This window comes from Neolamprologus multifasciatus, chromosome 1 (genome assembly GCF_963576455.1).
Source record: "Neolamprologus multifasciatus chromosome 1, fNeoMul1.2, whole genome shotgun sequence".
Lineage (NCBI taxonomy): Eukaryota > Metazoa > Chordata > Actinopteri > Cichliformes > Cichlidae > Neolamprologus > Neolamprologus multifasciatus.
Window position 1 is genome coordinate 32,014,156 of NC_140439.1, and position 204,747 is coordinate 32,218,902.

The following is a 204,747-nucleotide window of genomic DNA, read 5'->3' on the forward strand; positions in this document are numbered from 1 at the left end:
TCGCTAGCTTGCACACTGCGCTCAGTGGATCTGCACTCGACAGTGCAGCCTAGGCGGAGTAGTCGAACGCAGATCCACTGAGCTCTCAACACAGACAGCATCGTCAGAAAAAAAAGTTGATAAAATAAATGAAAAATTTTGTATTGTTCATACATATGCGTACCGAACCGAAAGCACTGTATTGAACGGTTCAATACCGATACGAGTATTGTTGCACCCCTAAAAAAAATAAATAAATATATATATATATATATATATATATATATATATATACACATATATATATATATATATATACATATACATACAGTGGGGCAAAAAAGTATTTAGTCAGCCACCGATTGTGCAAGTTCCCCCACTTAAAATGATGACAGAGGTCAGTAATTTGCACCAGAGGTACACTTCAACTGTGAGAGACAGAATGTGAAAAAAAAATCCATGAATTCACATGGTAGGATTTGTAAAGAATTTATTCGTAAATCAGGGTGGAAAATAAGTATTTGGTCAATAACAAAAATACAACTCAATACTTTGTAACATAACCTTTGTTGGCAATAACAGAGGTCAAACGTTTACTATAGGTCTTTACCAGGTTTGCACACACAGTAGCTGGTATTTTGGCCCATTCCTCCATGCAGATTTTCTCAAGAGCAGTGATGTTTTGGGGCTGTCGCCGAGCAACACGGACTTTCAACTCCCGCCACAGATTTTCTATGGGGTTGAGGTCTGGAGACTGGCTAGGCCACTCCAGAACTTTCAAATGCTTCTTCGTAAATCAGGGTGGAAAATAAGTATTTGGTCACCTCAAACAAGGAAAATCCCTGGCTCTCACAGACCTGTAACGTCTTCTGTAAGAAGCTTTTCTGTCCCCCACTCGTTACCTGTATGAATGGCACCTGTTTGACCTCATCATCTGTATAAAAGACACCTGTCCACAGCCTCAACCAGTCAGACTCCAAACTCCGCCATGGCCAAGACCAAAGAGCTTTCGAAGGACACCAGGAAAAGAATTGTAGACCTGCACCAGACTGGGAAGAGTGAATCTACAATAGGCAAGCAGCTTGGTGTGAAAAAAATCAACTGTGGGAGCAATCATCAGAAAATGGAAGACATACAAGACCACTGATAATCTCCCTCGATCTGGGGCTCCACGCAAGATCTCATCCCGTGGGGTCAAAATGATCATGAGAATGGTGAGCAAAGATCCCAGAACCACACGGGGGGACCTGGTGAATGACCTGCAGAGAGCTGGGACCAAAGTAACAAAGGTCACCATCAGTAACACACTACAACGGCAGGGAATCAAATCCCGCAGTGCCAGACGTGTTCCGCTGCTGAAGCCAGTGCATGTCCAGGCCCGTCTGAAGTTTGCCAGAGAGCACATGGATGATACAGCAGAGGATTGGGAGAATGTCATGTGGTCAGATGAAACCAAAGTAGAACTTTTTGGTATAAACTCAACTCGTCGTGTTTGGAGGAAGAAGAATACTGAGTTGCATCCCAAGAACACCATACCTACTGTGAAGCATGGGGGTGGAAACATCATGCTATGGGGCTGTTTTTCTGCCAAGGGGACAGGACGACTGATCCGTGTTAAGGACAGAATGAATGGGGCCAAGTATTGTGAGATTTTGAGCCAAAACCTCCTTCCATCAGTGAGAACTTTGAAGATGAAACGAGGCTGGGTCTTCCAACATGACAATGATCCAAAACACACCGCCCGGGCAACAAAGGAGTGGCTCCGTAAGAAGCATTTGAAAGTCCTGGAGTGGCCTAGCCAGTCTCCAGACCTCAACCCCATAGAAAATCTGTGGCGGGAGTTGAAAGTCCGTGTTGCTCGGCGACAGCCCCAAAACATCACTGCTCTTGAGAAGATCTGCATGGAGGAATGGGCCAAAATACCAGCTACTGTGTGTGCAAACCTGGTAAAGACCTATAGTAAACGTTTGACCTCTGTTATTGCCAACAAAGGTTATGTTACAAAGTATTGAGGTGTATTTTTGTTATTGACCAAATACTTATTTTCCACCCTGATTTACGAATAAATTCTTTACAAATCCTACCATGTGAATTCATGGATTTTTTTTTTCACATTCTGTCTCTCACAGTTGAAGTGTACCTCTGGTGCAAATTACTGACCTCTGTCATCATTTTAAGTGGGGGAACTTGCACAATCGGTGGCTGACTAAATACTTTTTTGCCCCACTGTATATATATATATATATATATAATTACTACAATAAATGTTGTTTTAATTGCATGATTTCTCACAAGCATAATACAACAGTGACACTGAACATGATGAAAAATTTGATCAATCAAAAGGGGTATACATCACTAGGATTTGGATACAGTGTTTAAGAGGATTATTGCACCCGAGTCAATTAAATGACAAACTACACTAAATGATCTCTAATGATCATTTTTAAGATGATGTTTTATTTATGTTTAGTGAATCCCTAAATTGTTAATTTCATGAAATTGTGAATGTCAGGAAGAGACTCCGGCGGATGGTGGTGACAAGGAGGGGGTCAAACTGCGGGCTGGCACTAGCTGGGGCTCACTACTGGAGCTACCTGCGGAAGCAACACCAATGGAAACACTCTCCAGGGTGAGGAAGAGAGCATACCAACTTCTCCCGCTCCCAGTATGGCTATGCATGCTATCCTGTAATCTTCCTAGAGCTAGGGAAGGTAACTGTCTCTTGGAAGGGCCGCCATTCAGCAGCAGAAGCTCTATACAGGGGGCTTCTTCCCTTTGAGGGCATGAACCCTGCCAGCCCTCTGGTACCCCTCTGGGCCTTAGCAGTGGTGCTGGAGGGGCTTTGTGTCTCTCCATTTGAACCTCTGTAAGAGGCTGATTTGAGGCATCTGTCTTTAAAGCCAGGATTGCTACTAGCTTTAACCAAGCAAAGGCTGCATATGCTGTGTCCTCTTTGTATTTTGCATGCTTATTTGGATAGGATGAAGGATTTTCGGAAAAGTGACCAGCTTTTTATTTCGTGGGCAGGCCTATCACTAAGCAGCAGCTCTCACACTGGTTTGTGGAGGCAATTGCTCTTGGGTATACGAGTCTGGGGCAGTAGACACCAGAGGGCCTGCGGGCTCACTTCAGCAGTGATCTGAGCCCTTTTTAGAGGGGTGTCAATCCAGGACATCTGTATTGCAGTGAGCTGGTCTGGCAAGAGGTGAAGACCAGCTCCAAGTGTAGCCCAAAAAGTGCTGGGCACTGTGTCCTCACTTGGATACTGGCTATTGTTGTGACTGCATGAGATAAGCTTGTCTGGCAATATGGGAATTTCCATTTCCCATAGTGAGACATCAAAACAAATGCTAGGAATGAGAACTTTAGGTTACTTGTGTAACCATGGTTCTCAAAGTAGACAGACAGCCCTTATTATTGAGGCAAAGTGAGAAGAGGTGCTTATCTTGAATAACGGCTACGTAATAGCGCAAGATATTTAAGCATGGGTGGTTTTGCCTGACACGATTGTTGCAATCACCAGCCAATCTGGATTGGCAAAACAAGAGAAATGAGGAATGCGCAAGGAGGCGCATCCCATAGTGAGATGTCTCACTCATGCTAATCTGAGAACTGGGATTATGCAAGTAACCTAAAGTTTGCATGTGGCTGATGACACCACTGTACATTATGATTAACGCTATTAAATGCTGCAGTGCAGTGTTTGACAAATAGTATACAAGTCAACATTTCTAAAAATTAAAATACATTTCCACTGAAAATGTTAAAGACTTATTCAAATGAGACCTTTTGTTGTAAAGTGTCCCTAAAGCAGCTTCCATCTGTAGTTTTGCTAGTGGATAAAAAAAATGCTAAACATATACCTTTTACTTTAATAGACTTCATTTCCAGAAAACATTCATCCACTTCCCCTTTGGTTGTTTTACAGTTGAAACAACAAAGTTATACTTATCTGACAAAATATGCACCACATACACCAATTACATCAAAAACACTTAAATGCAAGGCAAATGTCCAGCAGGACGATTTAAGCATTTGTTTAATCTAAGATCATTGGTTCAAATGTTCGGTAGAATTGATGCATTTCTGTGGAACGTTTACACAATTTTTTACAAGCAATTCAATCCTGAGCGTGTTGTGTGGCATGAATAAGCAATGTGTCACAGTGTGCATATTTTCCCTTTTGGTTATATGTCAGATAAAAAAAAATACATACAGCTGACATTTAATTTCAGGCTTGATCCAGTGTTGTCAAAACATTGACTCATGACTTGTCAAACCTTGATTTTTCAAAACTAAATTGCACTTTTTCAGTTGCTGATCAGTGAAGACAATTTGTCACAAAGTTAATGGAACTGATAATGTGGGTGAACTTTTCACCCTCAGTGTAGTGTCAGAGGGAATATGGTGACAATGCGAATGTCCTTTTCTCGTCAACAACTGGAATAGCTGGACAGGGATAGCTCAGTAGGTAGATTGGTCGCCCCATGATCGGAAGGTCGGGGGTTAGAATCCACTGAATGGCTACTCTGAGGTACCCCTGAGCAAACTACTGTCCCTACACACTGCTCCCCGGGCGACTGCTCAGTGGCTGCACACTGCTTCACTCAAATGCAGAGAAAAACAAGTAATTTCTCCACGGATCAATAAAGTATGCATTATTATTATTATGAATATTCAGAGACAGAAGTCAAGGGAAAATGTGCTGCAAAACTATTTGTAGCTGTGTCTCAGTTACTCTCAGCGACCACAGTCTGAAAGAGAAGCAGCTTTCATGTTATATATTGTTATATACTGTGTGACGTTTGCATTAATCCCCCCATGCTTGGGTGGAGTTTTTGAAATGTGCAGAGTAAAGCTCAGTATTAATTCTGGTTAATGAATAGATAAAATGTGACTTGTAGTCTAAAGAGGTTGAAGTGGTCAGTAAGACAATAAGAAGGCTATAAATGTGTGTATGTTACATACAGAAGGCCCTGTCCAGGTTTAAACCATGATCTCTCTTACTGTGAGGCAACAGTACCGACCACTGAGCTACTGTGTTGCCATCTGTTTGACTACACCTTATTACGCCTACACTCCAGCATTAGTTTTTTTGGCTGTCCTAACTGTGACACAAATGTTCCCTTGGATGATGTAAATAAACACACATTTGATGAATACTTTTAGCTGTAATTCAAGAATACATATATTACTACTGAGAAATTTCACAAAAATCTAATAAGATAAAATTACAATTACGATATTTTATGTCTAAAAGTTCAAAGGTAAAGTTTGAGCTTTACCTTTGAGCTTTCTTGGCATTTATCATGTTATGGAATAGAAACAGATTTAAACTATAACTTGACTGGTTGATGAAGTTGTACAAAAGAAGGCTTAACTCTTTTTTTCCCCCAAAACTATTTCATAACTGCCTCACTCTTAAAAAACAAGTGTATGATCGTAGTGGCTTTTGCTCATAATTATGTGCTTTCCTTTACTTCAGGGAGAAATAGTTGATGTGGAATGATAAGTAAGTCTGTGTCAGTGTTGGTCTTTACTGTCAGTTTGATGTGAGTTTTCTGTGCAGTAAATGAGGATACGGCATGAAGCATGACATTTTACTACAACATTAGTGCATTCAGTTATTCAATAATGTTCTATTTATGTCATCATAACTAATATTAGATTAGCTCTCGAATCTTCTACAGTTGAGGGCACAAATTATTCCACCCATATTCTTGACTGCTTATCAAGTTCCAGGTCCCAGATGGGCTGGAATCTATCCAAGCTGTCACCGGGCGAAAGGCAAGGTACACCCGTGGACAAGTAACACCAACTGCAATACTAATGAAATCTCAGACCATAGTCATATCCGTACTCAGCCTTCATTCTGAAGTCAGCTACACCTCTCTTTGTGTAAAGCTTTGTGACTGTATCTTGCTTGTTTGGAACGCTACTGATAAAATCTCTCCACAGACAGATATATAAACACCTGTTTAGTACTCAAAATTGTGTTTCCAAGTGCCTCTTGGCCTACTTTTTTTTAAATAGTGAGACATATAGTCACACAATTTAAAACACAAATATTTTATTTATTTGTGAAGTCTATTCTTTTTAATCCTTATAAGTCATTATCAGTGAAGACTCCAACCCCAGCATCTTAACAATCAAAAAATATGTTTAATGTATGTGTTTTTTAGAGGGCACAACAATCACATGTTCTGATAAATTAGGATTAGGATTAGGGTTATCTCTAGGGGTGGGTTTCAATAATAAATTTTCCGATTCAAATCAATTTTAGCTTGAATAAAGCGATATTTTGTCAGAAACGTCAGAATCTCAGGTTAAAGCTCACAAAAAAAAAACAAAAAAAAAAAACTGTAAACGAGCTTAATTACACATTCTGCAATGTTATATGTATCCAGGGTGTGGTAACATTTAAAGAAGTTCATGTGTTTTGAGGTACCCAGGTGAATTATTCTGACTCTGGCACCATCTCATGGTAATGTTATGAATGGCATTGTGCTACAAATTAATGCGGAATGACTGAAGCAAAACACAAATAACAGCAACAACAACATGAAGAAAACGAAATGTAATTTAGCTTCTTTAACAAATACTTTAATAAAAGTTTTGAAAACGGGACACTGTTTTGTTTTGTTTTTTAAATAATATACCATTTATAAAGGGTTTACAGCTTTATTAAGGTTAATAAATCCATTACTAGTGCTTTGGAGAAGGAGCATAATTTTGGAGTTGGTTCCTAATTAACATAATAGACCATCCTCATAGGCCTCATAGACCATCATTCACTGGTGAGGCATGCTCAAATAAGGAATTTTGTGTTTTTATTTGGTATACATAGCTGATTTCTGATTTTCTGATGAGCAATTAGGCATGACGAGCTTTAATTTTTAATAACTCGTAGGCTTGCAGCAATGTTAGCTCTCCATTTGTAATGCCAAGTCAAGATAATAACTGGATTTTTGTCCTGCAGCCTGTTTCCAGAGGGTAGAAAGGCAAAGCTCATCTTAATGTTTTAAAAAGATCACTCCACCTAAAGTTGTTCTCTTTGATAGCTTATAATAAATCAGATATGAAACAGTAAATTTATTATTTAGCAATAAATACAAAATCACTATAAACTGTCTTTTATTTAGCCAAGTTGTCAGTGATTGTATTTTAAAACATTACATTTGTTTTTTTTACTGTAAGTTCTGAAGCATGTGAAACGTTGACAAGTATGTATGAAGATATGCAATAAGTGCTGTGTTTTACCAACAGAACCTACTGGGAAAGCACTGGCGCGCCATGAAGTGTGAGCTCATCATTATGCACAGCTTTGCGATCGTGTCAAGAGCCATAAAAGTGTTTGATGTGTTCAACCGTGTTTTGCTACAGAATTGACTGTTGATTTACATTTTTAAAAGAAGCAGGAATATATCCTTAAGGAGATTTGTGTGTTCTCTGATCTCTGCTTTGCTAAATTCGTTTAATTTGCCCAATACGCACAGCATTGTTATGGGTGGAGTGTTTTCAGATGTTGCTTCTAATCATGACTTAGCCTTTTTGAATAAAGGTCATGCATAATGAATGCCTCCATTTTTTCTGATCAGGGAGAGATTCAAAATGAGGAGTTGGTAAACACAGAGGAAAATTATCTAGGTTTTCAATTCGTCCGTCTATCACTTATCCACTTATCCAAATAAAGGCTGGGGGGGGCTAGTTTTTCTAGATAAAACTTTAAAAAGAAATGACACTGAAAAAAGCTGCAGCTCATTTGTTTTTGAACTGAAGTGGTTTATTTTATTCAAAATAGTTTGGCAAGCACTGAATTGCACCTCTTTCGAGAAGTCATGAAGCCATCCTGCTGATTCTCCAATAAGTGTGCAGTTGTTTTCAATATTAGGCAACTTGTTCACACAGATTTTGCACAGATAACAGCCATTAAAAACATGCTGCTATTCTTTAGTGCATTCAAATAGAAATTATATATACACACTCCCCAGAGTAACTTCATCTTTTGCTCTGGAGCTTTGACTACTACTGTAACTCTGCTTTAAAAATGCTACAGTAACTACATACAACTGATGCAAGTCTTCCATTTGTGAAATTACTTCAATTTCACAACCTGTTAATAAGATAAAATAACTTTGTATTTTATAACTGGAATGTGCACTAAATTACTTCCACATAAGCCACTTTGACCAGTTGCTTATCAGTAAGTTCCCTCTACGACAGCATATACGTATGACTTTTCACACCTATAGCACGTTACATATTACACCATCTCATTATGTATTAAAAGAAAAGCTATGCCAAAATGCAGAAGCATTGTGTGAAAAATTAATTACACTTTGTGATTCAGTTGCACTTCAGCATTTCAATCACATTGCGGTTTGGGCTTTGAATGAGCAACTGCAACACACAGCTTCTTTTCTTTTTTCAGCCATTCAGTTAGATTTGAGATGCTGTGAATGGAATCATTGTCCTGTTGCATGACTAAGTTTGGGCCAGACTTTATCTATTACACAGACAGCCTCACATTTGATTAGAATACTTTGGTATAAAGAGAATGTCATGGTTTACTCAATAACTACAAGGCGTCCAGGTTCTGCAGCTGCAAAACAAAACAGAATCATCATCTTCTGCCACTGTGCAACCACTCAAAACCATTGACATGAAGTGTTCATACTAATATGGTCTGTTCCTTTTCATCAAATGTTGTTCTGTGCATTATGACCAGACATCTCCACATTGTTCCAAAGTCAGATGTAGCTTTGCAAACCTAAGTGGTGTTACCATGTTCTTTTTAGGTCAAGTGTCCCTTCAAAATCTCTACACAAGTGTACAATGAAAATGGGATTCATTTGATTTAGCTTGTAATGCTTACTGTCCTATGGGTTTGGAAGATAGATAGATAGATAGATAGATAGATAGATATTACTAGTAATGCAGTACAATACCAGAAACTTTGTCCACAAAATGAGAATATTATAATCTTAAGTAACTGTGTCAGTTACTTAGATTACAGTTTCATACATTTTATGTGCCTTTCTCAATGACAGAAGTGACTGTATTTTTACAGATACACAGTTAAGCCATTAAACTCAGTCAACTGTGAATGCTCCTGAAATCTATCAGCCATTAAATTCTGTGAGATTATGGATTAACCCTTGTTACAGATATGTCAGCACCAAGGTTGCCTATCTGTTTGTAGCTTATGTCTTAACTGTTCCCAAAGGTATCCCAAGCTATGGTTCAATGCCCTCTACTGAACAAATGCAAAGGATTAATTCCAGGTAGAACTAAAAGCATAACAAGTCATCTGTCCCTACTGAGCAGATATATTACACCAAAATAAAATGTTTGACAATGACTGTGGAATCGATAGTATCAGATAGCATCTGCACCAATCAGCCGTTGCATTAAAAGCTTAACCTCACAATCTATGGACCCAAAGGATCCCAAAGGATTAATGTCTTGGTGCAGCCACCACAAAACACCTTCAGAGGTTGCATGTACATGTCTTGATGGCTCAGACCTCTTTTGCTGACACAAGGTGGACATAAATACTATAATGCAGGGTTTTTAATGAGCTGGCTGATTGCTGCATTTTAGGTTTAACATTAACGCTTTCATGCATAGTGGTCACAACAGTGGACAGCTATTCAAAGGCTGTTTTCTTGTATTTGTGTCAGTGTTGATGGTATACTTGCACATAAACCATTACATTGGACACTGATGTGTCACTCCATACCCTGCAACCCACTGGTGGCAGTGTATGTTACTATAGATGTAGGATGTGTTTTATTGTAATTATTGTTATTTAACCCTTTCATGCATGAATTTTAACAACCTTGATCAGATTTTTTTTCTTAAGTATTTTTACTTTGATCTTTTTATGCCTAAAGATGAATAAAAACACTTAAGAAAAAATCCTGATTGAGGTTGTCATAATTCATGCATAAAAGGGTTAATAATGGAATTATGGAAAGGTTGGGTTTCTTTGGGAAGCCAAATTCTATTGTGAGAAAATCAGAAGACAACACTGAATCCTATCTCGGATGTTGCATTAGGAGGACCATCTTGCATAAAAGTCTGGCAAAGCCAAATATGCAGAACTGCATGCTGTGGTGGCCGCTCGCATTTAAGGGAGCAGCTAAAAGTAGTTTAATCTTAGTGTGATACAAATATCAGGATATCAGAGAACAAGTAAATGATGCAAGCAGCATGGTCAGTGTGGTGATTGTGTTTGCAGGCTTGTGCTCTTTGATACAGGACAGTTATAATTTGGACTTCAATTATGAATCATTTTCTCTACATTACCCTGAGCCACGTTGAGATATTTTGTCTTTCTGTCCTTTCAGACCTGTCTACTGGCTGGGCAATGACACCCTGTGGGTGTTCTCTGCCCTTTTTACCGAGAACTGATGGCGACTGTGCCAGGGGCTGAAAGCCAAAGATGGTGTGATGCCAAAGTCAGTAGTGGTGCTGCAGGGAGGAGAAAAGGCACAGAGGTACTGCAGATGTCCTCTTTAGACAGGTAGGTACTTTGTAATTTTGGTTTTATTCAGTCTTTCTCGGGCCTTGAGCCAGCAGTGAGTTTGCTCTTGGTTGTGTCTGATCCCCCACAGTGCGTTTGATTTGAGTGGATAAACACCTCACTTGGTGAAAGTCAAGTTGCAAGTTTCTCCAGTTCTCATAATCAACCATACTCTGTCACAAGTATGCAGACCAACCTGCACATTGTATAGGAATCACTTATCTGTATGATCTTAGGTTTTCCACCACGTGAATTTAAACAGAAATCAGTTGCCATATTCAAGGTTATTTTTGATGTCACAAGTGGCCTGACAATGGGAAGCTCTTATATTTCTTTTGAACAAAGATAGCTCATTAATCCTGTAACTGATTCTTGAATTGTACAGGAGTCTTTCATCCACCGGGCGAGTGACTGAGGCTCACTGCTTAGGAGCCATTGATGTGGACTCCATTCTTTTTGTTCCTAAACTGCCCAAGAGCTATGCTGCTTGGATTGGAAAGTGAGTCACACTGATCCTCAAAGAGCTGTGTACAAGGTCAACACCATCACCAGCTAGTCCATAGCAGTGAGCTGAACCTTCAATATTATTATTGCCAAATTTAATAGGTAATATTTGGTATCATTATCTAAATTGCCTCAGGGCTGTTTGACTACAGCACTGCTGCAGAATTGCAAGTTCACATAGAACAGTACATTTATATTTATTTACTTAAATAACTACAAAACTATGTGAAATTGCAAATTTGATCGCTCCACTTTAAAAATTGTGAATGTGACACGTTATGGATTAAATAAATGTTGCTCCACATCGATTGTTAACTTGTGTTTAAGATGATCAACATTATAATGTGATACTGACCATCTGACCATTTGCTTTTCCCTTATCTATAAACGTAAAATAATCCTTTGACATTTTATTATAAAAAAAAAAATAATAACTGTCACTCAAAAGTAATTTGGTAAGCACTTTATGTCTGCACTATTTTTCTGTATTTTTTCCCCTCTGAATTCTGTCCTCAAAACTGGACTTCAAAGTTTCAAAACCCATCAGTTTTGTTTTAAGAGAGCCTCTTAAAATCCCTCTGACTTCACGTGTATAGTTTGCTAAGTGCACTTGTTTTTGTCAGTTTTATGTTTTTCATTTTTTGACAGGATCTTTCCTACAGAGCACTTGAGGGAGAAGTATGCTGTTGATGAGGTGCACTACACCTGTAAGTCTGTCAGTGTTGGTTCTACAGCCATGCCTCTCTGGTGTGGTCAAAGCATCATACAACCTTATTTTGGGGCAAAGGCAAGAAACCCTTTGAACAACTTTTATCATATTTGACTGCTGATTTTATACATCAGTTTAAATTAATTAAATTAATTAATTAAAACTATTTAAATTAAAGGTAATTTAGATAATGAATCAAAATTGGTGCCTAGAGCTGTTCAAGATGAATAGTGAGACTTGCTTTTAGAAGGACATTGATTAAGCAGCCTAACCTTTCAGCTTCCTGGTACAAAGTCAGTATGATGTATAATTATACTGATGTGTGAAAAGTACAGTTAATAGTAGGGTGTATTCACAAATAGCAGGTGGCCTTAATGTGTTCTGCCTCCTGCATGCTCTACCCAGGGAGCATCTGAGCCTAAATTAAATGCACTATTTTCAGTTATGACAGCTCTGCTGATATATGCCATTTCTTGCTCTGTGCCACATGTGAGAAGCTATGCCTGGCTCATTTAAACTATAATAAAGAAGGGAGTTCCACAGAGCAACAATATTCACCACATCAAAATGTATTAATCATAAAAAAATGTGAAAGAGAATAGGAGTTAACCTATGTGTGGCTTAAACTAGGGATAACTAGAACACAATCAAACCAAAGCAAATGAAAGCAAACAAAAAACAACAACAAAAAAACCCAAAACAAAGCAAAACACATCTGGGTGCTCGAAAGGGATCAGTCAGAGAGAGGGAGAGTGTATGAGAGACATCTTGGAAGGCCACGGGCTTGTATGGGCTCCCAAGCAGCTGAAATAATTTCCTCTATTAGAATGGAAGAGCTGTTAATTAAGACCTAAAAAATAAGGAGGTAACAGGCAGGCCCAAAAACCAAGACTGACACAAGGCCTGGGGCTGTCATAAAGGGCAACTTCAAAAAGTGTAATAATTTGATTCTCCTAACATTTTTCAGAAGTTTATGTGTTTAAAAATGCTGCTGTTGTTTTTGAAGAAGAATCCTCACTGTGCTACTTCTTCTACAGTAGGTATGAATGCATGCCTTGTTATGGCAGGTCCCGTTTCATTTATATCTTGTGAGAAAGTCATGTTATTAAAATTTTAAATGAACATCCATTTAAAAGTTTAAGATCACCTGTAATATGATAATAGGGACCTGTGCTGATATTTCTGTGGGATGATGTGAAATCTCAGATGACAGTTCACAACCCAGTTTTTGGCCCCCCCAAAACACATGGAGCATCACAGCAACAATCCGTTTGGTGCAACAGGTCATTAGAATGCACAACGGTGAAAGATCTCAACTACCAATACTCTTAGGGGACTGTTATATTGAATTTTATTATTTAAATTTGTAATGTTGAATTTAATTTGCTTCATTTTGACAGCCCAGTGGGAAAAATGCAATCAACTTCAGGCTCTTTGTAATTGCATGTTTTGAGAGACTGGGAAAACGGTTATGTCTATCATTGTTGACAGCAGATTCCCAGGGGAACTGTACTGGTGGATTGACAGCACCAGAGCTATTCTGGAGGTGTTCATGTTAACAAATCATAAAATATATGCAGAGTACAATATAAGAGCATTGGCTGACCAAAAATTTGCCTATAAATTGGTAATAAATGATCACATGATTTTACAATTATTTCCATATTTAAACTTTGTCCTATTGATGATTTGTTCTTCAGATTATATTTCAGGTAATTTTACATCTTTGTACCTGCCTGGGGTGTTAGATACCTTTATTAATCACAAGTTAAGACACAACTCATCTGCCAGTTTTTCCATGAAGTAATACCAGCTTAACACAGGAAGTAAAACTGGAAAAAAGGAAACTGCATGACCCACAGCTGAGATCTAGAAAAGACAGAGTTGGTGGTGTTCAGCATTCATGTGACAGTGCTACTTATAGACAAACCAAGAGGAGGACAATATTTCTTTCTTATCCAAAGCAGGTCATGAATATTTTAGGCAGCGCTCAGACTTGGGAGGTATTCATGCACACATACTTCAGGGCAATGCCCTGCTTAAAATTCTGGCAATTTACCTTTAAATACTTGAATTTGCGATGTAAAAGTATTTGGTTTTCATTTTTATCATTTATTGTTGGGAGAGTGTTTTTAGTTTCCATATCTTTGGCTCTCTTAAATAATAGATGCAGTTCTACATCCATCAGGTTACATTTGCCGTCTCGGCTGCAAATAAGCTGTTGAAAGAATTCCGTGGACTTCAAAGTTCTTTCATCTTGCTTTAGTTGACTGATGTGTGTGTTTACTCCTTAGATTTACAACTACTGCTAACATTAACGGTTTTTCATTCATAAACTATAACCCCAATGCCAGAAAAGTTGGAAAGCTGATCAGAATGTAAATAAAAACATGCAACGAGTGAGACATTTTACTATTTCAATAAAAACATAAGTTCATCTTGAATTTGATTGCAGCAACATGTCTAAAAAAAAGGTTGGGGTGGGGGGAAACAAAAGGCTGTAAAAGGCTGATACTTAAAAGAAACAGATGGAGTAAGATTTTGCTAATTAATTAGATTAATTGGCACCAGAAGAGTAACATAACGGAAGATAAAAAAAAAGAGCATCTTGGGGATGGACTTCTTAGAGCTTCGCCGAGGTAAAGGTGGGCAGAGGTTCATCGGTTTCCAAAATACTCCATCTCCAAATTGTGGAACAGTTTCAGAATTAAGTTCCTCAATGTAAAATTATGAAGATCATTGCACAGTACATCAACAGTACATTGCACAGTACTATTGCACATAATATACATAATATCATAAACAGATTCAGCGAATCTGGAGAAATAACTGTGTGCAAGGGACAAGGCTGAAAATCAGAATCGAATGCCTTTGATCTGCAGTTCTTCAGGTGACACTCCATTAAAAACAGACATGATTCTGTCATGGAAAACATCAAATCTCTTTCATTGCATTTATTATAAAAAATAATAATAATAAGCTGCTTAAAACGGCCTTTGATATGATTTCTCACACTATCTTTCTGAAAAGACTTGAATTCATTGGCATTAATCATACGCCCCTTGCCTGGTTCACCTCATATCATGCAGATCGCTCTAAGTTCATTAAACTCAAATCTTACTCTTCAGGTTTATTTTCTGTTTCTGCTGGTGTGCCCCAGGGTTCAGTATTGGGGCCTCTTTTATTCATTATTTACATGCTTCCACTTGGTCACATATTTTGGAAATACAATATTAACTTTCACTGTCACACAGATGACACTCACCTGTATATTTATTCCAAACCCAATTTCACCCTTCTACCCATCTCCCTTTCTGACTGTCTCATGGAGGTTAAATCATGGTTCTCCTCCAATTTTCTAAAACTCAATAGTAATAAAACTACTACTCATCAGCACAGCTTCCACACTAACCAAATCCCACAAGTTTTCCATTAATATTGACGACTCCTCCATCCTTCATTCCCCTCAGGTTAAGAGTCTGGGTGTCATCCTCGACAGTTTCGACATTTCAGTCTCATATTAATCACATCACCCGATCCGCCTACTACCACTTAGATAACATCAATCGTCCCCAGCCTCCCAGCCCCATGCTGCTGCTATGCTTTTCCATAGCCTTGTCACTTCTCGGATTGATTATTGTAATTCTCTTCTCTTTGGTCTCCCTAACAGGTCCCTTCATGAACTGAAACTCCTCCAGAATTCTGCAGCCCAGATCATAATTTGCACACCCTCCAGAGAGCGCATCACCCCTGTTCTTCAACTGCTTCACTGGCTGCCTTTCAAAATGTCACTTCTCACTTTCAAAAGTGTCCGTGACCTGGCCCCTCCCTACTTGTGTTATTTAGTCCACATTACTATTCCTTTTCATTCCCTTAGGTCTTTGTCCGCCACTTACCTTATTGTTCCCTCTGCCCAACTCACCACTATGGGGCACAGAGCTTTCAGCCGTTCTGCCCCCTCAACTTTGGAATTCACTTCCTCCAGATTTCTGGAATATTGGCTCTCTTCCCTTATTTAAGTCAAAACTCCAAATCCATCCGCCTTCTTTAATACAACTGAAGTTAAGCTGCTAGAATGGATGGATGGATTTTAGATTTTGAGGATAAAGAGGGTTGGAATACAATAAATACAAGAAATAATTTTAGTTTTATTAATAATAGTAACAGTACTAAAATATCACTTTAGTACCTGTGTGCATTGAATTAGGAATCTATTAGGTGACATTTAGGCTGCTGGCAGAGGAGTAATAAAGTCTGTTGAGTTATATCATTCAGTGTGCTGCTGAGTGCTAGAGAGGCCACATAGGCACAATGGTTCCTTCCAAAATGACCTTTATTCTGCAGCCTGAAAGTAGCAGAAAATTTGTTCTTGTTAATTCTGCTGCACTGAACAGCAGATAGCTGATGTTGTGTCCTGAAACCAGCAGTTTTCCTCCCACTGGTATGTATCAATCACTGAAAATAAGTGTGCAACTATTTGGTTATTTTTGCACTACTCATCCTTCTGCATGCTACTTTAAATTGGCTCCCAACTCATTTATATATATTTAAAAAACTTTGTTAATACATAGTTTAAGCACTAATATCACATTTGTTTTTTTAGTTTTCAAAAAAACAAATTAACCATACACACCACAAAACATTTAATGCTAAAACTTTTGAGTGCATAACATGGCAATATAATACCTTATTTGTCTGTTTGTATTTTTTTTTCTGCAGTGAGGACAGAATACAGATAGTGGGTGCATTTTCCTCACCATCTGCCTCCTTTGATGGAGTTAGTATGTTTAATTTCACCAGCTAGCAAGATAATTATCAACATAATTATACTTTCGTAATGGATGTTTTTATTTTTATTTTTTAACTAATGTTGCAGAAAACTTGATATACTGATTCCTGCTGACTAATTAAATTTGAAATGTAATTCAGTTAACCAAGCTGTTTGTTGATTATTACTTTATTATTTATACACTTTTTTTAGCACCTTTCAAAAACAATGTTACAAAGCGCTTTGCAAGACAAGACAAAATGAACAGCAGTAAAACATTTTTCAAATACTCATCTCTAATGGAATGTAACCATTTGCATCATATTGCATTTTTATGTATAATATTGTCCTTTTTTCATTTTCATTTTTGTTTTGTTTTTTAATTAGCTTCCAAGTGAACAACAGTCTTTTAAACCCACTCATGAATGCAATGGTAGGTAATTAAAATGTATTACTGAAGAAGTCCACTTAAGATAAGGATAAAAAAAAGCTGTTGCCTAAGATTGTATTTAGTCAGACTCTCACGAACCTCTGCAGTTATAGCTGCACAGTTGGGTAATGGCATGTTTGCTATCAAAAACAGTGACTTCTCTTATAGACGTCTCTTTTTTTCCCCTTCCTCTCAATTTAGGAGTGGGTCTGTGTAGATGTAATGGACTTCGTGCTTGCCTGGTTGTCCTTGGCATTAGAGCTTGCACCCTCCAGATGAATTGACATTTTCTAAAACGAGGAGGAATGCTTTTCAGGCACACCTCCTGGGAAGCAGGGCTTGATTGAACCCTCTGCCCCCTCTTCTTACTCCAGCTTGCATGCCTATCTTTTCATAGGCTTTCTTTCCCTTTTATGTTAATTACTGCCTGTGTTTGGGGTGAGTGCCCTGAGTTATTTATGTTGTTTATTTGTGGAAAAAAACTTTAATTCACTTCATTAATAAGCTACAACATGTGCACACAAAAAAATATAATAGTATGAATCAGCAAGCAAAGGAAAAAATTGATTTAGGTCTAAAACTTACATTAGTTGTGGACTGAAACATTTTCATCAGTCCTGCAGCACTCGATTACAAAGTTTCCACTGGAATGACAAGATCTCATTTAAAAGCTGTGTGACACATGGTCCTTGCACCATTCCTCTTTTAGCAGTGTATATTAGGTTTATTTCAGTCTTTAGAGTACAAATATTGCACTAAGTGTAGCCATTTTTTTTTTCAAACTATGTCTGTTGGGTGTGTGGAATCGGTGTAATTTTGAGCTTGAATACCACAATCAGCAGCTGCAAAATAGCTGCTGATTGTGTTATAATGTAATCCACAATGTGGTATATATGTAATCCTGCTGGGTAATTGACCGTGTCAAAGTATAAATGCTTGTTCTGTGCCATTTAATAACTCTGTTATATATCACTTAAAGTACACACAAAGATCAGCCACTTGGCACAGCTCTCTATTGAGGATACTTGGAGCAGAATAAACCACCAACATATTCTTAATTGTTTATTCATTACTTACATGTTACATTTTTTTTGTGCATGTGAAAAGCTGTGCATAACTTCCCATTTGATGTGTCTGCTTACTAGAGAAGCTGTAAAAACTAATTGTGTCTGCAAGTTTCAAGATTGCATCTGAACCTGTCACTGACAAAAACAAGCACTTTTGCTTTGACACAAACTGTTGACTCCATAAGTTATATCGCAACAATTTTTTCCTCAAAAGACAGGAATATGGGCCCCCTCTTAGAAAAAACAAAGTTTTCTTTAAGTGTAAGAGTTGTTTTCTATTTATTGCATGGCTATAGATTCACTGCAATGTGCATTGAGTTTACTGGTCAGAGAGACAGCTGGTTACTCCTCCTTCTGTTTGTAGCCGTCTCATATGGAGCTGGAGGTCCTGTGCTACACCAACAGGATTTCCAGCGAAGCCCACAAAATGGTTAGATCCTCCTGAGTTAAACAAACCATCCTTGAACATACCAAAAATTCAAAAAGAAAAATTTTCAAGCTCACCCAAAGGATTCAAGGTGTTAGGATCCTTGTGATAATATTTGACCAATAAACTGTAACACTAAAGAAATTCCTTACGTCTTTCTTTAATGTTCATTGGAAATCATTTTTAGGAAAAACAGAAGCAGAAGTAATTTTCAAGCTTGATAACTGCATATAGTTAATTTTTTTATTTAAAAAGGGGGCAGAAAAATGTGAAATAGAGAGGTAAGTGGGAATATTATTATTATTTTTTAAATTTTACATTAGAAAGATGTAAGGGCTGTGTTTAGTGACAAGACATGGAAGCACAAGCAAATGGATTTATTCCACATTAACTTATGTAGATGTTATGCAGATGCTTTCACTGTATTGTTGTGTGTGTGTGTACGCACACACAAATACAGTGAATGTATATATGGAATTAGCTGCCTATGGCTTTTAGTGAAGCCAAGATATTAGAGCAAAACACAGAAAAGCAATTTAAAATTATATTTCAGTTTATTTGGCTCTTGCTTATTTTTATTTTATTATAAAAGCTTTTATTTTTAGTTTGGCTGACTTTCAATACTCTGCCGTCAGAGTAGCTTTCCATGAGACTGATTTTTGTTTACCATGTGAGAGGAACTATTACCTGTAATAATCTTCTTGAGGTAACAGGTAATGCGATTTCCAGAAGAAGGGAAGCATATACAAGTAGAGTAATTTTACAAAAGTGGAGTTGATCTTATGCAGACAGCACAGTCTGATAAAGATAGGTGACTCCAGGGTGGTGGAAATGGTGTATGTAGAAAGGCGGCAGTGGATGGGGAGCAAGTGAAGGCAGAGGCAAGGATTAAATTGTAGATACTTAAAGATGAAGAATGATGCACAGAGTTCAGGGAGGAGCTGAGACAGGCACTGGGTGGTAGGAAAGTGTCAACAGATGACATGGAAAGTATAGCTGAAGTGATGAGGGAAACATCCAAGAAGGTTTTTGGTGTATCATCTGGACAGAGGAAAGAGGGCAAGGAACTTGGTGGTGGGGTGAAAAAGTACAGCAAAGCATTCATTGGAAGAGATTAGCAAAGAAAAAGTGTGATAGTCAGGGAGATGATGAAAGTAGACAGGAGCACTGGGAAGCTAAGCATACCAAAGGGAGAGGTGGAAAAGGAAGAGGCTATTCGTGAGTTGTATTTGAGCTGGACACTAAGTAAGGAGAAAAAGACTATTGATTGGTTAGACAAAGAGATTGTGCTGGATGGTGCAGCCAGTCAGCGTGGTTAAGGACTGAGATGGAAATGTACTAATGAGTGAAAAGATGGAAGGAACACTTTAATAGCTCATTAATGAAGGAAATTAGAGACTAGGATGGATAAGAGAAAGCTGGTGAATCAGAAAGTGGACAGGGATTCGTAAGGCAGAAGTGAGGGCAACAATGAAGAGGATCAAGAGTGGAAAGACGGTTGGTCCTGTGGACATACTGTGCAGTGGAACAATGGTGATGAGAGGAGCTGTAGTAACTATGGATGAAGGGATGAGCCATACCATGAAGATATGAGGTATCAAGAGAATATCACAGTGTCATTGTGCCTTTGTAGATACAGAGAAAGCATATGATCGGGTACCAGGAGAGGGGCTGTAGTATTGTATTAGGAAGTCAGGAGTGGCAGAAAAGTATGTGAGGGTGGTGCAGGACACATGAGCACAGTGGTGAGGTGTGGAGTATTGCGACTGAGGTATTTCCTGTGCTTGACAATGTGGTGGTTAAAAAGTGAGTGAATGACTTCAACGAATTCTTAAAAAGCATGGAGTCAGGAAAAGGACAGCAAAAGTTCTTCTGCTAAAAATGATTTTTTTCTTCCTTGCAGTCTCTTCCAACACTACTGCTACACTAAAGGAGGAATGTGTCACAACTCGTATATGTGTGCTCTTCTTCCAGGAGAGGACAAGTGAACTTGAGAACAAGGGAGCTCATATGACTCCTGTTTTAAAGTCACTACACTGGCTACCAATCAGATTTAGGTACCATTTTAAAATTCTAGTTTTAACCTTTAGAGTACTACAGGGACAGGCCCCTCCCTGTATTGATGATTTGATTCGTACACATACCTCTTCTCATAACCTGAGGTCATCGAATCATAACCTTTTAGTGGTCCCCCACACTCGTTTTAGAACTCGAAGGGACCGATCTTTCCAAGCTGTTGCACTCAGACTGTGGATTGCACTATTTCTACGGTGTCTGGAGTCGGTGGAGACCTTCAAAAAGCAGCTAAAACCATTTTTATTTCTTTTAATTAGACCAGGGTTTTTATGATGTATTTATAACTGTATTGTGTTTTCTTACCTTTCTTGTAAAGCACTGTGACACATGTCTGTGAAAGGTGCTATATGAATAAACTTTGTTTACTTATTTACTTATGTGTATCTATGCATCGTGAGGATTTATTAATTGATCCATTACCTGATTTATTTCTAAGGACTTCATACAAACAAAGAAAGTACAGATGTACCTGCACTTAGATCAGTCAAATGCTTGCAATGGGGAGAGGAGTCTCTACATCATTTAAGTCAGCCACAGCCACTTCTGTTTTGGCACCGATGTTTTTGTATGGTACTACATAAACTGAACATGAAAATGGGAGCCAGAGCTGCAGCAGCTCTATATGCATGAGTCCTTTCATATTAGTTTTAATTAATTATATCTGCTTTATGTCTGCACCAAATGTGGCACTCTAAGACAGACAAAAAGTTAGCCTTCAGTTTTTAGATGATGCCATGTTTGTTGAGATGCTTGAGCACAACTGGTGCAAAGTTTAGACAAAATACAGCCACACAAATGACTCCTCAAATATAAAATCTATTAATCTGGAGAAGATGTTTAGTAAATATAAACATGAAATAAATTGGACCATTTTAGGTTAGGTTAGTTAAAAAGGTATTTTCAGTCTAATCCTCCTGGTGCAAAAATTAATGAACAAAGATCACTGATGTAGTGTTTTTGTCTTTGGGAGTCTAATGTCGGTGATTGTAGCATAATGATCAAACATTCGAGCAGATGACCCTGAGACCATAGCCCTAGGCATTAGAGCACCACATACTGTGTTCCTTTGTTCTTTCAGAGCACAAAATGCTGAGTTTATGACACAGTTGAACAGGCTCCATGCATCTCTTCTGTATCCCTGGTGACTTGTTGGCAAAACAAACCGTGCTCATTAAAAAAATACATTAACATCCCCCCTTTAGCTGTGAGCTAGCAGCATCATTATGGGTGAAAAATTGGGAGATGTTGTTAATCATGTTCTGGCCTTTTGTGTTAAAGGCCATGTATTGTGAACATTGTAAGGATTAGTTGCCCGTTGATGAAAGCATTTTTCCTGGTTAAACTAGGAGCTTAAAACAAGAGACTGGAATCTGTTTGATGCTTTAATGTATTCTCTTCTTTGAAGATTAATAGTTATTTATGTTTTATTACTAGTTGTCTTTTTAATGTATGCATTGTTTATTCCCACCAGTGTCATTAATCCATCTGTCATCTATTATGGTCATCCTGGGGCTCCTAATGACAGGACAATTACAAATGGAGATATGTGGTGAATACCTTTTTGGGCGGGTGGGGGCTTATTCTCCTACATGATGAAACAATCTTTAGTGAAGGCCATCAAGTGACATGGTTACTGTTCTTGTGACCTTTAGTGACTTCTGAAATCTGTAGATGTTTTTGCACTCAAGCATGTAAGATATGCAGTCAGTTTGACATGGGTGAGAGTGCTATTGCTGTCCTCAGACGTCACCTGTTCCTTCCCAGCTAAAGGCAGGTTCAGAGGACCATCTATGAGGCCATCCTGAAATCTTCACGTGCTGTAATGGCCACGATCAGACCAGGCTATATTATTTTCTATTCAACTATGGATATGGTCATGTAGAAAAACTTAAGGGTTACATGATAATATATTATAGAAATCTGTTTTTGTTTTTAAGTACAAATCATAACTGTGATGTCTTTTTAAAATCTTTCAGTAGTTAGAAAAATATAATTTGGTATTCATTACAGTTGGAGTCTTGAAAAAAATATCGTTGTGAATTACACTGACAATTCAGTCAATTTTAAGCTTGGTTTTAAGAATTTAAGATTTTAAAATAACATGCATAGTTACTTTTTTAACACTTTTTCTGTTTATTGACAAAAATGTGTATTTCGAAGGTGTGCAGTGAACCGACATGCACGGCGTGGCTGACAAGGTTCACCTGGAAGAACTTGTAAAGATTGGCATCCTACATGGCAGCGTGGAGGACATGATGAAGGTCCACCTGGGCTCTTTAATCATGCCCCATGGCCTTGGACATTTGCTGGGTATTGATGTGCAGGATGTAGGAGGTTACCCTGAGATTAGAACACAACTCATAAATTCTTAAGGTGGCCTACAACATAACAACTAGTCAGCAGTTATTTCCATGACAGTTTTAGACTGGAGAGGATCAAAACATTTCTGTTCCTGGAATATTGATGTGTCATCAATGATAAAGAGACCAATGGTGCAGATGTGAGAGAGGAACAAAAAGAGGCAAAGCTGTGAAGAACAAGTTCAGGATGAGGGCAGCAGCGAGGGGAAGATAAAATGTTGTTTGAACTGTGAACATAAATAGTTTCATGCTGCAGTGGAGGGATTTGTACTGATATGCAGTAAATAAAGAAGACAGTTAACAGTCAGTATTTCCAGTAGAACTGCTAAATCTTCACAAGCTAAAATCAACAGTAAGAGAAACACACTTTGGGGTGGGGGGGTCAGCTGAATGTACCCATATGGAAAAGATATATATAAATCTTATAAAGTTTGTATCTGTCTTGTGTGAAACTTGTATGAAAAGCATACAAGAGTAAAAACAGATATAAGATCCATTGAAAAATTATATAATGAAACTTGTATGTTTTGGATACTTACTAAAACAATATATGAAAGTAATGAGAAAGTGGCCACTTTCATGAGTTAAGTCATATAAGTTTTTACTATTTCTTTTCCATATGGGTAATCAGTTTGTGGATTAACTCTCGCTAGTTAGTTAGCTACAGTCAACTGACCAAATACTTCAGACCTGATCATCCCTGGTAAAAAAGCTTTCTACAATTTAATAATTTAATAGATGGGGTTTAAAGTTGTTACACAGGTATCTACATAGACGTATATACTAGATACCTATACTATATACTTTATCAACAGAAATAATGAAGCACAAAATTTGATGATCCAGCAACAGAATTCCATTTTCCAGTAGTAAATGGATCAACAATAGACAGTATAAAACATGCAAGGATCAGGAAAAGAAACCACAGGAAAGTTTTAGGCCTAATATTAAAAGTAGAGATAGTGTCTGTCTCCTGAATCCAAATGGGAAGTTGGTTTCACAGAAGAGGGGCCTGAAAACTGAAGGCTCTGCCTCCCATTCTACTTTTAAATACTCTAGGAACAACAAGTAAGCCTGCAGTGCGAGACCGAAGAACACTAATAGGGTGATATGGTACTACAAGGTCATTAAGATAAGATGGGGCCTAATTATTTAAGACCTTGTATGTGAGGAGCAGGATTTTGAATTCAATTCTGGATGTAACAGGGAGCCAATGAAGGGAAGCCAATACAGGATAAATCTGCTCTCTCTTTCTAGTCTCTGTCAGGACTCTCTGCTGCAGCATTTTGAATTAACTGAAGGCTTTTCAGGGAGTTTTTAGGAATTCCTGATAATTACAGTAGTCCAGCCTAGAAGTAATAAATGCATGAACAAGTTTTTCATCATCACTCTGAGACAGGATATTTCTAATTTAAGAGATGTTGCGCAAATGGAAGAAAGCAGTCTTACATGTGTGTTTAATATGTGCATTGAAGGACATGTCTTGATCAAAAATGACTCCAAGGTTCCTCACAGGGTTACTGGAGGCCAAGGTAATGCCATCCGAGTGGCAACCGAGTGTGGAAATACCTTAAATCTGCGTTATTTCTGACAGCCACCAGATCAATCCTTGAATGACAGGTCATTCTTAAATGGTTTGACAAACATACAAAAACCTTATTCTGAAAATGAGCAAAACCACCCAGAGAAAAGCTTTGAATTCTTTCAGGAATCCTGGGGAACTACTGCTAAAGACCAATATAAAAACTACAAGAAAGTCTGGTTTCTTTACTGTACTGTAGCTTAAAAAAGCCTCAATTTAGTCAGTGTACATTCACCACTACTGTTATTTACTGTTTAGGGCACTGAGTGAATTAACGAGCCTGGATCGAGGAATCTTCTGATGGGCCACCTGGTGCAAGAATGGATGGTTCTCATGGTGGAGGCTGGCACATACTTAATCAGCCACCTGCTGGACCAGGCTGGCTAACCCTGCACAGAGCTGCTTCATCAACAATCAAGTGCTAGCTCACTTCTTTGGTTTTGGGGGGGTTAGTATGCTTCTTTTTGTTTATGTTGGACCAAGATGGTAACAGAACATAGGGCCAACTAATACAGAAATCAATTCAGCACAAAGTATGCACTTGATACTTGTACTACAGTATGTCAGGATTGGTATTCTTTCATGATTTGCTAAAGGCCACATGTGCAACTTTGAAGAAAAACGCTATAAAGACAGGATAATGTCACTTTAAGCATGAATACATCAGCGAGTTTAAAATTTAAGGCCCAGCTATCTCTAAAATTATGTCTATCAGGCCTGACTTTCCATGTCTTTTTTCTTTGTCTTTTTTTTTAAACAGACACTTGCATATAATCACTTACTTTGGGTGTGGACAAGTCAGACACTGTTGCATCTAGCGAACGAATTGAATAACTAACATTTTAAAAGTCATAACAGAACCTAGATTCTTATAGATTTTATAAACAACTTTATGAGCTGGAAATGATTATGGAGAATCACAAATTAGCTTTAACTAATGATGTAAAACTAACTTATTTTTGTGTCAGAACCATGTTGGGAAATTTCAATTTCATATTGTGTTTTCATTGTCAATCTTGTGTGACTTTTTTGTGCAGTAGCTGAACTTGGTGATGTGAAGTGAAATGCCATGAGCCATGACATCACTATAAATAACATTAGGGCCTTCAGTTATTCTATTATTTGTAACTCATGTTAGTGAGAAGAATTAATATAAAACTTGTGCTCAGAACTTGCATAGTTGAGCTAGAAGTCAATCAACATATTTTTTTTTACTTCATTCACCTATTAATTATATAAGTAAATAATGTAACCATGGTCAAGTTAGAATCAAAAATGCTATGCTCAAATTAAGCATCAATATTAACTAATAATAAATACAAATTCACTTTAAACTGCTGTGTGTTTTGGCCCAGTAGTCGATGACTGCAAAACACTTCATTTTTCAAATTTTTCCACTGCAAGTCATGAAGCATGTGAAACCTGTACTAAATGATTGTGAAACGTGAATTAAGCAGTGGAGAATGGAAAAACAATCTATGTCTCTACATGGCTTTGCTATGGTGTCAACAGCCACAAAAGTGTTGGTGTGCTTGACCATGTGATGATAAAAGATTAAGTGTTGAATGAAAATGTTTAAAAGCAGGAAGACTGATAGTTATCAATTTTATCCGATTTGCTAAATTTGTTTAATCTTTTTTTTAGTACCTCTGTTGTATCCATGGAACATAAGGTTTTTAGCTGTCAGCGCACAGCATTGTTATGGATGGAGTGTTTTCAGATGTTGCTTCTAATTTCGATTTAACCTTTTGGTATAAAGGTCACGCGTAATGAATAGTTCCTGGGGGGTTTTATTCCAAGCTTAAAAACGAGGACCTGAAAAGCACAGAGGGAAATTATCTAGGTTTTATATCCATCCATTCATCCTTTCATCCATCGATTATCTTAGCCTTTTATCAAATTCAGAATGGGGGCCAGATTTTCTATTTTCTGCCATATTCACTTTTTACATGTTTTTATAGTTTTTTTATTTATTGTTTTTGGTAAATGATAAACACTCAAACTACGCGTGAATATGGATAGAACATTTGTTCTATCCATCTATTTGTACATAACTGTACAAATAGATAAATTACGCAATTATTTAAACTATTATCTGTGTTAGATTATTAACTATCATAGGTTTCAGTACAACTTAGTGCTGAACAGTTCATACACAATGTACAATGTTTCTTAGTGTTTATGGCTGATCTGTTCCCTGACTGGCCCTTGTTCCAACAATAAGTTGCACCTTTGTCTTTTGTGTTTTTCTTTCGATACCCCTCTGCTCCACCTTTTCTTTTTTTTACATTTCTATAACACCAGGAGTCTATTCTTCAGGAAAAGTGGGTATCTTGCATACATAAAGAATAGGTGAGCAAAAGAGAGCAGGCAAATTGATAGTCACATACGATGCATGGATTCTGAGAGCTCCCTCAGCTCTCCTTTAGCTATATTATAATATTGCTATTCAAGCCTTTTGCTTTCGAGACATGCTCTGGATTCTGAAATAGCTGGAATATTGATGTTATGTCAAATCAGGATACAGCCACATTCATCGGTTTAACAATTTTTTTTTTGACAAGTCTGCCTGTATCTGGTAATTCAAACACGTAATTGTATTTTGCATTCTCTGATGTTCATGGACCAAAGCTGGTGCATGTCTTTCTGACAATATTAATCAAAAGGTTGTTTTTACCTTCTTTTTCTAACTGTTGAAAGTTCTGGCTTTGCACCAGGATCCGATTAAAGTGTAGTGTTTCAGCGTTCCCTAATGGGTTCTAACAAATTACATAGAATTACTGTTTATTAAAGTCTGAAATCAAGTGACAAAAGTATACATATTTTAAAAAACAAAACATTGTCACATTGTCCAGAAACTTATAGGCTTAACTGTAGATGCCAGTTATCTGTGAATTAAATGATGCGAGATAAATCTACCATCACTAAACATTCAGACCTTATAGACACAATGTGTATTTTATTTATTGTCTATAAAAGTTAAATGTTCAGAGCAGGTCAAACTGGAAGCATGTGAAATATTAACTTTATTTTCTGAAACTAAAAATTGGAGAAGACACACAAACTGCTGCATCAGATCCAGTCCAATAAAAATGTATATGCAATGAGTGTGTCCCCTCAAAACATTTTTTAAAAAAACATTTAAAAGTAAGGTTGAAGAGTTTATGGAATTTTAGCATTTCACAAAAATGAAGCAAGAAATTTCACATTGTCATTCTCTATCATTTTTGACACCTCACATCTATCTTTGGAACACTTCAGGGGTTCATAGAGAGTATAGGAGATGTAGCTACTGTAATAACTATCACTGGTTTTGGACTGCATTTTGAAGTGTCGGGACACCTGTCAATCAATGTGGCCCTACCCCTAACTCAATTATCAAGGCGGACGAGTTATAAAATTGAGGACAAAAACTATCCATAGAGCACCAACTATTTTTTAAACCAGGATTTAAATCTTCTTTCTAATGCTGTAAAGTTGCCCATTTACACAAGGGCTCTATGGGGATTTATTTCATTTTGCATCTAGCTTCTAGTCTCACTCAGAGAAACTGCAGTTTTTAACACTCCCACATTGGCTTCAATTTTAAGATGCATTTTCCCCCTTGGGGTAATCCTAATTCTAAATCTATAAAGAACTTGAAAATACAGCAGTAAAATGCAGCCTTTTTGCAAATAACAGAAGAAATTAATGCTGCAGAAAATCGTTAGCTCAGCGGTGAAATAAACATTTTAATTTAAGTTTATTATTTTAATGAGTGTGCTCTCGCTGCTGTGTATTTCTAATTTGAGAACCGCACTGAAACGAGATTCATTTAAATATTAAAGGTTGCTGTCCCAGAGCCTAATAAAGAAAATGTGAAAATTGCTTTAGACTGTCAGCAAATCAAAGGGGAATTAATTTTATTGACTGAATCCTTGTTGTGATAAATAGCCTGATCGATTTTCTATTGGTGTCTTTGCACATTGATTTTTTTTTTTTTTTTTTTTTGGGGGGGGGGGGGGGGGGGGGGGAATAAAGTAACCATGCAGTAATTATACTGGTCTTGGGGGGGGGGGGGGGGGGGGAGTAAATTTTATAGGAATCACAAGCAGACGCAGATCTAGGCTATTACCATGAAGGGTGGTTGGATTACTATGTACTACATTGTTGTGTCTACCTTGCTTATTAACGGAGGTGTCACTGTTCTCACAGACGTCCAAACTAATTCAACCCAGAGTTACACCTAAACCTGCCAGCCATGAAATTCTATGAGAACATATATTATCCTTTTGAATCAGATATCAGGCAAGATCCAGTCAGACACCAAGATTTATATTTACAACCTCACCTACCTGCTTGTTGATGGGTCCATATCTTGTGTCTTCACTCTTGAAGGAAGGTCAGACTGAGTATCATCTTGCTCTACTGAACAAATCCTGTGGATTACCTCCAGCTACAACTAAAAACATGCTAGAGCTTCTATCTTTGCTGAGCAGAGTAATTACTCTGGATATAATAGTTATAATATTGATTGTGGAATGAAATGATAACATCACATAACATCTACACCAGTCAGCCAAAAGATTCATATCACTGCCAGGTGCAGTGGATAGCAGCGATCACTTCTTTACAGTGCAGTTTCTGCTGGGAAATCTTGAATTCTGGTATTCTTGTGGATGTTACCTTGACATAAACTAACCACTTAAAAAATGTTGTAGACTAACTCCAAGAACTCCCAAGTGGCATCTACATGCCCAGCAGTGCTTGAGGAAAACAATAAAGAGCCCGGGGCACTGATGATGCAAACTCCCTGGATCCCAATCCGATCAAGCATCCGTGTTATGCACCAAAACAAGCCCAATCCTTGGAGGCCCAGGCCCACAACTCAAAGGACCCAAAGGATCCACTGGCAACATCCTGGTGCCAGAAAGATATGAGTCACTCTCAGAGGTCCCCTGTCCATGCCTCAGTGGGTCAGAGCTGTTTAGTTGACCTCAAGGGAGATCTACACAACATCAGGCAGGTGGTTTTAATCCATCTACTAGATTAGCAGATTGGATCATCAGGACATTTACCAGTGACCAGGTAAGTCAGACATTAGCTGAGAAGATAAGAATTAAAATCCATTCAGAAGTCAAGGAGGTTCACAAACAGTTCAATTCAGAAAAAATTAATTAATTTCACTGAAATCTGACAAACTCTAGAAGGACTAGCAGTTCTTGTGGGGACAAACAGATGGATGACTGGCCGTTGCAGAACCTCATCAGTCCTTTAGCAGGATGACCAAAAAAACAAAACAACCAGAAAAAAGTTTCTATTGACATCCAGAGATATAATTACAAGGAATTATTTTTGGACACAATAGTCAGGTAAAGAGCATCAGATGTCTGTGTTTTCTCAGACTTATCTGCTGGCAGGTTATTGTCACCCTGAGGGTGTGTGCTCCCATTTTTACTGGGAACCGATGATAACTGCGCCACTCAGAGGTTATTTTATTAGAGTGCACAACGATCTCACCTATTCAAAGTCAGGGTTTGAAAATTTCCTTATGACTCATAATTGCCATACTCTGAAACAAAATTGTAGGCCAGCCTGCACACTTTGCATTTTGTTTTGACCAGAAATATTTTGGAATATTAAAGGTTCATTTTTATTTTCACTTGACATACAGTGTAAAGAAAAAGGCATTTTATATTTCTTATATTATGCAATAAATACAAGAAATGTCTGTCATGATCTTTAAAGTCCAGCTGTTCTAGTGTGACCTTCTTTTCTGTGCCATTACTGAACCTTAATGTTAATATCTTAACAACTTAAGACATATCTTAAAGGATATCAGTGCTTTAATAAGCCTTTTTAACACTTGCACTGCATCCTTGAACTTTTCTAGACATTACCCTACATTCCACCAGAGACATTATAAGAGAAAGAAATGGCACTCAAAGAATCCAAAGTTGAATTCTTTTGTGGTAGACAGATAACTTCCAGCTGAAGAAAGCTTTACCCAACAATTATTTTTCCCAAAACATTATTTTGGGGAAACTGAGACAATATTTTAAGCAGTTTTTGTCAGATTTTACTGGTGAATATATACATCAGTTTTTATATCCTGGTGGCTACTAAAATTAAAGTTAAACTTAAATAACTATGGCCTTATTAGTAGGGCTGCCAAGTGACTAGATCTGCTTCTAGCACACCGACGATAGACTATCAAAAAAAAACAGGAAGCATGAGACAAAAGCAGACTTGACACAGAGACGTGGACATGACAGGTTTAACACCAAGCACATAACGTAAAACAGAACAGACTAAACCTTCTCAAGGGATAAGACACCAGGCATACGAGGGAGGCACAGAGACAAAAATGACAAAAAAGACACCGAACAGAGGGAGCACAGAATCAAAACCTAAGAGCTAAACTCTTAATGGGAATAAAACAGAAACACCAGGTAACAAAAACAGCAATACTAGAGAATCAGAACAAAACCCATAATACAGAATACTACCAGAGCTTAAAACATTGGGTCACCGACCCAGGACTATGAAAAAAATTTTGATTAAATTGTCTTTAACCTGCTAGCTCCGTATTACCTGTATGCTCTACCTGATTCTAAACTACATTTCCTTTGGTGAGAATGTGATTGACACAATTCATCCTATCCTTTGATGAAGGACAACTTCAAAAATTCTCCCAATCTGATTGGCCCAACGTTATCCAGAGTTCATGTTGGAAAACAGTAATAGTGTTTGTAAATATGAAAGTGGTCATTTCAATTGTACCTCTTTGTAACAAAAAAATTTATCTGTGGCACCAGATATAGTGTTTGTACTACAATCTTCTAGAAGTTGTGATTGCATGAATCATTAGTGTAAGTCCTGTTCCATGTGCATCTCTTCAATAAAACGTGTTTTTTAAAATTTGAATGAACATTCATGAAAAGTCATAAACTTTGATTTATTGGTGAATATATTTTATGGAAGTATGTAAAACCTCAACAGGAGTACATAATGTAGAGATGACATGTGGACAGAAGCTAAGAAGCTGGTATTTAAAAAGATGAAAGTATTTTACATTATAAAGTCCATATTTTCTGAACATAGGGAACAGATGCATTAACTCTACAAACACTTGACTGCTCAGAATTTGATAAGAAATTATGTTTGCTTGTAAAGCAGCCCTTCTCTGGGTATCTGGTTTCTCCGGTTCTCTCCCCGTCTCACTAAAGATTTCACCCTTGTGTAAGAATGTGTAATTATGAACTGATCTACACAGACTGTGTTAGTCATTACGCAAATTTAAATTGCTGCATTGTTTGTAGATCGCTCTCAAACATTTTCACTCCCATTACCTCTTTTTTGTGATGTAGTGTGAGAACAAATGTAAACCACTGATTCCTGTAAACATTTGAACACTCTTGATGGGGACACGATGACTTGTTTGCATGTTTGCATTCTTGTTCTGCAGTGACGTCAAAATACAAATAGAGGGAACATCTGCCATGAGAACTCCCTTGATGGGATTAGTTAGTATGTTTAATTGGCATCAAATTGCATAAACATAATTATAATTTGTTTGCTGATCTTGTTTTTCTATTTATATCTAAGGATACAGCAAACTCTTACATGTACTGAGTATTGATGATTAACATAATTTCATATATAATTAAATTAAGCAAGCATTTTTACTTTTGTTTTATTTGTTGATTAATAATAATGTTACTGTTGTTTTCTTTGCACTAGTATTTGTTCTTTTGTTAACTGTATGTGCTTACAATTTTAAATCAACCCAATCTGACCCTAAACCCTTTTGGAAAAAAAGTCTGAGATGGTTGTTTTAAACGAAATGTAACCATTTGTACCATATTGCATTTTTAAGTATAATGTGATCCTTTGTTGTTTTTGTTATTTTTTTTGTACTAGCTTCTAAGTAAACAACACTCTTATACACCCAGTCATTGTGGAATGGTAAGTAATTAAAATGTATTACTAAGAAAGCCCATTTGAGATAAAAACGGTTTTTGCCTAAGAGGTTGATCAGTCGGATTCTTGCAAACCTTGGCAATTACAGGAGCCCGGTCACGTAATTATGTGTCTGCCATCATAATAAGAAATACGAGCTCCTCTTTTGGTTGTTGTTATCCTTTTTTTCCCCCTCTTAGAATAAGAACTACATAATGGACTCTGTGCTCACCTGGTTGTCCTTGGCATTATTGGACTCTCCAGATGAATTGATGTTTCCTGCCTGCGATGAGGAGAAATGCTTTTCAGGCACAGCTCATGAGGAGCGAGGCTTGACTGAACCCTCTGACCCCTCTTCTTGCAGGGTTTTTTTTTTTTGTTGGTAGGCTTTAATTAGTTAACTGTTTCTCATGAGTGCCTTGTACTAGTTGTGTGATTTATTTGTGTAGAAATCTTGAATCACAAGTGAACACAGAAACAAATAAGAACAATATGGAATGATAACAGTTGAAAAAAGCAAAGTTTTGATTTAAGCAAAAAATACTGGTACATTTTATAGTGGATTGAAACATTTTCAGCTCCCCACCAATCAATATGTCTTTACTGGGATGCCAAGAACGACATGACAATATCTGTCTTTTCTGGCTGTATCAGTGCATGCATGAATTAAAGCAGTCCTTATTTGACTTGACTTTCAACTAGTCCCGTTTTATACAACTTCAATGCAAATTAAGTTACCACACTTTCAATGAAGCATATTTTATGTAAATGCATCTACTGTATGTATGTATAGATAAGTAGATAGATAGATATATTACTAATACCATATTACTAATATTTTAACTACATTCAAATAAGTAATAATTGTCGTGGTTATAGGTGTGGTACAGTATTATGTAATGTGTGGCCTGTAATGTCTGTGATAGATCAGGAACTGCCAAGAATACATGAAACAGAGAACTGGTCAGGGATTTGTTCTAGATTCAGAAAATGGTTGTGGTCATGTTGGACTCATTAGCAGACATATAACAGACACAAGCTTATAACATTTAGTCAGACGCTTGAAATAGAAAATTAAAAAAAAGGATGACAAGGTTAATTATTTCAGTTAAATTTGTTCATGTTTTTAATAATGCTATGTCAGAGCGGCTTTCCATCACGCTCACTTAATTGCATGATTACATGGAGGAACCATTAAACATCTTACACAGCTTGATCCACGAAGGTGTTTGATGGGTTTGACAGTATGATGATTAAAGACTGTGTGCAGAATGAATTCTTAAACAGCAGGGAGTCAGAAAAAGGGCAACAGAAGCTGATTAGTGTTTTCTCTTCTTTCTTTGCAATCTGTTACAGCACTACTGACACACCTCCTAACCCTGCCTCTGCACAATGTAACGGTTTATCAGTTAGTTCATTGCCGTTTTATTTCGGTTGACGTCAGAAAGGTGTGCAATCAAATTAAAACTGACTGAAGTTATACTTACATTTTGCGTACATTATCTGTACATACCTGCTATCCCTATTTGTCTTACTGAATTATAAATAAAATGTCAGTATTTGCAGCATATTACATTTTAACTCCAAGTTGACGAGCTGTACCTTTTTAATTTACAAATTAATCCCAGCAATTGTAGCATATCAACTAGCAGTGTTGGGAAGGTTACTTTTAAAATGTATTCCATTACAGAATACAGAATACATGCCCCAAAATGTATTCTGTAACATATTCCGTTACGTTACTCAATGAGAGTAACGTATTCTGAATACTTTGGATTACTTAATATATTATCATGCTGTTTACAACTACATGAATGTACTATTGCTGTGATTTATTACTGTTACTGAAGGTCCGCGGCTCCGAACCATAGTAAAGGGACCTCTGGCTTATATGGTGGGTTCTGTGTCGGGCTTGTAGCCGAAAACTAGCTTTACTTTGTTGTCTGGGTCAACTTTGCGTTGAAAGGCTGCTCCAACGGAACTTATTGTTTTTGGAGGAAAACACGAACACGGTGTACAGTCGAGTCTTAATAGCTTACTTACAACTGGGCTCGTCAGGCACTCTTCTTGGCTGCAGTGGTTATTATTATATTTACATGCTTCCAGCTCCCGTTTTTGCTTGATAACAACTCTTACTTTTCCTTTTTCTCCCTCCCTCGCTCACAGACACATAACGGGTATGGCAGTCCATTCTCCCTGCAGCACGGACTACACTGCCTATGATGCTACATTCTTTAGAGCGATACCTGTAGCATTCTGCCTATTAGCTTAGCACAACAACAACAAAAAGGCCTCTCTCACCCAGGAAACATGCAGAGAGAGAGCGTCACCCTGTAACCATGGCAACCGTAACGCTGCCACCTGGAACAACAGAACGTAGCTGTCAAACAAAACCCAAACAGTCCTGACCCGCCACAATATGAAACAGGGAAGTACCGCCGTGTAATCCATTTATTTCAACAAAGTAACTGTATTCTAAATACCACCTTTTTAAACGGTAACTGTAACAGAATACAGTTACTCATATTTTGTATTTTAAATACGTAACGGCGGTACATGTATTCCGTTACTCCCCAACACTGTCAACTAGTCTCCGAGACTACAGCTCAATGTTAGAGCACCTTATACATACATTTTCTGTTAGACTAGGCACTCTTGTGAAAAAAAATAAATACTTTTTAGCATAATGCAGAATATATTACAAGTCTCTTTGTTACTCCTACCTTTAGAGAGCACTGTGTTGTTGTTTCCAGGTGAGTTGTGGTCAAAACTAGATCTTTATCACTACAACACTATATTAACATCCTCCCTTTAACAGGGTACCTGGATGCAAAGTATCAAGATGAAAAATTGTGAGACGGTGCTAATCATGCTCTGGCTTTACTATTTAAGTCCATGCATATGTACATTCTAGGGATTAGTGGTCAATATTTGTAAATGATTTCCCAGTTTAAAATAATAGCTTGAAACATGAGATTGGAATACATTTGCTGCTTTAGATTATTCTCTCATTTTGAAGAATAATAGTTTTATATTGTTATTTCTTTTTAAAATTTATTTATTCCCACTAGGGGCAATAATTTTCTATCATATGGCCATCAAGGCTCTCCCCACTGACAAGACGATTACAGGTGGAGATATGGTAGTACTTTTCAATGATTTTGACTTTCAGCACTCCAGGCTTCCTGCTTTAAACTTAAACATGATAAAGATTCTCCTAAATGAGGAACTATTTTATTACTGCCAGACATTCCAACCAGCAGTATTTTTAAAATACCCTTCAGCAAATCCCTTCACGCGCTATTGTTACTGTTCTTGTGCTGTTAAGTCCCTTTGCCATCTGTTTACATTTCTTGTCCTTAAAATAAAGTCTGCTTAATGACCTGATGTTTTGTGCCCAGCAGTCTGTTTGAGATTGTGGAGAGTACTACTGCTACCCCTCTGACATCATCTGCTCCTTCCCAACCAACAGCAAGTTCAACCCTAACCAGAGGACCATCTAAGACCCCATCCTGAAATCCTTAGACACCGTAATCACTGCCGTCAGGTTATATTCTTTTCGGTTTTACTAAGGACACTTCATTTAACAACCAGATTTAAGGAAATGTCATTAAAAGTGAATCTTTTGTCCTTCCCTAGAGGGGCCAAAATTAGTCTTTATAGTTTCAGGATTATATTTTCAGGATTTAAGTACAGTTAGATATGTATTATTTTGTATTCATAAAAGTTGGAGTGATCTGAAAAGTAACGCCTTTGCAAATTACCGTCCTAAGTAACATGTAAAGCTGCCTGTAGCATGGAGGACATGATCAAGGTTACCATACTGGGTCTGTATTCGTGCCTTGTGGCGTCAGACACTTGCTGGGGATGTGTAGGATGTATGAAGTTATCCAAACATGTGAACAGAATTCTTAAATTCTGAGATTGCCCACATCACAACAAGTAGTCAGTAGTTGTTTCTGTAGCAGTCAAAGTCTCGAGACAGTAGAGAATGAAAACATTTCTGTTCCTGGAATATTGATGCAACATCAATAATAAAGAGCCCAATGGTGCAGAAGTGAGAGGGTAACAAAAAGAGGCCAAGCTGCAAGGAACAAGTTCAGGATGAGGGCAGGAGCGAGGGGAAGATGAAATGTTGTTTGAGCTACGAATCCAAAAGATTTCATGCTGTGTTGAAGGATTTGTACACAACACCTATTTGACAAGTAAAGATAGAAAAACAGCTACTCCAGTGGAGCTGCATCAATGTTCGCCAACATTTTATGAAAATTGTGAAAATAATAATATTATTTCACCTATTTTTAGGGGCATCAAGCATATTGAACTGGCACTGTTTTGATGGGCCACCTGGTGCAGGATCAGAGGGTTATCAGCATAGCAGAGCCTGGCATATACTTCAGACATCAACTACCTGCCGGATTAGGCCCCGCTAATCCTTCCCAGAACTGCTTCATCAGCAACCAAGTGCTGGCTCACTTCTGCAGCTTTGTAGGGGTTTGTGTACAGTTGTTCCTAAAACCCTTTATGAGCTATTCATACTTCTGTAATTCTCTAATATCTGGCATGTTATCAAAGTGAAGGCGAGAAAAACACTTTAGACATTTCAGTCTGGGGGTCTGTCATTTTTCAATTAAATAAATGATCAAAACCCACAACCTGCTATACTATAGAATATTACTGCTACAGTACTGCATGTGACAAATGATTCATAAGTTAACATTGGGAAAATTAAACTGAATTGCCACTGAAATGTAAGACTTATTCAAATGAGACATTTTCTTGTAAAGTATCCCTAAAGCAGCTTCCAAGCAGTTTTGCTGATGGCTAAACCAAAATGTCAGATATACAGAACTGTGTATAAATTGAATCCATCACAGAAAGCACTGATCAATATCTTCTTTGTCATTCTGAAACTGAAATTAAATTTATTTGACAAAATGTCAGACACCATGCTAAGTAGGACACATCTGACATTAAGTGCAAGCTTGATTATTGAATTTCCAGGGTGTCAGAGTCCAAGACAAGTTGATAGTTCAGAATTAATTTGCAACCATTACAACTGTAACTCAACCACTTCAAAGTTAAGTCAATATTAGCTTGGAAACAGTGAGTTTCAACTATTTTCTGTTGTTTAACAGCTTATATGACCTTCATTTTATATTTCTTTCATTTTAGAACAATCACACCAACAGTTGATACCTTCTCGCCCATTCCAGCTTTGTGCAGATCTGCAATGCCCTTTGACAGCTTTTTGGTGTTGCCCACAATGATGGAGAGGTTAGAATGTTAGAGGTTAGAACTAATTTAAACTTTATTAATCCTAGAGGAAATTATTGTCTATGTATTTACAATTGTGTTTTATATACATAACGAGTTGGCAGCCAGAATTCTGGCTGGGTTGTAGGGCATCCCACAGTTATACATACAATGTTAAACAAAATTTAAATAAGTTAATGTTTTGCTGATTTAAAAAACAATATTCTGAAATATCCTGAAATCCAGCTGTGTGTACTGTTTCAACATTGAATGTTTCAGGTTGGTGGAAAACACCAACCTGAAATAAAATCATCTTTCTTGGGATACAGTTTTTATGATTCAATCAATGGATTCACTTATCTACTCATTCCCTCCCTGTTAGCACAAACACTGCTAAACACTAAGCTAAATAGTGCCAATATACATATACTACAACTTCCCCTCCTTTTCCTTGATGTCTATCCCCCCTCAACACATTATATCCCAGCATCTTTATTTAGGTTTCTGTCTACACAGTGAAGTTGACATAAGATTTAATACAGAAACCCAGACAAGTGGACTAAACCATCTGCTGTGCCATTATAGGAAGAGGAAATAGGTTTCCTTATATTGAGACTGGCATTCTGTTTAGGCCATCTCTTTTATGGTCCACATATTTCTCATTTTCTTTCTCCTATTTTCTTTCTCACGCACACACACACACACACACACATACACACACACACACACACACACCACTTTTGACAATTATGACTGCTTTACCACTAATCATGTTGGTTGGCCCCATCTAATATTGTAGGATATTTACTTTATACTTTAAAGCCATTTGGGACATTTGGATCTTTTACTTGCCTATAATTGTTCTTCAAAATGTGAATCAGCAGCACTGCAGTGACTGAACATGACTGCTGAGGAGCCACTGACGGGGCCTCTTGGAAATCCATCCTTTTGGTTTAAAAAAAAAACTGCATGAGAGCTGTACAATATGGATGAAAGTAAGTCACACTAATCCCCCAAGAGCTATGTGCACAGCCAGTAGTCATCATCAGCTAGTCCACAGATGTCAGCTGTGAACTAGCTCAAAGGCAAAGTCTTTATGTTATCACCCAAATAATCTCATGACACGTTTGACTACACATGCTGTAAATTTAGTTCATCTCCTCACACGGATCCTTTTTTCCCCCATACTATCACATGACCTCTTTTAAAAACAAGAATATGAAACTAAGCTCTTTCTGTAGTTTATTGCACTTTTATCAGTTGTGTTTGCATCTCTTGACAGGATCATTCCTGAAGAGCACTTCAACATGAAAAAGGCAATTTATGAGGTGCAGCGTGATGCAAGTCTGTGTTGGTTTTGGTCTTTACTGCAGGTCTGATGTGACCTTTTTTTCTGTGCAGTAATTGAACCTTGATGATATGACATGAGCCATGACATTTCTACAAAGGACAACAAGGCTGTGGCTGTGGCAGGAAGTAGAGGAGGTCATCAGCATTTGGACAGGCTTCTCTAGCGCACATATTGATGTACCTTACTTGAATCCTAAATTAACCCCAAACTATGTATAGGTGTGTGAGCAGTGTTGGGAAGGTTACTTTTAAAATGTATTCCATTACAGATTACAGAATACATGCCCCAAAATGTATTTTGTAACGTATTCCGTTACGTTACTCAATGAGAGCAACGTATTCTGAATACTTTGGATTACTTAATATATTATCATGCTGTTTACAACTACACGAATGTACTATTGCTGTGATTTATTACTATTACTGAAGGTCCGCGGCTCCGAACGGTAGTAAAGGGACCTCTGGCTAATACGGTGGGTTCTGTGTCGGGCTCGTAGCCAAAAAATAGCTTTACTTTGTTGTCTGGGTCAACTTTGCTTGCGAGAGACAGAGAGAGGAGTTGAAAGGCTGCTCCAACGGAACTTATTGTTTTTGGAGGAAAACACGAACACAGCGTACAGTCGAGTCTTAATAGCTTACTTACAACTGGGCTCGTCAGGCACTCTTCTTGGCTGCAGTGGTTATTATTATATTTACATGCTTCCAGCTCCTGTCTTTGCTCGATGACAGCTCATACTTGTCCTTTTTCTCCCTCCCTCGCTCACAGACACATAACAGGTATGGTAGTCCATTCTCCCTGCAGCGCGGACTACACTGCCTATGATGCTACATTCTTTAGAGCTATACCTGTAGCATTCTGCCTATTAGCTTAGCACAACAACAACAGGCGCTCTCTCACCCAGGAAACACGCAGAGAGCGAGCGTCACCTTGTAACCATGGCAACCGTAACGCTGCCACCTGGAACAACAGAACGTAGCTGTCAAACAAAACCCAAACAGTCCTGACCCGCGACAATATGAAACAGGGAAGTACCGCTGTGTAATCCATTTATTTCAACAAAGTAACTGTATTCTAAATACCACCTTTTTAAACGGTAACTGTAACGGAATACAGTTACTCATATTTTGTATTTTAAATACGTAACGGCGGTACATGTATTCCGTTACTCCCCAACACTGTGTGTGAGTATGCATGATATATAGATAGTAGCTACAGGAAAATAGTCACGAAGACTCACAAAAATACAATATGAATTTCAACTAAATTCTAGGTGAGTAGCCAGACCTTCCATCCATTTTAATCCATTTACTTCATTTCAATTACAAAAGTGAAATTTAAAAATTAATTGCTTTTAGCCAAATATATTTATCACAGCATTTCATTTAAATTATACACAAAGCTGCAGCCTTTCAGCACTCAGGTGGCATTGCTGCCTGGAAAAGACCTTAAAACCATTTTGCTCCAATCCCAGTGAAATCTCAGATCACATGCTGCAATTCAGCCCTCATTTTTTTCTAGTCGTATAGCCATATCTTTGTGCAATTTTAACAGAACTGAACTGACAAATTCATAAAATGCCAACTCAAAACACTAAGCTACCAGCGCCTCCAGGACAACCTTTGCCAGAATAACGTACATACTTCTGCAGACAAACTCACAAGTTGAAAATAGTACCAACTATGCTGTCAAAGCTGGCAATAATATATCTTTGTTGAAAATGTTTCATGATTTTTTTTGAATAAAGCTGTCAGTGTACGCTGAGCATTGCCCCGATTAACTTGTAACTACTTTCTATTCTTGAATTCTGTCATTTTTAACGAGTAAGAATCCAAATATTTGGTTTCCCATCACAAACCTTTCTAATAGCTACTAAAACACGGAATACCGTAAAGGAATCGAGATACTAGGATCCCATAAGGCTGCAAACTGTTTAAGTGGTATTGATTTGAACTTGACACAAGAGCTCAGAGCAGAGCAGTTAACACAATTGCCTTTGACCAATAAGCTGTAACATTAGAGCAATATATTTGCAAAACTCACAAAATTTCAGTTATGACCTCTTCTGGAGCTATGCAATAATAAACAGTAAATCAGTTAGTGCCTGAGGGCTTACTCATTGACTTTCTCAACTTTTCGAAAACTCTGCTCAGGCTCCCCAGGGTTTGTACTTTTTGAGTTCCTTAAAATGTTTTATGTTTACTCTAAAAAATCTAAACCACACATGAGATAAGTACTTCACTTGGCAGGCCACCGTTCTCCCTGAGCCCCACATTGCATCTGAATGTTAAAGTCTCGTGTGGCAGGGGCTTCACTCCAGGAGCAGGGAATCCACTTTGAGGTAAGGCAAATCTGGCTGACACTGGCGCCATCACATGGTGATGTTAGGAATGACATCGTAAAAAGTCTGTTGAAGCAACATACACTATAGCCTTCATCAACAGGATGAGGATATTGTGCTAAATATTTTTTTAACAAAGCATTTGAGTCCAGGGCACAGCTTTCTGATAAGACATTTAAGGCCGTTCATACATATTATTAATAAGTAATAAATAATTTCCTAATGTTTTCAGAAGTGTAACTTTATTATATTTATGAGAGTAAACGAATGGACTGTTTAATCACGTAAATGGGCTGCATTTGTATAGCGCTTTTCTAGTCCTTAAGGACCCCAAAGCGCTTTACACTACATTCAGTCATTCACCCATTCACACACTGGCGATGGCAAGCTACATTGTAGCCACAGCTGCCCTGGGGCGCACTGACAGAGGCGAGGCTGCCGGACACAGGCGCCACCGGGCCCTCTGACCACCACCAGTAGGCAAACACGGGGTTAGTATCTTGCCCAAGGATATTTGGCATGCAGCCAGGAGGCAGCCTGGGATCGAACCACCGACCTTCTGATTAGTGGCTGACCTGCTCTGCCACCTGAGCTACAGCCACGTGTGTAATAAGACAAGTCCTGAAAAAACAGAGACTAATATCACTTAAAATCGGGCACTTTTTGGTCTATAATAGTACAGCTCTAAGACAAAATTCTATTCAATGTAAAAAAAATTCTTTGCAAATATTTATTGCTTTAGGTTTGGAAGATTTTTACTTATTTTATGCTGAAATTCACTTAATTCAGATATAGTGTTTTGATAGAAACATGACTTTTTGATTGTACTGAGTGATGATACTGCTATTAAAACCACTAATGAGTGGGGTTGTGCTTCTAAATTTTTGTTGTTGTACTGAACATATTAAAGAGCTCACTACAAAAACAAGGAGGATTTTCCATTGTAATAATGTTGGCATCAATAGGTTACAACTGAACTATAATGTAACAGTAAATTGTTTATCCACTAATAACAAATACATCACCTTATAAACTCATTATAGACTGTGATTTGTTTAAATCTAGTATTATGATTGCATTTTCCCACTACAAAAGAAGAAGCGTGTGAAGGCTGGACAAACAGAGTATTAAAATTGATAATAAGCAGTGTATTTTACCAATGGAAACTAATGAGAAGACAATAAAACACCACGTGTTGCTGTCAAGAGCCATAAAAGTGTTTGATGTGGCTGACCGTGTGATGATAAAAGATAGTGAATTAATTTTTAAAAAGAATGGAGGCGGAAGAGGACAGTATAAATCCTTTATAAAAAAAAATGTATTCTCTGATCTCTCCTTTGATAAATTATTATTTATTTTTAGCTTTTTTTTCTACCTTTCAGCTTGTCAGAAAGCTGGAACACTACTGGAGGGATTTGTCGTAATCAAATATCTGTGGGACATAAGGTTTTTAACTGTCAGCGCACAGCATTGTCATAGAAGAAGTGTTTTCAGATGTTGCTTCTAGTCATAGTTTGGTCTTAGAATGAAGGCCACCAGTAATGAATATTTCGTGGAGTGTTTTTCCTGGTCATGGAGAGCTTAAAAAACAGAGGCATAGTTGTTGGATTTTTTTTCTTTTCTTTTTTTTACTAAAATCTAAGAAAGACTTAAACACTTAAAGGACTGCAATCCATATGATTATGGACTGAAATACTTTATTTAATTGTTTTAATCCCAGAACACATTATCACTTAGTGATGTGGAAAATTATTCAGATTTCAGACAAATGCTGACTCGACCTCAGTAATGAAATGATCTGGGCAGGGCTACTGTGACCTTGCAGAACACATTTTTACCGGGAACTCAAGTATTAATGCGCCAGTTATAGCAAAATTTCACACAGTTTCATGTGCCAGTTAAACTGTTTAAAAGAAAAGTTGTCTTGCATCAACGTGGCATATTTGTGTCCAAACAAACAAAACATCATTTTTTAACTGCTTATTAGCTAAAAATTGATTTGAAAGAGTCCTGCAAATTACATTTTCTTAATAAATGCCACTCTTTTTAGAGGCATACAATTATAAAAATGCAATATGCAACTTAATGGAAATCATAACTTCTGTTTAAAAAAATAATTTGGATAATATTTTGATTTACAACAAAACTGAAGTTAAATTAAATAGTTAATTACTGTGCCATTTACAGTTAATATGTGTGTGTATGTGTATTAAATATCTGTAAATTTATATGTTAATGGAGTTATGCAACCAAATATATGTAACGAATTGTAAGAAAGGATTTATGATAGGGTGGGGCATGAACAAAAAGAAAAAGTGGGTATTATTTACTGAAGGAGCTGGGATTAAAAGAAAGTATAAATAAATAATAAATATTATTTTTTCTTTATACTTTGTTGTATTATTTTAAAATGTTCAAAATAAAGTCATACATTATATTACAGTAATGTACAGTCTGGTAAAATTGTATTACGTATTTGTTTGTCTTATCAAATTTTTATACCTGAGGTCATTATTATCTTGTCAACTGTATTTGTCAGCAGCTCCCCTATGATACTATGCACTGGTTAAGCAAAGATTTAATCCCTGCAAAGAAGTTAAATGGGTTTCTGCTCTTTATTTAAGAAGTTTGTAGCCTGACATGCAGCACTTGGTTAAGAATTCACCCGGAAGAGACCATTATTCTGTATGGCAGAGAATATAATGAAGTTTCACCGTGGGCTCTGTATTCATGCCCCATAGTCTAAGACACCTACTGACTGCCAATGTGCAAAACGTAGGAGGTTACCCTGAGGTTAGAACAGAACACAATTCTATGGTTGTCCGCATCACAACATGTAGTCAGTAAATATTCCTCTAACAGCCAATGTCTCAAGACAGTAGAGGATAAAAGCACTTTTCTGTTCCTGGAATTTTGATGTGTCATCAATAATAGAGAAAAGATTGGTGCAGAAGTGAGAGGGCAATAAAAAGGGGTCAAGCTGCAGGAAGAAGTTCATGATGAGGGCAGGAGTGAGGGGAAGATTAAATGTTGTTTGAGCTCTGAATACAGATGGTTTCATTCGGTGGTGATTTTTGCACACTTCCACAATTTCAACAGCTAAATACAGAAACGCTGTCGCTCCACTGGAGTTACTGAATGCGTACTAGCAGAAGAAAAATGCTGTGAACCAGGGCTAAGTCAGTGGATATATTAATGGCTCATATTGTGAGCAATAATTTGCTTCACTGGTTTTATTTACAGTAATACAATAAATACAGATTAGATGGCAAAGTGAAATGTCATTAGTCTAAACCTATTAATCTTTTGAATCAACTAGAAACAAAACCAAAACACTTTTGCAAGTTCAATGTTTTAAAGTGTTAATATCTTTAAAACATTAGGAAAGACTATAAGTAATCACTGCGTGCATTGCTCCCTCTCCACCACTTCAGGATCTACCACAATTTCTGTGTTGATTATATTTGTTGGGAGTGATGAGCTCAGGGTCTACATGCCAAACTCTAACTGCTGCAAAAAACAGAATGCACATTGTGATGTGAAAGTGATTCACAAGAAAAAGCTGCTGAAAAATCTACTGCCTGTTAGAGAAAATTTCCTCAACATCGGAACAGCTGGGATCTAAAATAAAGCAAATACAGATGTTTTATTAGTTGCAGTGATATATTGAATACTTAATTCAGTTGTTTCATGATTGAATTAAGATTAAAATCAAAAATCATGCCATCATGTTGGCACTTCAAAGTAGTTATTTCTCTGATAGAGGAAAATATCTGCAAAATATCAGATGGATACAGTACTTATGAATCAGAGGTAAGTTAATCTTTCTTGGAGGGAAACAATAATAGCTTTTACAACAAGAGCTGAGCATTTCAGAGGTACTGTGTGCACTTTTGTACAAAACTGAAAATGGCTGTTTTATGGTAGAAAAAGATTGGTCACTAATAAGGATTTACTATAAATGCAAACCAGATGTATGTATCACCATATCAAGAACTGTAAAACACTGAAATGATTTCTCTTTAGAGTCAAATGTAAATAATATATTATAGATAATTCAGTATATTTTTTTTCATAGGAATTACACAGTGTGGAATGATCATATCCCACTAGAAATAAAGAAATATGTACAGTTAGTTTCAACTCTCCAAAAATGCGAAAGTTTTCTGATTATCTGCTTCTGTCATCCAGCAGGCTGTGAAATGCCTACACCGAGTTCAAAGTTGTGACTAGTTTAAAGGCAAGAAAAGTTGTATCACCACAGCTAAAAAGAGGCCACGGGTAGGTCATGTAACAACAGGGAACCACACAAATAAATAAAGAGGGAGATTTTTCTTTCTCTTCAGTTACTGGCAGAGTGTTGGGCTGTCCAAGAAGCCTGAAAACCATTTTTTTTTATCATTCACATTGTCATACATACATTTATACATACATATTACATAGGCTGCTTTTGGACCTTGTAGCTGTGTAGGGAGAAAAAGACATGGTTTGCCAGAAAACAGTCAAATATATGCAATCGGCAGCAGGGAAGGTGCACAGTATTTGTTTTTCAGGAAAAGGTGGTGATCTGCTACTGTCGGCAGTTTGGTGAGGTTACATATCTTTGGTCAGCAGTGGATGCGAAATAACTGATAACATGTGCGATTACATTAACTGCCATAAATCTGAGTTCTGCTGTGTAACCATATATGGTCCATGTTACACAGTCAGCTCGTGCTCTCCTCTTCATAAGTAATCCACAAGAGCCATTGTCGGTAAACAGTACCTGCAAACTGTTCCCACTGAAGCAAAGAAGAGGGATTCTTTGAATAAGACAAAGATCAAATCCTTTAAGTGTTTTGGATTCTCCACTTTGATACTGATGCCTCTCACCCCAGCTGACATCTGCAGTGAGTGGATTCTTGGCACACACCATTTTTCCTCTCATAACAGCTGTCTTCAAATAAACCAACAAAAATGTCCCTTCTTCACTTTCCACAGTTGGCAAAAACAACAAGTGCCTATTTTAGGCAAGGTCCAGCCAGTCTATTCTTCCCAGCTGCCACAGGACCAGAGGGCCTCCAGGGGGTACTGACTCTGGACCACCATGGAGCGGAGTGACCCTGGTAGAGAGCGTTAGCTTTGTCGGCGATAGGTCGACTGTTTGTGGGCCACCCGGGAACATGAAGCACAGCATGTTGTCTTGTAGTAATCATACACGCAGAGGCGAGCCTGGACCACCACATTGCAGTTGAAGTATTTGTCTCTGCAGTTCTCATCTGAATACAAAATAAGAGTTGATAATATAATTCAATAAAGATATGGCAGTGGAGCCACAGAGTTTCAGGGAAACTGGGAGGACATTCCCTTTATTATGCTCACAATGTGTTGATACCAAAAATCATCAATAAATATTCATTCAGGTCAATCGTATAAAAAGTTGACTGACCTATCTGAGGTATGCAGGGCCCTGGGTTGCAGTCCTCCTTCTCTTCTGGTTTCAACTGCACATCGCAGCCCTCACTAGACAGCATGTCATCAGACAGACAGCGCACCTCTCTCACACGGAAACCTCCTTCACATGTTTTGGAGCACTTGAAGGGCAAGAGTCAGTGACAGTAATCATTCTCATATGCTTGCCTTAAAGTCAGGGAGGATATCACAGCGACTATTCTATACATTACGATCAAAATTTGATCAATTATTTCAATTAAATTTCTAATAGGGAAAATGGGATATCTGGTTTTGAGGTGTCAGATGTAAAAAGGTGATGCTAGGCACCAATCCGAGTTTAGTGGGCTGCTTGGGTACTGTCAGTTAAATCTGACCAGTCAAAATCCTGAAAAGAAAGGTTCAAGGGAAATTGTGCTATTGATGTACTTTAATTAGTATTAATTAAACTTTACATTTATTTTAATGTCAAAAACACCAGGACACATTTTAGAAGGTTTAAATACAACTGTTACATATTAAATGGTAACAAAAATGGTACATAGCAAATAAAGATTTATAACCTACTTATCGTCGTGGTGAAGAGGGAGCTGAGTGTAAAAGCGAAGCTCTCACTTTACCGGTCAATCTACATCCCTACCCTCACCTATGGCCACGAGCTGTGGGTAGTGACCGAAAGAACGAGATTGCGGATACAAGCGGCAGAAATGAGCTTCCTCCGAAGGGTGGCTGGTCTCTCCCTTAGAGATAGGGTGAGAAGTTCGGCCATCCGGGAGGGGCTCAGAGTAGAGCCGCTGCTGCTCCACATTGAAAGGAGCCAGCTGAGGTGGTTCGGGCATCTGACAAGGATGCCTCCTGGGCGCCTCCTAGGTGAGGTGTTCTGGGCATGTCCCACCGGGAGGAGACCCCGGGGCAGACCCAGAACACGCTGGAGAGATTATATCTCTCGGCTGGCCTGGGAACGCCTTGGTGTTCCCCCGGATAAGCTGGAGGAGGTGGCTGGGGAGAGGGAGGTCTGGGCCTCTCTGCTTAGGCTGCTACCCCCGCGACCCGGCCTCGGATAAAGCGGATGAAGATGGATGGATAACCTACTTATTACCTATTAATCAGGAGACTCATCAGCTAGCTCTCACAGATAGTTAGCTCTCGGAATGGGAAAGGGGCTATAACCTGCAATCTTTTTAATGAACAGCAGGGAGCGACTCCTCTGCTTTAAAAAGACAGATAGTATAAAAGCCAAGAGAAAATAATTTATCCTGATGAGTTTGCAATCTCACGGGCAAGTTTCAAGAAATTTTAATAAGGCTTGACGTTCATTACTATTTAGAGTAAAATAAATGACAAAAACAGGATTGGCTTTAGAGCAGGGCTATGTGTGATTGGCAAGTCGCTGCTATTGGCTATGAAGTCTCCACAGAGACAGATCTACCAGTTGTGATATGCGGTTAAAAAAGTACCTAAGGCTTCAAAACAGTGCCCACAAACCAATGAGTGACATCACAGTGCCTACACCACTTTTATGTACAACTCAAGCAACCATCTACAATAGATTTAAAGTGATTTCTTCAGCAAGAACTATCCAAAATATCAGTCGTTTTAAGCACTGTGAGGATTCTAAGCATCTAAACTGTGATAGAGGGTTTTATGTCTTACTCACAGCACTCCAGTCAGTGTGGTACCACTTTGCTCCACAGGCCTTGAGGCTACAGCTCTGCTGCCTGAGAGGTTTGTCCAGGGATGAGCACTCATACGGTGGCATGACAGTGAATCCTTCATTTGACTTCATCAAACACACCACTGACCTCTGCTGGGTGCCGGTGCCACACTCTGCAGAGCACTATGTTCAGTTAAACACAAAATCAAGAAAGAAAAACCCATGTGACATATTAATGTAAAGTCCTACATATTTGACAACTTCCCCCGTACGTACAATGTAACCTCCACTTGCGCTCATACCTGGCTCCAGGGTCCTGTGAACCACTCAATTCGATTCTCACAGGGACCGTTGTTGCAGACCTGAGAGTCTGCAGGCCGTTCGCTGCCACATCCTTCCAGAGGGAGACTGCTGATTTGGTTGGTCAGGCAGAGAACTCCCCGTGTCCGTACACCCATGCCACATTCAGCTGAGCACTGTGGAGCAAAAAGTATTAGAGTTTAGGTCAAATATTTGCACAAAGTAGAAACATAGGGTGAAAAATACATTAAAGAAAAACCACACAAGTCAAATGTGTGCAAAGGTGGTATGAGTTTGTGAGGAGGAAATGGAGAACCTAACTGTGCCCACTTTGAAACTTCATATCTTAGCTGGCTTTGTAGTTCGTATGTTTCAAATCTAGAGGAATCTAGGCAATGTTGCAAAATTAAAGTTATTCACTTTTCTCTTTTAGTCTTATTGTATTGCCGTAAAGTTAAATGGTATCATCACCGTAAAACAAAAAACACGTGCCCAGTTCTGTTGGATTCTCATGTCATCCACTGAGGTCTTCCTTTCCCTGCAAGAACTTAATATTTGTTCATGGCTAATCTGTTCTGCTGCTTACAAAAGTCATGCAATGTAACCTGAAAGCAGGAACAGCCTAAAGCACAGCCTATGATCGCGTGGCAACCACTGTCTTTATTGATTTTATTTTCTCATAGTTTTCCTCATAGGCATGAAAGTTTCTATCTGACCTTACTTGTACGTTTCCCTGCCAAAATCATCAAAAGGTATCTATATCAGCTGGCCATCAAGAATAGCTACTTGAGTGATGAAGACAGACCTTCTGTATACAAAGACTTGCTCTGTTATTAGAAATGAATGAAAGTTACTGTGTCTCCTGCTGACACTTACCCTGTTGCCCCACTCAGTGTAGAACCAGCTCTTGGCACAAGCTCCCATATCACAGTTCTCCGCATCATTGGGCCGCAGATTCATGTTGCACTCCTCATCAGGAACAAAGTCGCCCACATTGCTGACACAGTGTACCTCTCGTGACCTCTGACCCAGCCCACATGGCACAGAGCACTATGAAGATACATGGATAGTGTTGTACTATGGAGGTATGTATAGCTAAGGAGACTGTACCATTTTCTTTTCATGAGTGTGCTTATTTGCTCAATTTAGATATAAGATATAAGAGTAGAGAACAGGAGTACAGATTCAAGATAACTTTCATAACTTCAGGGTCAGTTCAGAAAAGTCTGGTAAGTTAAATTAAGTCTGACTGCTGCCACTCACAGAAGTCCACTCTGAGCGAATCTGCCACTCACTGCAGATCTTTAGCTGGCAGGTACTGGCAGTTTCAGGCCGCTCCAGGTGGCGACAGCGGCTCGTGTGGACATTGAGGGTGCGGTTGGCGTAAACCTGGCGACACAAGACCTGCCGATGCTGCATGCCCAGACCGCAGGTTTTGCTGCACTCTGACCATTCTCCAATATCCCAGCTATTAAATAAAATGAAAAGCATTAGTGTCCAAAATGCGACATTCATTTGTTGTATTTTCTGTGATTTGTTCCTTTAGGGACAGAAACGGTACAAAATTAAGAGGATGTAAAAAACTTGGTTCACCTGAAAATCATCAATTTCTATATTTTAAAACAACAGTTTAAAAAAATTGTATGAATATTTCCACATGGATGGTAAAATTTAAAATACATTCTTCCTCGTCATCTCTCAGTGTGATCTGAAATGCCTGGATAGAAAATTTGCTTAAAGGATCGAACCTTGGGGTGATATTTACAGCTTATAAAGCTATTAAGGCTTCATTGCGTACATGCATACTATTAAGTCAACTTGCATGTAGAATAAAAAACACTTTTTAAATTTAGACATCTGCAATTTGCACTCTAGAAACAGAGGAGAAATTTCTCACAATGCTGGGCAGGGCTGCAGGTTGCAGGCCTCTTCCTGTGGACTTGGTCGGCTGCTGCTGTCACACAAAGAGTCCGATACCTGGACCTGAGTCAGCCGGTTGACACAGTGAAAGATGGAATATCTGAAACCTAAAAAGTGGAAATTTAGGCACTAACTCCTGAAACAAATTTTGATTGTGTTATAACCCGTATGGGAAAATCTTTTGTGCAATTAAAAGTTCAGTAAAGTCATATTTTACTCAATGTCATAAAGACCAAAATGATTAATGTTTTAGCAATGCAACTTTTGAGTTTTGACTTTAGGTATAGTTTAACATGCACGTGGAGACACATAATTTTTACATAATTGATAACTGGATGTAACATAATTTTAATGCCATATAAATGCAGACTTGCATCACAAACAGATATATATACACATAAAAAAAACCTGTAAAACCTCAAGCAAACTTTTTTTCACTGTTTTGTTATTTTATTACTCTCTCTCAACTAAAAAGAAAAAAAAATGCTCAACATAAACTTCTTTAACTGACCTTTACCACAGGAAGCACTGCACTCTGTAGCTCCAGTCAGTTTCCAGTTGTATTCTCTCTCACGTCTGGGTGGCTGTACGGAGGGTACCTGGTTTTCAGTGGGAGGAGGCGAATATCTTCCACTGCCAGCTGAATTAAAGTTTTCCTGATGATTCTGCTGGTCGTATCCATCCTGTCCATTCACAGCACTGCCTAAGATGTGAAGTGTCATCAATTTTATATACTCTATGGATAGATATAGCTAGCTATATATAGAACACCCACTTATTAATTTATCTAACAGTTATTTTCTCCACTGGTTGTTTGCTTGGTCGTTTGTACACAGTAAGAGGGGACAAAAGTGGGTCTTATTTACCTCCTGGCCTGCGGCTTGGTTGCTGAGGGCTCACGAGCTTCTCAGATGGGACAATGTACTCATAGTGAACACCAGGATTTGGCTGCTGGAAGATCATCTGAGTGACAGTAGATGAGACTTAGACAACCATTTCAAAACAGAACTGTAAGCCTTTCAACATTTGCACTTTCAAAATTTTACGCCGTTTCTCAGGTCAGCAAAAAAATAAAGATAAATAAAAAAACAAGGAGACCCACCACCGTAACTTTCTTGGGGTTCAAGCTGATTTTTTTTACTCACATAAACGTCCAGAATCTCATTTGTGGGGCCTTCAGCGAGAAAGGATTCCCCAGCTGTGCTACTGATTTCATTGGGTCGGCGATAGGTGAACATGGTCCCTGCACCCTCATACTTTCCTGGCCGGTCAATTGCCCAGTTTCCATTAATGATTGATCGCCCTGATCGGCTTCGCAAAGCTGGTAGACACAGAGAGACTGACAATCAAGACTGACAAAGACATGAGAAAAACATGTAACCAAAAAGCTCTTCTATATAATTATTGTTTAATATAAAACTATTTGGCATAATGGGATCTGTATTCTTTTTAAAAGTGGCTCAAACCCAAAAAGGTAATTACAGTAGCTAACTGAATAAAAGCTCTCACATGCACTTTCAGAGCAATGTCTTTTTCAAATGTGACAATCTGTTTGTGCTGGCAAATCTTTCATGCAAATCCTGTAACAAAATCTCCCAAGAGGTTTTTCCACTGATTTCATGGATTAAATACAAAAGGGCCATTAGAAAGACATTAGAAGTGTAACATTAGACAGGCTTGTAAAAGAGTGTTTGGACAACTAAAAGCACTATTAGAGATGCAGAGCGCAGAACAAAGGCCTATTGAAGGGAAAATCAGGGACGTGATGAGGATATAGTTGATGGCTCCTGCCTGATTCTAGTCTCGTTTGCATTTTAAAACATATGTTGCTCCCTGGAACTTTTTAATCTTTTTATCAAGTTAATGCACAACACTTTCAGATCATTCCTCTTTATTTTATCTTTATAAATGTGCCACTGAAAACATATCCACTTAGAGAACACACGTTTTTTTCTTGCTATGTGTGAATGAAGAATGAAGAGTTTGTAAATTCTGTATAAGGTGCAGCAAAGTTTTTCATATAAATACTAGTATTTTTTGTCTGTACATAACTCTGTGTCCTCGTGTATATAAATGGTCAGTTCGAATTAAAGAAAGCTGAGCATACTTGGCATCTAAGTAGCTGGGGTTTGAAAGACAGCCACTGAATTCGTCGTCTTAATGTTTCCAGTTTTTTATTTTTTTTATTGGGTGGTGAAATTCCGCACTTTAATTAAAAACGATTGTGAGTCCTGAAGGGTAAGATCCTCTGATGAAAGCATGTTTATGCACTTTCCTCAGGGAAAGCAGTTGCGGGTGGGTGGATGGGGGGTGGTGGGGGGTGGACTAGGACTGCTCTCCTCTTCCTCTAAACCCAATGCTGAGTCAGGGCAAGGTTCTCATTAAACAACAACAGTTATTTCTGAATAAATAAGCCTCTACTGTCCCACTGTTGCACCTCAGTAAAAAGTCCAAATATCTATAAAGTGTGGGTCACTCAAAGGCTCCATTAAACAATGGTAAGACAGCAGTGGGTGGTGATATAGACATAAGGCCAAAGAAATCCTAAAGAAAAATGCTGTTTAATAAAACAAATGTAACAAACAGCTCCTACCCACTCAGGCTTATTTAGTGCTAATGTAACAAACATTTCTCACATTCATCATTTAATGATTTCTTTTCATGACTTTCTTTTCACTGGTGCCACACATGTAACACTACACATGGCAGATGGAGGTTTTCTGACGTATGTTCTGAGCTGCTGAAAGCAGAACTCTGCAGCAAACTGTGACTAATGAAACTGTAAACCAGGATGGAAACTAAAACGCTCTATTTGCTGCGAGACAGCTAAATTAGCAGTTACCAACGACAAGCACTCCTAGAGGCCTCTTATTTAAAGTATATGGCCAACATTCAAGCATTTCTATACTGTTCACACAGTTTTAGCAACTAATACCTAAAACCTCTTTTCTCAAGCAAACTAGCAGATGTCAAAATATTATTATAGCATGACTGATGTGCTGCTAAGAAATGATCTCTGTTATTTTTTTCCCAAACATAATTCATTTAGCTGTCACATATGCAATGAAATATAATGTGATGTGAACGGAAACATTTTTATATTTGGCATCTGCGTTTAAATAAAGAATATGCCCAACACAGCATGGCAGAGAGTAAAGACTGACTAGGAATAAGCACTGTGGAGGAAGATTACAGGTCATTCAGGGCCACTGTAGTCAAAAGAACATTGTTATTTCCTTCTACAGTAATTTAACTCTCTTTGGCTCTATTAGGAGAGCACACGTCTCCACGATTCCACAAAGCCAGAGGAGGAGATACCAGCTGTAAGACTGTACAGAACATCAGGCTTCAGTGACAACAGGTATGGCACTGAAAGAACATGAAAGGAAGATGGAGTGGAGGGGAGTTACAACGCGACTTCAGGCACAACTGTGGTCAGGCTAATGCAGCTTAAAACACAGAGTGTATTAGTTGATATAGAGCATGGCTGAGATCCACTGAAGATTATGACTGATCTTGACTGCCTGAACAAATGCTGAACTAATTAAGAGTATCAAAAATGTGGGGGAAAAGGGTGTAATTTTAATTTAGGTGCCTTAAATTACTTGTTAGTGTTCATAATGAAAACAGTGAAATGCTAAAGCAGTTCTGTTGGCTAAAATGCTAAACTCAACTTATACATTCACCCAGCTGCAATACAGCAGCTAGAATAAAATTAAGGAAACCAGCCATGAGCAAGAAGACTCAACTGCAATAACTGGCTATTCTTCGTCAGTACAGCCACAGCACAGTATCCTGTGAGTATGTTTACCACCCACCTAGGTAGTTTCTGCTCTTCACCATCTCAGTAACATTGATCTTGGTGGCTCCTTCTGGGATCTCCACTATCTTGTGATAGCCGATCTTGGATAAACTATGTTTGAACACTCCTGAAACCAGCCTACAGGTTGTGTTGTCACCTCCACACACGCCACACTTGTCCACCACCCTTCCTGATCCGAGATACTCATCGCATCCTAGACTCTGTGGGACAGAGAGAAAAGTAATAAGGGGGTAATGAGATATAGTGATAATCTTTACTTAGTGAAACAGCAGTAAAGTGTGCTAATCATAAAACATTTTGAGTGAAAAAAATAGGAATAACAGAGATTATGTAGAATAAACACAGATCATATAGATCAAAAATCTGCTAAATAAACACAATAAAGTCATTTACTTAACTATAACATAAGAAAGGCTAATTAGCATGATCATCGTTACTTTCCAGAAGGCATTGTTTTGGAATGACAGCCTCTGAATTGATGGCAAATTTCCTCTCGACAGTATGAGGTTTCTTCATCACACTGGTGGCAATAAATTACAGGATACTTGGTCACAGTAAAAATAGAACAGTTAACATCAGCAATCCATAAATTGAGTCAAACCGGCAGTAAAAGTCTGTCGCTGTGCAAACAGGTGGCCCAGAAGTTGCGCTACCATACAGTCAGACATGCTAAGCTTTAGATCTCACAGCACAAGCTTATGTCCAGTACAACCACATTTACCAACATAACGGTAGGGAAAGAAATTGTGACACGAAAGAGCCACCTTCAAAACTCTAAATCAGATTACAACTTTCACCAGGCGTTAATGTAAATTCACAGATGCAGCTGATGCATTCCACTTGGTGTAACCCCAGCATACTCCACTCAGCATAAAAAAACAGTTAAATATAACCCTCAACGAAGAAGACCAATACTGGTCGATTTCACTGCACCATTTCACATATGTTCCTGTAGTGAAATGATCTAAACAAAAATAAAGGAAGTATATAAGAAAAAAATAGGATCATCCCCATGGATTTTGCAGAAATAGATCACCATAAATCAGTTGCAGAACAGTGAAAATACAGAAACGCAGTGGAAAATGGAGAAACAGGTGGAGAAAGGTATAAGAAAGTGATGAAAAGAGAGAGAACGGAGAGGTGGAAGAAGAAATAGTGGCCATGGGTGGACTAAGGTAGTTGGGGTGAACTCAAAATGAAATTCTTGCTCTCTCCCACCCATAGCAGGCCAGTCAGCTCTTGGCCAAAGCATCAGCTGGGCCAAAGCAAACATGAAATGCCTTCTTCAACACAGGAAATAAGTGATGGGAGAAAAGAACAGCAAACTAAGAGTGCTGAAAAAAATTTAAATAAAACTCCCAAAAGCTTTGGTGGTCAGCATGGAATTATGTTGGAAACTCTGTATGAAAATCACTAAACATAACAGAATAACATTCAGAGAAGCACCGTTGCACTTTATGATCTCACTTTACAGATCGACAAATACAGAGCAATTCAAAAGCTACAATCTGGCTGTAACGAAATGCATAATATATGGTAAAAACACATCTGAGGACATTTAAACTGGCTACAGTACAGCATATCTACCATGGAAAACAAATTAAAATGGAGTCAAGTAGGGCTGTCTGTTTAAATGACTACCAATGAATGAATATCTCCTCTGCATCTCCATTTTCATCGTAAATCCCTTCAAACTAAAACAACACCATTATAGAAACGAGGCAGCATTTGCCTGAAAAAGGGAATATAGTTCCTCTCATAAAACAGATGCTGACATGGTGAGAGGTTATCTGTGGACGTTTGGATGGGAAAATGTTTAAACCAAAACATGTTAATGTAGGAGTGGAGAATTTATTGACTTCAAATCTGAATAGTTAGTGTAATATGTTGTGACTGTGGATGTAAAAACAACCAGGATTTTCATTCTTCTGATATGAGGAAGGGCCAAGAGATTCTACACTCTGTACACATATTAGAAAGGTAAGGTCGATATCGATATCTCGATTAAAATCAAGTTTTTTTTGGTCTTGTAAGTTGTACAAAGCACTAACATTGCATATTTTTCTGACAAACATGAGTCCATCAAAATGATGTGAAGACGGTGACATTTTAATACATCTTTAACATCTATATATCACTAGCTGCTACAAGTTAAACTCAAACAGAAATCTCAGTGTGGCTGTTAAAAAAAAAGAGACAACTTTCAAACCTCACCCCAGTTTCTGAGAACACGTCAATGTTTTTTTCGCCTTCTCTCTGTGGGTGGTTTGTGCCATCTGTTGAGGAAAACCACCCCGTTTTTAGTGGAACTGTAACAGGATTTTGAAAATGTCGCTAAAGCCCACCTTCATCTGGAAATGGTTACATGTGTCAGGACAGTGGAGTTGACCTTAAGTTAACTCATGAACACTGAAAACAGCATCATCTTAAAGCAGATCCTGATGATATTTTCCCACGCAATGCAGCTGGGTGAAAGTCATCATATTGCAGAGTTTTCTGTAACAAACTGAATTCTACACAGTTTTGCCAAAGGCACTTGTCACTGGAGATATCGTCTACTCCCAAAAAACACAACAAGACATTTAGAATTAGACACAGATATCCTGAGAAGTGAGCCTGAGAAGTTAGTCTCTTTCGTATTGAACAGCAAGTCTGTCCTTAGTGGCCTATGTTACAATGATGACAGTACTTTTTGCTGCAGCTTTAATATCTGAATACTGAAAAACAGAAGAGCAGAGACCTCAGGACCCACTGCTTAGTGTTGTGGTCATGACTAAAATGATTTAATATAAATAAAAAATAAAACACTAATAATGACGTCATGTAAATGCAGAGACATTAACCTCTTGAACCCAATAATCTATTGTACTCCTTTGCTTTAATGCTTTACTGCATAGCCAATACACGTCTTCTTCTTCAGGCCACTCATATATGAAACTGTTTGTTCATTAAAAGTAGTATTATTGTTCATATTCCAACTTTATAACTTTGCTGTCATCAGATGATTATTTATGCTTTTAATAGGTCAAGACAATATATATAATTCTATTTTAGATTTGTTATTAGGTCGATTTTGTAGTTGAAGTATGTAAAATTGAAACGTTACAGTGTGTAAAATCTCACCACTAGATGTCAGTAGACTGCAGATTGCAGTCACCTAAGTTCTGTTTTCCCTTCTCAATTAATGTGCATAATCCTAGCTATGGTGGCATCTGTAGAGCTCTGTTTATCTGTATTGAGGGAAGGCTTTCAATCTGCTGTCAGCTGTCAATGTGTGTTCACGTCTATTTACTTTGGGCAGGCGGTTCAAATTGTTTAAGGAGTGCAATGCTCTTCAATTACACCTTTACCTACAAAGTTTCTACCTATCTAGTCACATACATAAAGAGCCATTAGGCAGAACAATTCAATTTTAATTATATAGTGCCAAATCACAACAACAACTGCCCTGAGGCACTGTATACTGTAAGGTTAACACCCTATTAACAGGGATAGCTCAGTAGGTAAAGTGGTAGCCCCATGATCGGAAGGTCGGTGGTCCGAATCCACTGAATGGCTACCCTGAGATACCCCTGAGCAAGGTACCGTCCCTACACATTGCTGCCCACTGTTTCACTGAGTGAATGGGTTAAATGCAGAGAGGAAGTATACTTTCTTTCTTTCTATAATAATACAACAATGATGTCCATCTCAGGCGCTGATGGTGGGCAACGTGGCACAAACTAGCACCCCTACCATTGTATTTTTAATGGATTCATTCCAAGTTAATGAGAATGGATCAATTAATGCATCATTTTGTTGGAAGACATAATTAACAATGTACATTTATGAGTACAATATACTTTTTTTTATTAAACAAACCCCAAAAAAAAGTACTTCTTAAACAATTTTTATATTAATTATTTTATAATTATTGACCATAAAAATTATCAATTTTAAACAGCAACCACGTGATAACAGTGACTGTAGACCACCATAATCAGTTGCTTTTTCTAATATTCCAGTTTATCTAAACTCCCGTCAGTATACAGTACTGTATAGACAGCATAGGGAGTATGTCCTGATCTATAGTCTAGAGCAGGACATTACTAGATATATATTATTTTTGGATGTTTTTTGTACACTGTTTTAATTAACCTAACAACCAGATGACTAAAAAACTGGTGACAGACTAGACTTAAAAAGGTATACATCTATGTCTGTAACTGACTAATCCATGCATATTTGCAGAATTTGAGAACCAAAATGAACATTTTGTAAAAAAAAACAAAAAAAAAACCAAACAAAAACCAGAAGCCAGTAGTGTAGGTAGATTAAAAATTCTCATTTTTGAACTACAGCAATACAATTATTTTATGACGTTAAATGTTTAATACATTATTTAAAATAATTACAGATAGAACAAATGTCCTGCTATATCCACCAGTAAGCTGCTAAACATTCTAGTCTACAATTTGGCACCAGGGTGATAATTTGCAGTGGATTTATCACCACACAGTGCTGTATCTTTGTTTCAACAACAACTTCCTAGAAATTAGGATGATAACAAGAAAAGAAAACCAGTGAATGGATTTGAATTATCTACAGTTTTGGCACAGAAAACCAAAATACAAAGTGAGCAAATCTGTACACTGTACTGCAGAGACACATTGTGCACTGTTAATGTAAAATAATGATTATTGAAGTTATAAAGTGTTTTAAAGAGTCAATATGCAAATCTGATGTCACATGTGCTCATATACACTACTCTTTATTGTTATTGTAACTAAAACCTTTATCAAAACATTGCAACTAAATTCTTAGAAGTCTCTTAATGAGTTTAACATTATATTAAAAGGATATAAAGGGACAATACAGTAAATGATTAACACAGTGCCCATGATCAGTTTGTTGCAACTTTGCTGTTACAGAGGCCAAGCAGCTGTAAGGGCAATACATGTTTAGAGGGAGCGAATGAATAAAATATCAGATTTGCGAAGAATGCAAAGAAATGATATTTTCTTCCTAACAGCAGCTGGCTTAATTTTACAATTACCTTGCAATAATACTGCTTTTATCCATGCTGGAGGCCTGGTTTGTGGCTACACATTATGAATATAATCATGAATAAAAAGTTAATGCTCTGAATGATATCATTCTGAAATTAACAACAGTGCTAGATGTAGCTCATCTCTACTGTAGTAAATCAAGTTAGAAATGTCATGGAAAACAGGCACTCCTTGGCAGAGGAACCTCTCAAAGCAGAAAAGCACTGTAACTGCTGCAGAAACTAAATCCCTTGTGAGGTTTCGCCAGGCGGGGTTATTTGTGTCTTTGCACAACTGAATATATGCACAACACATTAACAGGGATAACTGCTCTTTGTGACACATGTCTGGAGCCTGACAACATATTTAAAGTAATTTAATCCTTGGTTGAAATGATGCTTACTTCTCAACATCATGATTTACTCACATGAAATTCATTCTTGACATTAACAGGCTCATAGAAGGCAGTGGCCTACATCTTATTTCTCAGAAACTACCCGAACTACAAAGCTCCAAGCTTGGGAAAACAAAGGCACCAGTTTCTGCACATTGTCAGATGGTGTTTAGGGTGCTGAGACAGAATCATCTGCAGCTGACAGACACATCCAGTCCTGGGGTGACAGACTGACTTACAGCAGCACATGCTTGCGGCTAGACCACCGAGATACACTGCAACGTAGCATCCAGATGTGGGCAGCTGCACTATACCAACTAGGACCTAGGAGACTACATGAGGTCCATTGATGCGTTTTCAGTTTTAGGCTCAAACATAACACAGTGATTTACATGTTATGCATTGCCAATAGAAATTTGCATATTTCAGCTTCAAAGACTTGTTTATTTGTTATGTCCAGATATAAGTAAATTCTGTCCAACTGTCTTACACAGATAGCATGGACACAGCTACTGCAAGTATGATATTTACGTCATTCCTCTAGCTTTCTTCTTTCTGTTTAATCATATGAATGCAGTAAAGCATTTTGACTTCAACAGTACATAAAAGGGTCGGCAGAAAGCACAGGCAGCTGGCAGCAAGTTATAAGAAAAGAAAGCGAAAAAACCCTAAAGTGAGTAAAACTGCAGTTCCTTGAAATAGCAGTTGAGACTGGTTTCAAAAGCTAGCATTAAAATAATGATATGTCAAATAATTTGTCACACTGTGTAGTCAGGCGGTGCAAGACCCCTGTGCTCTGTTTTAGTGAGTAAAATTCTAGTGTTTTATTTGTTTTATTTGTACAATACACATGCCTGTAGGACGCACCCACGGTCGATATATGTACTGTGTTATTGTTTTAAGCTATAGTGTTAGCTGATAATGGAGAACTCCACTTAAAAATATGCTTCCTCCAGGCTTGAAAAAAAAACATAAAACAAATAAAAAGAAATCAGAGCATCAAAAAACGAGGGTCATAAGCCAGAGGGTGACATAGTGGCTGTATCACATTGTTCTGCGGTTGGGTTTTTTTATGGCAATTTGAGTTTAAAATGACAACTATCAGGTCTGACTGTCTTACCCTGAATAACTCACATGATGCTGGGCCAAACTCTGCAGAGAAAAAAATATAATGGAGGTGGTTATGAATAAAAGGATGTTTTCTCAGTCTGGAGAGGCTGTGGTGGTTAAGCCCCCCCAAGTCTTAATCCACATGAATCCACACTGGATCCCCACCATAACCTTTTAACCTGTGTTTTGGCAGTTTTTCCCTCAGCTTTTTCCTATCAACCCCAAAAGAAAAGCAAAATAACAATACTGTGAGCCATGAACTGCTGTCTCCTTTTCTCTATTTTCATTATACCAAATATACCAAAGCAATATTACTAACACTTGTGTAAACAAAACTGACAAAAAAGTGGAGGTTTTAACTCTTTAACTGACAATGAATTAGACATCGTGCTTTCCACCAAGACGCTTCTCACAATAAAACTACTCTTACATAAAACTGCATCCTGTGATGGAATTAGTCCAGTACTATAAAACATATTTATGAGCATAAGGTTAAAGGAGCCTGTTTGGTGCACATGTTGGGCATTTCTACAGATTCACACATAGAAAGGTTGTAAAATTCTTTGGAAAATGGCCAATGAAGTGATCATGACTTGGTCAGCTGTGACGCTCAAGTTCATCTGGAAATTCAATACAGCCCCGACTTGGCTTCCAGGTTGAGAATACAGAGGCAGTATCATCCCAACGACAAAGAATTTACAGTGGAAGTAATTTCAAGACGTGATGTTGTGTCTGGAAATGACATTATGGATATTGTACAAACATTTCTAGGACCGAAAAACAAAAAATCTGTAAAGATTGATATCAAATATGGTTGGAGGTTTGGTTTGGATTTAAATAAAATACACAAAGTACACATCAGAGCATAGTAGCATCTGTCCCCCACATGTTAAGATGCTATGGAACTTTAATTGGCTTTAATGAGGAAAAGCCTGCGACATTGCTTTTACCTCAGTCAGCACTTCAAACACATCTGTATCTGTGGAGTTAACATTACTATTGAGCTCTCGCATGACAATCTTAAACACAAACTGACATGACTGAATGATTTACAGTCTTTCCTGTGTAAACAATTTAGTTTAACAACAGAGAAAGAAAATCCTCCTTCACTGTTTTGCAGATCACATTAAGCTTTATGCTAATTTCTATATTTAATAATAAACTTTTCAGGAAGTAAATCAACCATATGACCAAAACTTGCAGATTTATTTTAGTTTTAGAAATCTGGTTTATAAAAAAAAGAGATGGCTTTTCTCTAAGCCAGTCCTCTAAACAATGTTTGCCTTGTTTTTGTTTTTGAGTTTGTCCACATGTCTGTGTGTCCTTGGGGTTGTAGTATTTCAGACAAGAATTTAAAGAGACCAAAGGATAGTCTTTTCTGTGTCCTTTAAAACCCCAAAACAAAAAGCTGTTATTGTTCAGCTTATTACCAGCAGAGTCTTAGTTAAGGAGGACAGGGAATATTAATTGCATTAAAATATAAAGCAGCAAGTTACAGTTTAAAAAAAAAAAAAAGACCCACTCTGATACCTCATACACTGTTTACTATTTCTCCCTGCGGTGAAAGCTAGTGCTGGATGATAGCATATTCATTAAATACCAAAGTTACAAAAGGCTGAGTAAACAGACTTCCAGCAAACACTTTATCACACAGCTTTGCACAAAAACAAAAACTTGCAAAGGTCACCTTATAAGGGAAAGCTAGAGTCTTTTAACATAATATCATGTGTCCAGCTATCATGCTTATGCAGTATTTAAGACTTTGTTTACAAGTTTCTCCTTTAAAAAAAACAAAGAACACTGAACAGCCCGTCTTTAAGCTTAATTAAACATTAAGTGTACATGGTAGAAAAGAAACAAACTGAGTTTGTCCACTGACTAACCCTAATTATTTTAAGATAACAATGATATTCAGTTCTGTTCAATTCAATTACATTTATATAAGCACCAAAACACAACAGTTGCCTCAAGGTATTTTATATTGTAAGGTAAAGACCCTACAGAGAAAACTCCAACAATTAGCCCCTAAGAGCAAGCACTTGGCGACAGTGGGAAGGAAAAACTCATTTTTAACAGGAAGGAACCAGGCTCAGCGAGAGGCAGCCATCTGCCATGACAAGTTGGGGTTGAGGACTCGTGCAATCAATGTGTTTTCATTATAGTTACACCAGTCACCTAGAAAGTGCATGTTCTTAGCAATTGGTCAGTTGCCACTAATATATATATATATATATATATATATATATATATATATATATATATATATATATATATATATATATATATATATATATATATATACACACACATATATATATGTGTGTGTATATATATATATATATATATATATATATATATATATATATATATATATATATATATATATATATATATATATATATATATATATATATATATATATATATATATATATATATATATATATATATATATATATATATATATATATATATATATACACACACACACACACACACACACACACAGCAGGTAATTTCAGCTACATTTATACTTTTAATTTAGCCAAACACATTTTGGCTAAATATATAGCTATATGATTTAAATCTGCCCTCACAAATGAAACATATTATGAGAAAAAGAATGATGCAAAAATAGCCTAGAGTCTGTTTATGAATGTATACATGAAAATGCCACTTCATCAATATCTCAATACTTGCAGATTTGATCAGTTTAGAACTTTTTCTCAGATTTTGCTTCTCGAATATGCTGGTTTGTAGCCATAAATAGAAACCAAAGCTCTAGTGTTTTTTTTATGATAATCACTCAGCCTTCCACTCTCCAAAACACAGCATGTTTCGAAATCAATAGCAAAGAAAGTTCAACCAAAATGGGCTGACAAGCTGGAATTAAAGTATTTACTGTAACATTGGATAAGCAGGAAGGACAAAACAGCTGTGGTTTAAAAAAATACAAATTGCATTGCATTTCTGTTTCTGCTGATAAAATAAACAAATAAGCAACTTACCAAAATGTTATTTTTGAATTTACAAGGTTCCACACTTGATTTCAGACTACTGCATGAAAGCACATCTGTAACCTTTTAAGTACAGAGAGAGTGGCAAGATGTTTGATCCCAACAGTAAAGAAAGAAGCCTCATCCAAACCACATAATGCCCTCACAGACTATAGAGCAAAGGGCACAGTTACTCTTAACTTCACTACAGGCATCCATGCTTGTAAAACACTCAGAAATAGAAGTGTGATCAATCTACAGCCATTAAAACGTATAGAGTTTCTCCTGACTTCACAGCCCTGATTTAGAAGAACTGTTTCGGAAAGAGAATCACAGACTCTGAACAGCTACTGCTGAGAACATCCACAAAAAAGACAGAGACTAATCACAGGGGCTGAGCAAACGAAATACTGCCAGAATTTTGCAGTGTGTGCCAGTAAGACGTATGTGATATAAACCACAATACTGCTGTAACCATAATATTCTGTTTGGGGGCCTCTGAGACTTCAGGTGGCCTTTAAAAACTCAAAAACTGAATATGAGCTGGTTGCTTTGTTGTCTCCATCTGTCAATTACTGTCCCAGTTTTAACAAAAATCAGCCTCAAAACATTCATTAGACATTATATATGCTTCACAGTGGGTGCTTAATGTAGCCAGTATATTTTGGGGTTTCCTCAGCAGTACGTTTATCAGCCAGTTATATCAGGATGAAACTGAAAATTGTTTTGCAATTATCTGTGAATGGCTTTGTGGCAAGTAAAATCACTGTATTCTACTGTTTTGTCAACATATCTGGTTTACAAAAAAGTCGAAATAAAACTATCTAAAGGAAAACTAAATATATGAATTGAGTTGATTTTAAATGTTGTGTTTGCAAGTAGAGCAGTGGGGTCAGTCTAATATCATACAGATATTCACAGAAAATACAGGCAAATAGTAGATATAACAGAGTTATTCCTGCATGAGGCAGTGTCAGCTGTCTTTATCCTGTAGTTATTGAGAATGTAAATGAACATCAAAGGGGTTTTAATCAATTCAGCCAGTACATACCCGCTGTTTATGTACTGATATATTATAATGTTTATTTAAGCTTGATAGGTATGTAGTTTAAAGTCATATAAAATTTGGAAAAACATCCTCATCAAACCTGTTGGCACATCATGAGTTTACATTAACACCCACAGGCATCTTACACTGGCCTCATTAATTCCAGGCAAATACAGGTGATGTAAAACCAGATGAGCTGATGCACAAGTGGTGACAGGCTAATGCAGGATGACAGTCTATCCTTAATAGGGTTTTAAGTACATCTTTATAGTCCCAAGACAGGCCTGACTCACTGAGTCTTCCACTAGGAGGGAAATCTAACTCCACAAGCAGCCAGTGAATGTGCTGTGGAAAAATAAACAGCCCAGAGAGCAAGCAGAGCCACAGTGAGAACAGCAATACTGTAAATACTTCCACTCAGTAGTTGGACCACAAGATCATGGGGCTATAATGACAGTTCAAGTTATGGAGTGACACTGCCCAGTACTAATTGCAACCACAGGACACTAGATGGAAAGAAGTACCAGGCTTACTTGCAACTAGCTCTATAGATTTGGATGTTTTACTCAGACCTCTAATCAATAAAGTAAATAGCATTTCTCATGGTGACAGGCATGAAGCCACATATCAGCAACATATCAGCAACTGTAAAGAGTACAAAACAAACTGAAAAAATGAAGAAATCCCCCTTCTGTCATGGCCAGAGTACTGGTATCAATGAAAATCGCCCCTCTCTACCAGGTTCTCCCAGGACTCAGCAGAGGTGAGGCAGATCCTACCTGTGACCGCAGCTTCCCCTGCACACGCATGTGGAGGCAGACGAGCAGCAGAAGAGCCAGTCCTGACAGCATTCTCTCATGTGGGCACAGAAATGTTCAAGCGGTCACTGAGGCGTCCACACGGGTCCAGTGGCTGCTCCCGTCAGCCTCTTCTATACCGCTGTAGCTCTGAGAATGCCAAAAGAACCCTCTCACTATTGAACTGATCTCTATGAGCTCCCCTTGTAAACTGAGCTGGGGGAGGTGCAGCTGGGGGAGGTAAGGGGGACCAGGGTTTTTTTTTTCTTTTTTAGAGGAGGGAGGGTGAGCGGTAGAGAATGAACTGGAGGGAGAGAGAAAAGAGATGAAAAGCAGGCAGAGTGTAAGAGTGTGGCAGCTACAACTACAGTAAATTGGAAGTTAGAGAGGAAGTTTTGAAGACTTTTTTTCAGTTTGGCAAAAAAGAGAGGAAGGAAATTCTTGAGGGTCTAAAATGAAAGTGTAAGATAACCACCAGGGTTATGCACTACTACAGGTAGGCATGCAATCTTCAAAAGATGCCAAAAAAAAGTCAATTACAGAATTACACACTTAAGTAGAAGTTCACCTTCATGCTTGTGGTAATACTACAATGACACAATGCAGAAAAAACTTCACCTACAAGTGAAAAAGATCCCATATGAAAACCACATTTTGTTCGCGAACAACAACTCAAAAACAATAAGATTCTTGTGTCCTATTGGAGCCACATTGCAGCGCTGGAAGGATAACTGCTGCAGCCAAGAAGACCTGACTCATCATATGGTTTTCCTATATTGCACCACCATTGTTTCCACAACATTAAATCCTAATTCACCAGGACATTTTGAGGTAAGGAAGACACTCTTCATCATACTATGTGACAGTTGGTTTTCACATAATAGAATATACACAGCACAAGCACATTGGGGCCGTTGTGGCTGGACCTATCGGAGCACAAAGAGACCCTTGCAAACACAGGCCAGAAATAAGCTTAAGATAATTGAAAACTTTTCTATTTTGAAAAGGCACATGGAAACCATGGAAACATGCTGCTGCAAATGGCTTATTGACTATAAGGTTATACCTCTGATGAGCAAACAAAGGTCAGACATTCTGTTTAATAACAGAAAGAAAAACCAAACTGATAAAGCCCTTAAATCTTGTGCCCAAAGTTCAGCAAGTTATTTCAAGACTTTATGTTTTAATATCTAACATATTGTCATTTATGTTGTATTGTGAAAGTGTGTGAGGACTGTAGGGTATAAATAGGTTGTAATTACTACAAATGAGCAGTGTCACTCACTGATTCTTTGTTTTCAAAGATTTTGACAGTAATGTGTATTTGTGAGCCTTGTGATGAATACCATGTGACTACTTTGAAAACATGATATGTTTGCAAGAAACGGAATCAGACATTTATTCAAACAATCGTATCGTTGTGTAACACCGCATTTTTTTCTCAATAGAAAAAAAATTTAATCTAGTTCACAGTAAGGTATCACGCACATACCAACATTCACAATTACATTATGACTGCTCCACATGACTTGCATTTTGTCCACTCACATCAAATGTTTAACTGCACAACAATTAAAACTACAGACCCTGCAATTTATGCCACTCCTCTTTTCGGTGTTCCCTGTTTTGGGAAAACCATGACACCTTAAGCTGAGGTGTGATTCTGCCTCACAACTGTTTAGTGTAAGGTGGTCATATTCAGATTCAGTCACAGCTGACTTAAAGCAGTTTCTGTCTCTTTTTTTTGTTTACGAAAATGGTTAGAATTACTTTAACGGGGGGGTGGCTATGTATATAGTAAAACTCAGTAACGTGAACATTTTCAACAGCCATTAGGTGTGCGCTTCCCGTTCTGTCAGCCAGTTTCTTGTCCACATTCTGCCGTGTGTTCTTTTTATTTTGGTTTTCAGAACAAAGCACTCCAACATGCAGCTGTAGCCAAAAGCCCCTTCTGTTTCTGCTCCACTGTACAACAGTTTTGCTTCCTGTAAATTTCCACCAGGGGCAAGATGAGAAAGAGCATTGTAATATGTTTAGTTATTCTCTACACTGATCACTTGGACTAGTGACACGCTTTCCTCAGAAGCGAGAGTCGTTTTAAAGCCTTTCAGTGCTTGATAGGAAAGAAATTTAACCAAATACATATATGTAACTTGTTTTAAAAGACTACTACAATCTCAGGAAATAGGAACAGGATAAAAAACTACACAGGTTTATACAGAAGAACTGAAAATGTTTATTTAACCTCTTAAGCCCCAACGCCCCCTGATACGGGGGCAAAAAGCAGGAGATCAGGTAGGCTTGGGGCTTAAGAGGTTAATAAACTGAATAACTGGACACCAAGACTCGCTTTGTCTTGATACAACTAAATGCAAATTTGAAATGCTTTCAACAGCAGCTCATGCCTAATCTGCTTCCAGTAAAACTATTAGCTACTATGAAGCTTGGAACCTAAAATTTATGTGTGCAGTCACATGTTTTAAGTGAGCTGAACAGCGTGCCAAATATTTGCTTGGTAATGATATGTATTTTGGCAGTATTCTAAATAAATCACACCCTTCCACCTTCTTTTAATATGCTGTTAAACTGTTTCACAGAGCTAGGAACTGAGTGCAAGAAGAAGTACCAAGAAACAAATATCTGCACACCTGCATCTGGCTTCGATTGTGTTGGAAGAATGTCAGCAAACACACACATGCACAAACACACACACACACACACACACAGTATTTTATGAAACCACTCTAACTGTAAACACAGCTATTTCCCTAACCTTCCCCTTTAGTTAAAACTTATCTTCTCCTTAAAACTGATCGATTTCCAGACTTGCTTTTTTTCACCATAAGGATGGCTTGAGTACTACCTGGGCCACACACATACAGTACATACCATGAACCAGCATGTACATCTTGCACAGTAAGCAACCAAGTGACAATAATCTCTCCAGTCAAGCACAGCTGCAGACACATAGGATGGGAATGGCCCCTTTCAGCAGCACATCCGTCATGATGAACATACAGACATCATCTTCTTCTCCCTTGATGTTTCTCTTTCATTACAGAGGCATAGCCCAGAGGCTGGACAGAGCCAGACTGATTCTCCGGTATATCCCAGGATCCTTCCCTCTACAAGTGGGTCAGCTCTGAAGCAAGCTTGGCTTAAGGCGACTGATTCCTCCAGTTTCCAGCCCACACACGCCAGAGTCATGCTCTACTGCAGGTGGGCTCAACATTACTGTATACTGTCAGAGTCAAACAGACACATGCTCATATAACCCTGTATTCAGCTTCTGTTCTTATTCTCTGTCATGTTTTTATTTTCTTGCCATTTGCTGTTTGGGTGGTATTTAAATCTAAAGTTAAGTAGCCAAAACTTGACAGCAAGCATTTTTAGCAAGTGTGTCCTCAGGGACTGTCTACCTGACAGCTGTAATATCTTTGTTACTACTGTTTTACACTTACATCATTCTTTCCTTGTGTTACTTTAGAGTAGAAAGAAAAATACCTGCAGAAATTCAACCCCTCCAATGATCTTTATAGACCTCTTGTAAACACTTTACACTGATTTTAATTTGGTCAGTAAAAGTCAAGAAAAGGCAGAAAGTAGGAAGGAGAGAAAACATCATCATGCTGGTGCATCTGGGATACATATTAGTCAGCAAGGCCAGACATGTAGGTCCCATGATTGTTCCCTTCAAGCAACGTGTTTGACTGAAGAAGGCAGGTTTGGAGTGGAGGAAGGCAAGTTAATGAATAAAGCAGGCTGAGAAGGGAGTTAGGATGGGAGGGGCAAGGTGTGGCTGAAGTAAGCTGCTGCTTCTATTTGTCCTTGGCCTGTGATGGACATACTCTGCAGCTGAAGTTATATTCCTGCCACGAGTTGTGCAAAGCCAAGTGTAAAAGTCATGAACGGGAGGTTTGTTCTTCACTAAACACTATAGCAGCCATTGTCAAACATTAGTCCCTCATCGTTGCCTGTGCTGTTTGAATTAGCATAACGGACTACGTGTCCTCCTACGTGGCTATCACTGTAGCTTGATGCTATACTGTACATCTACCGTAAATGTCAGAGGTAGTACCTGCATTTATGTTATAGGTTCATCTTCTTTTGACTTGCTCAACTCCAACCACTTTTATAGTTTATAGTTATAGTTTATTTATTTATATAGCACATTTTATTACAACAGGAGCGTTGACCAAAGTGCTGTACAAAAATACAACACACCTAATAAAATAACTTAGAGTATTGAGATAGCAAAACACCAAATATGAATTAACAAATAACTATCATGCTGTATTAAAAGCCAGTAAGTAAAAATGTGTTTTAAGATAAGATTTAAAAAGATTGACAGTAGGAGCCTGTCTGATGTGTAGGGGTAAGTTATTCCACAGCTTAGGCGCTACGACTGCAAATGCTTTTGTGTAATGAAATAAGAATTGATGTGATAGAGTCAAAGTTTACTTTGATTCTTATAGGACTAACCTAATGACATGTTGCCATACTAGATGACAATATCAAATTGTAGTAAATAATATTTCTGCAGATATATAATAATTTTAATTCAGTGGGTCAGTAAATTCAGTAGGGGGGTGGGGTGGGGTGGGGATTGATTCCCTGTATTTTCTTACAGAGCAATGGGAAGCCTGTGCATGAGCAATCACATTCCAAACAAATACCTTTTTGCTTTGATAATATCAGTACCTTTATCTGAGACAGATGAAGATAAAACAGAAGCTGCAGACGGAGGAATGTAATGTAGGAATGATATATTTTCATAGTTCTTAATTAGACCCTCCCTGTTTACATCATTCAAATGCAACAGCCCAAAGTCTCCAACGAAGGATTCCGTAAACAAACTTCACAACGATATCATTTTTTAAACCAGACTTTAAAATACAAAGCGGAGGAGGAGATATTAAATCAAAACTCTTCACAATATGTTCACATAAACTACCTTTCTAAGGGCTCCTACACACTGTGAGATTTCATCACGCTGTGCAACATCGATGATTTAATGCATGCTTAGTGTACTATAATAATACCTAGTGAATCACACACTACAATAATAGGTGACAGTTTGTCTTCCTGCTGTGTTCTCATCAGCACAGTGACGACAACAGCTGCTGTCAAACATAAAAACAAAGTTTTGCTGCCACAACTACACTAGACTTCTTTACTTCTTTACTTTAATGTCAAACATGTTTTGGTTTTTTTTCATATTTTGTTTGTTGTGGGTTTTTTGCTTTTCACAATTGAATTGATTGTTCAGTCTTTCACATGAGTATCTTCATTTTTTGGCTCTGTCATAATTTTTTCCCAGATAATCTTTGGTGTCAGTGTCTTCAAACAACTTTGAACCTCTCTCACTAACCTGGTGATTATGATGTACCATGTATGATGGACCACAGTTGTGAAACCACAGCCAAAGATATTACTATAATTATTTTACTGTCTTGTCTTTTGTATGAGGCAGCTCAAAACTGCACCGTGTTTATCCTGCTTAAGTGATAAGTGAAGAAAGTGTATAAGAGTTTTTGATAGCTAATGTCAAAGTCAAATGAGTTTATACATCTGCTGGCAGTGTTTAATTAATAAAACTGTTAGAATTAGACGTCATCAGATAAAATCGTATTCACGGTGGAGTTTGACCCTGAGCAGCAAGAACCTGGAGGAGAGCACAGAAAACCCATACATACCTATTCACACCTGCAGTTCTTAACTTATTTTAAAATAAGTCCTCCTGACCACATATTGAGTGCTTGAGATCACTGACATTCCAAACAAACCGATGAGGCATTAAATGTCCTCAACTGTCTCTTCATTTGACAGCCACCCAGACAGCAGCAAATTACTGTCAACAGCCGTCTCTCTGAAGAAGACCTCTGTGACTCCAGAGTGCTAAAAATACAGTTTTGTATCCATATAGTATACCCTCATAAACCTGTATGGGAGACCGGGAGATATTAGGAGTCATTGCTCCATTTGTAGTTCAACAGGTTGTTTATCATCCATCTAGTGTACCATACATTAGCTAAAGCCCACTCATTGCTGTTAATCTGTTGTATCAGCCAATTATCCCCCTACCTCCAACAGCCTTGTTTTCCAGCTATTCCATTCCTATACAGAAACCAAAACTGTTCGAAGCTATTTAGAAAGGTTAGTTTCTATCTGGTGTCCTCCTTAACCAAACATGTTGAGCCCACAGCTTAGCTGCAGTCACACAAACATGATCATCAAGGCAAGAGAGGGATCCACTAAAAGATGGAAGGTAAAGTGCCAAACTGTGACAAAAAAAGCATCACAGGCTGAAAAATGAGACCAATATTAAATCTACAGCTCAGTAGATACAGAGAAACATTGTGGTTCTATAAAACCAATTATGGAACTATTTAGTATATAAATGATAATTTCCCCATAACAGCCAACATTTTCCTTAGTTTTTGGTTGCTTATCATGTAAAGTTATTTATCTACCAATATCTAGGGAAGGTATTTTAAGAGGAATTGTGCTTGTACAAATAGTTTATTTCTGCTGACGCCCATATTTAATGTGCCAGCCCAGATGTTGTTTAGCTGAGCTGTGAGAATGTGATCAGGAAATGGAAGTTCAAACACTTTTGCTCTTCCTGTGGTCATATAGCCCCATGTGGAGGCTAAAGACTCAGACAACACAGCAACAAAAGTCTACAGCTAGTCCAGCAGCTCTTACAGAACCTTATAGCACTGACACTGATGTTTACTATGTTCAGCTACTCAGTTTAATGTGTTAATATGCCAACTTCTCTTTATTTCAAGTAAACAAAAAGCCCTCGATTAGCATTCATTTACATTTGATCATGAACTAATGGACAAATTGAAATGTCGATATAATAATGGTACCTTCCTTAAGGAAACCTATTATATAATAAAATTGCCCACAGTAGGCATTAATGAGTATACCAAATTTAATGCCAATCAAAGCAACAGTTGTCTGAATATGATGGCAAAACATAAAAGAATCACGAACCACAAAATTATTAGTCACTCTAGGTATCAGCCATGTAATTTATGTAATTCAATAACTGCCAAGACATTTTCTTATTTAAAAAAAACAAACAAACCTGACCCCACAAATGGAAAAGCAAGCTAAGGTCATCAAGATTCTATCTGAAAATGTCATTGCAACTCCTCACTTAACCAAAAGTAAAATACAGGAAATACATCAAATGGAGATCCCATCAAATGCAGACACTTTTCTTTCTCACAGCTTGATTGAGGCCCAAGGTTAAATACCCCCCAATCTCCTAAGGAAAGACTTTATGAGCTTGGGCAGAAACCAGCAGAGACCAGGAGAGACGTGATGGAGCAGAACAAGTGTCTGACCCCGAACCTGAAGTGCTGAAGCCTGCTGAAGCTCCACAGGTCACACAGAGGCAGTAACCAGGCCGATGTGGGCCAGCTAGAGCCGGTGGGGGGGCAGCAGGGGCCCATTAAGATCCAGGAAGCTGAGGCCTGACTAAGACATTAATCTGTCATCTCCCTCACATCTTTATATTCATTTGTCTTAACTGTCATCCAACTGGAATTTCTATATCCAAGACCCCTGACAGCGACAAGTGCCATAACAAGTGTCTCAGTAACTCTGGTAGGTCCAGTGCTGTGGCTGTATACATGAACCTGACTTTCCATTCCCTGTATAATAGAGCAAGAACCTGTGTCTCAGGAATTTTGTAAGAAATTTGTGTCTTGTTTTCTGTACATTTTATGCTACATTTTGTTTAAAAAATTGAAAATGCAGAGTTAAAAATGGAATTACAAGCACATTTCAAGAGCTTTGTGTCTGTGTTAGGAGAGACACCTAATATAGAGCCTTGACAACAAAGGCAAGATGGACCACTATACACCATAACGAACTGAAATACACAAAGAAGTAAGCGCAGGCCCAACCACACCAAAGAAACAAACAAAACAAAAAAAACATGGATACAAAAACTCAAAACTGGTTCAAAGTCCCAGGAACTTGACAGAAGTATCAAAAAGCAACACACCATGCCACAATCTAAAGAAACACCTGACAAGCATAATTCACACCTATCAGTCTGCAAAGGGTTTGGGACTCCAGTGAACTACACTGAGAGCCATTATCTACACATGGTTAAAACTTCAACAATGGTGAATCTTCTCAGGAGTGGCCGACCTATCAGAATTATTCCAAGAGCGCATCAGCGACTCATCCATGAGGTCACAATAGAACCCAGAACAACATCTAAACAACTGGAGGCCTCTCAGCTCTCAGTTAAGGTCATTAAGGTAATTCTGTTTTCTACCAGAAAATCCAGGATGATAGTGTCCGGCCATGGGTTCATGCCCTGAAGCTCAAGCAGTGATTATAAAGACACTACTGAATGTAAGAAAATTCAGGGTCCAAGTGATTGTCCGTAATCATATCCAATTGTGATGCTTTGAAAAGACATTTAAAAACTTAATGTGCTTTTTTCAAGTTTTATATTAAACACTTTGACCTTCATGCCAGGTCATACACCATGCTGAAGTATCAGAAGAGCTAAAAGTAAGAATTTCATATCATATCTTTTGATGTATGTCTATTAGCTGAAGACAGGCTCTGTAACCATGCAGTGAGTGATGATGGGGAACACCCTATGAGTGTGCAGCTGAGGCTTGTACTGACAGAGATGGGATTGAGGTATCTCCGCCAGTCTGTGCCAGGTTGGCAGCATTTCAGAGCTCTCATCCCCTTTTTAACAAGTCTGTCTGTCCACTACATTTGGGGATGCATAAAACAGATGCAGCTGTCAGAGTAAAGAAGTGAGGAGTAGCCTTGGCTGTTGTTTGATGAGTTTTGGCCTGAGCCATGCTCTGGGCTCTGGATGCTGGGAAACATGCCAGTCAGAGAGGAAGGCCATTGCTAAGACCTCACCATTGCACCGGGTTGGATATCCCATAATTCTGTCATCTTCATTAGGAAAGAACAATTCATCAAAACCTATACTGGAATCTGCCTGGTCAACCTTTCAGTTCTTATCAGCAAACATTAATCCTAATAGAGACCAAATCAAAAACATTTTAAAGACCAATACGAGACATAATTCCCTCCCTGAGCCTGGTTCTGCCGGAGGTTTCTTCCTGTTAAAAGGGAGTTTTTCCTTCCCACTGTCGCCAAAGTGCTTGCTCATAGGGGGTCATATGATTGTTGGGCTTTTCTCTGTATCTATGAAGCGCCTTGAGGCGACATTTGTTGTGATTTGGCGCTATATAAATAAAATTGAATTGAATTGAAAAATAATTAATTTATTGTCCACACAGATCAAGAAAATTTAAACTTCAGCTTTCAGAACTGGATTTCCTGATTTAGATGGCTCCTGCCTAACTGTGTTGAACGGCAGGGAGTAGTGCAAATCCACTACTGCCTCTGTAATAGTCTAGAAAAGATAGATTTTCTTTCCTCAGGTGGGCCCACCACCATCAGTAGAAAAGTGTGTGGTCAGTGATCGCCCTTTAAAAATATACACACCCTTCTCAAATGCACTTCCTCAGTATAAGAAGGAGAGAACTCACAGCTGCACTGAATTCCCAACATAAAGGGATCTTTCTTTCACTGTTCATCTGAAATGAGTAACTACATTCATGGGACCTGGACTTTCCCATGTGCACATTGCACATACAGCTCATTGGAAATATTAAATGTTTCGGCTTTTAAAAGATAAAGGTGTTCGTACAAAAACTTATATTAAATGTCCTTAACAAGTCAAAAATTCTGATCATAGAGACATAGTTTTATAATTTTACTAAAATTGTCAACTGGTTTCTTTAACACTTTACATGTGACATATATAATAGTTTAACAGTCTAACCTAATCCCTATGGAACCAAAAGAACCTTTTGATTACATGTCCATAGCCATTTATGTGTTAATGTCCTGAACAATGACTAACTGTTTAGCTTGACTTTTCTGTGTGGAGTTAGCATGTTCTCCTCATGCATAAAGACTCCTGGAGCCCAGCTTCCTCCCACAGTCTAAAGACACACACGTTAGGTTCACTGGTGAACCTGAACTAGCTGTAGGAGTCAATGAGAGCATGAATGGTGGTCAGTGTTTCTCATTTATCTTCTCTTTCCCATAGTTTGTATTTTGTCCTTTTTCTTTAATGGTCTCATTTTTTCCCCTCCTTCTCTTACCCCTCACCGCAGAGTGATCACAGTAGATAGCTGACCCATCATCAAATTTAAAAGAGGTTATTTCTCACTACTGTCACCTGATGCTCGATCATACGTTATCATCTGATTGTTGGGGTTTTTTTGTTAATATTGTGGGGGGCTCTAGGAATGTTGACCTATCCAGGATGAATGAGATGAGAACTGGAACTTAGGCTAAGTAAATGGATGGATGGATACTATAAAAACAAATGGAAAGCAAGGGCAAGAACAAGAAAGTAATCCTGAAATCTGCCAAGCACTTTACCATACAGAATAAATGATCCATGTGAAGCCCCCAACCAAAGGGTCCAATCTCTGGGGCATGTTACCCACAATAATAGACTGACCACTAAACCCACAAGCGGCATGTGTTAAGCCTGTAACCAAGCACATCTCCAAAATGTTATGCCTTTTTAAGTGCACATGCAGCAAGAAATTTCAATATAGTCAGTGAATTGAGAATAAAATACCATAAATTTGTCCAATCAGAAGAAAATAAATCATAGTCAATTAGGTGTCTGTCCATCGGGTTAAAAAATATGTGACCAAGTCCAAAGGTCAGAGGAAGAGAAAGAACAGAGGAGGGCAGTTATATGCATAATATTAAAGATGTCATGGACCACAGTAACTATGAACTGTGTGGTAAAAGGCCATGTTTTCTCTGTAATCAGTAACAGATCATCACCACAGCAAGCGCATAACTTTTATGGTTTGAATCTGGAGAGATAAAATAACAAACTCATTGAGACACATTTCCTCCTAACCCAAAAATATAGTCCAAATGTTAAGAATTAATTTTTCATTATTATGATTAAGTGTCAAAAATTTGCTTGTGGTCACGGTTGCAAACCACAATGAGACCAATATGAATTCCACAGCTAAAACTACCTCCAGACACTAGTGCAAAGCTTTGTGGGGTTTGTTTTTAAAAAAAAAAAAAGAAGAAGAAAAAAAGAAAAACAGCTCAAGATTTAAAGAGATATTAAAGAACTGTGAGGTAGTGGTTGTAACATGAGACTGTAACAATGATTTAAACTCGTGACTTTGTTCCCTTGCTCTTTCTGACCGCTTATCTCTGTTGTTACATGTCAGGGGTGGGCAGCCTTTTCCTCCTGCGGGCCACAAGGACTTAGATAAAGCAAAAAAGCCATAAACTGGATGAATCAAAATGTAGGTAAAGGTTACACTGAAAATGTTATTAACGTTACAATAACCCAAATGCTATTTTGACAGTTGAATTGCCCTACATCTTGCCAACTATCTCATGCACTACTGAACATGTCACATATAAAACACATTGCACTGGAATCAAACTACCAGCAGCAGAGTCGCTGCAGTAATCTCCCTAGAGATTGCTCAGTATAATGTTGCCTTGAGCATAATGCTAGGGGTTATTTTGATCCTTTTTCAGTATGTGTGAGATGGTCTAGTTCCAGCACAATGATGCACACATATTCACACACAGCTTAAAAAAGAGAATTTCCTACAGAGGGAAGGTTCACTCAGTCAGAAAATAGACTATAAGCCTAATAATAATGAATTTAAAAAAAATCACCTGAGGCAATAATTTGCGCTCCTCATTCTACAAAATGAAGAGCTTGATGTATAAAACACCATGTATCATTTGAGACATGTTATATTAATTTATCTTGTCAGGTGTAAGAGAACGTGTTGGGGTAGTCAATCGATACTGTAAAAAAAAAAACTGCCTAAGTTATCCAGTAACAATCCATATACAACAACGTATGCAAGTCTTATAAAGCTTTATTCTATTAGAATTTAAAGGAAGGAAGGAATGGTGTACTTAGTAGGGCATGACAATTATCTAACAGCTCTAGTTACAAGTAAAATTATTTATACAATAAAAGTAAGAAAAATTCAAAAAATGTAATGATTGGGTATAAATTAAACAATTAACTACATGAGTTAAACTAAAAATAATTAATCTATTAGTTATCTGAAAAAAATGGGATAACTGTTTGAGCCCTTGTTTAAAGGAAAACATAGTTTTAGATTTGTCACTTTTCATATTTAGTTTAATTTTTTAAAAAGTAAAAAAAATTGATACATTATCTAAAAGATCCATAAAAATGATCCTACAGTCCTGTATGAAACATTTGCTCCAACTCAACTAAATACAACAACAATATTTGGCTTTCACTTTATCTCATGATTAACAATAATTTATTGATCTAATCATTGGTGTAATATGCATGAACCTTGGACTTTTAGTAATATTTACCGATGCCTCCTCCTTAATGAACCCATTTTTAATGCAGGACTTGAGAGTATTTATAGTGCTTCAGGAAACACTCTGAACCCCTCTCTCATCTGTGGTATCATTTGCTAAAATGATGAATGCTTTAAATATTTACTTTGGAAACATGATACACAAACACTAACTATAAACAGCAAACGTTACACATAACAATTTTTTCCTTCTCGAGAATAGCACACAGTTGGACAAATACCTTTTTTCTCTGGTAATGTGCTTTGGACGTGTTGAAAAATGTACAACAGTAGTATGTGCTATGTACAGACAGGCTCTGACCTGCTGGATCAACTAAGTTTGAATAACTGGTGAAAAATTATTGTATGATTTGGCTCTCATCCACATACAGAAGCAGAGTCTCTGGCAGAGCTCTAGGAGTATATCCGTAACACTTCTCTGTGCCTTGGGGACAGTTTAACAGTTTGTGCAGTAGCTTTGTGTGAGATATCTTCTGATTAATTTGGTGTCAGAGTCTTTTTCTTCACAGAAATGTAATAAGTATTAAGTTTACTGTATATTAATTTTACAACATTTATCACAGTTTAGCAAATAGCCAACGAAAACTGTTTGAGGCAAAAGAAAGTACGCAGATTTTGATGAGACAAAGAGAACACTGAAAACTGCAATTAAAGAAACACAGAGCTTTAAGTGGTGCTATAACAACCATCCAAACACAGACCAAACGCAATTTGTTAGAGCCAATATTTCCCATATGAGCTAAAAAAATAATAATATCCATCTTGGCCTGCCATTGTTGTTGTCTTTTTAGCCTTCCCATATGGAAAAGAAATAGAAATGACTTATGCCAAACATTTGGTTTTTTTATGTCTTATAACATTTACTTGTCTCTTTCAAAATTTTCTGATGTAATTATCAGAATTAAATATTTTTAAAAAAGGTTTCTGTGTTTTTCTATAACATGTGGATTACCATGGAGAAACAACTGAAAACAGCAATGAATGTATGAAACATGTCGTAAAATACAATCTGGTATTTAACTCTAAAACGCTCCTGTTGTAACGTTCAATCATGCAGCTTCAATCTCCAAAAGAACTCACCAAAGTGACAATAACGTTATGTATTTCAGAGGTAACACATTACCTACTATCACACCAGCACGATCGACATTTCCTCTCCAATAAAATGCCAGAAATAGTATACATTATAATGCATTTTAACAGGAAACAATGCATGGATATCCAAAATAGATATAGAGTGAATGGCAATAAAAATATCATTATTATCATCACCAATCTGGGTTTTAGGCCAGTTACTGGTTAGGTCAGGTATGGAAATGTTACTTCCATACTTGACCTGACCTTGCAGTACTCTCTGCTAATCCATAGAGCAAAGTAGTTGGTTGGCTCCTGGGTCCAACTGGGCTTTTAAAAGCAGAGCAGCAGCGGAGCAAACTAAATCACTGAGTAATTTGGTATTTTGATCTGTTGCTCGCATTAAAAAATAGATGAGTAGAAAATTTTAAAATTTTATGTTGAGTGGGACTTAATATCCTGAGCAAACCCCTGAATATCAGTAGCTATGATACTTGACTCTAGAAGACAAAGATCAAGTTAGAGGATCACATTTAGGTCAGTAGGACTAATCCTGTGGGGATCAATCCAATCTCCATCAGAAAAAGTCTTATTATTGAAATACTTGACACCACTAATACATTTGACTCCACAAACATTGTGCTACTGATTTGATTTTTAATGTATTCTACTTAAAGGTTTTTAGATTAGTTTTAGGGGTTTTTTTTATCAATTAGTTATTGCAGCATTTTGACAAGCTACAGGGTATCATGTGGGTCAAGCAGAGTGCATCAAACCAGCTGACTATCAGCTGATCCAAAGAGGTACCAATGATGACTGACACTTCAAACAGTCTGTTCAAGCAGCCAACTTCCCCGCGGTTCCTTCCTGCTCCATGCTGTTGCTGTTGCTACTTATGATTGGATATGCTGCTTTTTCCCTCTACCAGCCCTGCCTCTTTCTACTGTGGTCTTTTTTTTATCAATATAGTTGCAATGATATCTCTTGTTTTAGAGATATGTATATTCCATATGTCAGGTATATATCTTCAAGGTCCTGTAACCTCCAGGAGGGGAGGGAAAACCTTCAGCGTCAACTGCAAACATTTATAAATTCCCACAATAATATGAAATTCCAATCATGGCTCTGATTAAATTAAATTATCCAGATGTTTTCACATTATATCTTGGCTTGTAGCTGGGGGGATGTCCTGTTCAGAAGCCTGGACCAGCTGAGAAAATCTCAGTGGAGAAAGAGATCCAGAACAAAATCTCCTTTTCCGGAAAAACTTCTTATGAGTTTCAGTTTTTAAATAATAAGCCAGAACATGAGAAACTGGAACATAAATGGGCATTTGCAGATTAATCATTTTTTGATTCAGACACGCAAAACACAATTTATTTTTGATGATTCAACAGTACCCATGTGAAGGATGACAATGCCGATGAATAGTGTGCGTTAGCAGTGAAATGTGAGATCAGAAGGATTTCTGTCTTGATTAAATCTTAATGTTGCAAAGACTGTTGCTGGATTACAGTTCATGGGAAAGACACTGGGTTAAAAGAGTAAGGTCAGCACAACCAATTGCAATTGAGCCGTGTTTTAAACACATTTCTTGGAGTTAAACCCTGATCAAACAAGAGTCACATCCAGCACAATGAATACATACCTAACTATCAGCCCACAGAGCAACAGCGTCCTGTTTCCAGTAGGGTAATTTTTTTTATTTTTGCTGCTTTGCGTCACTGTACAGTCATGATTCTTATGCTGTGCTGCCCTCTGGTGCTCAAAGCCATCTTTACACCAGTGCTACCGGCTAAGTGTGTAAAGGTTTACTTATATTATAAATTACACTCCATCTGTACATTTGAATCACTGCTGCTTTACCCAAAAAAGAGGTCATGAAGAGAAAGTGAAGCTCCACTCTAAGGTCATGAAGGATGCAGCAGAAATGCAGAATGAAAACATACAGAGCTTGATGATGACATATTATGTTTGATACAAGTGAGAACAGTTAGAACAAAATGTTGCCCATCTCAGCAAAGCCCTGCAGGATCTTGTAAATAGATGTAATCATGTAGCATGTAGCATTACAATAAATAATACAAAATCCTTCTCTTTTCTACAGTATGTCAGAAAAAGGGTCAGTGTGTGGCCTACCGTACACTTTCCTGCCACACAGAGAGAAGTTTCATTCTGTCCACATGGCGTCCCGTCGATCACCCTTTCTGCCTGTCGCACGTAGAACCTGAACCCTATGGCTCGGCAGTTGAGTTCACACTGCTGCTCAATAGGAACTGTAAACAGATTTAGGTATCATGATATAAAGTACACACAAACAAAAGTAAATAAAAAAAAAAACATCAACACATCACAGATGAATGTGCTGACATCCATCTTTAAATATGTGTAAAAAAATTTGACACTATCATTGTGTGAATGAAATAAACGTAGGTTTTACCATTAAATTTATTATTTTGTAACTACATGAAATCCAGCTGGATTTAAAGACTGAATCCACATTGAAATAAATTGCATATGCATATATGATACATGGGGAGTAACTGTACTTTGATCATATATTTAAATTTGCTAATCTTTTCAAGCACATATCCTTTTGGACACTTTCCAGGCACCATTCTGACCAGGCATGTTAAACTTGAGCAGAGGACAAATCAATGGTTTGGGTTTTTGTTGTTGTTGTTTCAAACTGGGAACTGAGGTTATGATGCAAAGACCAAATAACAGTCTTCAGTAGAATGTAAGACATCATAACCTTAGCATGCCCATTTCATGTCCGTCTATAGTTCACAGCATGTTAAAAGGGCGTGAGTGTTTTTGGACTCAACCATCCTCTCTGACGTTGTCCTCTTCCCCAGAAGAGTTCTAACTGTTAAGCTGCAGTTTTGATAAAATGGAGAATATCTAATGAACACTGCATTTGCACAAGTGGTCAAACTAGGACTTAAATCAAAAATAGCAGGCACTTTGGAAGCAGCTTAAAGGGGAGGTCATTTCTAAATCAACCATATCTAAATCAAGTGCTGTTTTTGCCTTTTATGGTCATATTCACCAAGTTTTTTAAATCATAAGAGTTGTTATGGTCATAACAATATAATATTTAAGCGCATAATTTACCAAAACATTAGAATTCTGTGAAAAAACAAGTGTTACAGTTTTACCCTGCGGCTGTATTCTGTAAAGAACTAAAACAGCATTGGACTGGCCTTGGCTGCTGTTTTAAAACTAAAAGGAGAAATTCTCTCTCTTTAAAATGTTAAACATGTTCTACAAAAAAAGATCTTTAATATTGACAAAAGATTATGTTTGATGCAATAAAAGCTGCAAAGTCTAACCTCTGCTTTCTTTTATTCATGTGCTTTACCAATTAGATATGCTACAAACCCAAAAGCCAGGCATTTCTTAAACAGATGTACAAGAGTATGTTTAAGCACTGCTCAAGATGGGTGTCAAATGACCCAGACTTAACCTCGTATGTGTACCTGGGGTTATTTAATCTTTATATCTGTCTTATCCATCAGTTAAGGCCACAGCACACAGAAAAGATCTCACAATACACATCTGTTTGACAGGATATTAACTCTGGAGGCTGGTATTTCCATTAGCTCAGACAAATGACAGATAGTCAGTTGTTTTGACTGTTGCCTGGATACTTCAGGTGAGTACGTTAAATGAGTTTGTATGTATGAACATTCATCAGTAAGCCTACGGACAGGTGGCATACCGTAGTCCTTACATCAAGCTACACATCAGTTTAAATACGTCATGGGTCAGGCAGCTGAAGGTGTAACACAGTGTGAACATGCAGTTAACTGTGAAATGTGTGACCTCAGGGTTAGGTGAAGCTACTGACTTTGAGCAGCATTTATTACTTCTTCAGCAACGCTTTACAAGTATTTAGTCATCTCTGTGTTTTAAACTGAGGTTTAGGTTTTCTTTTTTTTGCCTGTCCCGTTTGGATCTTTATCCATCAGAATCGTTGTCTGAAGGCCAAGAAAGATGCCAAGCGGCTTTACTTTACCAATTGGATCATCATGGCCTTGCGATATTGGTCCATATGATTGACCTTTATTGTAATTGTGTATTTATTTGATTTGATTTTTGGTTGTTACAAACGGGACAGACATGACTGGGGGATAGGACAGGGAGAAAAAAAATAAAAGAAAGAGAGGGAGAGAAAAAAATAGAGGGGAGAAGAAATGGTGAGAAAGGGGGGAAGAAAAGAGGGAAAAAAAACACCTGGATCACCTGTGTGGAGATAAGAAAAAACAGAAGAGAAAACAAACAAGAAAGAGCAACATAATAAATACAACACCATCACAATAAACTAGCTAACAGTAGATAACAGTAGATTCTAAATATTACATGTTATTGTGCAGTACGCAAGATCGACAGATGTGCTTTGAGGTAGCAGCCAAGAAAGGTGTAGTTTGTGTCTGTGAACATCTGTGTGTACACCTGTGTGAATCAGCACGCTTGTATTCAAAAGGTTTCTCCATGTAACGATCTACTAGGGAGTGTGGGGAGCTATAGCCCCATCCCCCAGGGCATGAAGCAGGTATTGAGGAGATCCAGGTCCCAGACATCCAGAGGCCCCAGACTACGAGGACCCAAGGCAACCGTGCCACCCTCCTGGGAAGAGCTGAGGAGAGCCCCAAACGAGAGGTCACCCAGCAGCCACGGAGCAGAGGCCAGAGGGGGTTGCAGTGATGTGCCCGCGGGCTCTGCCGGCAGCCAGCTGTGCCAGAGAGGACCGGGTCTCAGGCCCAGAGGCCAGAGGCCTGAGGGCACGCCACCCCCCGGAAGGGGCCTAGCCGGGCCACAGGCGCCAGAGGACATCAGCCACTGGCAGGGAGTGTGGAGAGGGGAGATAGGTCTCCATACCTCGGAGAGCCAGAGATGTTCCCAGAGAGGTGGAGTCTAAGACCCAAGCTGACATACAGACACAGACGAACAGGCGCACGCAGACACAAACGTGCATTCCCACCCCCATATACACAAACAAATACTCAGCACTCACCCGACGTGGAAACAGACACAAATAGACACTGTACACACATTCACACTCCCCAAACATACTCTATAACCCAGGTCCGGGTACCCCCGCCCCCAGAAGGGCAAACCGTACTCAGAACCAGGAGATGAAACCCTTCTCTCTGGGGTGGAGGAAAGCAGACCGCCTCCTTATCTGCAGTAGCAGGAAGGCCCCGAAACCCAGACCCCAATCCGACGGCCAGCACCTCCTCCCACCCCCAGGGGTGAGTAGAGACCCCAAACCTCCCTCCGCCCCCTCATATGGAGTGTTGCTGGGTGTTGTTCTAAAGTGCATTTAAAACACAGGAGGGCATGGTGCTTCCTGCCAGAGAGCAGCACGGCTCCTCCCGAAAACCCTCAGTGCATTTAAAATTGAGGTAGGGCACCAGCACCAGAGGTGGGTTTGAATACACAGACCATCCTGTGGATGCTGTATAACCTGTCCACCCCCAAGGCCCTATATGTATATGTTATGAGAGTATGAGTAATGCAGATGTCTAGGTTGCAGATGGTGTAACACAGTGTGAACATGCAGTTAACTGTGAAATATGTGACCTCAGGGGGTTAGGTGAAGCTACTGACTTTGAGCAGCATTTATTACTTCTTCAACAACACTTTACAGGTATTCAGTCATTTGTGTATGTGACATACATACACAAAAGAAGCAAAAAAGAATCCTAATATTGACAGCCCTAAACCCCTGCTTTAGTTTTTACGGGGGATTAATTGAGTACTGTCAGTCTCAAAGTCTGCAACGTTTGTCTCTGCCAAGAGATTTCATGGCTCAAGCCTCTTGACTTAATCATGTCGCACTCAGGATGAACTGTTAGCAGCCTCTCAGCTTTTCATCAAGTGGCATCATTAACTCAAAAATTTTAATAGTAAAAAGTCAGACTCAGTATTAGAATATTTTTTATCTACCTGCAAATTAGGAGAGTGTAAGGGCAAGACCATTACATTGACGGTACCCCAAATCAATACTGACTGCAAAATTGACATATGTGAGGAAATGTTGCCCTTTTTGCCCTTTTTGCTCAGTTAAAGCCAGTAGAGACACAGTGTCCTTGTTATATGCTATCTGTTATTCTGGGGTAAATATGCATTTAATTCTAAAATAAAGTGAAAATTTATTTATTTGTAGCTCTGGCTCTATATACCACTACAATAGATTTTAAAATCAAATCAGTTATATGACAATGAAGCCATGAGCTTTATTTCAAGGGGTTTAACAAAAACTCTGCATTAACTGTTTAAGAATTTTTATACACATTTTCAGAGGCTAAAAAACTAACTGGACAGGTGACTAACAAACAGTTTCGTGGCCAGGTGAGGCTTTTTTCATTTAATTTTATCGCAAATGTAGGAAACATAATGTCTGACATTGATCCAACGTTTTGAATTAGTGTTTTATAGGATTCCACTGTAATTTTAAATATGAGGCCCAAACAGATGCCAGTGCAAGTGAAGGTGCCATCATGAGATTGAAAGACCAAAATAAGCCTCAGAGAGAGAACAAAAAACTGTAGGACTAGCCAGATCAAACATCTGGTATACTGTTAAAAAGAAGGAGTGCTTTGGCCAACTCAGTGCTAAAGTACACAATGACCATTATTTTCATGGTTAAGAAAAATTATTTTACAACTAGTCAATTAGTCAATACTGCAAGAGTTTCTCAGGGTAAATAAATGGGATCAGTCACCTCATCTCAATCCAACAGAGTATGCTTTTCAGTTATGAAATATAAAAAGTAGCAACGGAGGGCAGCTGCAGAAAAGGCCTGGCAAAGAATCTCCAGAAGGGAAACACAGCATTTCATGATGTCCATGGGCTCTAGACCTCAGGTGGTCACTGACTAAAAAGGATTTTCATCCAAGTATTAAAAACAATATATACAATCCTTACAAACAGTCATCTCGTTCTCGTCTCTAACAAAAACTAACATCTCAGGATGTACAATCCTAACATATTAGTTTCCTGCTTATATGTTTTGCATTTTAAAGAGAAAAAAGGTCATACTGCTTGTATATACAATCCTTGCAATTATTTTTGAATGTAAAAAAAGTCTTTAATTCTTAAACAGGTAATACAAAGTTATGTGAAAACTCTGAATTAAAGCAGAAACTCCACATTTTGATCATATATTGACTGTCTGATTGACTGTCAACTATGGTGGTGTACAGAGGCAAAACTACAAGAAATTCTGTCTTTGTCCCGCAGATTATGAACCAAACCATATATACAGTTTATGTATGCTCACACTGCTCATAAATGTAACCTACCTTCATTAAAAGGTTCCCACTCGTACAGTCTGCCCATGAAAGGCTGGTTGTTGTAAGATGAACACTGGACAGCCCGGATGTGCCTGCTGGATGGGGGACAGGCCTGTGGAAGGACCAGTGAAATACAAACATGCATTTATTTTCCATGAAAACACCAAGTCCGACAGGTAAATCCCTTTGTAACTACAACCGCGTCTCACTGTCACGCTCTGTAGCCACTGATTTACTGATTGCTACGGTGAGCCTTCACTGTTTTAACTGTTTCCACTCCTCCACTTGTAGCGCTGTCTTTTTAACAAAAGAACTTAGATTCCAAGCATATATGAAGGCTCCAGAGTGAAACCCAACCTGCCTTAAGTCTCCATACATTATATCATTTGTCTAAACAAGACTGGTCTGCTTTACTTTACTTGAATATCTGTCATTACACAACATAGAGATAATGTGCAGAACCAGAGGCTGCTTCAATTCATTTTAATGCACAGAATCAGTTCAATAACCTAGAAGCTTATCCACATACTCATGCATTTAAGCTGGTGTTAAACTCGTGAAGGTGCTGTATGAGTTATTAAGATTATGGGTTATTCCCTAGTAATTTAAATAAGGTTTAATGTTTGATTCAAACACACAGACAAGTGCAGCTCTCTGGTGAGCTCTGCTATAAAACATCTACTCATAAGTTCAGTATCTCAATCAAAAACTTTACAAAAATAGATTCTGAGATGGTTTTGAAGATTGGTTTCAAGTTTGAGCGGTGGCCATGTGGCTCTGGAAAATTATAAACTATTCACACCCAAAGCTAATGAGTCCACTACAGTGCAATAAATAGCATAGGCTGTCTAGTTTCTAATTAATATTAGGTGTTCTTGTTCAATTCTTCAACTCAGTCAATGACAATTTGACTAATAAACTCTAAACACATTTGAACCAGGTCTGATTATCCGAATTAAACTGTTATGGTAGTAGAGGACACATCTACTACATGTCTAAATGCTACAAACAATAATTGAACCAAACAGTATATTCTATTTACATGGGGGTCATCTTGCATTCCTTGCCTTCTGTCAGACATAAATTTTGGAATTCATGTAAATGTGTACTTTTCCTCATCAGAGCTTCAAAGTTAAAACTAATGGTTTATAATTTGAATGCTAGCTTTTCCTTTGCACACACAAACAAAAGGAGCATTAAAAATAATGAAATCCATATTACTAACAAACCAGTCTGAGAATACAAACAAAACGCAGACTTGCATACATTACTGTTGCAGATCCTGTAGCGAGCATGCTCCCCAGTACAGAAGGAAGAAGGCAGAGGGTTGTAAGGTCTCACTTGATGCTGCTTAGGATTGGACATGTGGCTGCCTGTATGGTGCTCCTGTTGGACCTCAGCCTTGTTGGCTGAACTAGGCTGGTAAAGGGGAGCCCAGACTTGGTTATTTCTGGGATGCTGTGTCCTGGCATTCATGTAGGGTCTGCTGTAGAGATGGAGATTGCTGGAAGCATTAGGGTTGTTTAACCTGTGGCTACCATGGCCTCTAGCTGTGGGGTGGTGGGAATTAGCTGCAGCAGAGCGTCTGTGTCTGTGTGGGCGAGGGATCTTAGAGGCCTGGCCTGTATCCGTCTGCAGTGAAGCAACATAGGGCGCCCTTCCATAGCCATACTTCCCTGGGATAATGTTTGTTACCCTCCTGAAAACACAAACATGAGGATATTAACACTTAGTGTGCCAGTGTAGTTATCACTTCATCTCTAGGCTACACATGTCCCTATCGAATACCACAGAAGTGAATCCAGTCTGCTACCGTATTTCTACCGACAATGTTTTAAACTTGAATCAATATCTTTTTTTATTGGAAAGGTTTAGCTAAATGCCATCTTTTATTGAAGAAAATGTCAAGGCCCGTCTTCTGAACTACAACTTTTGTGATGCACCAGGATCTCATTGGCAGAATTCTGGGAGCTTTTGTTGTTATTTGGCTCCTTCGATTCCAACTCAAACAACCCCCCATTACTCAGCTGTCAGTGCTATTTGTTTAAAGGCAACCACAACAGGAAGGAGGTCACAAAGCTGCCAAGCACAAGCCGGGCTTTTGATTCCAACCATAAAAGACTAGTTTCCACTGCAGGGCAGTCAGATGTGCCCACAATGATGGCTCCAAAGAGTCACTTTTAGGCTGCGCTGCTCAGCATGCAGCGCAGCCATACATGACTCACTGAAAAAGCACAGAAGCTGAAATACTTTTATTTAAAAAAGGCTCGTTGCGCCTTATAACGCATCAACATAGTCGCATAAAATGCATAGATATAGAAATATGAATTGCAATATTTGTTCAAATGTTAAACATTTGTATTTTTCAGATAAAAAGTTTAGTAGTTTAAGTAGTCGCAGGGTCATGAATTCTGACAGTAACCTGGTCATAAGTCATAGCAGACTGCCCTTTTAACTAGTGTGTTGTTGTGGAAAAGGGGGTAGGGGAGGTTGTATACAGAAGACAAAGAGGGGAAAGGATGATGTTAATTTCGTATAATGGTCTTGACCGATAACATTGCCAAACAGTTATGAGTTGACTGAAATTAAGTAAAACATCCTCATTCACTCCACCATATTTACATAGTGTGTCTAACCATCAGTGTCACAGAGTACGTCACAGTCAAGCAAGATGAAATATGGAAAATTATTTTTGACATTGTACTTTTTGTCTGGATAGCTCAACCTGTGCCAGATGCTACATTAGTCATCTTTCACCATGACACGCTATATGGACTAAAAGCAGTAATTGCTGGGCCCAACTTCTTTTCTTTTGCAATGCCCCTGTCCGTTGGGTCAGATTGCTATTGAGCTCGCAACCTGTAGTCTGTACTCTGTACTGGCATTTATTATTCATAGTTTATTTATTACTACTACAGTTATATAGCCAGAAGACCAAAATTCTCCCTCATATTATTTTACATTGTGGCCTAAACGAATGCCTGGTTATTCATTATGTATCACAACATTTTTTTTTGTTGCTGATCTGTATCTAAATCTGCTATTTTAAAACAAATACAATTACAAATACATCTATTAGATTGCTTTTGGTCCTACAATTAATCCCATGTCTCTGTGCAGAATAATATCTGCTAAAAGTGTGTACCTGCGCCCACCAGGCCTGTTCTCCTTCTCTTTTCTCAGCTCTCCACGGCTACTGCTGTTGTAGGTTCTGGCTGTGCTGCGGTGCAGAGGAACTGTAGGCCGAAGAGCTGAAACTATATGGCCTGGTTGATGAGGCTGAACACCAGCCCCTCTGGAGGGGTACTGAGATGGAGCGTACACAGGTAGGCAGGGCCTAGTCTGTTCTTGTACTCCTTTTCCACAAGTCTGGGAGCAAGCTGACCAGGGACCCCAGACACCCCAAGATCCCTGAATTTCTCCATGCTCTGCCCTAACTTCCTCGTGGTGCTCTGCCCTCTGAGGAACCTGCATGGAAATGAAACATCAATTAAGGGCATCACAAAGTACAAAGAAGTGGAAAAGTGCTGCGAGATCTGAATGCCAAGGATTTGTGGAAAGCCTCAGCAAGACTTTAATCTTTAAAGATAATGGCTTTGAATAAAAGCTTACAATGGGGACCTCATCACATCACCACAACTATCCTGCCTCTCTGCCCCCCACCAGTGCTCATGAAATAGACCTCTGTTCATGGGAATAAAGGCCTGATTTGGCTGATTAGTGGGTGTCTGTTTGTGGTCTATCCCCTATTGGCTACCTGTGCTTCTCACTATTGACTGTATGCCTCTGTGTCGCTGTGCCAGGGACATATTAGTAGCGATCACTCTCTGTTTGAGGAATTTGCCAGCAGGAGTCCTTTTCCAAGCTGCCTTTATCCGCAAAGTTGCGTGGAAATTCTGTCTTTAAGGAGTGCTTTGTCGCCTTTCACAACAACCTCTCTGGGCAAACACATGGCTGTAGTAAAAGCTCAGCTGCCTTTGACTTTTAGTGGATGGAAAGAGAATACAAAAGCAGTAGGGAGAGTTGGCAGGGAGCTTCTTCTGCTGTCAGTCAGCCTGTGCAGCTATTCAGGGAAGCCCTGGACCACCCCTCCGCCTCTTCTGCAGCTTCGGCTTTTGTAACCCAAAGCCACTGTCATCTCTGGGTCACCCAAAGGTCACACAGCTGGACCCCCAGTAGAAACACACGGAGGCAATTCATACACACACCCTTCTTTCTGACAGTTCTGTTGGTCAGCCATCTTCCATTACTTGTGTCGCTGCGGGGGTCAAGAGGTGGATTGCTGACAACTAAAATCAGCCCTCTTTGTTTGGCTAAGGCCGACAGATGTTTTCACTTTCCGTCTCTACAAGTACAGATTATCACCGTGGTCAGGTTACCCCTGGGAATACTCTCATTCGCTGTTTTGGGTGTGCTGGTGAGAAACAATCATGCATGCCATCTTTGAAGATGAGCATTCCTGTCTCTTTTTCCAACGAAGCAATTAGACTAAAAGATAAAACACCAAAAAGAAAAATTCCAGGAAACATTTGATGGAGGTCTACCATCATGAGAATTAGGACATCAAGCAAATCACACAAGTTAAAACACTGACATATTTTTTCTAGTAGCTCCATCTCCCATGCTCACCTTTCTGTGGTCTGTTGTGTGCTGGCTGCCCAGGGGATCTGACCAAAGTAACAATAGCAGCATAGACAGTCTGTACAAACCAGAGAGAAGTAATTACTGGTCATATTTACAGCTTTACTCCAACTGGTTTATTGGCTCACAATAGAAATTATGATTTGCTGATACTACTATTGAAATATTGCTGAAATACTGACATACTGTTATTCAGCTTCTATTAAGGATAATCAGAGAATGAGTCAGTCTCACAAAAAATGGGAACACAGACATAAATCTGAGGTTAACCACAAATGAATGCACCTGATATTAATTTACCTGACAGTCCAGACACAGCCTCCTTTCATTCTTCCTGGTTTCTTAAAGCTGTACACTTCAATGTAAAAAGAGAAGTTGACATTAGCATGCACCTGAGTGGTGGTGACATTTTCAGCGCTGATGTGTTGGCTACAGTCCAGAAGCTTCAAAGAGTTAGATTCTGTCTAATCACGGTCCATCTACAGAACAGACTCGGTTTACCTTTTTAGCTTGGCATATATTTAAAGGAAACGTTGATTCTATCAAAACTGGTACCTTTTTTCCTACCGCTTCACTCTAGAATCCATTTGAAAAAGACTTTTACCCACCTGACCCTGTGATGACCTCTTAGCTTCTGGAATCTAAAAACTGCATCACCGCTGACAGCAGGTTTGAGTTGCAGTCAGAGCAAAACTTTCACCTGTCACCCCTTACCCTATGACCTAGGCCTTCTTTGCACATTTTCTACATGAATTTTATTGACACAAATGAAATGGTCAAAAAGACCTGAGAACTGCCACTTAGCAAACACCGGGAAAACACTGAAATGCGAATGGGGGTGGTAGATAATTAGTTGTGCTGAAAATCATAGAGTTTAACCTCAGAGCAGACTTTTGGATAGAATAATGCTTTTTAAAGGTCGCCCAGCAGACAGTAACTTTCGATTAATTACTGCGATTCTTCCCTCAGGACGCAGGACGCCACTTCCCGTAATACACATTCACTTTACTCGCTGTGAGGATTAATTTATTATAGTTAAAGAAAAATAACAAGAAATGATAATAGTATGACAGAAAGGCCTATAGCATCATCTCCACCTACCTGTACTTTTAGTTACTGACGCGTGTATGGTGAAGTTATTTGCTGCCTCACTGTAAGCTCTAAGTAGTAGTAGGTCCTATCAACGCGCAATCCTCATGGTCGAAACATTAATCCAGGTAGAAATCCAGGGCTTCCCTCTAGAAACTTGCTGCTGAGCCATGTAAATCAGTTAATCCGTACCAGAGTTGTGAAACAAATCCAGGCAGAGTGTAAACTCCAGACTCTAATCATCACGGTGACTCCGGTGGTTCTACTTTTACGCACAAAGCCACTGAATGACAGAAAGCTGGAAACTGACACAACGCACAGAATGCGCCCTCTGCTGCGCCCCCTGCCGCTGTGACTACGTTGTCTGACTGTGTGTGTTTGTGTCTCGTGTAAATATTGAGGTGTGCGCCTCCTTTCCAATTCCGCGAAAGGTGGTGGCGAGCTTGTATGTATTTATGTGTAAAGTGAGAAGGAAATGGGGGGGGTTATGTTCCTCTCCAAAGTCTTTTCGACACTCCTCTCGCCGTGAGCTGCCCATGTTGGAGCCACATGCAGGTAAACGATCTCCTTAATCGAGTCAAAGCTACTCCCGTGTCTCTGACAGAGGTCACAAAAGGGATCTAAGTGCTGAAAAACTGAAATGCTGGTGTATTAGCTGCATTTAGCTTTTGTTCTCTAACACTGCACACGACAACGCCGCAAGGACGCCAGTAACTCGTATTTGTGAGGGTTATTTTGAAATACAACTTTCAAAATATTGCTCGAGTCTTTGTAAAACTTGCAATAATTTTAATCAGCAGCAATTAAAAACAAACTGAATATATAAAATAACAAAACAGCAAAGTTAAAGGGCAGTTCTATCAAAATAATGTTTCCCCTTCTTGCCACAAATAAAATACAGCCAGGACTCATTAGATAATCTAGTTCATGCCTCTGTGACATGATCATTTTTTATCTAGCTTCTACAAAATGACATAGAGTCATTGAAGAAACTGTTCTGAAAGAAATGCAATTTGCACAGTTTTGTTTGCATGGATTTATTGTTTGGTCATCCAATAAACCAACTCATAGTGCTATATGTACAGCTTTACCTATACTGTTTCAATACTGGGAAAATGCAGGAAACCACAAAACAGTGAATTAAACTATAATTCACAAGAATTGTCTTGATTTTTTCCAGGATGTCTCAAAGGAGCAGATTTCATTAAGTGGGATTGGTACTCGGATGCAGCCAAAGCAAATATACAAAAACTGGATAATCTAAGACTTTTTAGCTAAATGAAAACTGGAGGCATTTTTATATGAGGTAGGTCACATGTGGAGTAACATTTGGCTTCGGGCTTGAATCACAGACATTTGCTGTTTTATTTTTGCAGAGTAAAAAAGCTCAGTGTATTGTTCTCTTCAGTCTGTTTATTTAGTTTGAAAAACAGAGCTATGCATAGCAGAGTGGTTTATACCACAGCAGCTTATTATAGCCATCATTCATAAACATGCAGCCTTTATTATAGAGTATAGCCAACATAATCTACAAATATTGTGAAATCAGTATGCCAATATGTCTGTGCAGCCTAAGTCTGTGCATAGAGATCCATCACCAGTGGTACTGGTGGCACTAAGTACCACTGCACTGCAGTATCTCTTTGCAGTATGGGGAGTAAAGTAAAGGGAGCTTGCCCCCACTGACTTTTCTCACTAGTGCATAGATGCTGAGACTGCTCAGGCATTTAACCTTGAAGTTTTTAAACCTTTCTTAGACAAACAATACTGTTTCAGATGATTGGCTGACAGTCTGTCTAGACAAGATTTAAAGACAGTGGACACTACTGTCTCACACAAGGTGAACATGCACACTGTCTCTGGACAACACTCAAAAAAATTTCATGAATGTGTCTAAAGGGAGCAGTAGAATGACAAGCTATAGTAAACCACCATCTCCCTTTATTTATTTACATTTTTTTAAGGGTTAATGTAAGTTGATCTTCGGGGGGAAATTTATTTTGCGATCTACATCTAACTCATTATAATTCTGAAATGCAATTGATTAGCTAACAAGTCAAACCACTGTTTCAGATCATTATTTTTTGCAGCACATGGCTCACAATAAACAATACACTTGGTTCATTCCAGCAGAAACTAATAGTTGGTCCTGTGAGGTGGAACGAATTGGCAGCCGGCTCTCCAGACTGCAGAAAAATCTATCAGAGTTGAGCATATCAACACTGCAGCTTCTAAACCAGCTCTTAGGATTTTAGCTTGTCATTCACCCAAACAGAGATTATACAGATAATATTGCATGGGTTTAGTCAACTATTTTATAATAAGTACAATAATGAATTCACTCTCATTTCACTCCCCCTTTTGGGTTTACTGTGACCTTCTACGTGTGTCTACATTATAATTACACCATTACACTCGTAAACAGACAACTGTAAGCTTTAAACCACAGCTGAATCAATCAAGCCTGTAGCGTGGAGGTTTAAAGTTGTCTGAGAAATCAGAGGTACACAAAGATGGAAAGAAAGTTAGTCCATTATTTGCATTCTGAAAATGAGATTGTCTTCACAGCCTTGCAGAAATCCTCACACTAGTTTGCCTCTCATTATCCAAGCTCTTCTTGGCTGATGGCCACTGTGCATTGGCAGCTGAGACGTACAGTGCTGCTGTTGTGACAGAAAAAAAGTGCATTGATTTACTGTGAGCAAGGATCCAAGTGCTCAGTTTTCAGGCGTAGATAAAAGCTATTTTGATGATCTACTGTAGCCAGTGCTACCTGAGATAAATTGAAAACCTTATGCTTTACTCGCCCACTTTAAGTATTACAGCTATTGATTACTATCATGTAACCAGACCAATCCTTGCTGCAAACACAGCAACTCTAATTGAAAAAAGAACTATATATATTTTAATATTCAGACATAATAAAATTGCATTTAATACACGTTGCACATTTAATACAAATGTCAGTGTAACGTCCTATGATAAACAAATATGTATTTAATTTGTGCCGCAGATTGATTGACAGTTATTTCTCACCAAGACATATGGAGCACATATTCATGTGTGTAGCTTTCTAGACTGGATGGAGCTCAGGAAATACTAAACTGTTTGGACTTCTCTCCAGCGATGAGACATTGCTCTCATTTTGTGGCTCTGTGCATCTGTTTGCTGTCACTAGTCACAAAGTTCTGTCAGTCCTTTGGGACTAGACTTTTCTTGCAGTGTTGACACCTGTAGTCTCACAAACTGACAAAATATAACAACAGTGCATTGCTGATAGGCAGCAATGTTGCGCATCAGACGTGTTCAAAGTAAACTAGTTGTCGCTTTCTGATAGCAGACATTTGCACTGAGAGCTTTCCTGTCAACGCAGAACAATGAGCCTTCATATGAAATCATCATGGGACAGTTGCCCCAAAAACAACACGTTATACCGTGTTTCTTTTTATACAACAACTGCGATGTTCTGGTTCTTAGATTTAACTGCTCTATTAGAACAGATGCTGAACTATACTCTGTAGCATGGGCAAAAGATTGTTGTGGGAGAAAAGTAAATATGAATGTCACTCACATTACTTTTTTTACCAGGAAATAGCCACCGGGCACTGATGTTCTTGCCTTCTTCAAGTCAAATGCCCCAAGAAAGGCACTGATCTCCAGTGAGGTGGATGACATATGACAACACGACCCATCAGCTTGTGTGGGGCTGTTTGACACTCGTGGTGTTACTCCTCTGGCTTGGTGCCATTCCCTGCTGACTGTCAGATTAAATAAGGGTTAAGCATTTTTTGTAGGGTTAAAGAGCAGGTGGTGGGAAACAGGTGAAGCCTCTACACCTTCGGGGACATTCCAGTCTTAGTTCACGCTACCTTCCTAGTTTTTGGACCTCCTAGCATGAATGTAGAGGCTCCGCCTTCTGAAATACCAATGGCTTGTGACTGACTTTCAAAGTAAGAATAGCATATTTTAAGAAATGATCTAATTGAATGACCTAGCCCCTTCACTCCAGTAGAGACATTTATCAGAAAAATAATTAGGTATACTATGCAGACAATCTCAGTGTTAATGCAGAATTGTTTAATACTAAGCACAATACAGAAAATCAGTGGTAAACAAAGAAAAGACCTTGTCCTTGTTTGTGCCCTTGCATTTATGCCCCGCAGGAAGAAATGAGAGAGCAATGGATGAGACAGGCTTTAAGACAGAAAAATCATTCTAGTCTCAAGAAAAGAGACACTGGTCATTTTCAGCTGATGATATTAATGGTGTAGAAGGGTCATTCAGATGGCTTTTAAAGTGCAGACAATGCTCCCTAGGGGCAACAATGCACATTGAGTCACTAAGTCTCTTTAACATTCTTCAAGTATTATTTACCTTCAAGCTCTGAAGAATCAAACTGTGGGTTTTTAGTGAAAAATCTACATTCAGACAATTTCTTCAGACATCTATAAAATAGTCTACGTACATTTCAAGCAGAAGCTTCCAACAGACTAAGGAAATACACCCTTGTGTTTCCAAATGCATTAAAACCGATAAAGTGATTATGTGTTATCCATTTTGAAATTAAAGGCGCAAGAAAGCTCTGTCCACGTGTGCATGTATGTTGCCTAACAGTGAACCTTTGGTCCTTTTCACTTGGTCTCAGAGAGCTTTGCCAGGCTGGCTTGGCGGAAGGCCCCTCGGTCCCTCATATCCAAGACACAGTCTCTCACCATCTCTGCAAACATGGAAGGCCAGAGCTTGTGTAAAGCCTCGCCCTTCAGGTTGGTGTCTGATGCACTTTGGACCAACTCCTGTAGGTACTGCTCTACCATAGAAGCACGCTCTGACGACTCCACACTGCCCTCCTGTGAAAGGAAAGAGAGCTCATTGTTGTTGATTCTGTTTTTCTATGGCATGGGAACATGTGAAACCATTGCAATTGTCTATTTTCTCTATGAACTGCTCACAATGGGCTGAAAAATATAATAAGTACACAAACTTCAGATAATAACACACAGACAGTAATAATCCTACATGTCTTTATTAAACACACCCATAATACAATCACCGTATAAAAGTGAGACCTTAGATTCTTAGTTCACAAGGAAAATTTGCACTATTTGGATCGGATAAATTCTAATGATCTCTGGTGATTGATTGATTGATTGATTGATTGATTGATTGGTAATTTATTTCAACATGTGAACAATATACAAGTACATTTAGAAAAGAAAATAAGAAAGAAAAAAAATACTATACAAAAAAAACGTTCTGATTAATTTACATGTTGAAAGGGAGTGGGAAGAAGTAAACACTTATTTAATCCCACCCCTTTGCCATAAATTATCAGTTAATATTTAGTCAGCTTCCTTACTGATATAATTTGTAATAAAAATAGTGAACAGATTTCTGATATACTATATACTATAATATCACATCATGAGTTTTTGTTTTGTTTTGTTTTGTTTTTTTAAATAGAGACATTCACTTAATTTAAATATTTTCCTTTTCTTTACAGTTCGAGAAGATCATATTTTTATAACTCTTTCTGAACAGTTTTATGTTTGGACATTGCTTTAATTCCATAGTCAGACTGTTCCATAGTTTCACTCCATGAACAGAAACACAAAAGCCTTTTCTTGTCGTACGTACCTTCATTGTTTTGAAGTTACAAAAACCCCTTAAATTATAACTTCCTTCTTTCAAAAAAACATACTCTGCAAAAAGCTTTCTTGACACTTACTACTGCTGCAACACCCAACATCTACTAAGCTTTGTTTCAAGGACAGCTAACCACATATTATCCTGTAAGACACGCTAATAAAAGATGGGAAGTCTAGAAAAACAAAGCAGTTTTTAAATGCCTTTTATGCGAAAAAAGCTATTGCTCAAAAAATTGTTTGGCTCAAAAAACAAATTCAAAAACAAATTTAAGGTTTTGGAGTGCCTGAATCACAGGCCACACTTAAATCCTACCGACAAATGTCAGTGTAACGTCCTATGCTTTGACATGAACTTAAACAGGCCACTCATGTTTGAAAACCCTTCAGTGTGGTTGAATTGAAACAATTCTGCAAAGAAGAGTTGGCAAAAATTCCTCCACAGTTTTTTTTTCACATGGAGTTAGGTAGGTTTGGATAACTTTTTTCCCCTCAATAAATGAAATCATCTCTTAAAAGTGCACTTTATATTTTCTGGAATTATCTTTGCCTAACATTAAAATGTGCATAATGATCTGAAACATGTAATTGTAACAAATTTTCAAAAAAGGAAAAAATCACTAGGAGGGCAAATTCTTTTTCACAGCACAGTGGTTGAGCAGACAACTAATATGCCGAAGGCTATGCTTCTCTCTGCTGTGCCCTGTGTTCGAGTCTCCTTAAGAGTATTTCCTGCAAGTCACTCTCACTCTCTCTCTTCACGGTCTACCCTACACTGTGTGTAATAAAGATCTTTCTTCACGCTTCATGCTTCACTGTTGGAGATGTTAGATGATAGTTGTTATAGCTGTTTCTTGAGTCAACATTCAAATGATTTCCATACGTATTTAAACATACGTATAGACTGTGAACAGAACAACATAATTTGCATGTTTGCGTTACAAATTATAATACATTTGGTTTGTTCATTTTTCTATCTTATAAATACATCTGTTTTTCAAACAGAAATGATAGGAGTGTCTTAAATTAGTGGAAACAGAGGTCTTACATATCGCAGTACGCTTTTGTTAAACATACAACTAAATCATAAAGTCAATGCTGGTGTTGATGTTATAATGAGATTGGGTAAACAGCCTTTATCTAACTTTAAAAGAGAGGTGAAAGAGGTGACCTGAACATGGGGCAGAAAAGCAAGAGTACTGTCATGCCAAAACAGGTACTGGTGCCTGATCTGCACAAACATGTCAGATGCTCCACTCTGTCCTCAGTAAATGGAGGTTAAATTGCACCCAAATAAAGCAGGATGAAACTGCATTAGTGCAAGTGTCGGTTACTAAGAGACTACAGTAGCTAGAGGCTTAGGCTTCTCCAATGTGCTGTTATCCCAAGTTCACTGTATTTATTGTTGCTGAATTTAAGAGAAAATAGAGATTTGAGTAATATTAAGTAATCCCAAGTGGAACCATGTTAACTGTATCTGGTTGAGGAAAGTAATTTTAAGATTTCAGAAATTGCTGTTTTTTCTTCGGCTTATAATGTGTGTTTTATAAGCTATGCCATCCAATGCAAAGTTTCTGGCAACACTGGTGGTATTAGTTGCACTTGTTAGTGAAACCTTTAGCAATGATGATGATAAAACAGCATGCACAATATCTTTCATTGCTATAATAGTTCTATGGAGATATTGCAGTGAAGACCAACTTTCAGTCCATCTCACCCATGCTGCTCACTCCTGCTTTATCTGACTTAATCAATGCCATAACTGTTGTAACAGAGGCCTGCTTTGTTCTCTGAATATAAATGACTGCAGATCAAGATACAAGTTTCACAGTACAGTAGTCCTGCATGAATTAGAAAGGACTGATGCCAAATACTGATTCCTGTTCGATGGTGCATTAATGACCTGTGTGTTATTTGTATGAATGACACCAGAAGCTGACTCCTGTTCGAGTCATTGTTTGTATTTTCTCTTAACCTTCTTTTGAAGATGAAGTACAGTCAGCACTATAAATAAGAACTAACCTCAGGGCTCTCTGCACTGCAGTCTCTGCTTGGATAGTTAAACAACGCTCTGCTCAGGCCTTCTCCCAGGAGTTTCCCATTATCACGCAGCTCCTCTGGACTGAGTCCTGCCCGCCGGCCGCGCCCCTCCAACAGGAACTGCAACTGCCGCTTCCTTCAGGGTGAAGAAAGACAAGAAAGAAGAGTAAGTCAGATATAGACTGAAAAAACACAAAGACACCTGGGGAGAAACAGTGGCTGCAAGTGAGTGGCACCACTATAATAAAGGCATGTTTTTGTATCCATCAAATGGCACTATCTCAACTTAATACTGTGAAAACAGTTTCTTGAGAAATAAGGGAAAGCATTTAAACAAACACTGACAGTTCAGAAAGGTCAGCAACACTCAGATACTTTGAACAAAAAAACACCATAATGGATTAAATCCAAACAGGCAAACAATATGTAAAATGTTAATAGTCTTTTTGAACTGTTTCCATAAATATTTTAATGTCTTTAACACAGAGAAGTACAATACACTTATTAAAGCAGTACAGCGCTCTAACATAAACTACATCAAATGTTGCTGTCTATCAAAAGTAAATGTCATGTGATACACTACTGCACCAACATGTACCACAGGTCAGTGCCAGGATGCTGAAACTGTCTTTTCAGAGGAAGCTGGAGGCAAACATTCCTTTTAAGATAAGACAGTTTGTAGAGTGTGTGAATGCATGTGTATGCCAAAACACATCAGTGTCATTCACTCATGATAATGACTAACACAATAATACAGATGCATGGAAGTTAGATCTGATAAAAAAATAAAAAAATAAATAAAAAACTTGAAACAACACCTTGGGTTTGATATATGATCCCACTGTTTCAGCCTGAATTTTACAAACACAGTGCAGATGGCATCTGTTTAATGCTGAGGAATTTAGTTGTATTTTGTCCATCAGAGACCTTAAGCAATATAGCGAGCATGCCCAGTTACAGCGTTAGTTTCCCTTTGATGTCTTCACTCAGACTGAAGTTAAAGAACCCTAACGGGTGTGGGTGGGGGAGGTAACTTAACTTAACTGATTAAAGATAGATAGATAAATAAATGGGCCATTCTCTCTCTCAGCTTGTTCACAGTGCATCAGTTCTTTATTACTATATTTTATACTTTATATTACTATACTCTATACGATATTCTATTATCTTTATTACTTATCCAGATAAATTACATTATAACTCTCCTTTTCAAGAAATGGCCACGAGGATATTACAACCATTATAAACGCATACAAACACAAATACAACTGTCACACACTACAAATGAGTGAAAATGAACAGTTGTTGAAAGCAGAGAATACACACTACTGAATCTTACACGTGTAACTTTATACTGAGAGGAAGTATGAAATATGCTTAATGCAGGTATAACACATGCTATATGAGAAGGAGAAGCAAGGGACAGAGAGAGGACATTAGCATTTTATAAATTTTATAAATGAAAAAAAAAATTATTGATTGGTGATAGATAAATGACTCGATGCCAAATTTTAGAGGCGCTCGTGTGCACAGAAAAATCAGATAGCTAATATATGCAATATAAACAGCATCACATGTGTTTCCAGTGTCAGCTCCTTATGATGCAAAACAAAGTGTGATAAACTGAAAGCGTTTATTATAATGAGATCTTAAATTCCATAGTGAAGGATGATGTGGGTTTTTTGGGTTTTTTCACTAGAACGCCTGTGGCGCACAGATAAGCGTAGTCTAAATGCATACCTTTGCCACAGCTACAAATGCTGCATGAATTGAGTCCCTGGATCCAGAGGCATATCTGACTACATAAAAAATTATGTACAATAATTTTTAGTATTTCTATTTCTATTAGCTATTTATTTTTTGCAAAATGTGATGCACATTGTGATTTTTTGCCATATCTTGCAGGTCAAATCGGTCCATAACTTTTAAAATCATTTTGCAAAGAAACCCATCAAAACATCTTACTGATGAAGGCACTGATGCAGAGTTATGCAGCCATCCATAACTCTGCATCGAGGAGACGCTGCAGTGACTGAATCCCAGTGGGGACAAATGCGCATAATGCCTCAACTTACTGACCTCTGCAGGAACTTAATTCCTCACTAGTGTTTAAGGTAAACCCCCTAAACAAAATAGACATAACAAGCATTAATTTAAAGCTCAGCATTAATTTACCATCTTTTAATACTGTTTGCTCACTCATAATTGCTGTTTCAAGTAATTTCTTTTTTATTATTATTCATGCTGGGAAACTAAAACCACATTTTACGTAGAGAAACAATCTACAGCATTTTTCAGATTTATTTTTAAATAAGTGAGTCAGATGGATACAAATTATTCAAGATCCTGCATGCGGATAACAGTGAGTAAGATTTCTGCACTGATATGAAATTAATCTTTGGCCTTGGGCTGTTGTGTGTTATATTTTCATAACAGACTCCATGAAGCAGAGGTGAGATACAAAGAATATAAAGACAGTTGAAATTGAGTTCTAGGTTGTTTAAAATAAATTTGTTTACATTTTATTCAACGTGCATTAGTGTGCCCATCTCCTGACGGCTGTTTCCAGCAGGATAGTGTCACAAAGCTCAAATCGTGTCAAACTGGTTTCTTGAAGATGACAATGAGCTCACTGTACTCAAATAACTTACACAGTCACCAGATCTCAATCCAGTAGAACCAGATCCAGTAGAGATTTTCAATCTTTTTCAATCTTTTTTTCAATCTTTTTCAATAAATGTTTCCTGTCAATATAACTGAAATCTATGAGGAATGTTTCCTTTGTGATCTATGCAATCAAAAATTAAGGCAGTTCTGATGCCAACATGGGGTAAAACCTGTTACAAGCAAGATGAATTCAATAATCTGGGAAGAATATAATCCTTAATTTATTTATTATCCAGGTAGATATCACTGAGTTCAAAAAATGTCTTTACAAGAAATCTGGCCAAAGTAGTCTTGTGCGTGACAAGCAGGTTTCTTTTCCTTGTTAGGATGTTTTTTAATTGACCCTGAGAGACAGACCTCAAGAGCTTTTTGGCTGGGGAGAGAAAGGAATGTTTGTGTCTAAATGCCAAGTACCCACCCTTATCCTGAGACACATAGTCTAATTCCCCTGGCTCCTCAGTGCCAGGCTCTGTCTCACTGTTACTCACACTCATATACCCACAAAACGCTATGCACAGGCATGTACACACATGTACAGAAGCTTACATCTGACACACATTTAAGGATCCACACATTTTTGACATACTTAAACAAACAATCTACATGGTCCAAGACACAGCACACACCTGCCATTAATCTGTAGTTAATGCTATGTTATGGTTAAACATCTGGAATCAAGTTCTCACCTGGACTCCTCAAGCAGCAGAAGGAGCCGGCAACGTGGAGTTTCGGTGGCTGCTATATGGCCCAGTGTTCCAAATACACGTTCTGCAGCGATAACATCGTTCATGGTCACCTAAGGTGAATACACAAAGCACATACATACACACAGCACAATATATTTCAGTGACAATCTTTTTCATGTATTTCCCAATACAAAATGAAGATTTACAACTTTATTCATGGGTTCAGCTTAGCAAAAAGGTTTGATCCCATTTAACAGACGCAAGATAGGATAAGACATGAAAGTGGCAGCTAACACAGACACAAGTGGCAGGTGAAAACTAATTTAAAGGTCATTTATCAAATCAAGTCTAAAACGGGATCTAATGTAGAGGCAATATCCTCAGGTACAGCATTCCAGGAGACACAGACCTATAATTTATAATTGTACCTATGAAGTGCCTTGAGGCGACTGTTGTTGTGATTTGGCGCTATATAAATAAAATTGAATTGAATAGAATTGAATTCATTTAGGGCTGGCAACAGTAAATTAATGGTTTGACATGTTTTTAATTAATTAATTGCCCCTCTGTGAATCGCTACCTTATCATGGTGGAGGGGTTTGTGTGTCCGAGGGGTTCCAGGGACCATGTTGTCAGGGGCTTTTGCCAAAATATCTCACTATCTATAAGCACCAGGAATGTGTTAAAAGACCAAGCTAATCCTCACCTCCTGGCCATTTATCCTCTGCAGGTTGAAGTGGTGAAGACGATAGATGACAAAGGAGCGCCAAAGAGTCAAACTGACCACTGGGTTGCCGTCTGGGTGTATGGTCAGCTGGTCTAGGCGCCTCACCTGAGCCAGGGCTGCCAGCTGCGGCAGACGGCTGATGTTGGTTTCCAGGAATATCATATGCTACCGAAAAGTAACAAAAGTTGGTACGTGTTAAAGCAATAAGTAGTTGTTTATATCAATAACTCACTAAATTCAACTAGGACTTAAAAGATTAGCCTTTGGCAAAAAGGGTTTAAAAGATATATACAATATATTAAAATATTAAATGATGTGATTTTTTTATACTGCCTTGATTTACACTGCCTCAACAATATACCTGTGAGGCAGCTATAAGTATAAATTATGGGCCCTACCACTGACTATTAAAATTTTTTTTCTATTGTATATTGGATTAATGTGGCGCTCTACAAGATACATTACGTAATAAGAGAAATTAACTAAAGGTTCAGGGACAATAACTAAGGACTATCTGGCTATGCTCTGGCAAATAGCCACTAGCCAAGACCGTCTTTTGGTGTCATGTCATGGAACTTTGGTGAGTAAGGTAAATAAAAAATGCAATGAGCGTATTCCTTCCTTCCTTCCGTATTCCTTCCTGATTAATTAATTACTTAATTAAGTCACCACAGCTAATAATATAACATGGCCTCACCGACAAATTTGGGAACTTGACTCTTATTCGTGGCAGTGTTGGTACTATGGCATCAAAGTTGATGTAGCGGAAGGTTATTACAGTGACAGCACCAGCAGTCTGAACACCCCAGCCCCTCTCCAGGGCCTCCAGGGCTCCAAGTCCAAATAAACGCAGGGTGTCTCCATCCAGCTCTGCCAGGTGACTGTCAGACAAGGACAAGCTTTGAACACTGCCACTCCCTGCCTCCACAAGCCTGCAAATTACATACAAACACACACAAAAACACTCCTTAAGTTAATTTTCTGATACTAAATGCGCAACTTGTGTTTTTTTGTGAAACTTGAAGAATGTCTTCATGAAAAAAGTGTATGCTGCATTTGCTTGAAAATTCAGGCATTGTTGCTAAGAGAAGTGGAACACAAGAGAACACTCACTGGTCTAGTCAATGTCCTGTTTGTGCTGCCCAATTGCTTTCTATACTCCTAGACAACAGTTGAAGTGCCCTTCTCTGATAAGAGAGTCGTGAGAGTAGAGAATCTTGGCGAGTCTCAAGGAGACATAATCTCCGTCTGGGTCTGCTGACACTCAAGGGACTTTTCAGCATAGCAGGGCATCAGATGGCTACTGGCTCCACCCTATTCAACAGTGATCATCCTGACTTCAGGCCGCCAATAGACAAATCACCCCTATTCATGTTTCATATCCTCTTGACGAAATGCAACAGAAAGCCAAAGTACTTTTAAGATTAATCCCTTGATTACTGAAGTCTAATCCAAGATTACACAGAGACCAAACTTTAGAAAGTGTGAGTTTGAGTTGTGACCTTAGATAGGTTAAATAGATAGTCAGGAGCACAAAATATAATGTAAACAAAAAGATTATATTTAGTTTTTCATAATGAGGCTGTCTCATATATAAGGCTTGTTTAAAAAGTCACCATTTTTAGAGAGTGGCCCTCAAACAATAGCTTTTTCTATAGTCCCGAGTAGGTGCAGTTTCCGCTCCTAGGTGGAAAAAAGGTTGCCATAGATTTTTAAAAACCAAACAAGTACTGTGAATGAATAATTGAACTAAATCAGTAACATACCTCTTTAAAATGAGCCGTTTGCTACAGGTAGTGTTGTGTCTCAACTAGATTGACAAGCTTGACCAAGTAAAGGAAATGCAAACAAAAACAGGTTTGCACATTTTTGTGTGTATTAGTGTGTAATTTCATAGCTTCATAATCTGTAACGTGTTTACTCTTTGGACAGAAATATTGGTATTAATATTTTATTTTTTTGTGAATCTGCAGTTTGTTGTCTCAATCTATTAACCACTGGTCTAAAAGCTGTTAAAACTAATAAACAGTAAGCAAATTGGAAGAAATGAAAATCATAAATTCCATGTGTTGTCTACAAATTTCATACTAACAGAATTCATATGCTGATTAATTATCTGTGTAGCCGCCCAAATAAGATCAAAAAAACTAGACAGAACTACTACATGTTCTACTAATTATATTAAAAAGTGAAGACAGTGAGAATGATTATATAAGATTATCAGAGTGTCATAGTGAAACCTTATAGTTATCAATATAACATGTTCAGCCTGCTAGGGGAATAAGTGACACAACTGACTGACAATGTGCTTCTCAACAGGTGATGGATTGGTCTTGGTGATGGATTTATTTTTGTGTTAATGTACAGTCGTAAATAAATACAGTAGTCTACATAAGACTTCAGTGAGTTAAACACAGTTTAATTAGTGATAAACATAAGCTCACTTGCTTCAAATTATGCTTTCCAGTAAGCACAACAAATCATGCATTGTGTCATTTCAGGCCGGAAATCAAGGTACACCGCTGCAAGCAGCTTTTCAGCCCACATCAACCAAGACTCCTCCTTTCATGCTGCAACTAACTGAATACTTTAATATCCATTGTAACTGATGCCTGCTTTGTTCTGTGATTAGTCTTACCACTCCTCCTGTATTAGGGCAGGTTCCGGAAAAAATGTATGATATATATATATATATATATTAGGGGTGCAACGATACACAAAATTCACGGTTCGGTTCGGTTCGATACTTTGGTGTCACGGTTCGATATTTTTTCGATACAAAAAAAATGTTCATGCCTTTTTATTAATTTGTCATTTATTAAATTTTCACGGCACATTCTGCACCACATCTCTGTGCGTTCATCATTTGTTTGAAGCCAGCTCACCTCCTGCAACCACTTTTCAGAGAATACGCCCTTCTTTTGTGGTTCGGACTCCTTCTGACATTTCTTTGGAGGTGGAGGAACATCACAGTAACTGCTTAAAGGAGCTTCTTCGACATCTTTAAGAGTTCTAAACAAATGTCTGTCCTCCTGAAAATCTTATGTACGCAAACACGCGTTGCAACTTCTTATCTTGTGCGGGTTTTTATTTTGACAGCGAATGCGCACCTGCGGACCACTTATGTGCAGCCCTGGTTATTTAGCTCGTCATATTGCAGCCACAGAAATTCTTTTGTCCATGAAACCATAAAGCTGCACTTTCTTTTTTCCTTATAGTCTGATTTGTCATAACCTTTCCGTTTTGTGGTAAGCTTTTCTTTGGCTGTCACTTCTTCACGCTGACCTGTCTTATTTGGCTCAGCAGAACTAAAATATATATCCTGCTGCTTTTACACACGCACTAACATAACGCTCAGCGATTCTCTGCGCGATCAACCTCTCACATGTTTAAGCTGCGGGAGATTTCACTTGTCATGTTTGCATAGTAAGCTAACGATTGATAAGACGATGTCAGAGGAATTGGTGCGCAAATTATCATCACTCACCAATCAGTACTGTCGCTCTCTATACACAGTTCACGCGATTGCAAAGTGAAAGCAAAAAACAAGCGCAAATTCAAACGCGATTTCAGTATGTCACATATTGACAGTGGCCGATGCCAATGACATAATTACCCAGCTACATTTCCAAAAGAATGCAAAAGCATTGACATATATTTTTCCTTCCTAGGATAGGCCGACGGGCAGGGCAGAGATAGATTTTGGTAGCCCGACTGGAAAAAAGCCCCGTCGGGCTAGCGATTTTGCGAGCCCTGTATCTGATTGAGGAATCACTCATCTTTGGAAAAGAGAGTTTATTATGGAGAAATGTCTCTTTCCAAAATAAAAGCTATACTATACGCTTCTTCTGGGCTATATTCTCAGCAGCATATTAAACATATCAGGTCCCCATAAGGAGAATCGTGTGCTAACGGCTGTCTAAATGACTCGGGTAAAGTTTGTAGCATGCTGCTTGTTGTTTTTCTCTGCTTCCACTTGTCTTTGCACTAGGATGATGTCGGAGTAAATGTGCAGTCATATTGGTTGTGTTCCCACTAGTGCTGTCAGCGTAAATCTGAAATGACATTAACGTCACAACACGGCAAATCTCCGTTAACGAGCTACCGCGGATCACCTCATGAGTGGGGCTGGAAGACGTCAACACATTAACGAGCTAACTGCGCTAACACACTAGTTCCCACCAATTGAGCATTGCTGGCACATCCAACATACTGTTTTACTTTTGTCCATGACAGGCTTACCTTCAGGGTCATACATCACATGAAAACCAAAATAGTTCCAAACGCCAGATCTGAATGAGGGTGGGGGAGGTTCAATTTGCCATGTTGCAACTAGCCTAGCTTCTGTCTCGCTAGCTTGCCCTGCGCTCAGTGAATCTGTGTTCGACTACTCCGCCTAGGCTGCACTGTCGAGCGCAGATCCACTGAGCGCTCAACACAGACAGCATCATCAGAAGGAAAGTTGATAAAATAAATTAAAAATGTTGTATCGTTCGATACATATGCGTACCGAACCGAAAGCACTGTATCGAACGGTTCGATATCGATACGAGTATCGTTGCACCCCTAATATATATATATATATATATATATATATATATCATACATATATCATACATATATATATACATACATAATATAAATTCTTGCAGATGGAAGTAACATTTTCAAGCTAGACTGTCCCCTCAATCATTATGTTTTTACCTAGACATATTACTCCAACATAGCGAATGTGATCCACCACTCACTCTGTGGCTTGTTAGTCAAATGTCAGGGGACGGTCATGGTGTGGGAGATTCCACAGATGTATTAAAGAAACTGATATGTGTAACAGTCAGCCTTTCTGTCATTTTTCCCCAATGGCCAAAAATTGAACTTACACTCAAAAGAAAAACCCTGAAAGTTTAAAAAGCATTTTCCTAAGTACAGTGATTACATCGTATTCAGTCATGTGAAAAACTAGGAACACCCCATCATGTAATAGCTTGCAGAACAACCTTCAAGCCTGGACATTGACTTGGACATTCAAATACCTTGATTGTTTCCTTTTCAGCCTTTCTGTTGTACATTTGATGCTGTGTTTGAGAACGCTGTCTTATACTGTCCAAGTGACATGGCCTCACATAAAATACACTGGCATACAGAGGAGTTCATAGTTGACTCAGTGGCTACATGGTACCCATATTTTGCAGCTGTAAAAGGTACACAAATCTGCACTACTATGAATGACAGCTGGTCTGTGAATGTACTGATATTGTGTTTACTTTTTGCCAAATGTGGTGTTGTGCGGTATGGCAAAACAACGCCTCTTTGGTCATGTTTGTCAAAAAGACACTGTTCCAGAATTCTTATGGCTGCTATGTTCTTTTCAGAGAAAATAAACTTTTGCTTGGTAACCTTTTCAAACAAGCCACAATTTTTCAGTCTTTTTATAAATGTACTGTCATGAACTTTAACATTTAACATTCATACTTAGACCCGTAGAGTGTGAGATGTAGCTCTGGGTTTTGTTTTGGTTTTTTTTTTTTTTTTTTTGGGGGGGGGGTTTACAATTTGTCTGAGCATTGCACAGACCTTGGGGAAGATTTGCTAGGAAGGCCACTACTAGGAAAACTGTAGAATTCCGTTAACATGCACTTGAATGCTCCAAACCAGAAATCTGCCACAAACTCTACTCTTATAAAGGTGGTCACACATGCTGATGATCAGTTAATTTGATGCATTTGATTAGTAGTATCTTCTTGCAACTTATCCTCCTAGTTCCTAAGAATGTTCTTAGTTTTGTACAAGACTGCACCGACTGCTGTGCAAATGTTTTTTTGTATTGTTTTTTTTCCACAACTGTATAAAAACAGTACAAAAACAGTACAAAAAGTCAGAATTATGCTTTTTATATTAGTACTTATACCAACCTTACAAACATGGATGCCAACATGAACAAAGGGTTCAAATAATTCTTGCAACAAGTGCAGTAGAAGGAGTGCATCCATTTTTTACATTTTTATTTTAAAAACGTGTGTGGACATTGATAGATGACTATTTCAGATGACAAAATCTCACTGACTGCAAGCATATATGTTAGATAAAGTAGTAGCAAAGAAGTTTTAAAACCGTAAAATCCAAGTGGGTCGTGTTTCAAGTGCACACATGGACAAAAACATGGAACTAGACGGGGAGACGCCAGGCTCTGAAAGCCAGTTTAATATATTTAAGGAACATGCCACGCCTCCAAGATGCAAGAATGCCAAAGGCTATAAATCAGAAGGAGTTGAAGAACAGTGCAGGAGATGGAGTGTAGTATGTAGATAAGTCACATCAAGAATGAGAGTAACTTCTAAACACCTGGCAGCGTGCCATCAACACAATCTGCACTGTCACATGCTGTTCAGCACAGCTGAAGGCTCCAGGTGGCCCTGAATCCCCTTATGACATGAACCCATGTACAAATGCTGAGAGAAGAAGAGAGCAAGGCGGGGAAGACGGAGTGAAAAATCTATCACAATTATACGGCTCCTGCTCGCTCAATGAATTATAGAGAACAACATTTAATTCAATTAGAGCTATTTAACATAATCCAAAAAGAGGTTTTAAAAGGGACATCTGTCATCTCTTAACAACTGAATCCCACCACAGAAACAGCTTGTACAAATGCCTAAATATTGTGAGGTAGTGACACATATGAAACTTTGAACTGAGCTGTTATTTTAACACGCCACTCCATCATTTCCATCTTGTAAGAAGTGAATGCAATTTATTAAGATGCAGGCTTACTGGGTACTTAGTGTTGCACAGAACAGTCCTGTTTCTGTAAAGTATTCTTACAGCTTGCACTGGTTTTAAACGTCTTAAGTTCTTCCTTCACTCATATAGCCCACTAAATCTCTTTCTCACCATTGTTCCAGTGTCTAACTGATTTATGTGCCTCAAAAAAACAAACACCTGTTCAGGATCTCTCAATTTCATCAATGTATAAACACTACAAAGCCCCTTCCATATCTTCCCAACTCAATTGCTGAATTTCTGGGTAATAACTCTTCTATTGCCATGCAACTCTTATTCCATCTGTCAGGGGTAATGAGGTTAATTAAATCTAAGATTTCACAAAAATGAATACAATCAAGCCTACATAACAGCCATAATTTGCCAATGATACAAACTATTGTCCCATAAATTTTAGGAGCACGATGATACTATCAAGCTAAAAGTGGCATCAACATTCATTTACGTATCATTGGAAAGGGGTGATTTATCTCTGTATTTAAAGAAAGAACCAGAGATGACATTATGTATCCATGCACTCTATGGGGGAGGATGTTGTAATTTTCTTCAGGGTGTAGTACTTCAACAGCTCTTCGAGGTAATCAGGACCACACTGTGTAGGCATTACAACATTCTCTACACCTACCCAGTGGTGAACAAAACAAGTTTTAAATTTCCTAATTCTCATATTTCCAAGCATTTTGATTTTTTACCCCTTGACCCTTTCATACATGTTGCTTCTCTTTCATGTTAGTGGTGTTGCCATGGTTTGTAAATTCCCTTTGTATTTTGTCACACAGTACAAGCCAAAGTAATTCAAGTCTTAGCTGATAAGAGTATGGCAGACTTCGCATCACTATGACCTGTTAAGCCACGTTAGTGAAGTTATAATAGACCAGTAAAAGAAAACCACTGGCACTGAAAATTTTGCTTTAGGGCCGTTTTCATATCCTGGTGCAGGAAGAAAGGGCCCTCTTTGAAACATGTAATAATAGCCCTTAACACAGCGCACACATTCATCTCAACCCTCCCACTTATAATTCATCCAGACTTGTATCAGTCTTGATAGGAAAGAATATGAGGGCATTACTTCCACATTATACTGAGTCCACACTACTGATTTAAACTTTTTGCAATGTCATGTTATAAACATTTGAAAGAAAAGAACTGTTTTCAGACATCTACATGTGCATCTGCTCATCTTACCAGAGTTCAGAGAGCTGAGGAGTAACCAAAGGCAACACGCCTGAAGTAAGTAAAGGGGTAACTGTGCTGTAAAAGAATATTTTAAGGTATGTTTCACACACCAGCTGTTGCAGTATCTGAATATATTACCAGAATGATCCCTACATGTTCTGTCTAGGCCATTCTGCCATCTGTTAATAAGTTAAAATGGTACAGCAGCTGCTAAAACACTGCATTTATGTGACAACGTGACAAACAGTACTTTGTTAATAGATGTTTCGGGGGGGGAGGGGGGGTAAAATATATCCCCCCCCTGACTTATATATAATATAAGTAAAATATATAATTGTGGCATTTTTGTCTTACTTGGGGTCTCGTGGGCTGTTTGGACGGCTGTTGGTCTGGAGTCTTATTTCTGTTCCCCCAGATGGCCGCTCTGGTCCTGAACCTGGGCTTACCCGCCTGATGAAAAATAAACAAAAGTTTTCAACAACGGACAAAAACAATTCTTTTTAAAATCCTATAAGATAAAAAATAAAAAGTAATAAATGATAAGTAATAGTGATAATAAGCCAGAATCACAAAAACTATCATTTTATATTGTCTCATCTTTCTATTTAAAAATATCTGCACACAGGATGAACTGTGCAACACAAAGGTTTACACAGCAATGTATACAGTTGCATTTTTCACTTTTCTCTCCTCCCACCTACACACACGATGCTAATTTACTTCTATCAGTTACCAAAAAGACTACATTTTTCATTCATGATCACTATTTTAAGTATTAACTGCTCTGCTCAACTTCATTGAATTGTTTTTCATTGATTTGTTTTGTGTACAGTCAGGAAGAACTGCCATATTTAATTTTTTTTCTTAAATAACTCATGAATGATGGAAATGTTTTTAGTTTTGCATGTACTTGTTTATCAACCATACAACTAGTTAAATGAAAGTACATTTTTTGACTCAGTTACGGTGGTAGATGAATTATGAGGGGATTACCAAAGTAATTACAATTATTCCTGAGGGAGGCATGAATCGCTGTGCCAAAATTCTGGCTCAAAAGGAAAATTAAGAAGTTGGCTAAAGGCAACACTGTATGTATCCATGAGTTACTTCATTCAAAACCAAGTTGGTAGATTGATCAACTGGAAACCAATCTCCATTGTGAAAAACTAAAAAGGTAGTAAAAACAGTCAAAAATAAACCATGACTGAAACCACAATTCTAACTAGACCAGGAATATGTAGTATAATATAGTTTGTTCATAACATCAGTATCTTAACCAGTCACAGTCTAATTTTTACTTCTAAAATCCATCTTAATTTTCTGTACATGCTGTGTGTACCTCGGTTCATCAGGGGAAGGTTCCTGTGTAAGGCCATTGGTCTGGGCGGGGCTGTGAGCCGGGCTGTTCTCTGGACTGACTTCTTCTTTAGCGCCATTTGTGGATGGGAGCTCCAGGCAGGCCCTGACGCCCTCCCACTGCTGTGCAGCATTACGGATTGCTAGACGCCGCTTCTCCTTGATGAACAGAACACACACACAAACATACACAGAACAAAGAAGGTTTCAAGTGTCAAATCTCCTGAGCAGGACAGAGCTAGCATGCTAATAGAACCTCTGTGTGTTTTCATCAGGTCACAGAAAATCATATCCTTCTTGCCTTCCTCATATATACATTTTACTGGGATACATTGTTAAAGAAAGCATATACAATAAAGTACAATAAACTAAGACATTTTACTAAAGCAGATGTAGAACTCAATTTATATTAGATTTGAAATTAGTGATTTCTTAGTCCAATTCATTTGCTTCTTGTGTCACACTACAGCATTATGGTTTAACAGTGTTTGCCTTTTACACCAGAAAAATGTGACATCCCACCCTGCAAGAGAGAAGATTTCTGCCTCTCTGTTCTATTTCAATTACTCTTTCTTGGACAAGCTGGAGTTGCAATATGCTCAGCTAAGGAATGTGCCACTCCTTGAAGCAGGGATGAGTATCAGTTCATGGTAAGTCCGTGGCCTTTGTGAACCCCTGGCTGTGGCATTCACTATAAAATGTTCTCAACACCAGGGATTAAAGAGAGTTAGGTAACTGAGAGACAACGAGTTTCGGCAAAGGGTCCATCTAACAGTTGTAAAGCAGCAGGAGCTTTGGCACACACACACAAACATATTTACCGCAAAACAGATGCATGTGCAAAGCAGAACATCTTAGATCATTTAAAGCTATAAAGTGTAATTTACAGACTTTTTTACAAACACAGTGCCCCTGTGAACTCTGTACAATACTCCAGATTCCACCTAAAAGGGTTTTTGTGTCATACAGAAGAAAAGAGAATGCATTAAAAAAATTTCACATCTATGAAGCATCCAAAATGTGTACAGAGAGCTTCATCTCTGTGAAGCTTCATCAATCCCAAGACACATAGGTCAGAAGAAATAAATAAACTCATGAATAAAAATCCTTATCATGACCTAAATATTTTAGAGCCTTCTCATTAAATATGTTTTGAAGGGCAGACTGATGTCTGATGAGCTGCTTTTTTTCTCTAAATGCACACTTGAGCCTGAACCTGAATCTCATAATTATGTGTAATTCAGAAGATGAATAAACTACAAATCAGATATCATCACCTATATGTGGCATTTTAATGTTAAAAACCTTACTGCTTATTATTGTCCTTCTACATACTAACTATATAAAGGGTAATTATGAGTTTATTTGCTTCTTAACAGACTCTTGTGTTGCTGTCATCTACAACGTGCATTTGCATACTGCCAGCTAAAGATAGCAAGAGTGAATCTTGTCAAACTGTTACCTTATGAATGGTCTGCTTGTGACTCTCCTTCTTCTTTTCCTCCTCTTTTCGAGCCTGTATACCTGCCATGCGCCGATCCTCGTCCTGAAAAAGAAAGCCGGTGCAATCAGAGTGTCGCTCCATTCAAGAGTTCTGAATTATTCAAGAGAGCGGGGAACCACAAAAGACCCTGTCAGGACAACTGTCCTCTACACTAGAAATGGACCATTATGGAGGCTGGTAGATAGTCTCACATAAACCGGCTGCATCACGGGATTATCTGTCTGATTTTCAGTCTCAGATAAACTGAGCCCAGCTGTTGGGGAAAGCCAAAACTCCCAGAATGCAATGCAGCCAACACAGTCTGAGTGTGCCAGCAAAGAGCAGGGGGATATTCAGCTGTCTATGGCGAGCTAGTAATGATGCAAAATGATGCTCAAGTCTGATAAAGACAGGCAAAATGCTGTCAGCTGGTAGAGACAGTTAAGAATCCAAACCCATATAACAATCCTTAAAATTAATTTTATAATAAAAACAACATATAATATCAAAATGAAAAAGCTGTTTTAACCTGATGAATAACTTCTTGACTGCAAAGGATGCTATTGTTCAGTGTCAATACATCCTTTGTTTGTGCACTTGCCAAAACAATGAATGTTTGGACAACAGCTCTCGGTTATGAGGCTGTTAAGATTTTCTATAATGTTCCCAGTTAAAATTTGAATGTTAAACATATTCAGGTATTTTTCTGAAACATAATAGTTGACTATTAATGCACTAGTCTAGCGGATGTGTGTTATTTGAATTTTATTCTCATTTTCCATTTTCATTCATAAATAACAGTCTACCCACCAGTCACCCAGGCATGGGCTTTCACAGCATAGAGGTAGTATGGTTCCCTGGAGACATATATTCCAAATCAGTTATAATATGCTTAAAGAAATAGAAACCCCAATGCTAGACAAACATTTCTGTCATTAAGTCAATGCTGTGTGTCTCCCTAAAGTAAACTCTGAAAATGTAACTGACTTGTATCAGGAATTGGCAGCTGAAGTGTGGTGGAGGTGCTTTGATTGGACCACGATAATCCTGAAATTTGATAATCCTGAAACCTCTTAAGATTCAAGTAAAAACATTTTGAAATCTGAGTTACAAGTTTTGTTTTTTGGGGGTTTGGTTTTACTTCATATCAGCACTATGTTTTGAGGGCAAGGTGTGTGGTACTTACAGATTCCTTTAAAGTGCAAGCTCAGACCTGGGTGCTCTATGCCTGACAGCTTCTAAAAGCACGCTGACATTTCATGATAGCACATTTCTGGCAAACTGTACGACAAAAATGATTTCATGTTTTCTGAGAATAATCACTGTTTTGCTACATACACTGTGTGTAAAATATACGTAAAAGTGTAGCTTAGAGTCGTAACTTAGTCACTGAACCACTTTGCTTTTAGCATAAAACAGAGCATAATGAATGCTGTACCACAGTCAGACTCCAGAGTATAGCACTGTAAAGTTGTTCATACAACTTGATGATACAGAGTGACAGTGAATGGGGTTCAAAATAAATTTGAAGTGTGAAATCATAAAAACGTTTATTTCAAGAATGAGTCGCTCTCAAGAATCAACATGTACGCTGCCTTCAGGAACATCAGAGAGGGACAAAAAGTTTGGACCATTAGCTTAACATAAATATGTAATGAGAATATGGCATAGGTTTATTAAATATCAACCACAGCAAAGTCATAAGCTGTGAAGGTTTAATCGCTTTAAGGCAGCTCTTTGCTTCTAAAAATATTTGTGAATATTTCTTCCCTATTTTTAATAATCAAAATATAGCAAAACAAACACTGTAACACAGTGTTCTCTGATTGTAGCTGTGCAATTTGTTGTAAGAAGAAAAGAAAAATATCTGAAGGGACAACAAAATATCTTAACAGTCACAGCTGAACTGGTTAACTGGTGGCTGGTGTCCTGTTTATCACTTTTAAACACACACAATCGAACACATCAGTCTTACTGTGATGCGCTTCATGTCCAGCTGTCTGAGATGAAGCACACAGCGCAGGACGGCCTGCTTGTACCATGTCTCCAGGGCTACAGGATTCCCATCCAGCGTGAGCTCAGAAAGGGAGCACAACTCTCCGAGGCAGGCTAGCTGGTCAAAACTAGAAACAAAGGATGAATGTTTTAAACACACTCATGAGGGTACTTTTCCAGTACAAAGACTGGCTACGCTAAATGCTTTACGGTCAGTAGCAAATACTGGGAAGTCATGCAAACACTTGAATTCCTGCACTCTGCCTGAGTGCCATTTAACTCAACTTAAGTTAGTCATATCCAAGTTTGATTCTCATATAGCAAAGAACTCTTATCAATTATAATTTGTTGTATTACACATTACAAAAAACATTGCAATCTACTACTACTGATCAGCACCTTAGCTAAGAAGTTAGACAATCCTTACCCTATGTTTTATGTTCTCTGTTACTGGTTGTCGGAATCAGATAGGCCACTGTTCAATGTTGAATATGCTGCTAAAAAGTGGCTGTCTCTGTATGTTTATATCATACATCAATCTCTAATTTTCTGGTTCCCTCTCTGGTTCCCTCCCTTTTGTAAATGCATGTGTAAAAAATGAAATTATTATGGCTTTAGCTCTCACAAAATTTCACCAGTATTTTTCCCCAGAGTCAGAACAACATTAGGCAAAAAAGCTTTCAAATATAAGCTACAGATGGACCTGAAATTGTACAGCTGGGAATTTAGGTACTCTTGGTCAATGGACTGCTCTCAAAGCTCTACTGTAATTTATTTGAAATTTGATCTATTTTTACCTTATTGCATTTAATTTGAATTTGTATGACAACTGTGCATGTGTTTCATACAATGTCCCCTGCCCTCAGGTCACTTTTGAAAAAAATTGACAATTTTAAATGAGACTTTGAGTAAATTATGTTAAATATATATATATAAAAATACATTTTGCAGAACCTGAATCATCCACCAGACAATCTCACTATCTTCATTTTATTCTTGACACATTTTGTCTTGCTTCGTATTGACAGAATGGAGCCGGGCTAACACATGCCATGTTAAGCTGGTAATTCAGCAGGCACTCTGGCAGCCTGACATTACTCAGGGGGCAATGAAGAGAGACAAATCTGCTACACTGTTGATATCACCCTATGGCAAAAGGAAACATGAAAAAGCAAAGTCACGCCATGCACGGCAGGGGATATTCTATCGTTGCTAATTTATGATAATAACCTTGATGAATCATTTGCCTGGAACCACTCAAAGTCCTAGTACACTGTGCCTGTTCCTAGCCAGAGGTTTAACTGAATGCTAAACACCATGCTGGAGATACCAGGGGTCTTCCAATCTCAAACACATGCAGTAGCTTAGACCCTTTCTGTTACGGAATATCAATTCCTACCATAAAAATATAAAAGAGACATAAAATAAACATAATAAAGAGGTGCTTGAGTGCATCTAACACATTCTGCCTAATTGGTGTATTCATAATAAGGAATAATAATAACATTAATGATGAAGACCAGAACCTTTACAAAAACAGAACTTCTATTTCTTGCACCATCCACCAGTTTCTGTTTGCTACTAATGGTCCAATAAAAAGTGAATATCAAAACTATTTTTAAGATGTGAGTACAGAGTGCAGTGTGAATGAAAACTGTAGCTTCAGGCTTTATTTATACTAGCACTACCCTGCACATATTCTTCAATGACTTATTGGTAATTATTAGTTCTGCTTTGATCCTATTTTCATAGGGTGTCTTGTTTTGTTTTGTTTTTGTTTGTTTTTTAAAAAAAAAAGCAATATCAATGTAAGCTCAAATGAATATTTCAGTCTTAATATTATTTCATGAGAGATGTTTGATCCAAGATCCTGAACTGGGTAAACTGACTCCATCAAGGTGATGAGTGTGCTCTGTCTCTTTACCTAGCAACAGAGCACAGCTGTTCTCCTATCAGCACTAAAGAGTTCAAAAAGGTGCACGCACGCTAACCAGCCTTCTATACTGCCACTACATGAGTACATTAAAGACGATACATTAAAATACCCTATCATGAAGCAGGATAAATGATACATATATGTTTCACATAGTCAAAATTTACTTGTATTTTTATTCACATATTATATCTGGAACTAGATGTCACTGTAAAATCAGAAGTTTAAGAATATAGGATTTTATTCCTTGCGACTATGTCATGATTCTCACAATGTGTGAAGCATGGAGACACAAGAACAGCAAAGCTGGTTTGGACTGTCAGCTCAGATCTATCAGAGCACAAGGTGACTATGGTCAAGGGAGCCAATGATCCCACAGAAATTATCCTCCACTAGGCAAAAATAAAGCAAATGGCCTCATTTAGTGCCAAGATGATGCTGTGTTAAGTTTATTCTATGAGGTTTTTATTGCTGGGCTCAGAAATGAAGAATAAAAGAAAAAGAAGGAGGACAGATACTGGAAAAAAGTGTGTAAAGCTGTTTGACAGTTAGCACTCATCCTACATGCCCTTACCTAGGTATATTTTCCATTAATTCATCCAACCTCCAAATCTGTCATCAATAATTATCTTCTCACAACCTGCTTCTTTGTTGCCCAAATAACTTTAAACATTCTCACACCCATTTCTTAGGTAACAGATGATTAAATACTAACAATAAAGAACACATCGAGCATTTGTTATTTTCTAGGTTACAGAAATTGCCCACTACAGCAAATCTGTGAGTGTGTCTGGCTGTGGGTGTGTATTCTCTGCCCAAAGCCATGGGAGGGGACATGGAACTGTCCAGCCACCATCCCTATTTCTATCCTGCGGGGAGGAGGGAGTTAAGCGGTACAAGCTCTTACCTGGTGATGTTGTTGCAGCTGAGAAAGAGGCGCTGCAACAAGGGCAGGCGGTCCACCTCAGTCTATAAAGAGAAAGAGGGAGAGGGAAGACAGAGAGATGGAGGGATGTGAAGATGAGAAGGTGCTCAGGAAGAGGGCACTGCATCGTCACTGTCGTCAAGGCTCTGTATCCCTCTCCATTCCCTCAGTCACCTTGCAGCTCTCAGCTCCAGCATGCAGCATCCCCATCCACCCTGCGCATGCACACACACATACACACACACATACAGCATGCTGCCTTGTCTGCACATGGAGAGGAGGGGCAACAGAGAGAGAGAGAGAGAGAGAGAGAGGAAGAGAGCGAGAATAGATAGAATATGAGGAGGAAAGGGGGGGAGGGGAGGGGAGAGTGGAGAATGTGCTGCGCTAATGCAGAGATCCCCTGCTGCAGGAAGCTAACTTGAAATGCTCAGTGGAAAGCATAGTGATATAAAACGAGCAGCTAACTAAGGTAGTGCACCTCATCATGCAATAGCTGGAGAAAATTCAGTGGAAACTGACAGGGATGTGGAGAGTTTTACCATCAGGCAGGCGCAGCATAAAAAATCGATGCACAATTTACTGAGGGGGTGGGGGAAAAGCAGCAGCTGGGCAGCTGGGCAGCTGGCACGCTGAATTGGACACACAGGGACAAGTGCAATGTCATAATCACATAAACTATTTGGATGACAGCATGGGGTAAATCACATTCTCTAGTATCAAGGTCTGGGCTTTCTTTATGTGTGTCGCTGGACAATGTTGGCTATACTGGAAGCAGAGGACACTCCCATCAGCAGTCTGACTGGGCTGCGTCACTATCCACCCACACTGCAGCCAACGCCTCACAAACCTCCTTCAGTTTCCTGCTAGGCTCTGTTCTATTAGGAGGTTAGACTGGTGTTCAGGTCATGCTAGCACCCCTGCAGAAGAACAGTGCAGGCAGGTTTCGTCATTTAGAAATCCACAAAATTCCCTCCCACACAAGCATATAGATATAACACAGTTATGCAACGCTGCGTTATCAACTGCATATAAGACCAACAAGCTGAATACAGTATATTTACTACAGATAGAGTAGTAGGGTATGCAACATCAGCAGTAGTGCTAGAGATACTGATAACTGTGAAAGATTTCTACAGAAAGAACTGGGGAGAAGGTTTTTCCTGCTGACAATAGGCTGGGTTCACCTTAGATAGGTCATCAGTCCATCACATGACCAACACAAAACTCACCAGGCCAATGCCAAAGATCATCTGTAGGAGGCTGGAGTACCCAGAGAAAATCCATACAGACACAGTGCTAACAATGGTAACCACTGCATCACTGTGCCGTTCCTCCCCTACAATTATACACATCAAAACTCAGTTAAAAGAAACATTTAATATTTACAACTTGGCTTTTTTAAGCTAGTAACAACCTACACTTAATTTTTAAATTCTGCATGAGATTTTAGCAAGATGTTTTAGCTTGTTTAACACATTAATTTACATTAGTTTACACTATGCCTCCTTATCTAGACTTCTGCGTCATGATAACCAAAAATATTGAATTAGAAATATGTGCATATGTGCATGAAATAGTGGTGAGACAAGGAGTTAGTAAACACTGAATCAGGGTTGTAAACTCAAATTTCTAATTGGCACATAAGGTGGGTCCTGTGCGGTATATGTAATAAATAATAATTTATACTTTAATGATCCCCGTGGGGAAATTCCTCTCTGCATTTAACCTATTTACTCAGTGGGCAGCCACTGGGCGCCCGGGGAACAGTGTGTAGGGACAGTACCTTGCACAGGGGTACCTCAGGGTAGACATTCAGTGGATTTGAACCCCTGACCTTCCGATCATGGGGCCACTACTCTACCTACTGAGCTATCCCTGCCCCCAATAACTGTACTAAAAACAACATCTAACAACTCATACGAGAGCTATTGCTCAAAGGAGATAATTCAATAGAGCTGAGATAGATCGATAGATCGATCGATCGATCGATCGATCGATAGATAGATAGATAGATAGATAGATAGATAGATAGATAGATAGATAAGCAGGGTTTCTTTCTTTCTTTCTTCTATGACAAATGCAAGTCATGCTATGCAGTGCTAGCCCGCACTCAACCATCAACCACATTTACAGTCTCTGTCTATGCCTGCTTTTGTATGGATGCTAGTGAACTAGCTGTCTGAAACTAAATATAGCAGCCCTGTCTCAGACAGAATGATGTCATCACTGAGCTGATGAGCTGCATAACAATCGCCCACCAATGTGGTCCTTTTTTAGAAAGTCTCATAAGAGATCAGCTGACAGGATCTCTTATGAGGCTGGGTAGAGCGGTGTGTGTGTGTATTCTTGTTTGCCTGTATGCCTGCAGGCGTGTATTTATGTATCTGTGTGCCCGTGCCTTCACCTCTTTATCCCAGCTCCACCCTCTCTTTACTGACAGCTTGCGTGTCTTCATTTTTCACACTCATACTCAGCTCTGGCTGAGGCATTATTCAATAAACACAGAGAAACCTCTCATCACCGCTGTCTCGTCTGCATGCAACACCAACACACCACAAAAGAGCAAGAAAGCTGCTCATGTGGCAGGTACATGTGGCTGCTGGAGGGGGGGTTTCTAAGACTGTAAGCTGGTGGGTTTTGTGGAAGTTCCTTCAATAGTACAGGCTTGAGATGTGATTTCATCTGCTTTATGCGACTGCACATTACAACTGCAGATGCTGTGACATGGGGCACCCTCCTGTGTTGTTCTTGCATGACCTTTGAGACACTTCACATGTCAGCCAAAACATTTTGTGGTCCTCACTTGGCTATTAAGTTGTAGAAGTTAAGAGTTTCTCCCTGTAACAACATAACATAACACACAGTTTCCATGTTCCCAGGTCATACTGGAAAAACATAGAAATTACTAAGTTGCTGTTACTGTTTACTGACCTGTTTTGGGAAACACTTCAAGCTATTTACTCAGGAACATCCAAAAATTCTCTTTCCCATAAACCGTGTCAACATATAAAACTCACCTAATTAATTACAGTAAAACTACCAAAGAGCAATATAGAGTTTCTACATTTTTCTATGTTTTGATGATGGTGTAGTCTTTTAGCTCACAGACTAACCCTTCTGTTAATGTATAAAGTCAGTCTGCCAGTGCCATGCCTTTTTTTCTTAGACTGCTTTATCATTGCTCAAGCTGACTGCGATTTTCTTTCAAACAAATCATCATTCCCACAGCCAAAAATATAAAATGGATCCCTTAGTGACATGCAGTGAATTTCATAATGGAAAGGAACACCTAAGAGGAAGGATGGATGACTGGGTGCAAAGTAATCAAGTTTAAGAGTTGCTTTCAAAGAAAGACAGTGTCAGTGTTTTTTTCAGGTTAAGAATTTCACTTTTTATCTGCTTTCCCTTTCATGACAGAGAGAAAATCTGAGCACCTGGAACGTGGTTATTTGGTTTGTACAGGGTATAAGCACTTGGCAACAAGCAGCAATAATGACAGAGACCGAGAAACTGCTGAGGGGCAGCATTTTTCCTCTCCTGTGTATCAAATAAAATACAACATCCGGACTGGAAGTGTTTTGTAATCAGAAATTGCAGGCAGACGACAGGATGAGTGACGGAAAGGGCTTTCAACTGATTCAAAATGTTGAAATTCGTTTTTATTTTCTATCTTAAAAAGCATGAAAGGGCTTAGGGGATTTGCATACAAATGAAGGGGCCTGTTTTGGCATGCACTGTTGTGTTTATCAGATAAAAACTATAGAAACCAAAGGGAGTAAGTTTCCGTGTTTAGAATATCCAGTTTCTCTTTCAGCGTGCCAGAAAGTCGGTGGGAGGTTGTGGGTAATGAGTTATGTCTCCCTAGGTAACACCAACAGTGATATACTTCACCACCACTTTCTCACAAAGGTTCCATTAATGTTATTTTTATTTTTGTCATTTTGTGGCTGTAAAAACTGATATGTTGATCCATAGCAAAGGTAACAGTAACCATCCGAGGGACCTGGTCCACAAGTGGTAATTTGAACATGAAAGATAAAGTACAATTGCTATTGCTTTCATCTTCAGAGGCACATTTTCTGAACAGTAATAAGAAAAAAAATAATTGGTAGCTGCAGGAACTTCAAAGAACCATGGGGTAGCTGTAGTGTTGGGATATAGCTGTGTGCTGCATCACACTAGGGTCTGCAAGTCGGATATAGCTAAGTTAAATCAATGCACAATGTAAGATCTAAGCGTGCAAACATTTTTGTATTTGTACTTTCAAACTGATGGAAATAAGGGAACTGAATAAGGGAACAGAAAGAAAGGCCAAAAAGCAGGAAGTGGTTTTGTTTTTTGTTTTTTTAACATGAAGGAAAAGGACGGTACGCATGCAAAACACTTACAAAAATCTATAATTAGTTGGAAAAGAGTTCCCTCACCACAACAGAGATGCAGTTCTGCCCTAGGTTCAGTTCAGTCAAAGAGTCAAGACCCTGCAAGTTTTCCATTTTTGAGATGTTGTTTCCTGCTAGGTTCAACACTCTTAATTCGCTCAGATGAGACACATTTTCTATCCTGCAGATCTAAAGGAAAGCACAGTAAGACAAAATTAGTTAAAAACAAAACTAAAATGCATGTAAAAGAGCAATCATATCATATATTACCCAATTCTATGCAGTGAGGCACAGATTAAGGCTGGATTAGCAGAGTATAACATACTTGAATTGTACATTTGAATTTCTTTCTCTAAAATGACACACATGCTGTCTGGCTAACCAAATCATGAAAACAAAAGAAATAACTAAGAGTCAGTCAATGGTGGAATCTTACCCCACCTTCTCCATCACACTGCTTGGAGAAAAACATTTATAAACCTCTGTAAGAGTGACATTTTTAATATTTCACACAAATTCCCAGTGGCTGTTATCAAGATGGTGATGTATTTGCCTATTCCTACTGTGTACACTATAAACATTAAGAAAAGGCGGACAATGCTTTACGAGTTGATGATTCTGTGAAAACACAAAATCCAAACATAACTGCTGTTTAAATGGTAAACAGAACAGATGGATTGAAAATCTATATTGAACATGAGACTAAAAAAGTTCTTGTCTTTGTAGGATATCTTTTCAGATGGTCTGAAATATCAGTGTTTATAAATGTAAAAGCTAAAGAGACATTTATTTAGTAATATAAAGCAGAAACACTGCAGTATGATCTTAGTCAGCACCACAGCATAAATTGCATCTGATTTATATCTTGTTTTGGGAGCTTAGATAGGCGTTCATTAAAATAGAAATAAATAGATTATGAATGTTGGCCCGAAATACAGTCTGCACACTGTAAGTGTTCATCAAATTAATCAATCGAGCCACCATGATAAATGTTGCTGAGAATCATTAAACAAAGGGGCAAGTGTAGACTTTTTACCTATATCTCAGTTTGGGAATTGATAAAACTGTAACACGCATTTTAAAATCAAAGGACATAACCTTTACAATGGACAGACACATGGATATGAATTCATAAACTCTGTATCTCTGTACACACTGAAATAGATTTTGGATAGTCCCATTCTAAAATATATGAGAATCTTGAGTTACAGACCATGAATTTGGTGATTTCCAGTGAAGAAGGTCAGGACCCGGAGTTTGGCAAGAGGCTTCTGTCTCACAGGTAAAGGCCTGTTCTTCTAAACTTGGTATGTTTATTTCAAATGACATAGGAAAAATAAGTATGTGTCACAAGTATCGTGGGTCACGGATATTCTTGTGGGGAAATCCTGTCTAAACTTCACCTCATCCCAGAGTGATGTGCCAACCAAACATGGCAGACAGAGTCAAACTTAATCAACATCATCATTTGTAGGAGCGAGAGTTCTGCATGACTTTAGCCAACTTCTCTAAGAGAGTGATATTTTTTGTTTTTCAATTCAGTGACCCCACAGGGCATTCTCAGCTATTTCTTGAGAACATTTAAGTCAAACTGTTCAAGTGGAAAACATCACAGCCTAAGTAAAGAATTGGTTATTCAACAATCTCAGTTCACATTGTAACCCCAAGACTTGGTCACTGAGACTGAGTGGGTTGAAGGCCGACTCCCAGAGAGAATATCTCATTCTGAATAGTTCCAGCAAACTGGAAAAGAAACCTCTCGCTGGTACAGCAATAAATGGGTAAAATGGCTGAGTTTTAGATGCTTGTGAGCTTCCCAGCTCAAGGATGGGGGGAAGAAAGGATAACAGTGATGCAAAGCTTGTGGTCAAAAGGGGGGAAAAAAGACAAGCAGCTGGTGTTCTGTGGCCAAAAGTCACTAAACAACAACTATAATTCATCCACTTCATAATCTTGAATTATCGTTATGCAGCAATTCAGAATACATTTGGGTGGTCAGATCTCTTGTGAGTTTGGAAAATGTCTTAAAAATATGACTGAACAGTTATTGAGCTGCACAAAACAGAAGGTTTTAAGTTCAGTGTTTGAAAGACAAACTGGCCCTGTGAGAATGATAGATTTATCATCTGCTTCACAATAGGTGTCTGCCAGAGTACGAGCCTAAATATAATGTGCTTGCATTACAAATAAGAGCAAAAGAGCTAAAGAAGTTTCATTATTAATTCAACTGCAAGATTATAAAAACTGCTAAAATTAACCATATAGATGTAGTTAGTAAGCACAAGTCAACACTGTTGAGGCAACAGAGAAATCTCCATCAGGAAAAATAACTTAAAATTAACAATCATTGAATGGCAACTGTAATGCTTGCTCATGTAAAGAGCAACCGACCTCAGAAAGAGAGCAAGTCTTACCAGAGCTCTGGAGTAGCTCTCTGAGGAGGCGTGTAGGCGGCATTCTGGCAAAACACTAATTTGACCAAGGGAAGCCTTTCTATGTTGTCTTCCTTTTCCATTAGCTGTTAAAATTCTCATTTGACATAATTTTATTTCTCAGGCTTTTAATATCATTAAGCAGGCTCTATTCTCAAGGAACAAAACAGTAATAGATAATAATAGAATGAGACATACATTAATTTAGGAACACTATAATCTACAAGAGCTCAAAACATTACCCAGTGCTGAAAACATAAAAAAGCCAGTTCCATCTGTTCGATAAATTATGCGATGGCCACTGAGGAAATTAATGTGGGAGTAGGTATTAGACAACAGCTTGTGGGTTCTGATGGTTTTCAGTGCTTTCTTCTCTTAGAGTGCTGTGAACTATGTGAAAAGCTGAAGTTAAGTGCCCAAAACGACGAGCCAGATTTCTGGCTTTAAAAACAAACCTCAGTATTAAAGTGAATTAACTGTTCCTAATACATGGTTTAGAACACGGAAGAGTCAATCCGCTCATACTGAACTTTGAAGCCTACAACCATGATCAGCCTTTACACCACTGGCAACTAAATTAACACTGTTTAATATACATGTCCTGTAGGAGGGATGACAGTAAAGGAACAGCACCTGATTGTCATGCAAATCCAACATATTCAGTTTAGACAAGCTGTCCAGGCAGCAGATTTCATGAATTCTGCAAAGTACAAGGAAAAATGTGACACATAATGGGAAAACACAACATGAAACAGAATTTGTCTGTAGAGTGGCAACAGTTACGTAACACGTATTATGTTAATTCTGGCTAAATGAAAAACCAACAGGAAAATTTAAAAAGGTTGCAGTTTTTGAGGGAACAGCAGCAGTACAGATAATATCCAGTAATATATTGTTCAGAGCTCTCCATGTGGATGGAGATCATATAACACTGAACAATAATTTGCTGTGGTCTTTTGAAAATGCCAACAAATAAAGTAGAGGAATTTCTTACTGTTCAGTTACTATGACCTCAGATACTGATTTGCAAAGACAAATGTCATGTTTGAAAGAAAGTGGAAGAAATGCCAGAGTTCATCTGTAAGATCTTTATGTCAAAAAGATGTGACTTTGATCCTGAACCTGCTGACCTTTTGAAACAAAAATGTCACTAAGATGATTGCTTTTCAAATAAAACTGGGTTTAATCATTTCTGATGCTGACCATGTAGCCGTACCTAGTTAATTCAATTAAATGCTAAATGTAAACAACATTTTCATTTCATGGCAGCACTGTTGAACCCCTTTTAACTATTAATAAATGCTGCAACTTTCATTGCATATTGTGCATATTATTAGAGATGTTTAACAAAAGAACAATAAAGCTACTCAACTGGTTATCTTGCACTAGCACAACTGAACTGCACATTGTCAAAGTCAATTACGTTTTTATCATACTAAAAATGAGCTTCATAATATCTATAATTGTACTATCTGTGCTGTCTTTGTTTGTTTACACTTCCTGTCATGGCAACTAACCTGTTCTTCCCCAGTATGAGGATCTTGAGAGACCTCAGAACTTCAATGCCAGCCATGTCACTGATGTAATTGTCATGCAAATTCAGTGAAACCAGCTGCTGCAAATGTGACAAATGTTGGATCTTTGTAATTAGATTGTGCTGAAGGTTGAGAAACTGCAGTTCTTTTACAAAGTCCAACTGTGGGCATTCCTCCAGAGATTGTCTAAAGTATTGGGGGGGGAAACATATTACAAGATTTAGATTTTAAATAAAATCTATACATTGTTGTGACAGAATTAATGAAACAAATATTGTCAGCTCAGGTTAATGATTCAAATAACTAGATCAGTTTTTCAATATACATATTAGCTAAGTGATTTCTGCTCAGTCTGTCAATAGAATATTTAGTCAGAATTACTGCCATTTTATCTGGAGATACTGGTTAGTTATTTAAAGAGACTCTGCTGCTCCCTTGTGGCAATCTTAAGCCTTTGCCATTTTAGTTAGTCTCATGATTCCTACAGCAAATGACGACTGTGAAGGTCAGAATGAGTTAATAAAATTCAGTGGCATAAGCATGTCAGAAGAATATGAATGCCTTTGCAGGTAAAAGATTCAAAGAACAGCTGACACATATGACATGTTAAAGATAGTTCCAGCTTATAGTGACTTTAAGCTAGACAACAATGTACTACAACTCTGTACTACAACACATACACTTTACAGACAATATAGAATACATAGGCAGATAAAGGGTACCTTTCCAAGTCAATCTGTTGAAAACTGGATGTGAAAGGCAATTGAGTGGAGAGAAAACCAGGCAGAGCACTGTAATTACATCCAGGAAAATCACCTGAAATAGATATCACAAACTGAAATCAGGGTACACTTAAAAGCAAAGTGCACAACATAAAATATGTCTACAAAACTGTGCATGTAAAGGTTATCTTAATTCTATCTTTTTTTTTAAATTGAAAAGTACCTGCAGGTTTTGCATTTTTTAAGGCATTCTGGCCAAAAGTTTCCCCCGTACACTGGGTTTGTCTCCTTGCTTTGTGTCTTGCTTTGTATGCAGCATTTGAAACGGCAGCTCCAGCTTTTTGATTATATGTACATTTGTCACTTTCAAATAGTTCCTGTACAACTCTTTTCTGGATGCCTGCATGTAAACTGTTTTCTACGAAAGATAAAATATCGTAAATAAGTGCAAAGAAAACATTTTTACACAGCAGCTGCATGTCAGTGGTTCTCAAACTGCGGAGCAGGCCCCACTGATTAGACTTTAAGCCACTGCAAGTGGGCTGTGGACAACCAGAGAAATGTGTGACGTAAACTTTGGTTAAATTAATATGACCCTGAAGGGAAAATGCACAAAACAGATTTTGCTGAGACTATTATGTTGACTTTTATTTCTCTATAATCCAAAATAGATACTTACTATTGTTGATGCTTTATTTTAAAACTGTAGGATGCCAGATGACCTTTATTGTCGTCTGAAGCAGGGCATCTCCAGAGAAAGTTTGAGAACCACAGCCATGCCCAGTAATTAATATATGCAAATATGCATCACACAAAACCCTCTTGGGTGGTGAGTACTTGAATGAGTTAAGTGGGTCAAACCTACCTAGGTCAGAGTGGTTAAATGTGTCTTTTACATGATCTTGAGAGTCACTCTGAAAAAAGATAAAGAGACCAACCTCTAAACGCCTTGAAAACTATAAGCACTACATAGCCATTACTATTCCGGTGTGCTCTTTTAATGACTCACCATCGCTTGTGCTCTCGCTGGCACGAGAGATTTCACAGTCGTGAGGTGCAACTTGCAGCTGTTGATCTACAGAAATATTGAACAGCGTTTATTTAATAAGACACAGGCAAATATGCTCAGGCATAACCGTGTATCGACACTTTAAGTAGTGTTTGGAAAGCGTCCGTAAAATTATTAAAAACGGTATTTACCATAGGGGTGAGAAACATCCATTTTTCGCTTGTGTTCTGTTTATGAGAGCGGGTGATTTTACCCTCGGCCAAATCCTCCTCCATCTAGCTAACGGTTACTGAAGATGGCAGTTAAAGCGCACCTGACAAAACAAAACAAAAGAAAACTCGTATTATTTATGAATGATTAAAATAAATATGTGAATTCAACTGCTACAGCTAAGTTATAGCCTAGATTCGTTTCTCGCACAGAATAGCTCTTCACCTCTGCAGCTACAAACTTCCCCGAGGGGAACACTGTTACCACGGCAACGACGGGCGTTGCTTGGTTACACTCACTTCCGGTGTCGCTAATAAGCAGTGTGCAAGGAAATGAGGACACGTTTCCCACTTCGGTGGTGTTTAAGTCAACGTGGGTTTTTCTAAGTAATAAGACTTAATAATCGGGAATTTACGTGGGTCTCCTTACCCTTTTTCAAAAATTGATCCTGAATATTTCTTATTTAATATTACTGCTAGTGAGTCAAGATACATAGCCTATAGAAAACATCTACTGTGCTCTGGTGTCAGAGTGCATCCTGCCTGATTGATGCTTTTTTGTCTTCTGTTTTTTTGAGAAATAACCCGCTGAAATATGTGCATGACAAAGAAAATCAATTCATATTACTTTATCAACTCCCGGTTTTTAACAGCTCATATCTGTTTAAGGAAGAACTCTGCCCTCTTTCAAGTCTGTCCACATATTTTAAACATGTCATTCCTAAGTTTGGGAATAATTTTAGGAATAAATATGATGTAGACTATGTTAGAAAAATCTATACTAACACAATAAGAGCAGGCAAAATTACCTAGAATTATCTAGAAAAGTAGCAACATCTAACAACTTGCTTACTATTTAGACTTTGAGGGAAAACTTCCTAATGGCAGACCTCCTTCTCCTTCTCCCTTCTAACTCCTTCTTAGCTATTATTCTGCTTTCATGCACATAGCATTACAGCAGAAGCTGTGCTGCTTCTGAACTTGATCGCAATATATTCTTTATCAAAATATGTGTCAGGAATAGTCACAGTTTGCCACAAAAGGTTCAGCTGTGTTCATGTATTCATATTTTTGTCTTTTAAAAAAAGCCCAGTTGTTGAAGAAAAAATACCCGGCCATCATTTAGTGTTATGTAAGTGTTTTTGTCATTCTCCTGTTTAAACATATGTTTAAAATGTTGCCAAATCCTTAAACATAAAAGTTATAAATACATTTTTTAACTTAAAATCATATATCCTGATCTAGATACTTAAAGTTGGTAAAAAAAAAAAAAAAATCCCTTAAAAATAGCAAACAATGGATTCCATATCAAATTGTAATTTTTGAAAGAATACATAATATATATATATAAAGAACCAAGACTCTGTTACAGCTGACCGCATCAGTTCAGTTTAGCTGACTGTGGACTAAAAAAAACTGCTAAAACCTTTTCTATTTAATCATTCCTTCTATCGACATTCTTTTGTAATTTCAGTTGTACAGTGCTTTGACTGTGAAAAACAATATCTAAATAAACTTTATTTACTTACTAAGTAATCAAAATACAATCAAGTACTGTAACTATAACCTGGTATCACATCTTGCAAATCTAATTCAGGCTAATTATGTTTACTTTTTTTTGTATTTGGGTTATATAATTGTGATTACATGTAATCCATTACTAAACACCCCTGTGCTTAATTTCTTTATCTTTTAATAGAATATATTATTGCCTTGTAAGCTATTATTTCATACCATGTTTACATCAAGGTTATGTCACAAGTTAATTTGTTTTTGGTCAAATTATCATGAAACAGTAGAACTGGGGTACTGAAAGTAGTATCCCAAAGCAGCAGCACTGGCTCTCTAAGCTGCTGTAATTAGTCTTTCACTGTATAAGCTGCATCTGACAAAGTACATACATAACAGAGAGTGGGCAGTACGAGGGTCACTTGGGGCTATCCGTGTTTACAGAGTATTGAGTCTTGTTTCCATTTTACATCACACTGAAGATCATTCTCAGTTAAACAGGCCAATCAAATATCCCCTCTCAGAAGACACCTATCTCAAAGTTAATGCAGAAGAAAAAAGCACTGCTTTGACATAGAAGTAGACCAAGCAAAAACTATTAACCTTTGTCCTGGTCAGTCACACCAACTTTTGAGACTGAGGTAGAGTCAGTGTTTTCAAGCCAGCCAACCAACAGAAGAGAGTTAGATAGATCGAAAGAATATGAGCAGCAGTATCTTCAACATATCCTAATTCTAGTGTAATGTGTAATATGTAACACAACTAAACAACATTTGCATATAAAACACATTAGCTGTGTATTGTATGCACTTCTCCCATCAAATTTCTGAATACAATTAAACCAAAGTATTTCAAAACCCTGTAATTACTTCGACCTGCACCTGTGAAAATATTGAGGTTTCTTTTCACTACTTTATTGCACTCCATATAATTGATGCAGTGCTGACAAAAAAAATTAAATTAAATGCACATTAACACTCGTAGCAGACCTTCTGCACTGTTTTTCTCTGTAAGTATAAGAAAAGGCACAGGTGCAACACATAACACTAATTATGTTCTATTTAGCTGTGTCGGTAAGTCATAACAGTGAGTCAACAGCAATTTTGGAATTTCTCAGAATGCTGATTCATCCACAGCATTAGCTTCCTGTACCCTCTTAACATTTTATCTGTGCAGCTACCTGAATTAGAATGACAGTTAGTTAGTTAAAAGTCTGGGTGTATGTAACACAGGCCTAATAGATCTAAACTAGTTTATAGACATAGCCATACTTTATATGGCTGCTACAGAAAGTACACGACATGTATGAGTACTAAGCTGAAAACAAAATAAACAACAAAAGGGAACTGAATTAAAAACACAAATTGCTATACTGAGTTGATGACTGTATAATCAGAAAATACACTGGCCCTGTTCCCAAATTGGTTTTTTAGTGTCTACTTGACCATTGTCAAGTCGAGATGGAAAAATACTATTTCAAATTTATTATTATTGAGAGGTTTTATTATTGATTGGTGTATTTTTGGAGAGCATATGTACAGATTTTTTTTCTCTTAAATACAATGAACTAGATGACCTTGTGGTGCTCAAAGGCCAAAAAAATAATTTTGAAAAACTCATCCACGGTGTTTCTTCCCAGAAATCATCCACTTGTTCACAGAAAATGATGCAGAACCCTTGCTGATAATCCAGTGAATGCTTCACTTGTTTCATCATGTTACAGCCTTATTCCAAAATGGATTCAGTTCATTTTACCTCAATATTCTATTCTCAATACCCCAAATTGACAATGTGTAGAAAGTTTGTTTGAAATTCTTACAAATCTTTTAAAAATAAAAAAAACTAAACATTAACATACAGTACATAAGTATTCACAGTGTTTGCCATGACACAAACAAATAGAGGTCACATACAACCTATTTCCACATTTTGTCAGATTTTTCTACAACTTGACTGGAGTCCATCTGTAGGATGCTCAGTTGATTGGACATGAGATTGGACATAGAACACACCTGTCTATGTAAGGTCTCATACTCGACAGTCCCTGTCAAAGCAAGGAAGGGAACAGAAAAATTCCTGTGGCACTGAAGGACCCAATAAGCACAGTGGCCACCATCCTCCATCATCAAATGGAAGAACTTTGGAACCACTAGGTCTCTTCCAGGCTTGTACTGTAGAGAGGACTCAATAAAAAACACACCCTGTGTGGACTTTACCAGAAGGCATCTGAAGGACTCGACTCACAGACCATGAGAAACGAAATCTTGTGGTCTGAGACAAAGAATGAACACCTTGGTCGTCATGTCTGGAGGAAACCAGGCACCACTCATCACCTGGCCAAAATCATCCCTGTAGTGAAGCATGGTGGTGGCAGCATTATGCTGTGGGGATATTTTTTGGCAGCAAAAGTGGGAGGGTTGAGTCAGGGTAGAGGGAAAGATGGAATGAGAGAGGAATGTACATGCCTGATGATAACCTGCTCCAGAATACCCCCAACCTCGGACTGGGGCTAAGGTTCATCTCCCAACAATACAACAAGCCTAAGCACACAGCTAAGATAATAAAGGAGTGGCTTCAAGACCACTCTGTGAATGTCCTATCAGAACCAGAGCCCAGACTTGAACCTGACTGAACATCTCTTGAGAGATCTGAAAATGGCTGTGCACTGCTGTTCCCCATCCAGCCACATGGAGTTTGAGAGGTTCTACCCCAAAATAGGTGTGCATTCTTGCATATAAAGCTCATTGCATCATATGCAATAATTGTTGCCAAAGGTGCTTCAACAAAGTACAGAGCAAAGTCGGAATACAAGTTATATTTTTGTTTTATTCTTGTAATATCGTAAACAGAGGGTATTTTGCACCTTGTCTTTATGCATAGATTTACCAGTCTTTTCACTCTAAGAGCCATTTAATCCAGGGGGTAGTTAGTCAGCAGCCTTGCCAAAACAACAATTGTCATAAAATAGATTATGATGTATTTTCATCCCTTTTTACTCTGGCAGTAATAAGCTGTTGCTAAGTGAAGACAAGTCCAGATTCATCAAAAGGGACATCCCACACACTGCCTGTCATTGTCTATTCATGAGGCACAGGCTGACACATATGATGGGAGGTGATGAACAGTTTGAGTGGCAGGCCATATTGACAAAGTACTATTTAAATTTAGCTCTATATAGACAGATATTTGGTGCTCTAATTCAGATTGTTGTTTCCTGGACAGACACAGCACCAAATTTTTGTTTTGCAAATTTCTGCCATTACATATTTTGTTAATACATCAAAAGTTTAAATTGGCCAAAAAACAACTACAAAAGATTATAATTATAGTTAACAAAGATCAAAGAGGTAGATACGTCCACACATAAATATGAAATGAGTACAGCTTGCCCTCAAACATTTAAAATGTGAACCTGTGAATATCACATTCTGTATAAGTCTGACATACAGCACAGCAAAAGGGACATATATTGTTGGTTGTCAGAGAAACGTATACCCTCGGGGGATGTTTTTTTCATCACGAAACAACAAATAATCAAAATATAGTGTAATTGTACCAGCAGTGCTGATTTGTTGGCAAAAGCACAGCGTGGCCTTTGCCTTGACTGGCAGATGAAATCTAGATGTACAAACATCATTTCTAAACATTCAAAAGGAAAAAAAGAAAGAATGTGTATGTCTGCATTTCTCATGCTGTGGGGATATAAAACAGATCCCCTTTAGTCATATTGAAGCGATCTGCCTCCCTGCTACGGACAAAAAGCAACCCCCATGTACGTGTACATGGTTACAGTGTAGGGCGAACACTTGGGTTAAAGACAGAGAGACAGAAAAAAAGAGAGAAAGAGTGCAAGGGGGTGACTGAGTTCGCTCCAGTTTTTCTTGTCATTCAAATCGGTTAGCAAACATTTTTGGTTAACCCTTAATAGCTGAAACGATTTATGTCACATCACAGTTTATGTGAAATTAAATGAACGTGACAATGAGGGGTTAATCATTTTAAACATTTATTTCCTTGTGCTTCTTTAAGTATAACTGTAATTCTGTCTTTTTGCCTACAGACAGATTGTATGATCCACAGTATCATTATATGTTACATAACAAGGTCAGTGTTTGAAAAAAAAAAAAGTGCAATAAGAGAAAACACACAGTGGAACAAAACTGAAAGAATTACTTTAATGTATGCATGCCCAAACAGCACTTTATTTGTCGTGTGGATTGGAATAAGTGGGGTCTAGCAGGGTTACAACCGTGACTCATTTCTTCAAACAGGAAAGTAAAATAGAAACGTGAAGGGGAAAATTTGCCTGGTTGTTCAGCACCATTCGTTCGATCATGTGAAATCATACCAATAATGGCAGGGTCTGCTAAAGAGACGAGCATTAGTGTACATCCTTACATACTTAAAACAACAACAAGACAGCAACATCAAAAATAGCAAATAAGGTTTTCACAGTGGTTCTCTTTCTATTTAAGAATCCTAAACTCAGCTGGATATACTGCCCATCTGAAAGCTTTCTCTGAATTAAATGAGTCATTGCAAGTGGTTCCTTTGCTTTTAAACATTTGCTAGTGGCTGTCAGGCTGCACAGCTGTGCTAACATAAATATAGTAACATTAGCAGCAACAAAGATAAAGAACAGGCAACGTGGATCCAAATGTCATAGATTTAGGGGAAAGGTCATGGGGTTACACAAGTTTTTAGGGTAATGTCAGTTCAAAATTTCATCATAAACCATCCTAGAGCTGTTGAGATGTTTTAGTCCAAAGCAATGAAACCCTGATTGATTGATTGATTGATTGATTGATTGAATCTTTATTTTGAACATGTTGAAAAAGTACAACAGCATAGAAGTAAAAGAGACAAATAAACAAAGCAAAACAAAAGAAAAACGAGCAACCACAACTACAACTACAAATAACTTTCATGTTCAAAAAGGAGCAGGAAGAAGCACAAGCTTATTTAATCCCACCCCTTTTCCACTATCTAGTAATCAATAGGCTACAGAAATACCTCCTTGCAATTACATTATATGTTATGTGCTTCTTTTATTATTAATTTTTATATATATATACATATATGTTTCTATCTATCCATACATATGTATATACACATACACACATATACACATTTTCAATAACCCCAGTAACACCTCAAAGGATACACAACCTACAGATATATATACCCATACCAACATACCCGTGCACCCGCACACACATGAAAATATTGGACAAGAACACCCTATCAAATGTCTACCTCCTCCCTGTACCCTGTAAAAACCATATCCTTAAACCGCTTTTTAAACTGCGCCATGCTCGGACATTGCTTCATATCTTTACTTAGTCTGTTTCACAGCTTCACTCCACCCACAGAGATGCAAAAACTCTTTAATGCTGTACAGATACAAGGATGTTTTAAATTTAATTCCCCCCTCAAATTGTATCCCCATTCCCTTTTAGAAAACAGTTTTAGAATATTGTCAGGAAGCAGGTTATTTAGTGCTTTATACATAATTTGTGCAGTGAGAAAATGAACCAGATCTGTGAATTTTAGAATTTTTGATTTTAAGAATAGAAAGTTATGAGCATGACTGACCTCTGCTTTGAGGTCATAATACATTGATATATTTTAATAACATGGTAACATTTGTCTTCTGAAAGTAAATCTGTAAAAATCTAAAACTGAGAGGTTTCAGTCCTAATGACTGGTTAATAAGGACTCACACAGCATCAGGAATTCAAGCTTTGTTTTATAAAACCAATGCCATATTGGGTTGGATTTAATCAAAGGCTGGACAATTAATCATTGGTGACAGCACATTTGCTTCCTTACCAGAGCCGAACCTTTTCCCTTTTTAAACTACCATCATTACTCTATAACTGAATACCAGAAAATTATTGTCTGTTTCACAAACCTGCCTGTGGGCATGCAGGTTTTTGAGTCCATGGCACCTGACCTATGCTCACCTGAGATTTACTGATTATACAGACTTCAGAAAATTAGCTAAAGGCATATCTGTTCACAGGGGCATTTCAGTTACATGTTTTATATCAAGTCTGCTATTGTGCAGTGCACATTTTGTCTTTTCATTGTTATGCTCTTAATGTTGTTTTAATAACTGTGCAGTTTTGCAATCTATAAATATGTCTGTATCTTTTAAATTGTTTCCAAACTTTGTATGTATTAGATTAGTTTATATACTCTGTTTGTGACTAATTAAATACCCAAGTGGGGTTATACAAACAATCTAATTGAAAACAGAAAACCTCAAAAAAGTGGGAAAAAAGGAGTGAAAAACTCTTTAAATTCCCTCTTTCATGGTTAATGTTCAGAGTTTTCTTGGTCCAAGAGGTAGAAAATACTGATCGTGAAAGATGAAAGAGTAAGATGTGGACAAAAAAGGTGCCTGCAAATAGTCCAATCAAAGAGTTCTGATTTTTGAAACTCTCCATAGTTCTTTTTTACTTTGTTTTTGTTATGAGATGCAGATGAATCATACAGAGCCACTCCGAACACATAAACAAGATTTTTTTGTACCTCATTATAAGTGGCTATGTATGCCAAGGAACAATTATAGTTAAGAGGAAGTGGACTGTGGGATTATTTCGAGGTTTTTACCATGAACACAATCACCCTAACAGTGTTTTCTGACTTCTGTTTCACAGAAAACTTTTCTAATTCACTAGATTTACAAACCGAAAAAGACAGAAAACACAAATGCAATCCTGGGTATTTCTACAAACTGGCAGGCTCTCTCAGTTGATCCTAGCAGATAAGCATACAATAAGACACTAAATGCTTTAGATTATTTGTTGGCAAACTTTTCTTTCCTTTCTCTCACTCGTTGTCTCTCTCCTTCCCCCCTTCTCTCCCCATGTTGCATTGTACACAAACTGGAGCACTGTATGGCATGTGGTGCAGAGAATGAGTCAGACTGCCCACCAGCTGTGAGCCTGGCTTGCCAGTGGGGAGGAGTAAAGATATTTCACGCAGGGCTGCATGACATCGGTGTGGGTGATTTGCAGGGTTATTAGCTGAAAGCCAATGGCTTGCTGCAAAAATGGACCTCAGGTAAAGCAAAGTAATAATTACAACAGAAGTATGATTTGGTAGAAAATGCACACATTTTAAATAAAAATGTTAAATATTTACATTACTTTAATATTTACTTTACTTACATCAACAATGGTCACTGATATTGGCAATCATTTTTGGAATTAATATTCTTTGGATTAACTTATGGTAAATAGCCTGTATTTGTATAGCGCTTTACTAGTCCCTGAGGACCCCAAAGCGCTTTACACATTCAGTCATCCACCCATTCACGCACTGGTGATGGCAAGCTACATTGTAGCCACAGCCACCCTGGGGCGCACTGACAGAGGCTTATTTCAAATAAAATTTAACAAAAAGTAAAAATCCTGACATGGCTTCGAAACAGTATATTGAAATAACGTAGCAGGAAAAAATTCTATAATAAGAACATAAAACTGTTTTTAAACCTTAAACTGCCAGTTCAGGGTCGGTTTCAGTGGGCCCGTACATTTGGCCAGTTGCATACAAATCTTGAATACATCGTTTTTGAATAAAGTATAACAAAATAAAACAAATATAACGTTTAGTTATCTGTACTTTTAACCCCTTGCCGCCTCTACCGTTCTCGAGCGGCTACTGTTGTTCAACTTTCCTGCTTGCTTTGGGGACATGTACCTGTAAAACTTGCCTCCTGCTTGCCACTACACGCTAAAAACCCTATTATCCAATTAGCAGCGTTAGCGGAGGGGTTCGTCCTTGGCACGGCAATTTCCCAATTAGAAACACGTGAATCTGCTCCCCTACTTAGAGACATGTGGCTGGGACGTTCGTGTTTTCGCACACTTAGACAACACTCAGTCTGGGGGGAAACTAAAAACCAAAACATGTACGCTTTGGTGAACGCCTTCATGCGTTGCCTCTCCTTTCTCTTGCCTGCTTCTTGGCTTTATGTCAGCTTTTGCTTGTGGGTTGGGAATGAGTGCGAAGAGACGCTACAGCGGCCCAATCCCAGAGCTCGTTTCAAAAGCAGAGAGCCTCTTACATATGAGGAAGTAAAAGCAGCAGCAGAAGCAGAAGCACAAGGAGGCTCCAGACCGTCGGTCTCACCAGGTCCAGACTGCGTCTCGCTGGCTGCTACAAGCCCCGCTGCTCCTAAGGGCCCTTCGTCGGGTCTGATTTGGATCGGGGGTCTCTGGCGAGCCGTGGAGCGCGTCTTCGGAGCCCCCTGGGTCCTTCTCCGCCATCACCTGTGCCCGAAAAGGCGACGTGCAGCTTTCGGCGCCCCGTATCCTGTCTGTGCCTTCGAGTCGGGTAAGATTAAAAGCTTCCAGAGAGGCGCTGCTGCTAAAATCGTGGACGTGAAGGGACCGGGTGAAACCACCTTTACTTATTCGAAGAATATGAGCGGGTCCGTGGGGGTACCCAGTGTGAACTCAACGGAACGCGCCTCGGATGCGTCGGCGGAGCAGGGCATCGATGAGGTAATTACCGTGGACCAGCTCTCGCAGGAGATGGGGACGGTGACGATAACAGTGGCCATTCAAGCGGCTGAGGACGAGGAACCCGAGGAAGTGACATCCAATAATGCTGACTTCCTCGGAGGTAGCTGTAGCGAGGACGAAATCGGAAGACATGACAAATCGAGGTTTGTGTTATTTGCTACTTTAACTTAATTACCGTAATACCTAGTGCTGTGAAAACTCAAACTAAATCATATCCTACACGTTTATGTGTAACCTGTTAGTTTAGTTGTTCAATTCCCTCCAAAGAAGTTCAGCAAGGTTGGAAGTAAAACAAGTGACTGTGTTAGTTCTTACTGGAGCCCCACGAGTGTCTTTGTGCTCTGAATTTTATTGTTAAGCTGATGATGACAGCACGGGAGCAGCTTTGGCACAGTTGGACTGTTTTGTTTCAGTATAAGAATGCCACTTACATGAAAGGCTATTGTAGAAATGTCAAATTCCAACAGGTGCATCACTGGCACAACAAAACCCGGCAACGAGCGCAGTACGAGAGATGAAAATAGATGCTTACAATTGGGAGTGTAAATCCTCACAGACACGGGTGAGGGATATTATTATTGTCTTTTGGGTTGGAAGTGTTTAACCACCTGTAGGCAGCATCATAGCTATAAAGCTAGACACCTGAGACGGAGAGATAAAGGATGGCACCTTCACTTTAATCTAATTCCCCTGCGTCATGGCCTGCTATTTTTATCCTCCGGCCTATAAGGTCCCTACTTGAACTACATGCGCAAAGAGTGAGTCAGTGATAGAAAGGCCAAAGGGGAAAATAAATCGCTTTCTTCATGCCAAGCATTTGTTTACTTGGAGCTACTGAGGTGTGACCTGTGTGACAAAGGGCCCGGTAACGCCTGCAAGCTATTGCTTTATAGCACGTTTTTCACGCAGCTGGTATTTTAATTGGTTAAGGTCTAGGAATCGTTTTTAGGACGTGTTAAATGTAAGCTGTTGGTTTGTTAGTCTAATATTCCTCCAGATAACTTGTGTAGAGTGACTTGAAAATAAATGTATAACTATCTAATAATCTCTTGCGTTGTCTTTGCTCGTGCCTCTCGTCCTATTATTTGAGGAATGCAGGAAGGTATTCTCTTCTAAATTCTTGTCGTGCTTTATCTGACATCCTGGGGAAGATGTGGGCTCGTGCCAGCTGTATGGTCAGTGGGCTGGAAAGCTGCTGAGCGAGGGTGTGTGAGGGAGGAGGCTGGAGGAGGTGATGAGTCATCCACAAAATTTCATTCAGACCCTCACTCTAATCTGTAAGACTACCTGACTGTGCAGCTTTACGGCAGCTGTCAGGCTGCTGTCAAATTATGCCTCAAAGCTTCAGTTATGCACTGTTGATACCAGTTTTTGTAAACTGTGTGAAGTTGATGTGGTGAACCACCATATTCTATGTGGGAGGGAGAGCCTGTGTCTCTGGCCTTCAGATGGAGAGGTCTTGGCAGTTTCAGGACTGGCGGGACACTGGTGTAAAGGTCTGGCACTGAGGCATGGTGACTGTGGCTAGAGATGCAGCTCGTCAACTGCTGCAAGAAAAATCAGGAAGGAGGGAAGCAAACGGTCAAACGCTTCTCATGCCAGCATGTTGTTTGGAGAAATGACAGGATAAGATTATATTACTGCCAAAAACTTGTAAGCCTCTGGCTTATTGTATTAATGGAAGTAAAATGTGTAACAGTTGTAATGTTGGTGGTTGAGGATACGGAACATTTTGCTATTTCGGTAACGCACTAAAAAAGGTTCTCTGACCATGATGCATGTTATCTTCCCACACACAGTGGTGCCGGCACCAGCGGAGGAGAACTGGAGGAGGAGAGCTGGCAGCCCCCGGATCCAGAGCTTATCCAGAAGTTGGTTACTCAGATTGAGTACTACCTGTCTGATGAAAACTTGGAGCATGATGCCTTCCTGCTTAAACATGTCAGACGTAACAAACTCGGGTTTGTTAGCGTCAAGTTGCTCACCTCCTTCAAAAAGGTAACGGTGGCAAAATTTTGGGGTAGTCTAGAAACGCGGCAAGGTCTCATTTCAGTACACATCAAACTAAGGTGGGAAAGTACACGCGCTCTTCTGCTGCTGGCTAAAACATGCACATCACATACTAAATTTTATACTAGAGACTCAGATTTTTGTCTTGTATTACTATAGATTAGCCAGTGTGTGTGGAATCAAGCACACACACTGTGCACACAATCAAGCACAATGTTGCGTTGCACATTGTGCTTTATAGTTGATCACAATGAATAAATTAACTTTTAAGTAATGCTGAAAGAAGTAGTCTTAAAATTGAAATATGAATAAAGATGAAAGTAATTTTTATCTCCTAGTGACAGAAGCTTGTGAGAGCTGAATAACAATGAGTGGCTGCTTCTAGTGTCAGCATGACTAGCTGTTGCTGTTTGGTGATATTCTCACGTTAATTCACAACAGCTTGTGCTAATTTCAGCTCAATTCAGATGTGTTGGCTTTTTTTAGATCTGTTTGCACAGATTAAACCTAGATTGTATTCAAGAGCATTCACACATTTATTACCCTCTACTCAATATCTCTGTATAGAAGACTAAACTCTGACAGATTACATTGGCCAGAAGAAAAATACTGATGTGCATTTTCTAAAAAAATATTTTCTGAATTTGATGAATAAAAATCTTTCCAGGTCAATATTTTTAGACTCAAACAGAATGGCTCAACAGTTCAAAATAATTATTTGCCTTGCACTTGGTGCAGGCTCTGTTCTGAAAAGCCAACTGTCATGACTGGTTGCTTCTTGCAAACAGTTTGAACAGCAGGTGGGTGGGACTGTCTTGATGACATCCAAAACTTGTACCTGAGAGGATCATATTGACATTATTGTTTTTTTTTTTAATGTAATAAGTATACACCTGTGCAACAGTACATGTGGTAGACGATAAAGAACATCATACTCCTTTCTCTAGTCGGTTTAATTTCCCTTCGGTGCAGTATCAAGTAATGTACAGTATTTGGGTAGTGACAGCTGTAGACCAGTTTAAGGCATAGTGAGATACTTTAACAGAGTACTAGTCACTACACATTTGGAATGTACTATATGGCAAACTGACTATAGTAAGGGATGGGCACTTGCTGATTTAATCTGATTCAACCATGAGCTCAGAATCACTGAGCTAAAACATAAGTTTGGGCAATATAGTAAAGTCAGAATTTTTTGGCTTAAATTAATTGGTATAATTAGAGATTTAGGAAGTATGACTAACAAGAAGCTGCAAAACATTCTTGGTCTATCCTGGTGACAGATTGAAGTTAGCATGGTAATTTTTACTGAAGCTTAATAACTCCTAATTAAAGGTAGTTTCACTGAAATTGTGACCCGATGGTCACTGGGTATATGACTGTAACAAAGATGTTGTGTTTTTGTTTTTTTTCCCCAGGTGAAACACTTAACTCGTGACTGGAGAACCACTGCTTATGCTCTGAGACACTCAAAGATCCTTGAGCTGAATGATGAGGGGCGTAAGGTGCGACGTAAATCCGCAGTACCAGTCTTTGCCAGCGAGTCACTGCCCAGCCGCATGCTACTATTAAGTGATTTGCAGAGGTGGCCAGAGCTGGCTGCTCTCACTAAGGATAATGGAAGTGCTGAAGGAGGAGCCACTCAACAGGAGCAGCTGATGAAACTGTTACTGAAAGCATTCGGAACATACGGTGCCATTGCCTCTGTTAGAGTCTTGAAACCTGGGAAGGACCTGCCAGCTGACCTGAAGAGGCTGAGTGGTCGCTACGCTCAGCTGGGCACTGAAGAATGTGCCATTGTGGAGTTTGAGGAGGTGGAGGCTGCTGTTAAAGCCAACGAAGCTGCGGGCAGTGAGAACGGAGGACCCAATTTACTGGGGTTGAAAGTGGTTCTGATTGGCACCAAGCCGCCTAAAAAGAAGGTACCAAAAGAACGACCTCGTGAGGAAGGAGGGATGCGGAAAAGTCGCTCTCTAAACAGCCGGGTACGAGAGCTTCAGTATCATGGGGACGACTCTGCTTGCAGCTCTTCAGAGACGGAGAGCACCCCTACATCTCCCAGATTGGCTAGAAAATCCCAGTCGTGCAACAAGCTCAGCCCCACCACTGCAGGCATTAGCTTCCAGAATAATCACCTGAGTCCAAGTATGTCCCCACGTAACAGTCCGTGGTCTAGCCCTCGTGCCAGCCCGTGTTCTCAGCGCAAATCTCCTCATTCCCACAAGTCTCCCTTAGCTGTTGAGGGTAGACTGAGCCCTGAGGCTGGGCGTCGTTGGGCAGATTACTCCTCAGACAGTAGCCTCACACCTTCAGGGAGCCCGTGGGTTCAGCGGCGGAAGCAGGTGGCATCACAGGAAAGCAGCCCGGTCGGCAGCCCGATGCTGGGTAGAAAGATCCAGAATGCTGATGGCCTGCCGCCAGGAGTAATGAGGCTGCCAAGGGGTCCTGATGGAACTCGTGGCTTTCACTGTGTGGCGATTGAGAGGGGAAAGACTGCTGCTACTCAGACTTGATATGTGGAGCCTCATTATGTATTTGCTGACCCCCCAGAAATAAAATGAGATATTGGAAATTTAAACAGTTCTTGGCCATGTTGCTCAAGCCCCACCCCACATTTGAGACTGTGTAGATATATAATTTTTTTTAATTTTTTTTTAGTGCATCAGTTTTGAGTCCTTGTTATATTTTTATACAACATTTTGAGTTACCGTGGTAACATTAGTGATTTACTAATGGAAATTTGAGTGAATGTAAATTAATATTGTTTTGAGAGAGAACTTTGAATACAGCACTGACTTGAACCATGCCACCTCCATTGTATGAGAGCTTGTTCTACTTGGGGTGACCTGGAGGAAAGAATTCCATTTTTTTTTTTTTTTTTTTTTTTTACCTTTTTTTTTTTTTTTTAAGTTAGGGGGGGGGGTTGTCTTGTCCTCTTGTATGTGTTTAAAAAAGGGAAAAAAAGATCTTGTTTGTGGATGGCGTATAAATGTAAGTCTCACAGGCACATGGACTTGATAGAGATATCGCCATATGCCTTTTCTGTGTCTGTCTAATGTGAGTTCCATTTTTACAAACTACTTAAACTGAGGCCATAATTGCTCCACTGCCACGAAGATTGGAATGTTCAAATTGGACATTATTTTTGTAAATTTGTTTTATTTTTATTTTTGGTACACTTGGTTGGAAAGGTTCTCCTTATCCCTATACATGTTCAGCAGTTAGCTGCTTGATTGTTTTGGTTTTTTTAAGTTTTACTTGTCCTTGCCATGTTCATCAGTCTAAACCCACAATGAGGTTTGAGGGATTTTCAGGTCGGGCAGAATAGATGCTCTTATGTTCTTGCCTTTACATCTGAGCTGGGGTATTTGTACACTGCAATTCCTATTGTACAAATAAATCACTAAATATGCACTCTGCCTGAGTTCTTTTTGTGACATTGGTCATTTCAAATGAACACGACTAAAAGTAATCTTATTTTTGACTTCAATATGTGAGCAGGATTAAGTGAGATGTTGTTACTGTGCCCAGACTGTAGAAGCTATTCCAAACTTGGAAAGCAAAATTGGCTCATTCAAGTTGTTGGGTTTTTTGTTTTTTAAATGAATTGCACAGATGGGAGGATGATGACATTTTTTTGGATTATTTGATCCTATGACTTTATCATTGGATGGATATATAACAAACCATCTGAGAAAAGGAAACATGGGGGGATTATTTTAAAAAAATGCAACATGTATTTACTAGAATACTGATCATTTATTGCATCTTGCTTTGGTAATATGCAAACTATCCATTGAATTTAGATTAAGAGAATAACCTTTCGTACACATACCATTCATGCACTTTGTCAGGTTGCACAGCGACTGCAAGTGAACGGCTGTTCTCGAGTCTTGCCACAGCATCTTAATTAGATTGAGGTTTGGATTCTGAAGTGACTATTGGACAGGATCATTGTTTTAGTACATTCCTATCTAAATTTGGCTTGGTGATTGGTGTTGTCTGCTGGGGAATATCACATCTGTCTTCTTTGTACACTGCAGCATGGTCCCCCCCCCCCCCTGATTTTGTCTGTTTGCTCAGTTTATGTAAACATTCTTTTACAAGCCTTTCAGGGTCTGATATGGAGAGGCATGTCCATGTTGCTTTGCTTATACATTTACATTTTTCCTGCAGATGTTCCTTTTCTGCATTTTACATACAGATTTTATGTATTTGAAAATTGCTAGCCACTCAATGACTACAAAAACAACTTCCTACCACAGTAGTGAAATATCAGAACAAAGGAGGCCAAAACCAATTGTTTGTCCTCAATTCAGATATTTCAGAGCTTTGTTTTTCCTTTTGCACAGATAAATCATCTCTGCTCATTTGTATAAAACTAATTACTCCATTGTGATCCCATGTTGTTGCAAAGCCAAATGAAAAGATACAATAGTGGCTATTACTTTTTATGAGCAATATAATTTGTGGCTTGTCCTCAGGCGGTTGCCAATAGTTCTGAGCAACCATTTAGATATGAAAGAAGGGACCGTGCTGTTGGATGCTCGCAGAGCTGTTACGACTTTTAAATTCATGTGGTTGCATCATTCTGTTGATCCACTTTTTTGTTAGAAATCTTATTTCCTGTAGGAGTAAGCACAATGGGAGGCCACAAGCTCTTAGGCAGTGTTGGATGCAGAGGTTCAGGGACTATGCTCTAAAATTCAGAGATGCAATGGGACTAAGTGGGGTTGCGTAAGAGAGGGATGAATAAACTTTTGTTCTCTTTGCTTGATTAGCAATTCAAAATTAGGAAGTCGTGATGCTGTCTGCCTTAAACAGATATTTTGGCTCAACTCCATGTAACTGTTAATGTTAGCAGTGAGAATAATGACTATTTGAGAAAAGTACCACAAGATTAAACTATTATTCTCATATGATGATTCTCTATAATAACCATTAGGGAGAGTTTCATACTTACACCAAATAGGATAAAGACAGATAATAGAAAAACCAACTATCACAGGGGCCATTATTTGTAATTGGGCAGTGTGCAGTTACATATGAATAAAATTATTTAGTAAGGTCATTACACTATTTATTTAGGACTTGAGAGAATTAGAAAGATGTGGAGTACATTTGTTAAAGAATAAAACTTCACAGCTTTTCATATGTATTAAGTATTGTATAACTTTATGTAACACCACTGTGAATTAAGCAGTATACTGCTCAATTACTCCATCATTGCATTGCTAGTTATTACATGGTTTTAAAAGCCTGTACCATATAGTCATGTAGTCATATTGCACACATTTACACCATTAGGTGTATGCTAAACCCACTGACTGATTGTACCCATCAAGTTCACAGTCCAGATAAATCCATTAATGTGAGTATGTAACAGCACAGCATGATTCAAACTGAGGTAAGGCTGGAGCAGTCAGTAGGGACAAATATTATCAAGAGTATATTATAGATGCAGAGTTGAAAAGCCTCTGGTTGCTGTTTAAATTACAGCTCTCCAAGGAGAAATAATCACTAGACGTCTCCTCCTCAACTCAGAGAAGATGACAAACACTTACATCAGTCTGTGGGAGGGAGCTGTAGCGACTACGAGTGGGTGGAGTAAAAATTGAGGAACTAGAATTAGGGTGGAGTAAATTTACAATGCTCAGCAAAGCAACCAATTGGAAAAGTCGTATCAAAGCTCAAGAACCTGCTAGAAAGGAAATGTTTTTTTTTCCCTTTCTTTCATTTTTTTCCAAACCTTGTTATGAAACGTGGTTGCATAGATATTTATATCAATTTTAGAATTAGAGCCCAATGCATTAACTGAAATAACCATTACCCTCTGGATAAACATTTTAGCTACAGTCCCCTGCAGCTATTCAGTGCCTTGTTTATGGGCTCTTTAATGATATTTTATTACAAGGGGAACATTGCTTGGCCACTGCATTACCCTCCTGGTGTCACAAACCTGTGGGTAATGAAGGTTACTGGCACCTTTCACTGTTTAATTAATATATATATATATATATATATATATATATATATATATATATATATATATATATACATACATACATACATATACATATATATATATATATATATATATATATATATATATATAACAACAAATCAAATCACGTCATTCAACTTCAAAACCAAAAATGTTCTTTGAAATTTCACAACTTCTATGATCCAAGTTTATTCTGTTGTGGATTTGACAGTGGTTAAATTATGACCTAAAAAATGCTTGATAGGAGAGAAAGGAAATGTGAGAGTATTGGATGTTTTTATCCATCGGTTGTGCCATTTATTTCAGTAGGTATACTGAAAGTATACCTTTCAGTATACCTACTTCAGGTATACTTCAGTATATATCTATATCTATCTATATATCTATATCTATATATCTATATATATATCTATATATCTATATATATATCTATATCTATATATCTATATCTATATATCTATCTCTATATATCTATATCTCTCTATCTCTATATATCTCTCTATCTCTATATCTCTATATATCTCTATATCTCTATCTCTATATATGTATATGGTGTTACCATACACTATAAATACATTTAAAAAACACACATGCACAGTGAATTGGTTAGCAGTGCTGTGTACATTTGATAAACAAATAGTTCACAATTTTATTTTCTTAACTAAAAAACAAAATTTACAGTGCCCTTACAGAGGAAAAAAAGCAACTTAAATTGACACATAAAACATATTTACATAATGTGGGTGAATTAAAAGATTTTACAGTGTTAGTACAAAGACTTCTGTAAAGGATGATGACGATTTCACAGAAAATTGCCACTTAAATGCAGAGGATATCTCCAACACGGAAATCACAAGGCGCCGAGTTTGCTATTGCAGCACATTTCAAGTGTTTCAATATTTATCACAAACACAATCATACACCGATTGTTATCTGTTCTGCAACTGAAATCCAACTACATGCTGCAGGAAGAGACAGTTATACTACTTCCTTTTGGTTTACTACCCAATGCTGTTGTGAGACTATAGTAGCTTTCACTTATTAAACATATTAACTTTTATAACATAAAATGTACCCCTGTTTGGTGAGTGTTCTTACAGTTGTGACCTGCACTGCTGAATGAATGTAGGTGAAGAAATAAAGTACATGCTGAAATAACTGTTCAGGTTGTCCACTGAAATGACAATCAATTAAAAAAAACACCTTAAATCCCTTCTGCACATTCATACTTTCAGGATATAAATATCACCTTTCAATTTGTCCTTTGTGTGGTGACACTATAAAACTCTGCATGGCCATGGTTACCATTTGACCCCTATTGAAGCATTTAACTTGCAACAAGAGAGAAGCAATGCACAACTCCAACGAAGTTGCTCCACAGGAAACCACAGCTACCTATCAGCAAGACAGAACCTAACCACTAGTTAAGTCAAAGAAACTGGACAGAGGTAATTACCGGTTCCTTATACTCCTGCACAGTACCATCTGCGCAATCTCAACAGGACATGGACACAGAATGATTGGGATCAATCTGATGGTTGTGTGGGTAGAATCATCGTTTGTGTGATGAGGGAAACACTTCCTGCTTGTTAGCAGATGGGATGAAGACGTGTTACACAGCGAGCTTAGCCAGCCAAACGTGCTAAGAACACAGCATCTCAGCTCTTCAGTCTTTTGAGAGTGAAGCAGTGTGAAGAGCAAAGCCAGCCATGTCCCCAGGGCTTTGCTTCAGATATAGAGAGAACCGTCAACGGGTCCTACATAACCAACCCCTATTAGAAGGACGTCAATCAAAGTCCAAATGCCTAGGCCTCCAAAGCTGAACAGTTTGCCCAGACCTTCTCTCCACTGGCCCAGGTAAAACCGGTCCGCTCCAAAACCACCAAGTGTAATGCTATGGAAGAAACCAGAAAAAATAAGTTTCATCACATATCCTAATCAATATGTGTCTTTACATTTCCATTATTTAAGCTTGTTGTAATGGTCTTAATATTACTGTCAGTTTTACCTGAGTGCTAACGCTGTTGACCATTTGTATCCACCAGTCCAGTTACAAAATAAACGTTTTGGAAAACGTCTTTTACCTAAAAAGAAGTGAAGACATAGTGAATGCTTTCATACACAAACAAGCAACATTTAAACAAGCTGACTAAAAATACAACAAACATTACATCAAAAATGACATGTGGAAATTTAAATAAATCCTCGCCAATCAGCTGAACTTAATGCCAGCTCACATCCGCTGATGTGTTTCCACCCTGCTGATAATTCGCATATGGGGCTATCCTATTTAAGCAGCTTCAGCCTGCATACAAATGCTGCTGTGTCTGCAAGTAGCTTTGCAACCCACCCCAACCCCAGCTTCTTCACTTTATGGTGTTTCTGACTTAAATGTCTGCTGTCACAGATGTTTTATTCTGTGAAGAGGTCCTGCTCTGCTGCTCTACCTGCCTGTGGGGTTTCCACAAATGGCCGAGCAACCATAAGGGCTCTCTGGACAGAACCCAAACATAGCTCTACTGCAGATGAAATGGTAAATGGCCTGTATTTATATAGCGCCTTACTAGTCCCTAAGGACCCCAAAGCGCTTTACATATCCAGTCATCCACCCATTCACACACACATTCACACACTGGTGATGACAAGCTACATTGTAGCCACAGCCACCCTGGGGCGCACTGACAGAGGCGAGGCTGCCGGACACTGGCGCCACCGGGCCCTCTGACCACCACCAGTAGGCAACGGGTGAAGTGTCTTGCCCAAGGACACAACGACCGAGACTGACCAAGCCGGGGCTCGAACCGGCAACCTTCCGATTACAAGGCGAACTCCCAACTCTTGAGCCACGATCGCCCCAATAAATAAATAGAAATAACAGAAATAACAGAAATAACAATCATACTTTGACTAACACTGTCCTGACTGAATAGGAGTTTTCCTTTAATAGCAACCATGAATGAATACCAGTTGCTGCTCTAGACTGCATGACTTTAACTGATGACTTTATAGTGGATCCTTGATCATACCTAAGCAATGTACATGATCTAAGACATCACAGGTGGCATTGTAGCGCTTGCGTGGGCAAGAGACTGTCATACAGTTGGTGGAGTTTGTGCAGCGATACTGGGAAGGGTCCAGCTGCCAACAGAACTGACAGGTGATATTGAGAGAAAAATTGGTTTGCTGGTGTCCAGACTCTCCCTGTAAATACAAAGAAGAAAATAAATTTCACTACACAGCAATTCCCAAATTAAAGCCTTACTAACCCTCTTAACAAACAGATAAAGATGGTACAGAATTACTACAGACAAGAATATTTGACAATATTACTCACTATGCAGTGAACGCCTTTTTTGGGTCTACAGGTAAATAAAGTTGGTTTGCCATATGTGCACTTGAGATGGTAATCGCATTGAATGCAATGAGCTGGCAGGCGGTGACACAAACCCCCACTAGGACATTTGGATGTGTCTTCATCTGCAGGAAACACTACAAAAAGTCCACCACAAAGTTGCATTATCTATTTTAAGACATTTTCAAGCATGAATAATAAATATTTTATGCAAAGTAAGCAGGCTTTCATTAAATCTGGCTGCTGGTTGTGGCAACAGGCTGTGACTTGTGATAACAGACTGTGGCGGCAAAATTAAAAATACTCCGCTTTCAAAGAGGGCAGGCCATTAAAGAGTCCTTGAGCAAAGCTATTTAGTCTTGATTGCTACATTATAGCTGCATGCTGGGCAGTAAAGGCAAACTGTTGCTGCTGTTGTTGAAAAGCAATTAACTTAACAAATTCTGGTTGAGATCAAGACTTTACTTAATGACATGCAGGTTAACAAAGAAAAAAAAACATGCAATACTTAGACAATGGAAATTAATTGTGTCTGAAGTAGGCAGTATTACTCTGATTTTGCACTGTATTTTATTCAGGTTCCCAGATAAAATGGACATTCTTAAATATATGTAAAAACCTGCAGTTTACAATCTCATTACATACAGGAAATACAAATTTACAGTGATGCTCAAGCATGGGAAATAACCAACTTCAAATATGTCAAGTCCATCACAATTGTATTTCTCCAAGCTTGGTTGTTTTGTTTTGCTTTTTTAATCAGTGCTGCTATGTTACAGCACAACTCAGCACCCCTAAGTCTCATGCTGTTTCCATCCTGTGTTCAGACTCAGAAATAATAATGTTGTATAGATGCTTAAAAAGTGTCTAGGGCTACCCTTTTCCCCCCTTACAAATAAGACTGAATTAGGGAATTGATAAATAAACCTGATGTATGAGCAAAATCAATAGCAGCAGTGCTACAATGAAATCTTACCAATATCTTTAAGAAAATGTTACCTTTAAAATACATTTCAAATAATCCAGCATCAACCTGTGACAGGTGCGCCATGCTTTTTGCCCTAAAACAGCCCTAAGTCTCCAGCTTTTAGCCTTCATCCCTCTAAAGAAAGGGGTTTCAGTTCAATTCGTGAGGCATGATCTGAAAGTCCTGGTTAACAGGTTATTAATGGAAAACTGAGCTTGCTTACTGCTTAATAGAGCTGCATTTCTTTGTTGTTAAGTGCTAGAAAAAATATTAAACAGAACGTCCTCTTGATGTACAAGTCATATCTTGTCACATAACTTCTTTATACAAACGAATCCTCAATTTCTATTTGAACCAAGCGAGGACTTGTTTTTCTAGCTTCATTTTGGACTACTATTCAAAAACTCACACTCAAAGATTTAAATTTGGAGTTCAGGAAACTCTAATATCAACCGTTGTGAATGCGGCCCTTAGTCAATCTGTTTTTTAGTTTACAAACAGTAAACTAAAAACCACACAATATATAAATTCATTATTAATAAAAAAAAAAAAAACAGTTAAATAAATAACGTTACAGTCAGTATGTTTAATTTTGATTACTGACTGCAATATTTACCTGAGGATGCATCGGGGACCACCGGGCTAGTGATGAAAGGTCCATCTCTTGTGTAGTGGGTCTCAACATTAGTTGTGCTCAGGGAACCTGACAACAAAGCGGACAGGTCATATATGGTTGAACAGAAATTAGAAGTCTAAACACGCGTAAGCAGCTAGAGACACTGGTTTTTCTTTTAATAAAACATGCTAATTATTGCTTTACAATAATTTTAGGAAGATACTACACAGAAGCTACTCGCTGACATGTCATGCTACAAATTAGCATAAACAATGAACTGTTGTCATAGCTTAACTTGCATACGACACAATTAACAAAATGTGTTTTTGTGTATTTGTAAAATAAATTTTGAATCCGTGTTGCTCACTACAGCCAATGTTTTCATTGCTACCTAGCTAAATAAACCAGTGTTATGCTAACTTGCTAGCTAACCACCTCATACTAATTCAGTTGGGGAAAGGTAACGACCAAAGCGAGACATATATGCGAACTGATCTATAAGTGTATTATTGTAAGCATACCGTTAACACACTGTAACATGAGGTCCATAAACAATACGGCGATAATTCCGTAGCTTTTAAGGCACCGTCCTCTGTCCGGTCTCCAAATCTGACAGACAGCAGCCATTGTTACCGCAGAGCTAAAGCGAGCTGCGTTCACGTCATGTAGGAAACTGGAGTGCAGTTTTTGTTTTGTTTTATTTCTTTGTTTTAAATTAACAAAAATCACTAAAATAAAACCCCAAATAAGATCTGAAAATATTTTTCGTTTGAGGTTATTCTAATACAAATTAAAGGTTAGGCAATAGGAAAAAAAGACTAATAATAATAATAATAATAATAATAATAAGAAGAAGAAGAAGAAGAAGAAGAAGAAGAAGAAGAAGAAGAAGAAGAAGAAGAAGAAGAAGAAGAAGAAGAAGAAGAAGAAGAAGAAGAGCCACTTTAATGTAAAAAAAAAAAAAAAAAAAGCAAAAAGCAAAACTATTATCAGGTTCTTTGGTTATTTAGTTAAAGTTAAAGTTGAACATGCAACGGAAATCATATTAAATTTCATATATATATATATATATATATAGAGAGAGAGAGAGAGAGAGAGAGAGAGAGAGAGAGAGAGAGAGTGTTTGATAGAGGACTGCATTAGTTTAATCCTTTACCCATGACAAAATACATTGCATATTAATGGCATTCCATAAATGCAGGACATTTTCTGCCAACCCATGAATTTGAAAATCTTGAAAAAGAATTTGAAAAAAGTCAGTCCTCTTTGAACTGTGTCAATGTGTCCAATTTAAGTGACCCTGTTATGTATATTACTAAAAGCAGACAAATTAATTTCAAGGTTTGCTGCCTTTATTTATACATCTACATTTTATTATTCAAAAGTCTCTGGAATTACACTGCTAGTATCCTTTTCTAAGAAAATACAAATACTAGGACCGATTTGCAGTCCTGTTACCAACCGTATAAAACAAACATTAAAAAACATCACATTTATATCATAATCTATAAAGAAATCCAGCCATTTTAACTTCAACCTTGTTCCTGCATCATATCGATAAAGTAAAAACAAGCCTTGAAATAGTTACAGTAATCTTCAAAACTAACTGATCTTGTGACCTTAGTGTAAAACTAGAATAAAACTAAAGCTAAACAGAAATGTGAGATCATAAGTTTGAACCTTTCCCATTAAGATTGATGCAGCAAAAATCTTTCCCGTCTTTATCGTGCTACCCCTGGTGCATGTTTTAGCAACAACATTTTGGTCCGTTCTGTTTTATAAATTCTTAACCTTTTATGGAAATCCCCTTTCTGGCGAGTCTATCACGTTGTTCTGCATGCTGTGAGTTGTTAGAAAACAGTGGGTAAAACCATGGGTAAAATAAATTTTACCACCTGACACTGTGGTATGTTCCTGATTTGTTATTACATGCTGTATGAGGAGCTGGCTCAGTCTTGCTTATTACACAATAACAGGTGGAATTCCCATTATTGCCACCTATTAATCTTCAGGCTTCATTCCAAAGCAACAGCATGATCAATAGTTATTACTTTGGAACAAATAAACTGATGAAGCATAAAAAGTAAAAGAAAATTAACAAAAATGTGAAGACTGTCTCTACAAAATAAACCTATTGTAGTTTGTCATGATATCAAACTCTACTTAAAGATTAACATCTTCTGTTGTGAAAATAAAGAAACAAAACACCCACATTTGGAGAATTTTTTTTAATTATTATTCCTGAATTTCCAGGCAGAGGCAGATCTTGGTGAAAATAGATTAGTGTAAAATTCACACAACTTTCATGTCACTGTCTTCACGTCATTTCCTTAAGTTATTGAGTAACTTTTCTTGAGATACACTTAGATTACCTTGACATAATTTCAAACCCACGCTACCTACAAACAGTTTTCCCCCGTTCACTGACGATCACAAGAGCACTGCAGAGTAGTTGTGCAGGCCCAGTCATTACATCCACTTACAGAGTATCAGTTTATTTTGTCTGCACTTTCCCAAAAACCATCTTGTGTCCCTTGTTGCTGTTTCATGTTTGACGTATTAAAATCCAAGCTGTGTGCCTAGATCAGAACTCCTCTTCTGCATTTTGACAGCGAGACTGTTTGAGCAGGGTCAGGCGTGCCATCACCTCGGACACCGCTAGTTCTCCGTGGACTTTGTTGTCCCTTGTGCGCACATTGACACTGTTAGTCATCTTCTCCTTCTCTCCAACCACTGCCAAGACACAAGACAACAACAACTTTACACGGGCCAAGTTTCACCACACACTCCCACTTTGCGTGCTGAATTTGTCAGCTGTTGGTGGTTAACCAGCTTGGAGGTCTGTTTGGCTTATAATCAGTCAATTAAGAATGTTTATTTTGATGACTTTGACAGATTTTCCTTTATTCTCTTCCTTCACTACATCCAAAAATCTTCTGTGACACACCTCTTTTCTCCTTCCTGTTAGCTCCATATTCAAACACCCTTTGATAATGTATCCACTATCCCTCCTCTGAGAATGTCCAAATCATCTTAACCTTCAATCTTTAACTTTCTTTCCAAACCGTTCAATTTGAGCTGTTCCTTTGTTGTACACATTTCTAATCTTGTCCATCCTGGTCACTCCCACTTGAAATCTTGACTCTACTGCTTCCAGCTTAACTTCCCATCTTTTTTTTTAGGGCCATCATCTCCAAACCACACAAAAAATGGCAGCTCTCACTAACATCTTGTAAACATATCCTTCCACAAATCACCCCTGACCCTCGACTCCCTCAACTCTGCCAGCACTTTCTTCTTCACTTGTATTATGTATTGTCCATTGCTTTGAATAGTTGACCCTAGATATTTAAACCCATCCCCCTTCACTACCTCTACTTTCCTTGCATCTTTACTGTTACAAAGGTCAAACTCCTGCCTGACCTCATTTGATAAAATGTCCATCACCAATAACAACAAGAAGGGCCTGAGAGCTGATCCCTGATGTAATCCCACACTCAATCTTAAACACATCTGTCCTACTCCTACTGCACACCTCAACAAGGTCTCACTGTGCTCATACATGCCCTGCACCTCTCTCACATAAGTCTCTAGCACTTGAACAGTAAAGTTTCAGGTATTTTATTTGAATTCTTATCCATTAAGCAGGATCTGATCATCACAAATTCATTCTGAAGCAAGACTATGACCTCAAGCATACTGACAAAGAACCACTTTTCCTGACCAGAAGAACAATGAGTCCTGCAGCAGATGGCCTAGCCCCCACAGGGCTCAGAACCAACATTAGCGATTCAGTTTGGGAAAACATGAAGAGACAGAAGACACTGACACAGCCTAAATCCAAAGAACTGTGGAGAATTTAATTTGTACCGTGTTAAACTATGGACACATCGTTGATAAATAATCCTGATGTATGTACACTACAAATGTACAAGCATCCTCATTTACCCGTTATAGACCACACCTTTGTACAGTTTGCTACTTAATGATCTAACTTGGGGTTTTATTTTTCCTCACCAAGAATGAAGTTATATTGTGCCAGCTGAGCATTGCGGATTTTCTTGTTTAGAAGGCAGCTGGAGTCCAGGTCAGCATCTGCCATAAAACCAGCTTCTGTAAACTGCTTACACACCTGACATGTAGAAATTGTATTTGTTAATGTTCAGTACATTTCAAGAACTTTCCATACTTATTGTCATTAACTACTGCATTACAAGTAAGAAATAATCAGAGACTAAGGCCACAATGGGGAAGTCATACCTTCTTTGCGTAATCCTCACAGGATGGGTTGACAGGCACTAACATCACCTGACGTGGAGAGAGCCACAGAGGCCTGGTGGAGGGTGAAACATGGGTATTACAACTTTCACATAGTGAACAGATAGAAACATGACGAGATCTGTTTCCTCAACAAAAAGGAGCTAAAATCATGATCTGAGGAGGTAAAAATCATGCCATAGTTGGAGAGCTGTTAGCGACAATACAGGTAGAATTTCATAGTAAGCCAAGATGCCTACAATAATTATAAAGACCAAAACTTATTTCTAAATAAAAGACAGATCAAAGCAGTGGGTCATAATAGCACTGTATGTTAGTAGTTTTAGTAGGCCCATTGTGCTTATTGCCATCTCTATTTTGACCTCTAGTAAAATAGTTTTGCATAACTAAAATTGGGCTTCATGAGAACCCCTTTAGATCATCATTTGCCTGAAACAAACAGTTTTAGCTCCTTTGCCTCCTTTTTAGCCAGCTTTCTCCAGATTGGCCCAATCTCACAAATAGCTGGTTTGAACATCAGGTAGGTGGGGCTTCTGGTCTTACAGCCAGATGTGTGCCTGGTATCACCACAGGACAACTGAATGCTTGAAGACTGAACTGCTGGCTCACCAGGACTGCCATTTAAAATTTTAACCTTGTTTAATATGAGCATCCACTATTGTGACAGAAAGTACCAAGAATAATGGGTGTTGAATACAAAAGTAACCAGAAAAACAACACATTACCATTTCCCTGCATAGTTCTCTGTCAGAATGGCAATCATCCTTTCCACTGAGCCTAAAATGGCACGATGGATAATGACTGGTCTGGATTTGTCATCCCCATCTTTTCTGTAATTGTAGCAAAAGAAACAAAAAAATAAAAACACTTATGTTAAATATGGTTGAATAAAAACATTTTATTGATGTATTGTTATACACACACACTGACTTAGCAGCTCAAACTGGTTTTAATGTCAAGCACTTTATTATTAACCCTGCAATCATTCTAACACCTTCCCATTGTCTTTCCATAGACAATATTTTTCTGACACAGATGTCTATACAAGTATAAACACCATTTATCCATGCACTGCCTGCTGTCTATTGCTACACAGCACGTGTATAATTTTCCCCATGGTGCGTATATTAATTGAAGTTCCCTGTGAGTCTATAGCCTGCCACCTGCACAATGAGTTCAGATTTGCATACAGCAGCACAGGCTGAGACATCTTATCCAGGAGGGGCTTAATGCGTAATCCTTGGCGCTGTAAAGCACACAGACTCAGCAGTGTGTCAATATTTTTATTAGGTGACTCACCCCACAAAGGTCAGATTGAAGCGGATGGGCAGCTGGAAGTCCAGCTGAATGGTTGCACACTGGTGGTAACGTCCAATAGCATCTTTGATCTTAATGTCAATCTGCAATAGCACAGAAAGAATTATACTTCTTTCCAGACCACAGAAGGAGATTCAAACTGAGCAGATAAGATAAGAAGATAAAAGAAAATGAAATAAAAAGATTGATTCAGAACCTTGGGTCCATAAAAAGCACCGTCACCAGGGTTCAGTCTCCATGGCTCTCCAAACTCATTCAGGCTGTTTTCCAATTGCTGTCAAGTATGAGGTAGAGGTTAGCATGTACTTTAAACAATACAAGACAATTTACTGTAAATCACACCAAGTAGAACTACAGTAAAGTCCATACTTGGGCATAGAGTTCAGTTTTAATTGGTGCTCTTATGCAATTTACAGCTGGACACTCGAAGGAATCAAGCCAAGAAAATGAGTAATGTCTTTTATTGACAACACACCACCCACAGAAAATCATGAAACTTCACAGATTTGACACTACTACTGCATAATTACATGGCAGGAGACCGATACTATCATCCAGAGTAGTTCTGTGTCAACATGAGCTTTTATTTGTTTAAATCTCTGCTATCCCTTTAGATTTATAATTCAGTAGTTGGATTTCCTTTTTTCACACGTTTAACTACTTAAACTGTGACTCATGACACAGTTTACCTTCTCAGCTTGATTCCACACAGCAATGTCACCCAAATACTTGTCTGGGCGAGTGGAGAGGTGAAGCTGGAATGAGAATCCAAATACATCGTAAACACAGCGGAGGAAGTCCAGACAGCCCTTCATCTCTGACTCGATCTGTTTGAAAAAATATATATACACATATGACTCAGCATTTAGGAAATGACTCATAATAAGCAGGTACATGTTTTTAAAAGATGTTTTTCACATCTTGTTAGAAGCAAAAAACATCCCACAGAAATGTTAAAAACTACTGATGTTGTGACCTGATCCATTGTGCAGAAAATGTGAGCGTCATCTTGCTGGAAACGGCGCACTCTGGTCAGCCCGGTTAGTGTTCCTGACAACTCGTTTCTGTGTAGGACCCCAAAATCTGCCAGCCTCAGCGGAAGCTCTCGCCATGAGCGAGGCCTGTGGCTGAACATCAGACTGCAGGAAAACCAAATTAAAATTACCAGTAGTGTGTGTGTTTGATATACAAATCTGAGAAGGAAAAAATATAATATTTCTTTCCTGAGAGCTCCACATTTACCAGTGCCCGGGGCAGTTCATTGGCTTCAGAGCAAATATGTCATCTTCCACGGGGAAGGAGAACATATTTTCGCTGTAGTGCTGCCAGTGGCCAGATGTCTCCCACAGTTTGCTGTTATAAATGTTGGGGGAGGCTACTTCCTGAAAGCCTCTTCTCCAGTACTCATCCTAGAAAAACAACAAACCACATTGGCTAAACACACCATTTAGGCTGCACAGGTACTCAACTGAATCATGACTTCTGGCGTGCAACCTTAAGCTGCAACAATGGAAATCACATTGTGTGGGCTGTATTTATCCATTTGTTGCCATTAAGCAAAACATTTAACAGGCTTTTGAGCTGTTTAGCAGCCAACAGTACAAAGACACTAACTGGAAGAATTTCTGTGAATATCAAAAAGGATTTTGCTGAAAAAGAAAATGCTTGCTCACTCAGCTTTCCTCAGTATTATTTACCAGAAAATGGAGAATTTCAAAACCTGGAAATAAATGAGTGCATGTACTGAAATACTCATGACACTTCAGTCAAAGTCAGCACTTGTTGTCTATAAATCTGAGCTGGGTTCCCAGCAAAGTAACTTCTGACTATTAAATGTTTTGGTGAGATCTTGGAAATGGAAATGCATAGCATGCTGGTATAATTTTCTCTGCAGTTTTAACAGATATAAGTGATGTGATAATGATCTTACACCCTGTCTGTGCAATGTATGAGTTTGTCTTGGCATGGCTTGGTTTGGGGGTGTGTGCTGCGAAAGTCTTCAAGATGTTAGCATGTCTTTCCAAATACACCACAGAGACAAGTTCCTGTAGAGTCAGTGAACTTGTCTGAGCAGTTGAAGTTGCGCTGAAATCTGAAGACTGAACTTTAAAGACCTTTTGAGAACTTCCAAATGTAGAGAATCTGCAGCTTCACAAGTACTATGAATTTTCCTACTTTGACAACATGTGCAGAGAGGACTGGATACAGCTATTATCTTCAACTAAATGTACAACCCCAATTCCAAAATGTTGGGAAGCTGTGTAAAATTTAAACAAAATATAGTTGGTTGTACAATGTAGAAACTGAGAAAACGTACCACTTTCAAAAAAAGATACTGTCTCATTTTGAATTTGATGGTATGAACATGCCTCAGTCCCTTGCATACAGAGAAGTTTCCAGACTAACAGACTCAATCTTCTGATGATATTATGCGCTGCAGATTAGATACTCAAAGTCTTTGCAATTTGTTGTTGGAGAAAATCATTTTGAAATTGTTTACTTCTGAGGAACTCTGTCGCTCCAAGATTCTCTTACTGTTGTCAGTTAACTAGTTGCAAAATATTCACCCAGCTCTTTTTTGACCACTTTGTTTCCCCACCTTTTGACACTTGTTGCTCAAATTTAAATTGAGCAAATATTTTTCATGAAATAGTAAGAAGTCTCAATTTAACAATTGGATATGTCATCAATGATATATTGTGAATACAATTCGGGCTTGCAAAAGACTGTATTCTATTTTTATTTGCATTTCACACAGCTTCCCAAAATGTTTAGAATTCAGTTTATGTACCATTCAGTTTGACCTATATTTAAGTAAAAAGGCCTTCATAAGGACCAGGCCACATTTCAGATTATGCACAGGGGTCAGGGTCCAACCAAAGTTTTCTGAAGCTCTGAGGTATGATGAACGATGAACAAGCTGAACAAGCTGAACAAAACTTTTCATAGACACACACATCAGATGTTCTCTGTTGCAGACACACATGACACATGTTCACATGTGAGTGTTTTATCTGTTGCATGATTAATGAGATGTTTGTGTGACCAAAGAGTTAATAAAAGGCTGCAGGGGAGGCTGGCTCTTTGGAGTTGTCTGGGACCAGGTGAGGAGCTTGCAACTCCAAGACCCTGGTCCAATCTGCTCCTCAAGTTAAAATGAATCGAGTTCTATCTTGCTTTGTTCATGGGAATAAGTCTCTAAACCAGCGGGGCCTGCGGAGTGCAGACCTAACAGTTACGCTACTTATTTTTGAGCTTCTGTGATTGGAAAAGTCACAGCGAGTGGTCTGCAAGCCATTGAGAAGGCAATCATGATTGCTACTCTGAAAATGCAAAGCACAGTCCTCGTGGACTGTAAAATGATTGTAAGGGTTTCTGTGGTTCAGTAAAGTCCTTCCAACCAAAACTTTACTGAGACAAACGATCCTAAAAGTCGACTCAGTGTAATATGAAAACAATGTATATATGAATACTCTGGATCTGAGGCATACAATTATACACAAACAGTAATGATCCAAGCATTGACCTTAAACACTGCTTCACATCTACTGAGCTTGTACTACTGATATTCAGTTAATATTATCTGAATGTTCCTAAAACATTTTCTCAGAATGATACAGATATTTGAGATAAAATAAGCATTTAGCTGCATCTCCTACCCTGATGAATTCTGTCAGTGTGTTGTAGATGTAAGCTCCCCGTGGCATGAAGAAACAACTGCCTGGGCTGAGATCATGGAAGAAGAAGAGCTCTTGGTCCTGTGAAGCAGACAATTTTAAAAATGATTTCATATCATCATTATCTGCAGGTACAGCCAGCAATAAACTCCATGCACAGCAGAGAGTGCTCCAATCATCACACACATCAGACCATCTGTCAGTGAATGACTGACCACAACCTAACAAGAGAACAGAATAAACTTTTATCAAAAAGACTTAAGACACAATTTAATCACTATGGTAAGCATTGTTAAATCCAATTGAATAAATATTGTATTAATTAATTAGAAAAATGCCACCGAACACCGTTTTTAAACACAACATGTCACTTTTGCCACCTCCCTCCAACTGGCTTTGACAGCCTTATAGCTTGTGTTTAATATGGAAACTGCGTTGTAATAAGTGCTGATTGAGGTGTTGCCGTCTGTGTCTCCCATGCTGGGTAACCAGCTGGGGCGCTCTGATGACTCACTCACACTTGTTCCGAATGTGCCAATGTGAGGAAACACAGTGCCCTCAGCTGGTACATAGCAGCAACAGGCGATCTGGTTTTCAAGTGAAAAACCTCACATTCGATCAGTCTTGTATGGCACTCAAAATATAGAGAAGCTGAGAAATCGGTTTGGCAATGAGTTCTGCTTGCTGGATTATATAACAAGAGAACTCCTCTTCAACCTCTCAAATAAATGCATTTCATTTCCCGGGATGCATGTTTGATGTGCATGTTTACAGTTTATGGTTGTAGTGTTGGTCCAGGTTTGTTTCAGTGTTTTGACACATCTATAGAACCAAACTAGTGAAGGAGACCTTTTACAAAAACCTCAAAGTGGATCTGTTTGCCATCACATTACATAATTACAAATTAAATTGCACTTTGTACTGGGTTTAGGATTTGGTTTTAGGCCCGAGTCAACTAGGCACGCTAAAACACTACTGCCTACAATGACTCACTTTTCCAATCTTGCGATGGTCTCTGTTCTTGGCCTCCTCCTGAAAACGTTCCCATTCCTTCAACATCTTTGAGTCTGGGAAGGATATCCCATAGAGCCTCTGCAGAGTCTCCATGTCAGAGCGTCCCTCCCAGTAGGTGGAAGAGTTCTGATGACAGAATAAAAAATGCTTTTTGACTCAGTTTGTTAGGTGCTTAAGCCTATTGTGAGGCTTAAGCACCTTATTGTTTTCAACATTTTGAAAAATCCCTAAGGTTTGCATACAAGTAATCCCTCCAAATCTTTGGTGTCAGACAGGATTTTTTCCTACTTTGCACCTAAATGGTGCATTCCATATTCCCAGTTGGAATTTGATTCTAAAACGCCCTCTCAAGTCCAATTTCCTACTCAGAAAGTCAGAGCAGACTCAGCAGCCCAGAGTTATCAAGCCAAGATGGCAGGACTGACCATAAAGGGTAGTAAAACTGTAAAACGTTTAATCTATACTGTCACTGTCATTTATTTGTGACTTACCCAGAGCATTGATCAGGTTCTATCTACGAATGTGCAGCAGCACCATTGTGGTGCATTGCTCTACCTTACTAAGAACCAAAACAAACTTGATTTTCCTCGCTTTTTTCTGGAATCCGCTAACAAGTTCTGACATCCCAGTTCCAAAGTATCTGGAACACAGCATCAGTGTGATGCTGTAGAGAGGGTGTATTCTTGCTATAGTCATCTTGGGCACAGAGATTTTGCTGTTAAAACCTTCTGTTTTTTTAAAAAACTGAATTAGATGAAAACGGGCTTAAAGGGAAAGGCTTGTTTGCTTACAGTGTTTGATCTCAGACAATCTCAGATCTTAACTGTGCATCATGTAAAGATACTCCACTAGAGCCCAAGAACAAAAATATGGAGTTGGAAATACCTTGTAGATCTTCATGGCCTTGATCTTGCCTGTATGTCTGACATGTGGACCTCTGCACAGGTCAATCAAGGGTCCACATCTATCAAAGAATTGTGACTTAGCATTAGCATTACAAGAAAAAAAAAAACCTTTAAAAATAATAACAGTAACACAGTGGACATTTCAAAAACACAGCATCAGAATATAAAATATATACAATTAAAGTTAAAAATAAACATCTTACCTATAGACTGTAGTAGTTGGGGTGGTGACTTTCTCATTGAGAATGCGGCATTTAAATTTGTTGTACTGGAAGATGGAAACGGTTGGGGTTAGTAAGATGTATAAGTCTAAGCAGAAGCAGAAGACACCAGTCTTACCTCTTTCACTCACCTTAAACATTTTTAGTAGTGTCTCCTTGCTGACTTCAAGTCTCTCAAAGGGCTGTTTTTCCTTCACCACAGCTTTACATAAAGCTTCCAGGTCCCCAAACTCCATGCTGGACACACCCCTGGAAACAGCAAACATATTAAAAAGGACTCAAGGGGAAGGGACAGCCAACTGGCACAGTAATCTGGATGACATGTGGGTCAAAATCAAAACCCAAGAAGTAGAAACCATCACAGCTCACATCAAGTCAGTAGATCTTATAGATCTTATCGGGTGGCTGTAGCTCAGGTGGTAGAGCAGGTCATCTACTGATCGGAAGGTTGGTGGTTCGATCCCTGGCTTCCCCAGTCTGCATGCCAAATATCCTTGGGCAAGATACTAACCCCAAATTGCTCTCCGATGCATCCATCGGAGTATGAATGTGTGTGAATGTTAGTTAGAAAAGCACTTAGAAAAATGTGCTTGTGCGAATGGGTGTGAATGGGTGAATGTACAAGTTGTGTACAGCGCTTTGAGTGCTCAGAAAGAGTAGAAAAGCGCTATATAAGAACCAGTCCATAGATGGGAAAATTAAGTTCATCTGGGAAGATACAAAGGACTCCTCGATGTGCACATTGAGGAGAATGCATTGAGGAGTGCAGCATTGAAGTTTACCAGAAACTTGGGATGCACCGATACCGATACTGGTATCGGGTATCGGGGCCGATACTGTAAAATGTGCATGTACTCATACTCGTAAAAGTTAACCGATACCATGAACCGATACTAGCTTATTTCATAAATCAGAGGGTGGCTTGTCATTTTTGTTGTAGTTTTTTAGATTGGACACTAGGGGGACATCCCCTAGAGACAGTGCCAATAGTTCAGTGATATTTTGTTAAATTACAATGTGGACACTCTGCAATAATTTAACAGAAGTGCTTATTTTTCACTTGAAATTTTTTTGTGGTAATTTTTATTAAGATATTATTATTATCGGCAGAGAATAAAATAAAACCTGTCTTCCAATTCATTGCATTTGTGTGTGTGTGTGTTAGAAGTATCGGTTTTTGTACTCTGTATCTGCAAGTACTCAGATCCAAGTATCGGTATCGTATCGGTTTGAAAAAATTGCTATCGTTGCATCCCTACCAGAAACCCACCTCTGGAACATAAACTTTGAGTAATCAGGACCCTGCAAAACCAGGCAGAAAACGTTTCCTCTAAGCCAGAAGGGAAAATGAAGGAAAACACACATGTAAAGAAACGTCTTAAACCATGTGGTTATCCCAACTGTTTTTTCATCAAATAGGCAAAGATGCACAGTAAACAAAGGCAGATATTAACTATGGAGAAACAGAAACAACATTGTCATCCATTATGTAGCAGGTTTATCAGACAGGCTCATGAGAATCTTCTCCAAGCACAACATCCCAGTGTACTTCAGACACAGCCACATACTCAGACAAAAACAGGTTCATCCCAAGGACAAAACACCCAAATACATACTAAACAACATAGTGTATACGCTGTGCAGTGCAGCAAGGAGTGCTCAGACCTCTACATTGGAGAAACCAAACAGCCACTCTATAAACACATGGCACAACAAGAAGAGCCACCTCAACAGGACAAGACTCAGCTGTACATCTGCATCTGAAGGATAAAGATCACTCCTTTGAGGATGCCAATGTTTTCATTTTGGACAAAGACAGATGTTGTAAAAGGAGTGAAAGAAGCCATCTATGTCCACTGTGAACAACCATCCTTGAACAGAGGGGGTGGCTTATGACACCAACTGCCTGCAACCTATAATCCAGTTTTGAGATCCCTTCCCAGACGCTCACTCACATCTAGTGTCAATTGATCTCAATAAGTCACATGATAGGGTGAGGCAAGGTCTCACAGTGGTTTCACCTGAAACCTCTGCTGATAATGACCCACACCTTGGTTCATGTGATTAGGCACATGATCAATACTGGGTCAACAATCCTCTTAAGGGACAACTCCCAATAGCGCTTAAAATCTGGAACTCTCCACCAACTGGTCTTAGAACCGAAGATTAAGATTAAGGGACTCAATGTTAGTCAAGTCTGACATGAGGATGCTGTGGATCACCAGTCTATAATAAAAATCTCAAATGCATACACATGAATTAATGCCAGAATGCCATACCAGAACATTCAAACTCAAATACAAAAAAAATAAAATAAAATGTATGGAAATATTGAGCTATTAATGGCAATACTTGCTCACTTTTGTCCATCCAGGAACATGTCGTAGTAGAAACCATTTTCTATGGGAGGTCCATAACATAAACAACCCCCATAAAAGCGCTCCATTGCCTCCCCCAGGATGTGAGCACTGGAATGCCAGTACACCTAGGGATTAAATAACATTAACATTATTCTTGTGAGAAAAAAAAGTAGTTACAGTAACTCAGTGTATGTTTATGGATGCCCTCACAAGTTTGTTTTGTACAATACTGAAAATATTTAAGAATAAAATTCATTGAATGATATCAGGAACTGATTTGCAGTGCATTTATGTTGTGTCCCACCAAATTCTGTATTTACAAACAATATTAAAATATTATTGACAGCTTTAAGAGTACTCACAGCCTGAGCGTCCTCATTGTCAAAGCGCAAGATCTCAAGTGAGCAGTCCTGCTCAAGAGGCCTGTCCAGATCCCACAGTTCCCCATTTACCCGAGAAATCACAGCATTGTCAGCAAGACCCTGACTGAAAGACAAATGCAAATCTGTGTCAGTGGTTTCTCTCATTATGATAAAGCATGAGAATTAAGAATATTTGCAGAAAAAAAGCATAAAGAACACAGAGGCAACATTCTCTGTTGTTATTATTAGTAAATACCCACATTAAGTAACACAATTATTAGCTGATCATTAGTGATGAAATCAGTGGTACTAACCTGATATTACAGGCCAGCTGATATGGAGTAGTGACCCAAGCTTTGCCCTCCACCTTTCTCCCATCTGGGAGCTCCACTGTAATGGGCTTACTGCCTGCAGCTTTTTTTGACTGCAGGGCATCGCTCTCTCTCTTTAGTTCCTCATAAAGACTGAGACGCTCTGCAATGTATTCAGGCCAGGGATTCAGCTGAAGCAGATAAAAAATAAAATAAAAACAATCGAAGTTAAGAAATTGTCCACACTTTAGTATCAGCGTTTGGATGAACAGGATAACTTGCAGGTCCTGTGATCAGCACCTCTTTCATGCCTCCATCTCCTTGCACCTTGTCGTGTTTCTTCTCTTTCTTGTTCCCATCACCTGTTTTTGTACTCACAGTTGCCACCTGTTAATCAGAAAAGAGTGTGCTTCTTCAGACCTGTAATGTCCTCTTATCACGATTTCTGCCAAGCCACATTATCAGCCTATTCACCGCTTAAAGAGCGCAAACACATGGGCTTGACTAGGGTTGCTATTTCTGGAAATGGGGTAGCATAGCTTGCCATTTCACGGGACAGAGGCCCGCTACTCAGAAGGATACAGGACTACTACGGCTCACAGCTTACTCATATTACAAATAAAACGATTTAAACTACACCGGTCTGTATAATTACCTTGTTATTGTCAGCTCGGTTGTTTGTCTGCTGAGGTTTGCTGGTATTTTTCTGCGGAGCTTTGTCACACTTGGCTCCTTGTTGCCTCTTGCCCCGCGCCTCCTCCAGCTCCAACTCCGCCCGAAGACCCCGCCGGAGGTGCAGCAGCCGATACCTGAGCTTCTCATTCTCCATCCGCAGGTTCTCCAGCTCCGGAGACACCACCGCGAGACCTGCGGCGTCTAGACCTTGACCCAGTCCATCCCGGAGCGTGGATATTTCCCTGGTGAGGAGCAAAATTTGCTCCTCCTGAGCGGCCAAACGTGCAGCCAAGCACTCCGCCATCTTTAAATGACCACCAATGACAGCTGAATTCCGGTGAGCTTTTATAGAAAATAAAAGCCTCGACTCCAAATTGTGGTAAAAGGACAAACCAAAAAAACGATCTATCTCTAACCAAATTAGATTTTTATATAGAGTTTTACATGTTTTACATTAATACTAGGGTTAAAAAAAAAGGATTTATTCAGTTTTAAGCAAATCTTTTAACTGCTCTCCTCGAGAAGTGGGTAATATTTTTGTGGGTGTTACAATCCTAATTCCCTAGTATACTAAACCGCTATCAAAAACGACTTTTTCATAGAAAGCCATTTCTCCCTTGACTTGCAGTAACGGAGTATCAACACTAGGAGGCAGTAACATATTTTTAATACGTGTTGACGTCAGCTGCTGTACAGCATGAGACAGTCTAACAGCAGGGATGTAAACAGTACTTTCCTCATTCATATGCTGCGGCTGGCCTACAGGTTCGTGACAGATATTTCCTGGTCCATTTGTTATTTTTGTGTGAACCAGGAAACCTGTATATACTCTGTGTTTAATCCGGGCATTGGTTTACTTCGACTACATCTAGTGGCTGTGTACATACTAGCATAATGTAAAAGTGCTAAGTTAGCTTGCTAGAACTTCTGAAGCTAACAGGGTAAACAGGAATGTGTGCACTTTTAAAGAAAAAAAATGTTTACGGTTCTTTTGTGTATTAAGATGATAAATACTTGCTAGACGAGCATTCATTAGCCTGTCTGAAATTCGGCATGAATTCAGGATACAACAACCGAAAGTAAACTGAAGCTATAGTCTTCACCAAACTACTGATTTGCCTGCCTGGGTAGAGAAGAATAAGTGACGCCAACTCAATAAAATGTTTATACTATAAACATGTATTTGATAGAATATTTGAAATACGCTTTATTGCAATAGTTTTGAAGCGATATGGCTGTGGTCAGACTGACGACTTTCCATTCCTTCCCTTCGTGCTGGTTAAAATTAGGTATTTGGTATTAACAGCATATCGATCTTAAATTCCAGCTTAGATCTGTGTGGGAGAATCTCATGCTGGAGGCAACATGGCATCAACTTCCAGCTTTGCTCCTCCAAAGCTGTCAGACTTTATTCTCACAGAGCGGCTGGGCAGTGGTACATATGCTACAGTCTACAAAGCCTACAGGAAGGTGAGTTAATCTGTGATATGTAAATGTGGGTATTATTAGTCATTTTGATTATATACCACACATTTTACATTCCTAATTCTTTCTGCATTTAAGGCTCACACAGAGTATGTTATGCACTATGCATAATAATGTCAAAAATAAAGTTTAGACAGGTGTCCATGCAACCCTGTGCATTTGATTAATTGATCATCTGCAAGTGTGACAACTTCTAAAAAAGCTGAGGTTTTTAGAAGTGGTCACCTCAACTCTAACTGAATTTCCTGAACTCGCCTAGCGGAGGACTCCAAAAGCCTCAGCTAGCATGTTAAATGCTCAAGTTCATGATGATAAAGTTAGAAAAAGGCTGAATAATATGGCTTGCTGAGAGGGGTTATCAGGAGAAAGATTCTTATCTCTCAAATCAACATGGCACATAACAAATCAAAAGACTTCTGAAACTATGTCCTTTGGACAGACAAAGCCATAGTGGAGATGTTTGGCTATAATGTACAGCCCCTACTTAGCAAAAAACACAGCATATCGACACAAACACCTGCCAACTGTCAACAACATTAGTGGAGTGGTAATTTGGGCTTGTTTTTCAGCCACAGGATCTCAGCACCAAAGTATTCTAGAGTAAAATGCGAGGCTATTTGACTGATAGCTAAAGCATTGCCTTAATTTGGTCACAAATGGTTGAAAAAGAAAAGAAGCAAGATTTTGGAATGGTCCAGTTAATGTCCAGAGCTCAACCCGATTTAAAAGCGTGGCAAGACCTTAAGAGAGCTGAATATAAATGAATTTCTACAAACTTCAGTTAACTAAAACTACACTGTAAAGGAGAGTGGGCCAAAATTCTTCCATAATGTTGTGAGAAACTGTAGTCATGCAGAAAACTGTCACAAGTCATTGCTGCTGAAGTTGGTTCTGTGGACCTTTGAGTCATGGAGCGTACTTGATTTCTCAAATGACTATGCAGTCCTGTTAAAACCTTTTTTTGTTTGTTTGTTTTTTTTTGCAGGGGAACAGTCGAGAGGTGGTTGCAGTTAAAGTAGTTGGAAAGAAGACTCTTAACAAGGCTTCCACAGAAAATCTGCTCACAGAGATTGAAATCCTAAAGACTGTGCGCCATCCTCATATAGTGCAGCTGAAAGACTTCCAGGTAAGCTCATACATGTGTTTTAGTATAGCTGGTACTTATGCAAGGAATTTTTTGATGAGCAGAGTTTTGTGTCCCATATTATCTGTCCGGCTTTTTAATAACTGTTCATCTAGTTCAGGAATATAAGGGCGGGAGCTTCTCCCAGCTGTCGTAGGGTGAGAAGCAGGATACACCCTGGACCAGTTGCAGCAATCTCCCAAAATAAAAATAAAAAAATACTGTAAATAATATTTATGGTATTTTAAAAAAAATCAATAAAATAGGAAAAAGGAACAGAAAGGCACTAGACCCATATTATTATATAAACTTTTCCCAGATTGAATAATAGATTGTTTTAAAACATTTTGTTATTTACAATATTGTGTTTACTATATTTGCACCTTTTTCTACATTAATTGTTTGGATATCACTTTCTATATAATTTTCTATATAATTTCTCTCTTCTTTATGTTTTCTTCCTGTTTTCTTATTTTTTAGCTGATATTTATGTTTTTAAAACATTAAGAAAGATATTAACAAAATAAATGTGAAATAAAACTAATACTCTTGCTTCGACTCTGTCCATCAGTGTCTGAACTTTTCTTTTTCATCAGTGGGATGCTGAAAATATTTACCTGATTCTTGAATGGTGTTCTGGTGGCGATCTCTCCCGCTTCATTCGCAGTCGCAGGATTTTACCTGAGAGTGTGACTCGGCGCTTCCTGCAGCAGATTGGTGGGTGATTCCCATTTCAAACAATATTGCTGAAGTTTTATGTGAATGTTTTTGATGAGAGATTTGTTTGAGAGCAATCAGCATGAAGCAGGTTTTTACATACCCGTTTTAGGAAGTCTGGAAATTAAATCCAATTCGAAAACTTTTTCAGCTGTGCATACTTGTTTGTGGAATAAAATTGCATTCATATTCTATCCTGAGCTATTACATCTGTCCACAAAAACAGCTTGTGCCCTCCAGTTTCTTCACGAGCGAAATATCTCACACCTGGACTTGAAACCCCAGAATATTCTGCTCAGCGGCTCTATCCTGAAACTAGCAGGTGATCACATGCACTCACTAAACAACAAGCATGGGAAGCTAATGTCTTACTGTAAACATGCCAACTGGTAGAAATAAACAGATAGTTTCAGATGTAATTTACTTCCTAATTTGCCCACAGATTTTGGTTTTGCACAATACATGTCCCCATGGGACGAGCAGAGTGTCCTGAGAGGTTCTCCTCTCTACATGGCTCCTGAGATGGTGTGTCGTCGGCAGTATGACTCCAGGGTGGATCTGTGGTCTGTAGGAGTTATTCTCTATGGCAAGTACTGCGTGTTCACATATTTTATCTCTTGTGAATGTGAAATGCCATCAACATGAATAATACTTTGCTTCATTTGTCACTTGTAATGCATTTCTGTTAGACATCTTGGCAACTAATGTGGTTCTGGGTACACAGAATCTGGTGTAATCTGTCCTGTGCCATGTTGTGTGTCTCACTTCTAACAGTAATTTATAATATCTTGACACCACTATTTTTCCAGCAATAAAAGGCTAATCAGCTGACTGACCCTGCAGGCTTGAAAGAGCTCACTCAGTAGGCTAAAAGTAGAATTGAACTATTAATCATCAAGTGACAGAGTGGTGAAGAGCCCTTTATGGGTTTTTAGTGCAGTAATTGTGCAATAATATTGTAATAGCACACAGCAGTAACGTGTACTATGGGTGTGACACTGTACAGTGCAAAATGAAAAGAATATTTTATGTTATTTGCTTTTTAGAAAAGCTAAGTAGAATTAATTTAATTTTTCATTTGCACAGAATTTTTCAATAAAATTCAACATTCAAGATGTTGATTGTTTTAATATCTATCTATCTATCTATCTATCTATCTATCTATCTATCTATCTGCAAGAGTTTATTAAGATTGCTCAGTTGAATCACTTTCCTTTTTTATTATGAAGTACTCGGTAATTATTGCATAATTATTCTTTTGTAATAATCTACTGACCATTGTTTTTGTGCACACAGAGGCATTGTTTGGCAGAGCACCATTTGCATCAAAGTCATATGCTGAATTAGAGGAGAAGATCAGGAGCAACCAACCTATTGAAGTAAGTTATGAGCAATCTGGTGAATGTGTTAGAAAAAATTGAATTGCACTGGTTATGAGCAAATGTGCAAATGACAATGATTATTCCAACTATGGATATAGAAATCCTGCTGAATGCTATAGTTATGTTCCTTATGTTTATAAAAGTTGCTTGTCAGTATGCAAAGGCACAAATTTAAGCATTTCATTTTGTTACATTTGTACAGTATCTCCATAGTATATTGGGGTTGATCAGGTTTTCCAGATTGATATGTATCATTACATCTTCTTCAAATTAGATAGCATAGTAATAACTTCCTAACAGTAAATCTGAAATATGCTGTAGGTGGCCTGTGTAGAAAACACAACAGTTGCAAGTATTTTTCTCCCATGTACTGGATTTAACCACTAGATGGCAAACTATTCCACTCAAGAGGAACCAGCAATTGAAGCTCTACTGAAACATGACTGGTCCTCTTAAATCACCGCTACAACATTCAAGACAATCTGATATGTCTCTTCTAGGAAGCTGAAGAACATGACCTTTTAAATGATGAGAAATAATAAAAGATACTAGATGAATTTGAGTGAAATAAACATCAAGACAGCAGCATAAGCTGTTTGTTTATTCCCTAAATAAAAGTTATCCTCTCTTAGCTTCATTCCATACTTTTACTCTTCTCATCTGTTCTCTCCTGCAGTGGCTCTGTGGTCTACCCCAGAGTTTGACAAATACTGATTTAAGACGGCAGTCTGGGACTGAAAACTGTGTTTACATACAGAAAACAAGGGCTTGTGATCTCTTAAAAAAGAGACAGAGAGAGATAATTAATTAAACGGCTTAGTAACTAATAACTCTATTTGTGTCTTTGTCCTTTTTTTTGCCACATGCACAAACCACATTAGGCTTAAGATTAGAAGAATTATCAAGAAAACATGTGCTTGTTTTACCCTTTCTTTAATGGAGACAAGAAAAGGGGAAAGAGGGGCGGAATGACATGCAGCAAAGGTCCCTTGACAGTAATGAAACCCTCTGTCCAGCCTTTATACGTGATGGACTACTGGGGCATCCGCAATCCGTGCACTTTAATGTTGGAGGACTTTCAAAACACTAGGATTCTTGAATCAAACATTAGGCTTAGACTTAATTGATTGCATTAGCACATGGCCCATTATCCAGGAATTCACACAGAGAGTTTAAAGGTCATCTTTTGACAGAAAGTAGCAACGTGAGACCAGAGGGTCTGTGGTAACAATGTGCTGTCCTTTTTCCTTGTATCGCCATGCCGATTAGATGCAATGCAATAAGGTTGTGTTTTGTATCAGCTCCCCCCCGGGGCCAGGGTATCCAAGGACTGCAGAGACCTTCTGTTGCGGCTGCTGGAGAGAAATCCAGATGCCCGGATTACCTTTGCAGAGTTCTTTACCCACCCTTTTGTGGATATGGAGCACATGCCAAGTGCAGAAAGTATAGTGAAAGCGGTAAGAGACTAGGAATATTCCAAATTTTCAAGAAACATTTTGTATGTGACTGACTTTTATACATGTGTTTGTGGGTCTGTAAACATAATTTTGCTGTGTGGTGTTAATGAATAGACGTTTGTATCCGTTTCCAATCAGTAATACCACTTTCTGTTTCTTCTTTCCAGAAAAAGCTGGTCCTACAGGCTGTTCAGAAGGACCAGGAGGGGGAGAGGTCTGAGGCACTCTCGCTTTACTGCAGTGCTCTTGAGCACTTTGTCCCTGCTATTTATTGTAAGAGCAACAACCACCTTAATATCCTGTCTATGACTTAAGGCCCACTATGATGCACTGTCTTTGTTCCAGCACAATAAACTGGCAAAGGAAACTCAATAAATGAAAAACCAACACATCTCTTTTCTTTGCCCTCCCTAGATGAAACAAATTGTCAACGTAAAGAGGCCCTCAGGCAAAAGGTAGGCCTGAAAACAGTCCTCACATTCACATGTGGATTGCCCTCTATTTTCAGTTGCTTTTTTCCCTATAATCCAGTGGCTCTCACTTGTAATGAATTCTTCTTTATGAAAACCATATGTGTGTATAGAGAGCATGAGAACCATATGTTGTGGTTGATGTAATTAAGTTAAGTCAATGTAAGCGGCCTTTCCACAGGTCAGGCAGTATGTGTCCAGAGCTGAGGAGCTGAAAGCCCTGGTAGCTTCGGACAACAGACTGAGCTTCGAGGAGGCGCGGACTTCCAGGGACATCCTCCGAGGTAAAGAAACAAAAAAGAAAAAGAAAAAACGTACATCTCCGGGCTGAGGCACCACATGGCTCCCAAGCTGGATGTAGCCTGCTGTATTTTGTTTTACATAAGCACTGTGCTTGTTAATCAATATCCTATGTTTACACCGCACATTATTACCAAGGCCACACACCAGTCTTTGCAGCCTTCATTCAAGCAACATGTCTGTGAAGTCCAGGTTCACTTAGTGCTGCACTATGAATCAAACTTGAGCCTTGTTTAGCCACACACTGTGTATTATTGTTCTTTTAACTTAGATCAAATAATTGGATGTTTACTTTAAAATGGGTTTTTGTAGAATAGCAAACATGCAAAGATGAAACATGTAAAACTTTAATCAGTATTAGAAGGAAAAAAAATGTTCATTTCTCTTTGTCCTGGAGGTGAAATGTCTGTGAAGGTTCTCAGTCATCCAGGTCATTGTAGTCTAAAGAGCTTGGAAGAAAAGTGTCTGGACTTATTTAGGTTTCTTGAAGACGTTTTACCTTTCATCGAGAAGCTTCTTCAGTCTGAAGCTCAAAAAATTACTCAAATATATAACTAAACCACTGTGTCCACAATACGGTTTGTCATAAGATACATCAATATTTCATGCTAATTTCAAAGTTCTGCATATGTTTCAGTAGAATGAGTTCCGCTGTGTGTCCATCGAAATTCAACAGCAATGCAAAGTAGTTTTCTGTTTTTCTTCATTTGCAGAAATGTCTAAAGATCAGCCACGTCTGCTAGCTGCTTTGGAGATGGCCTCTACTGCCATTGCTAAGGTTAGATGGGTTTATTGCTGGATGATAACATCACTGTAGTTGCACATAAAGGCAGAGTGAAGTAAAGGCAATATAATGGAGAATAAGACCTAAGTGGAAGAGTAAAAAACCAAACCCTTCTCTTAGATTGATATCCAAACCACATCTTTTAAGCTCATTTGTGAACCAAACAAATGTTTGTTTGTTTTTTCAGTTTTGTGTCTGTTGTTTCAGCAGCCGACAAGAAGGGAATAAATTGTGTAGTAGTAGTGGTGGTGCTAGTTAGTTTTTAGGTACTTGATTGACTGGCTTAAAGAATTTATACCCAATTTTAACTTTCCTGTATAGGAGGAGAGTGGATCAGATGACCTTGAGGCACTGGATATGTACCAGCAGTGTTTAGGAGAACTACTGTTGGGACTAGCAGGTAGACAAATACATTTCTTTCGTTACAGCATCAGTTATTCAGATTTTTATAAATGTTGGTTGCTGAGCCACTTCACCGGTTCTTAAGGTAAGCTAAAGCACCAAAACATAGGGAATGCTGAAGTGTCACCAAAGACAATGAAACCATCTTGTAGTCCTCTATCTGGTACTTTCTCTGCACACTGAGACTGTAGCAGCTTTGTTCGTGTGTTTGCAAATATTTGGTACTAGAGAGAGAAAAATAAGAAAGATTTTGAAGAAAAATAATTTTAAAAGGCAGCTTGGCACTTAGAGTTATGTAAAGTGGGGTAATAATGAGTAGGCTAGGACTCAGAGTTCAGGAAATTCAGTTAGAGTTGAGGCTATAGCTAGGTCAAGAAATAGCTAAGGAAAAATGATCCTCAAGGGAAAGACGTTGGAGAGTGAATAAAGAGTAATTTAACTAGAATGAGAAAAGATACTAAACATGACAAAGGGTTTTTTAGAGAGGTGGATGCAAAGAAAGGGTGACCGGGGGAGAGTGAAAGGTAATCTGAAGACAAGAGTCTGTGAAACCACAAACTTGGAGAGAGATGGGGACACTTAGTATGACAGACAGAGTAACAGAAGAGACTCCAGTGACTCTGTCTGTGGCCTGGCGTCCATTAGGCTGGGTTCATGAGCTCATCTGGAAGATCAGCCCAATGGAAGAGGTGGAATAGAGTGATCCAGATGTGGCTTTGAGCTGGGATGAGACCCGTGCCAGCACCCTGTGTGTGGTATGAAAGCCTTGCCATCTGCTTCCCATTCAGACAGAACACTTCACTTATTTGTGTTTACACACTGGAAACAAACAAAAACTGTTATCTCTCTAATAGACAAGAGCTCTAAGCATTCAGATACTGCTTTTGAAACAAATCTGGTCAATTAAAAAATACTGTTACTTTTTCACTTGAAATGGATATTAGTTTCTAAAGCTGTCTGAAGAAAATTTTTGCACGTGTAGAATAACGCTGATAGCTTTTTTAGATTTGTTATGCTATACTGGTTTAGTTGGTTGGTGAATGCAGTCCCAACCACCTTCTCTCTCCAGTGTCAGAGAGCCTTGTTGTGGCAGAGGATACCATGAGGAGTATAGTCGGGGGAAAGGATTGGTTCTTTGACTGTTTAGGAGCTCTTTGCCACACAGCTTTCCATCATGTCTAACTACCACAGACTCCTCTTTTTACTCCTCATCTCTCTACATTTTCTGTGAGTCTTCTCTTTTGGATGGTAGTTGGTGAAAACACTGGCCTACATTAGAAACAATCCCATCTTGAACCTCACTAGTGAAATCCAGTCTTGTAGTTGACCTCTCCCAGAACAAACTAAGTAATTAGGTATTGGACTTCTCTCCTCCCTTCCTCTCCTCATTATTTTCCTCATTATTCTTATGTCTTTTTTTTTTCTCCTCTTGGTGAGCCAGCCGAGCCCCAGGGCCGCAGGAGGGAGCTGCTCCACAGCGAGGTGAGTGTGTGAGGAAGGGATTCTGGTTCAGTGCTCACAGTAGGAACGACAATCTCCTGCCTCCACTGAGCCCTCAGCTAATCACCTTCCACAATACACACTCCATCACATGACCTGAAAGCATTTTTTCCACTCATCAAATACGATTTTGTTTTTGTTTTGTTTTTTGGTAAAGAACAAATAATATAATTCATCATCTATAGTTCCTGTAACATACCCATAGATCACTCTCCACGTAGATAATTGGATATCTTGTATTACCAGTGTGTCACATGAATACTCTTGCAGAGGTACACATACTGACAAATTATCAGTTACATAAAGCTTTATTTATTTATTTTTTGGTTTTACAATTTAAAAACTTTGCTAAAAATTTAGCTAGATGTCTCATTCATAGACTATTGGTTTTTATAATCCACTCCAGTTACTGTAGAGGCTGGAAAGCCTCTGTTGCAAATGAGTAATGTCAACTTTAAAGTCAGTCAGCTAAAAATGAAATGTTTTTAAAAATGTGGGGATGGGATGAATCTAAAATGTCAAGAAGATCAGCATCCATTTATTTATTTCTAATCTTTTTGCACTTGCGAGAACCTGGGGGAATAATAGCCATGTTTTTCCAACATCCTCAACGAAGCTGAATAAAACCCTAAATTCTGCAATCCTGTAAGATTGCTTACTGTAACTTTGAGGAATTGGGATCCTGGATTCTTGCATTGATGAGGTGTTGTGTATGTCTGTTGTTAAAGCTCCGGAGTCTTTTGTTTTTGTGAAGATTGTTAATCCAGAAACTGATCCAACAACAGACAGCCATATTTCACCAACAAAGCCAAAAAAGGGGGGATTGAATGGGCCGTGTAGACCTCCCTATTTGAAGTTTTATGGGTGCTTGTCTTAAGTAAATTCAGCTGCGGCTGTAATAATCTAATGCAGCATTAGGGAGGCGAGTTTGGGGTATTAGATTGAAAGCATGTGTGTATGTGAGAACCTAAAAAAGCCATCACATGCTGCCATGGCTGGCCTCCATGTGCGTTCATATCTACTGTTGAGCACACTTTGGTCTCTCAAAGCTGTAATTCAATATTCTGGCTTCTCAGTAGTGAGTCATAGCTTGGATCTAGCTAGTGTATGTTGACATAGTGTCATTATAGCTGAGCATACATGGGATCTCTTCGTCTTGTAGCCTTTGTTGGTAATAAAATTTCTGCAAGTTATCAGCATGCCCCATATACTTTGCTTACCCATGTAGATTTGTTCCACATTTATTGTAGTTGGTGATTAAAGGGATTGTGATTAAAGTTTTGTGGCTACATAAGGTTGGGGTCAGAGCCGGATACTAAAAACCTGTGGTCAGAATGATTATTTGGCTCCAAAGATTGGTGTTTTAAAGGGACATTATGGACGTCATCAATTTCGGTCTCCCGTCATTACGATCCTCAGATGTTACTCCAGTAAGACCTGAGAGAGCTGGCTTTAAATTGTGACAAAGTGGGGGTACAACTAGGTATTAGGTGCAGCCAAGAACCTTCATGATCACCAAAGGACTGATTGCCACAGTAAAGAGCACCCTCGAGCCTTGTGATGACAGCAGTTACCGCTTGCACGTGTGTGCCATATGAAATCTTTTCAAAAAATAGAAATACTAAGTTGCAGAGATGATTGGTTTGATCTGATTTAATTCAGGTTTTGCCAACATGCATCCAGAATTTATTGTTTGTTTGTTTACTGCACAAAAACAGCACAATGTAGAGTAAATAATAAATAAAATACATAATGCACAACAAAAAACAATTAACCATCTGTATACTTCACTTAAAGGCAATTAAGTCACAATAAAATGTAAAAAATTAGACTATATGGTCATACTGGAAGCTGTCTGAGAATTACTAGTGTTATGTAACCACAAACTACAGTTGAGGGTTGTACTAATGTGTTTTATTTTACAGCCTTTTGATAACAAAGAAGACTTTATTGAAAAACCAGAGAAAAGGGGGATCACTGAAGTCTAGGAACTATGAATATGTGTACAATCTGTTATCTCATCTACTATGGGATGGATTATATTTTAACTAGCCAGCCTTGCTTCTGGATTCATGCTGCAGGCACAGTTAAAATCCTGAGTAGAAAACATGTTTAAAATGAAAGCCACTGTGCCTGTGTTGTAACTGTGTATCTGTTACCAAATTTATTGGAATTTTTTATCTCATCAGATTAAAAGCCTCATGAGCAGAGCTGAATACCTCAAAAAGCATATTAAGGTAAGCATGCACTCCTTCAGTGTACATTCAAGTGAAGGAGAAGAAAGACCCCAGACTGTATGAGAAAAAATTTGATTTACAAAAAAACAAAAAAAAACAGAGGCAAGGATCTTAAGATACATGTTTTGTTAATTTTTCAGATGCAGGAGACTCAAAGGGACGTTTCTCTGGATCGGGAATCTCTCGCAGAATCCGTCAGAAGTTGTGAGTCTCCCTGTTGTGTTGTGTAATCATTACTTTGCTCGTAAATGTGTTTTTCCTTTTTTGATTTTACCTTGCAGCCATTCTGATAAGTAGCTACAGTATATGTAGTGTTAGTGAGGGGATGTGGTGGAAGTTGCTGTAGGTGAGGAACACACATCTCAAGTTGCAATGAAATGTCCTTTCACTGACGTTTTTTTCCACTAGTAAAATATGAGCCATTCTGTTGCTGCTCTGGCCGCCCTGCTGGGCTCCCTGACTCTTTCAATTTATTTCCATGCAGCCCTGTCCTCCCGTATAGCCTATATTGTGAAAGTGAGACATATTCAAAGAAAAAAATAATAACTTTAAAAAATCTAAACTCAAAACTTCTATTTAAGGGTTGCTTTTTGTTCCTTTTGTGTCGCTACATGTCAAACATCTCCACTGTAACAACCAGTGTATCATTAATGGGAAGTTAAGTTTTAATATCTGCAAATTTCCGTAGTGGTAACCTTTGTAGACAAAACCTAATTCCTTGTATTTTCTAAGCTCTGCTCCTAGATGGATAGTAAATACTTAAAGTCGGGACAATATCCTGTTCTCCGCTAGGGATTCCTGGGGAGTTATGAATTTAAAAAAGAATGGGGGAAGGCAACTGATGACTCTAGAGGCCGTTTAAGTTTCATGAAGAATGTGGCTTCTTATTCTGCTGGTGTTATTTTAATAAAACCACACCACAGTCAGCCTGGCTGGCACTAATCCAACAGCAGCTGTAGTAGAGAGGGTCGCAGCTACGCCCAAGTCTGTCTGGTGACCTTAGACTACACCAACATAAGCATAACCAACTTTTGCTGAGAACTGAGATCTCTAAAATCCTCTAAAAATTCACATGTCAGACTGTCTTGGTAGTCCATGTACAGTACCTTCCCCTTACAAGCCTGGAGCACTGAATATTTAAACTGGCATCATATGCATGATCAGTGTAGCCCAGCAGGGGATAGAAAGGAAGGTCTTGGCAGATGAATATCTGATAACTCCATTTACATAAAGGTTTATTTATGGAAAAGGACTGGACATGTTCTGTTTAGCTCATGCAGCAACAAACAGTAAAAGAGGACTCGCATCTCCTCCAAGGTCACAATTTAGTGTGTTTACAAAAATAATTATATTTTATCAGTGTCAGTGGCTGTTTGTACTGGCTTTGTTCAAAGATGAGTTGGTTTAGAGCTGTAACACCTCAGAAGAAGATTGAATTATTTTCTGTAACAAAGCTTCTTTTGTTACCCTGATGCAGAAAATGTCAGCAAGAAAAAAAATGCACAAAAAAGTATAACCAATTGGATTTTCATGGAAAAATCTGAAACATGGGGATCATGCCAGAATTCTGATGCAGGCCTAATAAGCGTAGAGTACATTTTATTCTAAATGCAGATGATTATTAGTTTCTGTCACTGCTATAACATCAGTATTAAAAACACAAGAAGAGTATACATATACTGCAAACTACAGATACGATTTGGTGGGATGCCAGTCTGTCTATGCTGGAGAGTGGACAGGAGACAACACACTAAAGCACTTTTCACACATGCACTGCAGCCCTGGACTCTCCTAAGTATTACCTAACAGAGACGCATGTGAGGACTTGAATATCTGATGCAGTCAATTCGGACATTAGCTGGTCTTTAATCTGCCTGTACTTTCATTAAAGTTTCACAATTGAATTTAGATTCAGAAAACTGATTGATGAAGTGATATCTACGTAGTGTAACGGCGATTGCTAATTATGCAGTGGCACAGACAGAATACCCGGGCTGCTGCTGTGCACTTCTGTACACAGCAGGAGAAGGAGAAAGACATCACATTTAAGCTCATAGGTAGTAACACAAACGCGCATTAAGTTAGATAATTAATTTATAAATAAGCTTTAAATGTTTATAAAGAGATGTTTTTATAAAAATGTTGAAGATGTTTAGTCTAACACACCGTTTTCCTTTAATCAGTCGAAATGAATAACATAAGTTTCCTAAGCAACTCTGGAAAATATTCTTCATCTTTTTGGATGCCAGATGTGTTTACCAAACCCTTAGAGAATAATTATTTCAAATGTTGTAGGAGATGTGTTGTAATCTTGAAAAAGTGGAGCTTGACACATTTCTGTCTTCTCAGCCTGCTGTTTGCAGTAAACATGACAGCCACCGTGGGAAGACTGGAACTCCTCGGCTGTCTGTCAGTGTACAGGTTGGACACAGAGCCTTCACCTGACCAGCTTTCTGCTGTAGCCAAATCGCACCACATCCTAACCAACTGAGTACACTATCTGGGTGGGATATTGCACTTGCCAGCCAAATGTGGTCAATGTTTTGGCTGATGCTGTAAAGTTTTTACATGAAATGATTGGACAGGTAGTGAACTTCTGTTTATTATTTTTCAGGGGAAAAAAAAGTTGACTGGTAAGAAACTCTTGAATTTTGGATTTGCACACTGCTGAATGTGAAAGTTCCCTGTTCTTTACACTGTTGTTGCCCTGCTTAGCCCGAATCCCCTCCTACTGACACACCATTGATATGTAAATGGTGGACAGCTTGTATGACAATACAACACTGTTGCGGCAAAACGCAACTGGCACTGTTGCATTTTGGTTTGGTGCAGAACATTCAAATGTATTTGAAGTTTAACTAAACCTGCGAAAGACTGAAAATACAAATAAGCCAGAGCTGTGACATTAAGATGTTTCAAAAGCATTTTCAGCAAATAGTATAGATGATAAATGTACGATATATGATATAGAGGCCTGTACAAACATGTACATACTCCTCCGCACCCCCTTTTCCCCCCACTGCCTTTACTGTGGGTGAACCACAGGCTCACCATGCTCTCTCCACTGATGGAGTTCTCTCCACCGCTATGAGGGGAAAACTGGAGAGATGCGGCCTCTGCCTTATTTACACTAGGCATGCATTTTCTTAGGTTTGGCACTGGCTTTATATTTGAGGGATATACTGAGTTGTGGAGTTCAAGTAAAGCCTTCATAACTGGGCCTCTGTGAAACGGTAAAAAACTTAATAGATGGTGGCAAGCCAATGATCCTCGCTGTTGTAGGTCTTCACGGACCGTTTAGATTTCATTTATTTGAATATTCCAAAAGGGAGCTTTAATAGAATTATCAAAAATATTATACTGTATGTTTGTTTGCAAGATTTTCATTCTGCTGCACTGTTTCATTATTTAATTTCTTTATACATTGTGAATTTTAATATGTATTTATTAAATGACAAATCACAAATGACAGTTCTGTCTCAAAATAAAATCACAATCTTTAAAAATTGTGCAGTCTGAAGTTTTGTCAGCAGCACGTCGCAAACGCTCATTTTTCAGAATCTTTGCAAAGATTTATTTGTCTTCGTGTGAACAGCGCTCCTGGTTCCTCGCCACCGTCATCATCTGGAAGTGCGCTCTGTAGAAACAGCTGGCTCGTGTCCACGAGGGGTGGAGACAGGGAGGCAGGGAAGGGGAAAGTAAGAATACTTGTTAATAATATGATTCATGAGATGAGATAACAGATTAAATAAAATGTCACAAAAACTGGAGAATTGGAGAATGGTGAGGAATTTATTTCATCTGAATAATCTCTTTTGCCAAGAATGCTTATGTCAGTTGAAGACCCAACATGATAGATCCACATTTTTATTCTGTGAAGCTTTGGCTTACTGTTATCTTTTTTGGAAAAGTAAAATGTGCACACAAAGATCACTTAGTTTGTCCCACTAAGATTTTTGCCTTTTTGAGGGGAAAACAAGGCCTGTCTTACAAAGTGAAAGTTCGGAGTTTGAAAGATGTGTTTACCATGCAGTTTCCAGTGAAACACAGTACTGCTCCATTAATGGAAATGTATGATTCTGTGTGTGTGTTTTTAATTTATGCTAAACTCTAAAAGCCAATATATTTTGATTTCCACAGTTCTTTGATTATTCTTTTTTTATTTCTGTCACATTCACTTTTTCCAACTTATTTCCAATATTATATTGCCCATTTAAAAACTGGATCTGTAGATCAAAAGACAACAAAGTTTTGTGAAAATCGGAAAGAGATGAATTTTGATATCTTAAAAAACTGCAGCTGTGGTTGTCATAGGTTTACGAACGGTCTTCAAAACCAGGACTCAGATTAATGTTTGTTTTCTGTGCTCTCATTTAGCTAATAACAATCACCTGGTCATGCCAGGTGTAAATCAGTACCAGACCGTATGGTTAGAGCAGAAACAGCATGGCCCCAAAGCAACGGGATGAAGAACCATTGGGTGATGAGTTTGTGGCTGTGCTATGGAGGGGGCTGTAATTGGCTGTCGGTGCCCGTGGTGTTGGCTCTGTTTCTTTGCTTTAATCATAGCGCGAGCATGTTGCTGCCAGGAAAACTTTGGATGCAATTTTGACCCTTGTGCTTGCTTTGTTGTTTCTGGGAGTACTGCCAATTTATATTGCCTTCTTAAAAAGTCTGCTGAATAACCTTACAGTAATGCAGCCCAGAATGGGAGCTTCTTAGATGGAAAACTTATCCCACCACCCCTCCTCCAAAACATCACCGATCCTCCTCTCCTAAACCACGACCTACAGCATTGTGGCTTCGATCAGTCTCCATATTCCCTTCCTCCCTCTCTGTTTCTGTTGGTACTGTTAAAGCCACACACGAGTAGTGCTGGTATCACTGTTGCCTATAAAGAGGGGTTTGTATGTTCTGGTTCCTAAGGAGCTGGGTGACCTTGACTCCATCATCCCTCTACATAGAGAGCAGGTCGGCTAGTTGCTATGGCTCCATGGCTGTCATGAATGGAACATTGTATGCGTGTGACATAAGAACCTCCCAAATCCATGGGTCACCCCACTTTGGAGTTGGGGGAACAGGGGGGTTTGTTTTAAAGAAATGTTGAATAAAGATAATTTAGAAAATGGGCTCCAGCACACTGCTCCCTCTGTAACCCCACCCCCCATTCTCCTCCACACACAATCCCCAAGGCTCCTCTGTGCATGTTTGTTTTGACTTTGCTCCCAGAATTGGGGGGACAGGGTGGTTTTTTTTGGAGGACTTTAAGATGCATGGCAGTGGTTAAGACCGACTGAACCAAAGACAGTCTAACTACATGAGACGGAGTCGTGCTATATTGTAGCTGTAGGCTGCATTGTTTCTCTATCTCGCTGTTTTTATGACAGCAGACAGTTGGACCTACTTGGGAATTCCTGTGGTTTACAAAAGAAAAAAAGAAAAAAATCAGTAAAGGCTGTGTAGAAGTTCTCTCCAGGCTTGGAGATGTTACTGAAATTTGCCACCTGTTAGCTCAAGTAACAAACTTCCAAAATGTAATTACTCAACAAATGTAGGTCTGTTTTGTCACACAAGTTTAGTGGAAAAACTTTACTCCTCAGTTTATTCCTTTTTTGTTTGTCCCACTGCTCGTACCATTTGGACATGACTAAAGTAACATTTGCAGAACAGGTGTGCAGCTCAGCTCACACCTAACTGCTAATGCTAATGATCATTTCACAGTTTGTTAATGACTTGCAAATACCTCAGTAACTGTGGAGGAAGCACCAAATGGTGGCTTGCGCTGAAGTAGTTCATTATATTTTCGGTCATTAGCAAAGTCACACTGACACTGGGAAGTTTGAAGGTATATGATAATGCTTTCCAGTATCAGCTTAGCTGCTTTTCTCTACCTTTTTCCTTTTAAAGGCTTGGTGCTTTACATCTACGTAACTACCAAAATAAAATAGTGAAACTTTAATATGAAGAAATATGACTAAAATATAATAAGTGCTAGTATGTGAAGGTTTACACATTATAGCCACTTTAATGCAGATTTAGCTCATGCCACATATACCACTGAAATATCTAGACACTTTTGGATGCTCCCTTATTTCCCAAGGGGTTGCCACAACAGATGAATCTGCATGTTTGATTTGGCACTGATTTTATGCCGGATGCCCTTCCTTTTCCCTTTTATCCAGCTTTGGGACTAGCATTAAATACATTAGCTTGTGAGCCCCTGAGACTGAGTTTGTTTCCTCTGAGTGTTGGACCGCAGATCTTTTGTGTGTAAGGTGAATGGGTTGAAAACTACCGCATGGATCCTCTACACCACTTTTTAAAAAGTATTATCATTAAATATGCACATACAGTCATGAATGCTCCACTGACTTTGAGGTAATGTACGATCACCAAAATATGACAGGGAAATGATGTAAAAATCAAGCACACATTGGTTAAAAGTTCAACATTATTTATTCCTTTTTATTCTTGGGCTACATTAGGTCATATATGTATTATAAAACGCATCCTCCAGTTTGGAGGAAGGAAGACGTGCTGAAGTGTTTACTGCTATGTTCCCAAAAAATGAGTTTGTGAACAAACTTTGAGCTACATTTGTTTATATTAAAAGCATTTAAGCAACACTTGTTTTACTGCATATGACGGTAAAATATATACACATTCTTCATACTATAGCTTCATAATTTAACACTTAACATTCATTGTTTAAGACTGCATTTCAAGTGGCAAAGACACAAACTGGCAGCTTCAGAAAAAGTGATCAAAACTAACAAAAACTTTGTTTTTAATTTTCCCTTTTTTCAGCATAACGTGGAAGCAAGAAGTCAGACTGAAAATCTGCTGGTTTCAGTCCCTGGACCTGCAAACAGGTAAAATCAACCACGCAGCAGCTGTTCAAAGCAATGTGTGCAAGTACAAATGTGAATGTGATGTTTTATTCTGACGTTTTCAGCCTTGAAACACACAAAAGACTTCAAAGTACAATTACTGAGGAAAGGATCCCCAACATGAAAATGTAAAAGTTGTAAAAATCTCATATTATTAATTTGAGTTTATCTGTGTGTGTGTCATTTAGAAAATAACTGGGTAAAATCGTTTAATGTAAAAGTATCCTGACAAATGTATCCTACAAAATGAAGTAAGAAACACTTTCAACTTCAAGCCAACCTGTGTGACATAAAATAAGGAACATATAAGGAATTATCACTATGTTTGCTCACAGTGAACAACAAGACTACTTCTTGATGTTTTGTTTACCATTTACTGCATTGCTGCTTTAGTGTTGCTCGGTGTTACTTTAGATGTTTTGTCCAGCAAAATTTGTTTAGTTCATAAAACCTGACTTTAAGAACTCACCCTTAACTTGCACAGTTTGTTACATATATGTGGCTTAAATCCAACATTGTGCTTTGGAAAAAGAAAGCAAAGCACTGTCAGACCCCACCTGTAGATGTGAGCAGTCTTGTGGACAAACTGTAGATGTTGTACGCTGACTTGTTCGCTCCAGCAGCTGGCAGTTGTTCCTGGAGTGTAGCAGCAGTGTGAAAGCAGTAATAAAGATAGGGGTCTCCTTAGAGGCCTCAAATGGGGTAGGCAGTAGAATGGAGGAAGAAGGGGGTGAGGGTGGTCTCAGGAAAAGTTCAATAAAACAATCTCAAATGGGGGAGGGGAACAAGGCAGAGTGCTGGAGAGGCGCTTCAGTTAATTTAAGTACTTGATCACACACCCTTGCCTGTCCTCTCACTGTTCCTACAAATATTTGAAGTGTGGCTGTTGCAACAATGAAAAGGCCCCTGAAATAGAGAGCAGAGCAAATAGAGACTGGATGGGTCCAATGTTTGTCCAAGGTCTTAATAAGGCCACACTTCAAGTACCATTGAAAGCAAACCAAATAAACAGGAGCTGTTTGAGGGCAAACAAAGTGGCCGTGCGCTTCAACAAAATACGGTCTGCTTAATTTCCTCTCACTGCCACATGAAAATGTTTTTGATATTTTTGACAAAAGCTTTCTTTTAACTTAAACAGGTGGGGAATTTTAACTCGGAAAACTAAAAGGAGCATGTACAGTATACAAATCGAAAGGAAATACTTCCTGAGTGAGATGTGCGTGGAGAATTACTAAGGTTGTGGAAATTTTACACAAACCATTACAGTGCTCTCTGTCACCATGAAACTAACACGAGATGTCTGAGGGGCCCAGGGACGAAAAAATAACTTTTCTCATCCTGCAGACCTGAATTCAAGTCCTCTGCCAGCAAAGCATCACCCACTCAAGTGTCTTTGAGAAAGTTACTAAGTCCTTATTAAATTAAATACGGGATAATTTTACTTTTGTACAGTACATTTTATTCATAAAACTGTAAAAATACCCATCCCCTCAGTATAATATCCGTGCTGTAAGAAGACACAAGGGCAACACGCCTCTGGATAAGCTCTGAGAAGCAGAGGAGTTTTCACTAAAATCCACCTCTTTGTCATTTTTAGAGTAATCGTCTTCGTATGGATCTTCATAATCTTTAGTCGGGTCTGAAACAACGCTGTGGTCTCCAATGGAGCAAAGTTTGTTCATGTTCTCCTTGACCACTTCACAAAAAGGCCTCTCCACTCCATCGCAAATGCAGCGGTTCAGAAGCATGCCGTTTGGGATGAACAGCATCTGCTGAATGGTGGCTTTACACTTGGAGGAGCACTTCCGGCCATTGAACAGCTGCCCGCAGTATGACATGTAGGCTGTGAGGGAGGTGTGGCAGTTGCTGTCTTCCTCGCAGCGCTGCCGGGCCTCCATGCACCCTATACCTCCGGCGTCCTTCGGGTGTCTCCGGGGCAGGCACGGCTCTATGGCCCGCTTGGCGTTGAGGCAGTCCAGATCTTGAGCGCAGTCGCAGGTCTCCAGATCTGGCCCATTGCGGGTGTGATTCAGCCTTATCAGCGCGCTGATGCAGTGGCTGGGGCATTGCTTTCTAGTTCCTTTGATGTTACCTTCACATGCTGTCATGTATTGATTGTATGCAAGTTCGCACTCGGGTTCGTCGTGGCACCGGAGAAGCGCCTGCCAGCATATTAGCTGTGCATCCAAGGCCACCAGCACCCACGGGAGAAGTGCCAGGGCGCTGCACCAACATTTCATGCTTGGATGGAGTTGTAGTTCGGTGACGTGCACTTTCTCCACCAGCACATTAGGATCAGAGCGACTCGGGCACAGAAACTTTCACACTGAAGTTCATACAAGTTTTCTTTTCAGAGTTTTCGCAACAAACAACCTGTTACCAGCGCAGCTCTTTCAAAAATTCTCCACTCACTTTTGCACCTTGGATGAGTTTGGCTCCTCCCGGTGAGATTCGCGACAGTAGAAGTCAGGATCTGACTCAGGGGATTCACCACGCGTAGTTGCAAGAAACGGAAAAGTCATTCCGGGAAGCATGTCCGTTCAAAAACGAGAAATCCAAACTCCAAAGTGCAGTCTGTCTCCGCATCACCGGTGCAAATCTGAGGTGGCCACTGAAACGCGCCATTGGGCTATCCAAAGTTTACAACTCTAACTACAATTAATGTACACAACTCAGATACTACACTAGAACTCATCTCTCCTGCCATTGCTAGTTTCGATTCTTCCCAGCGCTACTACTTTTAACATCCATCCACGCACTCATTCCAAACTTGTTGTTTTGTTTTTTTTAGTTGAGAGCTATTTCTCTCAGTCCCATTTTGTCCCGCTATGTGCGTCTTTGTCCTTCTTCTGGCTGTTACGCTTCACGGTCCGCCGAGCATTTCCCCACAACACCCCTCCTCCACGAAAAAAAAGAAAGAAAAAGTCGCGCCTTTCCCTCCCCTTCTCTCGTTTACAATCCTGGCCACCGATTGGTCGTCACTGAGGAGTCAGCCGTGGGACCCATTTCCAGGCCTACAGCAGCACAGCTCTGAGCACAAATCCTCTCAGTATATGACGAGATAGGCTGGATGAAACTGTTTATAATTTTCCTTGTATGAAACCCAGGATCTGTGTGGTCCTCCTGTAGCAAAACATAAGTGAAAGGGAGAGGCAGGCAGGGGGAGCTTGCAAAATGCATTCCTTTGCAAGAAGCTCACATCTGCAACTTCACTGCTCCAAATTTCAGCGAAGAAAAACAAATCTGTTCCTCCGGAGCAAGGAGAAACCTCAGTGATGGCTTCCTCGCCGATGAGGATTTTCACTTAAAGGTTCTCGCTAATTGTCTCCCTCCCTCGTCTCCCCATTCTGCAGAGTTTTTAAGCCTCGATTGATAGAGGAGAAAGGGAGAGAATAGTATTTTCTGGCCCGTTTCACCCTAATTGTGTCAGATTGGCCATGCGGTGGCCCAGTGTCTTTCCAGCCTGAAGATTGTTCACGCACTGCAGCCTATCAATAGAGGGGTTCAGCATCAATATATTTTACAGCTATTCCCTTTCACACCACACTTGAAAACTACCAATAGCCCAGGCGTTCCTGCCATTGAAATGGAAACGAACTTTTCTAGCTTCAGGTCTGCCCTCACAGAGGGGCTGTGCCAGTTTTGCACAAACCACACAGAGCAGATGGGTGCCCAAACTGAAATCTGCAAGAATGCAAAAGAACTGATAACATGCTGGTAATTATTGTAGCTCTGTGTCTTTAACAGGGACAGAGTCAGCACTGGAACTGCAAGTAACATTTTAAATAGTAAATTAGGGGCTTTTTAAACTTTAGTTTAACTTACTTTAATTTATTTTAGTGTTAAATGAATGTTTGGATGAAATTTATAAAGCTCTAACTGGCAATTGTTACTTAAAACGAGTTTAAGTAAGTGTTAAAATATAATTTTGTTTTGTTGGGTTTATACACTAAAACCAGTTGATCACGTTTTGGACAAGAGCAGACATTTTAGAGAAAACATGCAGATCAACACAGATTTGCATATCACTTTTCATGCAAATCATTGCAGTTCACTGTGTCTCACAGATGATTAACAGAGTATAATAAGTCAAAGCCACTCAAAATAAACGAAAAAGATAAAACATCATGGAAATAACATAAAGAAAATATTTTTTAAAGTAAAAGTATGTCAGTTAAATTAAGAGCAATACAAATAATAAATAAAATAAAACACAATGTACGGGAACAAGCCAGCTCTAATCTGTGAAAAATGCTGTGATGAGAGCAGTTAAAATGAAAGCATTAAAAATCAAATAAACCTACAACTTAGACACAATGAGGTAATAAAAACAAAGTAACTTCTTGAAAAGAACACTCAGTCAAAAGCCAGATTGAAGGCATATGTTTGAAGTTCAAAGATTTCAACACTTCCAACTGCAGCACCAATCTGAGCTAATGAAACCTTACCTACACAACAACAATGACAATGATGACGGCAACAACAACAACTGGTAATCATTAACAAATATATAATATAGCATTGAAAATCTTTAGGTGTAAATAGGAATAATGAAATGAGTTATTGGTTATTATCAATTATATAGTGCAATATAATTAAATTCTATTGTATAATCTAATGATATGAATGGTAATGCCTTTTAATAGTATTCATGATTAGTAAACATGATTAACTACACTATTTTTAGTATATAAATTTATACTATGGCACTTTCTAAAATGAAGGAAGTGAACAAAAATAATAGTATCTATGTAATAATAATAATAATAATAATAATAATGATACCTCGCCAAAAATGACCATCCATCCTTGCATCCACCTTTTTAGATCTTCTTAACTGCTTTTCCAGTTCAGGGTCAAGAGTCAAGGGTCACAGGTGAACTTCAGTCTATCTCATCTGTAATAGGATGACATACAGGGTACACACTGGATACATCACCAGTCTGAAATGTAATTTTTGCTGAAATCCTCAGTGATCCCCCCCCCCCCCCCCCCCCATTTCATTCTAGAAGATAACACTACCGTCAGGATAGAAACATTTCATCGTAGGATAAGAGCACCTGTTTATTGACCTGCAGTGACCCTTCCTTGTAAGAGGACAAAGTAAACCCAAACCATGCCATTAAAACACCCCCCACAGGATATCAGAGCCACCAGATTCCATGACTGTAGCGGTTCTCAGGTGCACACCATCCACTCACTCACTCTTTGGAATATGCAGTATGCCCATTTGACTCTACATTTTTCCCCATCTTTGCCATCCTTTGTCTTGTGGATTTTGCGCCCTTGAACTTTCTGATGTGTGTATGCCCTCAACCACAATATAGAGTTCCCTCCATTAATCTGTCAACGGATTATTCTTGATGACAGTCTGATCACAGTGACATTTCTCAATCACTTGAAGAGTGACTCCATGATATGGTAGTTTACACATTTGCTAACAAGAAAAAGCTCCCTAGTTCAATCATGGTGTCAGTGCGCCCCAGGGCAGCTGTGGCTACAATGTAGCTTGCCATTGCCAGTGTGTGAATGTGTGTGTAAATGGGTGAATGACTGAATGTAAAGCGCTTTGGGGTCCTTAGGGACTGAGTAAAGCGCTATAGAAATGCAGGCCATTTACCTTTTTTTTTTATGGTAGGACCTGACCCCAAATCCCATCGGGGCTGGGTCAGGAAGGGCATCCAAATCAAATAAGCAGAGTTACCTGTTGTGGTAACCCCCTTCCAAATAGCTGTTAAAAGTAGCTTCTGAGTCCTCGGATACTTACTGTCTTTGCTATAGGGATGAATGGACAGTAGTCGCTGTTCCTGTTGAAACAGTGTCTGTTTGAGTAGTTTTTATGATTGAAGCTCCTGCTTTAAGTGCTTGGACCCTATTTCAAAGTCATGACTGTATTCATAGCATTCACATAGAGAATCATCCCTGAGCTAAAAAATTATTACCGTGTGTATGCCTGCTGTGAACTGGTGCATATGTGAATGCATTCATTGTGTTTCTCCACTTATTTGTTCGGGTTTTTCCTTTAAACTTTCCTCTTTCATGTGTGGATTACTAGACTCATTCGGTCAGCACACTGCTGCCAGAGATAATGAGGATGTTTTTTAGATTCATTTGAAATATTACATTCTGTTCTTAACATCTTTTAATACTAGTTTTAACACTAATACTAGTTAATACAGCCCGGCTTTGACTTGTCAGTCACAATCTATGGGGCTCACCCAGAAGCCTCCCTCATGGACAAATCTGTAATTGTGAGTGTGTTTTTATCGCCCCCTGGTGTTCAAGCTGCTGCACATTTAACAACATGCACAAATGACACACTAAACCATGAAGCCATTTAAACTCACACACAGTAGAAATGAATTCCATTAATAAATAGAATATAATTAAAAAAATTTATTGCAGTTAAAACGCAGAAGTCACTGAAATACTTTCCAACAGAATGACAGAGATACAATGAAAGAAAACAAAAAGGTCAAAGGAGAAAAACTGCGTGTCATGGCAGCCATTTCCTGAAAAATCTGGACCACGGAAATAATATATATGAGTATATTGTTATTATTATTGAGTTATTGAATTATTATTTCAAGTCACAAACACTCATACAAAGCAAAGAGTTTTGCTTTATGGCTTCATTTCCCCCCATGAATATCGTCTCATGATGAAACATGACATATTCTAGTAGCTCTGTTTATAAAAGGACTTATTGCAACTTTTCTTCTTCTTCGTATTATTGAAATATTCTGAATATATAGATATATATATATATTTGTGTATCTAACAGATGACAATAATCACTGTTGCCTCCGTTTTCATTCAGTAGTAGTGTGGCACCTACAGTGAGGAAATTAAAACTCATACAGTAAATTAACAAAATCTTTTTGGCCACAGTTTAAACTTTAAAAAAAAACTTAAGTAACACAAAGCGGGGAAAAAAAGTATTTGGCCGTAGAACCATAAAAGGAATGAGATCGGGGACAGATGTGAGATCAAGCCAACATCACCTTCATCACCACTGCTACATAAACTGAACACTGGCAAAATGTAGCATATATGAATGTAACATAACATCAACAGCATCCTCCCTAATGTCACCCCTACCTTCACACTTGGCTATTAATCAACAATACCACAGTAAGCCCACACTGACTGAGTGCTCTGTAACACTACGATGAGCACTCCCGGCTATAGGGTGAGGTTTTTTTTTTCTGTTTTACAAAGACACCACTTGACGCATCACACTGGCTAAACAACACGAAATCCACCAGCACGAAAGAGCACTACTGAGACGGAGGGGTCAATGAGATGGAGGACAGGTCAAAGGTCACCTGATGGTTGACAACACTGCAAGACCCGGTGAGTTGGTGGAAACAGAATGACTCGCTGTTGACAGTATAGGCAAACAGATACCTGTACATCTAACAGAACATAAATACTTGAATGCGGACTCTGTATTTGGATTTATACACACACACTGTCGTTACACATCTGGACATATTTGTGCCTTTTCCTTAATGTTGGTCAGAGTTTTATCAACACAGGCTTTGGCATACAACTTGTAAAGCATTTACATTTCTTCTAACTGAGCAGCTTTTATTCTTTTAACCTATAAATGCAGCATATGTGCAGAAATACTTCCAGTATAGTTGATATTGATGCTAGGTTAAATTTGGGAACACAGGAATTACACGCAGCAAAACTATCTGGACTTTCAGCAAGACGTCATCTGTGCTTGCTTGGTAATTATTAATGGTTTTTAATCGAACAGGAAAGAAGAAAATAAAAATTTTTAAACTTCTTCCAAAAATTAAAAAAAAATAAAAAATCAAGAAGGCTTGTCTTTGTAAAAAGTAGCTTTTAGATTTCGGAGCTCAAAAGAAGACAACCTTGTACGGACATCCAAGGCACACTGAAGTACAGAAAAATCTAAATGATATGTCTATGAGAATATCTAAAATTGATGCAGCAACATTAGCAAGCTACTTTTGACCAAGATCAGCCCATTTCTACCATGTTGCGCATTTGTACATGAAAAATAAACAGAGCGAGCTTTTATTTTATTTTACCTACATCAACTCCCCCAAATTTAACATAACACAGCAATCAGTGTCAGCCTCGTTTATGTGTGCTTTCATTCCAACGAAGCAGCTGATCTCACTGATGCGCTTATTGAAAGTGCATGTGTTCATCACTGAAATCAGTTGCTGTGTGTTTGGAAGCAAGAAAATCCTGCACACACACACACACACACCTGCGACCTCTGCTGCAGAATCATATTGTGTTATCACAGGTCACATGAGGTACAGAGAGCTGGGGAGGTTATAGGGAGTAAAGGATTTAATACACTGGAAAAAACTTTCTCAGAGGTGAAACTGCTCTAAGGGCAGAGATATTTTAATTGGCTAAATCTCAGTGAGAGGAGCCACATTTTTTGGCTAATTGGCAATTTATGTAAAAATATGCATGGCATTCATGACCTTTTAAGATATCGGGAAGTCAAAAGGCAAACAAATTAAGCCGTTTCACCTGGTTGTCATTGTGGCTAGAATTGTATTGTAGGTTAGTAAGATGTGGCCAAGATATCGTACTATAAGGCTTCTGTTTAACTTTGCACGACCAGAAAAAACTGTTAATATGTGGCTCTGCCAACTGACATTCCACTACAGCAATGGGAAAATGTCTACCCCCGGAGCAGCTCTGCCTCTGAAAATATTTGTACAAGAAAAACTCTAATCTCCTGGGCTTGGAGTTGGCCAGATCACATCAGACTGCAATTCTCCGTCTGCTTTTTGAGGTCTTCCAGTGTGGCCTGGGCTTTGTCTTTCAGCTGGTCGATGTCCACATTCTGGATGTTGGACAGCTGGCCCAGCACCGACTGCTTGTGTGTTTCCTCCTCGTTGTCCTCGGCGATCATCTTGGCAAGCTCTGTGGGCAGCACCACATCGTCCCCTGCCTGCTGGATTTGGGTCTCATCCATCTCATTCTGAGGTGGACACACATGGACAAAGATAATATATATCTGACGTATAGCCATGTCCACCAGAACCAACAAGAGAAAGGACAAGCTCTTCCATGGCTTGGAAAGCATAAGAATATGTGATTTTCTGTCAAATAATAAGTAATAATGATGCTCAAGGTCACCTTACATCATGAAATTAATGAATCAGTAACACTTAAATATTCCATAAAGAAAGAACATTGCTCAGCAATTGATTAAAAGTAGTATTAACATAGTACTGTTATTCCTCTTGCCTATTCACGATACAGATTTTAAAGGGGAGGATTATCTTTACTTTCTTTAGATTATTGGATATTTCAGTTAATTTACCTTTGGTAGTCTGTACTTTTCCCGGAAATGAGTTCTAACTGTGGCTCGCTCAGCTTTCTTCTGAGCGTAATGAGCTTCTCGTTCTTTTCTGCAAGAGAGGACGAAAAATATTTTGGGGGCACAATTGAAAAAGTGAAGCTTAGGTTCCAACCAGAGGTGACTAAATCAATATATACATTTTTAATATGCGCTTTTATTTAAATGAGACATAGAAAATGCAAATGTTAACTCCAAGATCTTTACTTTTGCAGTGGGTATCGCACCAAATATTACAAACCAAATATGCCGTAAAATAAATCTGGTACTTCTCTACAGTCAAGTGAAGTTGCATCTCAGCTGTAAAATAAACATAAGGCTTCTGCTGAATCTGGATCATGGAGGCCTTGGAGCCTAGCGTTACCCCGTTTCCTCCTAACGCTAACTACAGGGCATACAGCGAACAGAAGGTGGAGCAGCAGCAGTGCCGCTATGGGGAGAAAAGCAAGACATGTTTTGCTTATGCTTATAAACCCCAGATGCAGCATCCTGACAGTCCGGCTTTCCTCTGAGGGATTTCAGTTTTCTCGGGTTGTGGACTAATAGATCTGCACTCATTACCATGCTGTCAGTCTGTCCTGTACTTACTAACTTAAGCGGTACAGCTTGGTCTGCCTGATGAGCCTCATTCATGTTAAATACCCTAAGTCTGTAAAGGAAAACCTGAAAAGAGTGAGTTACTCTGCAAAACAGGTAGTTAAACCAAATACATAGGAAGTACTGAGACATTTAAAAATACTTATCTTGGTGAAACTGAATGTTGGGCCATATCAAATGTCTGTTAGCCTGCTTACATTTGTCTCTTAAAACTCTTAAAAACAGTCCATTATACAGTGTATGAGGCCTCCAGCAGAGGGCAGGCTGTAGGCTCCTGGCAATGCCTTTGCCATTCAGTGTCACTGGAATATTTATGGCTTTAGTGTAGTTCGTAATTGTCCCCCATCATTTGCTAAATCAGCTGATATGCCTCTTACAAATTATGAGTCAACAGATATAATCCTTTACAATTTTTGTGTACAGCCCAAGGTTGAGCATAGCATGATTACACAAACAAAAAGCAATACAAACACAAACATTGTGGATGATTTTAATCAAAGCAAAGCTACAGTGAAAGAGGCTGCATTGCATGCCTAAAAGGATTAGATCAGCAGCATCATCTAAAAGCAGAGGGACACTCCAAGACCAGCGGCATGGTTCACAAAGTGTCTGTACCCAATGTGTCAGGGGAAGGTCGTTTTATGTGGCGTTGCAGCATTCATGGAGGCGTCCATGTGAGCCTGAGTTCACTTCATATCAACGTGAGTAGGCCAAACACCAAGAGGCCATGTGGTGCTCACTTGCAACCAATGACCGGGGCTTTGTGCCTTTCTTTCTCAAGGGCATCAGATGACCGGGGTCGTCTCTGTGGCCTTCGCGTTGAGGGTAATAAAATGTGTGTATGTGACACGTCAGCATCGCCAACCCGCCCTCGCAAACCATATTCTGCTTCATTCTGAGCAGAACGAGCTTCTCAGTGACCTATGCTCGTGTTCAGCACCTCTGACTAATAACTCGCCTCCGAAGAAGGTCACATTATGACGGAAGAGCATTAAGCATCTCGTCATGCCTCCTATGGAGCTCAGTGGGCTGAGCTGAGTGTTAATACTGCTAGAGTTAGGACTTCACCTCCCACTCATTTTGAAAATGTCTGCCCATGGTACAGTGAAACACTTTGGATAGACGTGTTAGATGATGGGGACGATACATTTGGATAATTTCCTTTAAACAACAGGACAGAGTATGCAGTGCTGTTTGGGTTCTGAACAAACTTGCAGACAGAAACCAATAAAATCAGGTTTATTTGTCTTGTTTTTCTGCAAAAACCAGATCTGAATCCTTATCCTGGATTATTTATAGTAGCTTATTATATGACGTGGAGTTCTGCTCTGAGGATCCCACTAATCAATAGTGAGTTGCTGTCTCCTGGGTGAACCAATGACCTTGTTGTTGCCTTATATTCGCACCTAGTGCACTCTGAAATTAAACTACATGATAAATATAATAATAAAACAACGTGTAAAGAATGAACTTTGGAAGGTGAGGTGAAGGTGATAAGGGAAAGATTGAAATGATATAAAGTGGAAAAAATCAAGTGAATTACAACAATTTAAGTCAAAGGCAATATTTGACATATTTTTGCAGGCATCCCCTGGCTTTAAATCACTGTCATTTTGAATAGTTACTTCTGTATGATTATAATGACAATGATGAAAGTCGGTTAAAAGCCGAAACTAATTTGTATTATTGTTGGTTATTTGCCCTCTAATAATCACCACTTTAATTATCACACAGTAGGCTTCATTATTCAGCCGCACGCACAGCATTAGGAACATTTTTTGCCACAGGCACGAATCCCTGTAGACATTTCCGTGGAAGAATGATTCCAGGAATCCCAATTTAAAGACGGCGCTACACATTTTTGCCGAAGCAAAGAGACGGAGAGCTCCCTGGGCGAGAGGAGCAGCTGCGCGTGGAGTGTTCATATTATTGCACTGGTGCGTAAAAAAAGCGCGCGGCGCACTGGGGGCTTTCTGCTATTTACACAGAAAAACACACTGTTTAAGCACGCCACGTTTCCACCCCCTCACCCCCGACACACAGGCTTTTTTTCATCACAACTTTACAATCAGAAACTTCAATCATTGGCTTACTTTTCCTCCTCTAACTGTTGCTGATATTGTTCAAATTCCTCTTGAGTCATTCCCTGCGCGGCGGCGTCTGATTTCTCCCCTTCGGATTTCTCCTCCGTCAGTCCTCCTGTCAGGTTCTTCAGCTGTCCTCCCACCACGTGTTTTACCATGAAAGCCATAGCTGCGCTTTGGAGAGTCCTCGATTTGTTCGGTTAAGAAGTTGAAGTTGTGATGCGCTCTTGGGCAGAGCGATGATGGGCAGATATCAACCAAATGCCGTTTAAACGAGTATGAGACTTGTAACTTTCAAAGGATGACTAAGAGCAGTCAAAGCGTAAAAAGTAGAAAATAATTCCGACGATGCGTCGAAGACTGAGACTTTCAGCACCACTGGCCCTGGACAGCTCCGTGCCGAGAAGGATGGAGAGGAGCTGCTCAGCTATGAGTCAACAACTTTGGCGCTGAACTCTACCAATCCTGTGACTCCGTCCGCAGCCACCACTCCCTCCACCCAATCCCAAGCACCGCCGGACTCGGTGTGCGCTTGCACGGCGCGCGTCGGCATCGTGGGCTGCGCGGGATCCCGTGATTCGCCGTCTGATTATAACTCGCAATGGATTCAGACAGATTTCCGGAGGGGGTGTGGGGGGACAAACAACACGTGACGAGCCACAGTATCTCCTGGCTGTTTTGGTGCCTTGGTCTCTGTCAGGGTCATCTGCGCGCTAGACCCTACTACAGAGTTTGTCAGCAGACAAACAGAGTATTAATTGCAAATTAGTGGGATGGTTGTCTGTTAACCCACGGCATTAGCTTGGTTTGTTGGTCTAATTGCTTAGAAATGATGAGTCCTCTCTGTCTGCTGCACATGAACAGGCTCCATTTCCAACAATATGAGTCTGTGTGCGTTGCATGGGCAGATTCAGCACCCTTGTAAATATCAATTCCTGTGGACTAGAGTTGGTAAATTTGTCTCCATTGCATCACAGTAATACAGCACAATACTGTACTGATCCAAAGTCTTGCAAGTGAGGTTGTAATGTCAGTATTTTGTGCTTGTTTGGCTGTGTTAGTGTGTCTTTGATGGGGCAGATGGGGTGAACTTCCATGAGCAGATTATGTTTTAGTGAAAGGCTGGCTGCTTCTTGAGGTTACTGGAGATGACGTAGCACTCAACTAGAAAGCCTCATTTCTAAAAATATGACCTACATGTGTGTGAGGGATGCTTTAAATCTCTCTTCCTGTGAGATTCTTGACATCCAAAGTGTGAAAAGCAACTTTGATCACAAGTCAACAACTCCAGTGTCCTGATCCTCGCAGCAGTCTGACACCGAGCCTGGCCTACTTTCCCCATCCCTGTGGATCAGGAGAGACAGAGCCCGTCTCAGTGTCTTTTTTGTCACAGGCTTAGCAAGGCCCTGTTAGCCTACACCTGCCTTGCTTAAAATCTCCCCCCAACTTCAAAGCTGCCATTGGTGAATAGATTGAAACGTGACATAGTGAATAAGATCAAAACTGTAATCTCTGTGAAATTGAATAAGAAGAAAGAATTTGCCTAGCCAGCATGTTTCAACATCAATTTATATCCTTTGGCTTTTGATATTCAAACCCAAGGGATCTGTTCCAAGCGCAGGTCCCAATCACTTTTTTTTATGGACTATTACTTAGCCCTGACTACAGGTGCTCTAGCAGGAGGTTTTAATCCAAGATAACATATATGACATACGTAGCTCAATGCTTAAACTCATACATTTCTGTAAAGATTGACTACATCCCTCTCTTGAGGACATGTGGTGGCTGAGCTTCACAGAACAATCACAGCAGCGTGAAAAAAAAAGAGCCGAGGCGGCGTGTTTATTGGCAAGTACAACAAATTTATGAGAAATACACCAGCTGTTTTCACACCATACTTGTGATGCTCTGTCACTGTTATCACCCAAGTTATGAAGACACAGAGAGACAGTTTTTCAGTATTTTCTATGTTGTCCTGTGCCATGTTTGTGGTATTTCTGTGCTCCTCTTCAGTTTGCAGTTCAGTCAGCTTTGGCTACCTGCCATTGTCCAAAAGCACATTGGGTTTATTGGTGATTCTGAATTGAGGTCTGTGGCTGCTTTTCACTCCGTGTCAGCTCTGTGATAGACTGGTGACATGTTTAGGGTATATGATCCTCCCCGTGATCATGATTTACGTAAACAGTTAACAAAAAAAAAGGATAGATGGAATTAGTTGAACTGAATTTGTGTTATTATTGTGATTTTTCAGGATTAAAAATGACCATGTTTACAAATAAAAAGATGCTTTAAATACTACAATTTTGGTTTACAAAGCGCTATGAATTCCAGTAACTCATAATTCCAATGCTAGTTTGTTGGTTATTAATGACAATTTTTCTGAGTCCAGAACTGATTTGATAGCATGTAGCTCAAATCACAGCAAAGCACTATTTTGCCCTAGACGGTTCGATTACTGATGAAACTACAGACAAGTACAAATTGAAGGAAACACAATCATAAAGCGTCTCATTAAGGCGCTGGGTTACCAAATGTCCCATATTATCTTCAATGCTGATTCCCGAGGTATCCTGCAATCTACCGGCCAAAGCAGTTATAACACAGATATAGAGGCCCCAAAAAGCAGGCCTACTGAGAGTATAGACCATCAGCTTTCCAATGTGTGGAGGTGTTAAACACATCAGTCCAGAATCTCTCATAGGTGTTCATGTAGTGGGTTGAAAGCTGGTGACTGTGAAGGTCAAAACATGAAAAAAAAACTCATTCAAATTAATGTTTTGTTGTAGTTTGAATGTGATCATTCACAGCAACTTCATGTTGATTTGTTGTGACCATAATGGCTCAGTCACACTAGAGTAAAAATAGGATGGCAACCATTAGTGGTTGCTTTTTGATTGCACTGAATTTTTTCAGTTTCAGAAACCGATTGCAAGTAACTGCTATGATCAACTGATCACCCAGAGACTGAACATGCAAGGCCCTTAACCTCTTGGTGAACACTTTTAAGTGACAATTGCAGAGGTCACTTAGTGGGAGGCAACCTGTATCCAAACAGTCTCGCTCCAGCTCGGGCTGTCTGGACTCATTCTCAGACAGATTGGTGAAGGTCTACAAATAGCTGGCATCTAATTTATAAATGCAGACAGATTTTCCAGCACACTGTAACCAATCTGAGTCAGTCTGTGCAGATAAGTGTAACTTGTCTGTGACACATCTCTTTGCAATACGAGACTCAGTTGATTGCCAACTGATTGCGTTCAGGTTATATTTCTTTATAAAAGCGAGGTTATGTCATTTTGTAGTTAAACCACTGTCCTGCAGCAGCTCTGCCACTATTTGTAGCGGAATATCCATATTTCTGTTTTAAATCTATGACATTGTGGCTGAATGCAAGAAGTTAATGTGAATTTCTATTTAATGATAATTTCTGTGTCAACAGATTTCATAGATTTGGGATTATTTCATGTAATTGCCAACTTGACCCCACTCATTCGCAGACTAATAGCAGACTGACTGAGTCTTATGATCATTGGCACACTAAAGTTGGTTTGAAGATGGCAGGTGTTTTGGACCTGGTCTCCATCCTCAAAGCAACCAGTGTACAGGTAATAAAACTGCAAGTCAGATATGGTCTCCCACTACTGTTGTCTCTTCTGTGACTGTAGCATGGAAAGTCCCACTAGAGACAACAGTGGTAAGAGATTCAACCTCAGGACCGCCTCAATGTAGTGGTCAACAGTTCAGTTTATTCCTGCAATTTGTCAGTCTCATGGCGATGCCATTCATATGAAACTACAAATGAAGCCTAAACACTTATAGTTTAGATGTATTTTGCTACTGAGAGAACTGGCAGAAGTTCAGAAGATTCCATAGCAAAAGGTGTGTTAGCATATATATTGTTATCCAGAAAACCTGTATAGCTGCATGTAGATATTATTGTTTATTCATACTTAGAGTATATACATGATCTACAAATGTTCATGAATTTTTTTAAGCGCTGTATCCTGCAACTTAAGCAAACTGAAGAGAATATTAGCACTAAAGAAAAGCCAAACTATATCAACACTGAATCCTGTCAAAATTCTCTTGAAATCAAAATGAAGCAAAAATGTGGTTGCTGTTTCAGTAAAAGTATCTCAAATCAGAGGCTGTTATCAAGCCTTCACTTGCAAAAGAGAAACATTAAGAAGGACCTAATCAGCTGTATTTGTTAATTTTTTTTTATTAGTCCTTTATTTATCCAGGTAAAAAAAATCTCATTGAGATTAAAAATCTCATTTCCAAGAGAGACCTGGCATCATGGCAACAAAAGTCACATACCACATAGGTCTATAACATTTAAAACAAATACAATATCCCATACCAACATGTGTAAAATATACAATAACAGCAATAACAGCAATAAGAGCATATGGGATTGAAATGAAACACTCTTAGTCAAATGGAGGAAAACAACATTACTCACAGTTCCTGATTTAAAAATAGACTCATGTTAATGCTCCCTGGCTCCTGCCGGTGCTCAGTTCGTATTACTGCCTACTCAGATTTGACTGATGTTTCATTGTACAATGGAAATCAATCCCCAAGGTCTTTGTAAGACATATATGAAGCATACATGCTTTATATATGTACGCATAAATGCATGCATAGCCTCTACACAGATGTTTACCGTAAAATTCATGCGTGGTTGCACACGTTGCTCAAACATCTGTGTCCATATAGTAACACTTTAGTAAAATGAATGTGGAGTAGGGATAGTATTTGGTCTTTCATTACAAATAAGAAGAAAATTTCAGGCAGCAGTAAGAAAAGATTAGACAGGCGTGACATAATGTGATTGTCGTGATCACGGTGCGAGTGAACATAACCGAAAGCATCACGCTGGCTTCCACCCAGTCACACTTCCAGTCTGGTTACACTTGATCTTTCAGGATTAGGAGGCTGTGTGGGATTGGGAGAGATGGGCTTATGTACACCATCACTCACGCTCACTGATCCTCAGCAGCCGAGTGTTACACCTTTGTTTCTCCAGACAAGGGATTAGACTCATCAAACGAATGTGCCCTGCAGCAGACAATATGCACATTCAGGGAGTTTTTAAATGCACACAGGCAGAGATGATGCCATTAGCAAGTTACTCGGAGGCCTGTCTTAAAGAAAGCTGTGGGCGTGTTAGTGTGTATGTGGTGCCCCCCTCGTGAGATGACAAATATCACGCTAATCCCATTAGAAGTGCAAAGTGCTCTGTGTGCTCAGTGACAAAACTATTTTTTTTTTTGTATCAAGCAAGCATCTGACACTATTTGCAAGAATTTGTTTTTGTTCTACCTGCATTAGGGGCGGACCAGAAATCAAAACAGACAAGTGGGGGTCGCAGAATCGTGGAATCATATGGTGGAAAAGCAAGTCACCCCAGGGGAGGTGGTTTGATGCACTGCAGGCTGTCTAGAAGGTGTTGAACTACACCACATGTCAGCATGGCAGCTGTCCCAACAGCTAACATCAACTACTTCCACATGACATGAATATTATGGCCTTTTAAGAAACCATTTAAACTTGATGCTTAAATCTACACAAAGCCCGATCTGTATCAGTTCAGCCAGGCAGAAAATTTGGATTTTATTTGCTCAGGTTGTCAGAGATAGATATCTCCCTCTGGGATTTCTGCCTTTTTCCCAAATACAGTAGAAGCAGATGGAATTTTGTTTGTGGGGCTTGCAAAAAAACAAAAAACAACAATAACAAAAATATTGCCTTAAAAATTTCAATGAAA

The 204,747-nt window shown here is 38.7% G+C and overlaps 8 protein-coding genes and 1 long non-coding RNA gene across 13 annotated transcripts; 3 read left to right on the forward strand and 6 right to left on the reverse strand.

The window, feature by feature from the left end:
* Positions 1–2,277: 2,277 nt before the first annotated feature.
* On the forward strand, positions 2,278–20,738 carry LOC146526078 (uncharacterized). The gene is made up of 2 exons (XR_014874337.1): positions 2,278–10,510; positions 10,896–20,738. It is a non-coding gene; the product is annotated as an uncharacterized LOC146526078 (long non-coding RNA).
* A 12,003-nt stretch (positions 20,739–32,741) lies between these two features.
* thsd4 (thrombospondin type 1 domain containing 4) lies at positions 32,742–96,057 on the reverse strand. 2 transcript variants are annotated; one of them, XM_085158576.1, is made up of 19 exons: positions 95,940–96,057; positions 92,381–95,031; positions 91,580–91,634; positions 91,268–91,337; positions 89,784–90,106; positions 87,905–88,337; positions 86,648–86,750; positions 81,474–81,610; positions 54,442–54,646; positions 51,769–51,944; positions 51,490–51,586; positions 51,135–51,326; positions 50,601–50,730; positions 49,967–50,171; positions 49,580–49,753; positions 48,706–48,879; positions 48,407–48,586; positions 46,748–46,892; positions 32,742–46,577 (listed from the first exon to the last, which is right to left on the reverse strand). In XM_085158576.1, exons 3-19 carry the CDS (start codon positions 91,606–91,608, stop codon positions 46,435–46,437), a joined length of 2,916 nt encoding a protein of 971 aa, XP_085014702.1. In that variant the 5' UTR covers positions 91,609–91,634; positions 92,381–95,031; positions 95,940–96,057; the 3' UTR covers positions 32,742–46,434. The 2 variants fall into 2 exon arrangements, with proteins under 2 accessions (XP_085014702.1, XP_085014783.1); XM_085158657.1 differs by lacking the exons at positions 81,474–81,610; positions 86,648–86,750; positions 87,905–88,337; ... (3 more) ...; positions 92,381–95,031; positions 95,940–96,057 and adding an exon at positions 65,800–81,387.
* Positions 95,028–130,377, reverse strand: lrrc49 (leucine rich repeat containing 49). Of its 3 annotated transcripts, none has more exons than XM_085158898.1 (19): positions 130,294–130,377; positions 130,050–130,171; positions 129,859–129,924; positions 129,715–129,763; positions 129,073–129,267; positions 128,850–128,943; positions 128,110–128,313; positions 127,226–127,292; positions 124,206–124,349; positions 119,761–119,822; positions 116,901–117,048; positions 114,905–114,988; positions 113,426–113,601; positions 112,441–112,536; positions 104,828–105,062; positions 104,110–104,295; positions 103,404–103,513; positions 100,033–100,186; positions 95,028–97,215 (listed from the first exon to the last, which is right to left on the reverse strand). In XM_085158898.1, the coding sequence occupies exons 2-19, from the start codon at positions 130,131–130,133 to the stop codon at positions 97,000–97,002; spliced, it is 2,370 nt and encodes a 789-aa protein (XP_085015024.1). In that variant the 5' UTR covers positions 130,134–130,171; positions 130,294–130,377; the 3' UTR covers positions 95,028–96,999. The 3 variants fall into 3 exon arrangements, with proteins under 3 accessions (XP_085015024.1, XP_085015184.1, XP_085015103.1); XM_085159058.1 differs by having other exon boundaries at positions 130,279–130,323; XM_085158977.1 differs by lacking the exon at positions 130,294–130,377 and having other exon boundaries at positions 130,050–130,265.
* Positions 130,378–139,408: 9,031 nt separating this feature from the next.
* larp6a (La ribonucleoprotein 6, translational regulator a) lies at positions 139,409–148,126 on the forward strand. Its single transcript, XM_085159171.1, has 3 exons — positions 139,409–140,256; positions 141,913–142,111; positions 143,542–148,126. Exons 1-3 carry the CDS (start codon positions 139,424–139,426, stop codon positions 144,634–144,636), a joined length of 2,127 nt encoding a protein of 708 aa, XP_085015297.1. The 5' UTR covers positions 139,409–139,423; the 3' UTR covers positions 144,637–148,126.
* Positions 148,127–148,729: 603 nt separating this feature from the next.
* tm2d3 (TM2 domain containing 3) lies at positions 148,730–153,740 on the reverse strand. The gene is made up of 6 exons (XM_085159413.1): positions 153,584–153,740; positions 153,063–153,149; positions 151,462–151,616; positions 151,154–151,328; positions 150,136–150,211; positions 148,730–150,021 (listed from the first exon to the last, which is right to left on the reverse strand). Exons 1-6 carry the CDS (start codon positions 153,687–153,689, stop codon positions 149,856–149,858), a joined length of 765 nt encoding a protein of 254 aa, XP_085015539.1. The 5' UTR covers positions 153,690–153,740; the 3' UTR covers positions 148,730–149,855.
* A 1,513-nt stretch (positions 153,741–155,253) lies between these two features.
* tars3 (threonyl-tRNA synthetase 3) lies at positions 155,254–168,496 on the reverse strand. The gene is made up of 19 exons (XM_085158775.1): positions 168,163–168,496; positions 167,808–167,894; positions 167,511–167,698; positions 167,197–167,320; positions 166,835–166,959; positions 164,606–164,723; positions 164,457–164,521; positions 164,234–164,312; positions 163,328–163,474; positions 162,317–162,415; positions 159,900–160,066; positions 159,634–159,796; positions 159,347–159,484; positions 158,854–158,931; positions 158,640–158,740; positions 158,066–158,170; positions 157,323–157,395; positions 157,080–157,194; positions 155,254–155,795 (listed from the first exon to the last, which is right to left on the reverse strand). The coding sequence occupies exons 1-19, from the start codon at positions 168,484–168,486 to the stop codon at positions 155,647–155,649; spliced, it is 2,445 nt and encodes an 814-aa protein (XP_085014901.1). The 5' UTR covers positions 168,487–168,496; the 3' UTR covers positions 155,254–155,646.
* Positions 168,497–168,814: 318 nt separating this feature from the next.
* ulk3 (unc-51 like kinase 3) lies at positions 168,815–183,545 on the forward strand. Of its 2 annotated transcripts, XR_014874070.1 has the most exons (18): positions 168,815–168,947; positions 169,510–169,652; positions 170,653–170,793; positions 171,387–171,507; positions 171,734–171,829; positions 171,950–172,093; positions 172,804–172,886; positions 174,191–174,346; positions 174,514–174,619; positions 174,761–174,801; positions 174,998–175,100; positions 175,830–175,894; positions 176,222–176,300; positions 177,744–177,784; positions 179,992–180,039; positions 180,180–180,243; positions 182,389–182,543; positions 182,654–183,545. XR_014874070.1 is itself a non-coding variant. In XM_085159272.1 (17 exons), the coding sequence occupies exons 2-17, from the start codon at positions 169,548–169,550 to the stop codon at positions 182,403–182,405; spliced, it is 1,410 nt and encodes a 469-aa protein (XP_085015398.1). In that variant the 5' UTR covers positions 168,815–168,947; positions 169,510–169,547; the 3' UTR covers positions 182,406–183,545. The 2 variants fall into 2 exon arrangements, 1 of the variants encoding a protein (XP_085015398.1); XM_085159272.1 differs by having other exon boundaries at positions 182,389–183,545.
* A 107-nt stretch (positions 183,546–183,652) lies between these two features.
* LOC146526085 (growth arrest-specific protein 1) lies at positions 183,653–190,928 on the reverse strand. The gene has a single exon (XM_085159531.1). It carries the CDS (start codon positions 189,167–189,169, stop codon positions 188,420–188,422), a length of 750 nt encoding a protein of 249 aa, XP_085015657.1. The 5' UTR covers positions 189,170–190,928; the 3' UTR covers positions 183,653–188,419.
* Positions 190,929–193,311: 2,383 nt separating this feature from the next.
* On the reverse strand, positions 193,312–199,504 carry cplx3b (complexin 3b). Its single transcript, XM_085159653.1, has 3 exons — positions 198,984–199,504; positions 196,258–196,345; positions 193,312–195,912 (listed from the first exon to the last, which is right to left on the reverse strand). Exons 1-3 carry the CDS (start codon positions 199,139–199,141, stop codon positions 195,688–195,690), a joined length of 471 nt encoding a protein of 156 aa, XP_085015779.1. The 5' UTR covers positions 199,142–199,504; the 3' UTR covers positions 193,312–195,687.
* Positions 199,505–204,747: the final 5,243 nt, after the last annotated feature.

Coding starts and splice junctions, on each gene's coding strand:
- tm2d3 (XM_085159413.1), bottom strand. CDS start 153,689: ATGGCTGCTGTCTGTCAGATTTGGAGACCGGACAGAGGACGGTGCCTT. Junction 153,150..153,583: donor CATGTTACAGTGTGTTAACG/GTATGCTTACAA, acceptor CTTTGTTGTCAG/GTTCCCTGAGCACAACTAAT. Junction 151,329..151,461: donor AAAAAGGCGTTCACTGCATA/GTGAGTAATATT, acceptor TTGTATTTACAG/GGAGAGTCTGGACACCAGCA.
- larp6a (XM_085159171.1), top strand. CDS start 139,424: ATGTGGCTGGGACGTTCGTGTTTTCGCACACTTAGACAACACTCAGTC. Junction 140,257..141,912: donor GGAAGACATGACAAATCGAG/GTTTGTGTTATT, acceptor TCCCACACACAG/TGGTGCCGGCACCAGCGGAG. Junction 142,112..143,541: donor TGCTCACCTCCTTCAAAAAG/GTAACGGTGGCA, acceptor TTTTTTCCCCAG/GTGAAACACTTAACTCGTGA.
- lrrc49 (XM_085158898.1), bottom strand. CDS start 130,133: ATGGAGGAGGATTTGGCCGAGGGTAAAATCACCCGCTCTCATAAACAG. Junction 127,293..128,109: donor CTCATACTGGGGAAGAACAG/GTTAGTTGCCAT, acceptor TGTACTTTGCAG/AATTCATGAAATCTGCTGCC. Junction 114,989..116,900: donor TGGACATGAAGCGCATCACA/GTAAGACTGATG, acceptor TTTCTTTTTCAG/GACGAGGATCGGCGCATGGC.
- LOC146526085 (XM_085159531.1), bottom strand. CDS start 189,169: ATGAAATGTTGGTGCAGCGCCCTGGCACTTCTCCCGTGGGTGCTGGTG.
- cplx3b (XM_085159653.1), bottom strand. CDS start 199,141: ATGGCTTTCATGGTAAAACACGTGGTGGGAGGACAGCTGAAGAACCTG. Junction 196,346..198,983: donor CAACAGTTAGAGGAGGAAAA/GTAAGCCAATGA, acceptor CCTCTCTTGCAG/AAAAGAACGAGAAGCTCATT. Junction 195,913..196,257: donor AAAAGTACAGACTACCAAAG/GTAAATTAACTG, acceptor TGTCCACCTCAG/AATGAGATGGATGAGACCCA.
- ulk3 (XM_085159272.1), top strand. CDS start 169,548: ATGGCATCAACTTCCAGCTTTGCTCCTCCAAAGCTGTCAGACTTTATT. Junction 175,895..176,221: donor CCTCTACTGCCATTGCTAAG/GTTAGATGGGTT, acceptor TTTCCTGTATAG/GAGGAGAGTGGATCAGATGA. Junction 176,301..177,743: donor ACTACTGTTGGGACTAGCAG/GTAGACAAATAC, acceptor TTGGTGAGCCAG/CCGAGCCCCAGGGCCGCAGG.
- tars3 (XM_085158775.1), bottom strand. CDS start 168,486: ATGGCGGAGTGCTTGGCTGCACGTTTGGCCGCTCAGGAGGAGCAAATT. Junction 167,699..167,807: donor GAGATGGAGGCATGAAAGAG/GTGCTGATCACA, acceptor TATCTGCTTCAG/CTGAATCCCTGGCCTGAATA. Junction 162,416..163,327: donor ACCATCGCAAGATTGGAAAA/GTGAGTCATTGT, acceptor TCTGCTTCACAG/GACCAAGAGCTCTTCTTCTT.
- thsd4 (XM_085158576.1), bottom strand. CDS start 91,608: ATGAAAGGAGGCTGTGTCTGGACTGTCAG. Junction 54,647..81,473: donor GTGTGGCAGGAAAGTGTACG/GTAGGCCACACA, acceptor TCTGTCCCACAG/AGTCTAGGATGCGATGAGTA. Junction 51,945..54,441: donor GAAGAGCAGAAACTACCTAG/GTGGGTGGTAAA, acceptor TGTGTCTACCAG/CTTTGCGAAGCCGATCAGGG.